The sequence below is a fragment of the Budorcas taxicolor genome, chromosome 18 (assembly GCF_023091745.1).
Source record: "Budorcas taxicolor isolate Tak-1 chromosome 18, Takin1.1, whole genome shotgun sequence".
Classification (NCBI taxonomy): Eukaryota; Metazoa; Chordata; class Mammalia; order Artiodactyla; family Bovidae; genus Budorcas; species Budorcas taxicolor.
In genome coordinates, this window is record NC_068927.1 from 40,728,813 (window position 1) to 41,017,170 (window position 288,358).

General features: G+C 40.3%; 5 protein-coding genes, 2 non-coding genes and 1 pseudogene across 7 annotated transcripts; 5 read left to right on the forward strand and 3 right to left on the reverse strand.

Annotated features, from left to right (window-relative positions):
* The first annotated feature begins 20,506 nt into the window (after window positions 1-20,506).
* On the forward strand, window positions 20,507-102,627 carry AP1G1 (adaptor related protein complex 1 subunit gamma 1). The gene is made up of 23 exons (XM_052655468.1): window positions 20,507-20,816; window positions 46,920-47,123; window positions 55,645-55,769; window positions 59,774-59,915; window positions 61,322-61,418; window positions 62,533-62,609; window positions 65,746-65,841; window positions 66,292-66,372; window positions 66,571-66,669; window positions 70,559-70,614; window positions 71,664-71,777; window positions 74,631-74,771; window positions 75,976-76,030; window positions 86,250-86,372; window positions 86,545-86,634; window positions 86,927-87,054; window positions 87,876-87,980; window positions 88,608-88,749; window positions 88,934-89,060; window positions 93,765-93,872; window positions 93,993-94,153; window positions 97,007-97,105; window positions 98,503-102,627. The coding sequence occupies exons 2-23, from the start codon at window positions 46,923-46,925 to the stop codon at window positions 98,602-98,604; spliced, it is 2,469 nt and encodes an 822-aa protein (XP_052511428.1). The 5' UTR covers window positions 20,507-20,816; window positions 46,920-46,922; the 3' UTR covers window positions 98,605-102,627.
* Window positions 43,759-44,155, forward strand: LOC128062962 (respirasome Complex Assembly Factor 1-like; annotated as a pseudogene).
* LOC128064222 (small nucleolar RNA SNORD71) lies at window positions 72,055-72,140 on the forward strand. Its single transcript, XR_008200942.1, has one exon. It is a non-coding gene; the product is annotated as a small nucleolar RNA SNORD71 (small nucleolar RNA).
* Window positions 102,628-106,452: 3,825 nt separating the features above from the next.
* On the forward strand, window positions 106,453-164,895 carry PHLPP2 (PH domain and leucine rich repeat protein phosphatase 2). Its single transcript, XM_052656513.1, has 19 exons — window positions 106,453-106,578; window positions 113,737-114,014; window positions 123,808-123,941; window positions 131,592-131,782; window positions 137,384-137,509; window positions 138,663-138,817; window positions 140,569-140,715; window positions 141,098-141,328; window positions 142,882-143,084; window positions 144,893-144,953; window positions 148,405-148,500; window positions 149,795-149,950; window positions 151,954-152,154; window positions 155,412-155,574; window positions 155,757-155,887; window positions 156,972-157,082; window positions 159,651-159,845; window positions 161,173-161,404; window positions 163,741-164,895. The coding sequence occupies exons 1-19, from the start codon at window positions 106,480-106,482 to the stop codon at window positions 164,893-164,895; spliced, it is 4,065 nt and encodes a 1,354-aa protein (XP_052512473.1). The 5' UTR covers window positions 106,453-106,479.
* Window positions 164,896-171,477: 6,582 nt separating this feature from the next.
* MARVELD3 (MARVEL domain containing 3) lies at window positions 171,478-185,006 on the reverse strand. Its single transcript, XM_052656689.1, has 3 exons — window positions 184,621-185,006; window positions 181,615-181,742; window positions 171,478-172,115 (listed from the first exon to the last, which is right to left on the reverse strand). The coding sequence occupies exons 1-3, from the start codon at window positions 185,004-185,006 to the stop codon at window positions 171,478-171,480; spliced, it is 1,152 nt and encodes a 383-aa protein (XP_052512649.1).
* Window positions 185,007-213,842: 28,836 nt separating this feature from the next.
* Window positions 213,843-213,946, reverse strand: LOC128064263 (U6 spliceosomal RNA). Its single transcript, XR_008200979.1, has one exon. It is a non-coding gene; the product is annotated as a U6 spliceosomal RNA (small nuclear RNA).
* A 14,352-nt stretch (window positions 213,947-228,298) lies between these two features.
* On the forward strand, window positions 228,299-236,015 carry TAT (tyrosine aminotransferase). The gene is made up of 11 exons (XM_052656479.1): window positions 228,299-228,533; window positions 228,671-228,775; window positions 230,758-230,825; window positions 231,712-231,870; window positions 232,094-232,232; window positions 232,643-232,695; window positions 232,996-233,148; window positions 233,809-233,937; window positions 234,245-234,328; window positions 235,027-235,125; window positions 235,875-236,015. The coding sequence occupies exons 1-11, from the start codon at window positions 228,299-228,301 to the stop codon at window positions 236,013-236,015; spliced, it is 1,365 nt and encodes a 454-aa protein (XP_052512439.1).
* A 50,566-nt stretch (window positions 236,016-286,581) lies between these two features.
* CHST4 (carbohydrate sulfotransferase 4) lies at window positions 286,582-287,754 on the reverse strand. The gene has a single exon (XM_052656546.1). It carries the CDS (start codon window positions 287,752-287,754, stop codon window positions 286,582-286,584), a length of 1,173 nt encoding a protein of 390 aa, XP_052512506.1.
* Window positions 287,755-288,358: the final 604 nt, after the last annotated feature.

The following is a 288,358-nucleotide window of genomic DNA, read 5'->3' on the forward strand; positions in this document are numbered from 1 at the left end:
CGGAGTAAAACATAGATAGGAGAGATCGGGAAACATTTTAAGTGAAAAATAAGCGAAGATATACATTGTGAGATCATGTATTTATTTTAAACAACATATTATAATGTTACAGTTGCATATATTTATGTATTTGTACAAAAGAGGAGTGGAAGGATATGTACCAACTTTTAACATTGGCTATCTCAGGAGAGGAAAGTGGAACTGGGTGGTGGCCAAGAGGAACAAAAGAGACTTTTTGTTATTGTTTGGATTTTTTAAATGAGAAATATTAAATGAGCAAGTTAAAATACAAATAAGGTGTATGATCTCTAACATTCTTTCTAGGAAACACTTAGGCCTCAAATTTGATATTTTCTCACCTGGGTGGGTCCAAAGAATTATCAAAATTATTGAACACTACACACACACACACACACACACATGCACATGCACACGCGCACACACACACACACACCCCTACACCCAAGTGGGTAAAACATAGTGACACTACTGATTCGTAGCCATCTAAATCAGCAGAGAACTTTGCTTTGTGAATATTAATATTATACATAACAATTATTTTCTCAGTTTGGCCAAGAAGGAAGTCCTGTGGTTACTCAGGGACCCTGTTTTAGTGCTAACTGGCAGAATGGTTTCTGGTTCATTTCTTTGCTCACAAAACTGGCATCAAAACTGCCAAGATAAAGACCTTTGGACCATCAAAGTGTATTCAACGATAGCGTTTCTCCCAGATCAAGATATGCAATCAGAGACCTGGTTTTCAGGCAAAATTGATGCAAGCAAAATGGTTTTTGGCTGCCAGACATTAACATAATGACATGGTTCAAAGATATGTGTCTATTTTTGTTAAAGGATGTTCTGAATGGTGAAACGCTAGTGATTTCCTGGTTTAATGCTGCAGTCCCAAAAGGGTAGGTCATATCTGCTGTATCTTCTAGAACTCTTTACTCCGAGCAAGCCTCATTTCTTTGGTTGTACATATTGATGGTTGTTGTTTAGTTGGTAAGTTGTATCTGGCTCTTTTGTGACCCTATATACTGTAGCTTGCCATGCACCTCTGCCCATGAGATTTCCCAGGTAGGGTACTGGAGTGGGTAGCCATTTCCTTTTCTAGCAGATCTTCCCGACCCAGAGATCCAACTCTCATCTCCTGCACTGGCAGGTGGATTCTTTACCACTGAGCCACCAGGGAAGGCCCACAGGCAGGGTGAGCTCAGACAACTATGCCAACTATTTGTGATGCTAAGGAATCAATCAGAGATAACTTTGGGATAAAAACTTAGGAAACCATGTTTGTCACAACAAGAGGAGTAAGTGGCTTTTTTTCATACCATCTTGTCTTCCTGCTTATATGCTTTAGCATGCCAGGGTGTCGTTTTAGGAAAGGAACTTCTATCCTTAGATCCTATGGCAGAAATGACAACTAATCTTAAGTATATATTGAAATTATAGAATCCTTAGCAGATTTGACTTTCCCTAGAAACATGTTCGGAGAAGGCACTGGCACCCCACTCCAGTACTCTTGCCTGGAAAATCCCATGGATGGAGGAGCCTGGTAGGCTGCAGTCCATGGGATCGAGAAGAGTCGGACACAACTGAGCGATTTCACTTTGACTTTTCACTTTCATGCATTGGAGAAGGAAATGGCAACCCACTCCAGTGTTGTTGCCTGGAGAACCCCAGGGACGGGGAAGCCTGGTGGGCTGCCGTCTATGGGGTCGCACAGAGTCGGACACGACTGAAGCGACTTAGCAGCAGCAGCAGCAGAAACATGTTGGTTCCTGATATTAGATTATTTGGGAAAGTTTTCTAATTGTTTCCAAATGTAGGAATGTGCAGTTTTCAGGCTTCTGTTTTATCTACTTCCCTGTGTTCTCATTTCCACATGCCTTTAATGTTATGCAATCTCTCCAGGTTCCAATGGGGATTTCCCTTCCAAATTCATTAACATTTTATTTAGAAGAAGGTCTTATAACTTCTCCGTAAGTGACTATTATGTCCTCTGGGGAGGAGAATATCCCTCTGTTGTCTACTTCCTCAGACACTTGCCAGAGACTTTCACTTTTTGTCAAAAACTGCCCGGCAGAACTCTCAAAAGTTGCAGTAAAAACACTGATGATTAGAATAAACTGAAGGAGATCTAGCTCTTATCTGAATCACAAGCGTTGTATCTGGGGAACTGGTCCACAGAGAAGCAAGTGCATTCAGGCCAGTACTAAGCAGCCAGGAGTTCCTTACACACAGGATTTGTTAAATAAATAAATGTGTGCGTGCTCAGTCGTGGCTGACTCTTTGCAACCCCATGTACTGTAGCCTGCCAGGCTCCTGAATAAATAAAGTAGATGTGGAAAAATTAGAGCCTCTGATAACTCTCTCTTTGGCTGGGAAACTTCTCAGCAAGGTGATTTGCGAGCTGCTGTGCCTTATGGTAGAGAAGGAAATGGCAACCCACTCCAGTGTTCTTGCCTGGAGAATCCCAGAGACGGGGGAGCCTGGTGGGCTGCCGTCTATGGGGTCGCACAGAGTCGGACACGACTGAAGTGACTTAGCAGCAGTAGCAGTGCCTTATGGTGAAATCACATTCAGCTCTGCCTTCAAAGCTTATGCCCTTCGCAGACAACTTGCAGCTGGTTGCCAATCACCTAGAATTCCTGGAAAAAAATTTTTTTAGAGTGAGAGAGCATAGCAAGCTGCCCCTCAGATTCCTGTGCACTCCATGCTGCCACCTCCGAGTCCCATGGCATATCTCATAAGACCTTACTTAGCAACTCTGGAATTTAAAGGATTGTTCCTGAATTGTGGGACTGATTATTACAGTGATCAAATTGTTTAAAAATTTTCAAACACTCTCCTGTATCTTGATTGTCTCAATGCAAATCATGGTTTTGTAAGATGTTAAACCACCGGTGAAAACTGGGTCAAGGGAGTCCTCGGTTGTTCTGTATTACTTCTTACAAACCGCATGTTAACCCACAGTTATGTCAAAATAAAAACTTTAATTTAAGAAGAAGTTTCAGGCTTCCCTAGTGGCTCATTGGTAAAGAATCCGCCTGCCAGTGGCTCAGTGGTAAAGAATTTGCCTGCCACAGGTTGAGTCCCTGAGCTGGAACAATGCCATGTGACTATGCACCAAACTATTGAGCCTGTGCTCTAGAGCCCAGGAGCCACAACCACTAAGCCCACATGCTGCAACTACTGAAGCCTGTGAGCCCCTAGAACCCATGCTCAACAAGAGAAGTCACTGCAATGAGAAGCCCGTGCACCACAACTAGAGAGTAACCCTCAATTGCTGCAACTGGAGAAAAGCCCATGCAGCAACTTAAAAAATATATAAGGAGGTTTCCAGGGAATTCCCTGGTGGTCCAAGGGTTAGGACTCTGCACTTCCACTACAAGGGGCTCAGGTTCAATCCTTGCTCAGGGAACTAAGATTCCAAATATGGCCAAAAGAAAGAAAAACATTTCGTAAGGGTTAAGATGCAATTTATGTCCAAATGACTGGACTTCTCTCCACCAAAGCACAGAGCTTTATCTAGCTAAGCCTTTTTTAGATATGTAATAGCTATTAAGTTTGAGCTCCTGGGCAAATTTTTCTGAAAGAGCTTCCTTAGCTTTTTTCAAACACACACAGAAGATGCTCTTTCTTCAATCAGGTGACAGCTTAAGTCATGTTGTACCCATGAATATGAGTAGTAGCTGATTTCTGTTGTCTTCTTTCTGTAATTTATGTTGCCTTTTGCTCTTTCCTTATTCCAGGGGGTCACATGTGCCATGACCCCCTCAGTAAACTGAGAAACTGAGGATCTCTGATTATGAGAAGGGTTCAGGTGAAATCAGTAATGCACATAAACACAGTTTTCTCAGTGCTGCATAAATAGTGCTATTTATTATTGAATTACTATAGTCTATTAGATTATGGTAGTGGAGAGGCAGATATTACCCAAACGTTCAAACTGATTTTTAGGCATTCTTTAACCAAATTTTGCAGAGGGTGTTTGGGCATTACTTATATAAGGAACCTATGGAAAGTATTCAAAACAAATGACATATAGAGAAATCCAGTGGTACTCATTATTATTATTGTGAACAAAGAGAATGACATAGATGGTGTACACAGAACTTGTGAACTTTATCAACTGTCCTGTAATTCTGACAATCAGGGATACATATTGGTTTTTTCAGTTTTTTGTTTTAAATAAAAACATTATTTCATACTATTTTGTATATGGCCCTATTTATTAAAAAACTCCTCTTTGTCAGTTCATTTTCCTAAATGCATGCTTTGTGCTGCAGCAGAACAGGCCCAGAAAATAGGAAAGAGGTGACTGACTATCTGGCCTCTGGGAAAGAGGAACAAGCTTGGATCAGAGCACATTACCTGATAAGACTACGCCGGAGGCCATGGAGATCCTGGAACTGTACTGGGGACCTGCTGCTGGCTTACTTTAGCTTGATCCAGGGCACAGAGTGAGACCTATTGAACTTGCATCATTTGTCAGGCTCAACAAAATTACATGGCATTTCTGCCACCTAGTGAGGGCGGCACTGGGCTCTAACTTGTGCGCGTGCTCAGTTGTGTCTGGTTCTTTGTGACCGCATGGACTGTAGCCCACCAGGATCCTCTATCCATGGAATTCTCCAGGCAAGAATACTGGAGTGGGTTGCCATTTCCTCCTCCAGGGGAATCTTCCTGACCCAGGGATTGAACCCACATCTCCTGCATTGTCAGGCTGATTCTTTACCACTGAGCCACCTGGGAAGTTGGGACTGTGTCAAAAAGCACTGTCTCCACTTAGTAGAGAACTGGTCCTGCTTGACAAGAATATGTCAGCCCACAGAACCATTTTTAAAACCAACTAGTTGTCTTTCCCCACCCTGAGCTGTAAAGATGTAGTATAAATGTGTAGAAAAGTTAGGAAGTACAGACAAAAAGAATCTGGAGATAAGAATTTTGGTATATTTCTTTCCATCTGTGTATGTTTATCTGTATGCATCTCCGTGTCTGTATATATACTTCTATATACTGATAGAGACATAAAGGTTTGTATGCGTGCATGCTTAGTTGCTAAGTCGTTTCTGACTCTTTGCGACCCCATGGACTATAGCCTGCCAGGCTTCTCTGTACACAGAATTCTCCAGGCAAGAATACTGGAGTGGGTTGCCATTCCCCTCTCCATGGGATCTTCCCAACCAGGGATTGAATTGGGTCTTCTGCATTGAAGGCAGATTCTTTACCAGCTGAGCCACCAGGGAAGCCCAAGCTTACATTTTCCTAAATATAACTGGCCTAGTAATATCAAAGAATCTAATCCAACTTAGAAGTTTCAAATATTTGAACATCTTAATCATGACCACATACATAACTGAGGACTGATACTCAGCTGGGACACTGGGAGGTGGCCTCAGAAGTTGTTTTCAGGCTGGTGGACACTCTCATCATTCAGCGTGTCCATTCTGATTGGACAGAGCCTTGTTGAATATGTTGACTATTACCTCTGATATAATTCAAAATACTTATCATAAAGTCAGATAATACTAATCAGAAAATAAAAATTTTTTTCTTGTGTTTATTTTCTTCCTCTTATTCTACTTGGTTCCCTCACCCTCGGATAAGGCTGCCTTATGATACAAACAGAGCATCTCTTTGTTGTTGCTAAACTATACATCTTTTAAAAATTATGCATTTTACATAACAGAGACAAGAAAAATGAAGAACTATGATTCAAAACTGAAATACTACTTAAAATCTTTTTGTTTCTTTCTTTGTAGGTATGTGTGTGACCAGATTTGTTCTGTTCTTCATTTTGCAGCTGATGCGTAAATTGAATATGAACACTCAAACTCAGGTTCTAGTGGAGCAGTACCTATAGTAATAGGCTAAGAACTATGTGTGTGCATGCTCAGTCTGACTCTTTGCGGCCCCATGAACTATAGCCCTCCAGGTTCCTCCATGGGATTTCCCAGGCAAGAATACTGGAGTGGGTAGCCATTTCCTTCTCCAGGGGATCTTCCCCACCCAGGGATCGGACCTCATTGGCAGGCAGCTTCTTTACCACTATAATGTGCCATTTAAATCCAAACCAACCTTTATGGTGAGTACTTTCAAGAAGAGAGAACTGACTTAAAGCTAAGATTTTTATTGTGCACTAGATTCTTTTTTTTTTAAACTTAAGAATGTGGCTTCCAGAGTTGTTCTGGCAGGATTGTAAGAGGGTGACCTCTGCACCTTTTCTCCACCCACATACTTTTTCTAGCAGAGATGGACTTCTACGGTCAGATGACCCTTCTATTTAATAAGTTGTTAGCAATAGAGGAGAAAACAAAGATGAAGGTGTCTAAAGTGTTATGCCCAGAAGCATATTTAGTTCTTAAAATCTCTTTATCTGAGATCTCTATTTGAGTATTATTTTACATTTTAAAAAATTCTACTATTTTTATATATTTTAAAAAATATTTATTTATTTTTGGTTGTACTGGATTTTGGTTGCTGCTCACAGGCTTTCTCTAGTTGTGCTGCATGGGCATTTCATTGTGGTGGCTTCTATTATTGGGGAGTACAGGCTCTAGGGTGTGCCAGCTTCTGTATTTGGGGTACATGGGTTCAGTAGTTGCGGATCACAGGTCCTATTGCCCCATGGCATGTGAAATCTTCCCAGACTAGGGATTGAACCACATCCCATGAGCTGGCAGGCAGGTTCTCAGCCACTGGACCACCAGGGAAATCCTGTTTTGCATTTAAATAAAGAGCTCTTGGAATAAAATCTACAAGATCCAAAGGAACAAGGTACCATCACTGAGCCTTGGTTCAGCATTTGAGTTCAGTAGTAAAAGGACCCTTATTTAGATCCAGCATTTATTGACTGTGAGATTTCAGGCAAGTGACTTACCCTCACAAAGACTCAGTTGTCTGGACTGCGAGAAGGAGGGTAATAACATTTTAAGAGTTATTAACAGATCTCAAAAGCATGTTGAGATGATTAAATGAGGTAATATGTATAAGGAATTTATATGCAGGGCCTGGCACAGAGCAAACATAATCAAATTCACATCATTATCACAGAGAATGGATTAAGCTTCCAAAAGGTGGTCATGAATTTTTTAAGGGCAGGAGAAATTTCTCCTTAATGCCTTCAAACTGACAGCGTGGACCATGTTGGACTGTGGTTAAAGGGCACACTTGTCTTTTCTGATGTTTTGCTTCCGATGGTTTCCTGAAAAGGGCTCTTTTGCTCTTTTTTTTCTCTTCCAAAGAGTTATGTGGTTTGTTGAAAAAATGACATGTAAAAAAAAATTAGACAATACAGAAAGGGACTAAGAAGAAGAAAAAGCCACATGAAATGCCACCAGGGTTGTGCTAACAGCTCAGTATCTTCCTCCTTATTCTCTAGGTGAATTCATCCAACATTGTGGGGTTTTTTTATTTTTAAAAATTATTTATCTGTTTGGCTGTGCTGGGTCTCAGTTGCACATGCGGTGTGTGGTAACTCGTTCCCTGACCAGTGGTCGAACCCAGGCCCCCTGCATTGGGAGTGTGATGTCTTAGCCATTTGACCTCGAGGGAAGTCCTCAACATTGTGGCTCTTACCCCCCTTTGTGGTGAGGACTTCAACATGCATATCACTAGCTAAGGTCTCTAGGCTGATATGAACGGCAAGGTGATGTATTTGCCTGCCTTCCTGATATCTCCTTGGATATTTCAGAGGCATCTCAAATTAACGTGTCCCAAAGTGCTCTTCCAAGAACCTACTCATTCTACAGTTAATGGTGATGCTATGCTAGGGACATGTCTTTCTTGACTCTTCCCTTTCTCTCAACCTGACTGTACCCTGAGCTAACATGGAATCATCTCTGGCCTGGATGATTGCAATACACCCTTAACTGGTTTTTCTGCTTCTACCCCTTTTTCCCCATGAACTGATGTTCAGTGTTTTCTGCTTCTACTCTTTTTCCCCATGAACCAATGTTCAGAGATCTGGCTAGTACCTAGATCAGGTTGTATATCTCCTCTGCTTTTTTAAAACCTCCAGTGACTTTTTAATGTCACTTAGGATAACAGGCACCAGCTTTCCTATGACCCAGGAGGCCGCCCACCTCTTTCCTCTGGCCTCATTCCCTCAGCTCTCTGCTTGTTTACTCTGCTTCAGCTACACTGGCCTCCCTGTGCTTCTTCAAACACACACCTGCTCCCTCCTCAGGACCTTTGTACTTGGGGACTCTGTGTTTTCCAGCTCTCTGCCTGGTCCCTCCCTCACTTCCTTCTGGTCTGTACTTGAATGTTCTCTTCTCTGGGAAGCCCTCCAAAGCTACCTTCTCTTCCCTCTTCACCACTTTATATTTTTTCTCTATTGCTCTCATCTCTGAGATCTAACACACTGTATCCTTCACTTAGTGATCTCGTCTGTCTCTCACCCTGCAACATCAGCTCCACGAGAATGGGGATTTTTCTCTGTTTTGTTCGCTGTGGCATCCCCAGCTCTGTGCCTGGTTTATATTATGTGGTCAACAGATTTTTGTCAAATGAATGAATAAATCCAGAGGGGGCTTCCCTGGTGGCTCAGAGATTAAAGCGTCTGCCTCCAATGTGGGAGACCCGGGTTCGATCCCTGGGTCGGGAAGATCCCCTGGAGAAGGAAATGGCAACCCACTCCAGTATTCTTGCCTGGAGAATCCCATGGACTGAGGAGCCTGGTGGGCTGCAGTCCACAGGGTCACAAAGAGTCAGACACGACTGAGTGACTTTACTTTACTTACTTACTTTACCATGGCTAAAATATGAGAAACTTTCTTGTAGACATTGTTGTTTTTTAGTCGCTAAGTTGTGTCCAGCTCTTTATGACCCCGTGAACTTTAGCACACCAGGCTTCCCTGTCCTTCGCTGTCTCCCTGAGTTTGCTCAAACTCATGTCCATTGAGTAAGTGATGCCATCCAACCATCTCATCCTATGTTGCCTACTTCTCTTGCCCTCAATCTTTCCCAGCATCAGGGTCTTTTCCAATAAGTCAACTCTTCGTATCAGGTGGCCAAAGTACTGGAGCTTCAACTTCAGCATCAGTTCTTCCAATGACATATCTATGCATATTGATATCTAGTTCTTAAATACTGGTGCACCACAATGTCTGACCTCACAGGTACTCAAAACATAGTCATTGAAACAGGAAGAAGTATGTAGGCCAGAAAGTCTGCAGTTTGCTCTAACTGTTATTGACTTGCCCTAGACTCTAAGTTTCATGAGGGCAAGAATCATGTCTCCTTGGCTTGCTGTTTCTCCCCCTACAACCCCCTCAGGGCTTCTAAGGGTACTTGGCATATAAAAGTGGTAGGCGATAAATAAATGTGTCATAAATTGAGATGCCAGTGTGATTCTTGCCTCAGGCTGAAGCCCCAGCAGACCTAGTCAATATTGGACTTTCTGAGGATGTCAAGAGAGGTACTCTTGACCAAAGTGGTGGAACTGTCACAGGACTGGTGATCTACTTGGGGCATCGCCAGATTAGCACCAGGGCCCTCACCTGTGTCATTTCCAGACCCTTATCTCTCATCCCTTCCTCCTGAAAGGTCCAAATGGTTAGGGAAACTGAATCTGGAATGGGACTACAAATAGTGCTAGAATGTATTTCTAAATGGGCTCTTGAATAGTAAAATGGTCTGTTCGAAGTTATGTTTTTGTTTTTGACCCCACCACGAGGCACGTGGGAATCTTAGTTCCTGGGCCAGGGATTGAACCTGCTCATCCTGCAGGGTAAGCTTAGACTCTTAACTGCTAAACTGCCAGGGAAGTCCACTGTTATGGTTTTTTTAAGGCCGGGGGGGGCATATTTGCAATCATATTGCTGATATTTGCTGATATTGCTGATATTTGATGCATTTTTGTGATGAGTTCATGAGAAAATATGGCTATAGTCTTTTATCCACCTCTTGACTATACCACAGTAGAGACTGCAAAGAACATTTTTAAGAGCTGGTCTATTTGAAGTGTTAATGTATAGTGATCTAGATTAGATCTGTTCAGTTTTTCTAGAATGAAAGCAATTTTCTTTTATGTTGAAAATAGTATAAAATCGCATTTATTTGTGTACATAATTCTGGAGAAGTAAAAAAAAAACTTAAAGAACCATATACATTAGTTTTTTTTACTCTTTGTTCCTTCGGTATGAAGGAAACAAAGAGAAATTGTTTTGTTCTTTTCATCTTATGAAGCTTTTCTGCCCCATGAAGTTTTCTTTTAAAAGATTTTATATTTCAGTCATAATTTCACTCTGGCTTTCCTTGTGAATTTATTTGCCTGAACCACTTTGTGTATTGTTCAGCTTCTACTCTTGGAATTCAAGTCCTCTGCTTTACTAATAAAATGAAGAAAGCTTCATTATAGAAAATGTAAATGTACAAAATTAGAGCAAATAATAAAATGAGCTTTCATGTGCCCATCCCTCAGTTTCAATGTTTATCTATATTCTATTGCTCTTATTTCATCTACTTACCTCTTCCTAACACTCTTTTTGGAGACAAAAGGAATTTAATTTAAATCTCAAACATTATACTTGTAATTTTACCTGTAAATACTTCAGTTTATAACATATACCTTTTACTTTCATAATATGAAGCAATGTTATTATGATACCCAATATAATGAAAAATAATTCCTTATTATCATAATACTCACTATCTCAAAACTGCATTTTTACACTTATTTTGTTGAAATCAAGATCCAAAGAGACCCACACATTGTATTTGGTTTATATGTCTCTCTCTTTTTTTCTTTTTTTGGCCGCACCAGTGGGCATGCAGGATCTTCGTTTCCCAACCAGGGGATCAAACCCATGTACCTTGCAGGGGAAGCGTGGAGCCCTAACCAGTGGATCACCAGAGAATTCCTGGTTTTGGTTCGTCTTTTAAATCTTTCCATCTCTAATACTTCCTTCTCATGTCTTCTTTCTTTTTTCTTGTCACTTATTTGTTGGAGAAAGAAACCTCTAAATTTTCTTAAACTGAATCATCTTTCACAAGTAGCATCTTCACACTCAAAGATAACAGATTTTCCAATTCTTGTATGAGGCCATAGGAGATAGAAGATGTAAAACCCATCATTGCTTCTAAGGCTAATTTCCCCAAGGCATAAAACAAAACAAACAAACATACACCCTTCACCTCAAATAAGAAGGAAGCTTGACTGTGTAACTTAAGTTAATTTTAGGAACTATTTATTGGAGGCTTACTATGAACAAAATATGCACTTAGAACTCAAAACTAATCGCTTCCCAGTCATGTTTTTTCTTGCAGAATGACTCCTATAAGAAAAAATGATTTGCTTCCTTCACTGGTTCTTGTGAAATAGAGGGAATGCTGGTAGAAGTTGAAATTGCTTAATATGCATGAAGGTATTTCAATTGTTAGGACTATTCTGGGCTTCCTTGGTGGCTCAGGGGTAAAGAATCCACCTGCCAATGCAGGAGACATGGTTCAATCCATGATCCATGATCCATGAAGATCCCGCATGCCATGGAACAGCTAAGCCTGGACGCCATAACTATTGAGCCTGTGCTCCAGAGCCTGGGAGCCTCAACTGCTGAGCCCGCATGTCACAATTACTGAAGCCTGCACACCAGAGAAGCCCCCACAGTGAAAAGCCTGAGCACCACTTCTAGAGAGTAGCTCCCACTTGTCCCCCAACTAGAGAAAAGCCTTCGCAGCAATGAGCACCCAGGACAGCCAAACAAATAATACCTTAATTAATTAAAAACAAAATAAAACTTTTCCTCCATTAGTGAGAGAAGTTTATTAGTGGTTTACCAGAAGTACAGTGCATTCCTTTCTAGAAGCTAACAGCTTTCAAAGTGGATGTGAATCTCAAAGAAATATTGAACACACACAAAAAATGCTTTAAAACTACTATCAAAAAGAAAAATACTACCATACTAGATTATCCTGGCACATGTTTTGAAAAATTGTGCCTGTTTAGAGAGCACTTAAAGAATATAGCCAAACAAATGTAACCACAACTACCATTCACATGATGGGGGAATTGTCCAGTTTTCCAGCCATGTTATATGTTGCACTCTCAAAAGTGATTACAGCTTACTGTCTTTGAGGCTGGGGTTTCTTTCTGGGGAGCTGTATTGTTGTGACTTTTAATTACTTTTAGAAATGAACAAGTGCAGACTCAACCCTCAAACTTCTCCTAAGTCAGAATATTCCTTAGTCCTGAACTGACTGTTTGGGAATCAGAGCTCCTGGGCACAGATTTAATACGGCCACCTGTGTGTAGGTCTAAAGTTTTCTCATTTACGATCCCTTCGATCTCTTAAACTTTATGGTTCTCTGCCTCTCCTTGGGCTAAGGCACCTCATCCTGGCACTTCTTCAAGTCCTGGATCATCCTCTGGTGTGTGTGAGTGGCTTGGCAGAGGAATTTGGTGTTTCCTGAACTGGGTACCAGGAACTGGCTGCCCCAGTTACTGTAGATATTCCAACACTTCGTGGACTGCTCAGACTAATTTTAAAGCATCTCGTAGGACTGACTGATTTTAGAGGAACAAGGATGGTGCTTACACTTAAAGGAAAACCAAACCATTTTATTGTGAATTTTTCCAGGCAAATGATGGTGCCCATATTAAGGAAATAAAATTACTTGAGTAGGACGAAAATGAGTCAGAAGCCCTGCTCTGTTTCTGGATGGTATGTCCATCTCTGGTGGTCTCAGTTTTTTTTTTTCTTCCAGTTTCACTGATGTATAATTACACAACACTCTATAAGAATAAGGCATATAGCATAATGATTTGACTTATATGTGTTATGAAGTGATAATAAGTTTAGTGAACATTGATCATCTCATATAGGTATAAAATTAAATTGTTTTTCTCGTGAGGAGAACTCTTAGGGTTTTTTGTCTTTCTGCTGCTGCTGCTCAGTTGTTTCACTCGTGTCCAACTCTGTGCGACCCCATAGACGGCAGCCCTCCAGGCTCCCCCGTCCCTGGGATTCTCCAGGCAAGAACGCTGGAGTGGGTTGCCATTTCCTTCTCCAATGCATGAAAGTGAAAAGTGAAAGTGAAGTCGCTCAGTCGTGTCCGACTCTTAGTGACCCCATCATGGACTGCAGCCTACCAGGCTCCTCCATCCATGGGAGTTTCCAGGCAAGAGTACTGGAGTGGGGTGCCAATGCCTTCTCCATTTATTGTCTTAGCCACTTTCATTATCATGTTAGGAGGTTAGAGTTGGCTGTTGGAATATTAATTTTTACATCATTTCTGGTTTCTGTCATAACTGTAGGATTGACTCCTAACACCTTTTCTCAGGACAGTAGAAACTGTGATTAGGGACCACCCTTAAAAGAATTGTAAAGAAATACTTTTTGTGCAAACATTACATAAACGTCAGAGGGACTAATTTTACTCCACTTTGAGGCTTATTTATCGATTCGGGTGACTCAAACGATAGCAAAACAGGCCAGTAGAGCTGCTTCTTTGACTCATGTCAGTGTATCTTCTCTGGGATTGCCTCGCCTCTTCACTCTCCTTTCTAGGCTGAGGTCTCTGGCAAGTGCAGGAGCAGAAAGATTTCCTTATGAAAGACTGACCACGTATCTGTAAAGAGGGCTTTCCCCATGAGCTGCAAGGTCATGTGGTTTCAGCTGCTGATACTGAATCAAATCCTGCTGATACTTACAAATCTGCTGCATCTAAGCCCAAGAGAATGGGTCCCTTTCTAGTCCCATGGATTCTATCAGACATGCCATGTCTTCCAGAAGCTATCTTTTCACTGCTCAAGCATCTAGTGACCTCTCATATTTCAGCTTCTTTTGGAACTAGGACTTATCTACTGAGTAGTAATATCACTGATATTTTTCTGGATTAAAAAACAACCACCTGATTCCCTCAATGAGATTGTAATTATCTGCAGGGTAGGGACTGTCTCTTTTGCAGTGTCTATTACAGATTCTATGCACCCAGGTCAGTGTGTTGTAGTGGAAAGTCTCAGGAAGTACATTAATTGAATGGTTACTGTATGGACTGAAAGATACATCCAAGGTTGGAAGATCTAGATTTGAATCTGATCTCTGCTGCATGAAGGTATGACAAATCATTTAACTTTCATGAGTTTCTGTTTCCTTATATCTAAAATAAGGATGGTAATATTTATCCTAAAGGCAGCTACTATCTATTGTGCCCTTATATCTACTGGCACTTTGTGCCAGTTGCTGTTTCTAAGTACTTTAAATGTATCTGCTCATTTGATGATCACACCAGCCTTAAGATGCTGATGCTATTATTTGGGGGATGTGTGTGGAGCCCTTTGGCACACAGGATCTTAGTTCCCCTACCAGGGATGGAACTCACACCCCCTGCCGTGAAGTGTGAAGTCTTAACCACTGGACCGCCAATTAAATCCCAAGATGTTGGTGCTACTATTAATTCCATCTTACAGATGGATACACTGAGGTTCAGAAATGCTCAGAGATGTTAGGTAACTTGTTGCAGGCCCCACGATAAAGAGAGGAAGAGCAAAAAAAAAAAAAAAAAAAAAGAGAGAGAGAGAGAGGAAGAGCAAATTTAAATCCAGGCAGTCTATCACCAGAAAACAACCTTTTTTTTTTTTAACACTTTTAAAAATAATACTTTAAATTAATTTTTATTGGCTGTGCTGAGTCTTCATTGCTGTGCAGGCTTTTCTCTAGTTGCGGCATGTGGGGGCTACTTTCAGGATGTCATGCTCAGGCTTCTCATTGTGGTGGCTCCTCTTGTTGCAAAGCACAGGCTCCAGGGTGCAGGCTTCAGTAATTGAAGCTTCCAGGCTCTAGAGCAAAAGCTCAGTTGTGGCACAGGAGCTTTGGTGCTCTGTGACATGTGGGTTCTTCCAAGCTCAGGGATCAGATCTGTATCTCCTGCACTGGTGGGCGGATTCTTTACCACTGAGCCACTAGAGAAGCCTGAAAACAACACTTTTAACTACTATGTCATTGTGTTTGCAGGATTTACCAGCTCATGGTGGGTGAGGAGCAAATGAATCCATATATATGAAAATATTTTTGTAAATTGTAAGACAACACACAGGGGCTTCCCTGGTGGCTTAGCGGTAAAGAATCCTTCTGCCAGTGCAGGGTACATGAGTTCCATCCCTGATCCAGGAATATCCCACATGCTGTGTGGAGCCCTAGAGTCCGTGCTCAGCAACAAGAGAAGCCAGCGCAACGACAAGCCCGCACACTGCAACTACAGTATAGCCCTGACTAACCACAACTAGAAAAAACCTGAGTGCAGCAATGAAGACCTAGTGCAGCCAAAAATAAATTAATTAATTAAAAAAATTTTTTTGATCGTTAAAAAAAAAGATCTCTCACCCAACTGTTATATATTCCTAGAAGTTTATTGAATCCTTTCTGGCTATAGCTGTTTTAAAATCAAAAATCTCCTTTAGTATTTGGATCCATAAAAACTGCATTATCTTATAAGACTTTTTCCCCTGAAAATGTGAGGGGAAAAAAAGTCTTTTTTTCCAAATAAAAACACAATATGCTTTTTGAAAAAAAAAATAATAAAGATAATAAAAGTCCTCTATAGTCCCACCATCCAAAGATAATCATTTTTACATTTTAGTTTTATCCTTCAACTTCTCTGCATATACACACTTTTTTGCTTCCGTGGTGACTCAGACGGTAAAGAATCTGTCTGCAATGTGGGAGTCCCGGGTTCAATCCCTGGGTCACAGAGATCCCCTAGAGAAGGAAATGGCAACTCACTCCAGCAGTCTTGCCTAGACAGAGGAGCCTGGTGGGCTACAGTCTGTGGGGTGGAAAAGAGTCGGACAGGACTGAGTGACTAACATTTTCACTTTTTTCACTTCATACTTTTTACAAGCTCATTTGATAATACCATTTTGTAATGTTTTTGAAAACCTGCCATACCATGCTCATAAAGATGGAGTTGGCGCTCCAGTTTTATCAGTAGCATGATATTTCACTTTATTGATTTGCTGTAATTTATTTATCTGAAATTTGAGATTATATTTGAACAGGTGGGGAATAAGTCTTCCCAATCTTTAATAGCTAGCCACGGAGACCAAAGATCTCAGGAAAATAATCATGCTATATGTTAGGTCAATTGCTTTTAATTTTCAGTTGCATTAGGGGAGGAGTTTGGTAATTATAAAGATCAATATAAGTAAAAAAATGTACATGAAAGGGGTTTACTTTTATAATGTCTGTCATTTTCTCTTTAATGTTATACCACTTGGCATGGTAGAAGCTCCTTCCTGCTTCTTAAGAAGCTAGTTTAACTTTCCTTTTGTGATTTACAATGGGAAACACTTAAATTCAATTTCTAAGCAAATTTTTGTGACTTGCAAATTGTTTTGGGTAACTGTTTTGCAACCTACAAACTCCTTACTTTCATGGGAGCTGCATATTGTACTTTAGCACGTGTTCATGCAATGAAACAGTGAAATCTATGTTACGGCATGATTATGGTTTCTAGTTTTACACTTTGCTTCCTCCCCTGCGGCCCAGTGGTAAAAGAACCTGCCTGCAATGTAGGAGACTCCGGTTCGATCCCTGGGTGGAGAAGATCCCCTAGAGTAGGAAATGGCTACCCACTCCAGTATTCTTGCCTGGAAAATTCCATGGACAGAGGAGACTGGTGGACTACAGTCCATAGGGTCCCAAAGAGTTGGACAGGACTGAGCTGCTGAGTTTTACACTTTACCTCCCCTGTGATCAAGAGCTGCGCTGTGCATGAAAGGGATATGAGGCAACTGAATTCCATAAGCATTCTGCTCCCCAAATCATTTGCTCTCGGTTTATAGCACTCTGAGTGTCGGGGAGGGTGAGTGGCTGTGTACCAAAGAGAGGAACCCCAGTGGGGGAGGGGACAGGGAGGGTCGTTTAGCAAGTTTCAACTTCTCTGAGCCTCAGTCTCTTTGTTGGTAAAACTAAGTTCCTTACGCTTGTCTAGTCTGACTCAGGAGGTTGTCTCAAGGGTCAAATTAGATTATATATGAAGATGGGATATCAATATTTAATAATAAATAGTGATAATTACTATTATTAGGCCCTTGGCCTCCTTTCTTTACAGCTACTTGGCATGCCCCAGTAGCTCAAGAATGAAATTGCACAGGCGGGGCTGCTCAATTCAGTTTTTGTTAACTGTTTTGAAATTCCCTGCATGAAAATGACTAAGAACAAAAAGTAGGACCTCCTGCCTGTGACAGGTCCTAAACTCAAGATTTGTGGTTAGTTCTGTTCTCTTTGTCATCTAGCTAGGTACTCTGCTTTATTCACTTTCAGGACTACTTATTGTCATTTCATATGAAGGAATAGTAGATCACCTTTTCTTTGAAAGGGCAATGATATCTTGGCTCCTTTTATGTTCACATGGAAAATATTCGTGTCAGGTGTTGGTGATTATTTATCAAGCCAAGACCTGTATGGTTGGGCTGTCTTCAGCTTAGGTCATTGGTACATGGAGTTACAGTTGGAAAGCCCATTCTGGAATGGTTTTAGCTACCACTAGTACAAATCTTTTCCATGGGAATGGTCTTGATCCCTGTCTCCTGTACAATGTCATGAACCTCCGTCCATAGTACATCAGGCACTCTATCTATCAGATCTAGTCCCTTAAATCTATTTCTCACTTCCACTGTATAATCATAAGGGATTTGATTTAGGTCATACATGAATGGTCTATTGGTTTTCCCTACTTTCTTCAGTTTAAGTCTGAATTTGGCAATAAGGAGTTCATGAGCTGAGCCATAGTCAGCTCCCGGTCTTGTTTTTGCTGACTGTATAGAGCTTCTTCATCTTTGGCTGCAAAGAATATAATCAATCTGATTTTGGTGTTGACCATCTGGTGATGCCCATGTGTAGAGTCTTCTCTTGTGTTGTTGGAAGAGGGTGCTTGCTATGACCAGTGTGTTCTCTTGGCAAAACACTATTAGTCTTTGCCCTTCTTCATTCCGCATTCCAAGGCCAAATTTGCCTGTTACTCCAGGTGTTTCTTGACTTCCTACTTTTGCATTCCAGTCCCCTATAATGAAAAGGACATCTTTTGGGGGCGTTAGTTCTAAAAGGTCTTATAGGTCTTGATAGAACCCTTCAACTTCAGCTTCTTCAGCATTACTGATTGGGGCATAGACTTGGATTACTGTGATATTGAATGGTTTGCCTTGGAAACGAACAGAGATCATTATGTCGTTTTTGAGATTGCATCCAAATACTGCATTTCGGACTCTTCTGTTGACCATGATGGCTACTCCATTTCTTCTAAGGGATTCCTGCCCACAGTAGTAGATATAATGGTCATCTGAGTTAAATTCACCCATTCCAGTCCATTTTAGTTCGCTGATTCCTAGAATGTAGACGTTAATTCTTGCCATCTCCTGTTTGACCACCTCCAATTTGCCTTGATTCATGGACCTAACATTCCAGATTCCTATGCAATATTGCTCTTTACAGCATCGGATCTTGCTTCTATCACCAGTCACATCCACAGCTGGGTATTGTTTTTGCTTTGGCTCCATCCCTTCAGTCTTTCTAGAGTTATTTCTCCACTGATCTCCAGTAGCATATTGGGCACCTACTGACCTGGGGAGTTCCTCTTTCAGTATCCTATCATTTTGCCTTTTCATACTGTTCATGGGGTTCTCAAGGCAAGAATACTGAAGTGGTTTGCCATTCCCTTCTCCAGTGGACCACGCTCTGTCAGACCTCTACACCATGACCTGCCTGTCTTGGGTGACCCCACATGGCATGGCTTAGTTTCACTGAGTTAGACAAGGCTGTGGTCCATGTGATTACATTGACTAGTTTTCTGTGATTATGGTTTCAGTGTGTCTGCCCTTTGATGCCCTCTCAAAACACTTACCGTCTTACTTGAGTTTTTCTTACTACCTTGGACTTGGGGTATCTCTTCACGGCTGTTCCAGCAAAGCGCAGCCGCTACTGTGTGGATCACAATAAACTGTGGAAAATTCTGGAAGAGATGGGAATACCAGACCACTTGACCTGCCTCTTGAGAAACCTATATGCAGGTCAGGAAGCAACAGTTAGAACTGGACATGGAACAACAGACTGGTTCCAAATACGAAAAGGAGTATGTCAAGGCTGTATATTGTCACCCTGCTTATTTAACTTATATGCAGAGTACATCATGAGAAACACTGGACTGGAAGAAACACAAGCTGGAATCAAGATTGCCAGGAGAAATATCAATAACCTCAGACATGCAAATGACATCACCCTTATGGCAGAAGGTGAAGAGGAACTAAAAAGCTTCTTGATCAAAGTGAAAGAGGAGAGTGAAAAGGTTGGCTTAAAGCTCAACATTCAGAAAACGAAGATCATGGCATCCGGTCCCATCACTTCATGGGAAATAGATGGGGAAACAGCAGAAACAGTGTCAGACTTTATTTTTTGGGGCTCCAAAATCACTGCAGATGGTGACTGCAGCCATGAAATTAAAAGACACTTACTCCTTGGAAGGAAAGTTATGACCAACCTAGATAGCATATTCTAAAGCAGAGACAATACTTTGCCAACAAAGGTCCGTCTAGTCAAGGCTATGGTTTTTCCAGTGGTCATGTATGGATGTGAGAGTTGGACTGTGAAGAAAGCTGAGCACCAAAGAATTGATGCTTTTGAACTGTGGTGTTGGAGAAGACTCTTGAAGTCCCTTGGACTGCAAGGAGATCCAACCAGTCTATTCTAAAGGAGATAGCCCTGGGTGTTCTTTGGAAGGAATGATGTTAAAGCTGAAACTCCGGTACTTTGACCACCTCATGCAAAAAGTTGACTCATTGGAAAAGACTGATGCTGGGAGGGATTGGGGGCAGGAGGAGAAGGCGACGACAGAAGATGAGACGGCTGGATGGCATCACTGACTCGACGGACGTGAGTCTGAGTGAACTCCAGGAATTGGTGATGGACAGGGAGGCCTGGGGTGCTGCGATTCATGGGGTCACCGAGTCGGACATGACTGAGCGACTGAACTGAACACAAATTTTCTCTTTTTACAATGAGGAAACTGAGACCCAGAGAATCTAAATGTCTTGTTCCATGCCAAAGGTTGACAGGTGATAGTGTGCTTGAAATCTATTCTTCTGTGACATCCTCTCTTATTTTTATAAAATGTGTTGCAAAGATGACATAAAACTTCAGAATCCAAGACTGCTTGGAGCATGATCCTAAAGTTAACCTACACAGAAAGCTAAGGTCTGAAAAGTGATAGGTAAGAATTTGGGGTTCTGGTGGATCAGGACCAGCTCAGCCAGGCTCAGTATTCTCCGCCTCTACCTGCTTCTCCCCATTTCCTCCGCTACCTTGCTAGCCCCGCCCTTTTCAGGTGGCCCCCCCACTTCCTGGTAGCCCAGCTCCCACCCCACCGCAGGCGGAACCAATGTTCGTGGGCTCTGGGGTCCACCGGATCTTTCTCGCTCAGACTCTCCGCAGCGGTGACTCGGCAGCGGCGTCTCGCGTCATCAGTGACAGCCCCGATTCTTGCTACGCTTTGCGTCGCTCTTCCAGGAGCAGTCACCTCCTCCTTGGCAAATAGTCCTCGGTGGGGTCCGAGTTCTTGGATAATAGGAGAGGGGAAGCACGAGAAGTTGCAGTCTGGGAACGCGGGACCGACAAGCAGAGAGAGATAGGGCCCTAAGTTTCTGTGATAGTGTGCAAAGTTAGTTAAAAACTCCTTCCCACCTAAGATCCCTCCGCCTGCAGTAGCGGTGGTGAGGCCGAGGGAGCCGCCATTTTGGATGTTCGGTTCCTGCTGCCACTGCTGCCACTGCTGCCACCGCCCCCGGAGCTGCTGGTTTCATTCGAGGTTTCGGGCCGGTGAGTGTCAGTCGCGGCGCGAAGAGAATACTTCTTGTTTTACTCTTTGCCTGCCGGGAGCTCTCGGCCGGAAGTTTCCTGTCTATCCCAGGGGTCCGGTCCCAGATCGTGGAGGGTGAGAAGAGAGGACAGAGACTGGGCCAGGAGGGGCCGGGAGCACAAGGGTTGTTCATACTTCTTGAGGGCCAGCCCCGAGGCCTCAGACCCGGAGGCTCCGCACGCGGCTGCGTCTGTGTTATGGCGTTGCCCGGCCGGTACGGGCCTCCTTGGACCCATTGACTTTCTCAGGCTGCACTCCTGCTTTGAGGACTCATTGAGAGAGCCTGGGGTTAGCGGGGCGGGTCCCACCTCCGCGTGTCTTCTGTGTGCCACGTATCAGTGTTCTTGTATCTTGCATCCTAGTCAGGTCTTTCGTGAAACTCTCTTCTGTATTTCCAAATGCTCAGTTAGTTAATCGTTGTCTGCATCCGCATTGCCGTTCTCTTTGAACTGGACGTCGGCCTCGCCTCTCTCTAACCTTCCAACCAACTTCTTTCCCAATTTTCTGGGGTTCCCCCCGTCTTTTTTCTTAAACTCACCTGCGAATACATTGGTTACCCTTCTCTCAAAGTCCTAATCCTGCAGGCATCAGTTATTAATAATTCTCCCGATTTTCTTGGCGGCTTGACAGAGTCGGGACCGTTGGTTGTGTTTCTCAGTTAGGGTTTGGTGTAGGAGATTGGTCGAACCACTCGCTCAAGAGTGTGCTTCAACAGTACATGTTTATAAAGCTGAGTAAAGGGTTTTTGGGGGGAAGGTGGTAGGAAGAGGCTGTCAAATATTTTCTCATTTGTATTTTCTCATCCCTTCTTGGGCTGAACACGTAGCTTCTGGGTACTTTTGGACACTTAACATATTTTTCTTAATGCTGTGTATCCCTGCCCAGGGCAGTCTGCCTCTGAAAAAGAATCTTAGTCTGACATTGGTAGAAGGGAAAGTAACCTTTTTTAGATACTGTAGGGATTAGTTAACAGAAGAGAGGAGTGAAGATTTCTTAGTGATTTTAACTTTCAAGTGGTTTGTACAGTAGTGTTCTTCGCTGATTAACTCCGAAAAAATACTTGGATTGACTTCGTGTATGTTATTTTTCTGGGGATAGTTGAATTTTAGATATTCACTTTTACTGTTCCCCATAATGCTTATCATACTGTATATGCTTTAACCTTTGCTTTAAAAATATAGACTCTCCAGACCCATAATCTCACCACTTTCATTCTATTCTTGAGGTATGTTTGCAGTATAGTATACTTGAATAAAAAGCATTTCACTGTAATTCACTGATTATTTCCTATAATTCAAGTTAGATGAGTGTGACTGAGTCACCTCTGTTTCACCTCAGCCTGGGTTTTCACATCTGCAAAAGAGAGATGTAAATTATTTGAGATGGTACCCTAGTGACTGCTGAAACTTAAATTTATAACTTGAACTTGACCAAATCTTTCAATACTTGAAATCCTAATTCCTGTATAAGTGCATTATTCTTATCAGGTTATTATTAGGTAGATAAATTCCTGTACTAGTCATATGATGTCTCAGTAGGAGAGTGAATGTTTCATTGTAAATAGTGTTCTTGGTATTTGTTTTCAGGAGACTTTCCAAAAATGTTTTATTTACTGTTTGTATATTTACTTTAAAGCCATGGAGTCTCTTTTTGGTTTAAAGGGCTGTCTAACAAGATAAATGGAATCCTCACTCATATACGTGGGCTTCCCTGGTGCTCAGATGGTCAAGAATCTGCCCACCATGCGGGAGACCTGGGTTCGATCCCTGGTTGGGAAGATTCCTTGGAGGAGGAAATGGCAACCCACTCCAGTATTCTTGCCTTGGAGAATCCCCATGGGCAGAGGAGCCTGGTGGGTTGCAAAGAGTTGGACACGAATGAGTGACTAAACACAGCAGCACTCATATACTGAGTATACCCTTGTAGTTGCTACTGAAATGTTCATTTCTGAGTTACACTATCAAATACTCCCAATATTAAATATTGGGAGAGCTATCAGATGGGTGTTAACTTAGTTCATTTCAGAGTATTAAGTACTGCTATTTAAATGTCATTCATTCTTGGGTAGTTTGCATGCAGTTGGAGAAAGCATCCTTTTGCCTTGCAAATGATGTGTTGTTTATTTTAGTGCACTTTTGATTGATCATACTTGAATGTCTACTTGGTCTAAGGGATTGTTGGGGTTCCATACTTGAAATAAACATTGTTTAGGAAACCTTAATTTCTTTTGGAGCAGTTGCTTCTTGTTTGATTTGTTTCACTGACAGCAGTTTTAGATTTGAAGATGAATTTTAGAGTGAAAGTACGAAAATTGTCAGCAATGTTTTGGTGATATTTCATCATACTATTTATTTTTAAAAGTGGTCTTGAGTCTTAAGATTTTGTGCAAAAACAAAAATGTTTTTATGTGATTTGTAATAATTCTATGCAAATTGAAAAAGTTGAACGAATATTTTCCAAAAGATTATTTTTAATTAAAAAAATGGAATTGGGAAAACACATACCAAAACAGATTATCAAAATGCTTAATCTCCTTATTCGCATTTGATGAGGATTTAAAAATTTTGTATATACAGCAGGATGTAATTGATACCAAAACTTTAAAACTAATTTGGATTTAGCTTCAGAAAGTCTAAAACTGTTACCTTTCTTCAACCTGCAGCAACTTGTTTTATCTGTTTTAGGTGCTTGTCTTTCAGTCTTCCTTTATGAATTGTTTTCAGTTCTTGATTTTGACTTTCATCCTTTTGTTACTTGTTCAGTTTCTTTCATGCAGGATGATGTTACAGTAGCTATGTGTTTGTTGCTCAGTAGTGTCCGACTGTTTGCGACCCCATCAACTAGCCCGCCAGGCTCCTCTGTCTGTGGAATTCTCCAGGCAAGAATACTGGAGTGGGTAACCATTCCCTTCTCCAGGGGATGTTCCCGACCCAGGGACCAAACCCAAGTCTCCTGCATTGCAGGCGAATTCTTTACCACCTCAGCCACCAGGGAAGCCCATTAAAGTAGTAAGCAGTTTTAAAATTAAGAGAACATATAGATTTATGTAAGCGCTTGTATTTGTTGGCTTACAGGTTTTGAAAATCATTTTTGGCAAAAAGTATTAGGATTCTTTCATTTGCCTTTTTGTATAGAAAATTTTGTTTCAGTAAAGGCATCATTTCTACATTTAAAGTACATATAAGGTTTTTCTTCACTGAAGGAGTCATCGAAAATACTTAATTTGCTATGAATTCTGGTCACTAGAACAATCTCTTGTCAGAGTTTGAAGGGTCCAGAAGTGGAAGAAAAAAAAACCCCACACTTGCCAAACTTATTGAGTCAGTATTAACTAACACTTTTGTGCAAAAAGGGCAAAGGTTAGGATAATATGATTAAAATGAGAAATGCTTTTTTACTAGGTACTTTGAAGTTTAGCCTTTTTTGATGGGGTTTTGTTTTGAACTACTCAAACTATTGGAGAAGAAAATTAATGAGTTATAAATGTTGCCAGTGAAAAACAGGCTTAGAAAGAAAAAGGATTTTTTTTAAAAGATGAAGAAAACATATGTGACCTTTGTACTTTATTAATAATTAAAGACATCTTAAAGGCAAGTAGTTTTCACCCCCCTTTCTTTGTTGTTACAGTGCAACAGTCACAGTGTAACCTGATAATCCGTTGCTTTGCTCACTCCAGTTTGCATGTGTAGCTGATTGTATTGGGCTGAGCATCCTAGGCTGTGCAGCTTGTCTGGCTTTGAGATTAATGTTATAGATTCCTAGAAAGAGCAAATATGAGAAGGACATGTACTTATTAATCTTTGGAGATGTAAAACATTTGTAGTCTCCTTGTCAATGTTTGGGTTAAAATGAAGACTGTCACAGCATAGATGGTGTACACTATTTGATCACAAGATTTAACTTTTGTAAATTATCACACAGTTGTACAACTCAAAAGAAGTTCCACTAGTGTTTTTACATCTCAACTTAGTTTTTGCTTGCTAAACCTCACTCTTGGGAAATTGTTCAGTTTCAAGCTGAAGAGAAGAAGGGAAGTTAATTTTTTAAATTCCTTTCTAAAGTCTACACAAGAGATTCCTTTCCCACTTTTTGAAACTTTTGAAAACATGATACTTTTAAAATATGGTGAAAATACTGGTTTGAGATGGATGGGGAAACTAATGAAGAAATAGGTACACTGTGTAGAGTTAATTGAATCTTTGTAGTTATTGTTAGGGGTTTTGGGGTCTGAATATTGAAGGAAAACTATTGTAAGAAGAAAGAGCCTTGGGATTTCCCTAGTGGACCAGTGGTTAAGACTCTTTGATTGCACTGCAGGAGGCTTGGGTCCGATCCCTTGTTGGGGAACCAAGATCCTGGATGCGTCATGGTGTGGCCAAAAAAAAAAAAAAACCAAGAAGCAAATAAAAGAAGAAGGAAGAGCCTCTTTTTCTGATAGTCGCTCATTTGTGACTCTTTGCCACACCATGGACTGAAAGCTGTCAGGCTCCTCTGTCCATGGAATTAATTTTCCAGGCAAGAATACTGGAGTGAGCTGCCATTTCCTACTCCAGGGAATCTTCCTGACGAAGGGATTGAACTTGTGTCTGTTTTGTCTTCTCTGTTGGCAGGTGGATTCTTTACCAGTGAGCCACCTGGGACTCCTTTCTGTTTGTTAGTATTCAATCAATGTATGTGACTTTTAAAAATGTGTATTTCTGTCAGTGAAGGCATGGGCACTGTATTTTCTTTAGAAGCTTTACATGGTGAAAGTTTAATAAATGGCGTTCATTATTTAAGAAAGTAGAATGAGGAAGTTGCTTATAATTTGACTCTACTATCATTTGGTTGTGTTATTTTATTTACGCACACTGAACTTTTGTTGTTCCTTGAATACTTAAGTGTTCATTCATTGTACCTGTTCTGCTTATACCTGGAATGCTTTTCTTTCTCCTTTCCAACTAGTGAATCTATTCTTTCTTCCTCTCTACCCCAGGCAAAGGATTGTTGTTGTTGTTTTTTTTTTAATGTTTGTGGAATTGTTTACTTGTTCTGATCTTCAAAGGACAAGAACTATCTAATTTATGGCATCCCTAGTACATAGCACATGTGTGCATGCAGAGTCACTTCAGCCGAGTCCGACTCTGTGACCCGGTGGACTGCAGCCTGCCAGGCTCCTTTGTCCTTGGGATTCTCCAGGCAAGAATATTGGAGTGGGTTGCCATGCCCTTCCTTCAGGGGATCTTCCCGACCCAGGGGTCAGACTCAAGTCTCTTGTGTCTCCTCTGTAGCAGGCAGATTCTTTATCCACTGAGCCACATGTGAAGCTCATAGGAGTTTACTGCAGGTCATTTACTTGTGACTGATAGAGTTGATGTTATTGAAATTTATTTTCAGATTTAGAACATATACAAAACCTTATCTGTGTGTCTTTGGAAATATTATTTAGATATTTAATTCCAAAATGGATATTTTCCTTTTCTACTTGTAATTTACTCAGACCCTTTGTTATGCCAAAGTTTCAAGTGACAGCAAAGAAATTTGCTCTGCCTGCCATCTTTTTTCTTTCTTTTGAATACCTGTTATGTAATTCATTATGCTCAGGGGACTGATAGTAAGCTGAGAACTTCAGTCTTTTTCCTCAAAATGGGAATATGTTGATAGTTTAGTGATTTGTTATTGACTTTCCTACTGTTTTTGAAGACTCTACTTTAACAGTGCTGAGGCGTTTTTTAAAAAGTTCTTAATCTATTTACAAAACAATAGATGTCCACTGTAATAAATTTTAAAAAAACTAAAGACACACTTCTTAAAAAAAGAACTGTTCATTTCCCCAACCATTTTACCGGGTTTTGAGTATACTTCAATATCTCTCCCTGCTTGGTTCAGTACTGTATATACATCAGTGTACATACATGGGGTGCTTTGCTTTTGCAAAGGGGAGATCATACTTTTTATGTTACTCTGTAACTGAAACTTTTCTCAACACATCATGGTCAGTAAGTATAATTCTACCTTGTTTTTAGAGGGGTGGGATGGAAGGGTGGAAAGGGAGGCTCAAGAGGGAGGAGATATATGTATGCTTGCAGTTGATTTATGTTGTTTTACAGCAGAAACCAACATGGCATTGTGATTATCTTCCAGTTAAAGGAACCCTGTTACGTCGCACAGTGCGGATGTACTCTACATGATTTTCTCAGGCGTTCTCTTGTATGCGTCTAGGCTGATTCTAGATCTCTGCGCTACAAACAGTAGTGCGCTGGACATGCTTTTACACGTCCCTGTATTTGCTGATGCTCTTATTTCTACAGCGTCGAACCTCTTGGGTGGGATTTCTGAGTTAAAGGAGTTATATTTTCAGCGTTACTGTTGCCAGATTACTCTTTTAGTAGGTTGTCATAATTTCCATCTCCACTAGCAGTGGGTTCTCCATAATGTCACATCTTTACGTGACATTACTTAATTTTATTTTTGCTGGTCTGCTAGTTGCTAAATGTTTTCTCAGTTTTGTCTTAATTTTAATTTCCTTGATTATTGCTGAAGCTAGTCTCTTTTAATGTGTTTTGTGGTCTTTTGGATTTCCTTTACTGTGAATTGCCTGTTCATGCCCTTGCTTCATTTTTCTTTTTCTCCTGTCTTGCAGGAACATCTTATGGTATATTAATTCTTTGTTGTAGAACACATGAACTTATTAATCTAGAGTTAAATTTTATCTGATATAAAGTAAGGGGTCTTATATGATTTTCTTTTGTATAGAGAGCCAGCTGTGTCCAGACTAAATAAACCATCTTTTCTTCAATGAATTAAGTGCTGCCTTATCATCTGTTAAGTTCCCATATATGTCTGCTCTATTTCTGGATGTGCTGTTTGACTCTTCCTGTACCATTATTTTACTGTTTTGAATATCATAGCTTTATATAGAAAGTTACGCTCTGTTAAGAAGAGCTCCTGTCACTGTACTTTTCAGTTTTTTTGACTATTCATAAATATTTATTCTTATCTGTATTGGTTGAATATAATTCTGTTGAGTTCAGAAAGCCTCAAAAAAGCCAAGTCAGTGTTTCAAATTGCACTATATTCATGTATTAATTTTGGAAGGCCTGACATTTTAAAATGATAACTTTTCCATAATACTATGTTTCCATTTATTGAGGTCTTATTTTAGTTTCTTCAGTAAAGATTTCATAGATTTAATAGTTGTCTTCATCTAGTTCATGTACCTTTCTTGCTAAATTTATTCCTAGATATTTTACAGTTATTGACTCTGTTATCAGTGGGACTTCAACCCTGCCCCCCGCCCCCCCCCCGCCCCCGCCATTTCTAACTAATGTCAAACATAGGTTAAAAATGAATCTTTCATTTCCTATAGACCAGTGCTTCTCCTCCCCACCCATTTCTTGGCTATCTCAAATGAACAGAACTTGGATTCGTGAAGAATATGCTAGGGAAAATTTGTTGTCTTAGTATTAAGTTACTTTCTCATATTTTATAAAGTCATCTGTAGAAAAGTGCCCATAGATAACTGTAACTCTGTCCTTTTAGGATGAGTGCCATCTTTTTATTTTGAAAGTTTGCAGTTTTGCTTTATTTATCCATTCTTGCGTTTCTGTTAATTTGAATCTTTAAAGCAAGAATTCTCAAATTATGCATGTTCATTATAGGAAAGATATCAAAATATATGGAAGTTAAAGCACCTATATTCACATGAGGTACAGATATCTCCCTTAAGATTTATCTTACCCTTTCAGTTCAATTCAGTTCAGTCACTCAGTCGTGTCTCACTCTTTGCGACCCCATGGACTGCAGCACGCCAGGCCTCCCTGTCCATCACCAACTCTCAGAGCTTGCTCAAACTTGTGTCCATCAAGTCGGTGATGCCATCCAACCATCTCATCCTCTGTTGTCCCCTTCTCCTCTTGCCTTCAATCTTTCCCATCATCAGGATCTTTTCCAAGGAGTCAGTTGTTTGCATCAGGTGGCCAAAGTATTGGAGTTTCAGCTTCAGTATCAGTCCTTCCAATGAATATTCAGGACTGATTTCCTTTGAGATGGACTGGTTGAATCTTCTTGCAGTCCAAGAGACTCTCAAGAGTCTTCTCCAACACCACAATTCAAGAGCATCAGTTCTTTGGTGCTCAGCTTTCTTTACAGTGCAACTCTCACACCCATACATGACTACTGGCAAAACCATAGCTTTGACTAGACAGACCTTTGTTGGCAAAGTAATGTCTCTGCTTTTTAATATGTTGTCTAGGTTGGTCATAATTTTCCTTCCAAGGAGTAAGCATCTTTTAACTTCATGGCTGCAGTCACCATCTGCAGTGATTTTGGAGCCTCCCCAAATAAAGTCTGTCACTGTTTCCACTGTTTCCCCATCTACTTCCCATGAAGTGATGGGACCGGATGCCATGATGTTCGTTTTCTGAATGCTGAGCTTTAAGCCAACTTTTTCACTCTCCTCTTTCACTTTCATCAAGAGGCTCTTTAGTTCCTCTTTGCTTTCTGCCATAAGGGTGGTGTCATCTGCGTATCTGAGGTTATTGATATTTCTCCCAGCAATCTTGATTCCAGCTTGTGCTTCATCCAGCCCAGCATTTCACATGAGAGTACATCTTACCCTTTCAGTTCAGTTCAGTTCAGTTGCTCAGTCGTGTCCGACTCTTTGCAACCCCATGAATTGCAGCACGCCAGGCCTCCCTGTCCATCACCAACTCCCAGAGTTCACTCAAACTCACGTCCATCGAGTTGATGATGCCATCCAGCCATCTGATCCTCTGTCATCCCCTTTTCCTCCTGCCTCCAATCCCTCCCAGCATCAGAGTCTTTTCCAGTGAGTCAACTCTTCGCGTGAGGTGGCCAGAGTACTGGAGTTTCAGCTTTAGGATCATTCTTTCCAAAGAACACCCAAGACTGATCTCCTTTAGAATGGACTGGTTGGATCTCCTTGCAGTCCAAGAGACTCTCAAGAGTCTTTTCCAACACCACAGTTCAAAAGCATCAATTCTTTGTCTCTTAGCTTTCTTCACAGTCCAACTCTCACATCCATACATGACCACTGGAAAAACCATAGCCTTGACTAGATGGACCTTTGTTGGCAAAGTAATGTCTCTGCTTTTGAATATGCTGTCTAGGTTGGTCATAACTTTTCTTTCCAAGGAGTAAGTGTCTTTTAATTTCATGGCTGCAGTCACCATCTGCAGAGATTTTGGAGCCCCCCAAAATAAAGTCTAACACTGTTTGCACTGTTTCCCCATCTATTTCCCATGAAGTGATGGGACCAGATGCCATGATCTTTGTTTTCTGAATGTTGAGCTTTAAGCCAACCTTTTCACTCTCCTCTTTCACTTTGATCAAGAAGCTTTTTAGTTCCTCTTCACTTTCTGCCATAAGGGTGGTGTCATCTGCATATCTGAGGTTATTGATATTTCTCCCGGCAACCTTGATTCCAGCTTGTGCTTCTTCCAGCCCAGCGTTTCTCATTATGTACTCTGCATATAAGCTAAATAAGCAGGGTGACAGTATACAGCCTTGATGTACTCCTTTTCCTGTTTGGAACCAGTCTGTTGTTCCATGTCCAAGGCTTATCTTTAAAAAAATTAAGATTTTATTTGAAGCATTTTGTGACCGTTTTTGATAATTGAGGCCTCTATGGTATATCTTTGCTAATATTAGGGTTAAGAGGGTGAAAATTTGCTTTTTATTTTATTTGTGTCAAATTGATCATGTTCATCTGTCATTGTTTATTTGGGCTTTATTACTTTTCATATGGATTAGGGTGACTGAATTGTTCAATAGGCATATTTACATTTATGTATATCTAATTTTAAAATCTCAGGTTTGGTGAGTTTTGCTTATGGATAATTAAGCCTAAAAGAAGATTCTTATAACACAGTTGAGGGACAATTGAGCTTAAGATCTCTTAGAGGGATACCAGGTGACTGCTTAGACAGGGTGTGGTAATATCCTAATGTGGTCACACATTTCACAGCCTTCCCCTTGAAGATCCAGAAATTCCATTTTAGTATTTCACCTAGGAATGATTCATCCTGATCAGACTCACTGATGTGTAAGTTAGGATAACAGTGTTGTAATTCATAAGGGGTTATACTTTTCTATTGAATTACCTGTATCTACTTTGTGGGGTCCTCTGTTCCTTGTATGGAGGTGTTCGGGAGGCACGGTGCTTCAGAAGGTGATTAATAATCAGAAAGTTGCGTTGTGAGCCTGAAACCAGATCCTATAAAGTTGGATGGGCTTGAGTGTTTTATCATTCTAGACCAAGGCCAAACTTGAAAGAACTGTCCCTGTCCAGCAAGGGTGTTTTGCCTCTCCAGAGACCAAAATACGTATCCCCAGATTTAATCTCTTCTATTCAAACAGTGGTGTATTAACACTGGCCACCCCTTTTTCTTCACTCTGTAGAACAGCTCCTTTCTATGAACACATTTCTTCATACAGGAGAAAGAGATGTGTGCTGCTTTCCCCTCCCTGCCCACTTTACCCCAAAGAAAGAAAACCACAAAGACACAGACAGTGAGAGAGCACAGCTAAGTCAGATTAATGACAGATAGTGTCTGTATTGGAGAGGGAAATGGCATCCCACTCCAGTACTCTTGCCTGGAAAGTCCCATGGGCGGAGGAGCCTGGTAGGCTACAGTCCATGGGGTCGCATAGAGTCGGACACGACTGCGTGACTTCACTTTCACTTTTTCACTTTCGTGCACTTGAGAAGGAAATGGCAACCCACTCCAGTGTTCTTGCCTGGAGAATCCCAGGGACGGGGGAGCCTGGTGGGCTGCTGTCTATGGGGTCACACAGAGTCGGAAATGACTGAAGCAGCTTAGCAGCAGCAGTGTCTGTAAGATAAATTGTAAAGTAAAAGTCTGATTGAAGCATAATACTGTTGATTAGTTTGGTTTAAGTTTCTTACTATTAAGCTTTCTTACTATTTTGGTCATGGTAGTTTTACAAGTTTTAAATATACTAAAGCAATTCAAATATACATATGAGATAAAAATCTGAAATAAGGGTTTTGTGTGGAGTGTAATTTGAAAGTATAGGTCATATGGAGAGTGTGAGAGAGAAAGCAAGGCAACTTCTTTTGGAGGGTTTCGCCCAGTGTCAATTTGGGTCCCTTGAGCACTCTCAGCCATACTTACAAGTCTGTGATTGGTGGTGAAGTTAACAGAAATCTTAATTTCTTTTCTTACTGTTTATCAAGAAAGATTTCAAGTATAGTGGGTGGCTAGAAAAGGAGATAATTTTCATATTGAAAAATCACTTTTAATTTGGGGTTTCTTTTTAGATTTAGAGCTCAAATACCTTTAAGTTTAGAGGAAGCAGGATCAGATAGCAGTGGGAGTCCCACCCTTTATGTATTTGACTGTTGGCTGTCAGCTCAGCGCTCACAACCAGGGAGTGTGAGGTCAGAAGTGGGAAGAGAGTTAACCAAGTAGATAGAATAGAGGACTGGGTTAAGACCTGATGCCTTTTCTCTAGCTGTTAGTGAGTACCCAGTGCACTTCATTTTGTATTCTCTGGAAAGGACAAGTACATTTTCTTTAAATAAGGGTCTTCTACTCTTTAGAATTCAATAAATACAGTATTTATTCAGTTCCTACTCTTCAAGGCAAGGGGAATATAAGGATTAATAAAATAATGAAGAATCAGGCTTTAGGGAGCTTATATGTGAGTGGGAAAAAAAGGTATTTCAGAGAAAAAAAAAGAGGTGATCATGGCTTGGAGATGGTATTGATGGTTTTATCCCACAAAGGGTTTTGTGGAAATTTTGGAAAGTATTTTCTCCATTTCAGGGGTAAGATTTAGATGAATTGGAACATTTGCAGTCTTTTTTTCCCCTGGTCTCTTCTAACTATTTAAAATTTTTCTTTTCGATATGAAGCATTTATAGTTTTGATTACTTTGGTATGTAAAATAATACTAATTTAGTTTTAAGCTTCAAAACCCAGTTTTGTTTTACCATTTTGGATAGAAATTTTTCCAAAGTGAATTTCATACTTCCTTTTTTTTCTGTTTTCATCCTTATTTATCAAATAACTATTAATTAAATAGAATACATTTATCCACAGCTCCTGTTCCTTAATAAATCAGACTTAATTTTTTTGTGTTTGCTTTTCATCCTTGTCCTAATCAGTGTTTTACTTTTTACTTTCAGTTTTTAAAAAGATGACAAAGAGGGACATTTTATTTTGAAAACATGTATAACCATGTACATATAACACATGTGGATGTTTAGGCATTGACGGAAACCATTGAAATACTAAATGTGCTAGACGTACAAAGAGAAATTGACAAAAACATAATCATGGTAACAGACTTAAATATATCTTTCTCAGTCTTTGATGGATCAGGAAGTTAAATGAATGAGAGTGGACAGTATTTGAACTATATAATTTTCAGAAATTGGTTATTCCATAGATACTGTTTTATTTTCATGTAACTGTTACCTTTAGTTTTTAGAGCAGCTTTATGAGATACACACAAAATTGTACATATTTAATGTATAACTTGGGCTTCCCTTGTGGCTCAGTGGTAAAAAATCCACCTGCCAGTGCAGGAGAGTTGGGTTTGATCCCTGGATTGGGAAGATCCCCTGGAGAAGGAAATGGCAACCCACTCCAGTTTTCTTGTCTGGGAAATCCCATGGACAGAGGAGCCTGGCAGATCACAGTCCATGGGGTTGCGAAGAGTTGGGCACAATTTAGTGACTAAACAACAATGTATATAATTTGATGAGTTAGGATATAACTTTATATTCAGTTTTTTTCTACTGCTTTAAATGTTAAATGTTCTTTATGAGCCATTCCTTGATGAGCTAGGGTCTTATTTTAAAAAACTGAATATGGTACTATTTTTAACTTGTTAATATTCTTAGGACTTCAGGGAGAGTTGAAGACTTTTTACTAACACACCAAGTATCCTCAGACTGCTATGCTCTGTGTGTGTCTTAAGTGTGTATAAGGTAAATGTTTTAATTTTGGATTTTTTAAAAAAAGCTGTAAATCAGGGTAATTATTGTGGAAGTCAAAGGTAGAGATTTATCAGTGATTTGGTCTTTTCCTTTTTGATTAATCATCTATAATTTTTAATAAGAGAAATCAGTAAAGGGCACAAGCTGTTTTTTAGATTGTGAAATTTTTAGAATATTTGTGTGTGTTTTTTAGAATACAGCAAGAGCTGTCCACTTGACAAATTTTCAGTTGCACAATATAATATTGTATAGGCACAGTATTGTTACAGCAGATCTCCAGAATTTATAAATCTTGCTATTATGCTTTTGAATGCTTGCTTCTGTTAGATATAAGTTTAACTATCATCGGTGTCCTTTCCCAAAACAACTTTCTCCTGGCTCCCATCTCTTCAGTTTTTCCTCCAGTTTTCTAATTTGTTCTGTTCTGGAAAAAGCTGAATAAGAACCTGTAAATAAAGTAGATGTTCCAGGTCGATATGTGTTGATGTGAATCTCTCTGTTGGCTGCATGAGATTATAAAAATGTGTTTTGGATTCTCAGCTATGTTCTATACTGTATAGCTGAGTCATTACTATACATTATATTTTTACCAAGTTTTTATTTTAAAGGATAGAGTTATTGTTTTTTATGATAGATGTTTAAGTTATATGTTGAGGTTTTTGAGTATTTTGAAAAGCAAGTAAACACTTTGAAAAAATAAGGAAATCTTCTACATTGTAATTAAAGTAGGTAATGTGGTCTACAGCATTCATTACATGTATCTAATACATGGATGTATTTGGATCTAATTTTTAGAAATATTTCAGATATAAAGCACGTGAAAGTGAAGTCACTCTGTCGTGTCCAACTCTTTGCGACCCCATGGACTGTAGCCTACCAGGCTCCTCCCTCCGTGGGATTCTCCAGGCAAGAGTACTGGAGTGGGGTGCCATTTCCTTCTCCAGGGGATCTTTCCAACCCAGGGATCGAACCTGGGTCTCCCACATTCCAGGCAGATGCTTTAACCTCTGAGCCACCAGGGAAGCCCATGGAAAATAATAATAAACATTCATTTACCTACTGCCTAGTCCAAGAAGTAAAATACCACCAGTGTAGCTGAAGCTTCCTGTGTAATACTACCCCAGTCAGGTTCCCCTCTTTCCCAGATGATTGTCTTTCGTGTACACCTTCTTATTCTTTTACTGCATTTTCACAGTTGAGGTATGTTTTAGGTGTACAGCAGAGTGATTCAGCTATACATGTACTCTTTTCTTCTTCTTTTTTTTTTAATATTTATTTATTTGGCTGCCCCAGGTCTTGGTTGTAGGATATAGGATCTGGTTCCCTGACCAGGGATTGAACCCAGGCCCCTGCAATGGGAGCACAGAGTCTTAGCCACTGGACCCCCAGGGCAGTCCCCAGTTACACATATACTCCTACTGCATTTTTGTAGTAGATCTAAAGAGCACATACTTCCATGTCTTTTAAACTTTTATAAATATTAATGCTGTGTGACTTTCTGTGACTTGTTTTTACTCGATTATTTTATTCAGGGATGATTTGTTCATGTAGTCAACATTCCTTTAGTGATTACTATGAGCTAGACACTTTGCTAAGACTTTTATGTGTATTCTGGTTTGTTTCTTGTAACAATCCATTGAGGTAGATACTCTCCCCGTTTTATAGACGGGGAAACTGAATTCTGAGAGGTTAAGACATTTACACAAGGACACAGCTAATAAGTTGTGGAGCTGGCGTATAAACCTAGGTAATTTTACATTGTTTTAAACAGTGATGGGGCATTGAATAAGGGTACATCATCTCTTATCAGTTCTGAAATTGCCAAAGATGTTCTTCATAATTCTTTTGATGTTAAAGTTTGATCTGACCAGATGCAAGGCTGTTTGTAGTATTTATTTCTCTCCTTGGTATGAATATTCTTACGTGATACTGCAGAAATATTGTTAGATAATAGAACAGATGCTCCAGACCTAATGGGCCAATTAAGACGTATTGTGTAGGTACTATATTACCTTTCTAAAATTCAGAAAATTTTCAGTTCTCCCCTAAAGGTTTTGAATGAGTACTGGTACTGTGCTCCATAGGGGCTTCCCAGGTGGCTTAGTGTTGAGAAATCTACCTGTCAGTGCAGGAGATGCAGGAGATGAGGGTTTGATCCCTGAATCAGGAAGATCCCCTGGAGCAGGAAATGTAACTCACTTCAGTATTCTTGCCTGGAAAATTCCATGGACAAAGGAGTCTGCCAGACTACAGTCCATGGGGTTGCAAATGAGTCGGAGACGACTGAGTGAATAAACGACTGTGCTACAAATCTCTTTCTGTATATGTATGGGATTTAGGGTTGGTTTGATCCAGAAAGCGCTCACAAAAGAAAAAAATGTCTAAATATGTTGAGTTAGTTTGGCCATGATAATATTTGGCTTATCATAAATACAGTGTTCTGTCATTGATTAGCAATTTTTGCCTTTTATTATGTGGCTGGAATTTAAAAATCTGTTTTCTTCAGTAGACTTTGAGATCTGAAGGATAGAGGCTATGTCCTTGCCAGTCCTATTACAATGCCTGGCATAGCAAAGGCTCAGCAAATATTTGTTGAATGAGTGATTGGCACTTACTGGTATAACATGTTTTCCTGTTACTTAGGTCATCTCTGGGGTAGTGTGACTAAGTGAATTGAACAAGGAGGAAAAAGAAGAGGTTCATGAAGCTAACTTCTGATTCTGTATTTTTTACATTTTCCCTTTCCATTTTGAAATGGATTTAAATGATGCTTATGTCGATGTGTTGATGTTGTTTATGATATTGTATTCTTTGTTTTATAAACGGGCCTTCAGCTATTCAGCTTTTGTTGTTGTTGTTGTTGTTGTTCATTTTCTGTTTAAAGACCTTGATCTTGCTGCTTTCTCAGTTCAGAATTCTCAAACTTAGTGTTAAGTATAGTATATAATATTTTGCTCATTATTAAAGTTTGGCTTAACTTAGTTTTTCCTTGTACAGAATTGCCTGACTGTACAAGCAGTCAATTGAGGCTACCTTTGATTTGTACAGAATGATGCTTTTAAAATTGACAGACTGAAAATAGAATGATACATAGTGTGATCATTAAAATTTGTTCTCATAGATTTTTAAAGCTGATTCAGTACTCTTTATTTTTTATTTTAATTTTTCAGTTTTCAGTATTCATATTTATTCAATACCCTTATTTTACTGCTGGAAGAGAGGCTTAGAGAAGTCAAGTGGCTTGCTGTAGGTAGTTGGGCCAACAAGGGTGGTTAAGTACTAGGATCTTCTTTTCACTGTTTTGTCCCTAACATTTCTTTTAAATATGTTCTTTTCTTTATAGAAACTGTGTCTGAGGGATATTCAACATGTTAAGAGTTTTTGTTTGAACGATTTAAGAAGTTTCTTATTCAAAATATAAAACCATAGTCACTAAGGTTTATTAATGTAAGAAGACTTGGGGAGCAGGCGAGAGGAGAGGCTAGCTTACTGGGCCCAGTTCTCTTGCAGTAATTTTTCCTTCACTTGTAATTCTTTGACTTTAATTACTGTTGCTTCCAGTGCATAGTTCCTGTGGTGTGACTCCCTCCTTTGGGTGCTTTGGCCAAAACACTAGACATGACATTTTGTTTTTCTCTTTTGTAGGATTTGAAATGGCTGGAATATTTAGAATAGACCTTCTTGCATATCTGAGGTAGAAATAAAGAGAAATACAAGTTCTCAAAGATTTGTCCTTGTCCTTCTCCACATATTTAAAGCATTACCTTCTCTTTTAGTCTCAGTTCACTTGTTTAGAAGTCCAAAATGGCTATAGCTTGACAGGCACCCTTTCTGAACTGCCTGGGTTTGAAAAGCACTCCCTTTCAACCTGGCACTCAGGATCTCCTTTCTAGACGGCTTGATACCTCTATGGAGGTTAGCTCAGTAGAGCCCCTATTAGTTCCCTGTCCCTCATAAGCCCCGTTTCTCTACGATAAATTTGTAGATGTAGAGTTGCTGGGTCATATGGCAAGTGTATGTTGTAAGTTTATACGAAACTGTCAAGCTGTTTTCCAGAGTGGCAGTGCCATTTTGCTTGCCTTCCAGCAATGTGTGAAAGAGAGTTCCAGTTGCTTTGCATCCTCTCCAGCACTTGGTGTTTTAGCCATTCCAATAGGTGTATTTTGTTGCTGTTAAATCTTTAAGTCGTGTTCGACTCTTGTGACCCCATGGGCTGTAGCCTGCCAGGCTCATCTGTCTGTGGGATTTCCCAGGCAAGAAAGTTATCTTCTTGTGGTTTTAATTGGTATTTTTCTAATGCTTAATGTAGTTGAGCATCTTTTAAATATGCTTATTTACTATTCTTATAGCTTTTCGGTAAAGTATTTAAGTTTTTTGCCTGTTTTAAAAAATTCAGTTAGTTTAACCGTTTCGAGAATTGTGTCTGTGTTCTAGATAAATACACGTCCCTTGTTGATACGTGATTTGCAAATATCCCAGTCGGTAACTTGTCTTTTCATTTTCTTAACAGTGTTTTTCATAGTGTAAAAGTTTGTATTTTTTATAAAAGCCAATTTTATCATTTTTTTTCTTTTATGGATTGTGCCTTTGGTATAACAGCCAAGAACTCTGCCTAACCCTAGGTCATGAAGGTTTACGCCTATGTCCTCTAAAAGTTTTATACTTGTATGTTTTATATTGAGATCTAGGATCCATTTTGAGTTAATAAGGTGTGAGAGTTAGGTCAAGGTTCAGTTTTTTTTTCCTTCTCTTTTTGCATGTGCATGTTCAGTTGTGATGTGCGTTAAGTTGTTCATACTAATACCTAATTATCCTTTTAACGTTTGTCGTAATATCTCCTTTCATTCCTAGTATCGGTAATTTGTATTGTTTCTCTTCTATTGTCTGGCCAGAGGTTTATCAGTTTCATTGATCATTTCTAACAACAAGCTTTTGGCTTCATTGACTTTTTCTTGGTTTTAATTTCATTGATTTGTGTATTGTTTACTTTTTTCTAGTTCTTTTGGGTTATTTACTTTTTAGCTCCTTGACACACAAATTCATAAAGCGTTCCATTTTTGGGGGGCTTCCCTGATAGTTCAGTTGGTAAAGAGTCCGCCTGCAGTGTAAGAGAGCTCGGTTCGATTCCTGGGTCCGGCAGATCCGCTGGAGAAGGGATGGGCTACCCACGCCAGTATTCTTGGGCTTCTCTTGTGGCTCAGCTGGTAAAGAATGTGCCCGCAATGCGGGAGACCTGGGTTTGATCCCTGGGTTGGGAAGATCCCCTAGAGAAGGGAATGGCTACCCACCCAAGTATTCTGGCCTGGAGAATTCCATGGATTGTATAGTCCATGGGGTTGCAAAGAGTCGGACACGACTGAGTGACTTTCACTTCACTTACCAGACCAGGGTTGACCAGGGATTGAACCCATGCCCTCAGCAGTGAAAGTAAGGAGTCCTAACCACTGGACTGCCAGGGAATTCCTTCTAGTTTCTTTTGAAGTAGAACCTTAGTTGTTAGATTGTTGACATGTAAGTCCTTAATGCTATACATTTCCCATTAACCACTGCTTTAGTGTATACCTCAGATTTTGGTGTGTGTTTATGTTTCTGTTCAATTTGGTATATTTACTAATTTCCCTTCATACTTCCTCTTTCACCCATGGATTATTTGGGAATGTATTGTTTAATTTCGAGGGAGATGGAGAGTTTTCCAGTTAGCTTTCTGTTATTGATTTCTAGTTTAATTCCATTATGGTCAGAGGCTTTTTTTTTTTTAAATTTCCATTTGTTTAACTTTATTAACTTTTTTTTTTTGGCTGTGTGGCTTGTGGGATCTCAGTTCTCCAACCAGCAATTGAGCCCCAGACAGTGAAAGCGCCAAGTATTAATCATTGTACTACTATGGAATTCCCTAACTTTTTCCCCCAAATGGTCTAGGACACAGTCTGTCTTGGTGAATATTCTGTGATTAAGAAGAATGTATATTCTGTTGTTGGTTGGGGTGTTCTGTAGATATTCGTTAGATCCAGTTAGTTGACAATGTCATTCAGTTTTTTTGTTTTATCCTTGGAGAACATGGTGAAGTCTCTTAACTATAATTGAGGAATTGTTTATTTTTCCTTTCATATCTGTCAGTTTTTGTCTCATATATTTTTTAACACTATTGTTAAGTATGTTTGCAATTGGAATTGTTGTATTTTCTTGGTGAATTCACATCAAGCAGTGAGAGGATAGAGAGAGATTACTGCATGCTCGCAGGGTCTCAGCTCCTCTGGTCAAGAGGAGTTTCCCTTTTCCAGTTTTTAGGTGCCTGCCTGGAGGTACTGCCATTGCTTTTTTTGCAGCAGCCACCAGCGGTATTACCCCGGGGCAGGGGAGAGGGAAGGAAGACACAAAACAGAATTTCTTCCTTTGTCATTTATCTTTCTTGTCCTGCTCCTTGGACCAGAAGGAGAGGGTTTTTCTTAGAACTTCTTCTCTGTACCCACTGAGCACTTCCAGATTTGGGGCTGCCTTTGGGTACAAGCTGGGCAACTGGAGGAAAATGACCTCTTCTTGCCAGTTTGATGTAGCTTCAAATTCTTCTTGCTTTCTCTAGCCTGCTCACTGTCATTTGCTTTGCAGAGTCCTCAGGTAGCTGTGACATGTGTTTTTTCTAGGATTTATAGTTGCATTCAGAAGGAGAGAGAGGCAGGACTCCATGGAGTGTTGTTTACTCCCATTTTCACTGGAACCAGAACTTTTTGTTTAGTTTTGTTCTTAGAATATATTCTGAAATATACTAAATCCTTTACTTTTTACTTTACATGCCTGTGTAAACCAAAAAAAAAAAAGTTTCAGTAAACAAGTGTTGCCTGCCATCAAGCCATCAGCCACTGCTGCTACTGCAGCCATCTGGTGGTGTACCCTAAAGGGAATTCAGGATGGAGAAGAGAGAATACTGGCAGATAAGATGCGGATCAAAGGAATGACTTCAGTAAACCCAGAGTCTGGGATTTTCACATACACAGAAAAGCACTAAAATCATTAACTTGAGATGTCTGGTTTTTGTGATTAGCAGTCATCTTGTGATATTTGTTTGATTACATGTTTTTGGTTTTTTTGCCCATCCTGCTGGTCAAAACTCATATGTCCTGGCTCCTCCCTTATCTCTTTGGAAGGTTCCCTCTGAGTTGCTGTATCCGTGGCCTTTAGTGAAACTGAAGTTGCTCAGTCATGTCCACTCTTTGCAACCCTGTGGACTATAGCCTGCCAGGCTTCTCTGTCCCTGGGATTTTCGAGGCAAGAATACTGGAGTGGGTTGCCATTTCCTTCTCCAAGGGGTCTTCCCGACCCAGGGTCTCCTGCACTGCAGGCAGACTTTTCACCATCTGAGCCACCAGGGAAGCCCTGAGTTATGCTGCTGCTAAGTCGCTTCAGTCGTGTCCGACTCTGTGCGACCCCACAGATGGCAGCCCACCAGGCTCCTCCGTCCCTGGGATTCTCCAGGCAAGAACACTGGAGTGGGTTGCCATTTCCTTCTCCAGTGCATGAAAGTGAAAAGTGAAAGTGAGGTCGCTCAGTCGTGTCTGACTCTTCGTGACCTCATGGACTGCAGCCCACCAGGCTCCTCTGTCCGTGGGATTTTCCAGGCAAGAGTACTGGAGTGGGGTGCCATTGCCTTCTCCAGGGCGTCTTCCCAACCCAGGGATTGAACTTGGGTCTCCTGCACTGCCGGCAGACTCTTCACCATCGGAGCCACCAGGGAAGCCCTGAACTATGGTCTTCGGTAATTCCCCGAATAAAACATAATTCCCAACTTTTTAGGTTGTGCGTTTTTTCAGTTGACACCTATTAAGATATTTTCTTGTGATACAGAAAGAAACCAAGTAGTAGTAAGTTGTCACAACCCAAAGAAAAAAAAAATCTTGTGTTTCTCTAAGCTAGAGGCAGGCTGGTATTGGAGGAAGAGTGCTGAATGAGGGAATCATGAAACATGAGTAAGGCTAGTGACTAATTCTGTGACCTCGTACGAGGTAGTTAACATCCTGAATCCTCCGTTTCCTCCTACAAAGCTAGGGGCATTGAGACTTCCCTGGTGGTCCAGTGGTTAAGACTCCACAGTTCTAATGCAAGGGACCATCCCTGGCTGGGGAACTGAGATTCCATATGCCTCACGATGCAGCAAAAAAAAAAAGTACTAAAGAAAAAAGCTAGTGGCATGAACTATATTTCTGTGACTCTGAGGCTGATAGCTGAGAAGTTGCTTAAGGTAACTTGTTTTTCTCTCAGCTGTCTTAAACTTCTGTGATTTCCCCCATATTTTGGGACTAGATTTAGGCTTTTTCTGATAGTCTTTGTTTGCTTTGTAGAGCTCTTCTAGAGAGAAGTTACTTACTAGCAGAGTATTACCATTGATACCGATTTTTTTGAAGTGGTTTTATTTATTTCTTTTTTTTAATTTTTTTAAAAATTTCTTTATTTGGCTTTGCTGGGTCTTCGTTGCTGCACGGGCTTTTCTCTAGTTGCAGAGAACGGGGGCTCCTCTCTCATTGTGGTGGACACCCTTCTCTTGCAGACGCTTCTTTTGTTGCTGTGCACAGGCTCTAGGGAGCAAGGGCTTCGGTAGCTGCAGTTCCTGGGCTCGAGAACACAGGCTCTATAGTTGTGGCGCACGGGCTTAGTTGCTCCGCGGCATGTGGGATCTTCCTGGATCAGGGGTTGAACCTGTCTCCTGCATTGGCAGGCAGATTCTTTACCACTGAGCCACCAGGGAAGCCCTTGATTGATTTTAGATGTCTCTTGTTCCCCACACACCAAGTTAAGGTTAACAGTAAATAAGATTCTTCCTGAAAATGTAGTTACTGGGCTTTAGACGGTCAACACCTGATTTTACATTTGGTTCTTGATCTTTCAGAGCTGTAATACCTTTATGCTTTTCTTAGTTTATTGCACTGTGTTGAAAGTATGTATGTAGTACACTGGTTTTGCTTACCTTTAAATTTTGTTTTGTCCTAAAGTCATTGATATTTATGATTATTGTGAAAGTAGTAGTTCTTTAAATGGACCTCTATTAATATTTTTTTATTGTGAAAATTTTAAGGATTTAGATGCCTTGTTGAAGCTTTTTGATTTTTAATAAGCTTTTGGTGATGAACAATTTCTAATACACAAGAAAATAGAGAATAATATAATGTATTGTCATGTATTCATCATATACCTTTATCAGTAATCAACACCTGCCCATTTTGTTTCATTTTTACCCCCTCCTGTCCTCTTTCCTCGATGTTTTTCCTCCTGAGAGGAACATTTTATTTATTTATTTTAGTTCTATTTGGTTATTGCTGTCACCCCATCTCCTTCCACTTTCCTCATGCATGCACGTTCAGTTGTGTAGCCCCGTGGACTGCAGCCTGCCAGGCTCTTCTGCCCGTGGACTTCTATACGCAAGATTACTGGGGTGGGTTGCCATTTCCTTCTCCACCCTGGGAGTATTTTAAAACAAATCCTAGCAATCATATAATTTCATATAGATACAATATTTATTTTTGAAGTACTGGGAAGAACTTTTTGCGTCTTAATACCAGGTTCAAGTGCCTAGCTCTGTCACTTGCCAGCTTTGTGACCTTAAGCAGGTTGAATAGTTGCTCTGAGACCAAGTTTCCTCAAAGGCAAAGTGAGGATAGTGATTTTCCATCCATATTTTAAAATGACGTAAGGGACAAATGAAATAATGAGGATAATAACCATAAAAGTGCTTTGTAAACTACAGACATTAAACCCTCAAATAGTTCTATTAAAAAGTGACAAAATGGGTTTAGCCAAGTGCAGGCAGCCAAAGGGGCACCGCTGAACTGATCCGCTGGGCCTGTTGCTTCCACTGCCAACCCCTGCTCTGTGACCCGCGACTCCAGATCCCTTTTAGATTGGCCCAGGTGCCCCAGGCCCGGCACGGGCGGCCTGGTGGGAGGATGAGCCCCGGGCAGCAGGAGGAGGAGCCGTCTCAGCTGCAGCAGGCCATTGGGGCCCTCAAAGTCTCTGTCTGGAGCAAGGTGCTGCCGAGCTTCATGGCCTGGGGAGACAAGGATGAATTTTTAGATGTGATCTACTGGTTCTGACAGATCACTGCTGTGGTCTTAGGTGTCCACAGCTAAGTGTTGGGGAGTGTTCCCATTGCGAGGTTTCTTGGGAATAGCTGGGTTCTGCCTGATCAACGTGGGTGTCGTGTACCTCTACTTCAGCAACTACCTGCAGATAGACGAAGACTATCGCGGCACATGGGCGCTCACAGAAGAAGGGTTTATGACATGGTTTAGCTTGTTCATGGTCCTCTGGATCGTCTTCTACACTGCCGTCCACTGTGACTGATGGTGCACGGCCCCACTTGCTCCCTGCCCAGCCCAGAGGACCCTGTTAGTCACAGCACAGAAGCATGATTGGTAGGGGCTCCCCAGCCACGTGGAACCAGGAAGACCTATGTTTCCTGGACCGAAAGTCAGTGTGTTGGGTGTCAGTGTCTTCTGCAAGGGTTGCAGCCTGAAATGTGAGAGAACCATCCACCTTTTGGAAAAGCACTTTTGAACTGTCTATTGCCAACTGTTTCTTCTTGGGGACCGTTATGAGATATCTGTTTGCCGATTGGAGCTGTCCTTTAATTTGCTGCACCTCTGGATCTGGATGAAACATTAAATTATCTTCCTTCTCCATCAGGTGTAGAGTTTTTAAACTACCAATCATGGGCATTTCAAGTCTTCTGAAAACAGTATGGCAGTATGTGCATGGCCTGTAGCACAGTACAGGCAGCATCTGATAACAGTTTTCATTGTAGAGTGTTTTCAGATGCTTGAATAAATCAGATCTTTAATTGAGAAAAAAAAAATGACAGGGTGTTATACAGGTAGCTTTGCATAGTTTAGGACACACAGTCTTAAGAGGGCCGGTATGCCAGAGCTTATCAATACCTAGGGAACTTTTCTGAATTCCTAACGTACCATCCCTACCTTGAGGATTGATGCCATAGTGAACTGATTGGAGTGGGATATCCTACGAGTTTATTAGATTAGAGCAACATAGAGGATTATTGGTTTAGGATTCCACAGCTAATATGTACTAAAGGTGATTCTAATGATTGTCTAATTATATAATTTTTATTAACATGGAGATATAATAATATGTATAAAATAAAATGTATTTTAAGTATACAGTTTGGTGAATTTCAGAAGTGTATATATCCATTTCTATCACCCCAAAAGATTTCCTTGCTGCCCAGTCCGGTCCCTGTCCCCGCAGGTAATCAGTGATCTCTTTTCCATCATTGTAGATGAGACGTGTCTTTCTTAAAAGTTTCATATAGGTGAAATCATACAATATGTGCTCTCTTGGTCTTACTTCTTTTGCTCAGCAGAATGTTTTTGAGACCCTTGTGGGTTATGTATTGGTTCTGTTTTATTCTGACAAGTATACTTTTATGTGGGTATGCCAATCATGCTTTACCTGTTTATGAACATTTGGGTTGTTTCCAGTTTGGGGCAGTTATAAATGAAACTTCTTTGAACATTTTTGATCATGTGTTGGTGAGAACACATATTTTCATTTCTCTTGGGTAAACACTGAGTGGATTTGCTGAATCATATGCTAAGTGTATATTTAACTTTATATGAAATTGCCAAACTGTTTTCTAAAGTATTTGAGCTATTTTACATTCCCGTGAGCAATGTGTGAAAGTTCATTTGTTCTATATTATTGCCTAAAATTTAGGCATTCTAAGGGTGTAGAGTGATATCTCCTTAATAGTTTTAATTTACATTTCTCTGTTGACTGATGACATTTGCATCTTTTCACATGCTTGTTGGCCATTCATATAAGTCTTTTGTAAGGTAGGACTCCTTTCTTTCTTTGTTTTGCCTTATTTTTATAATGACATCTTTTGAAGGGTAAAAGTTCAAAATTTTTATGAAATCTAGATTATTAATTTTTCTTTTGTGCTTTGTTCTTATATATGAAATCATTGTTTAACCCGCGTTTCCAAAGATTTCCTTCTGGGTCCCATTTTGAGTTAATTTTTTTATATTGTGTAAGGTTAGGGTGCAGGGTTAATTTTTATTTTTTCTCATGACACGAGTAGTCTTCTGGACAAAAAAATGTTGCCTGCCATTTCAGTAAACACAGAATATTGTGACTGTGAAGACATCAGCCTGTGCAGCTGCCCCCTGATGGTGCACCTTGAAGGGAATTCTGAATGGAGGAAAATAGGATATTGGCCCTGGATAGTTAAGATATATATCAAAGGAATCGTTTCATTAAGCCCAGACTCTTGAATCTTGCCAAACATGTAAAAGCATTAAAATTATTACTTTTGAGATGTCAGTTTTTGTGATTAGCAGTCATCTTGTGATGTTCAACTACATGTTGTTATTTTTTCACAGCAAAACCTATGTATCCTGGCTCCTTCCTAACTTCTTCGAAAGACTTACCTGAGAGGCTGTATTCTGGGCTACAGTCTTCAGTAATAAAATGTAATTCTTGGCTTTTAGGTCGTGCATTTTTTCCAGTTGACAGTTTTGTCTGCTGAGATTGGTTTATTGTTTTTTTTCCACCACATTTTCAAAGAGTACCTAGTATATACGGAGATGATTATGTTTCTCAGATAGGTGTTTAAATTTGATATTTGATCTTTTCTCCTCATATCTCATTTTGTTGAGTTGAGCTTTGATTATGATATTCAGTATTCATCTCATACTTTGTTGAACTATGTTGAGTTTAATGACAGTTGAGCAGAAAATACCTATCTTCTTTAAGGTTAGGCACAGTACTTGGGTTAATTTAAGAATTGCGTAAAGATTTGACTGGAGTTAGTTCCTAAAGTATTTTGATATTAGTGATAGACTTTTCATTGTTAGTGTATTTTATTTCTTATTTTGCTTTAGTTACCACTTAACATTTTTATTAGTGTTCTTTACATAAATTTAATGAATTGAGGGGTTTGTATGTAATCGCTTTGCTGGAACATTGTATTACTGGATTTAACAAGTCTTAAATTCTTAAAAATCAGAAATGTATGTGGAAAGTTGTGTGTATGGTTTTGGTAGAAAAGAAACGTGAACATCTTTATTTAATGTCTTTCTATATCCAGAGGATGCCAGCCCCCATCAGATTGCGGGAGCTGATCCGGACCATCCGGACAGCTCGAACCCAAGCCGAAGAACGAGAAATGATCCAGAAAGAGTGTGCTGCAATTCGGTCATCTTTTAGAGAAGAAGACAATACATACCGGTGTCGGAATGTGGCAAAATTACTATATATGCACATGCTGGGCTACCCTGCTCACTTTGGACAGGTAGGCTGGGGTGAGACCACATCTAGCAAAGGGTGCTGTGCTCTGCTTAGTCACTCAGTCCAGCTCTTTGTGACCCCATGGACTGTAGCCTGCCAGGCTCCTCTGACCATGGGGATTCTCCAGGCAAGACTACTGGAGTGGGTTGCCATGCTCTCTTCCAGGCTAACAAGGGTATTCTTATTTTAATGTCAGTAGGTCAGGGACTGTTAGTCTTTCCTGTCAAGGAGGACAGGATATTTTTGATGTCCCAGTAGTCTTATTACTATGGAACTGAGAGAGAAAGCTGCTGACCTGGGAAGGCATGATACTGCCATCAGTTGTCTTTTCCATTGGGAATCTCTAATTATGTGGATTAGAGTATGTTTTGATGGTGGTAGTGAGTTTAAAGATTGACTGGGATTAACTGGTAGATTGTGATTGTTCTGTCACACATCCTGGACTATGATGAGTACACGTTTAAGAAAAGTTTACTAAATGTTTTCTAAATTATTTTCTCAGTGCAGTAATATTATAACACTGCCAACACTGCTGACAGTTGTGTTTAAGTAAAAGAAATTGGATGAATGCGACGTAATGGCATTTAAGGATTTTGTCCTGAACCTCATTCCTTGATAGCTATAGCCACTGTGCAGGTCTGCCTCTTGTTTCACTCCCACACACAAACACACATTTCTTTTTTTTTTAAAAAAAAAACACATATTGCTTGATACAGCCAGTCTGGGCATGATATTCTTGGTGATAAGTACTTTCTTCTTTCTACTTTTATACATGGTAAATAAGGGAGATTGAGTTACAGAGAAGGGTGTAAAGGGTTGTTTTTTGATTCTTAGGAATGCTATTACATTTTATTTCACTTGAAAATTTAATTGTGTGCTAAGTAGTCTTTCTGAGGAAAAGACTGCAAAATTAAAAGAAAGAATATGCAATACTAGGTGCAAAGAGAAAAAATACCACCCATATTTGCATTATTCAATAATAATATTATTAATGTTTTGATATATTTGTCGGGAAAGATGGCCATCAGTTTATTTTCTGTTCAGCTCACTAACTTCAATGGAAGAATATACCCTCATCATTGAGTTAAAACAAAAAAGTAATGGGATTGAATCTTCCCAGGCTGACTTGGGTGACTTTTATGCTCATTTTGGGACAGGAAATGAGATTAGCCTCTCAAGAAATTCATGATTAAGAGTGGGAGAGCATTAATTCCCCAAAGGAGAATTGAGGTATTAATATCCGAGGAAAAGACCAGCTACTAGGCAGTCAAAAGCAACAGCTGTCTCCTATAAATAAACATTATATGCTTTTGCCATATCAGAAATGGCTCTAGGTGGTTATCCATGTAGCATGTGACATAATTAGTATAAAACAGATAGCTATTCATGTATTCTTGTTGGTTGATTTTAAGTAGACACATTAAGTTAGATAGTCAAGTGGAGGAAAGACTCCTAATCCTTCCACTCAGAGAGTGTTGCTGTTAACAACATGAGAACAGTAGATTTATATACTCCTAAGGCTGTTCTTTAAAGACAAACTCTTGAATTTAAAATCATAGGGTAGACTTTGGTGATATTTCATTTTGTATAGGAACTTTATGTATATGTCTAAGATTCATTTCTGTGACATGTTAAAAAATATGTTTTCCATAGGTGGCATTTTTTTAAGAGAAACTACAGAGGTCATATTGAAAGGATTTGGTAGCCATGAGAGAAGGCTGTCATGCCTCAAAATGAGAAAGTTTGAGCTTTAATAAAAGAGCAATAATTGGGAACTTCCCTAGGGGTCCAGCAGTTAAGACTGCATGTGTCCACTGCAGGGAGGTAGGTTTGATCCCTGTTTTGGGGAACTAAGATCTCACATGCCATGTGGTGCAGCCAAGAAAAAAAGTAATAATTGTAGTTGAAATATACCAAATAAGTTTGTATCAATAGTTCATAATAATTAAAAAAATTTGAAAGCATTGTTGGCCGTTTTTGGAAAATATGAGGGAAATGACTCATTGTTTTGAAAACTGGTAAAGAAAAGGAAAGAAACACTTATCCTGCCTTTTCTATCCAGTAGTTCCTTGTAATTATTGCTAAGTTCTTTCTGAACGATCTATTGGTAATCAAATGGTATATGTAGAGAAAGTTGCTCCTTAGAGGAATAGCCCAGCTAATAAATGAAGAAGGGATGGAAGAAGAATTAGAATATTACCATTTTCAACCCCTGATGATCATCAGTGCTGCTGATGTCACAAAAGAGATAAAACCACCAGCAATAATTAAAGGCTCCTGTTAAAAGTTCATATCACCACCTGTGAATTATATTTGCTAAATCAAAACAATAACTGGTAAACGTGAATCTGATCAAGCCTCCTTGTCCATTTAAAAAGAGACATTTACAAGTGTTCATTGCTGTAGTTTCTAACAGGAAAGTATTGGGGACAGTCTATATGTCCACAAAGAGAATAGATAAGTTGTATATTCATAGGTGAAATACCCTATAGCAGTGAACATGCCTGAACTGGAGCTTCTTGTCTGGATGTAGGTAATGTTCAAAAGATGTTGAGTGAAAAGGGCAGGAATACAATATGATACTTGGTGGAAAGTTTAAAGCATTCAAAAACAGTTGTGTTTTCCATGTATAGCTAAGGACATATGACAGGACAGTGATCAACAGCAATTTTGAGTTTTGGTTACTCCTGGGATGAAGAGAGGGAACTTAGACCGAGGCAGACTATTCAGAGGGATTTTATTGAATTCATCATACTAAATTTTTAAAAATAAATGGGGTAAAATGTTAAGATTTGTTGAAGCTCGTTGGTGGGTCAAATTTTTGAGTGAAATATTTCATAATAAATTTTCTCAAGAGAAAAAAAATGGGATACAGTAGGAATGTTAATATGTATTTTCCTCTCAACCAGAGAATGAAAAAACAGGCTCTGGTTCATATAGATTTTATGTTGCCAGTCTATATAGTGGTAAAGCAGTTATAACCTTGTTCTTCAAACACGTGTGTGTGTTTGTAAACTAGAAAGTTATTTCTGAATATTAAAATGAAATAAAAGTAACTTAAAAAGACCTAACCAATCAGTTGCAGATCCATTAATATTTACAATATTTTAATTGCATCTTTTCATCGAGATGAGTGTTCACATCATAAAGCTCAGTGTTAAAAGCAAGTGTCACATGCATTTGACCTTTTGGGAAATTATTCTAAAAGCTGAAAAATGAGTGCAGCTTTTTAAAAAAGGGCAACCAGGTTAAATGTTGATAAAAGGCAGTATTTCTGCTTGGTACAGAAAAATGTGACAAAGCCAGAAACTTGGTAAAATTATCCTTTTAAAAATTGTTTTGAAATTCAAAGAAAATTGGAACATTGAGTCTAGAAAAAGTATGTAGAAAATTAAGTTGTTAAGTTTTCTCTCTATTCTACTCCCTCCAAATCTACTGTATTTGTTGTAAAGGGGGCCAATAATTTCATTCCCTTAAGGCTTGTTGCTAATGACTGTCTGGAGTTTTGGAATGCTTCTGCTGAGAAAATATTCTGAAAAAAATCAAGGATCAGCTGGAGAGAATTAGTAGCTATTTGCCTTGAAGACATGGCATGTAGGACAACTCTTAGGGTGCTGTCTTACTTGATGTGGCTGTTACCTTAGTGATGAGAAACTCGGCCCAGATTGGTGAAACAACTGGCTTGGGTCTCTTAGCTAGAACCAGTCTTAGACTCAGCTCCTGACTCTGATTTCTTTCTCTTCCACTCTGTGTTATGTACAGAGAGAAACTTTTCTCGAATGTTTTCAGTTTCTAGCCTGAATTTGGTGTCCTTCCTACCCTGTTTCCACAGTAGCTTGTGCCTGACTGTCATGGTATATATATCATATTTTCTGATAAATATTCAAGTGCTGGTTTTCTTTATGTGTCCTTCTAACAGCATCACTGAGAATGACTGGCACATTGGTTTGGGCACAGCAGGAAGTTCTTACCAAATTAAAGCAAAACCACCAATGACTCAGAACACTTGGAAAGTAAATATAAAAAAAAATCAGTAGCAAAGAGTTGTCACAGTCAGCCCTTTGGGATGATAGTTGGGGAGACAGGGAGAAGGTTGCTGTGGATAAGCAGGTATATTGAGAGTGTTGTTATGGGAGAAGTTGATAGTAGGTGAGGAATACAAAATAACCCAGCAGAAAAAGCATAGCTTTCGTGGAGTACAGAGATAAGAAAGGAGTGTACTTAACAGGCTCCGACAATAGCATCACAGATATGATAGATAGAATAGCACAGTAATTGCTCATTATGATTTGAAGTTATCTTTAAAAGGCTGATTGCTTCCATTTACTGAGTTATATTTGCATAGGGTTCGAAGGCTTTTTCATGAAATGATTCCAAGACTTAAATGCTTTTTTGAAACATACGTTGTTTAACTTTGGAGGGAGAACAAATTATTTCATGTTTTTTTTCCCCCCTGTTTAATTATAATGTTATTGTATTAACTTTTTTAACCATAAGTTCTCTTTGTCCTGCAGTTTTTTTCTCCCAGCCCAATATTATTCATCTTTGAAATAAACAATGACAGTTCACTGATGCAAAATTTAAAAGATACAAAAGGATATATGATGAAAACTGTGCTTTCCATCCTCTTCCAGTCACTTAGTTTCCCTCCTTACAGGTGACTTGTGGTATTCATTTCTTAACTATATTTCCAGAGATACTTTATACATCTCCAGGCAATCGACATATATATTCTTACCTCTTCCAAAATTATATTGTAACATACTGTTTGCACCATCTACCTACTAATCCATCTTGAAGATTAGTCCATACCAGTATATAAAGAGCTTCCTTGTACATATTTTTTGCCCAGCTTTGTTGACATGTTCATGGTAGTAAATCCAGCATGGTATTCCATTTATGTATGAATCATAATTTATTAAACTGATGTCTTATTAATGGACACTTATTTGCAATCTTACTGTTTAAAGTAATAGTACAGTGGAATAATATCCATTATCTTGCTCACGTGTGAATATAAATGCTTTGTCAGTTCCTAAAAGTGGATTTGTTGAGTCAGAAGGATATGTGTGTTTGTAATGTAGATAGATACAGTCTTTCTTACTACGTCTTGTGCCAGTTTATACTCTCATTACTAATGTCCTTGCACTGTTATAATAACACTTAAAAAAAAGTTTGTTAATAAGTTAAAATGTGATATCTCAGTATGGTTTTGATTTGCATTTCTTTCTCTTTTCTAATAACTTCACTGAATCATATTTTGCATATCGTATAACTCACCCTTTTCAGGTGTACAGATCCATTTTTTTTTTTTCCCAGTAAATTTTCCTAGTTGGTTTTGTATTTGTTTTGTGAGGAGATTGAACTTCATTTTGTACTTAAATTATTCTTTTTAGTTTGAACTGTCACTTCATATTCATTGTTGGTCTTTTTAAAAAGTAAGTATAGAATCCTGTTGTATAGGATTTCATGTCTGGGTTGCAAGTAGTTTTTCTAAGTTTGTCATTTGTTTTTACTTTGTTCACAGAGTTTGGGGTAAAAGCAAAAGCTTTCTTTTATCTTGGTGGTGGACTGTTTATGGTGGATTTAAAGGTAGATATGAGGGTTAGCTATGTTTCAGGTGGAAGTTTTAGGTAGCTACAAATGAGGAGTAGAAGTACTGGGATGAAGTTGAGGTTGTTGTCTAAGGAATAGATACATTTAATTGGTCACTACTTTTCTTCTGTAACTTATGTGTTTGTTGTGTTTTTAGTGAGGGCTGCTCAAAAATGAATGCCTTCTCCTCACTACCTGCATCCCACTGTGTTCTGCTTCAGTCATTTTCTTTTTCAATATTTGAAAACTTTGTAACAGTCTTAATAATGACACGTGGTGCATTATGAGCTCAGTTGCTGGCCACTGCCACGTAAGTGTGAAGTGTGATCAGAGTCAGTCCTTCACCTGAAGATGTATTTCAGAGACCATTTCCAGTATATAATCATATTTTCCCCTCAAATTTGTCACCTTCAAAAAAAAAAAAGCAGCAGCAGCTCATTCTTGAAGCAAAGTCACTGAACCAATGGAGAATATTTAAAAGAAAGAATTTAGTTATTTGTCTCTTTAATTTTACTTTTTCTTTTGGTGTTTAGTTAGTAGTTTTAACAGCTGTCACAAAAAACAGTAAATAGTACTCACTAGTCATTGATGAATTTTGGTCTATCTTAAAACCTGGCTTCCCAGGTGGCTCAGTGGTAGAGAATCCACCTGCCCAGTGCAGGAGCCACAGGAGATTCGGGTTTGATTCCTGTTGCGGGAAGTTCCCCTGCTGGATGAAATGGCAACCCACTCCTGTATTGTTGCCTGGAAAATTCTTTGGACAAAGAAGCCTGGTGGGCTATAGTCTGTAGGGTTGCATGGAGTCGGACACAACTGAGCACGCGATGTGCACGTGCACACACACTCTTAATCTTGGCCTTTAAAAATATGAAGTAATATTAATGCCTAAAAATGTCCTTCTCATTAGTTCATCTTAATAAAAAAAATTGGGGGTGGTTTATTTGTTTAATGCTTGATGTTTGTCAAAAGCGTGATTCAGTAAGGATGATAAACATTTCGGTGATATCTTGATTCTTAGAACATTTTCTTTCACTGTTAAAATATTATTTATAGAATGATTAAGTGAGAAGATTTAAAAGCCTTCAGTTTGAAAAAGAGAAAGATTTTTCTAATAACATTTTAACTTGTGATTTTCTCATTCACCTCAGCAGTTACTTTTCTGCTGACATTTAAGAATGACTGTAATCATCTACTTCAGAAATTATTCTTTGAAATTTAAATTGTGTAGATAGAAAGAAAGGGTTGTTAGATAATCTTTGTTAATCTCAGAGGCATTTCAGTTTTCCTTGGGATCCTGCTTATTCTCTCTTAGAGGCTTCTTTGACTTGTTCATGATGCTATAGTCATCCCACAACCTTTTGGTGTCTTTAATGTAGGCACATTGAGAGAGCAGTTTTTAAATAGCTCAAGACGGATTTATTTGTAAACTCTTTTACTTTCCTCAATTTGACTTTCATACTTACAGGCAGATTCGTGTGGGAAGTAGTCTCATGAGATCTCACATTGCTGTGTACATTGGTCTGCATCTGAGCCGCTTTCCTTGGAATGCATTGATTCTAAATGGGAGCATAGTTTGAAAAACTCCTCTTAAAGAGTTTTAACTTGTGTATACCCTTTGAAAACCACTGCCCTAGAGGGAATGTTTGGCTTCTTCCTTGTTAGTCAAGATGAAATGATAAAGTATATATCAGTGATTATGAAGTTCAAGAAAGTCTAAGTAGAGAGACAAACTAATTACAAGGACTTTTTTTTTTATTGAAGTATTTTTGATTTACAGTATTGTCTGTATTTCCAGTGTACAGTGAAGTGATTGAGTTATACGAATGTGTGTGTGAGTATATGTTTCAAATTTGTTTTCATTATGTTAAGATACTGAATATAGTTCCCTCTGCTATACAGTAAATGATTGTTGCTTATCTATTTTATGTATAGTAGTTTGTATCTGTTAATTGCTCCTAATTTACCCCTCTCTTTCTCTGCCCCTCTGGTAACCATAAGTTTTCTACCTAGATATGTTTCTATTTTGTAAGTAGATTGATTTGTATTACTTTTTAGATTCCACATGTAAGTGATATCATGTACCATTTGCCTTTCACTTCACTTAATATGAAGTCCATCCATCCATGTGGCTGCTAATGGTAATACTTGGTTCGTTAATACTCTCTTATACACACATGCCTGAGTGTGTGTGCACACACACACACACACACCACATGGGCACATGGGTTATTTCTGCATCTTGGCTATTGTAAATAACTTCATGGATTCTTAAGCTCTGAGGGTCGTGTAAAGAATTATGTAAGAGGAAATTGTATAAAATATTTTAGGTTAATTCTATTACTGAGTTTTCCTGTGGCTTTTTGTTGTTGTTTACTTCTGCTTGATTCCTAAAACCTCTCTTCTTCATAGTTAAAGCCTCAAATGTAGCACTTTTCCACATAATGTTAAAGTTAGTTAATTGTCCTTCTTTTTTAATTGTACCTTCCATGATGTTTAGGACTGTTTGACACTTGGGTGCATTTCAGTTACTGAGCTTTTGATATTCAAAATAGGAACCAGACATTAAATACACACGTGTTAGCAGCTCATTTAATGTACCCTAGGAATTAAATTAAGAGTAAGGTTTATTAAACCCTTATGATAACACTCCCGTAATCTGTACGAATATTTAGATCTAACATAAACTTCACAGATTATTCGGATGGCAAGTACGATAGGGCCTTAACTAGATACTCGATTCCAGAGCTTGATTATTATCATTAAGATATTGAAAGATCTTAAGTCTTTGCCTTTTATTTAGGTGGTTTGATGATATAGGTTATACCTATGTACTTTAGTTATCCATTGACTCTGGGTTAAAAACATTGCTCTCCTGATTGTGGTAGCAATTTCTTAATTTCTTCTTCTTCTTTTTTTTTTTTAATTTGCAGTTGGAGTGCCTCAAGCTTATTGCCTCTCAAAAATTCACAGACAAACGCATTGGCTATTTAGGGGCAATGCTGCTGTTAGACGAAAGACAAGATGTCCATCTTCTCATGACCAACTGTATCAAGAAGTAAGTCTTAATTTCTTCTAATAACTGCTTTGTTTTTTTAGGTCTTTTTAATAATATGACATCAAAGGCTTCTGTTTATTGATTTTATATTTGCTGTCTAGAATATAATTGAGTTGCTTTTGGTTCTGGAGCTTATATATAAAGAGGCTAAGGAAAGGATTAAAACTTCTGTAGAAAAAAGTAAAACTGTAGGGGATAATTTAAATGAAAGCATTGTTGTACATCTTGAGTCATAGCAACTATTTAGCATGAATAAGCATTTGGACTTTGATAGCATAGAAAAAGCATTGGTAAATCTGAGCTTTCTTATCATAGAATTTTTTGAATACCATGAATTATGAGGCATTGTATTTATTAAATAATTACCAATATATTCTGAATGAATACCATTTAAAGGTAAAAAAGAGAGGTCTTGCTTGTCAGCAGTCTAATCCCAGATTTCAGTTGCTGACAGTTGTATTTATCCTGTGAGCTTTTGTGCATAAGTCCTTTTTTCTCTAACAGGTGCTTTACTGATTTACTAGTCCAGTTATGCATTTACCTTAGAAACTGAAGAAGCTTGTCATTCTAGAAAAAGTAGAAGACCTGCAAGTAGGGAGTTAACAGTTCTTCTCAGTGTCCCTCTTATAATAAATTTCTGTTAAAAAGCTATGAAAGTTCTGATGGCCTTATTCATTTAAGGTTCTTTTTGGTTTGTTTTGGTTTTGGTATGTCTACCAGTTTATCTCCTTTTTTAGATTTCATTTTTAATTTACCTTATTTCTGCAAGTGACAGAAAGAAGCAGGGGTTTATAGGTGATCAGTTTCTAGACATTGAACTCATATTTTCTGTGGTAAATGTTATAATTTAAAATTTCCCAATGAAAAGTTTTAAAATGAGAGTTATGATTTGTTTGTAAAAATATAGTGTCTCATTTAAATACATTGACTCTGCAGCTTAATTTGGGAAAATTTTGTTCTTTTTGGCCTTGAAATAAATATTAATAATGAAAATACTAAGTTGCTTCAATTTATTCGACAAACATTGATTGCATACCTGTTGTATGCCAGGAGCTATTGTAAGTGCTGAGGATGGAGAATGAAAAAAGTGAGCAGAAATCTTTGATGTCATGGAGGTTACATTCCAGATGTTTAACATGACTTCATACTCTTATTTTGGACAAGCCTCTGAAAGTTTCTTTAATTTTTGTTCTTACATGCTCTATTGCCCTTATTACTCAAGCCTTTAATCACATGCTGATAATTTGGCAGTTCTGCCTAGCATCAAGTTTTGAGCAAATTTAAGAATAGGTTTGTAGCTTAATTAAAATGGAAGAATGAGGCATATAGGCAAAGAAGGAATCTGTGTGTATAATGAGACCCAGCCAAGCCCCAAGTGAATTTAGGAGAGAGCTACTGATAGTTGGGAATTGATCTGATACTTCATTTTAAGTTCAGTCAAAGGACTTTGGATCATTCAGTTTTTTAAAATCTTTTAATGAATCATTTTTTTGTTTATTTGTGAGGTTTCTTGCTTTTTGTTTGTATTATAGGACATCATAGTGTACTTGCAGTTTTTCTGTTTAATGATGGCATCTTTACCTCATTGGTCCAGAAAAACTTTTAACACATTAATGATCTTGGACTTAAATCTTTAAAAATCAGACACATTATTTTAAGAGCTTGCATTATACAGATATTCTTAATCATTGAAAAATGAATGAAGAGTTAACGAAATATTTTTGGGAACTAGGACCATAATTAAGTTAAAGTTTATTAGTAATTTTTATCTTAAATATTCAAATTAGTAGGAAGTAGCAAGCCTGACTGACACTTTCCTTTTGTTTCTTTTCCTTTCTTTGTTCTTCAGGGATTTATTCATTGGTTCATTAAAAATTATTGTTAATGAAACCTTTACAGTGTTGACAGCAATACATTTTGTTATGAAATATAAGCTATTTTCCAGAACAAAAACAGTTCAGAGAGAAGAATGGCATTATTTTGCACTTTTGTAAATATCTTTAATATCTAACCTAATAGAATAGGTTAGATGGTTGTATTTGCTTCTGCATTCATTTTCTTATGATTTGGTTGAAATATATGAAGATCTAGGCTTTCACAGATAATGTTTGGAAAAGGAAGAGGGCTTTAATAACCTTTCAGATAACTATGGATAACCTTCCATGATACCATACCAAACTCCACAAGTGGTAGTTTCATTAGGTTAGTATAGAATCTGAAACCATATCAGTGAAGTTTGTTTTTTTGTTATATTGAAACCCATTCATACAATTTGACTCTTTTGCATAGTTTTTAAACATCATGCTTAAGGCATTTGGAGAAAATTGATTCACTGAGTTTTAAAGTATTAATAGACTGTCAGTTTCATGATGGCAATTCAAATATTCCAAAATTCGAATTTTCACTTTCAAAGCTTAGGTTTATCATTGGCAACAAATATTGTCACTTGTTGCCCTTGAAGTGATAGGCTTATTCGGCTTTTCTTCCAGAAAATGTTTGCCAAATAAACACATCTTAATAATTACAGTTGTTATTTTTCAGGTAAAAATGATGTTCATTTTAAAAACAGCTGGTTCGTAGTTTAGCTTGCAAATGAAACACATACACAAATGCTTTTCTATGAGATTGTCCCTTATTTCATTATGCATCAGAAGTATTTCATGCATACTTTCCATTTTGTCACAGAGAATATTAAAAAATAGGCACTGAAGAGTCAAGGTATGAGGGAGTTCCTTGGTGGCCTAGTGCTTAGGATTCTGGCCTTTCACTGAAGTGACCCAGGTTCAATCCCTGATCAGGGAACTGAGATCCTACAAGTTGCATGGCGTGACTTAAAAGAGAAAAAAGGTCAAGGTATAATTAAGCTAGTCATTTTTACTTCTTTGTCATGAGTGACTGAACAGCAGACAACAACAAAATGGGGAGTATTAAGTGAAACTGCCTCCCTCCCTTCCTTCTTTCACTGTAACTGTGGCAGTGAATTAAGGGACTGGTAATACAGTTTGGTGCCTGATTTGTGCTCATGTGTCTTAGTTTTTCCCATTTGCACTAATAGTGCAATAAAGCTGACAAATAATGAGTTAGTATTGTAAAAGTAGTTTGTATCTCATGGACCCCCTGAAATAGTCCTGGGAACTTCCAGAGATTCTCTGTTCACCATTTGAGAACCACTGAACTAAAGGATTTTAAAATACTCTTTAGGCTGGTAGAAGTAGCATAAGGTATAATTCAACATAGGAATTCAGCTTCTGCATAGTAAGAGTTGATTATAATATATAAATGCATTTACTGTTTAAACTTTTAATGCTTCAACTTTTTTGAAAATACTTCCTGGCTGGTTTAGAAATAATTTTGTGCAGTAATCAGTGCCTGTTAGAAATAGAATTTTTTGTATCTGTAGTACTATATATTGAGCCTCACTGTAACATCTACCTTAGTTTAAGATGGTTTAATTAGCTGTTTTTTTAGTTATTGTTTTTCTTCTTTTGAATAAATAAAAATTAATATCAAGGTTAATACTATACCATAAGATCAAAGATTTTAGAGTGTTTCTGTTGTGATGTTTGTCATCTTAAATGCTCTAGCAGTAGAGATTGTGTTTTCTAAAATTTTTCTTAACATTTTGGTTAATATCTTACTTTTTTGTAGTTAGTAGTAGAGCATATTAAAATCTTAAAAGATAGAGTTGTGCTTCATCTTCTGTCATTGCTAGTAAAGAAAGTTCTTTTGGCATCCCATAGATAGTATGTTGTACAGTTTCTGTTACTCATGGTGTTTGGAAACTCTGGGTTGTAAGCATGTAGAACGAACTGTCAGTTTACTGTCTTGTAATTTGTATTAATAATAAGGTTAGAATAAACACTTTTTTTGCAAAAATTATCCTAACATTTTCCTTACGAGAGAAATCATGAATCATTCAGAGCTTTCTCGTTAGATTGTGAAGCTTCTTCATTGGGAGCACTGGGCAGGGCATATTCATTTCTGCCGCCTTCTTTCTTTTGCAGTGATCTCAATCATAGCACACAATATGTACAAGGGCTAGCACTTTGTACCCTCGGCTGCATGGGATCCTCAGAGATGTGCAGAGATCTTGCAGGAGAGGTAGAAAAACTCCTGAAAACCTCCAACTCTTACTTAAGAAAAAAGGTAACTTTCCATGAAATGGAATGTCTGTGTTTGGATTAGGGAGTATTATGGAGAGAAGGCATATTATTCATTTTTGAAAGCGCAAGTGGTAACATAACTTTCTCTGTGCAGTAAATGTTTTAAATGACTTTATATGAATCAGTTGTTCATAAGTCAAAATCTACTTTTTATACTAATTTTGGAGGTGATTTTTTTATTGCCTATGCCTTTGTATTAGGGCCTTTGAATCTTGGAAGTGCAGTTCCTTGGGACCTAGATAATTATTAGGGAATGATTTAGAACCTCCTTCCTAAAATTGGTAAATCTAAGTGGAATAGTAATGGAAGACAGCGATCTTATTCTCTTATATGCTTTTGTTAGTATAAATATTCTGTTGTTATTTTATTGCGCTTGAATCTTAAAGCCTTCATAAATAAGCGGTATAAAATTTAGGACTCTAGAAGTGAATGACATAAGATCGTCTGATTGTCAATGATTGTGCCTCTGCATTTAATGGTGTGAGACAAAGCTGTTAAAAGGGCCAAGCTGTTTTCCAGGATCATGTGGTGCTAATGATGGCTATAGGCCAAAGCCAGTCCTTTCTCTTAAAGAATGTGTGGGCTGCTCTTGTTCGGAAAGATTACATAAATATTAAATAAAATATCCCGCAGATTAGGAAAAAATTGTTTTCCTCAATTGTAGCATGGAAAGAATTAGTTGAAATCTTTTCTTATTAATGTACCTAAATTATGATATTCAATTCCAACAAGTGGTAGTTATGATTCCTTTGCGGGGGTCGGGGGAGAGTAACTGAAGTCAGTCTTTGAATGTCCCTTTCTTTGCTGTGAACAAGCTAGGGCCATCTTTTCTTTAGTAGAGATTGGCTAACAAAGAGACTTAACTAAGATACTAAGTAACTTTCAAATGATTTTCTTGATTTCAGTAGATGTTGAATGGAGAAAGTATAGGTATTATTAAAAGTAGCAGCAGATTTAAAGCGTCTGCAATATATTTATCTTTCGCCTGCATAGTGTTTTTATACAACCTTTTGGTTTTCTTACTCAGAAAAACGATGATCACAGACGGAGTCTTTTTTTTTTAACTTTGCAAAGCTGCAGATAAATTATATTTAGCACAGTTGGTAAGCTCGTGTTAACAGATGGTCTGGTTGAAAAAAGTTGTTGTCCACTTATTTGGTAATATATGACCAAAGAGACTGGTGAGTTAGAAGTTCTCATTAATGCAGTAGTATAAATTGGACAGCCCTAACCAATTAATAACTAATAAATCTGATAATCAGATCTATACTCCGTTTCTTTTTTCATGTAGGTGAACTGATTGACAAGGTTCTTTTGTTTGTAAGATTGGTTGTCCTGACTTTAATTGAAATAAATCTTCTTTTGTCCTTTTTATGTTTTTTTTTGTAGGCAGCACTTTGTGCTGTTCATGTCATCAGGAAGGTTCCTGAACTTATGGAGATGTTTTTACCAGCAACAAAAAATTTGTTGAATGAAAAGAACCATGGTAATGTGATTTGGATGCACTCATGAAGTACTGAGGGAGAAGGAGAAAGAGAATAGTCTTCAGGCAGTCTTGGCCTCTGTCTCACACAGTGGACTCAGCTTTCTGCTGTGCTTGGACACCTTTTCCAGGAAAGGCCAATGGGTTGAATCTCTCTTCTACTCTCAAATGCTAGTTTTGTAATTAGAGATTGATTCCTTTATAGTAAGCTTGTTTTTCATTTCTAGTCCTTTTACTGTATCAAAAATACTGTATTACGTAATACTCAGTATAATTGCAAAAGATCCAGCCTTGATTTTCATGTGTGAAACCTTTTGACTTCTTGGCTTCTTTCTTTATCTCTTTGCCATTGTAGTGTAAAATTTGTGAAACTCTTTGTAGGTTACTTGTAACAGGAATTTGTAATGGGTACTCAGATATATAAAACTTCGGAGGGATTAGATGGAATGAATGTATGTGGCTGTTCTTTATGGAACATTTTATTCTTGTTTTGAATTTAATGAAACATTCTGAGTGAAGAAAATTCTTCTGTCCTAAATGCTAAGAAAAAAAATGGTAACAGGTATTTAATTTGATCAATGCCTAGAAGATTCAGAATATATTTGTTGAATAAATGAATATCTAGGGCACATATTTAGTGTTAAGTATGTGATTCTTTTCATTCACTCTTGAACAAGCAAATTTACTTTGTCATTCATGACTGTATTTTGTCTGGAAATTTAAAGTCTTAGTAAGATTTTTCTTCTTGAGATATCTTTCAAAAATCAGCTAAGAGCTTACTAAATCTGGAGCAGGTGATATCCAGTTTATGTTGACTGAGCATGTCTTTATGGATATTCTCAAATGGAGAGGCTTGTACATTGAATGTCATTTGTAACCAGTTATTTGGCCACATAACTTTAGAATATTCTGATTTGACTGAGATCATCTGTGTTAAATCAGCAGGTATATATTAATATCTTCTTTGTATTCAGCTCAATGCTTAGATTCCTGGGAGATTAAAAAACAAAAGTAGCAGCTACCTTTTTGGAATTGACCTTCAGAACTGAAAGCCCTGTGCTTATGAAACTGAAGAATACAGCCTCATTTTTAGTTTTCACTGGCTCTTTTCTTTCAGGTGTCCTTCACACTTCTGTAGTCCTCCTCACAGAAATGTGTGAGCGAAGCCCAGACATGCTTGCACATTTCAGAAAGGTAGGTGCCATTCTGTATATCTAAGCCTCTCTTGATTGAAATGATTTTCTTAAAGGGCATGACTTTCTCACTTAGGAATTTTCTTTTGAAAGAAAGGTATGGAACTGAGTAAAGGCCCTAACCAACCCTTCTGTGTGGTAGGAAGCCTGCTTTAGGCGCGTAAGATCTGGCAATAGTACAGTGTTTCCCCTTTCATAATGGAAGTCTTCTCTCCTTGGCAGACACACCGATCTCTCCTGTGCTTTGTCTACTGTTTTCACATTGAAGTTAGGAAATGTAACCTAAGGTCGAATTACAAGCAGGAATTGCGCGCGTGTGTGTGTGTGTGTGTGTGCGTGCGTGCGTGCACGTGTTTTAAGGCAGGTGATTTCTACCCCCCCGCCCAAAGGTGAAAACTGCAAACTGAGATTTGACATTACCTTTACCTAACCTAGAGTCCCCCTCTGTTCATTTTGTGCTGTGGTGACTCCAGTGGTGGATGTCTCTAGCTTTCTGAAGTCCCTCCCTCCCTTTCTTAGAGCATTCTAGAACGGAAATTTTTGTTTTTTCCACTTACTTTCAGAAGGCACTAGTAAGCAGGACTCAGAGAAAGACTATTTTTTGGGTAATTACATGCATTCAGTTCCTTTTACAGGATGCTGACCACTCTATATATTGGGTTTACTTTGTACTTTAGATCTAACGAAGCTCTAATAGGAGCTCTTTGGGGCGGTGGCGGGGCGGGGGGGGGGGCGCTTTTTTTTCCTCCTTAGGTGATCATGTCTTGATTAAAGTATTATAAAAATAGTATGAGGCCCGTATCTGTCCCTAATGCTTGCTTTGTATGTTTTGTTCCTGTTTTCTGTTTGGAATCCTGCTGTATGTTAGAATGAAAAGGTAAGAATTAACCCTCATTTAGTTTCTGCATGCTGGCATTAGGTCCTTAGTAGCTTTTGTGTATCCATCTACAAATGTGACTTAAAAAATATACTAATGCTGAATCTGTGCTTGATACTGTGTTATTTGTCATAGCATTTTTGACTAAATCCTTAGTCCAGATTTTGTCTTGTCACTTAAACTCCTGACTCCACAGTCAGCCTTGGATTTCAGTTGCAGCCTTTCCTGATTTTTAAGCCTCCTCCTCTGCCTTTCCTTTATCTTCACTTGAGAAACTTTGAGCAGTTTCCCAGTGGCATTGGTGATGGCAGTCCAGATCATTTTGGAACCAAAACACCAAACACTGCTTCTTTTTGAAGTAGATACACTTTAGAACCATGTCTGGGTAACCTCATACTTTAAAAAGCTCAGTACGTACTTCTGAACTTTCAGTTCAGACTTAGAGCTTTAATTTCCTCCTGACTTGCCCTCAATCTTGCCTTGAAGTTTTGGAGTGTTAAAAGATTTTTGAGGTAGAGTGGGTGGGCATCAACTGATTTTCATGGCTGCAGCTTTTCCCTTTGTCATTTTATTTTGTTTGTCTTGTCATCAGTTGTAGTAACTTGCTTTTTTGTCTGAAAAATAAAGCGTGGTTCCAAGAATTTGTATGCTGAACACTTAGAGATATTTGTGCTTTTTGTCCCAGGGTGCTCTTATGTGGTGTGAGCTTAGTAGCTGAAGGAAAAAGAACTTTTCCAAGACAGAAACCAGATTTAAAAAAATAATGAAGGATGTGTGTAGTACAAAAAAGCAGACCATTGAGAAGTATGCAAGGCGAACTACTTCTTAGTGCAGAGCTTGGTAACTAGATGGTCCCAGTTTTATTACATTTTAAAGCAGTTTATACAGTTATATTATTCTGACTTCTAATTGAATCTGTCCAGAGTTGACAGATTTAATGAGGATTCTGTTTAGAATTTACAGGCCATTGTAAGCTTAGATTTGTTTGAATCTTGGAGTTGTCCAAATTAGATTTTTGTTTAGGTGACTTACAAAGTGCTTAATTCTGGAGTGATATGGCCAAACCTGTTCACACAGATTATGTTGTCTTATATTCAGCAGTAGACTTAGTGTTGTGTTTTGAATGCATTCCTTGGGCCCAGCTTGGCTTTTGTTTCGGTCTTGATCCCCTTAGAGAGGAATCCAGATTCAATGAGAAAAAGATAATTGAGTTGCAGCAAAGTTGGGGCTGTTCTGATTGCCTCCAAGACAGATAAGATTGAGTTTGCTTTGGACAGTTCTTAATGTTAGGTGATTAGAATTGTTTATATAGCTAAATTGAGTTTGTAGTTGGAGATTGGAAAGGTTCTTATTGTGGCAAACATTTTGAAGTGTGGTTTTAATCTTAAATGATTTATCAATGAATTGCAATGAGTAATAGTATTTAAAGCATTTTTAAGTTCAGCTTGGCAATAAAATTGCCTCTGCTGTGTGTCATCAGTCTGTCTAGTGGACAGAGTTAAAAAAGAAGGGCATTCTGACCATAAGGAATGTATCGTTTCATTAGTAAGATAAGATAGGCAACAAATGTATGATTAGGTCCTGAAATTAAATTTTACCAAAAATTGTGTCCTATGATTTAAGAATAGGACAAAAACAGCATTCGTGGCCTTGCTGCCTTCCTCAGGGGAAGGAGACAGTTTTTCATGCATCTTTTCCACTTGGTAGGTGTTAGAGACTTTTGTATTCCCTGTTGTTTATTGAGAAAGGATATAACTGACAGTATGTTAAGAGGAGAGAGTTTTTTTTTTCTCCATTTGAGATAATTTGTTTTAAAACTAATTTTCATAAAATTACCGGAGTTTTGGATGTGGTAGCATTTTATATCCACATGTATTGGATAGATTAAAAACTGAACATGCTTGTGTAACCTAGGTGTGTCAAGTCCCATAGAAGTCCCCACAGGCATCTGTTTTACTCGTTTCTCATAGGCTTTCTGACCTACTGTTATTTGTAGTATCTTTGCATATATAACTCTGGAGTAAAAATGTCTGATTTGGTTTTAATTCCGATAGCATACATACTCCTTCTTGAGTTCTGGGCCAGAATACTTCTAAGTTATGTCTGTGAAACATCAACAATATACTAGGATATTGTATCAGTAGAATTTGCTTGGACTCAGACTCTTGAATCTTTTTTTTCTAAGCCAAGTTAACCTCTGCCTATTCCTGAGAAATTCTTTGATGTTCACTGTTTTTTGATGCATCTCTCTTCCCTGCAGCTTGTGCCCCAATTAGTTCGTATTTTAAAGAACCTCATCATGTCCGGATATTCACCAGAACATGATGTTTCTGGGATCAGTGACCCCTTTTTACAGGTGAGCTTGAAAGAAAGTTTAGGATAAATGATATATTTTGGAATGAATTTTTCCTTCCTCTTATGTTTGTGTTGGGTAGTTTTGGTAGTTAATTGATTAAGCTAATTACATTAATAAACGGATAGTGATGCAATTCTGTATTAGATTAACAGGATAAAATTATATTTGTAATAGTCAAATCATATACCGCATAGAAACGTGATTTTCCAGTGTGATATAGCTCTGCAGGTAATGGTATCCTGTGACTGTGAAGTGTAGGTTGTCTAACAGCTTCATTAAGACACAGAACCATACCTAACTGCTCTAAAGATCATGTTTAAAATTCTTCTGTTTGAATTTTGACCATTTCTGTTGGGATCTAAGACTTCATTTAAGTTATATGAATTTCATATCAAGCAAAGTTCCTTTGTGCTAGACAGAATTTGTTGATTTTGTCATTTTGCACATTAGGTACGAATTTTGCGGTTATTAAGAATTTTAGGACGAAATGATGATGACTCAAGTGAAGCTATGAATGATATATTAGCACAGGTGAGTAGAACAAAACTTGTGTTTTTGTAAACACTCATTTTAGTATAGCAGGGAGGAGATTGATTGTGATTATATGGAGCAATTTTTATTTGTGTTTTCTCATTGGTGGCTGAAAACAGTCACAAAATGTCTCTTGTTACCTCTGTATGTTTTTTGGAAGCGTTGTTTTGTCACGTAACACCTTCTGTATGTTTTCAGGTTGCCACTAATACGGAGACTAGTAAAAATGTAGGAAATGCTATTCTTTATGAAACGGTTTTGACTATCATGGATATTAAGTCAGAGAGTGGACTGCGAGTAAGTTTTTAATCTTTACTCTAAACATTTTATTTTAAAATAATTGACTTGGACTTTGGAAGTTAACTTTAGGAAAGAATGATGCAGAATGTATGATGTTTTGGTACCTGAACTATCATTCTCTCCACTGAAGGATTAATGTTGATTATAATAGAAATTGGAAGATTTTACGTATGGTTACAAATATAGATGATGTTGAATGAAGGAACCGTTTCAGAATAAGCTTTTGTTTGGAGCCGTGATTTGAGTTGGCCTCATTCACTTCAAACAAGACGACAACATATTTGAGTTAATCCATTTTTCTTAATATTTATTTTTATTAAAAAAATGAACACATAAAGTAAAAAAAATTCAATACAAAATGGTGTCAGTTCAGTTCAGTCGCTCAGACGTGTCTGACTCTTTGTGAGCCCAGGGACTGCAGCACACCAGGCTTTCCTGTCCATCACCAACTCCCGGAACTCATCAAACTCATGTCCATTGAGTTAGCGATGCCATCCAACCATCTCATCCTCTGTCGTCCCCTTCTCCTGTCTTCAGTCTTTCCCAGCATCAGAGTCTTTTCAAATGAGTCAGCTCTTTGCATCAGGTGGTCAAAGTATTGGAGTTTCAGCTTCAGCATTGGTCCTTCCAATGACTATTCAGGACTGATTTCCCTTAGGAATGACTGGTTTGATCTTCTTTCTGTCCAAGGGACTCGCAGGAGTCTTCTCCAACACCACAGTTCAAAAGCATCAATTCTTTGGCACTCAGCTTTCTTTATAGTCCAACTCTCACATCCATATGTGACTACTGGAAAAACCATAGCTTTGACTAGACAGACCTTTGTTGGCAAAGTAATGTCTCTGCATTTTAATATGCTATCTAGGTTGGTCATAGCTCTTCTTCCAAGGAGCAAGCAAGCATCTTTTAATTTCATGGCTGCAGTCACCATCTGTAATGATACTGAAGCCCAGAAAAATAAAGTCTCTCACTGTTTCCATTGTTTTTGCATCTATTTGCCATGAAGTGATGGGACCAGATGCTATGATCTTGGTTTTTTGAATGTTGAGTTTTAAGCCAGCTTTTTCACCCTCCTCTTTCACCTCCATCAAGAGGCTCTTTAGTTCTTCTTCGCTTTCTGCCATAAGGGTGGTATCTGATATTAATGATATTTCTCCCAACAATCTTGATTCCAGCTTGTGCTTCATCCAGCCCAGCATTTCACATGTTATACTCTGCATATAAGTTAAGTAAGCGGCGTGTCAATATACAGCCTCAATGTACTCCTTTCCCAGTTTGTAACCAGTCTGTTCCATGTCCGGTTCTAACTGTTGCTTCCTGACCTGCATACAGATTTCTCAGGAGACAGGTCAGATGGTCTGGTGTTACCATCTCTTGAAGAATTTGCCACAGTTTGTTGTGATACACACAGTCAAAGGCTTTGGTGTAATCAACAACGCGAATGTTTTTCTGGACTTTTCTTGCTTTTTTCTATGATCCAATGGATGTTGGCAATTTGATCTCTGCTTCCTCTGCCTTTTCTAAATCTAGCTTGAACATCTGGAAGTTCACAGTTCACATACTATTGAAGCCTGGATTGAAGAATTTGAGCATTACTTTGCTGGCGTGTGAGATGAGTGCAATTGTGCAGTAGTTTGAACATTCTTTGGCATTGCCTTTCTTTGGAATTGGAATGAAAACGGACCTTTTCCAGTCCTGTGGCCACTGCTGAGTTTTCCTAATTTGCTGGCATATTGAGTGTAGCACTTTCACAGCATCATCTTTTAGGAATTCCATCACCTTCACTAACTTTGTTTGTAGTGATGCTTCCTAAAGCCCACATGACTTCACATTCCAGGATGTCTGGCTCTAAGTGAGTGATCACACCATCGTGGTTATCTGGCTCATGAAGATCTTTTTTGTATAGTTCTTCTGTGTATTCTTGCCACCTCTTCTTAATATCTTCTGCTTCTGTTAGGTCCATACCGTTTCTGTCCTTTATCAAGCCCATCTTTGCATTAGATGTTCCCTTGGTGTCTCTAATTTTCTTAAAGAGATCTCTCGTCTTTCCCATTCTATTGTTTTCCTCCATTTTTTGCATTGATCACTGAGGAAGCCTTTCTTATCTCTCCTTGCTGTTCTTTGGAACTGTTCTTTCAAATGGGTATATCTTTCGTTTTCTCCTTTGCCTTTAGCTTCTCTTTTCTCAGCTATTTATAAGGCCTCCTCAGACAACCATTTTGCCTTTTTGCAATTCTTTTTCTTGGGGATGGTCTTGATCACTGCCTCTTGTTCAGTGTCACGAACCTTCATCCATAGTTCTTCAGGCACTCTGTCTATCAGATCTAATCCCTTGAATCTGTTTGTCACTTCCAGTGTATAATCGTAAGGGATTTGATTTAGGTCATACCTGAATGGTCTGGTGGTTTTCCCTACTTTCTTCAATTTAAGTCTGAATTTGACAATAAGGAGTTCATGATCTGAGCCACAGTCAGCTCCTGGTCTTGGTTTTGCTAACTGTATAGAGCTTCTTCATCTTTGGCTGCAAAGAATATAATCAGTCTGATTTTGGTATTGACCATCTGGGGATGTTGGTGTGTAGAGTCTTCTCTTGTGTTGTTGGAAAAAGGTGCTTGGTATGACCAGTGTGTTCTCTTGGCAAAACTCTGTTCGCCTTTGCCCTGCTTCATTTTGTACTGCAAGGCCAAATTTGCCTGTTACTCCAGGTATTTCTTCATTTCCCTATGATGAAAAGGACATCTTCTTTAGGTGTTAGTTCTAGAAGGTCTTGTAGGTCTTCACAGAACCGTTCTGCTTCTTCAGCATTATTGGTTGGGGCATAGGCTTGGATTACTGTGATATTGAATGGTTTGCCTTGCGAACGAACAGAGATCATTCTGTTGTTTTTGAGATTGCAAAACATATATAGAGAGACCATTCTCATTTTAAAAAAGATTGGTACAATATGCATAACATACCCTCTATCATTTTAACCATTTCTAACTTTGTAGTTCAGTGGCGTTAAGTAAGTACCTTCACACTGCTGTGTAGCCAACACCCACTGTTCATCTTCAGAACTTTTTAGTTTCCCAAACTGAAACTGTGTGCCGTTTAAACAGTAATTCCCCATTATCCCCTGACCCCAACCCCTGGCAACCACCATTCTACTTTCTGTCTCTGTGGATTTACCTATTCAGGACATTTCACCTAAATGGAATCATATAATATGGGGTGTTTGTGTCTGGTTTATTTCACTTAATATAATACTCTCAGGGTACATACCTGTCATAGCATGTGTCATGATTCATTCATTTAAATGGTTGTATAACATTCCATTGTGTGAATGTTCCTTAGTACATTTAGGAAAATTGCTATTAATGAACACTCCTATCATTTGTGATTACAGATAGTGTTGCAGTAGATTTTTGTGCATATGTTCAAGTATATTTGTCAGCTGAATTCCTAGAAGTGAAATTGTTGAAGCAGGGGATATATTTTCATTTTATAGTTTTAATTATTTATTAATTTTTTTGACTGTGTCATGAGGCACGAATTAAACTCGTGTCCCCTACAGTGGGCGCTCGGAGTCCTAACCTAACCATCCAGTGAATACCTTATTTTTATTATTTATAGTTATTGCCAAATTTCCCTCCAGTGAAGTTTTACCAATAGTATTTTCCTGTTAGCAATATAAAAACTTGAAAACATTCTTGCAAGTTTTACTGTTGAAATAGAATATGATTTTAAGAGTTTGCCTTCAGAGGTTTTTTTTGGCTAGCAATCTGTAGAAGTGCTGACTAAACTACCACCTTTAAATAGTTTGCACTCATCAGAGGCCAGGAAGTGATTTTAAACAATATAGGTGTTTGATTTTCTTAAATTCTTAACCTATGCTATTTTTCTGTAGGTCCTAGCCATAAATATCCTGGGTCGTTTCTTATTGAACAATGACAAGAACATCAGGTAAGTAAGCTGAAAAATATCTTGTATTTGGCTATTATAAACTCAGTGTATTCATGAGTGACTTTGCTCAAGAGCACACATGTAGAGTGACATATCTAGAACTTCAACTCAGGATTTTTATTTTTAGTCTCAAGACTGTTTTGATAAGAATTTGAGGATTTGCCTCATGAGTTAACTTTTAGTGCTATTTATGCTTTACCTTTAGGAATCAGCAAACTTTTTCTGTCTGGGAACAGATGGTCTGTATCATAGACTACCTGGGCCTTAGGGTCTCTGGCAACTACTCAGCTCTGCCTCTTGGTGTGAAAGCAGCCACAGACTGTGTAAATGATGAATATGGCTGCATTGCAATAAAAATTGATTTACCAAACTGGACAGCAGAGGGCTGTTCTAGGCTTAGTTTGCTGACCCCTGTCAATTAAGAAGAAAAATAGAATATTTCGGTTGCAAACCTAGAAGATGTTTATAAACTCCAGCTACTTTTAAAAAGTGAATGAATTTATCAGTGTAATTTTTTTATTCTTTCTTATCATGTTATGATTGAAAAAAAAATGTGAAAATAATCATTATGGTACCCTGAATTATCTTCTCTTTTCAGAAGAATTTTTTATACTTGGATGGTAAATTCAAAGTTTTGTAGGGGCAGTTTTGGTTCTGGTGTCAAAAGCAGAGAAAATAAAAATGGTAAAATTGAAATAATTTCTTCTTGTATTTTGAGGCTCAGGCAGCCTGAAAAGACATACTGTATGCTTATTTTGTTGTGCTATTTGAAAGAGTTTAGAAGAATCGAGTCCATCACTTTTAGAAGTTTAAATGGACTTGACCATGAATGCAAATCTAAATCCCAGGCTTCTGGTTGCCACAGCTTTTTATTATAACGTTGTTTATGGCTTTACAGCATTTACATTTTACTAAGTCTGTTGTATCTTTTAAATATTTAACCATGTACAGTTTTCAGTAGTCATTGAACATCATCTTTGTCATTAAGCAGAGAACTATCCTGAATTTCCCATTTTAATTCTGTTCTTCTGCAACTTTGTTTCACCCAGATACGTAGCTTTGACATCTTTGTTAAAGACTGTGCAGACAGATCACAATGCAGTACAGAGGCACAGAAGCACAATTGTGGACTGTCTAAAAGATTTGGATGTCTCCATAAAACGGTAACAGACAATTCAAAATTCTGTGCCCCCCCATCCTCCATCTGATAACTTTGTAATAGAGTTTTGAGAAGGAGAATGTTGACATTTATGTATTCAGTCATTATTTTGACAGAGTAAATCCTTTTTTTGAAAAGGATTGGCAGGGAGAAGTTTAGATCAATGAGAGAGACCAGTAAGGAATACTTAAGTGCACCCTGAAGTTACCCTTGGTTCTTTGTTAAATAAAACAGGTGCAAGTAGGCTGGGCATATGTTTACTCATCAGAGGTACTGTGTTCTGTGTGCTGGAGGATGAAGATATGAAGTGATCCATCGGCTGAGTGTTCTATCACTATGCTGAGACTCGAATGGCTGACAGCACACATTTTCTCGCAGTACTTATGCCCCAAGATACTAGAGGCAGCCTGTTAAAACAGTGCATCTGGGAATGACTTTTAGGCAGCATGTAGGACTTAAAAAAAAAACCAAAACCTTTTATATTGGAGTACAGCTGATTAACACTGTTCTGATAGTTCAGGTGAGCAGCAGAGAGACTCAGCCATATATATGCACGTATCCATTCTCCCCCAAACTTCTCTGCCATCCAGGCTGCCACGTAACATTGATGTGGCATACAGTAGGACCTTGCTGGTTACCATTTTAAAATACAGCAGTGTGTACATGTCAGCCCCAAACTCCCTATCTCTTCCCTCATCATCTTCTCTGCTGGCAACCATAAGTTCATTCTCTTAAGTCTGTTTCTGTTTTGTAAATAAGTTTATTTGTATCATTTCTTTTTAGATTCTGCATATAAGGGATGTCATATGATATTTCTCCTTCTCTAACTTATTTTACTCAGCATAGGACTTTGAAAGGCATATTTTTTTTTCCTTGATCAATTAACCCTACTGGTCCTCCTCTTAGAATAACTGTACGTGTTTGTAAAACCTAGTTATAGTAGGTTTCAGTGAACTTTTGGTTTATTGTTCAAACCAGAAAAAATTTAATTTGAACTGATCTCTGAAACTATTCACTTAACAAACATTTATTGATAATTGAGTTCCTTTTATTTGCAGAGAACAGGTGTTAAGTGCTTGGGCAAACTAAAAATAAGACCTGGTCTCAGTAATAATGACTTTTATATAAAGCTTTGTGAAGGATTTATAAGCACCCTCTCAGTTGGTTCTCAGAGCAAGCCAGTAAGAGAAACTAGGCAATTACTTCTCTCCTCAGTTAACAGATTAAAGTACAGTCCCAAAGGAATCAAATGACTTAACTCTAAAGCTTACTCCTTGAACAAGGCAGACCTCGGAATAGAAATCAGATTTTCTGACTCCTATTGTGTTGTTTCTCTATAGCTCTTGACTGGGCTTTGCATTTCAAAAGTAAAACCTGGGTCTTTTGACAGGTTGTATAGCAATAGCAGCTAAGACTCTGGAGCCAGAAGGCCTCATTTCAGATCCTAGCTTTGCCCTTAATAAATTTGGTCTGGTTACTTAGTCTTTCTCTACTTGGTTGTCTCCATATACAGTGTAGAGACAGGAGCACCCACTTCCAAAGGTTATGTGGGATTAACTGGACTCGCATATGTAAAGCACTTAAACACTGTATAAGAAATTAGGTATTATTGCATTTCTGTAAGGATTGAGTTTTTGTTGCTTGTAGATTAAGATGAAAGTATTTTCAACTCATTAAATTGGTATTTTTGAAAGTAAATTATATGCCTTGGTTTGTCATTATTGACCAAATATGAAAAGATGAGTATAGTAACTAGCATATCCTTATTTCCCTTGGTTGCCAAATTTGATAGGCAGCTATTTGTTATTGTTGTTAAGTCGCTCAGTCATGTCCAACTCTTTGCAAGCCCATGGACTGCAGCACACTGGGCTCCCCTGACCTTCACTATCTCCAGGAGTTTGCTCAAACTCATGTCATGGTGATGCTGTTATAGAAACTCCTGTTTGCTCTCATAGCGCATATCTTTTTTTCCTTTTCATGGTGCTTACTGTCTTTTTTAGTTTTTCTTTCCAGGTTTATTGGTATATAATTGTATGAGTCTAAGATGTACATCCCATTGCTTTGTCACACTTTATTGCAAAATGTAACTCCTGCAGCATATCACATAATTACCATTTCTTTTTTGTGGTGAAAATATTTAAAATCTACTCTCTCAGCAGCTTTCAAGTATATTAATACATATTATTAATAATAGCCATTATGCTGTATATTAAATCTCCAGAACCTATTTATCTTACATGTGGAAGTTCATGTTCTTTGACCAATATCTCCCTATTTTTCCCACCCCACAGTCCTTGGCAACCACCATTCTAGCTGTATTTCTATGTATTCAGCTTTTTTAGCTTCTATATATAAGTGATATCATACAATATTTGTCTTTCTCTAACTTATTTCCCTTAGCCCTCAGGGTTTGTTTTTGTTCTAATCACCTGCATACCTTTCAATGTATGTTACATCATCTTTGGGTTGAAGTGAATGTTAGTAAAAGAGTTTGGTGACTGTATATCACAGTTTTAACTGTTGGTGCAGAGGGATAGTATCTTTGAGTATTAATTTCTTTGCTTCTCATTTTGAGCCTTGTAGGTATTCTAAATTTCAGCTTCATAGAATATACTGTTGAATCCAAACTGTCTTTAGTAGTGTGTATCTTTTGGGAATTTTTGAAGAAAAGCGTTGATGAAAGTTCAAAATAACTTTTGTTAACTTTGGTTATCTCGTGTGCAAAGATTGGGATTACAAGATTACGCAAAGACATCAATACATCTACTGGTGCTTGGTGTTCAGGGACAGCATACCTGGGTCTTTGTTTCATTCCCACTGTAAATATCATAACTTTTTTTTCCTCCCTCCATGGAAGGCGTGCAATGGAATTGAGTTTTGCCCTGGTAAATGGGAATAATATTCGAGGCATGATGAAGGAGTTACTTTATTTTCTGGATTCATGTGAGCCAGAATTTAAAGCAGACTGTGCGTCGGGAATCTTCCTTGCTGCAGAAAAGTAAGATTTAACTTTTACATTCATTGGTAAAAAATGCTTGGAACTTTTTGGAAAGCTTCTTTAAAACATGAGGGAAATGTTGTAAACATGTTTAAATATGTAACGTTTATTTCAGGTTTACCATTAGAAATTGGGTTTCAGAAGGTCATTCTAGTCAGTATTTATGTTAAGCATTATACTAAGACCAAAATAATCCCACTTTTATAAAATCTCCTCTTGTATCTGTTCTTTAACCTCTCTTCTATGATTCCCTTTTAATGAAGAGAATAGAAAAGTTAAAACATTTGAATTGTGGTTCTTTGTAAAACTTCCTGGGATGAAGTGCTCAGGATTTTGATAGTATGGTTATTTCTCCTCTTTCCATTGTGAATTTAAGGGGAGGCAAGTCTTAGACCTGATGTTACCTGGGTCTGGGAACAGTGCTCTTTATTCTTTCGTCTCTGTCCTCTCCTGTCCTGACTTTATGATTTCTTTTCTAAGAAAAAAACTGGAGACAGAGTCCTCAGTTCTCAACTCAGCAAGTCCTATTGTAGTATTTACATCTGAATTTGACCATGTACTGTTTCATCGTCCTTTGAAATGGGAATTGGTGCTAGTTTAGCTGGTAGTTTTGAAGGTGAAATGTGTCCAGATAGAGCCACTTAAACCTGTGAACCTCAAGACTATAGGACAGGAGTTTTGAAAGTCACTGTGTGTGTGTGTGTGTGTGTGTGTGTGTGATTTGAAAGTCGGTGTGTGTCTGTCTGTGTGTGTGTGTGTTGCTTAGTCGTGTCCGACTCTTTGCAACCCCAGTGTGTGTGTGTGTGTGTGTGTGTGTGTGTGTGTGTGTGTGTGTGATTTGAAAGTCGGTGTGTGTCTGTCTGTGTGTGTGTGTGTGTGTTGCTTAGTCGTGTCCGACTCTTTGCAACCCCATATACTGTAGCCCACCAGACCCATCTGTCCATGCGATTCTCAAGGCAAGAACACTGGAGTGGGTTGCCATTTCCTTCTCCAAAAGGAACTATAGAAAGAAAGAAAGTCAAGTCTCTCAGTCGTGTCTGACTCTTTGCAGCCCCACGGACTGTAACCTTCCAGACTCCCCCATCCGTGGAATTTTCCAGGCAAGAGTACTGAAGTGGGTTGCCATTTCCTTCTCCATGAAAGTCACTGAGCAGAACTTAATTTACAGGTTCCAGTTTTTTCACCTGTGCCATTATTTTCTCAGGTATGCACCTTCTAAACGGTGGCATATAGACACGATTATGCGCGTTCTGACAACGGTAAGTAGTTTTTTTAGGCAAGTGTGTACTAAGTGCTGGATGTGTCAGTTAATGAGACAGACAAAGCTCTTATTCTTGTGTAGCTTATGTTCTAGTGGGGGAGATAGGAAATTCATGGGAAAGAAGGACGCTCCTGTCAGGCAGGGGCCAATGCTGTGAAAAATACTAGAGCAGCATGAGAAACTATAGTGATGTCAGAGGAGAATGGGATATGGGGCAGTGGGCCAGGTTCTTGGGTAGAACAGTCAGGGCAGGTCACTGAGAGGAGGTAACATTTGAGTAGAGAACTTGGTAAAGTGGTAAGCTGTGCAAAGATTTGGGGGAAGAGTGTACAAACCAGAGGGAACAGTTGGTGTTGCAAAGCCCGAGGGTAAGTAACAAGTTTGGCATGTTTGGAGAGCATCAAGAAGGCCCATGCAGCCAGTAGACTGAGAGAGGCAGAGAATGGTTTGAGGCAGGGGCTAGATTCTATAAGGCCTCACAGGAGTTAGGATTTTATTTTGAATATGACGGGAAATCATTGGGAAGCTTTGTTTAGTTTTGTTTTGGCTGTATTGTGTAGCATGCTAGATCTTAGTTCCCAGACCAGGGATCGAATCCATGCTCTCTGCAGTGGATTCGCAGAGTCTTAACCACTGGGCCTCCAGGAAAGTCAAAACCTTTCTTTAAGAAAGTGCTCCAACTTTTAATTTTTCCAATCAGTTTATATTCTCTTATTATACGATTATATGCCTTTTCTTTTTTAGCGTGTTGATGTGCTAGGTTACATTAATTGATTTTTAAAAAATAATTTATTTAATTGAAGTTTAGTTGGCTTGCATTAATTGAATTTTTAATGTTGAATCAGCCTTCCATATCTGGAATAAAAACCACATGGTTGTGGTGTATAGTTTTAATACATTACTAGATTTGATTTGCTAAAATTTTAAGGATATTTGCACCTGTGTTCATGAGATACTGGTCTATAGTTTTCTGCTCCTGATGTTTTATTTGACCCTTGTATTATTTAGTAGTGTGTTGTTTAATCTCTGAATATTTGGGGGACTTTTCAGCTATCTTTTATTGCTTATTTCTAGTTTAATTTTGTATGATTTCTGTTCTTTTAAATTTAAGACATTTTTAATGGCCCAGAATGTGATCTGTCTTGATGAATGCTCCATGTGAGCTTGAGAAGAATGTTTATGCTATTGTTGAATGACATAGTCTGTAAATGTCGATTAGATCATGTTGAAGCTTTCTCTTAAAAACATTCTGCTTTTCCCATTAGGGAAGAATATACATGTCTAAGTCACACCACTAATTACCTGGTTTTTAGTGTTTTACCTTTCCTTTCTGCCAGTTTCCCCAAACTTCTCCCTCCATTTTTGTGTTTCTAACAGGAGTGGGTATCCTACCCATCTGGGATTTTTTTCTTTGTCTTTTTCTGTTTCCTCTTCAAAGTACACGTGTGTAGGCCAGGTCTTGTTCCTGTAAATCAGATCCACTCTTCTATCCAATAATGGGAGATTGACCAAGGTGGGCAGAGCTTTCACAGTTTGTATGTCCTGTGCAGCTTGGTTATCATAATGCTCTTGTGAGGCCAAAATTTAATTTCCTCATAGGTTAAATAGCTTTACTTTGTCTCCGTGGTGGTAAATCTCAGATTCCATTTGTCAACAGGACAATAAAGAGATCGTTGTTTGTTTTTTTTTGAAGTATGGATAATGAAATACAAAACACTTCCCATTTCTGGGGCTATGTATTGGTTCTATATTTGTAAACTCTAGTTTGTGAAGGACTGTTATGTTTTCAAGAGATTCTGATTTTTAGAAAGTTACTGTTTATTTTGGTTTTATTTGTTAAGCCTTTTTGAACTGTTCATACACAGCCCTTTCTCCATATCCTGGAGTAGTGTGACTACCATAGCTGGCTTGTATGCTTTTATTTATTTATTTTTAAATCTCAGTTTTATTTATTTATTTACCTTTACAATATTGTATTGGTTTTGCCATACGTTGACATGAATCTGCCACGGGTATACATGTGTTCCCCATCCTGAACCTACCTCCCTCCCCATCCCATCCCTCTGGGTCATCCCAGTGCACCAGCCCTGAGCACCCTGTATCATACATCGAACCTGGACTGGTGATCCGTTTCACATGTGATATATACATGTTTCATTGCCATTCTCCCAAACCATCCCACCCTCGTCCTCTCCCACAGAGTCCAAAGACTGTTCTCTACATCTGTGTCTCTTTCGCTGTTTCGCATACAGGGTTATTGTTACCAGTTATCGTTACATCTTTCTAAATTCCATATATATGCATTAGTATACTGTATTGGTGTTTTTTTTTCTGGCCTACTTCACTCTGTATAATAGGCTCCAGTTTCATCCACCTCATTAGAACTGATTCAACTGTATTCTTTTTAATGGCTGAGTAATATTCCATTGTGTGTGTGTACCACAGCTTTCTTATCCATTCTTCTGCTGATGGACATCTAGGTTGCTTCCATGTCCTGGCTATTATAAACAGTGCTGCAATCAATATTGGGGTACATGTGTCTCTTTCAGTTCTGGTTTCCTTGGTGTGCATGCACAGCAGTGGGATTGCTGCATCATAAGGCAGTTCTATTTCCAGTTTTTTAAGGAATTTCCACACTGTTCTCCATAGTGGCTGTACTAGTTTGCATTCCCACCAACAGTGTAAGAGGGTTCCCCTTTCTTCAGCATTTATTGCTTGTAGACTTTTGGATAGCAGCCATTCTGACTGGCATGAAATGGTACCTCATTGTGGCTTTGATTTGCTTTTCTCTGATAATGAGTGATGTTGAGCATCTTTTCATATGTTTGTTAGCCATCTGCATGTCTTCTCTGGAGAAATGTCTATTTAGTTCTTTGGCCCACTTTTTGATTGGGTCATTTATTTTTCTGGAATTGAGCTTCAGGAGTTGCTTGTATATTCTTGAGATTAATTCTTTGTCTGTTGCTTTGTTTGCTGTTATTTTCTCCCATTCTGAAGGCTGTCTTTTCACCTTGCCTATAGTTTCCTTTGTTGTGCAGAAGCTTTTAATTTTAATTAGGTCCCATTTGTTTATTTTTGCTTTTATTTCCGTTACTCTGGGAGGTGGGTCATAGAGGATCCTGCTGTGGTTTATGTCAGAGAGTGTTTTGCTTTTGTTTTCCTCTAGGAGTTTATGGTTTCTGGTCTTGCATTTAGATCTTTAATCCATTTTGAGTTTATTTTTGTGTATGGTGTTAGAAAGTGTTCTAGTTTCATTCTTTTACAAGTGGTTGACCAGTTTTCCCAGCACCACTTGTTAAAGAGATTGTCTTTTCTCCATTGTATATTCTTGCCTCCTTTGTCAAAGGTAAGGTGTCCATAGGTGCGTGGATTTATCCCTGGGCTTTCTATTTTGTTCCATTGATCTATATTCCTGTCTTTGTGCCAGTACCATACTGTCTTGATGACTGTGGCTTTGTAGTAGAGCCTGAAGTCAGGCATGTTGACTCCTCCAGTTCCATTCTTCTTTCTCAAGATTGCTTTGGCTCTTTGAGGCTTTTTGTATTGCCATACAAATTGTGAAATTATTTGTTCTAGCTCTGTGAAAAATACCGTTGGTAGCTTTGTAGGGATTGCATTGAATCTATAGATTGCTTTGGGTAGTATACTCATTTTCACTGTATTGATTCTTCCAATCCATGAACATGGTATATTTCTCCATCTATTAGTGTCCTCTTTGATTTCTTTCATCAGTGTTTTATAGTTTTCTTTATATAGATCTTTTGTTTCTTTAGATACATTCGTAAGTATTTTATTCTTTTCATTGCAGTGGTGAATGGAATTGTTTCCTTAATTTCTCTGTTTTCTCATTGTTAGTGTATTGGAATGCAAAGGATTTCTGTGTGTTGATTTTATATTCTGCATCTTTACTATGTTCATTGATTAGCTCTAGTAATTTTCTGATGGAGTCGTTAGGGTTTTCTATGTAGAGGATCATGTCATCTGCAAACAATGAGAGTTTTACTTCTTCTTTTCCAATCTGGATTCCTTCTATTTCTTTTTCTGCTCTGATTGCTGTGGCCAAAACTTCCAAAACTACGTTGAATAGTAGTGGTGAAAGTAGGCACCCTTGTCTTGTTCCTGACTTTAGGGGAAATGCTTTCAGTTTTCACCGTTGAGGGTAATGTTTGCTGTGGGTTTGTCATATGTAGCTTTTATTAAGTTGAGGTATGTTCCTTCTATTCCTGCTTTCTGGAGGGTTTTTTATCATAAATGGATGTTGAATTTTGTCAAAGGCTTTCTCTGCATCTATTGAGATAATCATATGGCTTTTATTTTTCAATTTGTTAATGTGGTATGTTACATTGATTGATTTGAGGATATTGAAGAATCCTTGCATCCCTTGGATATAAAGCCCACTTGGTCATGATGTATGATTTTTTAAATATGTTGTTGGATTCTGATTGCTAGAGTTTTGTTAAGGATTTTTTCATCTATGTTCATCAGTGATATTGGCCTGTAGTTATCTTTTTTGTGGCATCTTTGTTTGGTTTTGGTATTAGGGTGATGGTGGCCTCATAGAATGAGTTTGGAAGTTTATCTTCCTCTGCAATTTTCTGGAAGAGTTTGAGTAGGATAGGTGTTAACTCTTCTCTAAATTTTTGGTAGAATTCAGCTGTGAAGCCATCTGGTCCTAGGCTTTTGTTTGTTGGGAGATTTCTGATTACAGTTTCAATTTCTGTGGTTGTGATGGGTCTGTTAAGATTTTCTGTTTCTTCCTGGTTCAGTTTTGGAAAGTTGTACTTTTCTAAGAATTTGTCCGTTTCTTCCACGTTGTCCATTTTATTGGCATATAGTTGCTGATAGTAGTCTCTTATGATCCTTTGTATTTCTGTGTTGTCTGTTGTGATCTCTCCATTTTCATTTCTAATTTTATTGATTTGATTATTCTCCCTTTGTTTCTTGATGAGTCTGGCTACTGGTTTGTCAATTTTATTTATCCTCTCAAAGAACCAGCTTTTGGCTTTGTTGATTTTTGCTATGGTCTCTTGTTTCTTTTGCATTTATTTCTGCCCTAATTTTTAAGATTTCTTTCCTACTACTAACCCTGGATTTCTTCATTTCTTCCTTTTCTAGTTGCTTTAGGTGTAAAGTTAGGTTATTTATTTGACTTTTTTCTTGTTTCTTGAGGTAAGTCTGTATTTCTATGAACCTTCCCCTTAGCACTGCTTTTACAGTGTCCCATAGGTTTTGGGTTGTTGTGTTTTCATTTTCATTCGTTTCTATGCATATTTTTTTTAAAATTTCTTTGGGATTTGTTGGTCACTCAGCAGCATGTTGTTCAGCCTCCATAGGTTGGAATTTTTAATAGTTTTCTCCTGTAATTGAGATCTAATCTTACTGCATTGTGGTCAGAAAAGATGCTTGGAATGATTTCAATTTTTTGAATTTATCAGTGCTAGATTTATGGCCCAGGATGTGATCTGTCCTGGAGAAGATTCCATGTGCACTTGAGAAAAAGGTGAAATTCATTTTTGGAGGGTGAAATGTCCTATAGATATCAATTAGGTCTAACCGTAAAAATGGTCTATTGTATCATTTAAAGTTTGTGTTTCCTTGTTAATTTTCTATTTAGTTGATCTATCCATCGGTGTGAATGGGTATTAAAGTCTCCCAGTATTATTGTGTTATTGTTAATTTCCCCATTCATACTTGTTAACATTTGTCTTACATATCGTGGTGCTCCTATGTTGGGTGCATATATATTTATAATTGTTATATCTTCTTCTTGGATCGATCCTTTGATCATTATGTAGTGTCCATTTTGTCTCTTTTCACAGCCTTTGCTTTAAAGTCTGTTTTATCTGATATTAGTATTACTACTCCTGCTTTCTTTTGGTTTCTGTTTGCATGGAATATCTTTTTCCAGCCCTTCACTTTCAGTCTGTATGTGTCCCTTGTTTCAAGGTGGGTCTCTTGTAGACAATAGATATAGGGGTCTTGTTTTTGTATCCATTCAGCCAGTCTTTGTCTTTTGGTTGGGGCATTCAACCCATTTACATTTAAGGTAATTATTGATAAGTATGATCCCGTTGCCATTCACTTTATTGTTTTGGGTTGAGTTTATACACCTTTTCTGTGTTTCCTATCTAGAGAAGATCCTTTAGCATTTGTTGGAGGTGGTGGTGCTGAATTCTCTTGGCTTTTGCTTGTCTGTAAAGCTTTTGATTTCTCCTTCATATTTGAATGAGATCCTTGCTGGGTACAGTAATCTGGGCTGTAGGTTATTTTCTTTCATCACTTTAAGTATGTCTTGCCATTCCCTCCTGGCCTGAAGAGTTTCTGTTGAAAGATCAGCTGTTATCCTTATGGGAATCCCCTTGTGTGTTATTTGTTGTTTTTCCCTTGCTGGTTTTAATATTTGTTCTTTGTGTTTGATCTTTGTTAATTTGATGAATATGTGTCTTGGAGTGTTTTGCCTTAGGTTTATCCTGTTTGGGACTCCCTGGGTTTTTTGGACTTGCATGATTATTTTCTTCCCCATTTCAGGGAAGTTTTCAACTGTTATCTCCTCAAGTATTTTCTCATGGTCTTTCTTTTTGTCTTCTTCTCCTGGGACTCCTATGATTAGAATGTTGGGGTGTTTAACATTGTTCTGGAGGTCTCTGAGGTTGTCCTCATTTCTTTTAATTCTTTTTTCTTTTTTCTTCTCTGTTTCATTTATTTCTACATTCTATCTTCTACGTCACTTATCCTATCTTCTGCCTCCGTTATTCTACTGTTGGTTCCCTCCAGAGTGTTTTTGATCTCGTTTATTGCATTATTCATTATATATTGACTCTTCTTTATTTCTCCTTAGGTCCTTTTTAAACCTTTCTTGCATCTTCTTTATCCTTGTCTCCAGGCTATTTATCTGTAACTCCGATTTGTTTTCAAGGTTTTGGATCATTTTCACTATCATTATTTGGAATTCTTTATCAGGTAGATTCCCTATCTCTTCCTCTTTGGTTTGGTTTGGTGGACATTTATCCTGTTCCTTTACCTGCTGGGTATTTGTCTGCCAGTTCATCTTGTTTATATTGCTGTGTTTGGGGTGGCCTTTCTGTATTCTGGAAGTTTGTGGTTCCTGTTTATTGTGGAGGTTCCTCACTATGGGTGAGGTTGGATGGGTGGCTTGTCAAGGTTTCCTGGTTAGGGAAGCTTGTGTCTGTGTTCTGGTGGGTGGAGCTGGATTTCTTCTCTCTGCAGTGCAGTGAAGTGTCCAGTAATGAGTTTTGAGATGTCGATGGGTTTGGTGTGACTTCGGGCAGGCTGTATATTGAAGCTCAGGGCTATGTTCCTGTGTTGCTGGAGAATTTGCATGGTATGTCTTGCTTTGGAACTTGTTGGCCCTTGGGTGGTGCTTGGGTGATGGAGTGTAGGTATGGAGGTGTTTGATGAGCTCCTATCGAGCTCATTGATAGGATGAGCTGGATAGGATGTTCCCTGGATTCAGGAGTTCTCAGGTGTTCTCAGGATTTGGACTTAAACCTCCTGCCTCTGGTTTTTAGTCTTATTTTTACAGTAAGCTCAAGACTTCTTCATCTATACAGCACCAATGATAAAACATCTAGGTTAAAGATGAAAACTTTCTCCACAGTGAGGGACACCCAGAGAGGTACACAGTTACATGGAGAAGAAAAGAGGAAGGAGGGAGCTAGAGGTGACCAGGAGGATAAGAGGGGGAATCAAAAGGGGAGAGAGCCATCTAGCTAGTAATCACTTCCTATGTGCTCTCCACAGTCTGGACCGCTCAGAGATGTTCACAGAGTTACACAGAGAAGAGAAGAGGGAGGAAGGAGACAGAGGTGGCCAGGAGGATAAAGGGGTGAATCAAAAGGAGAGAGACAGATCCAGCCAGTAATCAGTTCCCTAAGTGTTCTTCACAGTCCCGAACACACAAATAGATTCACAGAGTTGGGTAGAGAAGAAAAGGAGGAGGGGGGAGATAGAGGCAACTTGGTGGAGATAAAGGAGAGTCCAAAGGGGGAGAGAGCAGTCAAGCCAGTAATCTCACTCCCAAGTAAAAATGGGTACTGAAGATTGGGTTCTTAAAGGTACAAGGTTGATAACAAATACCAAAAAACAAAGATTAAAAATACAGAGTAGAGGTTAGATTCTCAAAAATACAATATTAAGAAAAAAGTCACAAAAATTATATACATACATGAATTTTGCTTTCAAAATAGGGTCTTTTTTTTGCAAGGTAATAGTAGGTTATAAAAATGAAAATTAAAGGAGTAATAGGGGACTTAGACATGAAAAAAATTTTGTTTTAATTTAAAAAATGATAAGAGTAAAAATATATCTAGGACTTTCTCTGGAGCTGTTGCAGACAGTGTGGGGTCAGTTCATTTTCAGATAGTTCCTTGTTCCAGCTTGTACTTCTCAAGGTCTATAGGCCCCTTCCTATGTAGTCGGTGCTAACTACAGGGTTTTAATCTATTGCACCTGTCACTTCCAAAGCGGTTCCCTCTGTTTATTTTAGCTTCTTCTGTTTGCTGGTCTCTTCAGTGTCTAATTTCCACCCCGACACAAGGAGGGCGGTGGTGGTCACTTTTTTTAGTCTCACTTGTTCAGTCGTGTTGTGGGGAGGGAGGAACACTGCAAACAAATATCACTGGCGTGTGCTCACAGTAATTCAGCCACACTGGGTTTGTCCCTGCTCACGGCGTGTTGCTTTCCCAGTCTACCCTGTTCAGGCTCTAGGTTGCTCTGCCGGGAACTGTCTGATGCTGGCCCTGGGTTGTATGCACTGCCCAGGTCTAAGCCACTCAGGTTCAGGTTTTCGGGCACTCCTCAAAGACACAGACTTGGTTGGGCCTGTGTTTTGTGCCCGTCCCAAGTCCAAGCAGCTCAGGTGACCAGGTGCTTGGCGACCACGTTGCCCCCAGTTGAAGGCTGCGACTTATTGCCTCCCCTGTTCCAGCTGCTTGGTTTTCTGGGTGTACAACGGGCGTGCCTTCTCAGGTGTGCCGTGTGTCTCTTCTGGGGAGCTGATCTCTCGCTGTGACCCTCCTGGTGGATGTCGACCGTCCAGAATCTCAAGAAGTCTTGGTTAGCAAGGAAGTCTGCTTGCAGTTTGGTATAGGATGCCTCTCTGGGGCCGTGCTTGCTCCCTTCCAGCTCTGGCTTCCCTCGCCTGCCTGTCTCCTGAGGGGGATGGGCCGGTTCTCAGCCTGCTAGCTCTGCTCAGTCCTTTGTTTTGTGAGTGGTCCTGGCGGTGTCTTAGGTTAGGGATTTTCTCGGGATAGCTATCCCACAGTCTGGGTTGCTTTCTCAAGCTAGTTCCCTCAGATTGCCTCAGGGCATTCAGGCCTGGTCCTTACCCTAAGCAATACAGCCTGCTCCTCCCTGCCCCTTCTCCCCCCCCGCCCCCCCTGCCGCTTGCTAGTGGGGGATGCGAGCATCTGGGCTGCTGCTCTGTTGGGAGTTGCTGTTAGGCACATAATCTGTGGGTTTTAATTATTTATTTATTTTTCCTCCAGGTTATTTTGCCCTCTGAGATTCCAAGGCCCGCCACAGACCCGCCAGAGAGAGTATTTCCCGGTGTTTAGAAACCTGTCTCTTTTTTAAGACTCCCTTCCTGGGATAGATCTCCGTCCCTACCTCTTTTGTGTCTCTTTTTATCTTTTATATTTTGTCCTACCTCCTTTCGAAGACAATGGGCTGCCTTTCTGGGTGCCTGATGTCCTCTGCCAGCATTCAGAAGTTGTTTTGTGGAGTTTGCTTGGTGTTAAAAATGTTCTTTCGATGAATTTGTGGGAGAGAAAGTGGTCTCCCCGTCCTATTCTTCTGCCGTCTTAGGACTGCCTCACTTGTACGCTTTTGACACCTGTGTTGAGGAGTTGTGGGGAGGAAGAGGTTGTTGTAATTAAGTTCCCAGTGAATGTATTTCTTACATTTTTGCGTTAGTAAACATTCTGAGTAGAAAGGGCCTTTCTTGAAATTCTAAGCCTTTATATTTTAATTTTACTTTGGACAAAGAGAAGATTTTATCTTTTTATAAAACCTTAGAACTTAGAATATTCATTTAAATAAGACTTTGAAATTTGAGCTGCTTCTGAACATGAGAATTGGAAACAACTTTATCTTGGAGGGTGTTTTGTAGTCGTCTCCTCTGAGCAACAACAGCACTAGCTGACTTTTCTTAACATTACTGTGTGTTTCTTGGGGTAACTGTCTACATTTCCTTTTAGGCAGGAAGCTATGTTCGTGATGATGCAGTTCCCAACTTGATCCAGTTAATAACCAATAGCGTGGAGATGCATGCCTATACTGTCCAGCGCTTGTACAAAGCAGTTCTTGGTGATTATTCTCAGGTAAGTACTTTTACTTTACGGGGGAAATTGCCATTGTTTTTCTGATATGTTCTTAGTACCGTCACTCTAGAGGTGCCTCAGTTGTGACCTTTATGGTTGGATGATCTATATGATTTGTATTAATCCTTTAAAGGATAAAAATCTTTTTCAAACTGTGACTCTCTTTTGACAGCAACCTTTGGTGCAAGTGGCTGCGTGGTGTATAGGTGAATATGGAGATCTTCTTGTATCTGGCCAATGTGAAGAGGAAGAGCCTATTCAGGTACCCTTTGTCACTCTTGGTTAAGAAAAGGGAAGACAGTGTTTTTGTTTTAAGAGTAGTGTTTAATGCTTTGAAGTCGATTCCTTGAAAACCTTTTAAAGACGCAATGGCGGAATCATAGATTCATTGGAAAGCTTGCTCAGTTTTCAGTTGGAACCTACTGGGCCATTGTGAGATTTGAAACTCACCTTTAGGTCCCTCTCCCCACCCCATCATAGTGACTTACATTGTTTCTCTTACCTTCTGGCTGAGGAGAAGTGAGAGTGTCATGTTTCCATTTTTTTCTCCCCAGGTAACAGAGGATGAAGTGTTGGATATTTTAGAAAGTGTCCTAATATCTAATATGTCCACCTCTGTGACACGAGGTTATGCCCTCACTGCCATTATGAAGCTTTCTACTCGATTCACCTGTACTGTAAAGTGAGTATGGAGAAAAAGGGTGAATGCGTTTTATAATTTTTAAAAACTTTTATTTTGGGAAACTTGAAGCAAAGGCTAAAGTAGAATAGTAAAATCAACTGCCTATACCTTTTACTCCTCAGTAACAGTCATCACTTCATGGTTAATCCTTATTAGATCTATACTTTGCTCCCTGTCATCCCTTCATCCCACCACTGCTTAATTTGAAGGTAAAAACTAATGTTTTTAAAATCAGGTATCTGATGTCTGTTTATTTTTTTAAAGTACTGAAGTTATTTTCCCATGTAAAGGTTCTGGTTTATTATAATTTGAGATATCTGAATCGGAAGAAAATCATTTTGGTGTTTAAATCTTTAAATTTTGCTTTTTTTAAAAAAACACTGTTTTGAATAGAACTCAATTCTTGGGTCAGTTTCCCAGTCAAGCATATTTAATATAAACTTAGTTCTCTCAGATGTTTTGCTTTTGTTTTTAATGTAAAGCCTCATGAAGAATGATATTTTTTACTGTTTAAATTGTGAAGTATAAGAATTTGGTATTAGGCAGTGACACTTTGCTTATAAAAGTCTGATGCTATGACCTTTTTGTTGATAAAAGCTTACTACTGTAAAGTTATTAAAGAAGGGAATGAATACTATAAATTTGTTACTTTGTAGCAAATTAATAATTGGTACTTTTGTTTCTCAAATTTTAGGGTATGAGATATTAAGATGAACATTTCAAAATTTTAACCAGAAACCTCTGTTTTAAACACTGTTCTTTCTGCTTGTTTATGAATTTTCTTTTGGATGTTTGAATTTGTTTGTCATTTTATCCCAAAGCCGAATTAAGAAAGTGGTTTCCATCTATGGAAGCAGCATTGATGTGGAACTCCAGCAGAGGGCAGTAGAATATAATGCACTTTTTAAGAAATACGACCATATGAGGTAAGTGTAAGAAACCGAACAATGCATGTGCCTCTTAGCATCCCAAACACTTTCTCATGATAACCCGTAAAGGAGTTTCACCCCTCATGCTTTATTGGCGGGACATCACAACCCCGTTCAGTTCTTGCGGCTTGGCTACTTGTGTTTTGTTCATCTTCTGTTCTGCCTAGCCTCTAAAGAAATAAGTGAACCGTGTTCTTTTAGTCCCCTTTTCCCCTTTCTCTTGGTAAGGAAAGTTTTCTTCATTTCCATTTTATTTGGTGAAGAAGTGAGGGTTGTTTTATCTCAGGAGAATCTCATTGAGATATCATTACTATTACCATTGTGAACTGCTAATATGTACTTGTTTATCTTTCTTTCATTCCAATTTCTCTGTCACTTATAATTCTCAGGCTCTTGGGATTTAGATGGACAGTTTGTCCATTCAAGGTTTCCTGCCTGCCCTTAATCCAGTCAGGAATGTAGGTCACGTATTCTTGTAATCCAGCTTCTATTTTAGTATATGTGTTGGGATGTGGGAAGGGGAGAGGTCTCTCCACATTTGGCTGGAGTATAGTTAACAGTGATTGTTTTGGGTAGGGAATCTAGGTTAACTGCCTAGAATTTAACCACTTCAGATTCTTCCAGGTCTGCCCTGCTTGAGAGAATGCCTGTCATGGAGAAAGTGACCACAAATGGCCCTACTGAGATTGTACAGACAAACGGAGAGACAGACCCAACTCCTCTAGAGACAAAGCCACCGCCCTCGGGGCCACAGCCCACCAGCCAGGTAGCTTCTCCCTTGCTTATCCTCATGATCTTCTGGTTCCTTAGACCCTATCTCTTAGGTGATTCCCTTCAGTGTTCCTGGGTTGATTGATAATTCTGTTCCCTGTTTTTAAGTATTGAAGGGGCTTTGTGTTAGATAACAGATTAGACAGTGACAATGAATAAGATATTGTTTTCTTGTTTAGGCCAATGATTTATTGGATTTGTTGGGAGGAAATGACATAACACCTGTTATTCCAACTGCACCTACAAGCAAACCAGCTTCTGCTGGTGGAGAGCTTCTTGATTTGCTGGGAGACATCAACCTTACAGGTGAGGCCAGACTGGAGTTAATTTCATGCTTGGCCAGGGATAAGGGCCTTAGGGAAAAACTACACTGAATGTAGACTTTCTGTCTAGCACATGAGACAGTTGAAGAATGGAGAGGGTAAGTGACAAAAAACAAGAATCTTCACAACTTCTGGCCTATGTTGCCATACTAATACTCTAGAGGTAATTCATAGAGATTCCTCAAAGTCTAATTTTTAATTTTTGGAGAGTAAATTACTCACAGTGTTTTAAGACAGAAAGAACAGTCTCAGGCTAGAAAAGAAGCACATCCCAAGAAATACAATACTTTTTCTAGGTTTCTTTCTACTCACGGTTAGTTTCCAAGAGCTGTGGCCTTCTGTGGAGAGTGGAAAGATGTTAACGTGTTTTCCTCTTTCCTTCTCGCCCTTTCTTTCTCCTTCGTGTTAAAGCAATGGAAGGATAAAATTATCCAGGGTTATAATATTCAAACATAACTTTTCATTTGGGGATAACTTATCTTTATTGACATGTAGTAGAAATTTATAATTAGTGTGTCTGCAGATACTGTAAACACAAGAGGTCAAGAGAATATCACTGTAGCATATAATTTCTATCTTAAGTGACTTCTCTAAAAGTGAAATGGAGAGTTATAGCATACATGACTTTGAGTGGAAAACGGCCATAGGTTAAGGATGTTGGATGCTTATCTAGACAGGCTATCACAGACTTAAAGGTTTTTTCCTAACATAACTGCCTCCCAGAACTTATGGTTTATATTTATGTCTTAACAAAATTTCAAAATATTGCTTGTCATTGCTTAGGGCCATTCACAGTCAGTTTCAAATCCTGGGATGCCAAAGCTGTCCTGAATATATGGAAAAACAGGAACAACCCCATTTGAAACATAGTGTATGGGGACCTTCCTGGCAGTCCAGTGGTTAGGACTCTTGTGCTCTCACTGCCATGTGCCCAGGTTCAGTCCCTGGTCAGGGAACTAGGATCTCACAGGCTGGGTGGTGAGGCCAAATGAAAAACCAGAACACAGTGTATAGATGATATGCTTTACTTATTAACATATTAGCATTTACATGTTAGTGTATAATCTTCACAATTATAATTTTCAATGGTTGTCTAATATTTGCTAAGTTTAACCATTATTTATTCAATTCCTTACTATTGGGCATTTTGCTTGTTTCCAGATTTTTCTTAACTGATGCCTCAGTAAATATTGTTATTACATAAATTTGCCCAAATTTATTTTGGGTTTACATTCTTAGGCTCAGTTAAGTTAGGCTTACTCTTTCTGAATCTGTTTAAAATAAAAATGATTCTTATCATCATAGGGTATTTGTGAGGAATAGTGACAGTGCATGGATGACACATAGTAGGCACTTGGTAAATGTTACTTACCTTTTCCTCAATGTCTATGAATTTCACTGTTAGTCATAAATAAAAAAGCCCTAACAGTGATTGACCCTCTTGTCTTATTTTTATTTTTTCAATCTAGGGAATGTTTTATATTTGTCCATATTTGTATTATATGTGAATTTCCATTTTGCACATTCCTTTTGTCTCCTTTAACTCATTTATTCTGGAGCCTTAATGTTTTGTTTTTGTTCTGACTTTCTTTTTTTTCTAGTGTTAACAAGAAAAAGCAAAATAATGAAGTCTAGCTTTTTTTTCCTTATTCATAATGTATTTTACTTTTTTAATTTATTTTTTAATTAGAGGAACATTGCTTTACAGTGTTGTGTTGGTTTCTGCCATGCAACAGCATGCATCAGCCATAATTATACATACATCCCCTTCCTCTTGTGCTTCCCTCCCCTCACCCTATCCCACTGCTCTAGGTCATCACAGAGCACAAAGCTGGGCTCCCTGTATTACACAGCAGCTTCCCACCAGCCATGTATTTTACACGTGATAATGCGCATATGTTGAGGCTACTTTCTTCATCTGTCCCACCCTCTCCTTCCCATACTGTGTGCCCAAGTCCATTCTCTATATCTTCATCTCCATTCCTTCCCCGCAAGTGGGTTCATCAGTACCATTTTTCTAGATTCCATATATATGCGTTAATGTAGGATATTTGTTTTTCTGACTTATTTCACTCTGTATAACATAATGTGTTTTAAATGCAATTCCCCATTTTCTCTACAATTTTAAGTAAAGTTTTGAATTCTAGATTCTTTAAGCCATCATCACAGTCAAATCCTCATGCACCATCATTTAAATGAGTATAAATTAGAAAATAAATTTAGTATGTGCTTTTAGAAAAACTTGAGCTCTGAGTTTCTGTTGTTTTTCAGAACTACCTATTGTACCATTATAGGAGGAAAAAAAGCTACAATTTGAAGGACTAGGGACCCATATGTTGCCTCTGTGTCTTGGGTAGCCTATGATTTTCCATGGAAAGATGTTTCTAAAATTGTTTTGAAAATGGAAATTGTGGGAAAATTACTAGATTAGTTTTATAGAAACTAGGATAGCTATCTGAATATTGTTTATATTCTTCATTGGTAATCTGATTGCACATCCTGTGGTGTCTTCATTTGTTTTAGGTCCTTGTGCTTTGCTTAGTCATATGTATTTCTCCCTTACTTGCTAATTTTTACTATATGATTTTTTTTTTCCTAGTGTACCTGGCTATTTTTTTTTAAGCTAATTCAACCTTTATTTTATTTTGTGATTTTTAAAATGGTGTAATTTCAGCTAATTTCAAAAGTAGTTTGAAACCAACTTAAGCGTAAAATGCATTCTGTTTCTTTTGGTGAATTTTCTTACGCTTCTTAGAATCTTGATTTCTGTCAGTTCATGGTCATGTTCTATCATTTGCCCTCCATAACTTGTTCTTATTTGGAAGGATCAAATAAAAACAATAGACTGATGATTTTGTTTCCCCACTTCACACCACCTTTCCCAGGATGTGTGTGTGTGTTAACATAATACTCTGCAATATTTAATATATGTAAAATTCAATAAATAAGTCTTGTCTTGATCTTCTTAGCTTGTAAAATAAAATGTTGCTAAGATTGTTGACATTCCCTGTGTACTACCTCCTTTTCTCATTCCCTCTTGATCCCAGAGGTAACTACTGTCTATCCTAAAATAGTGTTAGCTTTGGTGTTTACCATTCGTGTGTATTTTTGGAATGTTACAGTGTGTAGTATTATTTTGGCTTTTTAGAACTGGTGTCCAATCGAATGTGTACTTTTATACCTTGCTCTTTTGCTATACATTGAATTTGTGAATAATCTATGTTAAGTGTATTTCTAATGGATTCACATTTTTATTGCTGTATGTGTATAGTATTTTGGGCTTTGATGGTAGCTTGGCAGTAAAGAATCTGTCTCTCGGTGTAGGAGATATGGTGATACAGGTTCGATCAGTGGGTTGGGAGGATCCCCTGGTGAAGGAAATGGCAACACACTCCAGTATTCTTGCCTGGGAAATCCCATGGACAGAGCAGCCTGGTGGGCTACAGTCCATGGGGTTGCAAAGAGTTGGACATGACTTAATGACTAAAAAACAACAGACAATGAATAGTATTTTATTTTGTCAGTGTACCACAATTTATTTACCCGTTATTTTGATAGTGAACATTTTGATTATTTCTAGAATTTCATTGTTAGAAGTAATCTTGCTGTGCACACTTTTTGTATATGTCTCCCTGTGTAAATATGCAAGAATTAAAGCATTCCTAAAAAAGGCAGTGGGTCTCAGTTGGGGGAGATTTTGCCCACCAGGGATTGGCAATGTCTGAAGATACTTTTGGGTGTCAGACTGAGAGGATGCCAGTGGTGCTGAATCCTACAGCGCAAAAGACAGCCCCTCACAGCAAAGTTTTATCCAGCCTGAAATTTTGTTAGTTTTGCAGTTGAGGACCTTTAGTTTAAGGGTATACTTGTATTCAGCTTTGATGTTGTTTAGTTGCCAAGCTGTGTCTCACTCTTTGGCGACCCCATGGACTGTAGCCCTGCTAGGCTGCTCTGTTCATAGTATTTCTCAGGCAAGAAGACCGAAGTGAATTGTCATTTCCTTCTCCAGGGCATCTCCCTGACCCAGGGATCCAACCCACATTCCCTGTGTTGCAGGAGGATTCTTTACCACTGATCCACCAGGAAAGCCTGTATTCAACTCTGCTACTGCCAAATTGTTCTCCAGTTCACAACCCTGTGGCAGAGATTAGAATTCCCCATTGCTCCATAGTCTTAACCAGTATCTGGTGTTATCAGACACTGAAGTATTCACCATGCTGGGGGGATGTGAAGTAGCACCTCATCGTGGTTTTAAATTCCATTTCCCTCATTACTTGTAAACTTGAGCATCTCTTTTCATAATATTTCCTTTTCATTCATGTTTCTTCTGTGAATTGCTTGTACGTATCTCTTTTTTCTTTTTTGCTTGTACATTTGTCTTACTACTTTAAATTGGGTTATCTTTATTGACTTGTAGAAGATATTTATAGTTTTGGATACTCATCCATTTGTTATTTTGTAGCATACACTTTCTTCTGCCTTTGGTGCATTTTTTGGTGGTATTTTTTAGTGAACAGAAGTTACTCATTTTAAAGTATTTGAAATTTTTAATTCTTTATGGTTCATGCTTTTTGCAGATTGTTTAAGGCTTCCTTCCCTTAATTTGAGATCGTGGTAATTTTCTTATGTGTTCTCTTGGTGGGATTTGTCAGCTAAGATTGACTTAACTGTGGGATGTGCCATTTAGGTGCTCCAGCTGCTGCTCCTGCCCCTGCCTCAGTCCCACAGATATCCCAGCCCCCCTTCTTGTTGGATGGGCTTTCATCACAGCCTCTCTTCAATGACATTGCTACAGGTACCGTTACTGGTGTTATCATCATTAGACCTATGAGAAGTAGTTGTTGAAGAAAGGAGGTAGTGATTTGGCAAGCCTTAGGCTGACTGCAACTTGACTGATCTTCCTGTGCTCTCCCAGGCATCCCCTCCATCACAGCGTACAGTAAGAATGGCTTGAAGATTGAATTCACCTTTGAACGGTCAAATACCAACCCTAGTGTCACAGTGATCACGATACAGGCCTCCAACAGCACAGAGCTGGACATGACGGACTTTGTTTTCCAGGCTGCAGTACCAAAGGTACTATAATTGTCTTCTTGGCCTTTATCCTTGAATTAAAAATTGCTGATTATTTTTTTATGTGTTTGGTAAGGGATATATTTTAGTGCCTAGAGATTAAATTTGCAGATTCAACTCAAACTATCAGTAATGTAACTGTTACGGTCCATTGGAGCGTGTCATTTTTAATGAATACTTTTGCTTAGTCATAAATATTCTTACAGTTAGTATTATAAAGGAAGTACAGTCTAAAAGTAGTTAGTAAGAGAGTAGAATTCTACAAGGTGGTTCATTAATGCTCAAGAGTATTGAGGATAGATTGGAGTTTGGTAATACAGTCGTGAAGACCTAAGAAACACAAATTCTAACATGAAATTCAAGTTCAATCAAGATGAGAGACTTCATGTATTGTCTTCTAGTCACTGGATCAGAATTTAAAGTTTTTGTCTCCTTCATTAACATATAGCTAACTATTGATGCAATGACTGCTTGTTTTTGTAAATTGAAGTTTTGTTTATACCAGTTCTTAGTTTAAGGAGTGTTTATGTTCATCATTGAATTATAAAAATTTTGAAAAAGGAGAATTCAGAATGAGGAGTGGGCAAGATTTATCTGTGAACAATGAGATAGTAAGTATTTTAGGCTGTATGCTGTCAAAGTGCCATTACTGCGATAATACATAAAGTCGCATGGCTCTGTTCCAGTAAAACACTTGCAAAAACAGGTGTGGGCTCATTCTTGGCCCATGGGCCATATTTTACCAACCCCTGAGATAGATTAGGCTAATCGAATCTTTTCAGTGACTTGTGAGGTATGACATTCAGATAACACAATTTTGGAAATTGAAGACTTTTATTTGTGGTTATTGCTGCCTATGCATCTGTCTTTACTTTCATTTTTAGGAGTTAGAAAAATGTAGATGTTTTAGAAGCAGTAGAGTTAGTGGTTTCAATACTAGTTGTATGACATTAAGCAGGTTACTTAATCTTTATGCCTCAGTTTCTTTATTTGCAAAGGGGGCCTGTCATCATGATATCTACTTCATAGGGTTTCTTTGAGGAATAAATGAGTTTTATATGCCAGGTACTGTCTTGTTTTAAGCACTTTTCATGTGTTTGTTAGCTTCTACAAATTCGAGTTTTATACTTATTACTTGAGGCTGCCGCTTTAACACATACCACCTCTGCTTAAAGCATGGACTTATTCTTGGTGCTGTACTATACAATGCCTATTTGCGTATTATGATGTATCTGGAACATCAAAACATTGTATTTCATAGATTCTACTAATGCTGATTTTGCTTTTTGTTACTTCTGAAATTGAGGTACATTAAAAAAATTTTTTTAAATTGGAAGTATAATTGCTTTACAATGTTGTTTTAGTTTCTGCTGTATAACAACGTGAATTGGCTATAGGTATACATATATCCCCTCTGTCTTGAGGTTCCCTCTCACCCTCCCCGCACTCCACCCATCTAGGTCATCACGGAGCACCAAGCGGAGCTCCCTGTGTGATCAGCAGCTTGCCACTCGCTGTCTGTTTTATGTATGGTAGTGTATATATGTCAGTGCTACTCTCTCAGTTCGTCCCACCCTCTTCTTGCCTCCCTGTGTCCACAGATTTGTTCTCTACATTGGTGTCTCCATTCCTGCCCTACATATAGTTTTTATCCGTATGGAGTATATTTTGAAATTGATGCTCTTGTCATAGTTTCATTGGCAGACTTTCTCTCAGTGGTGTATAAAATGATGGTGTGGATTACAGCTGATGGCATCTAACATTAATTAATTAAATGTAAACAAATAAATGATATTTTAGTTTACGTAATTTATCTTGACAGTAGACTTATAAGTCCCAGGGCAGGTGTACCATGGACCTTCCGACCTTCTTTCTTTCCTCCCTCCCACCATTTCTTTCCCCTTTGCCCTTCTTGCTTTTCTCTCCTTCCATTCCCTTCTTACTCTCCCCCTCTTCTTTTTTGTTCTCTTTCTCTCTCTCATTCTCCTCTCCAATATTTTAGGAGACTAAACTTTAGGAAATTAAAAAAAAGAATCCTAGTCTATAAAATAGCAACATATGTATATATGTTGACATATATACTTTACTGTACTATGACTTACCTATCTTGCTCATAGCACTTTTATCTCTCTTCCCTGAAAACACACAAACAAATCTACCAACACTCAACAAATTACGGTGTTTGCTTTTTCAGGTCTTTCACTGTCTAGGCTAGTTCTGCACCGTAATTTTTCTGCTAGTACTTGTGGTGTTTCATTGTGGAGACCCTGAGGTGTTTCACATCCGTGTGAACAAGCTGCCTCTTTTCAGCCTTTCCTGCACCTCCGTCATGTAGGAGTGACCCTTGACACATTCCAGATTATATAGGCTTTAGAAAACAAAGTTCAAGTCCCTGACCTCAACTGTCCAAATACACAAAAGCATGAAGGCTTGTTGTTGGTGACTAGGGTACTGGTTTACTATTTTTAGAATCCTTTTCATTTCTCTGTAGTTTTTTTTTAGCCACAGGCACCCAGGTTTTTTGTTTTTTCACCTGCATAGTTGATCAGTTACTATTCAGTGAGGCTACTAGAACAAGATTTGTTTACCTTTTGAAAAGTGCTCGGCTAAAGTTGCTTCTACCAGAAAGGAGAAGGTGGCTCGTTGCTAGAAACAATAGTGTTTTATAAATATCATGAAGCGATAGTCTGCATGCTGAGAATTGCGGGTTATCTGGAAAACAAATAGAATTTAGTGTTAGGTATATCAGTTAATTGAACCATCATCTGGGTGTCTGACTTGACTTGTTGACATCTCTGACATAGTATTAAGTGTATTTTCTGAAGAGTGCCCTTTGTCTCCCCTCCACCCCACCAGACATTCCAGCTGCAGCTTCTGTCTCCTAGCAGCAGCATCGTCCCAGCATTTAACACGGGGACCATCACACAGGTCATTAAAGTTCTGAACCCACAGAAGGTGAGTACCACATTCAAAGACAGTATCTGAGCAAGACATAGCATTTTCCTAAAATAAAATTTACTTTGTTTCTCTTAAGTTTTTTTTTTTTTTTTCCCACTCATAGCAGAAAAGATATCTATTAAAATGTCTGGCCTTACCTCCTTGTTCTTTTGTAGACAATAAATGAAGCCCAGACACATGAAATGGTTTAATGGCATCTTATTAAAATATACATTTAAATATTTCTCTATTTAGAGGCTTAAAGATCTAGTCTTTTGCATGGGGAGGGTGGAAAGCTTACACATTTTAGTCTATATTAGTTGTTGTCTGAGGTTGAGAGCATCGAACCAGATATTCACATTTACTACAGTAATTATTAAGTATGCATATCAGAAGTGGAGACATTTTCAATGAAGCAACCAAATGAAAAATAACTTCAAACACCTGAAAGTAAGCAATATTTTTATTACATCTTCTCAAAGAAGTGTATTGGCTCCACTTAATATTGATCAGTTGACTCGTTTTCAGCAGTTTTTGAAAATGGTTCAGAGGATTTCTAGAGACTTCTGAGAGATCTCTAATAGTGTCTCATAAATACCAGTATGATTTCCTGCTCTTAAAACACCTTGGTTCTCCTCTGCTATCCACTGTATTTTGATGGTCTGCCCAAAGCACAAGTACAAATTCTCTTGATGATCTGATACAAAGAGTAAACATTTTCTTAGTGTATTAATGTTTGAAATCTGCCTTATAAAGTAAACAGCACGTATAATTGAGTTCTCTTAAAATATAACTGTTATCCTAGGTTAACTCTTCTTTTTTTCTTTTATGCCTTGAGAACAAAACAAGTTGATATGCACATTTACTGTCAGTTTTACAGACAAAACATCCAGGATATCTGAATGTAGACTATAATAGATGAGTATGTTTACCTCATTTTTCTAGAAAATTGGATACAAGGGTCAAATCCTTGTGAAAAGTACTCAGCAGATGTTACTGTGAAAATGCTCCCGAGTGGTTTGTCCTGTACTGTGGCTCTAGGGTTGAAGCCAGTGCTGCATTCTGGAGGTCGTTTTCTCTACTCGACTGCGTGACGTTGGCCAGTAGCTACAGTACTAGTCGTTTGTTGTTGTTGTTGTTTGCCTGTGTGTCATTTTAAGAGACAGTTCTGCTTCACAATTATTTGTGTTTTCTGTGATCAAAAGTCCATTTGTAGGACTTCCTTGGTGGTCCAGTGGTTAAGACTCCATGCTTCTACTGCAAAGAATGCGGGTTTGATCCCTAGTCAGGGAACTAAGATCCCACATGCTACCCATTGTGGCCAAAACAAAAGAAAAAGTCTATTTGTAGACTGTACAGATTCTGGAGTTTTTATTTCAGTGTGTCATTTTTTTTTCCTTTTTTCCTCTCTTCAGCAACAGCTGCGAATGCGGATCAAGCTCACATATAATCACAAGGGCTCAGCGATGCAAGATCTAGCAGAGGTGAACAACTTTCCCCCTCAGTCCTGGCAATGAGGGTCCAGCACCATTCTCATTCTTATCCCACTCAATCAAAGGAACTCTGGGAAGGAGGTTGTGATCGCTGGCAAGTCCCCCCCAACTGTACCATGGGCATGAGGAACTGAAGAGAACTGTTGAGGAGGATTTTTCCTAAAGTTATTGCTGACCTTGAAGCATTGTTAAAGACTAATCTCCTCTCCTCCACTGTTGAGGCCGGCTGCTTCTGGAGACTACTTTGCACTCTTCCTCCTCTCCTCCTGTTTCCGCACTTCTCCACCCCTCCTACATTTACAGCCAGAATCAACATTCCCTGGGCCCCCGAGGAAATAAGCAGCTGGTCTGGAGGAGAGGACTGGAATCCATGACAAGAAAACACTCACTCTGTCTCTGCAGCAAAGAGTTGCCCCTTCTTTCTACCGTGTTTCTCTGTGGACTGGGCGAGGTGGGGTACTTACTCCTCACTAGCAGGGTTACCATCTTCAGGCGCTTCTTACATCTGGCATTCAGAATGGAAATGTAACAGTGGACATGAGGGAGCCATGCCTTTTTCTACTGGTTCCCCCAATGTTTGAAAGAGGCATTAGGCTCCTGGTACCCTTTTCTGTGCATTGCTGTATATACACAGACACACACATGTATATGTATGTTTGTTACCAAGGACTGGTGAGACCTTGAGAGGTTATTTGTGAACACTGGACAGATGCAGTTGAGAAGAGCTTGTGTTGAGATTTGGCATGAAGGTTATGGTGCTCTATTTGTAATAGAAACTTCCAAGGCTCTTCCAGCTCCCCTTTGTCTCCATTCTTTGAGCTGTAGTCATGAATTCTCTCCATGATTTTCGAAACTGATTCCCCTTAAAGTACAAAGTGGACAACTTCTAAAAGATACATTAATAGTTACTAATGCCCCTGTTTCCACCACAAATTTTAAAGTTTCTCCTAAACCCATAACTTGCCTGATGAACTATGGTAAATGGGTGGAAAGAGGAGTTTGCCACTTCTAAAGTACAAACTCTTCAACAAAAGCACCTTTGCCCATATGAAGAGTGAGTATCTGACTCACCCTAGAGCGTATTGGAGTCATATTCTCCATTACTCCAAACCTCCCTTTTTTTTTCCTGAGCCTGGCTTGGACCTTGGCATTCCGTTTGAATTCCTTCTTCTAACTGGAACATTTGTGTTGTATCTGTAACACTGGCACTGAAATAAAGACCACACGGTTAAAGAAATCTTTCCTATATTGTACTTTATGGTGTTGGAATGAAGCCTTGAAGCTTCCTTGTCCCCTTTGTCAGAGGAAGTCTCAGGGACACTGTAGGGTAGGACTATCGTTTCCTGAGTCTGAGAAGTTGGTCTTTCTCTTGAGAGGCCAGTCTCATGAATATCTACATCAAAGCCTTGAGATCTGGAGCTTTTTAAACTAGTGAGAATGCCTAGTGCTTTTCAAAAGGCCCCTCGTGGTGTCCAGTCAGCACTGAGGTGCGGGCATGAGGTAAGGTGGCTCTCCTGTGGCGCTCGTTGAATGCACCATGTGCCTTCAGGCGCACAGGCACTACGTCTGATGTGCTAAAGAGGAGGAAAGGCCAGGCCCACCTTGCTCTTAAAACATGTTCAAATGTTACTGTATTGAGTACAGTATAAGGACTACTTCGGCTTTGATCTTAGAACTGGGTACAGATAGCCATTGTTTCCTTTCCATTTCACCAAGCCTTTACTGAAAATCTTCAGTGTCTTGTCAAATCTAGCTCTGTATCAGATGCTAGACTATTCCTAACATTTGACAAGCAGGAGTTGAACTAAAGGCTCCAATGGGGGAACTTCCTGGTCTTATTTTAGTATATAAGAGCAAGATTTGCTAACACTTACTCTACCGGGTAAATGGTTGGCTGAGTCAAGAACAAAATATTATCTTGTGCATAGTTTTCAGTAAAGTAAGTGTGGACTAGTGTACGTTTCAGACAACTGCTCTGCCTGTAAGATGAGAAGTAACCTTTAGAGGTTTCTTTGCAGACAGATTTCATTGGATGGGTATTTAACGCTGTGAAACGTGATAGGATTAACATAATATTGGTGGATTTCTTGAATAGAATTTGTCTAACATTCCTTTTTGTGGTTGAGGCTTTATTTTCTCTCTCACGTCTATAGTTAACCAGCTCAAGTTTCTTTAGTTGAACCAAACTGAATCTCAGAAGTCTGCTGAAGATCATGCTATGAGACAGCGCTGCCTGATGGGGCTGGAAAAGGGGCTACTCTCAGAACAAAGTCTCCTTGGGTGAATGTAGTTTTGAGGTAGAGTTATGTGATCATCCATGGCTTCATCCAGACAGAGTAAAAATCGGCCTTAACACAAAGGGTGCTGTGTAGAATATGTAATGATTCCAGAGAGTGAACCTAAGCACCATATTGAAGGACTAGCAGCCAGATGACTTGCCTTGGACACTGATGGTTGTAAAGACTGTTTCAAATGATAGGATCTTGGAAAGCTTCAGCGTGCCTTAGTTTCTAGGATCAGAATTCGTTCTCCTGTCCCTTGGCCTCAATGCTAAAGGAGAGGTGTCTTACTTTCTATCAATACTTGCACATTTTAGTTCTTTTCTTTCCCTAGTATAACCATCCAAGGGGGAGCAAATTTGGATAGATTTACAACTTCAGAGCCATTGTGAGGAAAGAGTGATTTCCATGGCTGCTCTAATAACTCTAGGGTGATAAGCCGTTGAGCCTACAAGCACTTACTTGGATAATTTCACAAGCACTTTTACCTCATTTTTTCTTCCTCTTCCAGAGTAGTTTTTATTCTCTACATCCTCCCTGCCCTCACAGGAATCCTAAGGGATAATTCGTCTAAGTAATCTAAAAAAATTGTAGGAAGGGTGCTCTACCCAAGAAACTTCTCCCCCAATGCTCCGGTGCTTTACCTTGAGGTGATTTGGACAGCCATGGAACGCTTCATGCTGTGTATAGTGATCATCTGTTCATTTTAAGGTCTTTCTCATTTAAAGAAACATTCCTCAGCAAAACATTTGGGAGAGGATTCTCCCCTCTTGCTAGGTTAAAGAGTGGTTCGTACCCCTTGTTTGTCACATTGATATAAGAAAACTGTCAGCACTAATGCTTTGAGTGTTTCCATCTATCATATAACATGCTTTCTGTGTTTGTTCTTATAAGAGGTTGGAAATGAGGGGACACTGTTTTTGAGGCTCAACTTTATTATCTTCTGCATTGGAAAATACTGGGCTATGAGAACTAAGGGAAGGAAAGTCTGAATGCGTAAATTTTTTTCTAGTGAATGTATCTTATCCCCACTGTCCTAAACAGAGAGGGAGCTAGAAAGCAAAAAGTGGATATTCATGTACTCTGTGGTTGGTGGAGAGGTGGTACATGTCTGTGCACTTGGGTTTGGGAATGGGGAGGATCACCGAAGGGACTAGCTTAGAAAGTCCTGAAGTTGAAAACACTTTGACCATCTCTCGCTCAGGAGGGTGGGGCTGCTTGTAGAACTGGAAGTGCATAACTTCTTTCAAGCAATAGCAGAGAGTGGGTCCCATCTACAGGGTTCCAGGACCTGAAACATTCAAACAGAAAAAAAAGCTGAAGCAGCTTGCAGAATTGCTTCACAAACTTCCATGAGGCTGATTCTGGCTTCCAGATGGAGCATTGGAGGTTTTTTCGTTGTTTTGTTTTTGGAACCTACTGTTGCGCTTTGTGTATTTTTGTTTGTGTTTTCTCTTTGGGGGCCTCATGGGAAAGAGCTTCTGAACTCTTTCCTCTGTGAACTTCCAGTGTGTCCCTGTATAGTCCCTTTTCTTTCATAATGTTGTAAGTTACATTTTCATTAAGCCCCATCACATCTTCTTTACTGTAAAAATATTAAAAGGCTGTTTCCAAGTGGGATGGCTAATGAAGTTCTAATTATTGCAGACATATTTTTGAGATGTAAAAAAAATTTAAAATTAAATGATAAGTCTTTGAGGCGAGTGAGGAATAAAATGGATGTAAACATTTACATGGGATGCATTAGAATTCTGCTGTGTGTATTGTCTTTTGGTTGAAACAAATTATGAACAGTGACTAATAATAAAAAGTCAATACTCAATGATTTAAATTTTGCTTCCTCACTTCTTCCAAGTGGGTTGGAGAAGCCCTGGATGGGTTCTTATTCCAGAGCTTTGAGCTAAACCCACTAACCAGTTCATGTTCCTTTTCCACAGAAAACTTAGCAAGAGAGAAATTTAAACAAATTAAAAAAAAAAATTGTTCAGTTGCTCAGTTGTGTCTGACTCTGTGACCCCGAATTCTCCAGGCCAGAATACTGGAGTAGGTGGCCCTTCCCTTCTCCAAGAGATCTTCCCAACCCAGGTCTCCCGCATTGCAGGCAGATTCTTTACCAGCTGAGCCACAAGAGAAGTGCCCCCCTCCCAAAAAAAAAAAAAAAAATTCTGTAGTTAACAGAAAAAGTATAGTTGGAAATTTTAACTAGTGACTGTTTTCATGCTGATCTTCTCCACATGGGTGAATTCTCAAAGTAAAAATACTGAATCATGTCTAGATGAAGTATGTATTTGAGGGTGGTCATGGACTTTTAGCTATAAGCTTCTGTTTGTGGTTTTTTATCTGTGACTAGGAAGAGGAAGCCTTGACCAGCCAAAATGAATTCTGTTTCCTGATCTATTTTATACAAACTCTCCCATAGAAGTGAGAGTGGTTGAAAGTTGGGAGCTTATACATGATCCCTGACCTTGATTGAGATAGGGGCAGAGTATGATAGTCCCTTAATTGAAAAGTAGAAGGAAGTACGCCTTAGCAATTAATCTGGTTTATGCAGAAGTGCCCCTTGGTGCTGTTTGATAAGTGACATTTCTATAATCTTTCCTTGTGTGTGGCTTAGTTAAAATTCATATTTGTTTCTAATATTAAATTTACTTGACATTTTCATCTTTGTGTAATGAGATGAAAATATAAGAGTTACATTAGAAACTGTTAGGCAGTAATAGACTCCAGACATTTTCCTAACAATACAATGAAGAGTAGCAGATTTGAACTTCCATCCAGAAGGACCAAATTAATTTTTATCACTTTTAAGTATTTTTCATGCTATTTCCTGCTCTAGTTCAATTGTCTCCAGATTCAAAAAATATAGAAATGTTTAAAGGAAAAAACAGTCCTATAAACCTGGAGGCCAGGTTAAGTCCACCTTGTTTATTCAAAACTAAAAGAAGGAATATCTACATCTGCTCAGCCTATGGTAGAAATAACAAAGCATTGAGGCCTAAAGATGACTTGTGATCACTGAAGGAGTGGGAACTAGCTATAAAGAAGCACATGTAGAAAGCTCTTAAGACTCCTTTACCAAAATCTGGTAGACATGAACTCTCCTTTCCCAGACTTCTCTTTCCATTTTGTAGTGAGGATTAGGAAGAGCACCTACAATAAACTGTGTGTGTGTGTCCCTCCCCAACCCCTTTCAGGTGGAGGGAGGTATGCATAGCTGCTTATAGGAAGAATACAGAAAGGAGGTAGTCTAATGACTTCTCTGTCTCTTGGCTTGATTCAAACAGTGATTTTTATAATGATGAACCTGCAGTGAGGGCAGATGGATTTTTGCACAAAAATTCCCAGAGGAATTTATTTTTAGGGTTAGTCTCAGCTGTTTACCATTTCCAGAAACTGTAGTTACATAACCCTTGGCATACATAATACACACTGCCTTGAACTGGGGGGAGAACATGGATATGTGACCCTTGAAACAGTATAAAATGTTAATGGCAATACATGATTTGAAAGGAAAACTCAGAATCAACTGGTTGTCACCACTCAACTGAATTGGATCTTAACAATGGAGACTTTTAAAGAGCTGTATCATAAGTTACCCCTACAACACCTGGGCTCGTAGCTTTTTGTTGTTCTACTTTTGAAAGTACTACTGTTGCTGCTGAAGAAGTAGTAAATACTAACTCAGCATATGCTGGTATTCTGAATTGATGCCCACTACTCCATTAATCATAACAGCAAACCCATCATCTAACTGCTGCTGTTTCCCAGCACAACTTCTAATGTTGGTGGTCCTGGAGAGAACTTCTGCTCATGAAATGTGGAAAAGGTAACGTGTAATACCTCAAGAAATGGGCTTTTAGAAACACTCTGAGCTGCATTCATTCTTTCTGCCTCTTTGCCCTTGGTCAAGTCCACTTCTGTCCCCATATTGGTGCCTATCCCTTATATATGAGTGTCCTTGCTGGAGCAAGTTACTCAGTAAGCACTGAAATGGGAATCCCAACAACTCTGAGTAGCTTTCTTGAAGGTAATTTCAGGATAGAAGGAAAACTCAGAGGCAGACAACATAAGAGCTTTTTTTCATCTTATGCCAGACTGACAGAGACATTATTTTAAATTCACTAAAATGAAACAAATGAAGATAACTGGAGATTGGAATTTTGGTGTATATATAAAGTAACTCAAGTGAAGGGAGAAAGTAGTGACCAAACTTCCACAGAAGAAATAATTTGTATAGAGTCAGAATCTTTGAGTCAAATTTTGTCTTAGAATTTAAAATGTCTATAAATGGACCAATCTAGAAGAGAGGGGAACAGTTTGCAGTGTTAGACCTCAAACTCTCTTGTACTAAACCTGTAATTAAAATATTCTTAACATACAGTTGGTCTGGACTAGGTAATCTGAAGGAGTGGATAATTGGTGATACCATTTATACCAATTATTCAAAGTGTAAGAAATTTTTTTTTTTTCTGCTTCATTCCTTAGTTGCTTGACGATTTAGACCTGTGTAGGAGGGGAAGACCTAAAAATTCAGAGGTCTAGAGGGTTTCCTAGGAAAATAAAGAGCAGAATTAAGAATAGGACTCTGAGGAATTGAGTGTATCTTCAATTTGAAAATTCAGAATAATAGTGACTGCTGTGAATCACTACTATGTGTCAAGTACTTTGTATGCATTTGCAAAATCTTCAGACTTAACTCCTAGACAGACTATTTTCTGTTTCACAGCTAAGAACCAAAGGCTTAGATCAAATAAATTGCACAAGGGTATAGAGAGAATAAGGGGTTGGTAGAGCTGAAATTTGGAATCAGGCTCTCTGATTTGGCTCACTGGCCGGCCACAAAACTATCACTGCAGGAATTAAAATAAACAATTTCTGAATTAGAATTGCAAATAACAAAATAGCTTAGAGACCAGACCACATTACTGCTTGAAGCAGAGAACAATATTCAGAAAATTCTACTACATGAAGAGAAAGGGAATTCAAATGTGGCTGGGAGGTGAGATGACATTTTGTACAGAAGGTGGGGTCGAATTTTCTGAAGAAGGCTGTGACCATCTACAACAAAGAAGAGAAAGGGCCTTGCTAAGGTGGGTATTCTCAGTTCGTTCAATGGCTTTGCACCCGTGAGGGTGACGGGCCAGTTTTGGAGTAGAGAGGAAACGTCTGGGAGAGATAAGTTACAAAAGCCACCTTCTGCAGAAGACAGCATCCTCCCGGCTCTGTTGACAGGTGCAAACCTCCCTTGTCCCTTGTCCAGCCCCTACTTAGGAGTCGCGGAGAGCAGAAAATAACTCTCCCTGCGCCTCAGTCCTCCAAACCGAAGGCTGACTGACCGATGCGATGGCGGCGGTGACAGTAAAGGCCCAGCCCTGCGGCGGCGCCGGGCTCCGCCCGTGAAGTCCCCGGCCGACTGCCGGCGGCTTGCGTCCCTTAGCGCTCGGGACGCACCGGACCCGCAGCTACGCAGGCCAGGGACGGGCGGGGCTAGGGGCGGGGCCAGAGGGCTGCGGGGGGCGGGGCTGTTGGGTGTTCGCGCGCGCGCGCGCGCGCGCGCCGCCGAGGCTCCGCGCGGCGTCGCGCCGGCCGGGCGTCCCTGTGCAGACGCCGCTAGCTGCCGATGGGGGAGGTGGAGCCGGGACCCGCGGGCCCGCTCGAGCCCCCTGAGCCGCCTGAAGCGCCCGCGAGCCGTCGGCCGTGCGGGATTCGGGTCCTGAAGGTGAGGTGCTCGGGCGGGCTGGAGAGGGAGAGAGAGCAGGGAGAGGCCGCCCCTGCCCCGCGCGGTGGCTGAGGTAGCAGGCGACCCCCGCCTCGCGTCGGTCGGTCAGCCTCGCGGCTCGGTCGCCCCCAAGCCCGGCTGGAGGGGCCGCTGCACCCGCTGAGGCCTCTGGGCCGGGCCCCCGCCGAGGCCGCGGCCGCCTCCGTCCCCACCGCTGCCCATCCCTGGCCGCGCGCCACCCGCCTCACAGGCCCACGCCTTGGGTCTGGCGTCCACCCGGCCGCCGCCGCCCACTCGGCTCCTTCAGGACCTGGGGGCCCGCCTCTGCTTCCTCCGGCTGCGCTCGCGGCCCCGGGCTGGCGTCTCCTGGCCCGAGAGCGGAGCTGGAAGTACGCAGGGCTCTCTCCCCGGACACCTGAAGACATCACCGCAGCGGGAGGATGGCGGCGGTGATTGGCCGGGCGCTGAGGTGGTCGGGGCTGCGCCGGCTGGCGCGGCCACCTCTGCCCTCGGAGCTTCCCACTGAAGTTAAGACCCGCTCCCCGCACCCGAGCGCCGGCCTGGGAGCACGACCTGTCCCGCCTGCGGAGAGAATCCCCGGAGGAGCTTAATCTCGGGGAAGCGCTGGGCGTGTTGCAGGAGGGAGGAGGGGTTGGACAAAAAGGGGGCATTCCTCCTGGCGGGAGCGGGGCTGACAATCCAGGGAGACGGTGATGGGGGAGCAGTTATGCAACAGGCAGCTAACGGGGCTTTTTGGCAGGAATTGGAATTAGGGGGAGTAGGAGGAAATGAAGGCAGATGCCGGCAAGGGGTGTGGGGGGAATGGAGCCTGCAAGGTGATGAGAAGTTAAAATGCACAAGGAATGTAGGGTGGGGTGGGGACAGTGAAGGTGGTTAGAAGGAGAGATAGTGGAAGATTCACTGGAGGGAGTTTTAGCCTTCGAAATATCTAGTTGGAGAGAAATTTTTCCGTAGGTCAAATACGTAAACTAGGTGTCCTGGAGAAGGAATGGAATTCCTTCTAAAGTTCTGGAAGAGGAATTAGCAGTATTTAAAACTTGCCAGAGAAAAGGAAGAGAGCAAAGAAAATTTAGATTTGGCGTGTTTCGAAAATACTTTGCAAAACAATGAAAATACATCATGTTGAAAAATTTATTAAGTAATGGTCTTTGGGATTGAGAGTGCGCACCATGTACTTGCTACTAAGGTTATTCGTAGGACATCACAAAGATGGCAACACTGAAAAAAATAGTAGATTTGAAACATCTGGTGAATCCACGAAACCACATAAATTAGAACTCTGTAAAATAAAAAAAATTTTCTGCCAATCTTAATACAGGAACTTGAAATAACTTTTCATAGTTAACTTCCGCTTCCACATAGACTTTTTACATATTTATTGTAAACTATTTAATCATGTTTTAAATTTAATTACTCAGAGGCTTTGGGATATTTAACTGTAAGGTCACAAAAATAGAAATTGTGAATGAACTTTAAAAAATTCTGCCGGCCTGGCTTATCAGGAAAGGGCAAGTCTGAGAGATAGGTAATGCCCTCTGGCCTTGAAGGTAAACAGCCTTTGCTATTTTTACAGCAACTATTTTTCCATGGGGAATGAGATGTGGGAGGGAAGGAATTGAGAAATAAGGATCTTTATTGAAGATTCCCAGCGTCCTACAGTTCCAGGAAAAGATCCAACCTACTACTGGGGTTCCAAACTGGAGGCCATTAGAAAGATTCCAGAAATTAATACTTAGTCTAGTGCTGATCTGGTGGTATGGGAGGCTAACAGTGTCTTAAGACCTTTGCATTCTTGCCAATAAACGGGATTGACTGAAGAATAGGTGCTGTGTGTTTTTTTACAAACAAAAGTTGACTTCAGTAGCTGAGCGGTTGAACTTTGTGCCAGGTGAAAGGGGAAAGGAATACATAAGTAGAAGACTTTCAGAATCTGTTGTCTCCTAATACTCTTCTCCAAAAACCCTGTGAAAAAGACTTATCATTCTTTTTTGTAACTCTTCTATTGCTGTTCAGTCACTAAGTCGTGTCCAACTCTTTGCGACCCCATGGACTATAGCGCACTAGGCTCCTCTGTCCTTCACTGTCTTTTGGAATTTGCTCAAATTCATGTCCATTGAGTCAGTGATGCCATCTAATGATCTCCTCTGCTGCCCCCTTCTCTAATACTTAATATCAAATAATGAGCATCAATTATAGCTAAGCTGGTGTAACTTAGTCAGGTGAGATCTAGGGCTTCCCAGGTGGCTCAGCGGTAAAGATTCTCCCTGCGATACAGGATGTAGGAGACATCAGTTCAGTCCCTGGGCCAGGAAGATGCCCTGGAGGAGGGCACAGCAACCCATTCTGGTATTCTTGCCAGGAAAATCCTATGGACAGAGGAGCCTGGCACACTATGATCCATGGGGTCACAAAGAGTAGGACGCAACTGAAGTGACTAAGCACGCACACACCACTGTATGGAGTATTGGAAAATTTGATTCAGAATTTGGATTCAGAATCTTATTTAGCAAATTGCTATTTAGAATATAGTCCTTCATAACTGTAGTTGGAATATAAGTATGATATTTTTAATATTCTTTAAGATTATCAGGAGTATACTTGAAGCAAAAATTTCCAGATGTTTGCTATAGTTTAGCTTTTTTTTTTTACTCAGTTTAGTCGCTCAGTCATGTCCAACTCTTTTACTTTTTTTTTTTTACTGAGTCTGTATAATAAATGAAGTTATAGTTCATCAAGTCAGTGACTGCTCTGAGACCTGTTTTTTCAATAGTAGTTTCAAGTTTTTATCGAATTGATGTGCACATGTGGTTTTTAAAATCAATCACTAACAAAAAGATTTTAATGAACTGAAATATTCTTCCTCTCTTTATCTCTTCCATCCATTTCAAGATATTCCTTAGCATGTGTATTCCGAGATGAGCCCATATCATTCTGAACTTTTGAATGTGGGAACACATATCCTGCTTTAGGATATTTCACAGTCTAGAACTCACTGAGTATGGAGAGTTACTTCAGTAGACCTTGTTCTACCATGCATGGTGTGAAGTCGCTCAGTCGTGTCCGACTCTTTGCAACCCCATGGACTGTAGCCTACCAGGCTCCTCCCTCCATGGGATTCTCCAGGCAAGAGTACTAGAGTGGGTTGCCATTTCCTTCTCCAGGGGATCTTCCCGACCCAGGGATCGAACCCCAGTTTCCCGCATTCCAGGCAGATGCTATAACCTCTGAGCCACCAGGGAAGCCCCCAACTCTACCATGCATATCTAGAGTTAATTGTGTGTGAGCGTTTAATAGTTTTATCACCTTTGAACTAGTCAGGGCTAGCCCTCAATGTTGTCTTCATTTTTTAGAGGGTGGAAAGTGTAAAACTGAAGTAAGTACTTAGTTCATCGCTTCCTCTGAAGATTTCTACTATCTAGAAATATCTTTAAATCTTAAATGTGCTCTTAATACACTTGTTTGATGGGAGGATGATTATGGTTGTGTTCCCTTTTAGAGAAGCTTGTCAGTAGTTCTTATATAAGAAGAGTAAGTGAGGAAATAAAGTATTTTCAATCTAGCAATTCCAGTGGAATAGTGATTCAAAAAGCTACAGGCATCTTAAAGGAGAGAACTGACCTTCCCAACACTTCCTTGATGGTTTAGGTCATGGAGAAGGAAATGAAGTGAAGTGAAGTCACTCATTCGTGTCCGACTCTTTGCAACCCCATGGACTGTAGCCTACCAGGCTCCTTGGTCCGTGGGATTTTCCAGGCAAGAGTACTGGAGTGGGGTGCCATTTCCTTCTCCAGGAGATCTTCCTGACCCAGGGATCAAACCCGGATCTCCTGCACTATAGGCAGACGCTTTACCGTCGGTAATTCAGCAGTGACTAATGATAGCTAAGGGCTTCCCTGATGGCTCAGTGGTAAAGAATCTGCCTGGAGTCCAAGAGACTCAGGTTCAGTCCCTGGGTTGGGAAGATTCCCTGGAGGAGAAGATGGTAATCTATTCCAGTATTCTTGCCTGGGAAATCCCCTGGACGGAGGAGCCTGGTGGGCTACAGTCCATGGGGTTGCAAAATAATCGGACATGACTTAGCGACTAAACAATAATTATAGCTAACCGGTTCATCTAGATTTTTCCCAGAAGGCTATGCCTTGGTATCTAGACCTTTGAATGCCCATTGAACAGGTTTAAGAGAATATCTACTGAAGTTCTAACTCAGCCGTTTATTTTCATAGGGTAGAATACGTCATATAAAAGGAGATACATTCTTTGACCAACAACACATGTGTTTCAAAAGCGTAACTTTCTTAAAGAATTTATGTATAGTCTTTTAAAGGAAATAGATATTCACATTAAAAAATGACTGTTAAACATTCTCACCAAAGAAGAATCATGGTGAATTAATGTAATACCTCCTGGGGTCTGCCTTGACTTTTCTAAGATTGAGAAGGTTAGTGGGATATTGTTTGACCTTAAGTTTTTTTAGGGATTCTTTCTGATGGATTTGTGGAGCAGTGTCCATGGCCCTCACGATAGCAGTGAGTGAACTTTCTCTCCACTGAAAATGCGGGGTTTCTTTGCATAAATGTAGCTGTACCATATGGAACACTGTTTTCAGAGGATCAGTTGATCTTTCCCAAAGAATAAAAATAAATACTTAAAATCAGTTGGTTAATTATGCACTGGTTAAGATTATTTAGTCATGCAGATATGATGGTCCCTTGTTTATAAGTGCTTGAAAGCCCTTTGTTAATTCTAATATGTTCAGCTTTGAGAAAATGCTCTTGATGAGAATAAAGAGACCTAGTTCCCACTTGTAGCAGGGCTTTACTCTATTTATCTAAAGTTAGTGTCAGTAATAATCCTCATGGTTTTGGTTTAGCCATACTGCAACCCCTGAGATCTATAAAATGATCAATTTAACTATTATCCTAAATTTAAACAGTGAAGCCACTCTCATTTCTTATTTTTCTTTCTCTCCACATGGGGAATACGTTCTTTTTCTTCCCCTTTCTTTATCATCTTCAGAGATTGAATTTTAGGTGCTGCTGCTGCACCTTCAGTCGTGTCTGACTCTGTATGACCCCATAGACGGCAGCCCACTAGGCTCCCCCGTCCCTGGGATTCTCCAGGCAAGAACGCTGGAGTGGGTTGTCATTTCCTACTCCAATGCATGAAAGTGAAAAGTGAAAGTGAAGCCGCTCATTCGTGTCCGACTCCTAGCAACCCCATGGACTGCAGCTTACCAGGCTCCTCCGTCCATGGGATTTTCCAGGCAAGAGTACTGGAGTGGGTTGCCATTGCTGTCTCCGTTAAGTGCTACAGTTATCTTCAAATATTTAATCTCAGTAAGTACAAGAATAATATCAGCTTTATTATAGATATTTCTGTTTTCCAATGAGGAATATTAGCAAAAGTATTTGCTTTGTGGCTGATAGAAAGGAAAGATTATAAGGTTTCCTATTAAAAAATGGAGATTTTTTTCCCCCCAAGTTTATTCAGCTTCTTGCCAGAGCTAGTCAGGCTTCAGTAGGGACCAGGGATAAATTTCTGTGATATCAGCTGAGTTGTGCATGCATCTCTGTGCCACCTAGGCTCTAAGGCACTATAATAGTTTCTCAGTGTAAAACAGGAGAAAATACCAAATAATTAAAAACATATGGTGATTTACATAGTAGTGGAAGTATGTTTAAGGTGAAAAAGTTCTGCTGAGGAGAGAGTAATTAATTCTTTTTCAAGATAGGAGAAAATGGGAATGGGAGACATGGAAAACTCCATAGAGAGGGTGACATTTGAGTAATTTTGAGGAATAACTACTGAGGTGGACAAGATGGAGGAGGACTTTTCAGATAAGTCATGGAATTGTGAAATAGTTGGTGTTTTGGGGGAGTTGGATATGACTGAAACAGTGAAAAGCAGTGGGGAGTGGACCAGGAGAGGTGCGTCAGAGTAACTATTTGTGGAAATTGGTTTTTTTATTAAAGGGAATAGAAATGGCCCATTATAAAAATAGAGCAGGTCAATATTGATCTTTAGAGACGAAATGGCAACCCACTCCAGTGTTCTTGCCTGGAGAATCCCAGGGACGGGGGAGCCTGGTGGGCTGACGTCTATGGAGTCGCACTGAGTCGGACACGACTTAAGTGACTTAGCAGCAGGAGCAGCATGTTGCTGCAGCAGTTGTTTTTGCTTTGAGGTGATGTGATTTTACAATGTATATGCATACCTAAGTTTTCAAATGCAGCAGGAATTTTTTTTTTTTTAAACATGAGAATGGAAAGAATATTTGTGCAGCAATGTGTTGATTCTGTACTTGCTTGTTTGGGATATAAGGCAGAGGATGAGGACCCTCTGCCTCAGATGTATATCTCCATCTGAAGTTTTCAGATGGAGATATAAAAAAATGTTTATTGCAGCATTGTTTTTCACTGTTTCCTACAATGAAAAATTAGAAACAATCTAAATGCCTTTAGCAGGAGAAGGGATAAATTTTGGTGTGTCATGCAGTGGAATGGTATTCAAAAGAAAGAGCTGGGTGTAATATCATAGATATATTTCTAAACCAGTGTTGAGTCAAGGGGAAAAAAAATGACAGGGTGAAACATATGTATGTCAGGTTTTAGATACAGTTTTAAATTATGTAAAACAATATTAGATAGAGTTTATAGATGTATACATATAGAGCAAATGTAAAAAAATGCATGGGATGATAAACAGTATAGTGGAGTGTTTGTTTCTGGGGAGGGAGAAGAGAAATGAGGTTTTAGGTAGTGGGTGGCTTTAGCTATATATGTAAGGTTGTATCATATATATGTTCTTTAGAATAATGATCTGAACTAAATCTGGCAAAATATAAAAGTTTGTGAAAGTTAGGTAGTGTGCATACTACTGTTGTTCTTGACATTTTTCTGAAAACATAAAAAAAGTGTCAGAAGATGATGGGCAGAGACATGAACAGCTGCCAGGAAAGAGAATGAAATTTTCTAGTTGTTGGGATGGGCGTGGCAGGTGCAGAAGGCTCCATGAGAGGAAGTGGTACCCAGCCAAGTATTGGTGAATAAGGAGTGGAAAGGTGGGGTAAGGACCAAATATGTCTAACTCAGTCGGACAGTTGGACTAACGATCTCTTTTTCTTGACTTTTTTTTTAGAGAAATATGAAGCGCAATGGGAGCAGAAATTGTTTGAATAGGAGAAGTAGGTTTGGTTCTCGGGAGAGAGACTGGCTGAGAGAAGATGTGAAGAGAGGCTGTGTTTACCTGTATGGAGCAGACACGACCACTGCCACTACAACCACCACTTCCTCTGCTGTCTCCTCCTCCTCTGACTTACATCTTGTCCTTTGCACAGTAGAGACACCAGCATCAGAAATTTGTGCTGGAGAGGGAAGGGAAAGTCTTTATTTGCAGCTTCATGGAGACCTGGTCAGGTGAGGTCAGAGTTTTACCATTAATTCTACTGCAGTATAAGTCATATGTGTTTCTGCTTGGAAGTGGGCTTTAGGATTTTATTTGTGCTGGAGCTGATGATGGTTATAGTCACAAGGCTTGAAAATAGACTTGTCCTTAGAATGCTGACATTAGAATCCTTGAATTTAAAAAGTATTAGAGGAGGAAAATTTGATAGTTACTTCATTTGGGTTACATCATGGGTTGAATATCTAAATTAACAATAAATAATTTTTTAAGTTTTATTTTCTTTTTAAAAAATTGTTTATTTTTATTACTTTTGACTGTGCTGGGTCCTCATCGCTGTGCACAGGCTTGCGCTAGTTACGGCGAGCCAGGGCCGCTCTAGTTGCAGTGCGTGGGCTTCTCATTGCATTGGCTTTTCTTGTCGTGAATCATGGGCTTTAAGGCACGTGGGCTCAGTAGTTGTGGTGCATGGGCTTAGCTGCTCCACAGGATGTGGGATCTTCCCAGAAGGGACAGAACCTGTGTTGCCTATGTTGCAAGACAGATTCTTACACTGAACCACCAGGGAAGTCCCTGAAGTTTTATTTTTTTAAATGATACAGGTAAATAGAATGAAATAAAAAGGTATAAAAGGAAATAGAGAATGACAAGTACCTATGCTCATGCATGAGTAGGTGTCACTATTTGTATATGAATTTTTAAAACTGATGGTGCTATATGCAGTGCCTTGTCCACTCACTATCTTAGATACCTTTCCATATTAATATTTTATAATTTTCATTTATTTAATGGCTACATAGTGTTCCATTCTACAAGTCTACCATAAATTTAGCCAGTCTCCCTTTAGTGGGCCTGTAGGTTGTTAGCAGTTTTTTTTACTACAAGCACTGCTGCAGTGAATATCCTTGTACCTGTGATATTTCTCCCACTTGGAAGTCATCGTAGGAATGGAATTGCTGTCTCAAAGAATATGTGCATTTTTTATTTTGATAGATATTGTCAAATTCCTCTTCATAGAAGTTATACTTTGATGAATAATGTAAAAGTATACCTATTTCACCCTTACTTTCTCCAGAACACGTTAGTGTTAAATTTACATGTTTTGACTTCCTCACGCATGAGCACATACTAGATTGTGAATAGAAATGATTGTCAACAGTTTTTAGAGAACTGTAAATTCAGCATTCCAAGGACAAATCTTTTTTCAAGCCTGAAAACTTAGATGTTTGGAAATCTGATAGGAATTTTGTTATTTTAATTTTCATTTATGTGATACAGTGAGGTTGAGCGTATTTTCATAAGCTTAAAAGCCATTTGTGTTTTCCTTAAAATCTCTTAAAAATGCGAAGAAACAAAGTAGTCTCGAAGTAGTCTTATACTGTGCATGTGAACTCTGATTCAGCTTTTAAAAAAATAAAACTCTATTAGCAGCTCTTTGAGTTATACCTCAGATAAGAGCTCCTTAAGTGCCTTTCTCACTTCCCCCTTTTCAGTAATAAGTAAATGTCTCCAAACAGAATTTCAAAACTGTGGATTCAATACTGTTGAAAGTGAGAAAGGAGGCTCCCGCTTCCACCTAAAAATGTGGTAATAATAGTAACATTTAGCTGAGCTAAAAATTGATACCATTTTAAAAGTCTAAACTGAGGTTTATTATGTGTTCCTTTTAGGATTGGACTAATTCCTGAAAAAGTAGATTAGCACTTGAATGTTTTCCTTGTTCACCAGTTAACTACATTTCCTAAATCCATTTGTAAAATGAAAGGATCAGACTGGGTGATCCTTAGGCTTTTCTAAATCTTAACACTGATTCCGATCTAATTTTATCAGGTGGAAAGCCTTGACCTACATTATAGCTGGTAGTGACTGATGGAGTTCAAGTATTTAAACCTTAGACTTACTCATCTTTATACCAATGTGAATGTATACAGAGATATTAGAAAAGTGGAAAAAAGCTCACTAGAATTGGTTTGCTACTACTAAGTGTATTGTTAGTTAAGAGTCCAAATGCAATACAATTTACTTTTGTGAACCTAAACCCTCCTTAAAATGGAGAGTGTAGCTTTGATAATTTTGTAATGAAATAGCTCTTTGGAAACAAAACAATGAATTGATTACAAAATAATGAAAACACTATTGAACTGTGGTTTGAAGATATGAATATATTTTTTCCTTTTTCTAAAATTAAAAAATTTTTTTTAATGTTTTATACAATTTTTAAAGGTTGCACTCCATTTACAGTTATTACAAAATATTGGCGGTATTCCCTGTGCTATACAGTACATCCTTATAGCATGTCTTATACGCAGTAAACTGTACCTCCTACTCTTCCACCCCTGCCAAACCTCCCCTGACCCCCTCACAGGTAACCACTAGTTTGTTCTCTGTGTCTGTTGGGTCTGCTTCTTTTTTGTTACACATTTACTAGTTTCATTGTGTTTTTTTAGATTCCATGTATAAGTGGTATCATACAGTATTTGAGATATGAATATATTTACTTTGCTGGAGTAGGAGATAAAGAAGTCTCAGTTAGCCAAAGAAACAAATATGATGATGATAGATTTTAGCTAACATTAAGTGCTTTCTTTTGCTAGTTAGCAGGCTTACTGCTTTATGCATTTTTTTCTCCTTAACTCTTCACAGTAACTGTAAGAGAGGTAGGATTATTCCTTCTCAGTGAGGAAAACTGAGGCTTTTTGAGAGATCCGGTAGTATGTTCAAGGTCAGGCAATATCTCTTCTTTAATTATTGGAGTGTAGTTTACGATCACTGTAGAGATTTTGGAAAAAATGAAAAAATGTACAAAGAAATAATAATTTCCAGTACTTAGACTTTTAGTAGATTATCTCATTTAATCCTCATGACACTTTTATGAGGTAAATATTCTCCCCATTTTATAGATGAGGGAAATGAGTCTTAAAAGGGTTAATCGTTTCATCTAGAATCACTCAGCTGGTGAGACCTGGAATTTGAACTCTAGATTCTGACACTAGCTTCCATATATTGCCTTCCCCTTCCCCCAACACCCTGACATTTTTTTCCAGCTCTTTTTCAAAATTAGTAGGTATGTCTAATTTTTAAAAATTACGTAATTGGACTCATACCATTTATTTGTTCAATTTGATTTACTGCTTACCTCAACTAATTTCCTTGTGTCATTAAAAATCCCTTAGATACCAGTTTTAATAGCTACAGAGTACTCTATTTTATGCATATGTTGTAACTTATTTAAAACTTGAGAACTAATATGCAGTAATGGCTTAGAGCTTGGGTTCTGGATTGAGAGCTTGTGGGTTCAAATCCTGGCTCAGACTGTTAACTGTGCAAATGACCTAATGCTTTGTCTTCAATTTACTAATCTATACAACGGAGGATGATAATATTTATATTATAGAGTTATCCAAGGGTTAAATAAAGTATACATGTTATGAAGATTAAACGAGTTTATACTTGTAAGGCTTCTTAAACTCTAATGTCCACCTGGGGAGTTTGTTCAAAGACAGATTCTGATTCAGTGGCTCTGGGGTCTGTGTTAAGCTCCTACGTAATGTGCTACATTTTGAGTCTCAAGGAAGTAAAGTACTTAAAATGATTCCTGGTCCTAGTTAGTGTTAACCTCTTTGGGTTGCTTCAAGTCATTCAACACTCAGAAATAGTGTGATAACTAAACTTTGCCCATGAGTTTTTTTTTTTCTCCCCATTTATCTTAAATTGTTGATTTCTGTGGGCTGGGTCCTAGAAATGGGATTATTGGCACTAAAATTACCCCATTATTTTTCCTAAATCATCCATGATTTTCTTCTTTCCTTACTCTTTTTTAGTTATGGACTTGTCACTTGAATTTAACTGAGGGGTTATGAATTTATAGAATTTTAGCACTCGAAGGAACCTGAGAGAGATACCTACTAGGAAAATGAACCCGACCTAACAGCCCTGCCACCTTCTGCCCTTTCCATCTGGGAATATGTGTGGGGGCCTCGCTTTTGTCGTCACAACTACAGGAGAGAATTACCAGCATTTAGGGAACAAGGGCCAGAGAACCTTAATATCCTCAATGTGTGGGAAAGTCTTGTACAGCAAAAATTGTCCTGCCTAAAAGGCTAGCAACTTCCCCATGGGAGTCACAGAAACCATTTTCCTTCGGTTTATAGATGTGAAACCGAGGACTGGAGAGGTGAGGTCCACAGCGCATTCCTGCAGCTGCGTGGTGCTAGAGCTATAGCTGGAACACAGGTGTCCTGTCTCCCAGTCCAGTGTTCTTTACATAATGTTTGGTCTGTCTGTTTTATTGGACTGTTTAAGTGATAAATGACTCACTAGTGAAGCTTAGTGTAATCATTGCCTTCTCTTTGAAAAGTTGTAACAACATTACCTTAACAAAACCAAATGCCCTTTGGCTCATGGTCATATATTTACTTTTATTTTTAGTCATCAAAATGACTAAGATTTCGGTGCTGATACACTATTTTTTAAGATAAGTTAATAATTGATAAGATATGTCTAGCAGAAAGTTATGCCCTTGCGATTTGGAATCCTGAGTTGTAATTCCTTTACTATCACTGACTTGCTAGGTGACCTCTTACAAGTATCTGAAGTTTCGTTTACCATATTTTAACATTTAAAAGGGGAGTGGAAAGTCCTGTTTCACAATACATACTGAGCTGATTAACTCTGAGGTAGGAAAAAGATTATTTTTGTTTTGTTTCATATTTCTGTACTATTTTAAACTATAAAAGAATGTGTTATACGTTAAGTAATTTGTCTTTTATGAAAACTTTTGCTTTTACATTTTAGTTTTTCACTTCTGAAATCAGTGTGTGTTTTACATTTGTTGGTAGGTCATAGTCTAATTGGCAGTGTTTTTTTTCTTAATGGTTATTGCAATGCTGTCTGGTTTACTGCGATACAGTTCTGACAATAACCACCCAGACTTTGCACAGACTTCCTTCACAAGTTAAAGGACATTACACCTGCAACTATCACAACGTTATTGCACCCCTTCAGGTTCAGTAATTCACTAGAATGTCTCACCAAACTCAAGGAAGCAGTATTTAAGATTACTATTTAAGTATAGGTGTTAGTCACTCAGTCATGTCTGATTCTTTGTAACTCCAAGGACTGTGGCCCACCAGATTCCTCTGTCTGTGGAATTCTCCAGGCAAGAATACTGGAGTGGGTAGCCATTCCCTTCTCCAGGGGATCTTCCCGAACGGGGAATTGATTCTCTATTGGCTGAGCCAAATGAATACACACATAGGGAGCATCCGTATTACCCTCCCAGCACATGTGTTCATCCATCAGGAAGCTTCAGTACAGAGTTTTTGTTGAGTTATAGGGTAGGATTGATTGATTTAATCCTTGATCTTGTGCTTGAACTCAAATTTAAATCTCCAGCCCTCTCCTCCCCCAAGATCGGGCTCATGTCAAGCCCCAAGCCTCTCTTCAGGAGGTTGGTCTTTCTGTGACCAGCTCCCATCCTGTGTCAGCTCATCTCTTAGCATAAACTGAGAGGTGATCCAAGGCGCTTGTGAATAACTAAGACACTTCCATTACTCAGGAAATTTCAAGAATCTAAAATCCCTCTCACAGAAACCAAGGACTACAAAGACTAGCAGGATTCTTATACAACAGTGATGCATAAAATAGTGTATCTTTGAAATGAGGATGTATCAGACTAATGACGTACAGTAATTTTAAAACATAACTTTTTACATTCCTGGTACAAGTTAACATAGGAAGTACTTTGAGCTCTCTTCTGCATAAATTATTTTAACTACATTTAAAAATAATATTGTTTGCCTAAAGGCGAGGCTTTGTAAGGAAATTGACGTAGGTTCAAACCCTGATGCCAAATGTACTAATTATGCGACTCTCTCTTGTAGTTATTTCCTAGTTTTGTAAAATGTGAGACACTTCTAGCATAGTGTCTGCTGCTGCTGTTGCTGCTAAGTCGCTTCAGTCGTGTCCGACTCTGTGCGACCCCGTAGACAGCAGCCCACCAGGCTCCCCCATCCCCGGGATTCTCTAGGCAAGAACAGTGGAGTGGGTTGCCTTCTCCAGTGTATGAAAGTGAAAAGTGAAAGTGAAGTTGCTCAGTCATGTCCGACCCTCAGCGACCCCGTGGACTGCAGCCTTCCAGGCTCCTCCGTCCATGGGATTTTCCAAGCAAGAGTACTGGAGTGGAGTACCATTGACTTCTCCGAGCATAGTGTCAGATATGGAGTAAACATTTATCAAAGTATCCTTGTTTTCTGTATCATTATATGTACTGTTGGTCTTAAAAGTTTGCAGATTTTACCTTATTGGCTAGAGATTGAGTTTTAACCTGACTTTGATGTATAAAATGCTGCTCTGTGCTGTGTTAGGGTCTTGGATACAGTGTGTTGGGTTGCAAGAAGTTACTCCTACTATTAACTAGAGTTCTTGTGGGGTGATTGTTGTTGTTTAGTTACTGAAGACCTACTCTTTGGGGCCCCATGGATTGTATAGCACACCAGGTTCCTGTCTTCCACTATATCCTGGAGTTTGCTCGGTTTCGTGTTCCTTGATGTGGAGTGATCCCTGAAATGAAACTTACTCTTCTCTTACCTGTAACTTAACTGTGGGCACTGTTCAGAATAACTGTTGGCTAAGAGCTACATGGACTACAGTCCATAGGGTTGCAAAGAGTTGGACATGATTGAAGTGACTTAGCATGCAAGAGCTACAAACACTGTTGATAGCATTACTGTATTGGTTGGCTGGTTTGGAGAAAAATAACTAGATGCACATATATTCATATTTACAAGGACTATTGTAGCTTCTGGAAGCCCGAGAAGCACACTATTAACAATAGTCTTATTGTCTCTTCTTAAAGCCTTAACGGAAGTATTTCAAATAATGAATGGAACCTTTCTTTGCTAACATATTCTGTCTTACACCTGTTTTGCAATAGAGTGTATTTCCTTTGATTTATGAGAGATTTAACACATAGCTAATTAGCAGCCTGTTAAACTTTTGGAACTTTGGAACACAGAATTGATCCATAAGCATATGATAGAATTTTCCCTCCCCCATACTCTCTACTCCCTTAAGCAGATGAGTTTAATGAGTAAATGGAATTAGTCCCTTGTTTTACTTGTTTTTGCAGTTCTTGAAATATTTCTTGTTTGCTCATTTATGCTAAATTGATGAGAGCAGATGTGGAGTTTCTCTTAGTTTTTTTCCCTCTCTCCCAGGGAAAATACTTTCTTTTGGTGGAACTAGTTAAAGAGGGTTTCCAAAATCTACAGAGCCTTTTTAGATCAGGAAATGTGATGATGCAAAATATGTTAGGATGTTTACAATTGTCTTGGTTTTCCAGAGAGAAATAAGAAAAATTGAGCTGATAAGATAGAGCTTGAGTTAAAATTTCTTGGTCTTAATATGTGATCATTATAGTATATATGGTCCTATATATATATATATATATACACACACACCATATATGTGGAATTATAGTTAAATACATTGAACTCTGTATCCAAAAATTATAGCAGTGTTTAGGTAGAATTTGTACTATATTAGGAAGGTGTCTTAGATACATCGTGGACCCCTGAGTTGTAAAAGACCCTAAAGATCATCTGGCCTGACTTGATTCCTAGAGCAGACGCTTCTAAATTGTCTGTGACAGGTGGCTCTCTCTGAGCTATTTTGGTGGACAGTCTGTTTCATTATTGGGCATCTCTAATTATTAAGGTTCTGCCTCATTTTTAATCCAAGTCTACCTGTGCAACTTCTTACTGGTCATAGTGCTTTTCTTTGGATCAATCTAGACTAAATCTAATAACCATTCTTGACATGGAAAGATGGAGCTGTTTATGCCCCTGGTCACCCTGTCTTCAGCTTAATCCTTCAGCCAGTCTTCCTGTTACATGACTAATTGACCCCTCCAGGATAATTTATTACAAGTCTCTCTTAAAATGTATCCTTCTTTGGAGGATTCTACCATTGTATGAGGAAGGTACCCAATATTGTCACAGCCCTTTGTGGACTTTTCTTTTATTTGATTAGAGATTCATTGTAACTGATGTTTTTATTTTGAAAAATATATTTTCCATTTCTGTTAAATTCAGTATTTGCTGATCTTTGTAGGCTTTTCGTTCTTTGGTCATTCCCCATGTAGTAGTTCTGAGTTTACAGAAGCTGGAAGTCAGAACTGAGCCAGGAGGGTCAGGAGGGGCCATATCGTGGCTTTTATTTTTGTCTTTTTTTTTTTTGTATGCATCAATATGATTTCCATTTCTACATTATAATTTTTTTTACAGTTGCTTATATTTCACTTTATAGTATTCTCATTTCATGTTTTTAAAAAGTAAATCTTATTGCCAACTAGTATTTTCTAGTTCTTGAACCACAAAACACAAATCCTTCATGTCTTTATGCCTTGATGGAAGGTGTATCATGTTTCTTGCGATTAATACAAGTCTTAAGTTTTCTAAACAGAATCCTTTTAAAGAGTGATGTTCTTCAAGATATTTTAAACACATAGGCTTTCCTATACTTGTTTTTTGATTGTTGTTTCAGTTGGGGGAGACATTCTATTTTTATTCTCATTAAAATTTTTTTCCATTCCTAAGAATTTTTTGAATAATAGTCAGTATGTTATCAAATACTACTACATGTGAAATAATTTGCTAAGCCCTTTATGTACTGTATGATATCTTCTTATAAGCAAATAAATAAATACTTATAGTAACAACCCTGTGAGTTAGGCACTGTTGTCATTCCCATTATGCTAGTGAGGAATAAGTCAGGGAGGTTAAATAGTTTGTCTAAGGACACACATGAGCTGATAAGTGGCAGAAGTAAGACTCAGACCCAGGCAGTCTGACTTTTGGAGTTCATGCTCTCAGCTGCTGTATTTGTTATAACTGTTTGCTTTTTCCTAAAATAATTGTAAAAAGTTCGTGTGATTTTAAAATATGCAGTATCCCCAGAAGCCACAAATGATTACTGATATTCTGGCTTTTCCTTGCTTTCAGTCATAACCATGTAACAGAATGATTTCTGGGTAATTACTGGGCAGTTCATTCCTGACTTTTTTTGGAAAAATCCATCTTTGAAGCCAGAGGTCAGCAACCCAAAGTCTCCATTTTTAATTGTGTTCCAGCTTATGTGAAATCAGTTATGGCCGAGTATAATCTTTTACATCTCATAGTTTTGATGCCTTTAAGTTTGAACCAGAGATTCTCAAAGAACCTTCTGGGGGTCTCTGAGATTCTTTAAAGAAGTTCATGAGGTCAAAACTATTTCATAATAATAATGGGGTATTAATTTTCTTTTTAATTCTCAGTCTCATAAGCATACAATGGAGATTTCTAGAGACTACATATCTTAGAGCTTATCTGCTTTCTGTTATCCAGTTATTAAAGACATTTACAAAGTGCTGACCAGTATAAGTCTTATCACTACATTTGTCCTATTTTGAAAATACAGTTTTCAGAAAATATTTGTTAACATGTAATGGGTTTATTGTTACTTAAAAATGAATAAATATTTAGAAATTCTTAATTTTAGTTTCTCAGTAAATAAGTAGATAAATGTCAATAGGTATATGCCATGTGACTATCAATAGATAAACCCCATGTAAACAAAAGCTCTTTGGGGGCTTCAAAGACTATAGAGGGATCCTGAGACCAGAAACTTTGAGCACCACTAGTTGTATCATAAGATATTAAAGAAAATTGATATAGAAGTAAAAATCTAGAGCATATTAAAAGACTTTAAAAATCAAATAAAGTGTGTTTATAACTTACCGAATATTTTCCTTCTGAATTGTGTAAGCAGGAGATTGGAACCTACCGAACGGCCTCTTCAGATTGTTTATGATTACTTATCCAGACTGGGGTTTGACGATCCTGCACGAATACAAGAGGAGGCAGCAAATCCTGACCTCGGCTGTATGCTCCGATTTTATGGTGGTAAGAATTTTTCAGTGGCTTTGTGAATATATTAACTATTTTAAAAAACAACATTTTGTTTTGTATTAAGGTATAGCCAGTTAACAATGTTGTGATAGTTTCAGATGAGCAGCAAAGGCACTCAATCATATACATGTATCCATCCTTCCCCCAATCTCTCCTCCCATCCAGGCGGCTACATAACATTGAGCAGAGTTTGCTGTGCTTTATAGAAGGTCTTTGTTGTTTATCCATTTTAAATATAGCATTAACTATTTTTAATTGATTATTTGTACCTGTAACTTCAGCCTTTTAAAAATATTTTATTCAAAGCTGCCTTTACTTAGGCGGTCAGAAAACAACAGCAAAAGTCTTCTCTTTTTATTTTTGCTCTTTTTGTTTTAGTGTTTTGCTGACTTCTGAATTATTATGTACCTTTGCCAGCATCTCGATTAAATCAGAGCTTTAGTTTCAGATTTTCAAATTCCTTATAAGGGTCATGAACTTCTGGATAGTTCGAGAATGTTAAGTAGTAGGTGATTATTATATATGACTTAACATTTGATGGACTCATCAGATGTGTATATTGTTGAATTTAGTAAGCTTTATTTTTTTTTAGGGTTGTTTTTCCTTTCAGTGTATGAGTCTTGCACCTCCTTGGTTAAATTTATCCTAAGTACTTTATTCTTTTTTAAAAAATTTTTATTTATTTTTTTATTTTTGGTTGCATTGGGTCTTTCGTTGCTGTGTGCAGGCTTTCTCTAGTTGCAGAGAGCAGGGGCTAGTTTCTAGTTATGGTGCGTGGGTTTCCATTGCAGTGGTTCTCTTGTTGTGGAGTACAGGCTCTAGGTACGCAGGCTTCAGTAGTTGTGGCTCACAGGCTCTAGAGCGCAGGCTCAGTAGCTGTGATACATGGGCTTAGTTGCCCCACAGCATGTGGAATTGCCCTGGACCAGGGCTTGAACCTGTGTCACCTCTATTGGCAGGCGGATTCTTAAACTCTAGACCGCCAGGGAAGCCGTGAGATAGTACTCTTAATATTGGCTGAAGCTGTAGAGGCTTGAGTGGGGCTGGAAGATTCACTTCTAACGTGGCTCACTCATGTGGCTGTTGGTAAAGGCCCCAGTTTCTCACCAGCTTTTGGCAGGAGATCTCAGTTCCTCGCTATGTGGACCCCCTCTCGAGCTGCGTAAATATCTTCATGTTGTGGCAGCTAACTGCCCCCAGCGATGAGACACACACACGCACATGAGCGTGTGCATACATGTATATGCAAACACACCGACTTCAGGTTTTTATGACCTAGTTTCATAAGTCACCATTGTTTTTACCACTTTCTGTTCATTAGAATTGTGTCACCAAAAACAGCACACACTGCTGAGTGGGGAATTAGGCCTCACCTTTTGAAGAAAGGAGTATTAAAGAATTTGAAGTATTTTTTGAAGCAGATATTAATAGCTTATCAATCAGCTTTCAGTATTTCATGTATAGAGCCTTTGGTGAGTTACCTTAGGTTAGAATATAGTCTTAATAAGGCGAGGGTCAGAGGGGCCCAAGTTCAGGCCAGTTGGTTTTGCTGTGTTTGCCGAATATAAAAGTTGCTCAGTACTTCAAGGGCCATTGTGCAGATGCCAGTTACCAGTCTTGCTGGTGTGGGTGCTGGGGGAAAATGTGTAGAGTGACTCAGTGCAGATTCATGATATAAAAGCCTGAAATAACATGTGTGACTAAAGATGAGTGGGTATTATGATTGATCACAGAGATTAAGAGAGTCAGTTAATCAACTCCTTATGTATGAGGAAGTAGAGTCTGGGAGGTGTGATTTGCTGGGACTGAATAGTTCAGGTAGCATAGCACCCAGCCTGAGCGTTTCTTTATATCCCATATTCTCTCACAGGTTGTCTGAGACACTTCCATCCAAGAGGCATAAACACATACAAAAGAAACTAGATACAAAAGAATCACATATTATGTTTCCATTCATTTAAAATTTGAAAACAAGCAAAACTCAACCATATTGTTTAGAGACATGTGACAGGACCACTGTTTGTCCATCAGATCTGCTTTTTCCTTCTTCCATAACAAGACTGGGCTTAACTGCTCGGCTAGACCTCATTCTCAATCTTTTATGCAGTTAGATGTGCGCCTGTGACAAAATTTTCATCAGTGGTATGGAATGAAATTGTTGTGTGCCACTTTTACACCTGGTTCCTAAATCTTCCCATGCAGACTTCTTGTTCTTTTCCTCTCCTGTAGGCTAGGGAGGCAGTCATCTGAGCAACATTGAAGTCATGTGTTGAAATAGCAAAGCCACTTTCAGCTGGAGTTTCTCAACAGAGTTGACTCCTGGCAACCTATATTGCCCGCCCTAGCAGAGAATTAGATTTCTGTTGAATTATGTACATTCTTTTTGTTACAGTAGTTAAAACCACTATAACTAATACATAAGTAGCAAAAATACAAAGAAAACAAGGAAATGATTATTCTAAAAGTCAAGAGAATGGCTGACGTCTAGGGTTGAGGGAGGAAGTGATTCCTACAAGTAGTGTTTTTGAGTCAGTACAAGTATATACCAATAGTGGCTATCTATTAAGCAATGACATTAGTGTGATAATTATGATATACTAATCAATTTGGTATATACCTGTTGAGAATTTTCTAACTTTTATTCCTATCTAATGTTATTTGTAGAAATATATATATATATATATATATTAATGTAAATCCTATCATTTGGTATTGATCTTCATGCTTTTTTTCTCCCAGTAGCATTTTGGAGGTCTTTTTAAAACTCTTTTATATGCCTTTCTTTACGTTGCATACTGTTGAATGTCACGTATGTATTATAGTTTATATAACAGTTTCCCTAGTGATGTGCTGTTTTACACAGCATTATGGTAAAATTGCATTTTTGTACACCTGTTCTTCAGAGTATATCTTTAAACATGAAATTATTGGGACTTTAAATATTAGCATTTAAAGTTTTTACAAATCTGATGGATTAAATGATGGTCTCATTGTTTTAATTTCCTTGATTACTAGAATGGTGGAATATTGTTTCATAGTTATATTAGATCTTAATTTCTTCTTTGAATTAGCCTTTATATATTTCTGTTTATCTTTTTTCTTATTATCTGAAAGACTTGTGTATATATTCTGAATATAAATCCTCTGGATACTGTATTTGTGACATATTTTTCTTCCAGCTTGTAACTTGTTTTGTAGTTTTATTTATTGTTTTTTATGGTGCAGAAGACTTACTTAATCATATTTATGAATATTTTCCTTTAATACATTTACATTCCTTTCCTGTCCTAGGTCATAAACATCCTCTATATTTTCTTGAAGTATTATTATAGTTTTAAAATATGATATGAGGTAGGAATCTAACTGTATTTTTTTTTCTCTACTGATAGCCAGTTGTCCCAATAATACTTATAGCTCATCCTTTTCCTACTGATCTGATGCATCACCTTTATTAAGTTCCTATACAGGCAGAGGTTTATTTTTGGACTCTATCCTATTATATTGATCTCTTTGTCTAATGCTAATACCAACACTATTTTTTATTAATATACCTACATGATAGATTGCAATAGACGATGGGGAAGTTCCCCTTTACTCTTCTTCTAGAAAATCAGGAAGGTCTCTAGAAACAGAGAAATCTTTCTGAAGAAGTAGTTTTTGAGTTGGTTCCTTAAAAATGGGCACAATTTCAGTAATCACAAAGGAAAAGGAGGACAGAGGAAGGGTATTAGGAATTTCAATGCATATTCTGTGAATCAGATAATTTGAGTCCAGATTGTTCTGGGCCTTGAGTGCAATATCAGAAATTTGCCCTTCATTTGGCAGATGGTGGAAGAAGTGATGGGATCCAAGTGGGGCTGAGAAGGATGATTCTGCCACCAGAATGGATAACAATTCAGGCTTGAATTAGGGATCTGAACTAGAGAATGGAAGGAATCATTCATATAGAGACTTTTTGAAGGAATAGTAAGTGTTGGTGGTTGATTTAAAAAAAGATGTTGAGGAAGAGATCCTAAGAGGCAAAACTGACTTGAGGTTTTGAGCCTGGGCGGCTTTGGGAGAATGACAGGACTTGACTTGTGAGAAGAATCTGGTTTCAGGCAAGTGTAACTGTAAGCAGTGGTAGACATCCAGTTGAAGATGTCTGGCAGGTAGTCGGATATGTGGAACCAGGAGCTTTGGAAATACAGATCTGGGAGTCAGGTACATGGGAGTGTTAAATCTGTGGAAGCTGTTAAAGATTGAAAGTAATACTTAAAATATAAGAAAAGAAGGAGGCTTAAGGCAGGACTTTCATTATATTAATAATGACTATCTTTTATTATATACCCTCACTATGTGCTGAGCACATACTAAGGTACTGAGCACTCTGTGTACTATTTTTCATTTCATCCTTACAAGCATTCAGGTAGATATTATTACTCCAGAGAGGTCTTAACTGATTCTAAATCTCATCTTCTTAACCTCTAAGGTACTCTTAGTATTTAGTTGATAGAGAAACCGTTTAGAGGAATAAAAAGGATCCATAAAATGTGAGACCTGGGCAGGACTAGGGATCATCTAGTCCAGCTCCTCGGTCTTTAACTTGGGAAATTAAGGCCTAAAAATATATTAATAAAATTTGTTCAGGGTCACGAAACCACAAGGTGGGATTGCTTCACCAACCACTGCTTCCAAGTTTGAAATTTGTTTTGAAGTTTCCTGTTTTACTCTTGCAGTGTAAGTAAATGTTTCATTTTAACCCCCAATAATACCAGCCAGTGTTTATTTATTTGTTGGTTTAACTTTTTATTTTGAACTAGCTTTAGATTTTCAGAGCAGTTGGAAAGATAGCACAGAGCGCTCCTGCACAGCCTTCATGCAGTTGCTCAAGCAGTTGTTCCCATATAAACAGTGCTTCATTTTCCTCTGGCTTTAAAGATTTTTCCTTTGTCTTTAATTTTCAGCAATTTGATTATGAACTGTCTGGGCTTGATTTTCTTTGTGTTCAGCCTGTTTAGGGTTTTCCATCGTTTCAGATGTTGTGTCCAGGTTTTATAGGTGAATTCAGTGGGAGAGACAGGGCAGACCGAGTGTGCTTTCTCTAACTCAGAACCAGAACCTTAATGGTATCTTTTGATTAAAAGAAGTATTTCATTTTGATGGAGTCCAATTTAGCAGTCCTTCCCTTTATTATTTTCTAGATGCTATATTGCTTTACCTTTCAGTTTATATTCACAAGGTCTGTGTAACTTCGCTTTTTATTGTCTGTTTTGAGTATCATCATGATCTCATGGGCTTATGTATGTTTGTTTCAATTCATTGCAGCCATTTTTCTTTCTGATGCTTAATTTGTCTCATCTCAGCTCCTGGGAGCTCTTTCAGGTTGCCTTCTGTGTCCTTCCAACATGACCCCAGTAGGGCTACACAGTTGGCTCAGTGGTAAAGAATCTGCCTGTCAATGCAGGAGCCACAGGAGATGCAGGCTCAATACCTGGATCAGGAAGATCCCCCGGAGGAGGAAATGGCAACCCATTCCAGTATTCCTGCTGGGAAAATCCCATGGACAGAGGAGCCTGAGGGGATATAGGCCATGGGATCCAAAGAGTCAGACACAACTGAGTGACTGAGCCTAGCCCAGCACAGTCTTTGGTAACATTCTAGATTTTTCCATTAAGTTCTTACACAAAAAGATGTCCTAAGCTGATCTTTTCATCATGATTCACACCAGGAATAGGTGATTTTTCTAAGGACTCCTGGTTCATGTTAATGAAACATAATGTTTAGAGATTATACTATGGGCATTGTTAGAGAACTCTCCTTGATTTTTTAGAAACTTTTTTTCTTAAATTATAAAATAATCCATGTTCTTTATGAAAATGAAAGTGTTAGTTGCTCAGACTATAGCCCACCAGGCTTCTCTGTCCATGGGATTCTCCAGGCAGACATACTGGAGTGGGTTGCCAGGCCCTTCTCCAGGGGATTTTCCTGACCCAGGGATCAAACCTGTGTCTCTTACATCTCCTGCATTGGCAGGTGGGTTCTTTACCACTAGTGCCACCTGGGAAGCTCCTGTTTTCTATTTTCTTTATAGAATATTTCAAAGTATACCATAATTTTCCACTTAGAATCTTGACTTTTGAGATTGTAAGTCTGTTTTTAACTAGAACTATTAGTCATTCCAAACATTTATTAGAACTTCCTCATTCTGTTTTTTACTACTTTCAGATCAGAGACTTAGCAAACCCTCCAAAAATAATAATAAGACAGCATATTATTTTGTGTATAAATAACTTATTCCCCCCAAAATTGAATATTCCTTTCTGAGAGTAGCTACAGATAGCTACTATAGAAGCACAAATGAGAAGAAAAGAGCCTTAAAAAGATAAACTTATAGAGTTTCTTAAAATATGATTTGTGGGCCATCTGCATTTAAATTACTTGAGATACTTGTTAAAAACGTATTTTCCTTTGTTCCATCCCAGATCCTCTGAATTAAACTCTCTGTGGGTAGGTCTTGGCGTTTTGCATTGTAAACTAATTCTCTGATAATTCTTGGGCACACAGAAATTGGAGAATCCCTGATCTAAAGGAATTCTACAGTTGAGACTGAGAGGGAACTGGAGAAAACTTGAGTGCTTTTGTAGCTTTGATAGAAACAATAGGGAGGGTGGAATTGAAGAGTGAGAAGGAAGAAGAACCAAACTCCCCAAGGAACATGAAATTTAGAATATAGATGAAAGGATTAGCCTAGACTAGAAGGAGAAATGGTGGTGTTAACATACAAAGTTTAAAGCTTTGAAGTAAGCCAGACCATTTCCTCATTTTTTATACAGGAAACACACAGTCAAAAGGGTACCATGATGCCCAGGGTTTAATTAATTATGTAATAGTATTGAGTACAACCCAGTTTTTTCACTTCCCAGTCTGTTGCTGTTCGCTCAGCCTCATACTGTTGCTGCTTCTGTTCGCTTCTGTATAGAGTTACTGTCTATTTCCAGTAGTACTTTAACCAAGAACATTTCTTCTGTCATAATGCTCTGTTTTGTTCACTATTATCTGTCATATAAAGTTTTATAACGGGTGGAAAAAGATAGAGATGCTCTTGCATGTCTGTATCAGCTTCTGCTACCATAATTGGGATAGTTGATTGAAATATCAGTCAAAAGCTTTTCCTCACAAAGAGCAGGAAGATGGAGGATTGTGTACAGAACTAGTCATTAATTTCTTCCTTCTGCAGTAGGCTAAGCACAGCAATAGTGGCTGTCTCTTATTCCATACTTCTTTTGTATCTAAAACCATGCTTACTACTTTACATTCATTATCTTACTTTTTTATAAGGATCTTCCAAAGGTAGGTAATATTAAGATCTGAACTGTATAAATGGGGAATGTCAAGGTCAGTGAGATTATGTAGTTCAAGGAATCAAAGTAAGTAGCAGAACTTAAGTTTGAATATCTGACTCCCAAGTCCATGATCTTAACTACTCTGTCATACTGCCTTTCTTTGTGTACATGGGAGCTATGACTGGAAGAAGGATTGACGGTAGCATCCGAAATTCATAGTGCTCCCATTATATAACTTCAGGGCTGGAGAACATTTTAAGACTGAGAGCTTATTTTGTAATACTTAATGGTGGCTTCTGATGTACTCTTTTCTTTTCAGAAAAACCATGCCAGATGGATCATCTGGATCGAATCCTTCTGTCTGGCATCTATAATGTACGCAAGGGAAAGACCCAGCTGCATAAGTGGGCTGAACGCCTGGTTGTTCTCTGTGGCACCTGCCTCATCGTGTCCTCAGTGAAGGATTGTCAGACCGGGAAAATGCACATATTGCCTCTGGTTGGGGGAAAGGTAAGACCCACAAACAGAAATTACTCTTTCTTTGATCATCTTAATTTAAAAAAAAATCACATATGCTTTTCAGAGTTTTTTCCACATCTTTTCAAAGAAGCCATTCTGAACATTATTATAGATTACATCACAAAGTTTTTGCATTCTTAAGTTTAAATGAAACTGACTCAGGCTAATTTACACATAAAACAAGTTTTTTACATCACAAACCCCCTCGGAGGTCCAAATACTATGTTGTTGATCAGTTACTAAGTCATGTCCAACCATTTGTGACCCCATGGACTGCGTCATGCCAGGTTCCTCTGTCCTCCACCATCTCTTATAGTTTGCTCAAATTCATGTTCATGGAGACTATCCATGCCCCAGATTCTGCTGCAGAACCCGTCTGTTGAAGAAACCCCTGCTTCCACTGCTAGGCACTAAATACTGTCAGTAGTACCACCAAGAGTAGCTGCCACTAGCAGCTGCCTTTGGAAACTAGAAGTAGTGGCTACTTTTGGAAACTAGGCTGCCTTTGGAAACTTAGCATCCTCCACCAAAACAGATTCTTTCCTATTTCTCCTTTTCCCCCGTTAGACTGAAATTCAGAGTCTGGAGTGCTCATAAGCTCCTATCAAGCAGCCACAGAGACCTGCATTTTTTGCATCTGTACAAGAGAATTCCCCATGATAGGAAAAGCAGTTCAAAGTCATCAGAGTGATAGATGACTGGAAACAGATAATGCTACTGTTTATTGGAAGTTATAGGAGAGAAAAGATAACCTGCAAAGAATTGACAGGCTGACAACAGCTTTCTTTTCATCAACACTATGTACAGAAGAGTATTTGCAAAATTACTGAGAGAAAATAAATTGTATTTTGTATTTTATATTTTATATCCAGTTGAATTACTTTATAAGAATCAAGGCAAAATGGAACATTTTCAGACATTTAAAAACTCCAGTGGCTAGGACTCGGTGCTTTCACTGGGTTCAATCCCTGGTCAGGGAACTAAGGTCCTGCAAGCTATGCTGCACAGCTGAAGGGGGAAAAAAAACCCAATATAAAACAAATGAGCTGGCATATATCCTCACCAAAAGAACTACTAAAGATGTATGTCTAAAAAACAACACCCCTCCAAATAAAACAAACAGGGAAAAAAAGAAGAAAACAACAAAGGAATGAAGGAAAGTAAATTCAAAGGAAGGTATAAGAATAGATGATGAATGGAAACACTGATAAATTATATAAGATATAAGAATAGATGATGAATGCAAATACTGATAAAATATGGTAGTAAATTTGATACTGATTATAAAAAGATTTAAATTTTTTTCTATCTTAAATATAAATTTCAACAACTAAAGCTCAAACTCCTGAACAGCATTCAGGATGTGATGATGTGTTCAATGAGGAACTTGTGATGCAATCTTTGGATAAAAGGAAAGAAAGAAAGTGAAAGTGAACTCGCTCAGTCCTGTCGACTCTTTGCGACCCCCATGGACTGTAGCCTATCAGGCTTCTCCGTCCATGGGATTTTCCAGGCTAGAGTACCAGAGTGAGTTGCAATTCCCTTCTCCAGGGGATCTTCCCAACCCAGGGATCAAATCTGGGTCTCCTGCATTGCAGGCAGACGCTTTACCCTCTGAGCCACCACCAAAGTTAAAAATTTTAAGGATGACTACTAAAAGTAGAGTGGGAAAAGAGAGTATAAGCTGTGTAATGCTAAAAGAAGGCAGGAAAAGGGTTGAGAAAAAGGAGCAAAATAATTAGCATGGTAAGTTATTATAGTGACATAGAAATAAACCCAAATATTTTCTACTAATTACTGTTTATAGGAGACACACCTAAAACTTAGAAGGTTGAATGTGAAATGATAGAAAAATCACACTAATCAAATAGCAACCAAAAGAAAATTGGTATGGTTATATTAACATCATACAAAGCACATGAAAGTTTGTATGCAACATAGGACTTGTGTCAAAACTACATAAAGAACATATACAACTTGGTAATAGACAAATAACCTATTTTGGCAAAGTTGGGAAGCAATTGGGAACACAGTCACTTTGGAAAACAGGGTTTTTTTTGTTTCTTACAGTTAAAAATCTGCTTTTCAGATGACTGAGCATTTCTCTTAGATACTGAGAAATGAACACAAATATTTCCAAAAAGTATAAGTGAATGTTCATAGCAACTTTGGTTATAATTGACCCAAACTGGAAGCAACCCAAATGTTCACTGAGTGGTGAATTGATAAAACACATTTGCTGTATTCACTGTGCCACTGAGCAGTGAGAAGACATGAGCTGCTGATACACACAGGAAAAAGAGCGAGTCTCAAAACATTAAGTGGAAAAAGCCAGAGGTAAAAGTCTATTTATTGTATGATTCCATTTATATGAAATTAAAAAAAAACTGTCGTCATAGAAAAGAGACCAGTGGTTGTGCCAGGATATGGAAGAAGGGGATTGGCTGCAAAACAGCCATGAGGGACGTTTTGCGGGTGATGGGGTTGTCCGACTATGTATCTCATCAAATTGTTCACTTAGAGTTTATGAATTTAAAAAAAAAAATCACAAATTTTATATAAATTATACCTCAGTAAAACTTGCCTCCTGCGAAAGACAATGTGCAAAAGCATTAATAGGGATAAGGAGGCTCACTGAAAACTGATGAGAGGAACGTTTTATGTGTATTACCATGTAGTCTCAACATACATATTGCAAAACTTAACAAAATTACTCAGAAGTTGACAAATTAACTTCTAGTGGGAGATTTACAAGCCTTTCTCAGAGTTTGGCATTATATGACTATTTTTCTGTGTCAAACATCCCATAAAAAATATTTAGAAGAAAAGGTTATTCTAAAGCAATCAGTAATGCCTGTTCTTCATTTCAACAAAGTCCTTTATTTTGACACAAACTCACTGAATTGTGGTGATTTATTACTAATAAAAATGGCCTAGTTGTAAGCATCACAATTGAATGTTATGAATATTATTTAATTTTATTGGATCTTCTTAATATGATTCTTATTTGTTTAAAAGTATTTTGTGTTTCTGCCATTTGGTTCAGTCTTTACTTGGCACCAGAAGTCTAATGATTTATAACTTGGAAGTTTCCAGCTGACTCACCAAGATTCAGTAGCTATGACATATAGAAGTGAGATGTCAGACAAAGATATAAGTGGTTCCATAGCTATAAAAAGACTTCATCTTCATCAATGGTATATAGGCTGGGTTGTTGAAGAAAGCTGTTGTTGTGCTATGAATCCTTACCATCACCCCAAGTGGGACTGGAGGAAGTTCTGACTCTTTCCTCAAGCCCAGTGAAAGAGGTTTCAAAAGAACCCATGGAATCCTGGTTCAGGTTCCCTGCAGTAAGGGGGACATAGTGCACTGGTGTCCTGCCTTCTGACCAGGAAGTCTTGAGGATGAGATAGGCTGCTTTAGTGATTGATAGAGCACAGAGCCTAACTCATGTGTTGGGATCCTTGTGTATTCCTTGGGTTTGTTAGTATGTGACCCAGTTGGGTTGAGAGGAAACACAAGCCATTGGTTGGTTGGGTGGGTGGATTCTCATGTCTGGTGGGGCCACCTGGAGGGGCCTGCAGACTTCATTGGAGGACAAGCTGTCAGGGGACCACCAGGTTCCTTCACGTCTGAGGAGGGAGTGGTCACCTATTGGAATAGTGTGCATTAGCCTGGTCAAGGAATCTGTAGGTGAGAAGCCGCTAATGGTTGAATTAGGGGGCTGGTATCCAAAGAACCTTCAAAAGGACCTATTGAGGAAGATCATCCCCTTTAAAATCTAGTAGGTCTGGAGATCATGAAGTCAGGTTATGACTCTGCTAGTTTAGTAATAACCTTTGGGTTTGCATGTTCCCTGTTTTTCATTCTGCCCCATGTTTGTGCTGGACGAGGTCAGAAATGGCTTCTAGCCCATCACCTTGAACATAAGAGATGGGGTGAGTCCAAAGAGGAGGCCAGCGTACCCCTTGCAGGCAGGCAGACAGCTGTCTCCGGTGTACTGCAGTGGTGGTGAAAAGGTATGGAGCAGTATTACCTTTGAAGTGGAAACTTTGCCTCTTCCTTGTGGGCCTATAGACTCTCCTGTTGTGAAACTCCCCTGCAGTGGAAGCACAGAATCCTAACCACTTCACCACCAGAGAATTCCCCCTTTGGTTTTTTCTAAACAGCTTTATTGAGATGAAATTCATATACTGTACAGTTTACCCATTTAAAGTATGCAACTCTGGCTTTTAGTAAATTCACAGAGTTGGGCAACCGTCACCATAATTGATTTTAGAATAATTCCATGACCCTTCGAAAAGAAACCCTGCACTACTTAGCCTTCATCTCCCCATTCCTTCTCTAGCCCCAGGCATCCATTAATCTACTTTCTGTCTCTATAGATTTGCTCATTCTGGACATTTCACATGAATGGAATCATACAATGTATGGTTCTTTGTAACTGGCTTCTTTCACTTAGTGTAATGTTTTCAAGGTTCATGTGGTAGTGTGTATCAGTGTTTTATTCTTATTTATGGCTGAATAGTATTACATGGTGTACTACATTTTGTTTATACATTTACCTGTTGATGAACATTGAGGCTGTTTCTACTTTTTCCTATTATGAATAACGCTGCTGTAATTCACAGAAAATTTTTGTATGGATGCATTTTTTCTTGGGTATATACCTAGGAATGGAATTGCTGGGTTACATGGTTGCTGCTACTGCTGCTAAGTCACTTCAGTTGTGTCTGACTCTGTGTGACCCCATAGACGGCAGCCCACCAGGCTCCCCGTCCCTGGGATTCTCTAGGCAAGAATACTGGAGTGGGTTGCCATTTCCTTCTCCAGTGCAGGAAAGTGAAAAGTGAAAGTGAAGTCGCTCAGTTGTGTCCAACCCTCAGCGACCCCGTGGACTGCGGCCTTCCAGGCTCCTCTGTCCATGGGATTTTCCAGGCAGGAGTACTGGAGAGGGGTGCCATTGCCTTCTCCGGGGTTACATGGTTACTATATGTTTCACCTTTTGAGGAACTCCCCAACTATTTTTCAAAGTGACTGTACCATATTACATTCCCAGATTCAGTTTCCCTGCATCCTGCTAATGCTTGTTACCCACCACTTGTTACCTGTGTTTTTTATTTTAACCATCCTAGCGGATGTGAGGTGGTACCTTGTGGTTTTGATTAGCATTTGTCTAATAAATAATGACATAGAGGGCTTCCCAGGTGGTGCAGTGGTAAAGAATCTGTCTCCCAATGCAGGAGACACAAAAGAGGCAGGTTCGATCCCTGGGTTGGGAAGATGCCCTAGCGTAGGAAATGGCAACCCATTCCAGTATTCTTGCCTAGAAAATTCCAAGGACAGAGGAGCCTGGCAAGCTACAGTTCACAGGGTCACAAAGAGTCAGACACGACTGAGCACACACTCAGTGATGTAGAACATTGTATTATGTGCTTATCAGTCATTCCTCTGATTTCTTTGGAGAAATATCTTTTCAGATCTTTTGCCTAGTTAAAAAACTTGAGTTGTTTATCTTTGTTATTGTCCTGTGGTTTTTTGGATTGGAATTGTTCTGTTTAATTGGTTCTGGTTTTCTCCCTGCTTTTTCAGGTAGAAGAAGTGAAGCGACGTCAGTACTCCCTCGCATTCAGCTCAGCTGGAGCCCAAGCGCAGACCTATCTTGTCAGCTTTGAAACTTTGGCTGAGTACCAGAGGTGGCAGCGGCAAGCTTCCAAGGTGAAAAGCTGTCAGACGTCCTCATGGGGAGATGAGAGCAGAGAAACCAACAGAAAGATATTTTGAAACTGAACTTATTCCCAGGAGATCGAATTATAATTCTTATGTACATCACTCCAGGCTTTTCTGAATACATAGTGAATGAAATGGAATTCTCCCAGGTCCTTAACTTATTATTTATATTGGCACAGTGCAGACCGCTTTCAAAAGTGTTTTCAGGTACCAACTCTGTGAGGAAAGTAGGGGCTTGAATGAGTAGAGACACAATGAGGTTCAAATGACTCTCCCCCCACCATGGTGGTCTGTATAGATGGAGCTGTCCCCTAAAGATGAAGTGCTCTAAAATTATATTTCATTTTCCAAATTCTCTTGCTTCTTAGCCATCTTTTCAGGATTTAAACGTATTTTTCTTCATGGGGCTAGGTAGTTGCATTAAAGATTGTTTTAGTATAGTGACATGCCACCAAAACATGAATGACTTTTGTAGTGATATTTTGGTTTTTTTTTTAGATCCATTTTCACAGCCCATGTTTTATTAGTATACTATTGTGGCAATATAAATCTTTTTCAGTGTTATTTCTGTATTTGTGGTAGTAATAAAATCTGCTATGAATAAAACTAGTTTCAATTTTAAACAGCTTCTCTATTCTTCTGCCCTTATGAAGAGAAATTAATATTTTTTGAGCATCTTTTGCATGCTAAGCAGCAGTGCTGCATACTTGGTTTTTTAATTTTCCTCATGACAGATGAAGAAGCTGTGCAATTTAGGAACTGAGCTTATGTAGCTGCAAAAGGCCATATTAAAAGATCTTTTAATATCACATTCCCTCCTTAAGTTTTGAACAGTTACTTGGAATCATCTTAACTTTACTTCCTGCATGAGCTGTTACTAACTTTCCATCTTTATGATTTTTTTTTTTTAACTTGTAGACACTTTATAGCTTATACCTTTCTGTTTCTCAAGCATCATATGGTTTTGGGGAAAAAGTAAAAATTCACTGCTTCTTATAAATGAATACTCAGATCTTGTGACCTTTCTTGTCTTCCCCATCTTTTTAATTGGTTCCTTGTTGTGTCAGTGCTGTTCCATCCTCTGCTGGGTGGGAGACATTCAGCACTGGCTCAGATGGCTCTTCTCTGTGACCTCATCCAGGTGGTGTCCCAGCGCATCAGTACCGTCGACCTCTCGTGTCACAGCCTTGAGGAGGTTCCTGAGCATCTCTTCTACAGTCAAGATATCACCTACCTCAACTTGCGACACAACTTCATGCAATTAGAAAGACCAGGGGGCCTTGACACTTTCTACAAGTATGTGGGGCACAGGTTTCCAGACCAACTTACTAAAATCTAATTGTAAATCAATATCTGTAGATAAGCATGTTTACCCATTGTGTACATATTTGAAAATTTCCCCTCCCTTTTGAAGAAGTAAGAATTTTTGTTCAGTTTTCCCACTCTCCCTTTCCCCTCTGTTTAAGATATGATAGATGTAAAGTTTCTGACATGGAGGCAGCATCGAGCTGCCCTTGATCTGGATAATCTTTTTCTATAAGTCATTGACAGTGGAGCATGATCTGCAGCTAGGGTAAATAGAGAGATTCCATATTTGGGAAGTTTTTAAATCAAAAGTTTCAGACTTAAATAACGTAAAGGAAATAGGCCAAATTTCAAGAATTCCACTCCCAGGTTAGGGCTTTTATCTTTCCTTTGCACCTGCTGCTGCCAACTCACAAGCCTTTTGTCAGTGATGAAACCTCTCTCTCCTAATAAAGGAACCATTTCAGTCCTAAGTGACAATGACCCATATATTTTTCCATGTCCTTTGTTAGAATATATTCCCCATTCCCACCCTCCACCAACTTCACCTCCTTCCTTTCTTTAAAATGGGTAGAAGTGAATAAATACATGGTGTAAGTAATTGGGCTTCTTGTGGGGAGGGGAGAAATTGAAAGTTACAGTGTTCAAACTACATGGTAATCAAAAAGCTAAATGCACATTGAAATGATGTATTTTACATACTTCGTAACTAGTATTTCATAATTTTCAAAAAGTGGATGATTTTTACCTTATCTGATATGTTTTGTAAAGTTTTCAAACATAAGCCTCTATGTAGTAATGAGGTAATTATTTTAATAATATTGATGTTTAAAAATTAAAACAAGCTATAATTTTAAGGAAGTGGACTTCTAGTATTTCCTTCTGAATTTCTATGAAAATAGGGTTAATCTTGTTTGAGGGCTGGCTTAGGAAATTAGAAGTCAAGGTGCCAAATCAAAGGAACAATCAGTACTCAAAGTCAGGATATTTGGAAGACAAAACTTGAAATTTTCAAAGAGAAGTGTTAGAGAGGGGTACCATGGATTCACATCTAGAAGTAGATGATATGGTTCATCATTGTGGAGATCATCACCTTAGCCTTACCATCTTGCACTAGTATAATAATGAAGTATAATACTCTTAAGTAGAATTACAGGAGTGACTCTTTAGGGTCCAATTTATGATGATACTATCTCTCAGTGAGACATTATGTAGATACTTCTACAAAAATTTGAAGTGTTAAAAATTACTATTTTCTGTTGAGTATCATCACATTACAGTAAAACTGCATATCACCTATGTATTTTTAAACTAACTGGCTCAGTCATTTACAAAAAGAGAAATTGCTTGTAATGAGATTTGATCCACAGCTTTGTTAGCTAGTCCTGTGTCCATGAATTGATTAATTGTAAGGCTTTTGTGTATTCCATGTAGAGATTTAATAAAGGAAATTATTTGAAGCATATTAATAATGGTATTGATTCAACTTGATAGAAAATAATTGTACCACTGTGAGTTTTTCAAGAGTTTGCCTTTCTGAGGAGAAGAGAGAACAACTCCCATCTCACCAGACCTGGTTTCCTTGATAGCTCAGACTGGGCGTTAGTCATCCTGGTGTCTGTGCCACACACACTGTTTCACATATACTGAATGTTCAGTAAATATACGCAGAACAAATTCTTTGATGGACATTTACAACATCACTTTTTCATTCAGTAGTATAATGTGCCTTTGCTTTTTAGATTTTCTCAGCTGAAGGGCCTGAACTTGTCCCATAATAAGCTTGGGTCATTTCCTGTATTGTTATGTGAAATTCCTACCCTGACTGAGCTCAACCTTTCCTGTAATGGATTCCACGACCTGCCGAGTCAGATTGGCAGTCTGCTGAAGTAAGTACCTGATTTTTACTGGGTTTGTCTTTTCCTTTGTTTGCAGTGTAAGGAACTTGTCTGGTATTTGGAATGAAGCTAGTTCCATCAGCTCTTGCAGTGAAATAGATCATGTAATTATGAGAATTCTAGTCAGCAGCAGTTACTTGCCTACAAAAGAGACTATTCCCTCAGTTTAACCACAGAGACTCTGACTACCCTTGATGTTAAAGGGACCATCTGTATTTGAGTCATCTTAGTAAATCTCTATAGATAGACTGAGGGCATCTAATCATATTGGACTCATAATAAATTAGTGACAAGTAAAAATCCATAATTCTAGTTTTATCCATTCCAATTAAAACATTTCATCAGGGAGTTTTGTGTTGTTTTCTTCTTGCAGTCTTCAGACTCTCTGTCTTGATGGCAACTTCCTGACTACTTTACCTGAAGAACTGGGAAATCTACAACAGCTGTCCTCCTTGGGAATTTCCTTCAACAACTTTAGTCAAATTCCCGAGGTTTATGAGAAACTCACTATGTTAGATAAAGTGTTTATGGCCGGAAACCGAGTGGAAGTGCTAAACCTGGGAGTGCTGAACCGGATGAGCCATATCAAACATGTGGATTTGAGGTGAGGTTATTCTTTTTCATTTTTGATTGCACTGAGTCTTCACTGCTGCCTGTGGGCTTTCTCTAGTTGCGGCAAGCAGAGGCTCCTCTTGTTGCAGAGTGCAAGCTTTAGGCACATGGGCTTCAATAGTTGCAGCATGCGGGCTCAGTAGTTGTGGCTCATGGGCCCTAGAGCACCAGCTTAGTAGTTGTGGTGCCCGGGCTTGGTTGCTCTGTGTCATGTGTCCCAGAACAGGAATCGAACTTGTGCCCTCTGCATTGGCAGGTGGATGCTTATCCACTGCATCACCAGGGAAGTCTGTTTTGGTCATTGTTCACTGTGCTTTCTTTTTGCCAGACCTCTGATGTTCCTTTACATTTTCTTTTTAAAAATAAAGACTCTTGAAACCATTAGGATTTTAGAACAATGTATGTTTTTAAAGCTGTAGTAAAGCTTCATTTTTCACTTAATGGTAGAGAGATTTATGGATGAGGTAGGTGTACCATATGGTAGAGATGAAGGTTGTTCTGACTTACCCTCCTAGCAACGTTTTATGAGAATTCCCATTTCCTTTCATCCTTACCAATGTTGGATTTTAGCAGTCTTTTTCCTTGTTAGTGTAGTAGGTAAAAAATAGTATTTCATCATTTTAATCAGCATTTATTACGAATTAGGATGAGTGTCTTTTTGTATGCTTATTGGTGGTTTGTATTTTTCCATAATAAACTTGACCATTTTTCTGTTGAATCCTTGGGTTTCTTCTTGATATCTGTGGTATTAGAATTGAAATGTTACCAGTTTTACTAGTAATATTTTTTAATGAGAGTTTTATTCCTTTTTAAAATTATTTATTTATTTGTAATCTTTTCCTAAACGAAAGTAGTAAAACACACATACTGAATGTTCTGTTATTTACACTAAGCCATTGATGTCCCTCATAAAGGCGTAGTAACAAAAATTTATTGAAGAATGGGAAAATGAGAATAAGCCTGCATGCATTAAATCATATACCTCTATAGAAGAAGCCAAAGAAGTCGTTTTCTTTTACTTGCCCTTGAACTATTCCATATAGATAACAGACTGTTTTCCTCTCCCTTAATTAATGTAATGGGAATCTTGGCACTGGACAGTAGGCAAAGCAGTGAGAGGCAGCGTAGCTGTTTGTTCTTGCTCTCATGTGATACTTATGTGACCGTCCTGCTAGTCCCAGCCCCAAAGGTTATGCTCATCTTCTCATTTCTTTGTTGTATTCCTTCATCCCTGCCTAACCTTACTAGGTATTTGGATGCAGGTTTTAGACTAACTGTTTGTGGACATGGTCCCCTTTTCTTTCTCTTTAATTTGTACATGTATTTGCCAATCTGCACAGTCTCTAACTTAGTTTGTAGACAAAGAACCCAAGGTACAACTATCTGTGGTTATTTACCTAGTACCTTGCACAATGAGGCAAGGAGTAAAATTCTTAAGTTGTTTAGGAAAGAGACAAGAGAAACATACTTCTCCTGTTTTTTTCTTTTGGTAAGCACATTTAGTGGAATTTATTTCTAATGATTTTCTTATTTCTGAATATTAAGGATGAACCGTCTAAAAACCATGATTATTGAGAATCTGGAGGGAAATAAATACATCACCCACATGGATTTGCGGGACAATCAGCTGACTGACTTAGATCTTAGCTCCTTTTGCAACTTGGAGCAGCTGCATTGTGAGCGGAACCAGCTGAGGGAGCTGACGCTCAGTGGCTTCTCGCTTCGAACTCTCTACGCGAATTCGAACAGTGAGTTCTCTACCCAACCTCCTGTGTTTCCTCTTGTAGCTCTTGTCTGAGCTATACAAGAACAGTGGCATCTGAGGTGTTCCTCAGCCACTCTGCCAAGTGGAGTTTGAGGTTCATAGAGACCTAGCTTTAAGTTTGCAGTCAGCACTTCAGTGGTTGAGATATGCATAAAAAGGCATTGCAGGATTATTTGAGCTTCACTAAATGAACGTTATAATAATCAGAGGCATTTTGCAAAATGCTAGGATGTTAGGGTGGGCAAGCATATTCAAAAGAGAATTTCAGTAATAGTCTTGCAGCATGGGTTGGCCAGCTGCAGCCCAGGGGCTAAATATGGCCTACATCTCATTTTGTGTGGCCCTTGAGGGATGGGTTTTTATAATTTTTAAAGGTTGGGTTTTTAAAAAAATCAGAGGAAAAATAATTTTGACATGGGTAAGTTATATGAAATTCAAATTTAATTGAATAAAGTTTGATGGGAACACACCCATGTTCGTTTGCATATTAACCACTCTCCTGCTACAGTGGCAAAATGATTGAGTAGTTTTGAGAGAGACCACATGGCCTGCAAAGGCCAAAATGTTACTAAATGCTTAGCCCTTTACAGAAGATTACCAGTCTCTAGTCTAAAACCTTGTGCTGCCTTAATTCCAGAATGAGAAGCCCTTCACTTCAATAGTGATTTATTTGCCCCAGGGCTATTTTTCAATGTAAAAGGCCTCATATTTGTTGAGGCCATTCTGTTTATAGAGAATTCTTTACTGAGGAAGTTATACAGTTGACTCTTGGAAAACATGGTTTGAAATGCACAGGTCTGCTTTTTGTTTGTTTTGTTTGGCCATGCCATGGGGCTTGGGGGAATCTTAGTTCCCTGATCTGGGATTGAACTGGGGCCATGACAGTGAAAATGCTGAATTCTAATCACTGGACCACCAAGAAGTTCCCTGTACAGGTGTACTTAAACATGGAGTTTTTTCAGTAGTAAATATGGTTGGTCCTTGAATAATGCAGGGTTTAGGGGCACATCAAACAAACCCTTTAGACAAAAATCTGAGTGTAACTTTACAATCAGTCCTCTGTTTTCATGATTGTGTAGTATTGTAGTATTTACATATATGTATATATATATGTACATACATATGTATGTGTGTGTGGGATATATATATATATATATAAAACTATATAAAGTTTTGTATGAATTTTCAACTGCTCAGAGGGTCAGTGCCTGTAACCCCCACATTGTTCAAGGGTCAGTTGTAACTGCTTTTCTGTGTTTAAAGAAGAAAAGATATTCAATTTCACTAAGTGTCAAAGAAATGCAAATTTAGGTAATACCTTTCTATCACAGAACAGAGCAAAAGAATTGTTTTGTTCACAGAATCCTTAAATTCTACAACCTAGAAGAATTCACACCAACACTTGAGGTTTTGACACCTCAAGAGTAAAGAACTAAGCTTTCAGCTTCACAGATGGATTTAGCCAAATAGCCAATTAACAGAGGGAAAGGCCCTCCCTGGTCATCAGGGATGTCTTTTATTGAATTTATTACAGTATTGCTTCTGTTTTATATTTTGATTTTTTGGCCAAAAGGCATGTGTGATCTTCGCTTCCCAATCGCAGATCAAACCTGTGTCCCCTGCATTGGAAGGCAAAGTCTTTGGACTGCCAGGGAAGTCCCTACTTACTGGTTTTTATCTTCAGTTCATCTCAGTAGATGACACAAATTTTTATCGATTTTCCCCCGTGTTTCCTCTGAGTTACATTCTTCTTTGGAGAATGTCACTAACACCAATCTGTTCTCTGATTAGGATTGACAACAGTGAATGTCTATCCAGTACCCAGTCTGCTCACATCTCTAGAACTCTCCCGGTGAGTGTGTCTCATTAGAGTGGTGGTGGTTTGATTCCTATACTTAAGAGATGTCTGTGGGCACTCTGGCAGTTTTGAGATATAGGAAATCCCAATATGTTGAAATATTTGGATAACCTAGAGAAGGGCAAAAGGCTGGCTGAAGGAGTACATTTAATGGCCATACTATCTAGTTAAAGTACTGAAGCTGAAGCTCCAGTACTTTGGCCACGTGATGCAAAGAACTGACTTGTTGGAAAAGACCCTGAAGCTGGAAAAGATTGAAGGCAGGAAGAGAACGAGATGACAGAGGATGAGATGGTTGGATGACATCACCGACTCTATGAATATCAGTTTGAGCAAGCTCTGGTAGTTGGTGATAGACAGTGAAGCCTGGCATGCTGCAGTCCATGGGGTCGCAAAGAGTCAGACATGACTGAGCGACTGAACTGAACTGATCTAATTAAAGCAAAGGTGCCTCTGAATTACTCAGTTACAGTTTGTAGATTTAGAATGAGTTGCAAAAAAAAACTATTTCCCTTCCATGGGCATTGATTTTTCCAATTGGAATCAGATAATACTTGGTTTTGAGTGACTTAAAATGTTATTCTCTTACTCTTGTGAGCCATGTCAATCTGATTTGCAGAATGATGTTAATTATATTCAAGATTTTATTTCTTCTGTCAGTGGTCAAGAATAAACATAAATGAGGTTTGCTTTCTTTCCTTCATTCATTTTTAACACTGTGTTAGGCATTCAGGAGTCAGTGGCTGAGTTTTACAGTCTAGTTTTACAGTCTAGCTTGTCTTGACAATTGGACAAGCAATGAGAGGGCAGCATCATAAGTGCTGTGGGTATAGAGTGGTAGCAGCATGTGGAATGGACAGTGGATGGAGTCCTATATGGTCAGAGTTGCCACAGAGTTTAAATGAGACAATAAATGCAACCTGTGTAGCCTAGTACCTTGCATAAAATAGTCTCTCAAGAAATATTAGCCATGATAGCCAGGATTCCTTTTGTTGTTGTGACTTTATCATCATTATTATTAAGCTGTTGTTCTAGATTCCCTTCCATCCATTTCATTCTGTCATCTTCCTGTCAGCAAAACCTCTCCATGGTTCAAGATGAAGATTTACCTTCCGCACTGAATTTGATCATTACTGAGGAAAATCATGTGGACCCACCCTAAATTCGGTTTCCAGCCAGCCTCATCTGGAGTTTCTTCTCTTGTCAGTTCTTTCCAGGGTCCTGAATCTGTTCCAAATTGCTTGGCTTCTTTTGACCCCTCCCCTTCTTATGTCCTCTGCTCTGGAGCTCAGCTTCCCACTTGACTGAGAAAATAGAGGTCATCATGGGTGATCTCCCTTAGCTTCCTACCCCCTTGCTAAAATTCACATAGATCCATATGCATTCTCAGCTTTCCTTTATTCCAAGCCAGCCCAGCCATCTGTGCCTGTGACCGCATCCACTCCCACTGCCCTGAACCTTGCTCTGTTAGTCACCCCTCCTTCTCTCCTTTCATATGTGTTCAGTGTCTTTCTTGGTCTCTATGCACATTTATATCTCCTGTCTTAACAAATAAACATTCCCATTATCTTGCACCCCTTCTAGCTACTATTCTGTTCCTTCATCTTGCTCATCCCTTTTTTGTCCACATTTCTCAAGAATTATCTATTTTTTGGCACATTTTCCTGTTCCCAGTTGTTCACCCCACGACAGCTGGTCTTAGACCTCCTCTTGTGGAACTTTTCTATATTGACATTGTTCACCTTGCTATCTTTTATTCAGACATGCTGTTTCCTTGGCTGGCTGATACAGTCTGATTTTTTTTATGCCCCTCTGACCATTTCTCCTTTCTCTTCTTACTTAGCCAGCCCTTTAAAGGTAACTTGTCTCAGGGTCTGTCCTTGGCTACTGCACTTCTCATTTGACACAATCTCATTTACCCCCAGGCTCTCACTACCCTTCAGTGTCCGCATCACCCAGAGCACCAGTCCATACTCTCTTCTTTTAGCCTCAGACCTGTGTGTCCAATTTCATAATAGATGTTTCCTCCTGCATGTCTCCAAATACCTCAGATATGTGCAAAATGAGATTTATTATCCACCCCTCCACCAGCACTTTAACTGGTTTGTCTAGTTTTCTGTTTCAGCTTTTGGTGTTACCATGAGATGATCAGCTCAAGATGGACACCGCTGAAATTCATGATTCTCCTCATTTGGAGCTTCTCAGTCCTTCCTCTGGATAGGATCTCCTCTCTGATGTCACTTTTGGGTCTTCTCTCTGCTCAACTCACATGTTTACTCCATTTCTAAGTCATTTTAATTTTTGCCTCCTAAGTGTTTCTAGCTCCTTTCTCTTCCCTTCCAGGTGTATCAGTACTCATTGAGGCCCTTATCATCTCCTTTCAGGATAAAATTGTCTCACAGTTTCCTGATTACGCTTCCTTTTAATAATACAACCACCTCAGCCAGACCTCTCTTGTATTCAGAGTGAGCTCTTTAAAGTGCAGAACTGACATTGTCTCCTCGAAGCTCACAAACGCTTCAGTGGTCCCCCTGCACCTGCAGGATAAGGTCGCAGCCTCCGAGACATGGTTAGGTCTTTCCAGCCTTGTTTCTTCTCACTCTGCTCCATATTTGCCGCTCCAGCATCACCACACTACTTCTTATTCTTTTCTTGCCTCTGTGCTCTAGCGCGTGTTGTCAGCCTCTTGCTTGACATGCCTGCCACACCTCAGGGCATTGTGCAACATTCTACCGCAGATGTCATATTTCTTAGGGGGCTTGCCTTGAAGGGCTTCCTTCACTGAGTAGTCAGAGCAGCTTCTGCATTTCTCTTGCAGCATTTACTTCACTCTGCCTCATCATACTGATCCATCCATCAGTAGAGACTTTTAGTCTTAGGGAAACTAAGTAACATCTGAAAATAAAATTCCTGTGACTGAGGATCTGCCCAGTGCTCTACTGAAGATTTGAATTCACATTCTGAATGATCTGGCACTTTCCCCTGACGTGTTACCTTTTGTTCTTGCTTCTTCACTTTTATTCCTTTGGTTCTTTTCCCCCAGAATTCACTTCTCTTCTCCCCCAGTCATCATCACCTGGGGATAGCCTCCTCAGCTTTGAAGATACGTGTACGGTGCCTCATCTTCCTTTAAGACTTCCTCCCCTCTCTCTCCTGTCCCATCCTGCCACGTGTGTGCTTTTAGTGCTAAAGGTCTTCATATTTTCATGAGCCCCAACACAGTTGATCCAGTATCACACATGTGTGTGCTTCTTTCTCTCTCTCCACCTTTCTGTGAGCAACATTCATGGAGCATCTACTGTATTCCAGGCAGCACACCAGGGGTGCCCTGGGCACTGTGCTTCTGCCCTCTGGGAGCACAGGGGTGGATGTGTTACAGACTGGTGAAACGGTGTGAGTTCCTTCTCATTCAAAATGATACCCTTTAATTGTTTATTTTCTGCAGAAACCTGCTAGAGTGTGTCCCTGACTGGGCCTGTGAAGCAAAGAAGATAGAAATATTAGATGTGAGCTATAATCTCCTGACAGAGGTTCCCATGAGGTATTCATGTGTTAATATATATATTATGTATGCATTTAATTAAATAATTTTCCTATATTTGGGTTGCCTGTCAAGGATGCTTTGATTCATCTCTTCAGTAAACATTGAGCATCTGTTGAGTGCAGGGCAGCATGAGTGCTGTAAGGAGTACAGTAACACATCAGGCCTAGTCTTGGCCAGCAAGGAACTTAGTAAGCAGACAGTAAGGGTGACCTGTGCAGAGATGACTGGGATACAATGTACAAGAGCTGCTGGCAGAGGTCAGTGACTTGTTAGTGATAGTAGAACATTTGTACTGAGTGATTTGGTATGAGCTGGGCAATGTTCTAAGAGCTTTACTTCCATTATCTTATTTAATCCTGTGTTAACCTTATTTTATAGGTGCTGTTACTTCATCTTAACAAATAGGGAAACTAAAGCTTAGAGTGGTTAGATAGTTTGTCCAATGTTACACTTAACTAGGAAGTGATAAGAGCTGGCATTTAAATGTAGTCATTCTTACTCTAAAGCCTCACTTTTGGCCACTGTGCTGTATAAATAACATGCCTTAGAAATTCAGAACTTTGAATAATTAGGGGATGCTGTGTGGAGAATACCTGTTTGAATTGACCTTTATAAGATGGTGGGGTTTCTATCTGTGGAGGGGAAAAATACAAACATTGGGGGATGAGGGGTGGTACCAAGATGTGTAATGTGAGGTCACTACCTAGAAGAATCTTTAAAAGTATACAGGAGGCTTTGTACATAGTAGATATGAACATGGCATTAGAGTCAGCCTTTAATCCTGACTGTACCATTTACTATGTGTGATGTGAGATCTTTGGCAAACCAAAGTCACTTAACCCTTCTAACCTAATTGTTAAATGGTCCGGCACATTTTAAGAACTGAATAAGTCGTAGTTTTTGTTACAATAAATTTTTAAATTATTATCATTGATTATATTCATGTTAATAAATTCACTGAATTTTTGGTCCCGTCTAGACTTGAAGTCTAAATTGATTAATGGCACAAATTGCTTTTTTTGTTTGGGGCTTTTTGTGTTTGGGGCTGTGTGCTTTCATTAGTTCATCTTTCCCCAGAATGACCTGAATGACTTCCTGGTGGGTGGTGGGTAAACATACGGTCATGGCTGCTTTCTGCTCAGGCACCTGTCGGTGATGACTGTCTAGAAGAACACGTTTCTGTACATTTACTGATTGTAGTTAAATAGCCAAGGGCAGACTCAGGAAGAGAGATTTAAGCCTGTTTTTTCTGTTGTTGGTGGTGGTGTTTCTTTGTGCTCTGTTCCCTTAGAATCCTTAGTAGCCTGAGTCTTAGGAAACTAATGCTGGGACACAATCATGTGCAGAGCCTTCCCACGCTGGTGGAGCACATCCCTCTGGAGGTGTTGGATGTCCAGCATAACCTGCTCACCAGGCTGCCAGATACTCTCTTCTCTAAGGCCTTAAAGTAAGTGCTGTAGATTTTATTGAGAAGAGCAGGACAATGGGATAAGCAAACTACCTGGACTTGTCATCGGAGTGACCTTTGAAACTATCTTTACAGAGTGTTTACTTCATAGTCTGGCTACGGGTGGACTTATTTGCAGTTTGTATGAAATAAAATATGACACTGTCTTAGGAGGCAGGAAGCTTCAACTCAAAAGGTGAAATAACCATCAAATACTTGGGAAGTTATTATGTTGTAAACAGGTTTCAAGAGCTTGGGAAGGTTCAGGCTTTCATCTCAGAAAAGGAATACATTTATGATCTTCAAAGAGAGGCTGCAATGTTCTGATACAGCTTCTTTGGGCACTTTTCAGCTTTTGCCTTAGGAGAAAAGGACATACCACTAAAGTTAATTTAGTTTTTGCTTCTAGCGTTGCCAAGCTATCATTAAGTTACACTCTTTATCTGCAGGCCTTTTTTACTCCCTGCTTTGAAAACTGTGAATTTAAATGCAACATTGTTCCAAAAGTATTACTTGCTTTCTCATTCTAAATTAACAAATAGATAGTAAATCTTCCTATTTTAATACCCATAATCAGGTTTATTTAACACGTATGTCACCATTCAATGAAAACTGGTTTTTAATTATAGTCTTCTGCAATATGGAGAAAGCAATATTGTCTTCAATTTAGACAGGGAGAACGCAGAGAGAAGCAGCAGTAATTAACATAAGGCTGCAGGATGCATACAAAAAGCATTTAGCCCACAAGCGTCTGGCTTATTCTTTGTTTGGCAGTTTGTTGTTGTTAAGTCGCTCAGTTGTGTCCAACTCTGCGACCCCGTGGACTGCAGCATGCCAGGCTTTTGGCAGCTTATACATCTCTTAATGTATGATATATTTGGTTGGATTTTCCTAAAGATCTTGGGAAATTCTAAAAAATGCATGAAGGAAATTTTCTCTTTGAAAAATTTATGTGGAGTCTTAGTGCAGTAATATTTGTTAATTAGCAAGTGTTTGTTAGTACTGCATTACAGTGCCTTTCATTCTGATGAAGTCTGAATAAAATTTTTCGACAGGCTTAGAATCTGCAGTAAGGAAGTTACCTAGAGGTTGTAGAGGTTGTAGCAAACTGTCAATAGTATTTACTAGTATCTGCACAGAGAATTTGGGACATACAAAGATATAGACACACAGTACCCTCAATAACTTAAAAGCTAACTGGAGATACAGATCGCACAGTTTGAGGATGACTTAAGAACCGAGTTTAATAATATATTAACTGCCTTTTATTGAACGTGTTCTATATGTACCAAACTCTGTGCTAGGCAGATTTTTAAAATCATACCATGTTTTACTTACTAGATAGGTGAAGGTTAAAGTGAATTATGATATTCAGTGTTGACAAAAGTATGAGCCAACGCATTGTTTGTATCCTTCTTGTGGGAGTATAGTTTGTTATAGCCTTTCTGGAGCTGATTTTGGCAATATATGTATAAAAATCTTAAAGATATGTGTAGCCTTTGACCCCACAGCTTCTGCTCCTGGGAATGTAGCCTAAAGAAATAATTGGGTATGGGCTCAAAGATATTCATTACAATGTTTATAATAACAAACAATTGGAAATAGCCGATATGCCCATAATTAGGGGATTATAGAAGGAGTGGCTAAGTAAATGATTCTATTAAAATGAGACAAAAATTTTTCCAAAGGGTGACTTCACAGTTCACATACTTGTGAATGTGATACTCAGCAGCATCCTTTCAGCAGACATACAGACAGAAAAATATGAAGCTGGGTTAGAATCAAGCCAGTGCAGAAGCCCAGGAACTTAACTGGCATGAGTTGAGTAAAAGGAACTTTCATTGGATAAAGTTAAGCAGAGAAAACACCCTGGAGGAAATTATTTTGTCATCAGTTTGGGACCATGGAAAGGCATTGTTGCATACTAAGATGGCATGATGGTTTCCACATCAGAAGGCAGCAGATAGCCATAAAGGAAATGATGGTTTGCATGTGTCTGTCAGTCTCAGATACTTGAATGCATCTGCAAATAGTCTGGAGTCTCTGCCATCTGCCTGTGCTGGGGAGGAGAGTCTGAGTGCGCTACAGCTGCTCTACCTGACCAACAACCTCCTGACAGATCAGTGTGTGCCCGTCCTGGTGGGGCATCCGCACTTGCGCATCCTGCATCTTGCAAACAACCAGCTACAGACATTTCCTGCAAGGTAAACAGATCTATACTCTGATCGTTTCAGACATGTAACGTGGTTCCACATTTGTCAGACTATGTCACAGCTCTTTTACTGGGTGCTCTTGCTTTATGTTGACCGACTTACCGATCCCTTACTTGAATGAGAAAGTCTGTTTGTACCCTTTTGTAAGTATCATTAACCACAGAGGTTGTGGTTAAAATGTGTTTAATTCTTAGTATATAGGTTGAATGTCTGCTGTATGTCAAGACCTGTGTACATACTAGGGAGACAGTGATAATTAAGTTGCAGTCTCTGTCCTTAAGGAACTTGAATTTAAATTAGGGAAATAGAAAAGTATTATAATATTGGCAGTTGCAGTGCAGTGTAATAATGCAGGATGTTAAAGATATGTGTAGGTAGCTGCATTGCAGAGATGAATAGTATTTAGCCAGGCTATATTTATAAGACATGAGACATTTGGTGTTGTCAAAGTTTTAAACAGCATTAGTGGAGAAATAAGTATCTTCCAAAATACCTTTGATTAAAAAATTTTTTTAGAAAATTTGACACCAGAAAAATCCATGAAGGTAGTTATTAAAAATCATATTTTCAAAACCTACACACATAGGAAAATGACATTTGATATAATTTGAGTGAAATTATATATATATCATAAAATTATATTTGATACCATTTGAATGAAAATTATTTTTTTCTAGTTTTGTTTTACAAATTTTCTTAGAAATGTGTTAAACACGGAAAACAGAGATTGTAATTTTTGTGATTGTTTATAAAATATTTGGCACTTATAGAAGACAAGTGCAATAAAGTTGATTGCTTCCTTGAAAGAACTTGAGCAATAGCTTTTAAAGTGAATGCAGAATCTCAATTTCAAGATGTGATAGATCTCTTGAAATCCTAGCAGATTAGTTCATTTGGCCTCAAATATGTTCAGATAAAGTGAAAATGACATACCACTGATAAGTTATATGAGTTTATGAAGCTCTTGGGAAATACCAGATGTAATACTCTTGAAACTTATGAAGTCCTCCTAATTTGATGACATCGTTGGACTAGTTCAGTTCAGTTCAGTCACTCAGTCGTGTCCGACTCTTTGCGACCCCATGAATTGCAGCACGCCAGGCCTCCCTGTCCATCACCAACTCCCGGAATTTGCTCAAACTCACGTCCATCGAGTCAGTGATGCCATCCAGCCATCTCATCCTCTGTCGTCCCCTTCTCCTCCTGCCCCCAATCCCTCCCTCCCAGGATCAGAGTCTTTTCCAATGAGTCAGCTCTTCACATGAGGTGGCCAAAGTACTGGAGTTTCAGCTTTAGCATCATTCCTTCCAAAGAACACCCGGGACTGATCTCCTTTAGAATGGACTGGTTGGATTTCCTTGTAGTCCAAGGGACTCTCAAGAGTCTTCTCCAACACCACAGTTCAAAAGCATCAACTTTCCTCACAGTCCAACTGTCACATCCATACATGACTACTAGAAAAACCATAGCCTTGACTAGATGGACCTTTGTTGGCAAAGAAATGTCTCTGCTTTTGAATATGCTATCTAGGTGGATCATAACTTTCCTTCCAATGAGTAAGCGTCTTTTAATTTCATGGCTGCAGTCACCATCTGCAGTGATTTTGGAGCCCCCTAAAATAAAGTCTGACACTGTTTCCACTGTTTCCCCATCTATGTCCCATGAGGTGATGGGACCCGATGCCATCATGATCTTAGTTTTCTGAATGTTGGACTAGAGTAATCTGAATACAGATAATAAAACTAAATGGAATTCAGGAGCAGAATTTTAAGGAAAATATGTGTTCTAACCTCAATCGTAAGTCTGCTGTCATCTCCTGAACAACGTTATAATTGCATGGGCACAGTCCAAGGCTTCTGTTTCCTTTGGATTGTGTTCAGAATCCAGCACAGTTCTGGGTGCTCAGTAAGACTGATTGAGATATAGATGCTGTGTCTCTGTGTAAGAGAAAAGCATGAGGTTTGGACATGGGAACACCTTAAATATATATGATGAAGTTTTTTAAAAAGTTATAAAACAGTACATGTAATAAGAAGCATCATGTTTTAATTTAAAAAAAAAAAAGGGTTTCATGCATTAAAAAGGACAAGAATACTCACCACCAAATTGTCATCGGAGATTAAATCTAGTCATGGGGTTAAAAGTTTTTTTTTATGTTCAGCTTTATTTTTCAATATTTTTCAGTGAGTATTCCTATTGTAATAAGAAAGCAATTTTAATTCACGAAACTCAATTATTACACATTTTTTAGTATTCTAGCAATGGAAATTATCTGTGATATATGAAAAGGGCAGAGTTAATGCAAAATCTGCATATGAAAAATTTGACAGGAAATTCAGCAAAATGAAAATAACTTTTTCAGATTGGTGGTGGTACTCTGGATATATTTTTTTATTTTCTGAACTTTCTGTTGTGGGCTTCCCTAGTAGACCAGTGGTAAAGAATCCATCTGCAATGCAGGAGACGTGGGTTCGATCCCTGGATCAGGAAGATCCCCTGGAGAAGGAATACCCACTCTAGTGAATCTTGCCTCTGAAATCCCATGGACAGAGGAACCTGGGAGACTGCAGTCCATGCGGTCACTAAGAGTCAGACACGACTTAGCAAGTAAACAGCAATAACAAACTTTCTGTTAGAGCAGTTTATTATCTTTACAGTTTTAAAAAATCTAGATAAAGATGTTAGGCCCTCTGAAGCGATTCTGCTTACTGCATAGAAAGCTTGGCTTACTCCAGTGGGACAGTGTGAATGGCCTGCATCACAGCCCATGGTACAGGGTTGTATTTATGCTCGGCACTTGGTAAAGTTTATGGAAGCTGGATTATGTTATGAATAACTGGAAATTAAAACTGAAAGGAATGTTAGTGATAATTTAGTACAACTTTTTATTTTATAGCTGAGGATATTGATGTCCAGTGACTAACTTATCCAGTATTTTGCTACTAGTTAGTGGCAAAGCAGTACCGTAATTAGTCTAGTTAACCCTGGGAAGACGTTCCTGCCCCGAAGATCCAGCAGCTGCAGTAGAACCATGGGACACTCCAGCTCTCAAAGTGCACTGAGAGGGAGGCAGATGAGGCTGCATTTGAGGCTGAGGCTCGGCGGGAACATTTGTTCACCGTGGTGGCTGTTCATTATGGCCAGTTACCAGGCCACAGGCTGGTCCCCTCTGTACTCTGGCTGCTGTAGAACTTGCTTGGCAGCTGCTTGTTTAGGTGCAGTATGGTATTTTGGTGTTTCTTTTTCAGCAAACTAAATAAATTGGAGCAGTTGGAAGAACTCAACCTAAGTGGTAACAAGCTTAAAACCATCCCCACGACCATTGCGAACTGCAAAAGGCTGCACACTCTGGTGGCCCACTCCAACCACATCAGTATTTTTCCGGAAATACTGCAGTTGCCTCAGATCCAGGTACTTCTGGGTGCTGTGTCCTGGGGTGATGGCTGGAGTGTGACTCCTAAGAAAGCGGCAGTTTGGGATCACAGTATATTTAATTGACTCTTGGAAAGAAATGAAATTCCCTTTGAGGATATAGTAGGAGTTTGAACGTTAGGGAGTTAAGAATTAACTTAATCTCTCCCTTTTCCTTTCAGTTTGTAGACCTAAGTTGCAATGACTTGACCGAAATCCTGATTCCAGAGGCTCTGCCTGCTACTTTACAAGACCTGGACCTGACTGGAAATACAAATCTGGTTCTGGAACACAAGACACTGGACACATTTAGGTAGGAAGACTTCTGATGTTGAATCCACGTGTGCTCTTACTCCCACCAGCCTTGTGTGGTTCTTCATAATGACTGTGCAGACCTCAGTTTATTAAAGCTGTAGGATGACTTAGGTCATAAAGCCCCTTGGTTCTCTTCTTTGATCCAGTTTATGTTGGGTGTTCTGTCCAGCAGTCAAGCTCAGCATCATGGTTGCTGCTCAGCCGCACCCCAGTACCTTTACAGGGGGCTGCATCCCACAGGCTTGCAAACCCTATACTTGCCCACGACCAAAGAAAGAACCCAGAGGAGGCAACAGAGACATCATGGTTTAAAGGGTAGGGGGTTCTTACTTGTTTGAACCAAGGTACTAGAGCAACACTCCACCATGTGCAGCATATGGCGTGCAGGACATGGTAGTATCTACTGCAGAGAGGGAGGTCACGGTTACCTGGGAAACAGCAGAGGAGCACGCCCCCTCACCCCTGCCTTTGATAAACTGTCATAGTAGAGATAGATAGTTCACATCTAAAGATCAGAACAGTCACTAGCTAGGGCTAGGTGAAGTGGTGGGAGGTCAGAGGTGGGGTGGGGAGTTATGTATGAGTTTATGATTAGGCTCTCTGATTAAGAGGGAAGGTCAGTCAGGTGAGTAGGGTGTGAGTGAGACAGGAATTGGTCAAGCAGGGGAGGTACAGAGAGCAAGAGAACAGCTATCTTGAGTGGTCTGATCGTATAGCAGGCATAGGTAATTTAGGTGGCACAGATTATATTGTGTTACATCTAAGACAGTGCAGAATCACTGTACCGAGACTTCACTGTATCAAAATACTTCAACTAAGTAGACAATTGGTTGAAACTAGAAATCTTTGTTGTGCTTAGTTTTTCAGTGAAATGAATGGCATCAGTTATTACAAAATTGGCCCGTATGTCTTCCTCCTACCCCTTTTCTTTCTTTCTCTTCCTTCTTGGTCTGTGGGTCTCTCTGGAAATGAGTCTTGGTATGTCAACAGATTATTTTGTAAAAACAAATTATTGTTGGGATAGCTTTTGTAAAGTAGAGATGCATGTAAGGTTTAAACCTCCCTTCCTCCACTTCCCACAGCCATATCACCACCCTGAAAATTGATCAGAAACCTTTGCCAACTACTGATTCTACAGTTACATCAACCTTTTGGAGCCACGGACTGGCTGAGATGGCAGGGCAGAGAAATAAGTGAGTATCATGGCCATGAAGACTGAGAAAATTGTCCTGACATCTGGAAACAGATCTAATGCTGAAAGCTAGGCCATCTTGTTCTCCTGGTTTGACATAAACAAATCACAGAATGTCAACATCAGATAAGATTCCTCTGAGACTGTGATCCGGTAAGACACAACAAGATGAATGTGCACAGAACACTCACACCCCACCTCGTAACTAAGATGGGTGACTGCTCCTTTCTTTATCAATCACAGCTTTGTTCCCATGCTAACCTTCTTTCCCTGTAGTTAAGGTTTGTTGAGATTATCAACCATAGAATAGCCCTGCTTTCTTTTTTTTTTTTTAACTTTATTAAACATTTTTTTCTCTTATTCAGTTCAGTTCAGTTGCTCAGTCGTGTCTGACTCTTTGTGACCCCATGAATTGCAGCACGCCAGACCTCCCTGTCCGTCACCAACTCGCGGAGTTCGCTCAAACTCATGTCCCTTGAGTCAGTGATACCATCCAGCCATCTCATCCTCTGTCATCCCCTTCTCCTCCTGCCCCCAATCCCTCCCAGCATCAGAGTCTTTTCCAATGAGTCAGCTCTTCGCATGAGGTGGCCAAAGTACTGGAGTTTCAGCTTTAGCATCAGTCCTTCCCAAGAACACCCAAGACTGATCTCCTTTAGAATGGACTGGTTGGATCTCCTTGCATTCTAAGGGGCTCTCAAGAGTCTTCTCCAACACCACAGTTCAAAAGCATCAATTCTTTGGCACTCAGCTTTCCTCACAGTCCGACTGTCACATCCATACATGACTACTGGAAAAACGATAGCCTTGACTATATGAACCTTTGTTGGCTAAGAAATGTCTCTGCTTTTGAATATGCTATCTAGGTTGGTCATAACTTTTCTTCCAAGGAGTAAGCGTCTTTTAATTTCATGGCTTCAATCACCATCTGCAGTGATTTTGGAGCCCCCTAAAATAAAGTCTGACGCTGTTTCCACTGTTTGCCCATCTATTTCCCATGAAGTGATGGGACCAGATGCCATGATCTTTGTTTTCTGAATGTTGAGCTTTAAGCCAACTTTTTCACTCTCCTCTTTCACTTTCATCAAGAGGCTTTTGAGTTCCTCCTCACTTTCTGCCATAAGGGTGGTGTCATCTGCATATCTGAGGTTATTGATATCTCTCCTGGCAACCTTGATTCCAGCTTGTGCTTCTTCCAACCCAGTGTTTCTCATGATGTACTCTGCATAGAAGTTAAATAAGCAGGGTGACAATATACAGCCTTGAGGTACTCCTTTTCCTATTTGGAACCAGTCTGTTGTTCCATGTGCAGTTCTAACTGTTGCTTCCTGACCTGCATATAGGTTTCTCAAGAGGCAGGTCAGGTGCTCTGGTATTCCCATCTCTCCAAGAATTTTCCAGTTTATTGTGATTCACACAGTCAAAGGCTTTGGCATAGTCAATACAGCAGAGATAGATGTTTTTCTGGAACTCTCTTGCTTTTTCGATGATCCAGCGAATTTTGGCAATTTGATCTCTGGTTCCTCTGCCTTTTCTAAAACCAGCTTGAACATCTGGAAGTTCACGGTTCACGTATTGCTGAAGCCTGGCTTGGAGAATTTTGAGCATTACTTTACTGGCGTGTGAGATGAGTGCAATTGTGTGGTAGTTTGAGCATTCTTTTGCATTGGCTTTCTTTGGGATTGGAATGAAAACTGACCTTTTCCAGTCCTGTGGCCACTGCTGAGTTTTCCAAACTTGCTGGCATATTGAGTGCAGCACTTTCACACCATCATCTCTCAGGATTTGAAATTTCTGTTATTAATATGTATATTTTAAAATTTTTGGCTGCACCGTGAGGCAGGTCCCCGACTGAGGATCAAACCTGTACTCCCTGCCTTAGAAGGCAGATTCTTAACCACTGGACCAACAGAGAAGTCCCAGAATAGCCCTGCTTTCTGACAGCACCCAATCTAGTATCACCCCCCACTCTGTTAGAGTTTCCCCAAAGTGATCCAGCCAAACCCAAATACTATACTAGGTTTTTTTCCAAATCCTGTACTAGGTTTTTTCCAATACCCACTAATATACTCTTGAGTCCCATGGTGTGCTTTCTCTCATTGTTATATGATAAACCCAACTTGTTGAGCTACAGGTGTGTTGTACACTTTGGGGAAGTCTTTGACTGAAGGGTGTCGATAATAGGCCTTTATCACTACTGAGAAAAAACATCTTTCTAGCCTTCTGTAACACTGCAAAGGTAATATGTACTGCTCCTGAATGTGGCTGAATTCCTCCATTTCTTATGACATCAACTCTTTAAGATGTTGCCTACTTATCCTCTATGTAACCCTTTTTTCATGTATAGATGGGGATTTACCACTATTCTTCTCCACTCTCAATCAGGGCTGCACCACATGGCATACAAGATCTTAGTTTTCTGATCAGGGATCAAACCTGTGTTCCCTGTGTTAGAAGTGAGTCCTAACCACAGGACTGCTAGGGAATTCCCTTCCTTTTTTAAAGAAGCTCCCTGGAGAAGAATGCTTTGCCACTGACTTTCTCTGTCTTTCTTCTGTTTCTGTGATAGGTTATGTGTGTCTGCTCTAGCTGTGGATAACTTTGCAGAGGGGGTGGGAGCTGTGTATGGCATGTTTGACGGTGACCGGAACGAGGAGCTCCCTCGCCTTCTCCAGTGTACCATGGCTGATGTGCTTTTGGAAGAGGTGCAGCAGTCAACAAATGACACAGTTTTCATGGCTAATACCTTCTTGGTATCTCACAGGTAAGCAGGTGGGTTGGTCTGGGTCTCAATTATAAGTACAGGAGCAAGGTGAGATCTTGATTCGTGTCTCATGACCGTTCTGTCCATCAGCATGGAACATGGGGACTGTGGCTCTTTAAAGAGCCTGTGGGAGCTGTTTGTTTTCTCAAGGCTGCTGAGAATCTGGAAAGCCCAGACAGCATGTGTTATGTGCATTTGAGGGAAGGAAGGTGGTTAAGCCTCTATAAGATTCTCCTAAGGGTCAGTGACCTACAGAGGTTAAGCACTCATCAGATTCTTGTTTTTAAAATACTTATTATTGAGGATTTACCAACTAATCTCCTCGCTGATGCTTAAGCCCCTTAAAGGCAAACACCCTATAAACCAAACTGTTGAAAACTCTTTGCGGCTGATAGAGCATCTTGCCCAGCAGGTGGGCTGCTTAAAGCATACGTACAACTGAGAGAGTGACCCTTTGCATACTCAGTGTTCAGATGCAACAGCCTGGAGCCCGAGCTGGTTTCACCTGTCATTATAACACAAAGATGTTGGGAAAGAAGTCTATTTTTCAGTAATAGAATTGAGCCTAGGGACTTGGCAAAATAAAGCATTTGGGAAAGGAAACTCAATTTATGAGGCACTTCCCAAGAGCTGGGCACAGTTCCAAGCATTTTTCATACTGTATCTTTAATTTTCTAAATAAGCCGAGGAGGTGAGTATTTTAATCGGAAAAATGTCTTGGAGCATTAACTTGCTGAATATCTATAGCCCATAAATGGGAGAGCTGGAATCTGAAACCAGATCTTTCTGATAGCATCTGTTCTGTGCTTAGCATTGTGTACCAAGTGCTGGGGGTTGGGGATAGACAACATGTGCATGGGAGAAATAGAAGGAAAACTATGGGCCTTCTTTTGGGGAACTTACAACCCAAGTAAGTGGTTCAGAGTGTTGTTCTAGGACCAGAAGCCTCAGCATCACCAGAAACTTGCTGGAAGGTAGATTACTGGGCCAGCCCTTTCCCCACTGAATCAGAAACTTAACAAGCACTTCAGGTGATTCTGATTTGCTTCAGTTGGAAGCCACTGAGTTAGGTTATTGCTGATTATGATCAATCAGAAGCAGCAGAGAAAGTTACCTCTTTATTGTCTTCTTTGCCCCCACCCTTTAGGTAAAATTTTTTAGCTAAGAGTAGAAGGCAATGCTCTCTTCACCATCATCACTCATATCAAGATGGATGAGGGTGAGGTGGGTTCATGGTCAACAGAAAAACGAGGAAGTCTTGGATATGAAGGACTGCTGCTTTCTTCTAAAACTAGCTGTGTTTTCATTTTCTTTTCTTTCTAAACAGGAAATTAGGAATGGCTGGCCAGAAACTAGGCTCTTCAGCTCTCCTTTGTTACATCCGTCCTGACATTGCCGATCCAGTGAATAGCTTTAGCTTGACTGTGGCTAATGTTGGCACATGCCAAGCAGTCCTGTGTCGAGGTGGGAGGCCAGTGCCACTCTCTAAAGTCTTCAGCCTGGAACAGGATCCAGAGGAGGCTCAGAGGGTGAAGGACCAAAAAGCCATCATAACAGAGGTGAATCTTACTCTCCACCACTCACTTCTGCTCCTCGAATCCAATGAATGCTATTCTACATAGAACAATGAAAGTCCATTTTCTTCCTATCAAGCCTTGTAAATTGTACTCAATCCAGATAATAGTAACAGAAGAAAATCTAATGAGCAGCTAATGACTAGCAGAAAGAAAGAGCAAAGTAATTAAAAATGAAAAATCCTAAATTGTGGTCTTTAGACTTATACCTAACATGTAAAATAAATGTAAATGTTCTCCTTGGTTAATTTTCATCTGATTTCTCATTCCAAAACACAAGAAGAAAAAGTTTTATAGTTTGACATCCCTGTTCTGAAGTGCAAAGTTTCACAGTAGTTTTCCTGTTTATGGCTGAATATATTCTGGTTTGTTTTTTTTTAATAAAGAAGCATCAATATTTCTAGTATTTCATAACTCTTCTCCTTTTTCAGAAGTTAGCATAGGACTTTTGCTTTCAAAGAGACTTTAGCAATTACATGTGAACATTGTTTACTGCAAAGCAAAGCAGAATTTTGTTCAGATCTTGTGCCCATATTTAATTGTTTATTTCTTGACTGTTGAGTTCTTTGTGTATTTTGGATACAAGTCCTTATCAGAAATGTTTTGCAAATATTTTCTCAGTCTGTGGCATGTCTTTCATTCTTTTAGTAGTATCTTTTGCAGAGCAGAAGTTTTTAGTTTAATGAAGTCCTACTTACCAGTTTTCTTCCTCATGGGTCATGCTTTTGGTGTTGTATTTAAAAACTCATTGCCCAACCCAAAGTCACCTAGATTTTCTTCTGTGTTCTCTTCTAGAAGTTTTGTCTTTTACATTTAGATCTGTAATTTATTTTGAATTAATTTTTTTTTAGTAAGTGTAGCTTGCTCCATGTCCAGATTTTTTTTTTTTTTTTTTGGACATGTAAATGTCCAGTTGTCCCAGCAGCAAATTGCCTTAGCTCCTTGTCAAAGATCAGTGGACTCTTATTTGTGTGGGTCCACTTCTGGGCTGTCCTGTCAGAATTTTACAATAAGGACTGTCTAAAAGATTCCATCCAAGGAAGCACAAAACCAAAAAATTATCCTTCTAATGTGGTTCATGCTATCTGTGAAGATTCTGGAACTATGATCTTAGGAGGGTGTTTTAGTCAGAACAAATGAAAGATAAAAGAAAACTTTTTATTTGATTATTGATTAGTCTATTACATAATTTAATTAATGCTGTTAAGATTTTTCTTAGGGAATCCTAGACAAGTAGGAAACATTTTTATAATTATAGACATGTACTGTTTGTTTGTTACCTGCTTAAGCATTGTACTTTCATTGTTTTGTTTAACCTTCACAATAACCCCCATGAAAGAAGTGCTTTTATTTTTATTTCACAGATGAGGAAAATAAAATTATAAATTTTGAGTTTGTGACAAGTTCTGATAAATAAGAGTGCCAGGATTTTCACCCAAAGAATGACTGCAGCTATGAAATTAATATATTGAGGGCTTAGGTGGTTTTGTTTGGTTTTCTATTAAGAAATCAGTATGAAGCATCTGGCAGATGAACATGCCCAGCTTGCAACCAGGGTTATTCCTTTTCCTCTGAGTCTAGAATTATATCATTCTTAATATGACCCTTAGAGAGTAGGTAAATTATGCCATGGATTCAGACTTTCCTTTTCTAGGCCAAATGACTTCAGGGATTATTCAGTGCTTTAGCTATAAAGATTCTCTTACCCAGTTAATATCTTCAGTCCCAACTCTGCCTTTGTTATTTATTTGGCTGTGCTGGGTCTTAGTTGCAGCATATGGGATCCAGTTGCCTGACCAGGGATCGAATCTGGGTCCCCTGGACTGGTAGTGTGGAGTCTTAACCACTGAGCCACCAGAAAAATCCCCCAACTCTGCTTTTAAATGAGAAGTCATTTTTAGTGACCCATCTGGGTTTTGGCCCCTCCCAGAATACGAGTGATGGAGAATTAATGATAGTTTTGCTTATTATTTTCCTAACAGATGTGTGTCTCTATTTAAGAACATGCTGAGGCCTATACTTAATGTTAGAGCGAATATCTTTTGAGATGGAGGTGCCTTTTAACCACTTAGTTTTTATTGGTTTTAACTCAGTCCTCTCAACTATTAGTGGTATAATACCCATTTGATATTCTGTCCTTTTGGAATTCTATACATTTATTTTTTGTAAATCCACTTAAAATTACACAGACTCTAGGAGAAAACCATATAACATGTCATCTCTATTCTATTCTAGAGCCCTAAGTGTTGTGATCTGGAAAGATATAAAATTGTATGTCACTGTTGCTTGTTTCTCAAAGTTTGCATTCTGCTTATCTCTAGGACAACAAAGTGAATGGGGTGACCTGCTGTACCCGGCTGCTGGGCTGTACATACCTCTACCCTTGGATCCTTCCCAAGCCCCACATATCTTCCACTCCACTCACCATTCAGGATGAACTGCTAATTCTGGGAAACAAAGCATTGTGGGAACACTTGTCATATACAGAAGCAGTCAACGCAGTACGCCATGTGCAAGACCCATTAGCAGCTGCCAAGAAGCTGTGCACATTAGCCCAGAGCTATGGTTGTCAGGACAATGTGGGGGCGATGGTGGTTTATTTGAACATTGGTGAGGAAGGCTGTACTTGTGAAATGAATGGGCTCACGCTCCCAGGTCCTATGGGTTTTGCTTCAACTGCCATCATCAAGGACCCGCCCAAGCCGACCACTCCTTCCTCCAGTAGTGGTATTGCCTCTGAGTTCAGTAGCGAGATGTCCACTTCAGAGGTGAGCAGCGAGGTGGGGTCTACTGCTTCTGATGAACATAACACTGTTGGCCTGGATGCTGGCTTGCTTCCGAGGCCAGAGAGGCGATGCAGCCTCCACCCGGCACCTACTTCGGGGGTGTTCCAACGCCAGCCCTCTTGTGCGACTTTCTCGAGTAACCAGTCTGACAATGGCCTGGACAGTGATGATGATCAGCCGGTAGAAGGGGTCATGACAAACGGCAGCAAGGTGGAAGTAGAAGTAGATATCCACTGCTGTCGGGGGAGGGATCTTGAGAACTCGCCTACCCTTCCAGAGAATTCTCCTGCCCCGTGCCCCGAGGACCGTGCTAGAGGATCATTATTTGGGATCCGAAGACAGAACAGTGTGAACAGTGGCATCCTCCTGCCAGTGAGCAAAGACCGGACGGAGTTACAGAAGTCTCCCTCCACTTCCTGTCTCTATGGAAAGAAGCTCTCCAATGGCTCTATCGTACCCCTGGAAGACAGCCTGAACCTCATCGAGGTGGCCACTGAAGCACCCAAGAAGAAAACCGGCTATTTTGCTGCCCCCACTCAGCTGGAGCCAGAGGACCAGTTTGTCATACCTCGTGACCTAGAAGAAGAAGTGAAGGAACAAATGAAACACCACCAGGAAAGCAGGCACGAGCCTGAGCCCAGTGAAGAGGATCGGACCGAGCTCCCGGAGGAGTTTGACACGGCTCTGTAGCCCTCCCCCAGGGGCCATGGCATCGCGCGAGGCTGCGTGGTGTAGGGTAGGGGACCCTGCCAGGGGCGTTCTGCCTCTGTATCTCTAAACCACAGATGAGAGGGGGCTGGATCTCAGAGGTGGAAATGGTGAGAGCTGTCAGGGTCTTCCTCTGGATAAGCTAGTCAACACCATCAGTGTTAAGTTTCACATTTAACCTGCATAGGGATCCCCAGGGTTCCTGGGGAGCAGGCAGGCATCACTCTGTATCAGTCCTACCACCTGCCATTAACCCTTTCTCTCCTAGGATAATTTTGAGAATTTGCCTGCCTGGGCAGGAAAGGGACTATTTCTGTGGAGGAATAACTGAAGTTTGGTTCCTTTTATTGATTGCTGCTGATGGATCTCTGTGACAGAGAAATCACCTTCTATCTCAACCTGATGGGATGTGATGTGACTAGTCACATGGCTTTTCCTTCTTCTCTACGAGAATACAGCCTATTGAAGTGATGTTTATTGGAAATGTAGAACCAATCAAACAGATAATTTATGTTTGTGATGTAATGAGAGCACTTTCCACTGACTGTGAACTTTTTATTTTCAAATCTGCACTCGAGCCAATCTTCTTAGAGGCAGCCTGGATCCTTTGTCCGTAGGCAGGATGATCATCGGGAGTTGGGGCCAGCTGTGAGGGTACGAGAAAGGGCCCTGGGAAATGGACTGTTGGGTGTCAGACTGTGAAAGTTCCTGAGAAACAGGGGAGTAGGATCTTCTTTGGGGGATGAAGATGGGGAAGGGGTGAAGAACAAGACTACTTCCCCCAAATCACAAAAAGAGAATAACTGACAAATGCGACACCTGCTAGGAATCTCCCAGAAGATCACAAGAGAGGCATTTGGAGATTGGCTTCTTTGCATAACATGAGGTGGAGCTGGCAGTCAGCCTTCTAGTACGCAGGGCCCAAGGCTGATGCTGCTTCTCACATCCAAGTAACCTTGAGTTACAGCAGATGACTCTGAATAGCCTGAGGCTGAATGAGAACAGATGGATGGATGGAGCTTCCAGTTAGACAAGTTCCTTCTCTCATTCTCGAGCCTAGAGATGGTTTTCTAAAACAATAGGAGTGAGTTAAGTTTCAACTTTTAATGGTTAACAGAGTCTTCTGAAAATGCTTATCCACCTCACATGGCTTGACAGTACTGGGCTCAATTTCTGAAAAACTTGATTGAGAAAATCCTAAGCTTACAGAAAACCTGGTTTACTGATTTTTTTTTTTTTTTGCACATTCCATGTAAGCCTAGCAAAATGCAGTTCCTTCCATATTTCTGTTCCATTTCCTTTTCCTACAAAGTTTTGACATTGCTTAATTTTACCCAGTGGGGAATGTGCTTTGAATTTTTAGAATACTTTGACAATTAAAAAGAAAATAGAGTAGAATCATTTTAAATCTGTTTCATGAGAAATGAAATGTTAAAGATAGCGTTGCTCTATACATACATATGTTGGGGGTTTTAAGTTTTGCTGAAGCAGTAGTAGAAAACCAGATGACCTCTCCACAGATAGGTATCCTCATCTTCTCAGAGGCCTGTACCCATGTGTATGTGTCAGTGGGGTACACACTCTTGGAAGATTCCATACCAATGAGTGTCTGGTGTTCAGCCTCTCTAAGATATGAATTTGAGTCCCGAAATTGTCAGGAACACTTTTTTCTGTGTCAAACTACTTGTTAGCTACTGAAAAATTGTAGAACTCAGGTCTTGATTTGAAGTGGGGAACATAATATGGTTCATACAAAGTTCAGGTGCTGTAAGAAAGATGGGAACAATAGTGTGTTGCCGCCTTATTTTTTTATGGGAAAATGGGGAGAAATGAAGGAAAAATGAAGGGAAAACCCAAGATGATAGTGATGAAAATTATTTTGGGACGATACCACTTTAATAGTATAGGCTTTTTAAAATTGTCCTTTGTCTGTGAACTGTTTCTTGTCTCTTTGTTTCCCACCCTATGCTAATTGGAACCACTACAAAGCCCAGTTATGCAACTACTTAACTGAAAGTAAATGTATTTATTTGGTAATCAGAAGAACCTTCAAATTCCCAGTGTTCTTTTATGTTTATGTCCCAGGTTTATGTTCAGGAAACATTAGGTTGTATGAAAATCTTTTAATATAGGCTGTACCAAAACTGATTGCTTTTTTTGTAAGTTCCTTTGATTCACTTCCCTCTATAATTGCTATTTGTTAAAACAGAGGATGAAAAGGCCATAGCCCATCACCAAAAATACACAGAACCCTCTTGACCTATGAAGTCATTTACACTTACTGTGTGAGCTGATTAGGTTGTCAGGTGGTGAAAGCCAGTAACCTGTCTCCAGGTGAATGTAATCTGCTTCCCAGGACTTTACCCAGAGGACGCGTTCCCCAGGTGGGCAGAGGCCTGTTGATCTCTAGCCCAGAGGTCCCGGCCTCTGCACGATTCTCAGGTCCCTGTGTATACCTCCCATTTAATGGAGCTGTTTAAAGAGAGTTTCTGAAAGAACATCACTCCTGCTTATGGGAGCAGTCCAGGAGTCCCATGGAAGAAAGGAAACTATACACGTCTTGGCAGCCATGGTATTTTTATTCTTATCCAGAGGGATTGGAAATGTATTTGAAAATTTGAATGCTAGTATGTCATAAAGCTACCGTGATACCATAGAGTCATTGAATTATTACTCCTCATTCAAGTGAGGGCTTTCTTATACTACTGTAGAGTGTATGTGCAATAAGTTGATGAATTCATTTTCCTGATGTATAGAAGAACCAACACGAGCAGCTTGGTAATCATTGGGTGCTATTTTAATTGTTTGTAGCGAGTGCTATTTTCTAGGAGATGGAGCCAGTTAGGTTAGGCTGATCTGCTGAATATCAGATGATGCCCTTCTTTCCATGTCAGCTCTCAGCAAAAGCAGGTACTTGGAAGCCACAGGCTCCCCTCCTCTGTCTACTCAATAATCACTAATGAAGAGACCTCCACAGGGAGCACTTGGCTGTTGTCGATAAACACACCAATTATTAAATAGTCTCCAAGCCATTCAGTGATGTCTGCAGCATCACTCTAGAACTGTCTTGTGTCACTTTTTTACTTCCCTCTGGGCGGGGCCTCTCAGACTTCCCGGTTCATGGAGGCAAGTTAATCTTTCTCTCCAGTTAGTGACTTTTGCCCCATAGTTGGGTAAGCACTTTCTAGACTGAGAAAAGCAGCTACAGTAAATCCTGCTGTTTCCCTCATTTGGTGATCATTCAGTCACACATAAGCTCCTTGTATTCTAAATTTCATGCACTTCTCCCAGACGCTATAGAGTTTTCTCTCACTGTTGCCAGTGGAGGTCATCCAGACAGTGAGTTCATATCTTATGGTTTTGTGCAATCATTGTCGTATTGTAGTCCTAAGACTCATTATAGTGTATTTTTGATATTTTTGAAATGTGTTAAATTTTTTAATTCAATAATATGAGCCAGAGCATGTTGCAGCAAATCTATTGTTTGTAAAAAAAATAAAAATAACAATAACAATAATAAATAAAATAAAATGGAATATCTTTTTCATGGCTTTGTTTTAAAATGGAATACCTGTTATTTTATAAGTACTTTATTTTAGCATGAAACTGTAATTTTCTCTAACTTGTATGTAGAATTAGTTTCTTAACCAAAAGCACCTTTAGGATTTTTCTGCTTTTTCTTGCTTTAGGGGAAGATAAGTGAAATCACATTCCATGACAAATATGAAGCTATGAGTTAAGGCAAGAATAAATATTTTTGATCACCTTTTAAGCTGAAATAGCAATAAAGTTTTTTACATTAAGAAATATTATATTCTGACTTGGTTTATATGTTCAAAGAAATCCCAAAGACAAGAAGCATGGTCCTTATTTCCATGCAGGTTATTAGCTGATGAAAGGGAACTCAACTTGTGAATAATCTACAGCTCCTCTTAAACCACAGAGCTACCAACGATACAGTGGAACTAAGTGGATAATCTGGCCATCATGTCTGTCCTTATGGCTTTGGTGTTAGACTTTAAGGCAGTGAGTTTTGGCTCACAATACCTCTGATCTAGGTAAGCCTCTAAATCATTCCCCTTCCTTCTCCCTATTGGTTGTCTCCCATAATTTCTGGATGTCCAAGCAAGATTAGCTACCTCTCACTCCAAATAAAGGCCCAGTTGAAATAATTTTGCAGGTTTCCTCCTCATTTAACAGAATTTATGACACTTCCAATGTGCTGGGCCCAATGCCGCCACCTGCTTTCATACCTCAGTTCCATGACACACAAACCCACCTATTCCAGGGTGGCATAAGTACTTCATGTGACAATTTCCCTGGTACATCAAACACCACAAGAACACTGGAACATGTTTTAGTGTGTGATCCACGGGGTCTGAGTTTTGCCTCTGCTACTTAAAAAAGATTTAACTTTAGGCAAGTTCATCTCCCCAGGCACAGCTTTTTTCTTGATGTTAAATGGAAATAAGAGTCATCAGCTGAGTTAAAATGAGATGATGCCAACAAATACTTCCTTAGCTCAGCACTGGACCTGGCACTGAGCAGTCGTGACAATGAAATGTCAACCATTGGGTGAGCCACTTAAGCCTTCCTGAGCCTTCGCCTCATCTGTGAAATGTAAGAAACCATGACCGACTGACCTGATAAGTGGTAAGGCAAGTTTGGCTAAGGCGTTTTGAATGTGATGGAGTGTTACTGTAGTGTAGTGATGAGAGGAACTAAGTTGGAACAGTGCTGTATAGCTGGGCCTGGGCACCATATGGGGGTCACAGAGGTGGAAGTCCTCATTTTCCCAAGCCCCTGACCCAGACATGGCAAACATCTCAGGACATACTTCAGGGAATAAATCCTACGTGAGAATAGTGTGTGTTCGGAAGTTTTGGTGGTGTTGGGGGGTGCTTGGGGTAGGCAACGGGTTGTTTGATTTTTGCTGCTGTTAAACCTGTCTTACCACTCAGTGAAAACTGCCAGGACTCCAGCCACTGCCTTGGGCTAAGGTGGTGGAGCGGAAGCTTCGTTCTGTGGCATAGGTGTTTGTATTTTAAGGTCACAGTGTGGACTTCTAGTTGATTGTTTTCCTCCAAGCTTTACTTTTTGTAAAAGTATAATCTAGATTTTTTTTTTTTCCCCATTTGTGTACGAGGTTTAGTTTTGATCCTTCGCCTGGGGTAGGTTTTATAAGAATTAAGAGTAGGATGGATTTAACAGGTGAGAGGAAAGACGGTATATTCCAGGGAGAAGAGCAAGCAAACATGCAGGAGTAAAAATGTCCAACCCATGTCAGAGGAGATGATGTTGACAGTTGTTTTCATAGTTATTTTGGCATATGTTGAAACAGGCTTATGTTGGCCGATTTCTTACTAACTGTATAGACAGTCTGAGATTTGTCAAATTTTCTGTTTTTAGAAATGTACTAAAAATTCAATTTGAATTATTTAATCTCATGACAATAAGTTATGAAAAAATATGGCAACTAGAAAAAAAACTAATAAGAACATGTCTAGTTGCATCCCACATGAACTGAATATCCGAGACTAGTTGTAAAGTATAAGAAGAGCTATAAAACTTTAGATTAAAATTATCAAAAGAACTTTATTTTTGAGATTCTATGTTAACGAACTGTTACATTATGGAAACAATTCAGGATCATGAAGAATTTATAATTAACCTTTGAAAGCCTAATCTGTAGGGCACTGGAAGGGATGCAGAAATAAAGACGCCTCCAATATTCCTGTATATTTCAGGAAAATCATCTGCTTTATTTTTGCATTCAGCTGAATAACATGTTATAAGTTTATGAGTTATTTCTCATTGTTTGGAGGCCTCATATTTCAGGAAATGATAAAATCTTCCAGGAAAGTAAATTCCAATCAAATAACTTTAGAAAGAAACTAACCTGCAAAGGTGGCAAAAACCATCTTCTCTGATTCCTAACACAGGAATCCTGAGGAGGACCATGCGTGCTAAAAGCACTTGCCTTCAGGTATCAGGGATCCAGCCCCCCATCTCTAATAGAGGAAGGCTTCTTGGGGTCATGGCACACTATCTTATCTAGTGGGCAGGAGAGTTTTCTTCTAGGGAGAGAGTCAGAATGGAATTACTTGTTTGAAATCTAACCACACAAAGGCTTTAAAATCACTCCCCTGGGATCATATACAGGGGGGAAATGACATGTTTTTCTTAATGACTTTAATTCAGACAGGCAAGATACTTCTACTGCCTGCTACTGCCTGACGTGTTATTTTCATCTTTCAGAATTCCTCTGGCTAATATTTAAGCTATTATTATTACCTTACCATTTGGCAAGAGAGCCAAACCATAAGCATATATGCAGACTTCCTAATGTTGCTCTTTGTAGTAAAGGTGGAGGTATTTTTTGCACACTCTCAGCCAATAAAGACACGGATAGAAAAATGGGATGATCATCTAGCTTTGTATTGGTTCCAGAGGGAGCATTTATGAAATCAAGTATGTGAAAACCACATACATGTAAAGTGCAATTTTAATGGACCCATCTTTTTGAGAGAAACAAGGTGGGTTGACTTTAGGTTCCAGTGGATCTCAGAGTACTCCAGACCACACGTATTCTGGTGCATCATTGTAATTTCTCTGCTGTTCCTGGCTGTCCTTGTACTGCTTCTGTTCTCGGTAGCTCCGCAGGGCCAGCACCACGCTGGCGCCATACATCACCACCAGAAGACAAGCAAAGGTGGCAGCTGCTCCATCGGTGCCTGCCAACTGGCAGTTCATCCAGGTGAGACCCTTGCGGGCATAGACCCTCTCTCTTGTTCTGCAAGTGTCTGTGGCATTGATCTGCAAGGCTGTGTGGAGGTAAATGCCGATGCCCACGCAGTAGCCCACTGCCGCCAGGAGGCTGAAGATGGCCTCCAGGAGGAGCCACTTCCCTGGCAGTTTGTGTAGACTTTTGGCTCCTTGGAGTAAAACACCCAAGGTGAGGACACCGAGCCCCAGAGAAACAGCCACGCCGCCGTATATCAGGGGTGCCCGGAGGATTGTGTACTGCTGGTCCAGCTGCCGAACCTGCTCCAGCTCGGTGCCCTCAAATGGCGAGTAATAGTTGTTCCCAAAGCCGCCGCCGCTGGCAAAGCTGGCACTGAATCCGGCCAGGACAAAGTAGGAGGCCACGATACACATGAGAACCATCCCATTCAGTATCACCTCCACTATCTGTATCACACCTAGGAGGAGAGAGATGGGGGATTTAACACTGATCACTCACCCAGGAAAGCTCCCTAGGTCAGACAAGAGAAATAACATCGGTGAGCTGATTGTGAGGACACAGATTCAACATTAACATCCTTGGTTTTGGGGGTTTTTTTGGTTCATCTTGGTGGGGCTTTCTTTTCGGCTACACCATGTGGCATGTGGAACTTTCCTAACTAGAGATCACATCCATGCCTCCTACAGTGGAAGCACAGAGTCTTAACCGCTGGACCTCCAGGGAAGTCCCTGTTTTTTATTTTGTTTTAGCACTAGTGTTTGAAAAATCAAAATGCCATTGTGGAAAAAGTTTGTGACTTTGCAACCTGTACCCCTGAGCATTCATCCTAAAGAAATGAAAACCTAGGTCTACACAAAAACATGTACATGGATGTCAGAGCAAACCCAAATGCCCTCCAATGGGTGAACGGTTACACAAGCTGGTACAGCCCTCCCAAGGGGAAACTCTACTCAGCGGTGAAAAGGAATGAGCAGTTGATACTTGGAACAGCTCGGATGGATCTCAAGGGATTCATAATGAGTGGAAAAAAGAAAAAGCCAGACTCCAAAGGTTACAAACTGTATGATTCCATTTACATAACAGTCTCAAAATGAGAACAGATTGATGGTTGTCGGAGGATGGGGATGAGTGGCGGTGGGGAAGGGGTGGAGGGGTGGGACTGTGAGTGGGGGAGCCAGAGAGATGCCTGATGATGGGGTAGTTCTGCAACTGACTGTGGTGCTCACACGAATCTGCACGTGTGATGAAACCTCAGAGACCTACACTCATACAGATTCGAGCGCATATAAAACTGGTCAATCCTAAACAAAAGCTCTGAAGATTGGCAGTGTCCTGGTTGTGATACTGTATTATAGTCACCACTGGGGTAAACTGAGTTCATGCCACGCAGTGCAGTACTGTGCTGTATTAGCGGTGTTCCATGAATGTATAATTATTTCAAATTGTAAGGTTTTAAAATAATAGAAGTGACGTAAAAGGTTGTAAACTGAAAAAAATTCACCCATGTCACTGTCCACCCTGTTCTCTACCAGCAACCACTTTCAGTGTTTTCTAATACAACTTTCCAGTGTTCCTTTATGCAAATAAAAATATTTGAGTCTGAATTTCACCCCTCCCTTTCCCTGCTAGTGTCATTGGGAGCACACCACACACACTGCTCTGCATCGTGCTTTTTTCATTGACTCATTCCTACAGATGTTTTCAGATCAGCCAACAGGGTCCCCGTGCCCTGTGACGTGCCCTCCAACCCCACCTGTGGGTGGACCAGTCTACTCAACCAGGATCCTATTGCTGGATACCTAGCCTGTTTACCTGGGGGGTTCTTACAAGTTTAAGGAACCCACAAACGCCATGAGGCAGGAGACACCAGCAGGTGAATGGAGATAAACGTCATCTTGTCCAGAGTCACCCTTCACCCTTCATTTCTCCCTGAAGGGGACCTCAGCCTCTCGTGAGGCATATTCCTGGGAGGTCTCCTGTGGTTCCCTCAGGTGTCAGGGATGAAAACAAAGAGGAAAGCATAAGAACTTAGAGTGGGAGTGCAGGCTCACTTCCCTGCTCTTTGCTGCCTTGTGACTGTGCCCAAGTCATTGGCTCTAAGCCTCAGATACTTCATCTGACAAATAAATGAAGGTAATGCCTTCTTTCGTCTGTCTTATCCCACAGGGCTGGGGTGAAGCCCAGATGAAAGCAAGTATGTGAAAATACCTGGAAAATCATACAATGTTATGCAAGTGGATGGTGATGCTACCTAGTAACATTTATAAAATGAAAGAGGATTAGTAAGAGATTTTAGGAAATGGGACAAGTTTATGAAAAGCATGAATTCCAGAAATCAGAAAAACCCTCTAATACACAAAGGGGTACCACAGTGTTTATAAACTGAGCAGCTAAAGACCAGTGTGTCTAAAGTACTTAAGGCAACAGCTACTGGGCTTGCTGATTCCATCTCCTGCTGGGCCCACACAAATTCCAAGGAGGTCCACCGGACAGAAGTAGCAATAATTAAGGACTCTGAGAGTTGAGAAGCTACATTCCTCTAACTTAAGTCTGAAAATAACATCAGACCAGAACTGCATACTCCTACCCCAGGCACCATAAACTACTGGCTACTCTCTCCCTACAGCGAAGTGACCCAGAGATCATTCTAATTCATGGGGAGTAGCTATCTCCCCTAACCATACCTTTCTCTGCCTTGGTTTTCCTTCTGCATGCAATTAATCTCTCACCCTCTGAAGGGAAGCAGGAATTCTGTGCTAATATAAGACGTGCGCAGCCTGAACCTCTCCTAGGACAGATTCTGCCAAAACAGCAGAGTCAAATACACAGAGCACATATCTGCCAGCCTGGCATGGAATATATCTAGATCTTGTCAGCCACTCCATTGACTACAACAAGCAAGAGGAATAGCGGTCTGTTGCCAGGTCCAATGATGAAGAAATATGGCCACTGGGTATTACTCAGAGCACTGGCCTACCTGGCTTTGCTGAAAACAATGAACAGGTTCAAGTATTTCCAAGCATGCGGTTAGTGCAGAAAGATTCACAGACATCAGGAGAAAAGAAAAGAGTGGCCTACTAGGAGCCTGGTGGGCTACAGTCCATGGAGTAGCCATGAATTGGACAGGATTTAGTAATTAAACCACAACCACCACTAGAGCTAGCAGTTAGGGATAAGCTGTAGAGGGAAATGAAAACTGAAACAAATAGATTTTTGTTGTAAAATAGCATCTTTTTTGGGTGAGGCTGCTTTTGTGGCTAATCGAATTAAAACTCTTCTCCAAAAGCAAATACTGTTAATACTTTCTTATATATTCTTCAAGAAGCTTTCTAATCATACAAGCAAATTTATGTATTTCCTTTTGTAAACCCAAATGGAACTCATCTTTTATATGTGCCACGTAAGGAAATAATATTATAAATGTAAAGAGAACCATCACCTCCAAATCAAAATTTTTTCTTTGGATTTTTATTGGTGTCACATAAAGCAAAGAACATATTCACTTGTACCAAGAATATATTATAATGGGCCATAAGTCCTAATTTAACATGCAGTAAGAACTCATGAAGTTGTCTGGCCAAAAGTAGCATTCTTCTGCTGGGAAAGATTTTACATTCTTTGATTCTGGATGGATCCTGAATTCTGGTTGTCAAGTCGAATCTTGTACAATGGTACATTTACAAGAGGTACAAAAAACGTATTGAGCTTTCAAGGCCATTGTAAGAGGGTTTGTTAGAAAACCTCTTTTGCAACCCTGTGAAATAATCTGATTCCTCTTTCCGCAGCCCACGTCTCCTCCAACTTAAGTCTCACAGAAGTGGTCTCCCCAGCATCCCCACTCGCCCTCACCCAGAGCATTAAGGAAGTGAAGAACCTAGAGTTCAGTAAGGAAAAAATTTGAGGCTAATCTGCTTGAGACAGCTGTGTTTAGATGACTTAAGGCTGAAATGTTTTTTCATGTCTATGTGGCTTTTCATGCTCACTGAGGATAAGGTTCTTCAAGTACCCTTGGTTATCTCCCTTTATTCAATCAAGAGTGCATTTTGCCACAGCACATGCCTTTTCCTTGTGGCTCCTGGGCTCTGGTTTTGGTGTGTTTTTATTGTTTTATTTTCATCTTTGTTTTTAAAAGTCATTTTGGTCAGTCCCTCACCAACAGAGAGCTCCAGAACCAGGGTTTATTACATCAGGCGGTGCTGTTCCAAGTACCCTGGAATTTGGCCCAGCAAACCAAAGCTGGACTGTTTACCTCCTGAGGGCTGGCAAGTTCTACAACAAAGCATTCCACGAAAGACGGCAGTTCAGAGTAACTTCCATCACTCAAGTTTGACGGAATGTTTTAAAAAGCCTAAAACTCCAACATTTCTGCAGGCTTCTCCTTCAGCTTCCTGACCTTTTGGTAACCCCTGATGGCCAGCGCGGCTCCCACTGCAAAGACCCCAATGCCCAGGGCTGCAAAGATTCCAGCACCAATGTCTCCCCCATGGAAACTGCAGCTGAAGCCACTGTATCCTTTGCTCTGGTACAGTGCCTCCCTCTCTTTGCACAAGGGAGAGGCGTAGGCAGCTGAGAGGTTGTGGAAATAGAAGTACAAGGCCGGGATGTATGCCCCGGCAATAAGCATGTGCAGCACACCTTCAATCACCAGCAACAGGGGGCAGTGCCACGGCACCCGCAGAATGCCCAGGGTGAGGAGGAGGCAGCAGAAGGCCATGAAGGCTCCGCTGCAGGCCATCGCCACAGTGACCGTAGGCAGCTTTAGCTGGTAGAACTGAATGTCCAACTGCTGTGCTTTCTCCCCATCGGCACCACTGAAACCACTGTAAGCCCCTCCATACTGGTAGTAGTAAACTCCCCCCAGGCTGGTGATGCCTGTGTAGCCCCCCGTGGAATTGTAAGACACAGAGCTGCAGGCCAGGATCAGCAAGTTCAGGAGAACTTCCAGCATTTGGCAGCAGGCTGCAAAAGAAGGGCGTGTTACCATTTTGAGAGATGCTGTTTTACACTTGAAGACTTCCACCTCAAGGCTTATCTTCCCAGTGACAGCTCATGCCACAGCCAGCTCTTCTGCCCCTTGGAAGGCCTGGGCAGCCAAAGCTGCAGGATTAGCACTAGATGGTAGCAGGGAACCATGGAATCCAGAAATTATGTCAGAGATACAGGACTGAAAAAGGTAACTCTAAAAACAGCAAAGCAGCTGGTCCAGGTGGCTGAAGGACAATAAGGGGAGAAGTCAGGCCAGGGAGCAGGAAGAAAGGTGTTGTTTATGGAAGGCAAGAAGATTCTCTGTCATAGCCCTGCCCTGCAACAAAGGCTGAAAAAATAGTTACGTCCTCTTTAGCTGTTTTGTGGCCATCTTCAATTTGCTTCCCTTGTGGCTCAGCTGGTGAAGAATCCACCTGCAATGCAGGAGACCTGGGTTCGATCCCTAGGTTGGGAAGATCCCCTGAAAAAGGCAAAGGCTACCCACTCCAGGATTCTGGCCTGGAGAATTCCATGGACTGTATAGTCCATGGGGTTGCAAAGAGTCAGACACAACTGAGCGACTTTCTTTCAGTTTGGAAGAGGAAACTTCTCCAAGTTTGAAAAAGATTATAACATAGTGCTTAAAAATTACAATAAAGTCAGAAAAGAGCATGGAGGTTATCCATCAAAATATTAATCGTGGTTCACAAGTACCAGAGATAGGAAAGATTAAGTTAATTAACTACTGAATTAAATATAATTAAACAGTAAAACATAACTTACTGTTCTTAGACTTTAACTCAAGAAGTAGTGGCTCAGATGGTAAAGAATCTGCCTGCAATGCAGGAGACCTGGGTTTGATCCCTGAGTTGGGAAGATCCCCTGGAGGAGGGCATGGCAACCCACTCCAGTATTCTTGCCTGGAGAGTCCCACGGACAGAGGAGCCTGGCGGGCTACAGTCCATGGCATCGCAAAGAGTCGGGCATGACTGAGCCACCAGCACTTTCACTTTCAAGAGCAAATCTGTGATACTTTCCCAGAGCTGGATTTTTTCAGGATCCTTGGCTGGACAATCAAAGAACTCCAGCTTTTCTACCAAAGCTGGCTGCTTTCCTTAAAGTCAGTTTATTGTGATATACCTTATACACAACAAAATGACCCGCATTAAGCACACAGCTTGATAGAGTCTGACAAATGTGTATGCCATGTAATCATGATCAAGATATAGACTGTTTTCATCCTCCCAGAAAGTTCCCTAAAACCCTTTGGGGTCAACCCCTCGCCCTCCTCCTCAGGCCACCACTGATCTGCTCTCTGCTATTCGAAACTAGGTTTGTCTTTCTCGAATTTCATGCAAATGGAATCATACAGTTATGTGCTCTTTTGTGTATGGCTTCTTTTTCTCTTCATAATACAAAGCTGGGAATTGTATGTGCTGGCATGGTTCTATGGGTCAGCTGACAGAAGGATCAGGCTGTTGCATCTCCCTGGCTTTTACAGAACCAGATTTGGGGCCTGGGTCCAGTTGGTCTAGGGTTTCCCTGGTGGCTCAGTGGTAAAGAATCTGCCTGCCAATGCAGGAGACATGAGTTCAATCCCTGGAAGTTGGGAAGATCTCCCGGAGAAGGATGTGGCAACGCACTCCAATATTCTTGCCTGGAAAATCCCATGGACAGAGGAGCCTGCTGGTCTATAGTCCATGGGGTCCCAAAGAGTCAGCTAAACAGCAAACACCAGGTGGTCTAAGCAGGACGGTATGTTACATTTGCACATTCGCTAATTGAAACCAAGCACTCTCAAGTATTATGTTTACACTCTGCTATCCCCCTTCCAAAATGCAAACAGCATTACTGTTTTATTTAATTATAAAAGTAACACACAAGGATGGTAAAAAAAAAAGAAAGAAAGAATATCTAGATGAAACAGAAACATATAAAAATGATCTAAAGTCCAATCAATAAAATTGGAGAAGCCACTGTTACCATTTTTTTTTCTTTTGGACTTTTCTGCCACATGTGCATAATTTTTGCTGTTTATTTGTTTTTAAGTAAGAATAGGGTTCTCTTCTCTCTACTATTCTATAACCCATTTTTTCACTTAATATAGTATGAACAGTTTTTTTGCCATAGCAAATATAAATATACTTATATCATTAAAGGATTATAGGATGCCACGATGAATTTAAATAATTTCAATGAAAAGGATATTTAGGCTTTTTGCAGTGTTTTGCTATATGGGAGCAGATATATGCTATGTATTTCCTAATAGAGTTTGGAGAGGACAGAGCCTCCACAAACTCCTTATTCCTGTTGTAGCTTTAAATAGAACCAGAAAACAATCACCAGGGATGGGGGAGATGTCTGGTAATACGTTTTTAAAAATAAAAGCCCAGAGCCTCTCTAGGCCTTACTTGCCCCTTAAAGGATCTAGCTCACTGAGTCAGCACCTCTCTCTTAAGAAGCAGTTATGCATTCAGGTCATTCATTCCTCTGATTCTGGCTGAATATTTCAGATCTGTTAATGAGTTAACACTCTTAGAGTCAGCCCTGGTTTGAAATATTGACATAGGCTCAGTCCCATAAGCACTGGGTAAGGATTTTGAGAATGTAAGGGTACTGGGGTACTGAGAATGCAAGTTGAGGAGCAAAATCTCCACAATTGTCCCCCTGAACCTTTTCAGCATGGTCACAAGTCAATTCCATGGGCAGTAAGAAGCCATCTCAGAACTAAACCTCTAGGCTCTGAATGACAGACACCACCACTGACTATAGAGATTATAACATTTGGAGAGAGAAATTAAATTTTAAAGGATGGTTTGCAAGTAAGGCTGCAAGCTGAATGCAAACATTACCTTTAAAAAAAACCACACACACTTTCCTTGTTATACTGGCCTAATTTTCCTCTTATGATATTTTCCATTATGATTTGAGCAACAGAGGTCTAAAGGAAGAGGAAAAGGACAAAAAGGGAAAGGAGAAGCTGCCCCAAATGCAAATTGGAGGGAGCCAGGAGGAGAGCAGGCAATGTATCTCCTTCCCAGGGAACCTGTAACTCCTCACCATCCCTCCAAATAATAAACCTATACACACACAGGATCCTAGTGATCTGATATGCACATGTAATATTTGTACTTGCTTATTATCTGATCTTTATCCTCAGCCTTTAAAGATTTTGGTAGCTGAGGAGTCTTGCCCCAAACTGTGAATTCAGGGCTTATCTACTTTTGTCAGTGTTCCACTGAACTTCCTAAGAGTGACTCAACCCAAACTGCAGGGTCTCCCTAAGAAGTCAGAGCCACAGCTGCCTCCCCTCTTTGCCCGTTTGCTGGAGGAGGAGGACGTGATTTCACTGATAAGGAAAAGAAGTCACAGAAGATCTAAGAAGGCTAAAATTCTTCAGGTGACCTTTATCCAGGTGTGCCTTTCCTGCTGAGACAAGTTCCTGGTGTTCAATGACTGCTGCTCTCAAAACAATACAACGTTGTGTATACATACGGGTCTCTGTGTGTCCAGAGATCTTTATAAGCTTTCATTTGTTAGCTTCTGACTGCTGAGCCATCCTTTCACTATCTTGACTCAGAAACCCAACCTCTAGGCCCAAAGCCAAATAACCAGAAGCAATCAAAGTTAAATCAGGGGCCTCAAGCTCGGCCCTCTCCTCTCTCTTGGTAAATCAATCACCAAAGAAGAATACCTCTAGAGAGAAACCTGTTAAACAGCCTCTGGCTTGTTCCTACTATTTATATCATCATGAAAAGAATGTCAGTCACATAAATCATATCAGGCCTTAGCGTTAGGCTCTAAGTTTCAATTCCAGCTCTTCCACTTCATAGCTGTGTGACTTTGTACAACTTACTGTACTTCTCTGAGCCTCAGGAGTTGTTGAGAGAATTAAAAGCAATGGGGTGTGCCAACATATGTAAACTAGAATGAGGATTCTTGTACCTGGATTACCCAGAACTCTTCAATAAGAGTTCTACGTAATCCTATAACAATGTATCTCACTGTAATCATTCTAAGGGTCACTTTCAGGTGTAAGTTTCATGATTTCTCCCCCTTAGGCTGAGAAGTTTTCCCCTCTTAGTCATAGGCAGCTGAGGTAAATTTCTCACCAAATCATGTGAGCCATAAGGACTCACCCTGACAAACCTGATTTTCTTCATTGTTGGCAAGGCCAAGCCTGGTGCTATGATGCAAACTCTGGAAAACTACATTTGGAGCTGACACATGATATTATTTAAAATCACAGTTCTTCAAACTGTGGATTCTAAGAAGTATTTTTTTTTAATATTTAATTTTATTTTACCTTTATTTATTTGGCTGTGCCAGGTCTTAGTTGAGGCACGCAGGATCTTCAGTCTTTGTTGCAGCATGCAAACCCTTAGTTGCAGCATATGAGATCTAGTTCCCTGCCCAGGGTTCAAACCCAGGTCCCTTGTACTGGGAGTGGAAGTCTTAGCCAGTGGACCACCAGGGAAGTCCCTTAAGTGTGGTTTTTTGTTTATTAATAACACAAAACAGGATAGAAGTTGGTTCATGATGTGTGTGTATTTCTTACTGTGGGTTTCAGTCAACAACATTTAAAAGCCATGATGGCATGTTTGGGCATCAGATCGCCTGTCCTGTGGCATGAGCTCAACCTGTCTGCCATCTCCAGGTCATCTTCCCTCTCTAGTTCTGACCACCTTGCCCGATGAGCCCCACTCTGACAGCTGGCAGCTCAGAGCTGGCTCTGCCTGGAGGTCCATCTGCAGCCTGAACATTGCAGGCATGACTGTCTCATCACCCCTAGGCATGTCCGAGAAGAAACATGGGAAACCCGGTCACCTGTTTTTTGTTTTTTTAGAAAATGTGATCCTCATGCGGGTATGAAAAGAAAAATGCTAGGAAACCAAAAGGGAGGTCTGCTTGAAATTTTGCCCCACCACCTTGGACCCCTTCCAGGACCACCACCAAAGGTAAGTAAATGGTCTGCCTTCAAAATGGCTCACCTCTCCCGGTGCACAGGTATCTGCACTTGTGGCATTCCAGGAGCCCTTCAGCCTCTGACTGGTAATATACCACTTCCTGTAGTCCAGGCCGGGGGTTCGAGAGTGGGTATCTCCCTGAAGTGGGTTCACTATAACCAAACACATACATGGCCATTAGGAGGCTTCAAATTCAATAGCTGTTCAGTATTAGAACTCTGGACACCTCATGCTGGGCCCAGAAGTTAAAGAATGCACAGCACAGAAAATCTGCCACAGTTTTCATACTCCAGAGAATTTTCTGGCTTAGTGGCTCCAAAGGGTGTTCAAACATTTGGCCCAATTCTGCTAAGTACATCACTTATCCCAGTAATTCTGAGCCCTACCTCTCATGCTGGCTCGTTGGCCTGCTGGGGAAGCGGGGAGGGTGGCTATTGAACAGGTAGCTGGGAACCACTTGGGGGAGCTTTTCAGTTCATTGAGGACGGGCTCTCTTCAAAACTAGTTTGCATTCACAAGACTGATGTCCAGGCTGGCATTCTCTTCCTTCCCTTGTTACTTTGGAAAGAGGTGAATCAGCAATAATTCTCTAGGCTCTGGTGGTACAGAAAACTTTGGACATCATAGCTCTCCCTCTTCTTCTGACAGCCCTGGCATATTCTATTCTGCTCCTTCTCCTCATCCCCTACTCCCAACCTTCCCCATCACTTTATCCAGCACATCCTGGACTTTTGTCCAAGATTCTGTGGTGAATGGTAGGGGCTGCATTCTACTACCTGGGCTCCAGGGATTCTTACAGAACACAGATCTCATCATGTACCTTTTGGGTTCGAAATCCATAAAGTCCAAACTTTAAGCACAGTGCAGGAGGGCCCTTGTTCATCACTCTCCACTCACAATCTCACTTTTACAGACCCAGCCATAGTGAACTGCCCCTCTCCCTGCCCCAAAAGATGATCTGCATTCTCATGCTTTTAGGTCATCACGTCACCGTGAGAAACAGCCTGGAGCTCCTTCTCCAGAACTCAGCTTTGAGTCTGTCTCTTCCGGCAAACATTCCAGAGTCCAGTCAGGGCCCCAGCTCAGATCTCTCTGAATCGGTTTCCCGTGGAGCAGCAAATTGGCCTGTTTACTTGTCAGTGTCCTATGGACATCCTGAATAGACCTCTGTAGTCCCTGGCCCCGCCTCCCATCCATTAAATACATGCTTGTTATGTGGAGGAGAGTCATACAAATGGCTTTTGATTTTAAACCAACAACTAACTGTGAACAAAAGAAGCTAAAGTATTCCCTTCACTAGCTTTGAGGCTAGTAGGGGTAGTGGTGGTTATGGTGGTCAGGGAGCCCAGGACACCATTTTAAAAGGAAATTTTAAAAAGAAGTTGGGGCTTCTCCTAGGTCTGCTGCTGCTAAGTCACTTCAGTCGTGTCCGACTCTGTGCGACCCCATAGACGGCAGCCCACCAGGCTCCCCTGTCCCTGGGATTCGCCAGGCAAGAACACTGGAGTGGGTTGCCATTTCCTTCTCCAATGCATGAAAGTGAAAAATGAAAGTGAAGTCGCCCAGTCATGTCCAACTCTTAGCGACCCCATGGACTGCAGCCCACCAGGCTCCCCTGTCCCTGGGATTCTCCAGGCAAGAACATTGGAGTGGGTTGCCATTTCCTTCTCCAATGCATGAAAGTGAAAAATGAAAGTGAAGTCGCTCAGTCGTGTCTGACTCTTAGTGACCCCATGGACTGCAGCCCACCAGGCTCCTCCGTCCGTGGGATTTTCCAGGCAAGAGTACTGGAGTGGGCTGCCATTGCCTTCTCCGTCTTCTAGGTCAGGCAGTTGCAGCGCAGTTTGGCTTTAGGTAGGGAAACAATGACCAGTGCCTGTGACTGTAACTGGGCACATCCTTTGTTACACCTTGGCTAGTTAGTTCTAGATAATTTAACATAAACTCAGGATAGTAGCTTTCCCGCTCTGTGGACACAACTGGGAGAGAGACTGGGCTAAAGCCTCCAAGTCCCATAGCAGACAGGAGCCTGGAGTCCTCCTAGGGATGAGGGCAAAAACCAGTAGGTCATCATCACTCTAGTACCTGCCTGTCTCCTGGCATCTAATCTGGGCATTCAGTAATATTTGTGGAGTTAGACAGAATGTGCAATGGGAAAAGGACCACTTCCCTAGAGAAAGAGTGGGGCCTGGGAATACTGCCTCTCCTTCCTTCCTTCCATCCTAACCCTCTCTCCCAGCTCACCAAGTCTTCTAAAACATCATGATGCTGTCACTCCACAGGCCTTGTGGGAACTCTGTTCTAAAGATAGGGATGGCAAAATTTGTTCATTCAGGGGGGTGAGGTCTGAGACAATCATAGGATTTGAATGAAGCTGCCCAGAAGGACCTCATTGACAAAGATGGGGGAGATCTCTGCCCTTTCGTGCAGTTTTAGGTTCATACAGTTCTTTGGCTAAAAGTCTAGTTTCTCCCAGCTGTCTGGTTTTGAAATGCATATAGCCCTGGAAAGGGTTACACATTAAGGTATTAACTTTTCACTGGGCTGACTTTATTAGGCCTGGACCTCCAGGGAACGGGGAGGGCTGGTTTTGGAAAACAGGACAAGGGTCTGAAGCCTCAAGGGGGCAGTCCTGTGACCACATGGGTGTGTCTGGTGGGGGGTGGGGTGGTGTCAGGGAGGAGCCTGACACAATCTCCTTCCTACTCCTTACCCTTCAGGTCCTGCAGTCCTTTCTTGAACCCCGGCCCTTCCACTTTCCACGGGGAGTGGGGCGGGGGAGTGGAGAGGGGTAGCGGGTCTCTGTTGTTAACCGGGTTCGGGTCAAGCAGTGTGTGTGCGGGGGAGGGGAGAGGGTGTGGTGGTGGGCCTCGTCTTCCTTCCCTCCTTAGGTCACCTCTAAAAGCTCAAAAGGGAAGAATGGCACTTTCTCTAAACCCGCTTCCTAGGACAAGTAGTTGGGACGGCAGGCGGGCCTCAGACCCAGGCTTCCTCAGGGCCGAGATTCAGGGCCCCGCCGCCCCACCTCACCTTTCTGGTCCTCGGCGTCCGAGGCCCTCCTTCCGCAGGGGCGGCGGCTCCGGGGTTTCCCACGTCGCGGGCCAGGGGGGCGGGGCCGCGTCCCAGGTCGGCCGCCGGGGTCCGTCTCGCGTCCGACTCTGGCGGGAGTTTTCCCAAACTCTTTGTTCGCCGCCGCGATGGTCCCCGGCCCTGGGCCTGTCCTGGCGAGGTTCCCGGTTCCTCTCCCTGTCCCGGTCCCCGTCCCTCCGCCCGCCTCCGTTTCTTTCCCTGTGCCGGTCCCCGGCTCTGTCCCGCTGTCTCTCGGGGTGGCGGTCTCGTTCCGGGCGGGGATGCCGGTCTGGGTCCCGCTCTCTCGGCCGGGCCCGGGACTCGCGAGTCCCCGACGTCTGTTCCATGGCCCGGTTGCGCGTCCCCGCCCCGGAGCGACCCGAGGGCCACAATCCACAAGTTTCGACGGCAGGTGGCCAAGCTTGGGGGCGGGGCGCTCACCTGCGCGCACGCGCACTAATCCCGCTGCGGCCCGGGAGAGCATTCACCTGAGGCCCCGCGCCGGCAGGGGGAGCAGGTGAGCGCGGCCACGGCTCTGGGCGCTTGAGCCTGGATTGGGTGCGAGCCTAGAGCGTCGTGCAGCTTCACACACTGAGGACGCGACTACTCCCCGCCCGCCGTGCATCTTCAGCCCTGAGGTATCTGGACCGTGACCCCTGAAGATGGCGGCCGGGGGACTGTGCCCTCACCTTAGCACCTTGGGTTTGCTTTTCCAGAGTGTTCCCATCTGCTTTCTCCCTCAGCCACTCAGCCAGCCAGCCAGCGGTTGTCCTCTTCCTTCCTCTCCTGCTGTCCTTACAACTGTATTTTAGGGGTCTTGAGGCCAATTCATCCATTTATAAGATTCCAGTACTCTTGCCTGGAAAATCCCATGGACAGAGGAGCCTGGTGGGCTGCAGTCCATGGGGTCGCGAAGAGTCGGACACTGCTGAGCGACTTCACTTTCACTTTTCACTTTCACGCGTTGGAGAAGGAAATGGCAACCCACTCCAATGTTCTTGCCTGGAGAATCCCAGGGACGGCGGAGCCTGGTGGGCTGCTGTCTACGGGGTCGCAGAGTCGGACAGGACTGAAATGACTTAGCAGCAGCAGCAGCAGAACTTATAAAGCTTTTTTTTTTTTTTAATTGATGACCCACACAGAATTGACAGCTTTTTTTTGTCAAATCAGGATACTTTGAAACATAAATTGCTGTCTGTTAATGAATTATTTCAACAAACGTGTGAGCATCTAGCTTAGTGGGCTTGAGAGATCCAGCGGTGATCTCTCCTCCTACCGCACTTCCACTCTACTGTGTAAGGAGAAGGAGAACAGGCAATCAAAAGACGAGACAAACTTTGACGGAGCAAGTTTGTTTATATGGATCTGGGAAGGGGACACTTGAGTTCTGGAAGAGAGGGAGGCAGCCTTGGGAACAGCTGAGAGAACGTTCCAGAAAGAGAAAAAGCCTGCGTTATGCAGAGGGCTGGACAAGAAGGTCACTGTGAGCCTAGTGAGGTGGGGATGAGATGAGGCTGAGAAATGGAGCAGGAGCTGGTATAGGACTTCATGAAGAGTCATTTTCAAAGAGCAGCTGGGAAACTTTGACATGTTTTGAGCCAGGAGAGTGACTTCTGATTTGCTCTGACTTACCTGTTCTCTGGTGGCTCAGAGGATAAAGCATCTGCCTGTAATGTAGGAGACCCAGGTTCAATCCCTGGGTTAGGAAGATCCCCTGGAGAAGGAAATGGCAACCCACTCCAGTATTCTTGCCTGGAGAATCCCATGGACAGAGGAGCCTAGTGGGCTACAGTCCAGGGGGTCGCAAAGAGTCGAACACGACTGAGCGACTTCACTTTCACTTCACCTGTTTAAAAAAAAAAAAGAGAATAGATCACTTGGGCTTCTGTGAGGAAGATGGACACCGTGGGCCCAAGAACAGTGTCAAGAGATGAGTTAGGAAGCTACATTCCAGGTAAGGAGTGATGGTGGCTGAGTTGGTGGTGACAAGTAGACAGATGTAGGTTGCAGTTTGGAGGAAGAACTTAAAAGATGAGTGGATGGAGGAATCATTTACTGAGATGGGAAGACTGGAGAGAAACAGGTTTGAAGAAAATTGGAGGGTTCCATTTTGGACATGTTGAAACCACAGGACTCCACTCAGGACTTAATGAAGCTCAGATTCTTTATGTCTCAAGTCAGAGGGAATTCAGCGAGCGAGAGGCAAAGTGATAGGTAAGAAGTAGATTTATTAATATAGAATGCTTATGAAGGATACAGGTGAGCAGGCAAGAGGGCGCTGCTTCAGGAAATAAGTGGGCTACATTTTTATAATCAAAGGAAAAGTAGGGAAGAAGAGAAGACTACCTTCTTCCTCTTCCTTTGTAAAGATGTTGCAGGAAAATAGGACACTAGAGAAGACTCTACACATGGACATCACCAGATGGTTAACACCGAAATCAGATTGATTATATTCTTTGCAGCCAAAGATGGAGAAGCTCTATACAGTCAACACAAACAAGACCAGGAGCTGACTGTGGCTCAGATCATGAACTCCTTATTGCCAAATTCAGACTTAAATTGAAGAAAGTAGGGAAAACCGCTAGACCGTTCAGGTATGACCTAAATCAAATCCCTTATGATTATACAGTGGAAGTGAGAAATAGATTTAAGGGCCTAGATCTGATAGATGGAGTGCCTGATGAACTATGGAATGAGGTTCGTGACATCGTACAGGAGACAGGGATCAAGACCATCCCCATGGAAAAGAAATGCAAAAAGGCAAAAATGGCTGTCTGGGGAGGCCTTACAAATAGCTGTGAAAAGAAGAGAGGCGAAAAGCAAAGGAGAAAAGGAAAGATATAAGCATCTGAATGCAGAGTTCCAAAGAATAGGAAGAAGAGATAAGAAAGCCTTCTTCAGCAATCAATGCAAAGAAATAGAGGAAAAGAACAGAATGGGAAAGACTAGAGATCTCTTCAAGAAAATTAGAGATAGCAAGGGAACATTTCATGCAAAGATGGGCTTGATAAAGGACAGAATTGGTCTGGACCTAACAGAAGCAGAAGATATTAAGAAGAGGTGGCAAGAATACACAGAAGAACTGTACAAAAAAGATCTTCACAACCCAGATAATCATGATGATGTGATCACTAATCTAGAGCCAGACATCTTGGAATGTGAAGTCAAGTGGGCCTTAGAAAGCATCACTACGAACAAAGCTAGTGGGGTGATGGAATTCCAATTGAGCTATTTCAAATCCTGAACGATGATGCTGTGAAAGTGCTGCACTCAATATGCCAGCAAGTTTGGAAAACTCAGCAGTGGCCACAGGACTGGAAAAGGTCAGTTTTCATTCCAATTCCAAAGAAAGGCAATGCCAAAGAATGCTCAAACTACCGCACAATTGCACTCATCTCACATGCTAGTAAAGTAATGCTCAAAATTCTCCAAGCCAGAGCAGCAATACATGAACCGTGAACTCCCTGATGTTCAAGCTGGTTTTAGAAAAGGCAGAGGAACCAGAGATCAAATTGCCAACATCCGCTGGATCATCGAAAAAGCAACAGAGTTCCAGAAAAACATCTATTTCTGCTTTATTGACTATTCGAAAGCCTTTGACTGTGTGGATCACAATAAACTGTGGAAAATTCTGAAAGAGATGGGAATACCATACCACCTAACCTGCCTCTTGAGAAATCTGTATGCCAGTCAGGAAGCAACAGTTAGAAGTGGACATGGAACAACAGACTGGTTCCAAATAGGAAAAGGAGTACGTCAAGGCTGTATATTGTCACCCTGCTTATTTAACTTCTATGCAGAGTACATCATGAGAAACGCTGGACTGGAAGAAACAAAGTGGAATCAAGATTGCCGGGAGAAATATCAATAAACTCAGATATGCAGATGACACCACCCTTATGGCAGAAAGTGAAGAGGAGCTAAAAAGCCTCTTGAAAGTGAAAGAGCAGAGTGAAAAAGTTGGCTTAAAGCTCAACATTCAGAAAACAAAGATCATGGCATCTGGTCCCATCACTTCATGGGAAATAGATGCAGAATCAGTAGAAACAGTGTCAGACTTTATTTTTGTGGGCTTCAAAATCACTGCAGATGGTGACTGTAGCCATGAAATTAAAAGACGCTTGCTCCTTGGAAGAAAAGTTATGACCAACCTAGATAGCATATTCAAAAGCAGAGACATTACTTTGCCGACTAAGGTCCATCTAGTCAAGGCTATGGTTTTTCCTGTGGTCATGTATGGATGTGAGAGGTGGACTGTGAAGAAGGCTGAGCACCGAAGAATTGATGCATTTCAACTGTGGTGTTGGAGAAGACTCTTGAGAGTCCCTTGGACTGCAAGGAGATCCAACCAGTCCATTCTGAAGGAGATCAACCCTGGGATTTCTTTGGAAGGAATGATGCTAAAGCTGAAGCTCCAGTACTTTGGCCACCTCATGCGAAGAGTTGACTCATTGGAAAAGACTCTGATGCTGGGAGGGATTGGGGGCAGGAGGAGAAGGGGGCGACAGAGGATGAGATGCCTGGATGGCATCACGGACTCGATGGACGTGAGTCTGAGTGAACTCCGGGAGTTGGTGATGGACAGGGAGGCCTGGTGTGCTGTGATTCATGGGGTCGCAAAGAGTCGGACACGACTGAGCAACTGAACTGAACTGAACTGAGAGGATGATCAGGTCCCAGGTGAGTTCCTGGGATGGACCACCAAATAGTGGTCCTTGGCTTTGCACAGGAAAGACCTCAATTCAAGAGCAAGCCATAGTAAAATGAAAGCAGGTAACTGAGAGAAATACACATGCCATAGGCAGAATGCCCCTCAACTGAGAAGGAGAGAACAGCCCCCAAATATGGGGTGGTTAGTTTTTATGGGCAATTCATAGGCTAATAGCGTAATTTCATAGGCTTAGGAGCAGGAGGATTGTTCAAACTATTTGGGGGGAAGAGGTGGGGATTTCCAGGAATTGGGCCACTGCCCACTTTTTTGCCTTTTATGAACTGTCGTGGTGCATGTGTGTGTGTCATTTAGGGTAAGCAACAGTTAGAACTGGACATGGAACAACAGACTGGTTCCAAATAGGAAAAGGAGTACCTCAAGGCTGTATATTGTCACCCTGCTTATTTAACTTCTATGCAGAGTACATCATGAGAAACGCTGGACTGGAAGAAACACGAGCTGGAATCAAGATTGCCGGGAGAAATATCAATAACCTCAGATATGCAGATGACACCACCCTTATGGCAGAAAGCAAAGAGGAACTAAAAAGCCTCTTGATGAAAGTGAAAGAGGAGAGTGAAAAAGTTGGCTTAAAGCTCAACATTCAGAAAACAAAGATCATGGTATCCGGTCCCATCACTTCATGGGGAATAGATGGGGAAACAGTGGAAACAGTGTCAGACTTTATTTTTTGGGACTCCAAAATCACTGCAGATGATGACTGCAGCCATGAAATTAAAAGACGCTTACTCCTTGGAAGGAAAGCTATGATCAACCTAGATAGCATATTCAAAAGCAGAGACATTACTTTGCCGACTAAGGTCTGTCTAGTCAAGCCTATGGTTTTTCCAGTAGTCATGTATGGATGTGAGAGTTGGACTGTGAAGAAGGCTGAGCGCCGAAGAATTGATGCTTTTGAACTGTGGTGTTGGAGAAGACTCTTGAGAGTCCCTTGGACTGCAAGGAGATCCAACCAGTCCATTCTGAAGGAGATCAGCCCTGGGATTTCTTTGGAAGGACTGATGCTAAAGCTGAAGCTCCAGTACTTTGGCCACCTCATGCGAAGAGTTGACTCATTGGAAAAGACTCTGATGCTGGGAGGGATTGGGGGCAGGAGGAGAAGGGGAGAACAGAGGATGAGATGGCTGGATGGCATCACGGACTCGATGGACGTGAGTCTGAGTGAACTCCGTGAGATGGTGATGGACAGGGAGGCCTGGCGTGCTGCGATTCATGGGGTCGCAAAGAGTCAGACACGAGTGAGCAACTGAACTGAACTGAACTGAATGTAATACAGTAAGCATATAAAGAGATTCAAGGTCTATAGGAAAGAGAATCTTCTGCCTTCTTGGGCCTGGTAGGTTCTAACTAGTTTTTGTTGTATCCTCAACAGCTATGGCATTCATTCTTTTAAAGGTTGTGCCTTGACTCTTTCCCTCCTGTCTTAGTGTTAAATTTGAGATGGTATGCTTCATCCACGTGCTCAGGTGCAATGGAACAGATGAAAGAGTCTGGAGTTGGGTGGTGCGGAGGAGTAAAAGGACTCCTCTAAGGAGAGAGGGAGTTAGAATAGAGAAGGGCTTGGGCAGAGCTGCAGGAAAACTAACATTTAGACTTAAAAAGCAAGAAGATTAAGAAGTGAGGAGTGAGGTAGAAAATCCAGGAGGGTGGGGTCACCAGGCCTATCTGCATAGACATCATCCCCCATGCCACAGATGGGCTCTTATGAACTCCACCAGCCTTGCTTCCCAGAGTGGAGAAGATGGGCCAAATCCTAGGACCATCTACAAATATTTATGTGAACAAACTCTGTTCTGAGCCTGGGACTGCTATGGCTATAGAAGAGTTTTGTGAACAAGCAGACACAGGATGGTTTGTGAAATGTCATGGTCCTTTCTCTTTCAAACCTTCCCTCTGGAAACTTCTTTTGGAGTAAACAGACCCCCATACCAGCTTATCCTTTGTTTCATTTGTTTTTGTTTTATTTCATATCTTTACCTTAATAAGCTATTTTGCCACATTTGTTCTACAATTTTATATATAGCTATAAAATCTTTTTTATGAAACATATAAGTTGCAGACACATGAGTGTCCCCACTAAATACTTGCTTATACTCAACTTGAGTTTATTGGTCATTTCCTTATAATTAACTTCTAGTTTAACATTTTGGCAGGAATATTAAAATAAGTGATGCTATATTGTTCTTGCTATGTTCTATCAGGAGACACAAGATGTCAGTTTGTCCCACGATTGGTGATGTTAAATTTGATCACTCAGATAAGGTAGTATCCATCAGATTCTTCATTTTAAAGGAAGCACCCTTCCATTTGTATTTAATAGCTTTAAGACTTTATGTTCCTTCTTAACCTTTCTTGCCTGAATGAATTATTACAATGGTGGTTGCAAACTTTTGTTTTTTAATTCTATCAATCCTTCTATATTTATTGATTTATTGGCATTTTCCAATAATGCAGAACTTTCCCTTCCACCTACTGTGATCAACCTGCAGAAGTAGTTTCTATACCCCACCCCAAATTTAGTTCTCATGTCAAGGCTGATGATGCCGAAAATGCACCAGCTGGGTATATTTGTTGCTTACATAATGAGGCTTTCTGTTGCAAGCAGAACAGATTCCTAAGTAGATTTGAGAATGACTTGAGAAAGCAGGAAGGAGTGACTGGCCTTGGGGTTTTATTGTGATTAGGGAATAGATCTGGGGTGAAGATTCTTCTGTGTTCACATCAAGAACCTGCCTGATGTGAACTTCTGCCAGGGTCAAGGACTTACCTAAGCTTTCTTATCAGCTTTCTCAGATGTGGGGCAGAAGGGGCAGGGGACTGGTGGGACTTGAAAAATGTCAGTAGTCAGAGTCAAAATGGTGTTAGACTATTAATAGACTTATTTTTTCCTTGACAATGTGTCATAATGTATTAATTTTTTGAAACTTAACATTGCCCAAATTTGGCTAGTGGGAATCCTTTCACACTATTTCCAGTGTGCTTTTGACATCAGGAGAAATGTGCTGATGTGCTCATAAGTCTATGGTTTCATCTTGTGCCTCTTTGACTGATTTGCCTCTTTCCTGAAGCACTCACTTTTCTTTCTCTTTTTTTTTTTCACTTCTCTTTCTTTCTCTCTCTCTCTCTCTTTTTTTTTTTTTTTTTTGAGCTCACTTCTCTTGATGTTCCCTCATTTGGAGAATGTTCACTCCTGAGCCCCACATCCCCATAGGAATGTTCTGTTAAGGTCCACAGAATATCCTGTGTTCCTTCGAGGCTTGTCAGAGTTAGATCATAAGATGGGCTGGATGGGCCAGTGACCCAATGTAACAGTATCTTAAACATGATAGAAAGTTATTTTTCTCTTGGAAAACTCTGAGCCTATTTGGTGGCTCTGCTCTGTGAAGTTCTTGCAAGTCTAGGCTCCTTCTATGTTGTTCTGTCACCCTTCCAGATGCTGCCCTCTTCTACAAGCTCCAAAATGTCAACCAGGGACATTTCAGCCCACAGGAAGGAAATAAAATTAGGGATTAGCAAGGGCTCTTCTCATTTCTTTAAGAGTGAGACCCAGAAGTTGGAGACATCATTTTCTGTTCACATCTTGTTGGCCAAAAGATAATCACATGACTGTAGGTAACTGCAAAGGAAGCTGGAAAGTGTAGCTATGTATCCACCTGAAAACTGGGGCATAAGACCATGAGAGTGAGGGAAGAATGGAAAACAGGAATTTGGTTGGTCTCAAAATTTGAAATTATACATTTGTTTATGCTGTCTATTCCTCTCTCTAGTCTGTCAGCTGCCTGGGACAATGCCTTTGCCATTATGCATGGCACACAGTTGGTGCTCAATAAGTAATTGTTAAATATTTATTTACTTATTTGGCTGCACCGGGTGGCACACGAACTCTTTAGTTTCGGCATGTGGGATCTAATTTCCTGACCAAGGATCAAACCTGGGCCTCCTGCATTGGGAACTCAGAGCTTTAGCCACTGGACCACAAGGGAAATCCCAGAAATTGTTGAGTAAATAATATTAGTTTTTAGATGAATTTGTCTACTCAGGAAGATGACAGGGACCTTATATTTTCCATGGCATCTTGAATAAGGTGTAAGGTGGCATAAAGTGCATTAAAAGTAGAACAATCCTAATGTATATAATTTTTCTTAAATCCATCAACAACACAGGTAAGGAAGCAATAAGTAAATAAGTAAGGTATTTGAGAGTTAAAAATATGATGCTCATTATTTAATTTAAAATTTATGTCCTTTTATTTTAGTTTTTGTAGAAGACTTGGAACCAATGCCCTGACCTCACTTTTGCCTTAAAAATGTAACATACTTTGCTCACTCCATTATTATTTCAGGAATGCTTGATTAGACATTATGCATATGGTAGAAGGTTTAAACCCTTTGAGTTTTCACCTAAAGCAAAGACCACAGTAGCAGATGGCTGAAGTGTAGGGAGAAGGAAAATACTTGCCATTGGGGGTATTAGAGATGATATTCCAAAAGAGGTAAAATCACAAGTCTTATTAAAATGACCACATGCTAAAGATTTTATTTAACTCAATAATCACTGAGGGGATCAGCCAATGTTACAGCAGTTTCAGGAGAAAATCTGAAGAACAGATTCATTATAGATCAGGAAGAAGGAAATCAATGTACAAAGGAGGAAAAACTGATTTCTTACAGAGAGAGAGAGGAAAATCAATTGAACCTCCACCAGACAGGATAGAATTTGTATGTCTACAGACAAGAAATTTCTTTTCATCACTATCAGTTACCCGCAATACACAGAGTTCTAAAAAATAGCTTAGTTTTCTAGTGAAGCACAAATGGAAAGGCATTGCCTTTGCTTGGACTGGAAAAGTGGAATGCTGAAGGGTCTTAGAGATCTGGGGGTTTGGGAAAATGTAGAATATGGAGAAATAGTAAAACATCAGTGGTTCTAAGGCTTGAGATGGAGGCTGGTGTCAGTAATTTTCAGTTGTTCCACGGGGCAACCTACTGGCAAACCAATCTGTTAATACAAATTAGCATTCAATTCTCCATCCTAAAAAAGTTTAGGGTAAGAATAACCCAAATAGTTACCTAATTTTTTTCTTAAAAAATAAACATTTGTGTTGGTTTTCGGTAAATTCTGTGGTGTTTGGTGGCAGAGAGTTTGCTTGCTCAGTTCTAACTCAGAGAGGTTTCATTCGGCTCCTCATCAGGGAGATGGCCTTTATGTGTGTGGATCAGGAGACATCTGTGTATATTCTCGGTGTGATCTTATGGCTCCCTCTCCCTCTTGGAAAAGATCCTGCGCTTGTTAGAACCCAGGCTCAAGCTCAGGCGGCAGAGGGGACTTAGGAACTGGTTAAGCCTGCAGTGAGGGCAGATGTGGCCAGCAGGGGGCAGCAGAGGCCCAGGCTAGGGCTGCCCACATTTACTATACACCCTCTCCTGGGCCCTGGTGGCTAAGACGGTAAAGCGTCTATCTATAATGTGGGAGACCTGGGTTCGATCCCTGGATCGGAAAGATTCCCTGGAGAAGGAAATGGCAACCCACTCCAGTACTCTTGCTAGAAAATCCCATGGACAGAGGAGCCTGGTGCAGGCTCCTCTGTCCATGGGGTCACAAAGAGTTGGACACAACTGAGCGACTTCACTTTTCCTTCTTTCTCTCCTGGGCCTGGATGACTGTACTCTCATCACAGGTGGATGGAAAGGATGCAGTTCAGTTTAGTCCAGTACTTCCTGAACTTTGTGTATTACATAAGTGACCTCTGGAGGTTACTTAGTCTCTCTGTGTCTGAGTGTCCTCTTATGCGCAACAGGGATAATGATACCGTTTCATAGGATTAAATAAAGCAAATATGTGTACAGCAACTTGACTCCAGTAGCTGGCATATATTAACACTATAAAAATATTGGCTGTTATTACTGTCATTGTTATTATTTATAAGTCACTGTGGACTCCTAAGTGAGCAAGACAGTTACAGAGCTCACAGCTTAATGAGAGAGGAAGCGAGGTAAACATTGTGCGTTTATTTATTTGTTTATTTTGGGCTGTGCCAGTCCACATGCAGGATCCTTGTTCACTGACCAGAGATGGAATCCATGCCCTGGGAGCACGGAATCCTAACCACTGGACTATTAGGGAAGCCTCCACGTTGTGTTTGACTACGAAAGAAGAGATGTGTATGAGGTGTGTTGAGGGAGTGTGAGGCAGAAGTAACACAAAAACAGCTTTCCAGAGGGAGTGCCTGAAGAATAAATAAGATCGAGGGGCTTGGGGGAGCCAAGGCAGGGGACAGCCTTCCAAAGAGGGCACGAAATGGAAAGCAGGCAGATCTGGGGAGCTTGAATTTTAAATCCTTCCATTTGGACCAAACCATTAGGAGTGAGAGAGGAAGCAAAGGACAAAGAGACAGAAGAGACAGGCAGGAGCCAGACTGAGAGAAGCCTTGAAAGTCAGCCACAGGTTCTTGAATTTAACCGCTATGGGTCTGTGGTTACTGAGCAAGTGCACAAAACCCCTCCTGCACTGAAGGGAAAGAAATTAGAACTTCTACTTAATTTGTAAATGCTATTTCTTTGGGAATTTTTCTTCTATACTTAATTCATTATATATAAATATAAGCAATATATTTTTACAGTGGTGGTTGTTGTTTAAGTTGCTAAGTCATGTCCAACTATTTTGTGACCCTGTGGACTATAGCCTGCCAGGCTCCTCTGTCCAGGTGATAATACTGGAGTGGGTTGCCACTTCCTTCACCAGGGGATCTTCCTGACCCAGGTATTGAACCTGTGTCTCCTGCATTGGCAGGCAGATTTACTACTACTGAAACACCAGGGTAGGCTACATGGATATAATTTACAGTGGTAAGTGGATATAATTTATAAATAAATATTTGTGTATTGGCATGCATGCTAGGTTTGTGACCACAAGTCGTGCAGAACCCACAGATGGCTTTTTATGAGGAAGTATCTAGTTAAATTTGCTATAGAAATAACCTTTTAGGAAGTTTGGGAAGGAGAGCTGGTTCAAGCCAGGGCATTGTGGATGGAAAGGAAGTTGATTTAGGCAATAAGGGGATTCCCTGGTAGCTCAGCTGGTAAACAATTGCCTGCAGTGCAGGAGAACCCAGTTCGATTCCTGGGTCAGGAAGATCCCCTGGAGAAGGGATAGGCTACCCACTCCAGTTTTCTTGGGCTTCCCTGGTGGCTCAGATGGTAAAGAATCTGTCTGCAATGTGGGAGACCTGGGTTTGATCCCTGGCTCGGGAAGATCCCCTGGAGAAGGGAACGACTAACCCCTCCAGTATTCTTGCCTGGAGAATTCCATGGACAGAGGAGCCTGGTGGGCTGCAGTCTATGGGGTCACAAAGAGTGGGACATGACTGAGCAACTAACAGTGTTGGAATAAAGTATATAGTAAATGAGAAAGAGCAACGAATCAGTAAGTGCCAAGTGACCAAGAGCATGGTCACTCAATGAAAGATGAATACTCAAAAGAGTGTCAGGTGCTCAATGAATGTCAGATATTGGTAGCTATAAATATTTTTTATTACAGAAAGCTAAGTGAATTCAAGATTGGAAAGTGGTAGTTGTATTTGGACAGTGTTAGTGAGTTTGGCTGGGCTTCCCTGGTGGCTCAGTGGTAAAGAGTATGTCTATGCAGGAGACGCAAGTTCGATCCCTGGGTCAGGAAGAACCTGTGAGGAAGAAAATGGTAACCCACTCCAGTATTCTTGCCTGGAGAATCACTTGGACAGAGGAGCCTGGCAGGCTGCAGTCCATGGGGTCACAACGAGTCGTACATGACTTAGTGACTAAACAACGACCATGAGTTTGGCTAGATCATGAGAGGGTTGCTAAGGAGGAACCAGATTGCATTCTCAGGTGAGAAGAGTAGGAGACAGCACCACAGCCAGAAGGAAGGGAAGCTATCTTCTAGAAAGGAGAGACTTAATCATACCTATGGACTGAAGAGAAAGGGGATCAATAAAGGCATGAAAAACAGAAACGATGTCTCTTGTATAGAACTTCAGGGCCTGTTCTAGAAGCACCTCTCCACTTCCCCCCCTCACCAGAGAAATTCCTTGTCGAAAATACTCATCTTAAAAAATTTTTTTTTTTTTAGTTTTAAAAGTATGCATTTATTCGCTGGTGCTGGGTCTTAGCTGCAGCACATGCAATCTTCAGTCTTCATTGGCTTGCAGGATCTTTAATTGCAACACGTAGGATCTAGTTGCCTGACCAGGGATTGAACCTGGGGCTCCTGCATTGGGAGCATGGAGTCTTAGCCAGTGGGCCACCAGGGCAGTCCCTTAAATGTTTTCTTTTGGTTTTTGTTTGTTTTCAGTGACACAGAATAAAAGTTATCAGTGTGCTTGGACCATCAGGGAAGTCCTGAGAATCAATAGCTTTGGGCAGGCCTGTTAAACAATGTTCCATGTGATGTTGAAGACATACAATTATTTTTTCTTTACTTCCAAGTGTTAAATCATTTTTCTATACCTCATCCACAAATATCCATGTCTCTAGAGGAAAGAAGAGTTGTCAAGGGCAAGCCTGGTCCTTTTGAACCTTGGGGGACTCCTCTTGATGTAAGCTGTCCACTTGCATAATTAAGATTTATCTCTCCCATACTATCCACCATTTTCTAAGGTTGCAAAGGCTGTAATTCCAGGCACGTTAGAGTTTGAGCCCCAAATGTGGGCCCACCCAGATAATTGAGACTAGTTTCCTTATTTTAAGATCCTTAATTGAATCTGCAAAGTCACTTTTGCCATGTATTGCTGACATATTCACAGGATCCAGGGAGTAGGATGTAGACATTTTTGGGGAGGGACATTATTCTGTTTACCACACTATGGGTCAGAAATTCAGTAATGACTGGGCTGGATGGCTCATGGGTCCCCCATGAGGTTGTAGCTGAGTCTATAGTTAGCCAGGTTTTAATCCATCTGTTCCAAAGGTTGATTACTCACAGGGTGGCAAGTTGATGCTGCTGTGGCCAGGAGGCATCAATTCATCCCTAAGTGAGGCTCTCCACCAGACTGCTTGGGTGTCACCATGACATGGCAGCTGACTTCTCCCAGAGCTAGAGATCCAAGAGACAAAGGTGGAAGCTGCAGTGCCTTTTTTGACCTTTCCCTTGGAAGTCATACAGTATTCTGTTGGTCACACAAGTCAGCGCTTATTGAATGTAGAAGGACCACACCAAAGCTTGGCTACCAGCAGGCAAGCATCACTGGGGCCATCTTGGAGACTGGCTATCCTAATGGTTTTCATCACTCATCTTTTGGTGTATATGTAAGAATCTTCCCAGATTGTGAAGACTTTTTTCACAGCAGTCTCTGATTTTAGGAAATCAGAGAGGCATGTGCTTTTGTTAATTGTAAAGGTAATGTTACATAAAAATAACCTGGCTCCTGACTATAAATTGCTTTTACTTTTTGTGTATTTTATTAAGGCTTTGCCTGCAAAAATATTTTTTACATGTTTAAGTATTGTTGGCATCCTAACATACATGAAATTTTGCAGTATGGTGACAAGTATATGGTCTCTGGACCTGGATGGCCTGGGTTCAAATCCTGATTCCAGCATTTATTACTCATGTGACCTTAAGAAAATAACTTAACATTTTTATACCTCAATTTTCTTATGCACAAAATGAGGATAATGATACCTCATAGAGATGTCTTGAGGACTGAATGAATTAGCATATCTAAAGCATTTATAACACTGATATAGGGAAAGAACTGAATGAGAGTTTGCTATTGTTATTATTTCCCTTAGCATTGTGCCATGAAACGCTATTATGAGTTAAGTTGTATCTCCCCTCAAAAAGAAAAAAAGGGGAATTCCCTGGTGGTCCAGTGGTTGAGACTTCGTACTTTCACTGCCAAGGGCATGAGTTCAATTCCTGGTTGGGAGCTAATGTCCTGTAAGCTATGCGCAGTAGGGCCTATATGTCTTAACCCCTAGTACCTCAGACTGTGATCTTATTTGGAGATAGGGACTTTACAAAAATAATCAATTTAAAATGTGATCGTTAGGGTGTGACCTGATCTAAGATGACTGTTGTCCTTATAAAAAAAAAGGGGAAATTTGGACACAGAGATAGATGTGTATAGAGGAACAACAATGTGAAGAGACAGGGAGAAGATGACCAGTGAGAGAGGCCCAGAACAGACTGTTCTATGTATTTTGGTTGTTGAATCCACTCAATCTATGGTACAGTTGGCCCTTGGTATCAGCAGGGTTCTGCATCCTCAGATTTAACCAACCACAAATCAAAAATATTGGGAAAAAAATTCCAGGAAGTTCCAAAACACAAAACCTGAATTTGCCACATGCTGACACTATTTACCCTGCATTTGCATGGTATTTACAGCTCTTTACATAGCATTTACATTGTGTTAGGTATTATCAGTAATTAGAGATGATTTACAGTTTACAGGAGGATGCATCTAGGTTATATGCAAATACTATACCATTTTATGTAAGAGACTTGAGCATCTTTGGATTTTGGTGTCCGTGGGGGTCTTGGTACCCCTTGGGTACTGAGGGACAACTGTACTTTCAGTTTGTATCATCATAGTTCACTTAGTTGTCCTCCAATTGTCGGTATTTAGGATGTTTTCAATGCTTCAGTATTAGAGCTGAGGCAGAAATAAATTACTTCTTTGGGATAAATTCTCTGAAGAGGAATTCCTGGGGTTCAAGAAGATGGATCTTTTGTGTCCAGTTGTGTCTTGCCATTTTCTTTTCTCAAAGAGACATTCTTGTAACGTGGCCGTGGCAGGCCAAAGTCCTGTGTAATTGTTTTTCTCTATTGCAGGCTTCTCCCTTCATGCTCTTGTCATGCCCTCTGAGCATCACTGGACATAGTTTCCTTTTTAGCATTCAGTGAGGAAGTCCACCAGGCACTAGCAAAACCTAGCCATTCACTAAACCGTAGGATGTCAGTAATGTGTACACTAATCAAAAACAGGTTCTTCCAACCTTTTCATCTCATTAAACATTCAGTATGTTGCCTCCAAAAGTGACTCAGAAAGAAACCACTTCCTTGCCAGGAAATGGCACCTGCATCAGCTGACCTGTGTTTGAGGCTTTCTGTGCGCTGACGTCCTGTCATCAGCCCCATCTTGGTCAGTAGTATCGGGTGCACGTGATTCATAATGTAACAGGGATGGTGGCTGAGTGCAAAGGGCAGCCTTGGGCCAGGGAGGCTGGAACTCCGACTTGGCTCCAAGAGCCAGCTTCAGGTAAAATGTATACACAGAGGAAGCACACTGATTACTACCTTCAGACCTCTGCACACAGCATCCTTTCCTTCTTTGGGGCACATGTTCCCTCCAACAGGTGGCAGTCTCTTCTGCCACATCACCCCCACCCCAGAATCTTCCCAAAGTAAGCTTTCGCACAGAGGGTGAATGACCTCTGCCTGATAATATCACCTCTCTTCCGCATGGAAAGGGCTTCCCTCATAGCTTAGTTGGTAAAGAATCCGCCTGCAATGCAGGAGACCCCGGTTCGAGTCCTGTGTTGGGAAGATCCCCTGGAGAAGGAATAGGCTACCCACTCCAGTATTCTTGGGCTTCTCTTGTGGCTCAGCTGGTAAAGAATTCACCCACAATGCAGGAGACCTGGGTTTGATCCCTGGGTTGGGAAGATGGGAAGATCCTATGGAGAAGGGAAAGGCTACCCACTCCAGTATCCTAGGCTGGAGAATTCCATGGACTATACAGTTGCAAAGAGTTGGACACAACTGAGCTACTTTCACTCACTTCACTTCCGCATGGAATCTTCATAGAAGTTGTTGTTTTTACGTTATGCCGGTACCTGGCATGGAGTTAAGTGCTCAACAAACATTTGTTGAATAGACCAAGAAACATCTTCATCTTTAAAATCAATAATTATTATTGATATCATTATCATTGTTCATTAGTAATATCATTATTATTTTAAATATTAGTGGATTATTATTAAATTATTAGTATTGTTAAATCTGGTTCTTTGAAAAGATAAATTGATATAACAGAAAGTACCAGGCCCAGATGGATTCAGTGGTGAATTCTACCAAACATTTATTGAAGAAAATTGTATTGAGTCTCTCTAGTTGTTTTCAGAGGATGGAAGCAGAGGGAGTACTTCCTCACACATTCTATGAGGCCAACATTACTCTAATACCAAACTCTGATAAAAAGATTACAGGAAAACTACAGACAAATCTCTTTCATGGGCACACATGTAAGAATCCTCAACAAAATATTAGCAAATCAAAAGAATTATGTGCCATGACCAGGAGGGAATTTTCTCAGGTATGCAAGGCTGGTTCAACACTTGGAAAATCAAATAATATAATCCATCACATCAGTGTAATTCATCAGACAAGTCCCTGGTGGCTCAGATGTTAAAGAATCTGTCTGTAATGTAGGAGACACAGATTTGTTCCCTGGGTCAGGAAGGTCTACTGGAGAAGGGAATGGCAACCCACTCCAGTATTCATGCCTGGAGAATTCCATGGACAGAGGAGCTTGGTGGGTTACAGTCCATGGGATTGCAAAGAGTCAGACACAATTGAGCTACTAACAGTTTCACTTCCTCACATCAGTAAGCTAAAGAAGAAAAACCACATGATCATATCTTAGATGCAGAAAAAGCATTTGAGAAACTCAAATACCCATTTATGATAAAAACTCTCAGTAAACTAGGAATAGAGGAGAATTTCCTGAATTTAGAGCATATCTATAAAAAAATTATAGCTCACATTATACTTATGGTGAGACGCTAGAAGCATTCCCACTCCGAAGTCCCCTCTCACCACTACATTTCTGTAATCCTACAGGTTAGAACCAAGGCGAGTATTTCCCCCCTCACTACTGCTTTTTAATATCATACTGAAAATTCTAGCTAATGCAGTAAGACAAAGAAAAGAAATAAAGGGAATACATATTGGGAAGGAAGAAATTAAACTACCTTTGTTCACAGATGACATGATTATTTATGTAGAAAATATGAAACAAAAGGACTCCTGGAATTAATAAGCAATCAAGGCAGTAGTTATGGTAAAGGTTACAGGATACAAGGTTAATTTACAAAAAATCAACTGTTTCCTATATGCAAGTAGTGAATAAATGGAATTTGAAATTTAAGCATAATACAGTTTATATTAGTACTGCAAAAAAAAATGAAAAGACACAAATCTAACAAAGTATGTACAAGATTTATATGAAGAAAATACAAAATTCTGATGAAAAATATCCAAGGAGAACTAAATAAATGGAGGGATATTCCATATTCATGGGAAGGAAGAGTCATTACTGTCACTTCCTCCCAAATTGATCTAGTAGATTCAGTGCAATCCCAGTAAGTCATTTTGTAGATATTGACAATTACCTGAAATTTACCTGGAGGGGTAAGACCAAGATTAGCCAGTGCAATATTGAAAGAGAACAAACTTAAGGAATGACACTACCTGACTTCATGACTTAGTATAAATCAACAGCAGTCAGACAGTGTGACACTGGTGACAGAATAGACAAATAGATCAATGGGACAGAATAGAGAGCTCAAAAATAACCCATGTAAATAGCGGCAACCGATCTTTGACAAAGAAGCAAAGGCAATACCATGGGACAAAGATAGTCTTTTCAGCAAATGGTGCTGAAACAACTGGACCTACACACAGAGACAAAAATGAACCTAGACACAGAACTTACACTCTCAACAAAAATTAACTCAAAACAGGTCACAGACCTAAATGCAAAATTCAAAACTTTATAGTTTTATACTCCTAGTAGATACCAGGAGAAAACCTAGATATCTTTGGGTGTAGTGATAACTTTTTATCATCAGAGACATGATCCATGAAGGAAATAATTGATAGTTGGACTTCGTTAGAATTAAAAATCATTGCTCTGCGAAATAAGAAGAGAGTGAGAAGACAAACCATAGGCTGAGATAAAGTATTTGCAAAAAATGCATATGTTAAAGTATTGTTATCCAAAACATATGAAGAATTCTTAAAACTCAACAATAAGGAAATGAACAACCAGATTAAAAAATGGGCCAAAGACCTTAACAGGTTATCTTATGAAAGAAGATATACAGATGGCAAATAAGCACAAGAAAAGATACCCATATCATATGTCATCAGGAAAATGGAAATTCAAAGTGAAGTAGACCCAAGCCATCCCTACTATAATGACCAAAATCCAGAACACTGAACACCAACTACTGATGAGGATGAGGAATAACAGAAACCTCATACATTGCTGGAGAGAATGCAAATGGTAAGCCATTAGAAAGATCTTCTTGGCAGTTTCTTATGAAACTAAACTTACTTTTTCATACGATCACTCATCATCACTCATCTTCTTCAGTATTTGCTCAAAGGGGCTGAAAACTTAGGTCCCACCAAAGTCTGAGGGCATCGCTGGTAACTCAGTGGTGAAGAATCTGCCTCCCAATGCAGGAGCCATAAGAAATGGGTTCGACCTCGGCTTGGAAAGATCCCCTGGAGAAGAAAACGGCAACCTACTCCAGTATTCTTGCCTAGGACAAGAATCCCATGGACAGAGGAGCCTGGCGGGCTACAGTCCATGGGGTTGTAAAGAGTCAGACGTGGCTTAGTGCCCAAACAACAACAACAAAGCAAAACCTGCACAGAGATTTTAATTACAATTGTTTATAGCAATTTTGGGGCTTCCCTGGTGGCTCAGCTGGTAAAGAATTCGCCTGCAATGCAGGAGACCTGGGTTCAATCCCTGGGTTGGGAAGATTCCCTGGAGAAGAGAACGACTACCCACTCCAGTATTCTGGCCTGGAGAATTTCATGGACTGTATAATCCATGGGGTCCTCAAGAGCTGGATGTGACTGAGTGACTTTCACTTTCACATAGCAATTTTATTAGTAATTCTGAAACCAGGAAGCAACCAAGATGTTCTTCACTAGGTGAATGGATAAATAAATTGGGGAATATATCCAGACAATGGCACTGTAGTCAGCACTAAAAAGAAATGAGCCATCAAGCCATGAAAAGACAGACAGGAAACATAAATGCCTATTTTTAAGTGAAAGAAGCTAACCTGAAAAGGCTGCTTTCTGTATGATTCAAACTATATGGCATTCTGGAAAAGGCAAACCTATGGAGGCAGTCAAAAGATCAGTGGTTGCCAGGGGTTAGGTGGAGAGGGATGAATAGGTGGAGCACAATTTTCCGGTCAGTGGAACTTCTTTTTATAATACTATAATGGTGGATACATGTCATTATATGTTTGTCCAAACCCATAGCATGTACAACAACAAAAGTGAACCACAGTGTAAACTACGGACTTTGGATGATGATGATGTGTCCATGTAGGTTTATTCTTGGTAAAAGAAAAAACTGTGTCACTCTGGTGAGTGATGTTGATAATGAAGGAAGCTATGCATATGTAGGGGCAGAGGATATATGAAAAATCTCCATACCTTATGGTCTATTTTGCTGTGAATCTAGAACATCTCTAAAAAAACATAGCCTATTAGAAATATACCGGGGCACTTCCCTGGCAGTCCAGTGGTTAAGACTTTGTGCTTCCATTGCCAGGGGCAGGGGTTCGATACCTGGTCAAGGAACTAAGATCCCTCATGGTATGCAGTGTGGCCAAAAGTTTTAAAAAGTTATATTAAAATATGAGGAGTGATTTTTGTGTGATAAAAATAGTTGGGTTTCTTGTTCATCAGGTCCTTTTTCTCTACAAGTTTCCTTTATAATGTATATATTATATCTTTTTTTCTCAACATCAAGTTTAGAACTTTGCTTTTATATCTCCTTTGATATTTAGATTGAGTTGCCATGAAGTGATGTATTTCTGGGCTGGAAGAAGCACAAGCTGGAATCAAGATTGCCGGGAGAAATATCAATAACCTCAGATATACAGATGACACCACCCTTATGGCAGAAAGTGAAGAGGAACTAAAAAGCCTCTTGATGAAAGTGAAAGAGGAGAGTGAAAACGTTGGCTTGAAGCTCAACATTCAGAAATGTAAGATCATGGCATCTGGTCCCATCACTTATGGGAAATAGATGGGGAAACAGTGTCAGGCTTTATTTTTGGGGGCTCCAAAATCACTGCAGATGATGATTGCAGCCATGAAATTAAAAGACGCTTACTCCTTGGAAGAAAAGTTATGACCAACCTAGATAGCATATTCAAAAGCAGAGACATTACTTTGCCAACAAAGGTCCGTCTAGTCAAGGCTATGGTTTTTCCAGTGGTTATATATGGATGTGAGAGTTGGACTGTGAAGAAAGCTTAGTGCAAAGAATTGATGCTTTTGAATTGTGGTGTTGGAGAAGACTCATGAGAGTCCCTTGGACTGCAAGGAGATCCAACCAGTCCATTCTAAAGGAGATCAGTCCTGGGTGTTCATTGGAGGGACTGATGCTAAAGCTGAAACTCCAATACTTTGGCCACCTCATGCGAAGAGTTAACTCATTGGAAAAGACCCTGATGCTGGGAGGGACTGGGGGCAGGAGGAGAAGGGGACGACAGAGGATGAGATGGCTGGATGGCATCACCGACTCGATGGACACGAGTTTGGGTGAACTCCGGGAGATGGTGATGTACAGGGAGGCCTGGCATGCTGTGATTCATGGGGTCACAAACAGTCGGACACAACTGAGCGACTGAACTGAACTGATGTATTTTGGGAGATACATGCATTCATTCTGATTGAGCACATCCTATGAGCTCAGTGTTGAAGATGTAGAGGTAAATATGGTTCCTACTTTCATGAGTTTACAATTCAGTGAAGGAGGCAATGGAAAACAAAGAAACAATCACACCATAAATATAATATCACACTTGCAATTAGTGCCAAGAAGTAAACTGGTGGGAGCAGACATAGGGCATGTGAGGAAAGATTTCCCCAAGGAAGTGATGTTTGCAGTATAGTCTGTGGGGTAAGAGTGAGCCTTAGCTAGATGAAGAAGGACTGGGGAGTTCAAGGTGGATGAAAATGCATGTGCAAAAGCCCTAAGATAGAAATGAGATAGGGATAATCCCAGAATGATGGGACGATCCGTGGGTCTAGGAAAAAGAAGCCATACCATGGGCAGTTAGAGAACTCAGGTCTTCTGAGAGAGTGCTAGGGACTTTTTATCTTGAGAGCAGTGGGAAGTCAGTCAAAGATTTTAAGCTAGGGTGAAGGAGATAAGTGTGACGTGATCAGAAAATACCTTTGGACAATATGAGTGGTTACAACATGGAGAACAGTTAGAATGAGAGATTTCCAAAGAGATGATTACAAATAGTTCACTTAAGAGGTGATGGTGGCTGGGACTAGGAGGAGGTAGTGGAGATAAAGAGAAGGAAATGGATTCCAGAGATCTATGACAAATAAATTTGCTAGAACTGAGTGGTTGATTGTATTTGAGAGTGAGGGGGGTAGGACTTTGGAATGGCAGAGCAAGGAACATGACAAATCCTCTCCCCTCAAAGCAATAACAAAACTGAATAAAATGATCAAAAAAACCACTTAGGGATTCTGGAAGTTGAGCAGAGGTGTACAACAAATTGAGAAGTGTTTATTCAGGAAACACTACTCAGCATCAGGTTATGAGCAGTGAGAGTTTATAACTTCTTGTCTTGGACAGCTCCCACCCTGGGACCCAGTTCTTCTGGCTGGTAATTCCACCAGAGTTGTTGTTCAGTCACCCAGCCATGTCTGACTCTTCAAGACCCCATGGACTACAGCTGGGCTAAGCTATAAAATAGCACCCTCATTGCCAGAGGGGACCAATTGGATTTGGAGCAGGACAGAAAGGGAACCCAATGCCCAAGGGTTTGTTAGAAAAAACAGCAACCATCTTCTCTTTCTCTGTTAGTCCCTCGGTTGTGTCTGACCCTTTGTGACTCTATAGCCCTTCAGGCTCCTCATGGGATATCCCAGGCAAGAATATTGGAGTGGGTTGCCATGCCCTCCTCCAGGGCATCTTCCCAAACCAGGGATCAAAACTGGGTCTCCTGCATTGCAAGTAGATTCTTTACTCTCTGAGCCACCAGGGAAAGATCTTAGTGGCAAACAGATAAAGAAGGCAAATGCCATAGCTACCCTGAGGGTTTCGGCAAGCAACAGGGCAGTAGATTGGCCAGAAAGTTGATAGTGAAATTAAGAACTGAGACAGACATAGTAGGTCTTGATGAGCTCCCACAGACCTCTGGTGATCCAGAAGGCCATGTACCGGAACAGCTATCCAGTTGTTTCTGGATTAGTACTGAGTGTTAAGTTATCCTGATCAAGGGACAACTCCTAGGAAGCCAGACTTTTAAAGTAATGGAAAAAAGAACAAACCATCCATAGATATCTGGGGCTGCATTTTGTAGGGTAAACAGACTCTACAGAATTAGTCCAGTCAAGTCACTATAAACAACCAAAAGAACAGCAATAGCAACAACCCGTGAGGGGAAAAATCAGAGTTTAGAGTTGCTACAACATATCATATGAAGTGTCCAGCAGCTGCTGCCATCTGGCCTGACTACTAGGGACGTGTGAACTCTGTTATGTCTGAGAGGACATAGAGGAGGCAGATGTGAATGCCAGATGATTGGAAGAAGCTGGAGAAATAGCTTGAGCATCATCACAGGTCCCTAAGCTTTTGGGAGCTTCCATTCTAAGGTATCATGTTTCCAAAATTCACATGACATATATGTCAACATATCAAATAACTTAAAGTAAGTTTTATATACTTTGAAATTTTCATTGCTGTTTCATTTTTCCACGTGTGGTTTAGCCATGACTTTTAAGAAGTTTGAGAGTTATTGTGCCACTTACTTAGCATGCAGATCAGATCCACTCATGGTAAAGATAAAGGTGACTGGCAAATTCTTGAAGGGCTTTTTTCTGGTCATATATTAGTGGTTAAGATAGATCTGTGAGGGACTTCCTGGTGGTCCAGTGGCTACGATTCTGCGCTGCCAATGCAAGGGGTCCGGGTTTGATCCCTGGTCATGGAACTAGATCCTGCGTACTGCAACTAAAGGATCTTGTGTGCCACCACTAAAATACAGTACAGTCAAATACATATTTTTAAAAATTAAAAAAAATATAAATCTGTGAGTCAGACTACCTAAGTTTGAATCCCAGATGCACTACCTGATAAATTTGGGAACTTGAGCAAGACATTTAATCTTTCTGGGCCAGTTTCCTTCAAAGAAATGAAAAACTTTCCTTCATGAAAATGAGCATAATATTAAAAGTGACCTCATGGGATTGTTGTAAGAAGTATACAGATTAATGTGCAAAACACCTAGAATTGGTATTACATGTAAGAAGTTCTGTATAAGTATTAGCTGTTGTATTTATTTTCTCTGTGTCGTTTCACACCGGAACCTTCCCATAGTTTGTATAGCAGGGAAAGGACAAGTTTGAATTTTTTTTTAAAGAAGGGGAGGGCTTCCCTGGGGGCTCGGTAGTAAAGAATCCACCTGCCAACACAGGAAATGTGAGTTCAATCCCTGATCTGGAAGATCCCACATGCTGTGAAGCCACTAAGCCTGTGGCCTACAACTATTGAGCCTGTGCTCTAGAGCCCAGGACCTGCAACTACTGAGCCCACTACTTAAGCCCTTGGGCCCTAAAGAAGCCACTGCAATGAGACGCCTGCACACCACAACTAGAGAGTAGCCCCCACTTCTCCCCAAGTAGAGAAAGCCCGCGCAGCAATGAAGACCCAGCAGCCAAAAACAAATAAGTAAGTAATTTTTTAAAAAAAGAGGGAAAAATCATGGTAGACACGACTTGAAGATGCATGGAAAAGGACAGTTGGAGTTGGAATATTACCATTGTGCTGGGATGTTCTTCTAGTTCTGCCTACATCAGATACAAATTGTGGCTGCCAGTTTCAGACTGTCACTCCATGATGAAAAACCAAAATATACAAACTTGTCCAAATTGTCGTTTTTATTAATGAGTATGTATATTTGGTCCGATTTATTTGGTGCTTGTCACCCACATTTTTTATGAGTTTTAAAACATCAAAATGTTTGAATGTGTTCATATCTTACTTCCCCTTGGAAATGAACATTCACCTCTTGATTAAACTGGGTTGTTTAAGTACTCCCTTGCTCATGGAACTATCTAGAACTGTATTTTTAAAAAGTTAAACAAATATGGCCCCTGCCTTCAGAAATGCACAAACATGAAAAGAAACAGGGATATATACCCTTTCCTAGAGTCCACACTTTAGCAAAAGAACAGGCCAGGAACACGTTGATCAAATATTTACAAGACACATAACCATTACAGTTAATAATTTTCATGTTAGGGCACACTGACATCTAAGTGAGAACTTAGTGGCAGTTAAAAATCAATAGAACAGTAAAAATCAGGAACTTCTATAAGCAATTTTACTGGTTACTTTGATAGATTGATCATATATAAAATTTGAGAAAACACTACTGTATATATGTATGTGTACCTAAAACTGTAACTTTATTTTTTTAAATTTATTTTAAAGAAAGGAGACAGTGGTTCCTGGGAGACCCCAGAACAGCTAACATTCACATGCTTTGTAGTTATGGATTATTCCTTTGATGTCAGGCAATATTGATCACTAACTCCACAAGCCCAGGGTCCCTGTGGGTGGGAAACTTTGCAGGATCAGTCTTCAGTCACTCTTTTTTAGTTCTTTCCTCACTCCCTGTGTCCCTCGGCAGCCTCTAATTATCCCATCTCATTTACTAGTTCTGCCTCGACTACCTGATGCTCATTTGAGGGGTCGAGGGCAGGAGAAGAGTTGTCTTCTGTGGCACATGCAATAAGGTGCAACACTGGAGTCACTGAGTCTGATGTTTCTCAATATTTGCTCTGTGTCAGAGACAGGCAGCCAGAGCTGATCTCTTGTTCCAAGGCAGCGAAAACTGTTTTGTAAAGAGAGGGGGAGTCCATCCAGCCTCAGGTCTGGAGGCTAGGAGGTTTGCCTGGCAGTGAGTCTAGCCTTTGCTCTCACTTGGCAAACTGACCCCTCCCTCAAGCTTCCACTCAAGGTTTCATAAAGTCCTCTCCTTTCCTCTGGGCTCATCCTGAAGCTCCTTACAGACCTCCATGGTGACAATCATTGGTTTCCCAGCCTGTGTCTTACCTGTCTATCCCCATTACATACCACAGGACTAGTCACATCAAGGGCATTCAACAAATGTCAATAGGACAAAAGTCAACCAAAGTAGGTTTTTTCACTTGATAATCATTGGCCAGAAAATGCAATGGCCTAATTAACCAGAGAGTAAGGGGGTCACTTTGGTCACAGAAGTTCATGATGTTTATTACTTTACTGGCAAATTCCATGGATGGAGGAGCCTGGTAGGCTAGTCCATGGGATCGCAAAGGGTCGGACACGACTGAGCAACTTCACTGGTGGTGGACAGGGAAGCCTGGCGTGCTGAAGTCCATGGGGTCACAAAGAGTCAGACACAACTGAACTGAACTGAACTAACTACCACTTGTGTGTGTGTGCTTAGTTGCTCAGTCATGTCCAAGTCTTTTCGACCCTATGGACTGTAGACTGCCAGGTTCCCCTGACCATGGGGATACTCCAGGTGAGAATACTGGAGTGGATTGCCTGGCAAAAGGGCTGATACTGTATAAGTACTCAATTGATATTTGTTGATGAGTAAAATTATTTTAAATTCTCAGTACATTGTTAAACAAGATACTCATACTCTTTTTTTTGTTTTTCTTTCAGCTGCTTAATTTTATTTATTTATTTATTATTATATGATTATATTTGGCTGTACCATGTGGCACGTCATATTTTAGTTCCCTGACTAGGGGTCAAACTTGAGTCCCCTGCAGTGGAAATGTGGAGGCCTAGACAGTGGAATGCCAGGAAATTTCCCAGTTGCTTAATTTTATGTTCTGGTTAGCTTAGGTATTGAAAATATTACTCTCTGGGTTATTGCTGCATGCACATGTGCTAAGTTGCTTCAGTCATGTCCGACTGTTTGCAACCCTTTGAACTATAGCCCACCAGGCATCTAAACAATGAACAGAGTTAATACAAGCAAAGAGCTTTGAATGGTGCCTGACACAAGTGGTCCATTTTAGCTGGCATTATGTTATTAAATTGTTCATTCAACAAATATTTTCTGAGTGACTATTATGTGCTATAGCTCAGTTGGTAAAGAATCCACCTGCATTGCAAGAGACCCCAGTTTGATTCCTGGGTTGGGAAGATCTACTGGAGAGGGATAGGCTGGTGGTGGTTTAGTCACCAAGTCATATCTGACTCTTGTGACCTCATGGACTGTAGCCTGCCAGGCTTTTCTGCCCATGGGATTCTCTAGGCGAGAATACTGGAGTGAGTTGCCATTTCCTTCTCCAGGGGATCTTCCCAACCCAGGAATAGAACCCGGGTCTCCTGCATCGCAGGCAGATTCTTTACCAACTGAGCTATGAGGGAACCTCATAGCTACGGGATAGGCCACCTACTCTAGTATTCTTGGGTTTCCATGATGACTTAGCTGGTAAAGAATCTGCTTGCAATGCAGGAGACCTGGGTTTGATCCTTGGGTTGGGAAGATCCCCTGGAGAAGGGAAAGGTTACCCACTCCAGTATTCTGGCCTGGAGAATTCCATGGACAGTCCATGGGGTTGCAAAGAGTTGGATATGACTGAGTGACTTTCACTTTCACTTTCTTTTCATTTTGTGCTAGGAACCAGGGATACATTGGGGAACAAAGAAATCAACATTCCAATGAGGCAAAAGGACAATAAATAGAACATGTAAATTTCATATATTTCATAGATTTTAGGACACACGTTTTCATGCCTTAATATCTTAGAACTTGGGATGCACCTTGTAACTGATGGCATTTTGTGCTTGTAATTGCTGGCATTTTTTCTTTCATACATGAAATGGTGATACATGTTTCATGCAATGGCATGTTAAATTTGACGTTATATGAGAGCATGTCAGGCTTCCTTGGTCTCTCAGTGGTAAAGAGTCCATCTGTGATGCTGGAACAGCAGGAGATGCAGGTTCAATCCCTTGGTCGGGAAGATCTCCTGGAAAAGGGAATAGCAACCCACTCTAGTATTCTTGCCTGGAGATCCCCATGGACAGAGGATCTTGGTGGGTTACAGTCCATAGGGTCGCAAAGAGTTGGACGTGACCTAAGCGACTTAGCACGCACACACGCATGACAGCATGTTAGATATAATCAATGATATAGAAAAAATAAGGCAGGATGAGGGTAGGGAACTTGGGAAGCTTTGCAAGTTAAATATGGCATATACTCTTGTGTCTTTTTATATTCACATATTTTAGAAGTCAAAACCACAATTATTAAGTCAAATAATAGTTTAAAAACATTGTTTGTGCCAAATGCAATGTAGTATCCTGAATGGGACCCTAGAACAGAAATAGGACTTTGGTGGAAAAAGAGTGAAATCCAAATGAAGTTTGCAAGTATAATTAAGGGCTGAATCAATGATAATTTCTTAATTTTGATGATTATACTGTGGTTATATGTAATAACATTAGCAGGAACTCGGTAAGGGTATATGAAAAATCTGTATCTTCTTTACAACTTTTTTGTATATTTACTTTTACCGTCAAATAAAAACTTTAACAAAAAATGTTATTAGTGAACTTGAAGCCACTCTGTTTACCAATAAATAACCTATTTGTTTGGATGCAGTTTCTTTGTAAGATATTTTACCCAGTAGGCACATTCATGCATGCAAACAGTTCTGGATTACAAGGCTGAAAGGTAGAAAAGGCAAGAGTTTCAGGAACCAGAAGTAATAACCGCTAACAATTAGCAAATATTTACACGGTTCCAGCATTGGTTAAAGTCCTTTATACATGTTAATTGACCAGATCTCACTGCAACCCTATGATGTTGGTACTATCATTATTCCCATTTTTACCAGTGAAGAAACTGAAGCACAGGGATTAAGTAATTTGCTCACTTTAGGAAATGATGAAACTGTGGTCCAAACCTAGCTAGGGCAGTGGTCCTCACCTAGCTAGGGCAGTGGTCCTCAGGTGGGGATCAGCTTCACCTGTTCAAGGACCCAGAGAGCCAGGATGGCCAAGCTTGGAGAAGTTGAGGGGTGGGGCGTGTATGGTAGGATGTAGTGTTTTGTCCACGAAGGACACTTCTGCTTCCTAAAAGAACAAACCACCCTTCAGGTGATGTCATCCCATCTGTTTCTGCAAAATTACTGTCAGCGACATCCTTCTCAGCACAGGTGTTTTGGTTTGGGTTGGTTTTAGCTTTTTTTTTTTTGAGGTAACCTGTTATTATTCTTTCTTTAAAAAAAAATTAAGGTGTACTTTACAAACAGGAAAATTCACTTTTTTTTTTTTTTTTTAAAGATTTTAGTAGTCAAGAGCTTTTTTTTGAAGATTTTTTAATATAGTGAAGGGGAAACAACTGGAAAATCTCAAACAAACCTATGAATTATGATGATGATTATTATTATTTTTAATATGGAATGCTTCACAAATTTGTGTGTCATTCTTGTGCAGGGGCCATGCTAATCTTTGTATTGTTTCAGTTTTAGTATATGTGCTGCCGAAGTGAGTTCTGGGTTACTTTTTTTAAATTGGAGTAGAAAATTCACTGTTTTGTGTGTGTGTGTGTGTGTGTGTGTACAGTTCTGCAGTCAAATGTATGCAGTCATATAGCCAGCATCACAAAAAACATATGGACAGTGTCCTTCAAAACTACTACCAGCAGCCATCCCTTCCCCCACTTCAGCCCCTGGGAAACCACTGAGCTGTTTTCTCTCCTTGTAATTCAACCTTTGCCAGAATATCCTACAAATGAAATCATACTATCACTTTTTCAGTCTGGCTTCTTTAACTTATCCTAATGCATTTGAGATTCATTCCTGGTGATGGGTGTATTGGCAGTTCATACCTTTTTATTGCTCTGTAGTTTCTCTTTATTTGGATGTACTAATATTTGCTTACTAATTCATTAGCTTAAGGACATTTATGCTGTTTCCCATTTTAGACAGTTACAAGTATACTATAAACATTCACATCCAGAGTTTTGTGTGAAATAACTTAAGAAAAATCTTTTCCTGTAATACAGTAAGATGACTTTATTGTTGTATGGTTAAGTATGTGGAACTTCATGAAAAAACATTGTTTTCCAATCCAGAGTACTCATCTTAAAAAAAGAACATCAGTTTTCTTCATATGTATGCTCAAGAAGTTTCTGTTAGTATCACAATAATAAATGTAGTAGGGTTAATGGAGCATTAAATATTATCTTGAAGGAGCATTGAGATGCTTTTCTTTTTTCTTCATCATCTGTGACCTTCATTTGCCTTTTACTCAGAGTTGCCCATCTCACAGGGAAGACCAGGAAGTGTTAGAGCAGAGGGAGAATCTAAGCTCAGCTCTGACTTCTAAAAAGGATTCTCAAAGTTGATTTTAAAGACATTAGCTGTGAGACCAGAGTTTTTGATCCTCTTTACTTTATGAGAGAAGGGGAAAAGGCTGTTGGCAAATCAAATGAAAGGTCAGGGTTTATCTCTATGCAGTGGATTGAAAAGAGTGACAAGAGGAAAAAGCAAACCGTCTTTCCCTGAGGAGGGGGTAAGAGTGGGAGGTGAGTGGGGGTGAGGGGGTCAAGGAGCCGGGAACTCTGTGGTTTTCTTTGCCTTTCCCTAACTTTCCTGCAGAAGACTTCCCACATAGAGACAACTTGGAGGCCCAGCCCTTCAGCTGCCAGTTATTGTTGCTCAGTCGCTAAGTCATGTCCAACTCTTTGTGACCCCATGGACTATAGTATGCCAGGCTCCCCTGTCCTCCACCATCTCCCAGAGTTTGCTCAAATTCATGTCCATTGAGTCAGTGATGCCATCCAACCATCTCATCCTCTATGGTCACGTTCTCCTCCTGCCTTCAATCTTTCCCAGCATCAGGGTCTTTTCCAGTGAGTCAGTTCTTTGCATCAGGTAGCCAAAGTATTGGAGCTTCATCTTCAGCATCAGTCCTTCCAATGAATATTCAGGGTTGATTTCATTTAGGATTGACTGGTTGTATCTCCTTGCAGTCCAAGGGACTCTCAAGAGTCTTCTCCAACACCACAGTTGAAAAGCATCAATTCTTTGGCACTCAGCCTCCTTTATGGTTCAACTCTCACGTCAATGCATGACTACTGGAAAAACCATAGCTTTGACTCTGTGGACCTTTTTCAGCAAAGTGATGTCTCTGCTTTTTAATATACTGTCTAGGTTTGTCATAGCTTCTCTTCCGAGAAGCAAGTGTTTTTTGAATTTCATGGCTGGCTGCATTCACTGTCGGCAGTGATTTTAGAGCCCAAGAAAAGAAAATCTGTCACTGTTTCCAATTTTTCCTCTTTTATTGCTATGAAGTGCCAGGGATACTCACTAAACCCTGGATATGAGAGGTGGGCCCATTACCTGGGGCAAGGAGAGGGGAGGGGGAAGGCTGGAGGCTGCTTCAGCGTGGGTGGGAGGAGGCCAGCCCCAGCACTTGGGAGCCATGCAATTCAGTCTCCCGGGTGGTGTCCTTCCATGCTGTGACAGTCTATGACTGCCTAATAATCTCTAGAACCAGAGTGGGATATTTAAAAATAAATTAACAGCTTCTCCATTCCTTTTCTAAAACCTAGGGTCAGAGTCCTGCCACCATAAGCACTGATATCACTGTTGCCTCAAAGCAGCACTTTGCAGGACTCTCAGGTGACAGCCAAGGGAGCAACTCGATTGGAAGGGCCTTGGGAGAGATGGAGCAGGTTGTGTGTAAAGTTCCTTTGGGGTGGACTCACTTCCTGGGGGCGTCTGCAGGGATCTCCCTAGCAGAGCCCCAGTTCTCTACAGACTCAACCAGAAGGATAACCTCCTAATTCCCCCTGCATCTCTGTCTGGTCCTCTGGCCTTTGCCCGGCAACTACAGAATGAGGTGATCCTGCTGACCCACCAGCAACAGCACGTGTCCTTTACAGGTTTTATTTTAGTTTGCGTGGGGTCAGCACTGATGAAGCTGACACTCCTAACTCCTCATGTCTAAAGGCATCTATCGACAGTGAGTTGGGGCTACAGGACCAGTCTGGGGCGGTGAAACAAATTTTCCTGTCTTAAACCAGTGTCCCTAGTTCGTCCTCTCGGAAGCAAGACTAAAGCACTTTCTCTCTTACCCCATCTGCTGCCAACCTTTCCTTGGCTCACTCAGCCCACTGGCCTGGCCACACCCCGAACACACCAGGTGCCAGCCCACCTCAAGGCTTTGCCCTGCTGTTCCTTCTGCCTGGAATGCCTGTTCTCCTGTCATCCACTGCACTCATTCTCTCTCCTTTCCTTTCTCCATTAAATGTCACTGTCTCAGGGAGGGTGTAGGCGGTGAGGAGCTGTTCTAATGATCTTACTCAAAATACTACTAGTCTCATCTCACACTCTGCCTCATTCTTATCTGTGATATTGATGCCTCCTGATATATGCGTCTTTGTTCATTGCTTCTCTTGCCCCACAGGAATGTCAGTTCCAAGAGCATAGGGGCAGGGCATTTGCCTTGTTCCTTCACTGCTGTCTCCCCAGTATTAGGCATGTGCGTGGCTCATTGATACTTATGGATTGAATTTATTAATTAAAATTGGTTGCAGAACTCTTGCTGTAGAAGGGCTTTAAGTGACAAGTAGCCACAATGCCCCACCTCTCCATGTTTTGGTTCAAACCTGAAATCCTATTATCCTGATTTGTTCTTCTTTTTTTAATTGAAATGTAGTTGATTTGCAATGTTAGTGTTTCTGGTGTACAGAAAAATGATTCAGTTATACATATATATCTTTTTCCTATTCTTTTCTGTTATGGTCATTTATTACAGAATATTGAATACAACTCCCTGTGCTGTGCATTAGGACCTTGTTGTTTATCTATTATATGTATAGTAGTTTGTATTGGCTAATCCCAAACTCCTAATTTACCCTCCCCACCCTCTTTCACCTTTGGTAAACATATTGTTCTTTTTTATTCTCTCCCTCATAGTCCTCCCATGGAGGGCGATGTGTACCCTGTGGTACTCTTCTCAATCACTAGAGACCCCCATCGTGTCTTTGTTTCGTCAGAGTCTCGCAGGAACTTGATGTTCCCAGACTTGGGTAATTCACTGTAGTTTGGCGCCTATCGTTGGTCCCCTCCCTTTCATGGATCTGAGCAGTGAATCCAGATAGAATTTGCTGGGTTGCATCACCTCTGGCACTTATTTCCAGGCAGAAGAGCAAAGTAGTGTCCTTGAGGCTTCACTGGGGGAAGAGAGCAGCAACCCTTTAAACTTTGGGACATTTCTGTGCTTCTTGGCTGAGAGAGTTCTTCAGAACTGCAGACCCATGAAAATGTACTTGGGAGTGAGACTTCCCTGGTGGTTCAGTGGCTAAGACTCCACTATCTCAATGCAGGGGGACCAGGTTCGGTCCCTGGTCAGGGAGTTAGATCCCACGTGCTGCAACTAAAAAGGTCCCACATACTGCAGTGAACATCAGTGACCCCATGTGCCACAACTAAGACCTGGTGCAGCCAAATAGATAAATATTTAAAAAAATTCTTGAGGCTTTCTAAAACGTTCACAGATATCCAGCATCCCAGTAGATGACCGAATATCAAGAATATGTGACCCTTGGGCAAGAATGAGATTCAGGACCGACATTGCACCTCATAGGGCTGGAAGAAAAACTGCCTAACTTTGAACAGCTTCAAAAATTTCTAATAGCTATTTAAATGTCTGTATAACTATTTGCTTAAAGTCTCTCACTAGACTTTAATAATAGTACTCTGAGAGCAGGGTTTGTATCCATCTTCTTGAATCCTGTATCTGTAGAACTTAGAACAGTGCTTAACCAATGGCAGGTACTCCATAAGCAGAGATGAGTCAATTACTGAATGAATATGGTAGAAAAATCTTCTCTGATTTCTATAGAAGTGGTCATTTTTGTGTTTTTTTAAATATATTCGTTTTCAGCGATAGCCACTGTTGGCTACATTTTCATGGTAGCTGGAGGTAAGACATGAATGGGGATTAAGAATTAGGAAGATAAGTTATGACGCCAGGAGCTGAGTCAACTGGTAAATATTGAATAGCTATCAAAACACAATCAATTATGGAATGATTTCAATGTCTATCAGCAGATGAACGGATAAACAAAATGTGCTGTATTCATCCAGTGAAAATTACTCAGCCATGCAAGGAATGAAATCCTGATACTTGCTACAGATGGATGAAACTTGAGGACATTATGTTAAGTGGAAGAAGTCAGACGCGAAAGACTACTTATACAGTTCCCACTTATAGGAAATGTTCAGAGTAGGCAAGCAGATTAAATGTTGCCAGAGGCAAGGCAAGATTGAGCAGTAGAGGGTGACTGCTAATAGGTACAGGATCTCTTTTCGGAATGATGACAGTGTCTTCGAATTGGATGGTGGTGATGATTGTACAACTTTATGAATATACTAAAACCCACTGAACTGTATGCTTGGAAAGGATGAATTTTGCAAAATATGAATTATATATCAATTTTTAAAGACAATCCAAAATAATATTTTTATTATGAGAAAAACAGTGGGATATTGTAGTCTAGAGACAGGCTGATGGGTTGGAGCATAGTTTAGACACTAGGTTATTCTCAACATCAGAATGGCAAGAACACAGAATCGTTTCCCAAAAATCTAAGCTTATTTGCCTGGTGACTCCCTGTGAAAGTACAAATGACACTCTTGGCGAATGCTAAGAATTGGAGTGGTACTGAGGTCCTAGACATTCTCAAATAAAAGAACCCCAAGTTCTGAATAAGGGGAAATGACTGAGTTAACGTGAGAATGGTTTAAATGATTATGCAAAGTGCAAAATAAACAAGTTGGTATTATTTGCTAAGCTCCATGAAAGAAGTAGCTAGCAGGTGCTTCAACCAGCAAACAGATGAAAGCTTTATTTTCTCTTTAGCCTTTAGTGTTCTGACATGAAGTGAATGGCCATAATGTTAAAAGCTTAACTTGCCTTCCCCTTTCACCATGAGAAAAACATCAGACAAACCCAAGTTAAGGAACATTCTATACAAAATTGCCAACGTCATGAAAAACGAAGTCTGCGAAACTGTTCCAGATTAGAGGAAACTTTTTCGGATTAAATTGGACTCAGGGGACATGACCATTACATATAAAGTGGTCTCCTGGAGCAGAAAAAGGATTTTAGTGGGAAAACCTTGTGAAATATAAATAAAATGTGGAGTTTGGTGATTATTAATGGACCAACATTTATTTCTTAGTTCTGATTAAGAATATGCCATGGTAATGTAAGATATTAAGAATCAGGGGAAACCTGGGTGAAGGTATGTGGGAACTCTTTGTACCATCTTTATACCTTTTCTGTAAATCTAAGTCTATTCTAAAATTAAATATTTACTTTAAATTTTAAAAGTTCAACTAGAGTAACCTCTCTGTTCTGACAGCCTTCTCTTTGTCTAGCTCACAGGTCTGTGGTTTGCATGTGGGTTGGTTTTTAATTACTTGATAGTGAACGTAGGAACAAACTGTGAAGCTCTCTCTGTAATGTAAGATGGTGCCATGAAGGAACAGAGCTTAACCTAGCCACCTATCCCCTCCTACATCCCTCACCTCATCGTCTATAACTGGGCAAAGGCTTGAGTTTCGCCTCATTGATCACCCCTTCTGCCATTCATCTCCCTCTGGCTTATGTACTATTCACTGCCAGCTGGTGAGCAAGCATTGGGTATGACTGATAGAAGGTATCAGGCCAGACCTGAAGGAGGTTGTCAAGAAGTGTAAGGAATGCTCTCAACCTTGCACTTCCTCAGGAAGCTTACAGTCCACCAGGGGAGTTAAAACTTATGAATTCCTCTGTACCCAACAGATGAGTGATCACTGGGAATGACTCAGGATGGAAAGTTAGAAAATAACAAGTAATAAGTAATAAAAGGGGAATCCTCCATGCTTAATCCACATAATTGATTCATTATTTTCTTAAACTTATCCCCAGTGACTCTCCATGGTGTTTTTTTTTTTTTTTTCCTGTCTTTTTTGATGTTTTTTTTTTTTTTTTTTTCCTATTTGGGAAAGAAAGGGCTGTATTTCTCAACTCACTTGGTCCTGTGGTAAAGTGGGGCAGACTTGTGTAGTGGAATCTGGAACCAGATGGTTAAGATTGGAACTGCAACTCACCATTCACTACTACGGGACTTGTTTTCATCTTTAAAATGGAAATGAAACAGGCCTTACTTCTGGGAGGGAGGTGAGGATTATGAGTTGATTTGAATAGAGTGTCTCAAATAGTGCTGGTTATAGGATAAATAGCCATGAGCATAAACTCTTATGCCTGGGTCAAGAAAAGAAGGGTGTGGCAAGAGATGTATAAAAATGGGAGGACACAGGGTTATAGGTGATTCCTAAAAACCAGGTTCAAAAATTTTTTTACAGTCTTAGTAAGACCACAGTATCATATGGAATACCAAATTCTGATATATAAGGCCTATGGATGTACCCCTAAGGAAAAATATTTCGGAATATTAATTGTGGGCAAAATAGTTAACAGTGCTTATCTCTGGGTGGGTAGGACTATTTTTAAAATACTTATTGGAAAATGAAAAGGTGGAAAGTAGAAAGGTGGTTGCCAAGGGCTGGAGGGAGGGGAAAGGGAGAATTGGTTTAATGGGTATAGAGTTTTAGATTTGCAAGATGAAAAAGTTCTGGAGAACTGTTGCACAAAGTGAATATACCTAACACTGCTGAACTTTATTCTTAAAAATGGTGAAGATGGCAAATTTAATGTTATGTTGTTTGTTTGTTTGTTTGTTTGCCACACACACACAAACACTTTTCTATGGCAAACACAATAGTGTCATATTTAAGAACAAACTCAGTGCAAGTTGTTTGATTTTTAAGTGAAAGCCTTAATGGTTGGTTGGTGTACCTTTTAGTGAGCGTTTCTATGGTTTACTGGACCCTGACTGCCAGCTGACGGTTAGCTGGTGGCCGTTAAGCTCCATAAGCATGGCTGGGCCTTCTCTTTCATTCTCCCTGCTCCGCTTTCTATGAAGAGAAAACGTGAACTACAGAAGAGGGGTGTTACTGAAACTTGTTTGTTTTGTCTGTTTTCCCTTCTCATCTGCGTTTGCTTGTCAGCTACTGAATGAGGGCATGCCCAGGGGATGGCTTTCTGACCCAGCGGCACCTGCTCTCTTCACACACCCTCAAGCCCTGCTGGTTCTGCATCAGTTGCACTATTTGCAGGACTACCCTCAAAAACCCCATGCTGCTGGCTGTTCTTTGATCTGTAACCCTGAGTCTGAGCCAGCTGGATTGAGACAGAGGAGGCTAGGCCAGTGATCTCAGAGCTGCTGTTTTGTTGCCTTGCAGTGCCGTCCTTGGCCCAGGTCTCACCCAAGAAAACATCCAGCCCCCGGGCAAGACAGCCGAGGGATTGTAAACAGGTAATTCACAAAATGTGAAGAGCTATTCAGTTCAGTTCCGTCTCAGTCGTGTCTCACTCTTGGTGACCCCGTGGACTGCAGGACTCCAGGATTCCCTGTCTATCGCCAACTCCTGGAGCTCGCTCAAACTCATGTCCATCGAGTTGGTGATGCCATCCAACCATCTCATCCTCTGTTGTCCCCTTCTCCTCCTGCCTTCAGTCTTTCCCAGCAGCAGGGTCTTTTCCAGTGAGTCAGTTCTTTGCATCAGGTGGCCAAAGTACTGAAGTTTCAGCTTTAGCATCAGTCCTTCCAATGAATTCAGGACTGATATCCTTTAGGATTGACTGGTTTGATCTCTTTGCAGTCCAAGGGACTCTCAAGAGTCTTCTCCAACACCACAGTTCAAAAGCATCAATTCCTTGGCTATTCTTTCCTTATAGTTCAACTCTCAAATCCCCATAACTTTGACTAGATGGATCTTTGTTGGCAAAGTAATGTCTCTGCTTTTTAATATGCTATCTAGGTTGGTCATAGCTTTTCTTCCAAAGAACAAGCGTCTTTTAATTTCATGGCTGCAGTCACCATCTGTGGTGATTTTGGAGCCCAAGAAAATAGTCTGTCATTGTTTCCCTTGTTTCCCCATCTATTTCCCATGAAGTGATGGGACCAGAGGCCATGATCTTACTTTTCTGAATGTTGAGTTTTAAGCCAATCTTTTCACCCTCCTCTTTCACTTTCATGAAGATTTTCTAGCTCTTCTCAGCTTTCTGCCATAAGGGTGGTGTCATCTGTGTATCTGAGGTTATTGATATTTTTCCTGGCAGTCTTGATTCCAGCTTGTGCTTCATCAAGCCTGGCCTTTCGCATGATGTACACTGCAGATAAGTTAAATAAGCAGGGTGACAATATACAGCCTTGACATACTCCTTTCCCGGTTTGGAACCAGTCTGTTGTTCCATGTCCAGTTCTGACTACATGAAAAATGACCACCCTCACTAAAATAAAAAGGAACAGAAATAACAACAACCTTTAATACACTTTTTTTTTCCTATTGATCAATTGAGCAAAGATTTTTTTTCAGAAAATAGCTCTCAGGGTTTGCAAGCAATCACTAATAGGAAGGTAAATGGCCATTCTGAAAGGAAGCTGGCAATGTGTGTCAAGAACTGTACAATTTTTCATTCTAGAATATAATTTTCCATAAAGGGTTAGGAAGATAGAAGAATTTAGTACGAGATAAAGGTGACATTTCAAATTAACAAAGAGAGACTTTAATTTTTGGTGATATTGAGGTCTGGAGGACCTGGAAGATCTCCAGTTAGAAAAATATCTGGAAATGTTGGGTTAAATATAACAAAATGCCTAACTGAGCTCCAAAGATAAAAATGGAATGCCCCAGAGGCCAAGCAATGAGAATGACTGAAAACCAGAGGGACAGATGAGCTGACACTGCTGATGCCCCACCGAGATTATCAATTTGAATAGTCTAAGACTCCTGGTTTAATGTTGAGCTGGGCACAGGACAACAAGCCTATTGGCTGTGTGGGTGTGTGGAAGAGCGAGTTGAACCTGAGTCTCCAGTGTAGTTGGGATCTTTGAAATGTTAAACCTGGAGTGGCAGAATAGTCACAGTAGCTTTTAACTTTGAGACAACCTCATCCTTGCTTGACTTAATTGTTGCAAAGGCCAGTATCAAGAGGAAGGGCCTTAACCACTGAGATTCTCTCTACCTGGAAAACCCCTGCCATAACACTCAGTTGATTCCCTGTATCACCCTTCAAGTTCTAACAGTTGGTTTGAACTCCAAGAAGTTGTCATGATAAGATATATTTGTGTTCTCTCTTCTTCTTATAGTCCATTATTTGATCAATTTGTCAGGTCTGTCAGTGTTTGAAATGTGATCCTGCCTCAAGGAAATTATCCCACAGATTGCAGGATACTCATAAAAGTTCCCAATCATAAATAATAAGTGTATGCAATATGATTTATTTCTAATAGCAAGAAAAGTTGGAAGCTGCCCCATGTCCAAAAAGAGTGGAATAGCTAACTGAACATAACGTAGCCATTAAAAGGAATTAAGTTGATCTCCATGTATGAAAATGAAAAGGAAGCCGATACAACATATTATTGAAGTTTTTAAAAAGCAAGCTATAGAACAACATTGTTCAATAGAAATGGAATGCAAACCACATAGTAATTTCAAATTTTCTAATGGGAATATTTTTAAATGTCAAAAAAATAGAAACAGATGAAACTAATTTCAGTAATATACTTTATTTCACCCAATAGATTCAAGTATTATTTAAGCATGTAGTCAATGTAAAATTATTGGTGAGACATTTTACATTATTTATATAAGTCTTTGAAACCTGTTGTGTATTTTGCACCAATGACACATCTCAATTCAGATAAAGCACATTCCAAGTACTCAATTGCCACTTAAGAATAGTGGTTACGATAAGAGACAGTGAAGCTGCAGAATGAACATATAGTATATATAATTTTGAACAACTCCAAAACCAGCTGTACAAGCACTGTGTAGACATAGAAGACACTTGGAAAGATAACCAAGAAATGGCTAAACTGGCTGTCTCTATGAAATGGGATTATGGGGAAAGAAGTTTTTAAGAGTTTAGTTCACAAACATCTGAATTTGAATTTATTATATGATTATATATTATACTTTAATTACTAGAAGAGTGAAAGCAAAATGTTTGCTGTCTTCAATGCAGTAAGTCCATGTATAGTAAAATTTACATTAAGGAGATAATAACATGTAAGTATGTAAGTAAGTAAGTGTTAGTCGCTCAGTCGTGCCCGACTCTTTGTGACCCCATGGACTGCAGCCCACCAGGCTCCTCTGTCCATGAGATTTTCCAGGCAAGGATACTGGAGTGGGTTGCCATTTCCTTCTCCAGGGGATCTTCCCAACCCAGGGATCAAACCCGGGTCTTCTGCACTGCAGGCAAATTCTTTACCGACTGAGCTACAAGGGACATGTATGAACATGTATGAACTGATATTTATATACAATGACACTCTTGGCAGCATTTCTTACAACAGTAAAAGCTAGACTCCTCATCATGTCCAACAATAGGAAAAATATTCAATAAATTCTGATAATTCTCTATGATGGAATGTTTTTCAGAACATGAAAAAATATTCATGATATAATTTAAAAATTTGCAATGCAAAACTATCCATAATATGGTCCAGCAGCTCTACACCAAGATATATAGTCAAGAGAATTGAAAACATATGTTCATATGAAAACCTGGATCTAAGTGTTAGTAGCAGCATTATTTCTAATAGCCAAAAAGTGGAAACAACCCAAATGTCCAGCAGCTGATGAACAGATGAACAAATGAATATATTTACACAATGGACCACTATTCAGCCATAACGAGGAATGAAGTACTGAAATATGCTACAACTTGGAAAAACATTTGCTAAGTGAAAGAAGTCAGATATGAAAGATGACATATTGTATGATTCCATTTGTGTGAAACATCAGGAATAGGCAAATTCATGGAGACAGAAAGTAAATTGGTTGCTGGGGGCTAAGAAGAGGAAAATTGAGAGGGGCTAGTTAATAGGTATGGAGTTTCTCTCTGGAACAATGAAAAAAAATGTCTTGGAATTAGATGGTGGTGATTGTTGCACAATGTTGTGAATGAACTAAAAACCACTGAATCTTACACTTTGAGATGGTGAATTTTATGTTATATAATTTTTTTCTCAATTTAAAAAATATGTGCATAGAACAAGATCCCAACTTTGTAGGGAAAAAGTAAAACTAACGTATTAAGAGTGGTGGTAGATTATAAATGCTTTTAAATTTTTCTGATTTTCTCCAGCACACATATATTTTAAATGGAGGTGGTGGTGGAATAAATGTGTTTAGGAAGGGGTGGTCTTCTCTCTTGACAAGATCTATGTGTTTTGGAAACAGTACCATGTTCTCACTTGGCAACCTCACCAAGGGTAGTAGATCCAGCATGCGAAGCGTGTGTCTATCTGTAAAATGGTTAACTGTATTTAGGAAACTGAGCCATTTGCCTATGTATAGGGTGCCAAGTAGGAGAAGGCATGGCAACCCACTCCAGTACTCTCGCCTGGAAAATCCCATGGACGGAGGAGCCTGGTAGGCTGCAGTCCATGGGGTCGCTAAGAGTCAGACATGACTGAGCGACTTCACTTTCACTTTTCCTTTCATGCATTGGAGAAGGAAATAGCAACCCACTCCAGTGTTCTTGCCTGGAGAATCCCAGGGACAGGGGAGCCTGATGGGCTGCCGTCTGTGGGGTCGCACAGAGTCGGACACGACTGAAGCAACTTAGCAGCAGCAGCAGGGTGCCAAGTAACAGACCTAAACCTTTCCTTTTTTGCCTTTTAGATGTTTTAAACATAGCTTTTTGAAACAAAGCAGTCTGGGTTGTCCAGCTCGGGGCTCAGGGCTTCATAATTAACCTAAATTTTCTTTGACCTGCCTGGCTTCCTGCACCTGTCTGGTGCTTCTGCTTCTCCACTGGTGAGATGAAGTGGTAAATGCTTGCTTCAGTGGAGTGGGAAAGTGACTGCATTAGGTGAATTTTTCAAAGCACTAAGAGTTGGAAGGGATATATGTATACATATGGCTGATTCTCATCATTGTATGGCAGAAGGCAACAAAACATTGTAAAGCAATAAGCCTCCAATTTTAAAAATAAAGACATAAGTAAAAGAAAAATAATAAATGAATAACAAATAAAAGAGGGAAAAGAAGAAGATGGAAAGATCAGAGAAATTAAAGGTTATTCAACCCCAGTGGAGACTCAAATCACCAATAAACAGCTGAAGAAGACAGAGCTTATGAAACAACTCTCTGTCTCTCAATAAGTAAACGGTAGGATTTGAGCCATGAGGTCACTGAGGTTTCTCTTAACTCTTGGGTGGATACTTTTCATAGGCTCACAGGAATTCTGAGATGTCTGCTGTGCTGGCTTAGCAAAGGTTTTTGTTTAGATCTCACCTGACATCTTATTTTTCCAGTAACTCCATAACAGGAAAATTAAGAATTCACAGCATAAAGATAAAATTGCACAGGTTTTAGTTGCCTTAGATACCCTGTACTTTTTAAATGTTTATGGGGTGGGCCTTCATTTACTCTAGCTGCACAGCTTGTTCTAACTGGAGTAGAACTTATCGAACTAACAAGGAAAGGAGCCCCAGATGTAGGAATTAAATAAGCATGCTGCTGAACAAGTTGTAGAGCATGATCTCAGCTGTGTTTTGAAAATATTTACAATTCTGTATCTAGGTATCCATCATCTAATCTATCTACTGTCTATCACTTATCTATTTATCATCTGTAGATCTGTTGATCTACTATCATCTATCTGTCTTGATGAATGGATAGAAACGGCCAGATCATTACCACTGCCTGGCCCTTGCAAGACTCTCACTTTTTACTCTATACATTTCTGTACTATTAACATTTTAATAGGTCATTTTGTCACAAAAAAAAGATTTAATAAAAATTACCAACTGTAATCCTAACTACGTCTCTGACAATCCTTTCAAACATCTCACAAATTCCCTAGAAAGAGTTAACGCAGACGATTCCAGAAGGCTGAAGTGTTCAAATTCCTGATTTGGTGGTGGAGGTGGAGGCAGGGTTAGAGGTAAAAAGCACCAAAAAGTGAAGAGGTGGGGAAAGAAGAGGGCTGGTTGCTCTGTTCTTACCTGAACCAATAGCATGAGAGTTTCAGGCCCAACGCCCATTTGTGGGACTATTTCAGGCATCAGAGGTTGCATCTGAATTCACAGTCACTGTCACTTGTCAAAGAACTTAGGCAACTTCCTGGTTTGGCTGCTTGGAGGCTGCTTCTCCTTTACTGGGAAGGTAAAATCTCAAGCCTCAGCTAACCTTGTGATTTGGGATGCATGGTTTTTTCTTTGTGGTGTATTGACTTCTTTTTCCACAGGGCAGTAAGCTGCTTATAGAATAGGTCTTTATTTTTACTAATGATAATGTTAACACTAAATTTCTAACAATATGGAATAATTCTTCCTGGTTATTCTTTGCACAGGACAAGACACAGTCTGTTGAAGTGTAAGGAGACTCTTCTTGCATGGAAAGGAAGGGATACCTACGCTTTCCTTGTTTAACATTAATTTTCTTGTCATTCTTTCTTGGTTTTGTGGACAGCATGGTTAAATTTTCATGGTGATGATATAGCACACAGTGAATCTCACGGTAGATAAGCATTCAATGGAACACTCTGCTAATATTGTAGAATGGTTATTTTGCTTATTTTCCATCTGAGTGAAAAGTCTTTAAATTGCCCTCATTCATTCAAAGCTACTTTACATGTGAAAGGAGTTTGAAAAGAGATGTCTGGCAAAGTCACCCCAGTGTTTAGGTCCAACTGTAGCTGCCCCACTGGACTGTATCTGTCCTTAGAGTCACAGTGACCCCTTCTTTTCCCCATAGTCTTTGCTAGTCATGGACACATATGTGATTCAGATGCAGGACCATGGCAGCCTCCCCTCAGTTCTGGATGTGCACGTCAACGTCACTGGGAGAAGCTCTGTGCTGGGGAAAGTGAAAAGCAGGAAGGCCAGATGGTCCGTGAGGCCCTCGGAAATGTCCAACAAAACTTTCAATCCCATCCGGGCCATTGTGGACAACATGAAGGTGAAGCCAAATCCAAACAAGACCATGATTGCTTTGTCGATCGGTGAGTTGAGTACACTTAACCAAGAGGCAGGCATTGTTCCTCTCACCCCATCCTCATGGGTTGGGCGGAGGGGACGGAAGTGGAGGGTGGGTCTGGGCTGGGCTTGGAAGAATAACCTCTTGGTGGTTCTTGAAAAGGGGACCCTACTGTATTTGGAAACCTGCTGACAGATCCTGAAGTAACCCAAGCAATGAAAGATGCCCTCGACTCAGGGAAGTTTAATGGCTATGTATCCTCCATCGGTAAGTTCACCCTGAGACTCTACTCTGGCAGTTTCCAAATCTTCTGTGCTCTTCTGACAGGAATAAATTTCTAGCAGTTCTCTTTGTTTTCCTGATGCATAATTCCTAAGGAGAGGCTAAGATAATATGCTGTTGAATTTGGGGAAAGGAGTCTCAGAATGCTTAACCTCAAGCCATCAAGGTCCAGCTTCTTTCCTGGTTTCTTCTGGCATTATGGCACCTCCCTGTTTCCGGTTCCCATTACACACTCTGCTCAAATAACACTCCTATCCTATCATTGCTCATTCTCCATGGAGGCCTTGAGTTTGGCTGCAGCTGCTTCTTGACAGAGCCATCTAGCTCCTAAATCAATTTACTTACTGCCCTATGTAAATACTTCTTGGCGTTATTTCTCCTCCTCTGCACATTCAAGATTTATTTTAATTATGGTCCTGGTCACACTCTCAATGTAACTATGCTTGTTTCAAGGCAAAAACAAACAAACAAAAACAACAGCAAAGAATGAGTTGTTCTATTAGAGAACAGAAGGTTAAGACAGGAATAATTTTATTTAGGTGTAAGTCTTGCCTGGCAAATCCCATGGACAGAGGAGCCTGGTGGGCTACAGTCCATGGGGTCGCCAGGAGTCGGACACGACTGAGCGACTTCACTTTCACTTTTCACTTTCATGCGTTGGAGAAGGAAATGGCAACCCACTCCAGTGTTCTTGCCTGGAGAATCCCAGGGACAGGGGAGCTTGGTGGGCTGCTGTCTCTGGGGTCGCACAGAGCCGGACACGACTGAAGCGACTTAGCAGCAGCAGCAGCAGCAGCAACTCTCTCCATGTATTGAACATTCCTCCCCTAAGCATTTTGATAAGTGACTCCTTGACTTTGTTTCAGTGTCACACACTTCCCCGCTGTGTATATGTACAGAATAAAAATCAGCTTCATGCTAAAATAGAATTTAAAAACACTTTAAAGAGATATCAGGAAGATGATTTTTAGGTTGATTATTTACATTTTATGCAGCTTCATAAATAAAAATCAAAACAAAATAAGACCAAAAGTTAGTTATAAAAAGTTTATACATAATGGAAGGGAATATGAAAAAGAATATATATATGTATAACTGAATCACCTTGCTGTACAGCAGAAATTAACACCATATTGTAAATCAACTATACTTCAATACAATTTTTAAAAATGTTTATTATGACTTTTATATTCAAAGTATTAAGAAACTGATTTAACCTGAAACCTAAAACCAAGTCTCCATTTGACAAATACTCAAAGGATATGAACACTTCATACCAAAGGAAACACAGATAATGTTTATCTGTGTTTTTTCTTAGCAATTAAGGAAATGCTGATTAATTTCAAGAGAACTATCTGTACCTATTAAGTTATCAAACATTAGGAAATATTGCCTCTAGCTTTGGTAACTGAAGATAATCTTTTTGGACAGCAATTCTGTAAAACATAATAACTGGTATGAAACTGTCTATACTTCAAGCTTGCAAGCCAACATTTGGAAATATTGCATGAGAATAGAATTTAAAAGGAAAATATTTTAATTTAAATATAATATAAAAGGAAAATACTAATAGGTATACAATACAATGTGAAAAAGTTAAAATGAACCCAGTGTAATGAACTCATTAATTACAAGTTTTCAAATATAATCCCTGAAAGGGATTTAAGAATAATCTAAATCCTGTATCTTAGATTAAATCTAAAAGAAAGCATAATCACAGTAGATGCTGCAGAATACTTTTTAGTTTTGTAAACTCTTTTTGTTATTATTTATACATTTGTGTGCTCATTATAAAGTTGTAAGGTACAAAGTTAATCTCCTTTAACTATAGTGACTGAGAGCTGAACTGAATGCTATGTGCTCTGATCTGGGACAGAAGGTAGCCTTGAAGCCCTGTGACTTAAGGGCATCTCTGTCAGTTGTGGGATGAAAACTTCCAGCCTTCTCCTTCTGCTCTTTTCTCTCAGGCTGCTTATCCAGTCGGGAGGAAGTTGCTGCTTATTACCACTGTCCTGAGGCACCCCTGGAAGCTAAGGTGAGCCCTAGACAAGTTGCTAGCTCTAGAGCAATTTTTTGCTCTAGAGCAATTTCTCTAAAGCAATACCAGGCAAACTCTACCCTTTGTTTCTGTTCCACGAGGAATAAGGGTTTTAAGGGAAACAAAAACTAAGAATAATTTCCCTTTGGCAATTCCAGGACTTTTTATATGGGGAGGCCGCTAGTCAGTGATTATATTTAATGTAATTATAGTATGATAATAACATTGCATACAACTTATGTGATGTCTGTCTCATGGAGGCTCAAAGGACTCAGAGGTCACCCTAGATTTGATTTTCTGCAAAAGATCATTGAAAAACAGTAATTCATAAATACCAAATAATTGGAAAATTTAATTTTACCAATAGGGTCTTTTATTAATCTGTAGTTCCCTTCACTTACCTAAGGTCACTTAGATGGGAGGATCGAGTTTCCATGGCATATTGGACTCATGGCAGGGTCAAGTTTAAATGCCCTCCACTCTGTTGTTTATAGGGTGGAGGTCAACATTTCTTAACGTTAAGGGGAGCCCTTTGTATTTCAGAAGAGAGCCATGCTTCAAATCTCTGGTCAAAAGTAAATAAATAACCAGGTGAAAAAGTCCAAGGTCATAATGACCTCTCATGGAGGTCTGCTGAGTCACAGCCAACCTGTCCTTTTTAAAGCGATTTTTTTCTTTTAAGTGGCCAGCATTTTCAACAGCCTCTAGATATGGACATATATAAACATATTTGTTTATTTCAATTTTGGCCTACTATAGTCCCCACTACTTTACATAGGATTTTTAAAAGTAAGCTTATTTTTGCTTCCCACTCACTCATTTGATAATCCCTTTTCTCCTGTTGCTGTTGGAACTCCTAACAAAACAAAACTTTTCTTCACAGGATGTCATTCTGACAAGTGGCTGCAGTCAGGCTATTGAACTGTGTTTGGCTGTGTTGGCCAACCCAGGGCAAAACATCCTAGTTCCGAGACCTGGCTTCTCTCTCTACAGGACTCTGGCTGAATCTATGGGAATTGAGGTCAAACTCTACAATTTGTTGGTAAATGACTTTTTAATTTTAGATACAAATTAGATAATTTTAGATACAAATGCTCAATTAATACTTCATAAACATACATGACCATTAGCTTAGCAGAGAAAGATCTGAAAAGTCTGAGGCCACAGACACATTTTGTGACTTATAATTATACCTTTGAGTAAAGTGAGTAGTCTTCCTAAATTTTTCAGAATCATCTTGATCTCAGTGTTTTTTCCCTCCCCAGCCAGAGAAGAATTGGGAAATTGACCTGAAACAATTAGAATCTCTGATTGATGAAAAGACAGTTTGTCTTATTCTCAACAATCCATCAAACCCTTGTGGGTCAGTGTTCAGTAGACGTCATCTCCAGAAAATTTTGGCAGGTAAGTCCAGCAGATTTCACTTGACAGGAAAGAAGATGGGGATGGAATCCTTTAGCTGTTTCCTGGAGTGAGAAAGAAGTCCTTCACTAAGTTCCGAGACTAGGATAGAGGTCAGAGGGCTCCAGTGGGGTCCCTAGTGAGTGGTGTCCCACTGGAAAGGTAGAAAGAAGGAGAAAAAGACTTGCCTCTTAATCACTCCCATCATGTGGAAGAGAGGACTTGAAATATCTAGTTAACTAAACAGCAAATTTAGGCTCTGTACCCTGGAAGAATATGAGAAGAATTTGTAGTTCTTGAAGAGGAAGACAAAACCCACAAACATCGAGTGTAAAGTATAAGCCCAGGTAAATATTTAAGTGCTAAGGCAATTCATATTAAAAATGACATCAGCATGTTTCTCTTATTTTCAGTGGCTGCAAGGCAGTGTGTCCCCATCTTAGCTGATGAGATCTATGGAGACATGGTGAGTCTCGGGCAGGATCTAATTATTTCATTCATTCCCTAGAGTCAGGGGTTGTACATATTACTGGGCTGGGACCAGTTTCCTCATTTTAGGCTTTTTTTTTTTAACCCAGACAAGACACCAGGTCATATGTTTTTGGATAGTTCCCTTTGAAGCGTCTTGAGATCCCAGTCATGCTTCAGGGTAGAAAGAGCCTGTAAATCTGAGGCCCTGTGCTTAATGATATAAGGAAAATTTGGGGAGGCATGGGATTTGGAGGGATGCCAGAAAACAACTGTAAGAAGTACCTCTTCTCCTCAGGTGTTTTCAGATTCCAAATTTGAGCCTCTGGCTACCCTCAGCAGCAATGTCCCCATCCTGTCCTGTGGAGGGCTGGCCAAGCGCTGGCTGGTTCCTGGCTGGAGGATGGGCTGGATCCTTATCCATGACCGAAGAGATATTTTTGGCAATGAGGTGAGAATATATATATATTCTAAATATTTATTTATTTGTTTACTTATTACTTGCTTGCTTTATCTCACAGTGGTGGTATAGATGTGAGATTTTCCTTTCTAGGCCCTGTAGTTCCGTGTGCCTGGAAAGACACTGGATAAAGATAGTACTAGTTATTTCTCTCCAGAACTCAGTTTTTCTGTGTTGGTGAGGAAGTTCCATCTACCTCCAATTTTATCACCACACAAAAAGAAGCAACAAGCAGTAATGATACCTAATACTATTTGTGGGCTTACAAGGTACCAGTGCTTTATGTACTTTATTTCAATGTAATTCTCCCAACAACCCTGTGAGGCCAGTATTGGTATTATCTCCATGTTACAGCTGATAAAAATGAACTCAGATAGGTTGTATAATTTTCTCAGAGCCACACAGTCAGTGTGTGGCAGAGCTGGGCTACAAACCCAGGTGGTCTGATTTAAGAATGACACGAGGCACCACCATGTCTCCAGAGATTGAAAACTAACCCTAACTCTACCTAGATAGAAGAGAACAACAACAGCAACAAAATTAAAAATAGACAAAAATAAACAATTCATAGAAAGAATGGTCAGAACAAGAATCTCCACAGCAGGGATGCTTAAGAAAGGCTAAATAATGTGTTTGCCGGGGGGCTTTTAGATCCGAGATGGGCTGGTGAAGCTAAGTCAACGGATCCTGGGCCCCTGCACCCTTGTCCAGGGAGCTCTGAAAAGCATCCTGTGTCGTACCCCCCAAGAGTTCTACCACAACACTCTAAGCTTCCTCAAGGTAAGGGCAGCCTGTAGCCTTCCACTCTGGGAGTCAGGGAATGCCTTCAGGGAAGCCCCGGCATTATGGGGCTTCCAACCCAGAAGGTGGCATCATTGTCAACATTCATCCATACATTTTTCTAACTTCTGGCAATCCACTCTGCTCCTGGCCTAAAGCTGTGAGTGGGCAGTTTTTTTTCTTGTTAACTCCTTATGCCAGCAGAGCAAACCTAGGTTCCCCGCCTTTGATGTGGGCTCTCTTTTTAATGACCCAGTTTTTCTTTAGCTGAAGTTTTTATCCTTGATGTCTCTGCCTCTTCTCATAGTCCAATGCAGATCTCTGCTATGGGGCATTGGCTGCCATCCCTGGACTCCGGCCCATTCGCCCTTCTGGGGCCATGTACCTCATGGTGAGTATGTGGGTCGCAGGTGAGGGAAGCCAGTCTGCAAGGCTCACAGAGACAACCAGATGGGCTCCTGAGCCAGTCAGTTTAAGAACTGCCTTGTTCTGAATTGTCCCACTGATGTGGTTTAAACTCAGTGCTGAAAAAAAGAAAGAAAGAAAAACCTCTTAAAATGACAACTTTTCAATACAGAGAATTGTTTTATATGCAGATACAGAGATGATATGACACAAATAAGAGGCTTTCCACACTACTGTAGCTCTCAACCAGGAGAGATCTGCTTCCCTTGGAGTGTTTGGGGATATATAGGAATGTTGTTTCTAGAAGGACTGAAAGGTGCTATTGGCATCTTGTGCGCCAGCAATGCTGAATATTTTCCAATGGGCAGGGTAGTTCCATGCAATCAAGACTAGCCTGGCCCATAGTACCGATAGTGCCTTTTTTAAAGAACACTAGCATCCTATTTTCAGCTTTCATTTATCAGCATCCAAGAAGGAACACTTCAATAAACTAAAATATTAATATGAATATATCCTCTCTTCCCTATGAAGAACTCCACAAGCTCATAAGAGCAAGAACTCTTAGTTATCAGTAGTGGAGTTCCAAGATATTTTTTACAGCAGTCCCTGCCTTGATTTCTGGCATAGGGAGTGGCCTGTTTTCCCTCCTTATGATCAGTTTGCCTTTCCCTGTTATTGGTATAGGTTGGAATTGAGATGGAACATTTCCCAGAATTTGAGAATGATGTGGAGTTCACGGAGCAGTTAGTTGCCGAGCAATCCGTCCACTGTCTCCCAGCATCGGTGAGTGCTTACATCCCTCTCAGGTTTCTCTAGAAACTCTCAATGGTGTATAGTGCCTTGGGAGCTCTCCCTGAGCTGGTCTTTAGCCTTTTCCTCCCCCAACAAAGTGTACAATTGGCCTTTATATGTGCAGGTTCTGCATCCAAGTATTCAACCAACTGGGGATGGAAAAATATTAGAAGAAAAAAAATTCCAGGAAGTGCCCCAAAGCAAAACTTGAATCTGCTGCAGCCTGACAACTATGTACATGGCATTTACATTGTATTAGGTATTATAAGTAACCCAGAGATTATTTAAAGTACACAGGAGGAGGTATGTAGGTTATGCAAGTACTATGCCATTTCATATACGGAACCTGAGCATCCTCGGATTTTAGCATTCTCAGCGGTTATGGAACCAACCCCCCTATGGATACTAAGGGACTACTTACTGTATTCTCTTTTGAGAAGATTCTTACTGGTGGGTGTCATGACCTCTATTTAAAATTTGTTTCTTCCTCATCATTATCCCATCTGATTCAGGAAGAAAAATTGTAGCTGGACATTCTAAGTGAGAGGAAATCAAGCTTGTTCCACAAATTCCTTTTCAGATAAATTAACTCAGTTACTGGTTCAGCATCCTAGTGGTGGGAACTGATAGCCTTGGGTAAATGGTATTGCTGCCTCTTGCTGATTAGGGCCCTGGCCATACTAGGGTGGTCTAGTCACTGATTCAACTGCTCTGAGAATAATATGCTTTTATTTTTGCAGTGCTTTGAATATCCAAATTTCTTCCGAGTGGTAATCACAGTCCCTGAAGTGATGATGCTGGAGGCCTGTAGCCGGATCCAAGAGTTCTGTGAACAGCACTACCATTGTGCTGAAGGGAGCCAGGAGGAATGTGACAAATAGGATGGAGTCCATTCTCCTGAGTATGTGTCCCGTCTGGCTGGGGAAACTGGACTGAGCCCTGCTGCCCCTCCAGGAATCAGGTGCTCCTGCTGGGAAAGGAGCCTCACAAACACCACGTCAAGGGCAGAGAATTGCTCTGGCTTTCCCCAGCTATAGCCGCACACACACACTCTAAACCCCAGATTTCATCTCACTGTGCTCTGCTGGAGTGACTCACTAATTCATTAATCCATCCCTCTCCTGTTTGATTTCCTCCTTTTATCTTGAGAGTACCAGGTAAACAAAGTTGCCCAGGAAACAGCAGGGACAAGAAAATCAAGAGCTTAGGATTCAAGAAACAAAAGATTGAGGGAACACAATCTTATTCTAAGTAAGAACACACTCTCTGTAGTCAGGTTTGAAGCCCAGCTTTTCTGGCTCACTTCAGGTGTACCTCACTGTATGTAACAGCATTAGAAGGAAAGAAGTTGGGGACACATGTATTTGGTTAATTCTAAACACATTAAGAAAATTTGCTAATTTGAAGGATACATTATAGAAACTTGTTGATTTTTTGGTAGAGAATTCTTTTGTGACAAATAATTCAATTGATAGTTTCTAAATATAGATATATGTATATCAGGCTTTCTTAAAATGAAGGCATATCTGTACTAAAAAAGAAAGGAGGAATCAGAGGACCTTCCAGAAATGCTGCTGTGTAAGGGCCAGAATTATCCTCACTTGTCAATCATTATTACTTTTGCTGTAACATTGATACTGATTTATTGATATATATATATTATATTATCTTTTCATATGTTTTCTAAGAAACATTTATATTGACAAGATCTTTTATTTTGCCAAGGGCATAAATTATTGTTTTTCTTTTTTTATTTTAATAAATTTTACTAAGTATTCTCTTCTGTGATGCCATTTTTCTCCTCTGTGGGAAATTTCTATCCCCAGGTGCTGCTTATTGCTCAACCTGGTTGATGTATTACCCACTAGGTTTCATTTCTTTCTCTGTCGCCTAGATTCACTAACCACTTACTGGGTAACAAGTTGAATTGGTTCAGCTAACCAAGAGAATGAGGGGTGTCCCAGATCTTTTTTCCATATGAGCTTTTTGTCTGCAAATCCTCTTAGGCATAGTTGCCTACTTTTTCCCGCTCACCATTCCCTTGGAGGAGGGAACCTGAAGTTATCTTACAAGGTTAGGGGAAGGAATGTATCATAACCATCCTGGAGATTCCTTACTAAGGGATATTTTCCTTGTCTAGAATAGGAACTTCAAGTCCCAACCCTGCCAAACACACTCAATTAACTTCCTTTACAAAAATAAACATCAAATGTCCCCCTTCCGATCTAGCTGGACTTTATCGAAATCAACTAAAATTTACCCTTCAATTTTCTTCAGCAAATCCAAAAGGAATATACAAATGATTGAGATGATGAAAATTTGTTTCCTGTATGCCAACCCTGCCGGCTTTTCGAAAATTCCTGGCTCCTCTTTTCCTGCACTTTCTGCCCCAATTCCCAAGGATGTTTGTCCAGAAATAAACAGGAAAACTTAGTGGTTTACACAAAACGTTTTATCTTCACACATAATGTATAATTCTATCTAGCATTAGGGCATCTAGACAGACGTCTTAAGTTTCCAAATTTCCTTGATATCTACATTTTGGTAAGGGAGTCAAATGAACATTCAAAGATTAAAACACACACACATATTGGACAAATTTCAAGTGATGCAAAAAAACCCCACAAAAAACCCAAAACATTCATGCCAATCCTTCAGCCACCCATTTCTCTCCTGAGGTAATCACAGTAGCAGTTGCTGTCCAGTTCTTTGAGATTATCCTCTGTACACGTAAATGTTTACATGAATTTTTCCTTTTTCTCTTTTTTTCCTTCAAAGTTAACTATTACTTGGTCTTCCCTGGTGGCTCAGATAGTAAACAATCTGCCTGCAATGCGGGAGACCTACGTTCGATCCCTGGGTTGGGAAGATTCACCTGGAGGAGGGCATGGCAACCCAACTCCAGTATTCTTCTTGCCTGGAGAATCCCTATGGACAGAGGAGCCTGGTGGGCTACAGTCTATGGGGTCACAAAGAGTCGGACACGACTAAGCACAACTTTCTAATTCAGCTTCCTATGGAAATCAAAGGAGGGATAACATTTCTGAGGTGTCCATCACGTCATGGGTGATCCTAGGGAAGAAAAAAAAAAAAGGAACCACTGGCCGGGGCTGCTTCCAAACAAGATTAAAATTCTCAAGAGAAAATTTCTAGCCGCCTCACGGATGGCAACAGCAGGACATCCGAGTATCTGAGGACAAAACGAAGGATGCGTTAACAGTTCGGAAACAAGGGCTCGCGGCTGTGAATTCTAACCAAAGCATCGTTTACCAGGTAACTGGCGAGTTATAACGGACCCAATACACAAACCATGCCACTCTAGTCCCTAGCAACCAAGAACGCCCGGGTATGGGCTGCGTGGCGGCTTTCAAAGACCGGGGTTGGGGAGTGAAGCGGCTGCTGTGGATAGCGGGGAAAGAACGCACGCCTGCGCAGGCGCAGATGGCGGGGCGGGGGCGTACTGCACTGCTCAGGGCGCATGCGCGATCTTGGGGCTAGGTGCAGTGCTCTGGAAGCAGACGGTGGCCATAATTGGTCTCTGTTGGTGAGGCGGTTACTTCTCCTTAGTCTTCGGTATTATTTCCTCTTTAGCCTATTTCCTGACCGCACGCCTTGAGAGAATCCCTTCCTTCCCACCCCACCCCCCCGAATCCCTTTCGGGCCGTCAGGCAGGAGGCTTCCAGCAAGTGGACAAGTCATCCCTAGGTATTGTGAACACCTGTTAACCTATTCCTCGTTTTGGGCAGGTGCCAGTAAGTTCCTTGAGTTGTGAAACGGAAAAAGAAATTTCCAGTAGCTGTTGTCAGTTTTCAAAAGTATTGTCCCTGGAACGTTTTCTCAAATAATCTTGCTTTTCACCGTCCCCAGTACCTGACACACGTGTTTGGATTTCTGCTGAACCAGAAAGATGAATCCTCCGCTGAACTCCACACACACCACACATTACTGTGCTTGGGGGTCTGAATTTTAAGTACCCCAAAGGTTGAATTATTAAGTTCTTTGGAGAAGAGAATTTTAAGGACATGTTATTCATACTCTTACTTTAAACAGTTTGCAGATGGGTGTCATGTGGTGACATAGAAACCTCAAATCTGGATTCTCTCTGTGGGTCAGATTATTGCACAGCACCTTTTGTAGGAACGGTCGCTTTCTGATATTCCAGTTGAAGTGTATTATGTAGGAAGGAGGGATGCCAGTTCTGGGAAGAAAAGTCTGTAAACGAGCATGTGGGTCTTAATTTTTGTCAGCGTTTCAGGCATAGAAAATAATTCTTGCTCTTTGAGACATTTACTCGTTTGAAAATTGAAATGCGAAAGTACATTATCCCCTATTTAAAAAATAAAACCACAGGGACTTCTTGCTCTAGCAGCACATGTACTAAAATGGGAACAATATAGAGAAGATGAGCACAGGACCAGCAATCCGAATTCAATAGCAGATTTGACCAAGTGGAATTTATTCCTGGAATATGAGAATGGTTCAACACATGAAAAAAATCAATCAGTGAAATAAAGCACAGTAATAGAATGAAGGACAATCAAACCACCATCAACACAATTTTAGAATATCCCCCAATGCCCCTTCTACTCATCTTTTCTGTTATTAAAACTACTGGATTAGGACCACTTCTCATGTGAATTTCTCAGCTTGGGATTCCAGACCATTCAGGTAGGTAGAATGCAATTGAACACTAAATCCATGTGAAGGAATGCCTATGGTTACAGATTCTCATGGGAGAGGTTTTTTTTTCTTCCAAAAGGCAGACCAAGGGAGATTAATTTTTAATTCATCCTTTTGTTCAAGCTTAGCATTTGAAGGGTCCTGATTTCATGCAGAGTTTAAATTCCTAGTCCCTGCCTTACTTGGGCCTAAGGCCTCCTCTCCGCATCTTTAAAATCCAAACCTCTTGATTACTGAGATGTGTGCTGGGTTCAGCTGCTCAGTTGTGTCTGATTCTTTATGATCCCACGGACTGTAGCCCACCAGGCTCCTCTGTCCATGGGATTTGTCTGGCAAGAGTACTGGAGTGGGTTGCCATTTCCTCCTCCAGGAAATCTTCCCCACCCAGGGGTCAAACTGGTGTCTCTTGCATTGGAAGGTGGATTCTTTACCACCGAGTCACTTGGGAAGCCTGGTTACTGCGATAGCACCAGCATAACCATACTCTTTTTTAAAACAATAAATATTATTTTTGGCTGCATTGAGTGCTGTGGCATGCAGGGGCTTCTCTCTTGTTGAGGCAGGCAGACTTCTCTCGTTGCAGGGCACAGGCTCCAGAGCAAGAGAGCTTCAGTATTTGTGGAAAGCAGGCTCAGTAGTTGTGGCATGAGCAGGCTTAGTTCCTGGGCCAGGGATCAAACCCTCGTTCCCTGTTTTGGAAGGCAGATTATTAACCACTGGACCTTCAGGGAAGTCCCAACCATACTCTCTTTTTCTTCTAGTTTTTAGTTCTCTCTTTGTGATCCTTGAGAGGTACCTTTACCCTCTTGCAAAATTAGCTCTGAATCTGAAAGTATGTCTTTTAGATTTGATTTAACATATCTAGGTGTTTTGAAGCCCACATATTTATTTTCACGTTATCTGGTTTGTGATATTGTTATAGAAATTCCCATACTTTTTGGTCCCTCCCACCTCATGCTTCCTCCTTCCATTCTTTTCCCCTGGAATTCTTCCATGGCAGATAAAATTCTGTGCCATTCCCAAATTGTTGAGAATATTTCCTTCACCTTTTTTCCTTAAGTGTAACTTGGCTGTCTCCTGAAAGACAGTGCCAGCCTCACAGCCTGTTTGAAATTGGTTTTTTTCTCAGTCTAGAAGTCTCATTTGAAGGGACCCTGATGCTGGGAATGATTGTAGGCAGGAGGAGAAGGGGACAACAGAAGATGGTTGGATGGCATCACTGACTCAATGGACGTGCGTTTGAGTAAGCTCCGGGAGTTGGGGATGGATAGGGAAGCCTGGCGTACTGCAGTCCATGGGGTTGCAAAGAGCTGGATACAACTGAGCGACTGAACTGAACTGAACTGAGAAGTCTAACATATTGATTGTCCTCCCAGGATCTCTGTTCTCTGAGTCACACAATAACTATCCTTTAACATATAGGCTATAATACAACATTGTAAATCAATTATACTCCAATAAAAATTGAAAAAAGTGAAATATAGGCTATATTACTTTACACCCTTTCTGTATATTCTGTTTACTTGGGGCCTTTACATGTGGGAAGTTTCAGTATTTTTGTGGATAATCCAACCAACACCTATTAAGGCCTCCTGCCTATCTCGGACTGGAGGCACTGTTAATCCTACCCCTATTATGGCCACCCACTCCCACAGCCACACCTTTGTTCCTTATGGTGACCTTGAACTAGACTATTTTACTAATCTTAAACCCTGATATATAAGTAACTCCCTACACTTTGCTTGCCCTCCGGATTGATCACAGTTTATACTTAGACATTATTCAACATTCTGATCTCTCCACACTTTTCTCCCAAGTCCATCAACTCCCTGCTTTATTGTTATTCTATTTTTTTTTTTCCCCAGCATTTACCCCTTGGTGCAGTACTCAGCCACCTTCTTGCTAGCCACTTGAACGTCTCAGCTTCCTTAACTTTGTGTAGCATCTGCTGTGGGCCGTCTTTACCAGAAATTAATCTAACCTTGAACCCTCTCCATTTCTATACCCCACTCCCCGCCAAAAAAAAAAGGCAAATTGGTGCTATTGGTGGATGGTCTCCAGCCTCACTTTGAAAACCCTTTTACTAGTGCTGCTTTAGAAGCCTCCAGTTGAAGATGGCAGAGCACAGAATGGAAGGAGCCCGACTGCCTGAATTACTGCTTAAAGGAGAGGACCATGTCAATGAGGATGTTTACTTCCCCCATACGCTTCACCAGTGAGTAAGTGAAGTTGCTCAGTCATGTCCGACTCTTTGTGACCCCATGGACTATAGCCTACCACGCTCCTCCGTCCATGGGATTCTCCAGGCAAGAGTACTGGAGTGGGTTGCCATTTCCTTCTCCAGGGGATCTTCCTGACCCAGGGATTGAACCCAGGTCTCCTTGCATTCCAGGCAGACAGTTTAACCTCTGAGCCATCAGGGAAGCCCCATGCTTCACCAGGGGCCATACAATACTAGTTTGTCCCAGGATTGTTGATGCTAAATTCAATCTCTTAGTTAAAGTGGTGTTACCTAACAGAGCTGTGATGGGGGATTAAATGAAAGACCCAGGGGGCCTGGTTCATAAACCTTACTCTTTCCCCATTCCCTGTCAGTCTTCACTTTGGGCAGATACACATTCTTGAGTACACTTTCCCACCACAGATGCCTCTTGGTGGGACTGGTAGTTATCACTAACTTGAGATTACTTAAAAATTTTTTTTATTATGAAACTTTCAGGGGACTTCCCTGGTGGTCTAATGGCAAAGACTCCCTATGCAGGGACAAAGGTACGATCCCTGGTTGGGGAACTAAGATCCCACATGCTACACGGTGCAACCAAACAAGCAAATACACAAGTGTAAATATAATTTAAAAAAATACTCCTAAAACACTTTTAGAGTAGTTTAATGAATCTCAGTGTATTCATTAAAAAAAAAATCACCATTTTGCCAATAAGTTTTGTAATTACTTTTGAGTTTTATCCTTTGAGCCTGTCTTTTCTTTCCCTAATACACAGGTCCTGAATTCTACAGGGGGCATTTGGGAAAACTTCACTTATGAATTCTCCTTGTTCCATTAGTCCAGCTTGTAGGTAAGTGCTAATGATCAGTACACACTGTTGGAGATAGTAGCACTGGTTCAGCATGTCCAGAATTGCTACATACCTCTCAAACTGCGCACTAGTCACCTGGGGGTCTTGTGGTGTGACACATTCTATGGCTCTGGAATGAAGTCTGAAATCCTGCGTTTCCAAACACACGTCTGGGTACTGCCAGTGATGCTGGTCTGAGAAAATGCGTTGAGTTGGGAAGTGTTCTTAGAAGGTGAAATCTTGATACTTGGGATACAAACAATAAGAAAGAAACATCTGATAAGAAGGAAACAAGCTAAGTAGTGCCCAGAATTTCCTTCCATAGCTTAAATGCTTTGAGTCTTTGTTCCTATCCTCTAGCAATTGCAGAAGTAACTAAGCACAGTGGCCCCCACTACTACTGGGAAGAAAAGCATGCTTGAATTAAGGACTTAAGAGCCCTGAAAAAAACTGCAGTAAGTTTGATCCAGTTTCTTCTGTGCGATTAATTGTCCTAGTGTCTAGTTCAATGACTTGTGTCTAGTTCCACTGAAGCACAGCCCAGACTGTCACACAGACTTTTCCTTACCTTTTAAAATATTTGTTTCTGTAGGTAGGCAGATGTAGTTAAAGCACAGATGAACCAGTCTGTGGAGGTGTGGCCCAAAAATTTTTAATTCTTTTCAACACCCAGATGATAGAGACTAGGCAGAGTTTGTTATAGTCATGAGAAATGAGAGGAGTGGCTGAAAAGTTCCAAAATAATTGCTCATGATTTCATCTTTGATTATCATGTTGGTGTGGAATTTGGTCAATCAGCCACCACATATTAGGCATCTACTATGTGGACAAACAAGACAGAAATGTCCTAGTGATAGGGGAGACAGAAAATAAACATGCAGCAAACAAATAACTAAGATGATTTCAGGTACTGAGATGTGTACTAAAGAATTGAAACAGATCCTGCTTTTCCTTGTTTCAGTCTTTACCTCCTTTTGTTTTAATTTAAAATTTTTTAAAATTTTATTTTTGGCTGCAAAGCATGTGGGATCTCAGTTCCCTAACCAGGCATTGAAGCCAAATCCCCTGCATTGGACGCTTGGGGTCTTAACCATTGGACTGCCAGAGAAGTCCCTTTACTTCCTTTTTCCCTTTCTTCTTTCTTTCCTCTTTTTTCCCCTTTCTGTCAGTTCTTTCCCTTGAACCTTATTGACATTAGATCTTCAACATGGCTTACAAAGATAGCTCTCAAAAGAATCCTTTGAACTGCTACCAAAGTACTGTCATTTATGAGAAAGAGGCATGAATACCCCAACATACCCCCCCCTTTTAAATTGCAATGTTTTGCAGCGTTTACAGATAAAGAAAATTGCAACTTGGGACAATACCATAACCATATACCCCTCTCTTTTCCTGCCGTATAAAAACTTCTATTCTGCTTCAGCTCAGGAACTTAACTAATTTTGAGGTGCCACCTGACATGCATCAGCTGAATAGCTGAATTACTTTATTTTTTGTTCCTAAACAGAATATAAAAGAGACCATTTTCAGGGGGAGAGACTGCTTTAATTGGGGTGGTCAGGGATAATGTCTCTGAGGAGAATTCACTTGAATTGAGAGTAAATAATAATAATTTCAGCTTGAGATAATTTGGGGTAGAATGTTCTAAGTAGGAACCATACTTACAAAGTATAGGAAATTTGACAGAAAGAAGAGAACATGGATACAGGTGAGTGAGTGAGGAAAGAAGGGCCATGTGGGTTAGAAACCTAGAGGTTTATGTTTTGTTTTTTTTAAAATGGCTTTATTAAGACATAATTCAGGGAATTCCCTGGTGGTCCAGTGGTCAGGATTCTGTGCTTTCATTGCCAAGGGACTGGTCAGGGAACTAGGAACCCAGTGGGCCATGTGGCTGCCCACTCTCACTGCAGGCCCTGTGCTCAGTCACTCAGTCGTGTCTGACTCTTTGTGACCCCATGGACTGTAGCCTGCCAGGCTTTTCTGTCCATGGGGATCCTCCAGGCAAGAATACTGGAGGGGTTTGCCATGCCCTCCTCTAGGGGATCTTCCCAATCCAGGGATTGAACCCAGGTCTCCCACATTGCAGGCGGATTCTTTACCAGCTGAGCCACCAGGGAAGCCCACCTCCAGTCCTAGTGAAGTGAAGCGAAAGTCAGTCAGTCATGTCTGACTCTTTGTGACCCCATGGTCTATAGCATCCATAGAATTCTCCAGGCCGGAATACTGGAGTGTGTAGCTGTTCCCTTCTCCAGGGGATTTTCTAAACCCAGGGATTGAACCCGGGTCTCCTGCATTGCAGGCAGATTCTTTACCAGGTGAGCCACGAGGGAAGTCTAGTTTATTTTCTGTGTGTATGAATATGCCTATTCTTGCCATTTCATATAAATGGAATAATACAATATATAGTCTTTTGTAAATAACTTTTCACTTAGCATAACATTTGCAAGGTTCATCCATGTTGTAGCATGTATCAGTACTTCATTCCTTTTTTTTGCAGAATAGTATTACATTGTGTAAATATACTACTTGTGTTTATTCATTCATCAGTTGAGGAATATCTGAGTTGTTTCCACTTTTTGGCTATTATGAATTATGTTGCTATGAATATTTACATATAAGATTTCATATAAAAGTGTTAGTAATGGTTTTATTTCTCTTGGGCCCGTAACTAGGAGTGAAATTGCTATTTCATGTGGTGACTCTGTGTTTAACGTTTAGAGGAACTGTCAAACATTTATCATCTTTTCATTTCAGCAGTCTTAGTGGATATCTCATTATGTGTGTGTGTGTGTGTTTAATATGATTTATTTATTTGGCTGTGCCAGGTCATAGTTGCAGCATGTGGGATCTAATTCTCTGACCAGAAATCAAAGGGCCCCCTGTATTGGGAGTACTAAGTCTTAGCCACTGGACCACCAGGAAAATCCCTGGGTTTATTTTACTGTTTTCTTTTTTTTTTTTTATAGCATTATTGAGATGTAATTGACATACAGCACTGTATAACTTTAAAAAAAATTGAACTATAGTTGATTTACAGTGTTGTGTTAATTTCAGGTGTACAGAAAAGTGATTCAGTTATACATGCATATTTAAACTAAAGTATTTATCTTTTTATTGTTGAAATGTAACAGTTCTTCATATATTCCAGATACAGTTTCCTTATCAGGTATATGATTTGCACATATTTTCTTCCATTCTATGAGTTGTCTGTACAGTTTTTTTATTAATTTTTTTTTGTTGAAGGATAATTGCTTTACAAAATTTTGTTGTTTTCTGTCAAACTTCAACATGAATCAACCATAGGTATACATATATCCCCTCCCTTTTGAACTTCTCTCCCATCTCCCACCCCATCCCACGCCTCTAGATTGATACAGAGCCCCTCTTTGAGTTTCCTGAGCCATACAGCAAATTCCCATTGGCTGTCTATTTTACATATGGTAATATCAGTTTCCATGTTACTCTTTCCACACTCACCCTCTCCTCCCCTCTTCCCATGTCCATAAGTCTATTCTCTATGTCTGTTTCTCCATTGCTGCCCTGTAAATAAGTTCTTCAGTACCATTTTTCTAGATTCCATATATATGCATTAGAATACAGTATTTATCTTTCTCTTTCTGACTCACTTCACTCTGTATAATAGGTTTTAGGTCCATCTACCTCATCAGAACTGACTCAAATGTGTTCCTTTTTATGGCTGAGTACTATTCCATTGTGTATATGTACCACAACTTCTTTATCCATTCATCTGTCGATGGACATCTAGGTTGCTTTCATGTTCTAGCTATTGTAAATAGTGCTGCAGTGAACAGTGGGATACATGTATCTTTTTCAATTTTGGTTTCCTCAGGGTATATGCCTAGGAGTGGGATTGCTGGGTCATATGGTGGTTTTATTCCTCGTTTTTTAAGGAATCTCCATACCGTCTTCCATAGTGGCTGTATAATTTACATTCCCACCCAGAGTGCAAGAGCGTTCTCTTTTCTCCACACCCTCTCCAGCATTTATTGTTTGTAGACTATTTGATGATGGCCATTCTGACCGGTGTGAGGTGACATCTCATTGTGGTTTTGATTTGCATTTCTCTAATAATGAGCGATGTTGAGCATCTTTTCATGTGTTTGTTAGCCATCTGTATGTCTTCTTTGGAGAAATGTCTGTTTAGGTCTTTTTCCCACTTTTTGATTGGGTTGTTTGTTTTTCTGGTATTGAGTTGTATGAGCTGCTTATATATTTTGGAAATTAATCCTTTGTCAGTTGTTTCATTTGCTATTATTTTCTCCCATTCCGAGGGTTGTCTTTTCACCTTGCTTATAGTTTCCTTTGCTGTGCAAAAGCTTTTACATTTAATCAGGTCCCACTCGTTTACTTTTGTTTTTATTTCCGTTACTCTAGGAGTTGGGTCATAGAGGATCTTGCTTTGATTTATGTCATTGAGTGTTCTGCCTGTGTTTTCCTCTAAGAGTTTTATAGTTTCTGGTCTTACATTTAGGTCTTTAATCCATTTGGAGTTTATCTTTGTGTATGGTGTTAGGAAGTGTTCTAATTTCATTCTTTTACATGTAGCTGTCCGGTTTTCCCAGCACCATTTATTGAAGAGGCTGTCTTTGCCCCATTGTATGTTCTTGCCTCCTTTGTCAAAAATGAGGTACCCTTAGGTGCATGGGTCTATTTCTGGGCTTTCTATCTTGTTCCATTGGTCTCTATTTCTGTTTTTGTGCCAGTGCCATACTATCTTGATGACTAGCTCTGTGGTATAATCTGAGGTCAGGAAGGTTGATTTCTCCTGTTCCATTCTTCTTTCTCAAGACTGCTTTGGCTATTTGGGGTCTTTTGTGTTTCCATATGAACTGTGAAATTTTTGTTCTAGTTCTGTGAAAAATGCCATTGGTAATTTGATTCACATTGAATCTGTAGATTGCACTTGGTAGTATAGTCATTTTCACAATATTGATTCTTCCTACCCAGGAACATGTAATATCTCTCCATCTGTTTATGTCATCTTTGATTTCTTTTATCAGTGTCTTATAATTTTCTGTGTATAGTTCTTTTGTCTCCTTAGGTAAGTTTATTCCTAGATATTTAATTTTGTTTGTTGCAATGGTGAATGGGGTTGATTCCTTAATTTCTCTTTCTGATTTTTCACTGTTAGATATAGAAATGCAAGTGATTTCTGTGTATTGATTTTGTATCTTGCAAATTTGCTAAATTCACTGATTAGCTCTAGTAATTTTCTGATACTATCTTTAGGGTTTTCTATGTACAATATCATGTCATCTGCAGACAGTGAGAGCTTTACTACTTCTTTTCCTATCTGAATTCCTTTTTCTTTTTCTTCTCTGATTGCTGTAGCTAGGACTTCCAGAACTATGTTGAATAATAGTGGTGAGAGTGAACACCCTTGTCTTGTTCCTGATCTTAGGGGGAGTGCTTTCAGTTTGAGAAACTTTCCATTGAGAATAATGTTTGCTGTGGGCTTATCATATATGGCCTTTACTATGTTGAGGTAGGTTCCTCCTATGTCCATTTTTTGAAGAATTTTAATCATAAATGGGTGCTGAATTTTGTCAAAGGCCCTTTCTGCATCTATTGAGAGAATCATATGGTTTTTATCTTTTAGTTTGTTAATATGATGTATCACATTGATTGATTTGCATATATTGAAGAATCCTTGCATTCTTGGAATAAACCCAACTTGATCGTGGTGTATGAACTTTTTGACGTGTTGCTGAATTCTGTTTGCTAAAGTTCTTTGAGGATTTTTGCATCTATGTTCATCAGTGATATTGGCCTATAGCTTTATTTTTTTGTGTTGTCTTTGTTTGGTTTTGGTATCAGGATGATGGTGGCCTCATGGAATGAGTTTGGAAGCATCCCTTCCTCTGCAATTTTTGAAAGAGTTTTGAAGGATAGGCTTTAGCTCTTCTCTAAATGTTTGATAGAGTTCTTCTGTGAAGCCATCTGGTCCTGGGTGTCAGGACCAGCCCAACAACGAACTGACCTGAGGGAGCGGTCCCGCAGAACAATAAGGAAAAATAAGACTCAGAAATAAAGTGGGGATCAGGGGGCTGATGCCATTCGCAGGCAAAAGCCCAGATCCTAATCCTTGCATGCCCAAGGCTCTGGTTATGGGAACAGTCACTAATGATTTTCCATCAGTCACATCAGTACTTCAACATCTTGTTTTCAAGATGTATTTCCATGATGTACTTTTTACTGCTCCCAGCCCTTTGCCTGGGGGTGATGAAAAAGTCATTCTTATTTTTCAAAGAGGCCCTGTTAATTATAGTACAGGCCTGTGCATAGCATATTCTTTACAGAAGGCTTTTGTTTTTTGGGAGATTTTTGATCACAGCTTCAATTTCAGTGCTTGTAATTGGGTTGTTCATAATTTCTATTTCTTCCTGATTCAGTCATGGAAGGTTGAACTTTTTTCTAAGAATCTGTCAGTTGCTTCCAGGTTATCCATTTTATTGCCATATAGTTGTTCATAATAGTCTCTTATAATCCTTCATATTTCTGCATTGTTGTAACCTCTCCTTTTTCATTCCTAATTTTGTTGATTTGATTCTTCTTTTTTTCTTGATGAGTCTGGCTAAAGGTTTGTCAATTTTGTTTATATTCTCAAAGAACCAGCTTTTAGTTTTATTAATCTTTACTATTGTTTCTTTCATTTCTTTTTCATTTATTTGTGCTCGAATCTTCATGATTTCTTTCCTTCTATTAATTTTGGGGTTTTTTGTTCTTCTTTTTCCAGTTGTCTTAAGTGTAAAGTTAGGCTGTCTATTCAATGTTTTTCTTGTTTCTTGAGGTAGGATATTGCTGTAAACTTCCCTCTTAGGACTGCTTTTACTGCATCCCATAGGTTTTGAGTTGTGTTTTCATGTCATTTGTTTCTAGAAATTTTTTGATTTCCCTTTTGAGTTCTTTAGTAACCTGTTGATTATTTGGAAACCTGTTGTTTAATCTCCATGTGTTTGTGTTTCTTACAGTTTTTTTTCTTGTAATTGATATCTAGTCTCATAGTGCTGTGGTCAGAGAAGATGCTTGATAGGATTTCAGTTTTATTAAATTTACTGAGGTTTGATTTGTGACCCAAGATGTGGTCTATCCTGGAGAATATTCCATGTGCACTTGAGAAGAGAGTGTATTCTTCTGCATTTGCATGGAATGTCCTGAAGATATCAATGACATCTATCTCATCTAATGTATCATTTAAGACTTGTGTTTCTTTATTAATTTTCTGTTTTGATGATCTGTCCACTGGTGTAAGTGGGGTGTTAAAGTCTCCTACTGGTATTGTGTTACTGTCAATTTCTCCTTTTATATTTATTAGTGTTTGCCTTATGTATTGAGGTGCTCCTATGTTGGGTGCATAGATATTTACGATTGTTATGTCTTCCTCTTGGATTGATCCCTTGATCATTATGTAGTGTCCTTCTTTATCTCTTGTAATCGTCTTTATTTTAAGGTCTATTTTGTCTGTTATGAGGATTGCTATTCCAGCTTTCTTTTGCTTCCCATTTGCATGGAATATAGTTTTCCATCCTCTCACTTTCAGTCTATATGTGTCTTGAGGTCTAATGTGGGTTTCTTGTAGACAGCATATATATGCATCTTGTTTTTGTATCCATTCAGCCAGTCTGTGTCTTTTGGTTGGAGCATATAATCCATTTACATTTAAAGTAATTATTGATATATATATTCCTATTGTAATTTTCTTAATTGTTTGGGGTTGATTTTGTAGATCTTTTTTCTTTTCTTGTATTTCTTGACTATATAAGTCCCTTTAACATTTTTTGTAAAGCTGATTTGGTGGTATTGAATTTTCTTAACTTTTGTTTGTCTGAAAAACTTTTGAAATCTCCGTCAGTTATGAATGAAATCCTTGCTGGATACAGTAATCTTGGTTGTAGATTTTTCCCTTTCAGTACTTTAAATATATCCTGCCATCCCCTTCTGGCCTGCAGTTTCTGCTGAAAGATCAGCTGTTAAGCTTATGGGGTTTCCCGTGTATGTTACTTGTTGCTTCTCCCTTGCTGCTTTTAATATTTTTCTTTGTGTTTCATCTTTGTTAGCTTGATTAGTATGTGTCTTGGTGTGTTTCTCCTTGGGTTTATCCTGTATGGGACTCTTTGTGCCTCTTGGACTTGATTGACTATTTCCTTTTCCGTGTTGGGAAATTTTTCAACTATAATCTCTTCAAAATTTTATCATACTCTTTTGTTTTTCTCTTCTTCTTCTGGGACCCCTATTATTCGAGTGTTGGTGTGTTTAATATTGTCCCAGGGGTCTCTGAGACTATCCTCAGTTCTTTTCATTCTTTTTACTTTATTTTGATCTTCAGAAGTTATTTCCACCATTTTATCTTCCAGCTCACTGATTTGTTCTTCTACTTCAGATATTCTGCTGTTGATTCCTTCTAGAGTATTTTTAATTTCAATAATTGTGTTGTTTGCATGTTTATTCTTTAATTCTTCTAGGTCTTTGTTAATTGATTCTTGCATTTTCTCCATTTTACTTTCAAAGTTTTTGATCATCTTTACTATCATTATTCTGAATTCTTTTTCAGGTAGTTTGCCTATTTCCTCTTCATTTATTTGGACTTCTGTGTTTCTAGTTTGTTCCTTCATTTGTGTAGTATTTCTCTGCCTTTTCATTATTTTTTTTTAACTTTTTATGTTTGAGGTCTCCTTTTCCCAGGCTTCAAGGTTGAATTCTTTCTTCGTTTTGGTTTCTGCCCCCTAAGGTTGGTCCAGTGGTTTGTGTAAACTGAGTTTTGTGCTGAGTTTTTGTGAGATTTGTGCTGAGTTTTTGTTTGTTTGTTTTTCCTCTGATGGGCAAGGCTGAGTGAGATGGTAATCCTGTCTGCTTATGATTGGGTTTGTGTTTTTGTTTTGTTTGTTGTCTAGATGAGGCATGGGGTGCTACTGGTTGTTGGGTGATGCCTGGTCTTTTATTCAAGTGGTTTTCTTTGTATGAATTCTGACTATTTGATACCCACTAGGGTTAGTTCTCTGGTAGTCTAGGGTCTTGGAGTCAGTTCTCCCACTCCAAAGGCTCAGGGCTTGATCTCTGGCTTCATCCTCAAAACTCCTGAAGGTCAGTGAGATGGTGAAGTTCAAAGAGGTGAGATGACCAGCCCTGGCCACCCAGATAGCATTAGGCAGAGCCAGGATCTGTTCCGAGTTCAGTGACTCAGCCAAAAGTAAAAACTCAGCCAGCCTTGACTGGGTGCCTGGTGCTGGGGACACAGCAGTGAACGAGACAACCAGAGAACTCTGCCTTGTGAAGGGACTTGCTTGCTGACACACATGTAGGTGTGAGGTCTCACACTCCTCTTTCAGAATTTCAGCATCAAGACCACTTCTGAACAGAGCTGTAACGTGTTAACACTCTCTGAAATACATCCTGATATGCCCAGACAAGACATGGGCCTCTGTCCTGTGGGAGAAGGAATTGGTACCCCCTGACAAATCCAGTGACAAATCTTCCATCAATGAGGCCTGGCACCTCCTTTTACTCTGTTTTTTCAGTTTTTTGTTGGGATAGTGTCCTTTGAAACACAAGTGTTTAATTTTAATTAAGCTTGACATATCTTTCTTTCTCTAGTTGCATGTGCTTTTAATGTCATACCTAAGAAACCACTGCCTAACCAAAAATCATGAAGACTTGCTTCTATGCTTTCTTCTAAGAGTTTTATGCTCTCAGCTCTGACTTCAAGGCCTATGATCTATTTGAGTTCATTTTTGTTCTGTATGTGGTATGAGGTAGAGGTCCAACTTCATTCTTTTATATATTGATGTCAAATTACCCTAGCACAACTTATTGAAAAATTACTCTTTCCTTGTTGAACGGTCTTCGCACCGTTTCAAAGATCATGTCACCGTTTATGTGTAGGTTTTTTAGGGGGCTTTCTATTCCGTTGATCTAGTTGTCTGTCTTCATACCACTACAACATTATCTTAATTTCTGTAGCTCCAGTAAATTTTGAAATCAGAACTATTGTTTTTTCCTGTGCTATTTTAGCATCAGCTTGTCAATTTATGCAAAAAAAAAACAAACAAAAAACAACCAACCTGGTATTTTGATAGGAGTTACTTTGAATCTGTAAATCAGCTTGGGGAGTATTAACAATACCCTTTAAATAATATTAAGTCTTCTGATCAATAAGCATAGATATTTTTCCATTTATTTAGATTTTTAATTCTTTCAATATTTTTATGCTTTTCAATGAATAGATTTTACACCTTTGTTAAATTTATTACTAAGTACTTTATTTCTGATGCTATTGTAAATTAGTTTGGTTTTTGAATTTTGCTTTCGGATTGTTCGCTAATGTGTAGGAGTAGATGTGGTATTTGTTTATTCATTTGTAGCCTACAACCGTGCTAAACTCCATTATTGGTTCTAATATTTTTTAAGTGAATTCCTTAGGGTTTTCTCTACATAAGACCATGTTATCTTCAAATAGAGATCATTGTGCTTCTTCCTTTTCAATCTTTTTGGCTTCCTGGTGGCTCAGATGGTAAAAAATCTGCCTGCTATGCAGGAAACACGGGTTTGATCCCTGCTTTGGGAAGATCCCCTGGAGAAGGGAATGGCTACCCACTCCAGTATTTTTGCCTGGAGAATCCCATGGATGGAGGAGCGTGGTAGGCTACAGTCCATGGGGTCACAAAGAGTCGGACACAACTGAGTGACTAACACTTATTTTCAATCTCTATATCATTTCTTTCTTGCTCAATTGACCTGGATAGAACTTTCAATATATTATTGAATAAAAGGGTAATGGACATCCTTATCTTGTTCCTGATCTTGGCGGGGAAAGTATTCATTCCTTCACCATTATGATTAGCTGTGGGTTTTTCATAGATGCTCTTTGATTCAGTTTAAGGACGTTTCCTTCTATTTTTAGGTTACTAACTACTTTTAATCATGAAAGGTTTTCAGATTTTTGTCAAGTGCTTTCTCCCCCCTTGTACCTATTGAGGTGATCAAATGATTATTGTTCTTTATTCTATTAATATGGTGCATTAAATTAATTGATCTCCCAATGTAAAGTGAACCTTGCATTCCTAGGATAATTCCCACTTGGTTTTAGTGTATAGTTCTTTTTATATGTTACTGCATTCAGTTGACTAGTATCTGTTGAGGCTTTTGCATCTATATTCATAAGCAATATTGGTATGTAGGGTTTTTTGGTAAACATGTCTTTCTGGTTTTTATATTAGAATAATACTGGCCTCATAGAAAAAAATTGAGAAGTGTTTCCTCCTTTCCTGTATTTTGAAAGAGTTTGAGAACATTCATAAATTCTTTAAATGTTTTGTGAAATTCACCAGTTGAGCCATCTGGGCTTGGGATTTTCTTTGGTGGAAATTTTAACTTACTAATCCAGTCTCTTGTCTTAGGCTTTTTGAGACTTTCTGTTTCTTGTTCAGTTGATTCTGATAGTTTGTTTGCTCTGTAATTTGTTGGCATATGGTTGTTCATGATATTCTCTTATAAAAACTCCTTCTTTCATTTCTGATTTTAGTGATTTTAGTCTTCTCTCTTCTCAATTAGGCTAGCTAAAACTTTGTCACTTTTGTTGATCTTTTCAAAGAATGAAATTTGATTTTATTTTCTTCCCCCGTTCCCCATTCTCCATGTCCACAATTTCCACTCTCATTTTTATTGTTTTTTCCTTGCTGCTTTCTCTGAGTTTTGTGTGCTTTCCCTCCACACCCCCTCCCTGTTAATTAAGGTGGAGATTTAGTTTATAGATGTGAGTTTTTTTGTGTGTATTGGCATTTATAGCTAAAAATTTTCCTCTAGGGATTGTTCTATCTCCATCCTGTAAGTTTTGTTTTTTTGTGTCTTCATATTTATTTGTTCTTTTTTTTCCAAACATTTTCTATGTCCCTTATTGGTATTCTCTGTTGGATAGGATATTGTCAACATCAGTTCAGTTCGGTCACTCAGTCATGTCCGACTCTTTGTGACCCCAGGGACCGCAGCATGCCAGGCCTCCCTATCCATCACCAACTCCCAGAGTTTACCCAAACTCAGGTCCATTGAGTCAGTGGTGCCATCTGAATGAGAGGGTAACAGGCAGGAAGGCCAGGGGTCTCCAAACGGAGGAAATAGGCTGCAAGTGTCAGACATTTTTATCTCTCTTAAGCGGCAGGAGAAAACAAACTACCAATATTTTTTTCCTTCTATACAAATTTAAAAGGAGGTTTCTCTTAGAATACTGTGTTGCCATAATGACACCTGGTTTCACCTAAAGTTAACTATTCTCAAATATTGAGTTAACCAATGCATTTTTCTTATGGAAATGTTTGTCTTAAGCTATGTTAATGTACTATGCATTTACCCCAGATTCTGTCTTCAAGTCAGTTCTGCCTAATGGCTCAGAACCTACTTGAAAAACCAGTATGTTATACTCAGATATTGTTCCCCTAATCTATGAAAGAGGAACTCCCCAGGTCAGTAGGTGCCCAATATGCTACTGGAGATCACTGGAGAAATAACTCCAGAAAGAATGAAGGGATGGCGCCAAAGCAAAAACAATACCCAGCTGTGGATGTGACTGGTGATACAAGCAAGGTCCAATGCTGTAAAGAGCAATATTGCATAGGAACCTGGAATGTCAGGTCCATGAATCAAGGCAAATTGGAAGTGGTCAAACAGGAGATGGCAAGAGTGAACATCGACATTCTAGGAATCAGCCAACTAAAATGGACTGGAATGGGTGAATTTAACTCAGATGACCATTTTATCTACTACTGCAGGCAGGAATGCCTCAGAAGATATAGAGTAGCCATCATGGTCAACAAAAGAGTCCGAAATGCAGTACTTGGATGCAATCTCAAAACAACAGAATGATCTCTGTTCGTCTCCAAGGCAAACCATTCAATATCACAGTTATCCAAGTCTATGCCCCACCCAGTAACGCTGAAGAAGCTGAATTTGAAGGGTTCTATGAAGACTTACAAGACCTTTTAGAAATAACACCCAAAAAAGATGTCCTTTTCATTATAGGGGACTGGAATGCAAAAGTAGGAAGTCAAGAAACACCTGGAGTAACAGGCAAATTTGGCCTTGAAATACAGAATGAAGCAGGGCAAAGACTAATAGAGTTTTGCAAAGAAAATGCACTGGTCATAGCAAACACCCTCTTCCAACAACACAAGAGAAGAGTCTATACATGGACATCACCAGATGGTCAACACCAAAATCAGATTGATTATATTCTTTGCAGCCAGAGATGGAGAAGCTCTAAACAGTCAGCAAAAACAAGACCAGGAGCTGACTGTGGCTCAGATCATGAACTCCTTATTGCCAAATTCAGACTCCAATTGAAGAAAGTAGGGAAAACCACTAGACCATTCAGGTATGACCTAAATCAAATCCCCTATGGTTATACAGTGGAAGTGAGAAATAGATTTAAGGGCCTAGATCTGATAGATAGAATGCCTGATGAACTATGGAATGAGGTTCGTGACATTGTACAGGAGACAGGGATCAAGACCATCCCCATGGAAAAGAAATGAAAAAAGGCAAAATGGCTGTCTGGGGAGGCCTTACAAATAGCTGTGAAAAGAAGAGAGGCGAAAAGCAAAGGAGAAAAGGAAAGATAAGCATCTGAATGCAGAGTTCCAAAGAATAGCAAGAAGAGATAAGAAAGCCTTCTTCAGCGATCAATGCAAAGAAATAGAGGAAAAGAACAGAATGGGAAAGACTAGAGATCTCTTCAAGAAAATTAGAGATAGCAAGGGAACATTTCATGCAAAGATGGGCTTGATAAAGGACAGAATTGGTCTGGACCTAACAGAAGCAGAAGATATTAAGAAGAGGTGGCAAGAATACACAGAAGAACTGTACAAAAAAGATCTTAATGACCCAGATAACCATGATGATGTGATCACTAATCTAGAGCCAGACGTCTTGGAATGTGAAGTCAAGTGGGCCTTGGAAAGCATCACTACGAACAAAGCTAGTGGAGGTGATGGAATTCCAATTGAGCTATTTCAAATCCTGAAAGATGATGCTATGAAAGTGCTGCACTCAATATGCCAGCAAATTTGGAAAACTCAGCAGTGGCCACAGGACTGGAAAACGTCAGTTTTCATTCCAGTACCAAAGAAAGGCAATGCCAAAGAATGCTCAAATTACTGCACAATTGCACTCATCTCACATGCGAGTAGTGCTCAAAATTCTCCAAGCCAGGCTTCAGCAATACGTGAAGCGTGAACTTCCTGATGTTCAAGCTGGTTTTAGAAAAGGCAGAGGAACCAGAAATCCAATTGCCAACATCTGCTAGATCATGGAAAAAGCAAGAGAGTTCCAGAAAAACATCTACTTCTGCTTTGACTATGCCAAAACCTTTGTCTGTGTGGATCACAATAAACTGTGGAAAATTCTGAAAGAGATGGGAATACCAGACCACCTAACCTGCCTCTTGAGAAGTCTGTATGCAGGTCAGAAAGCAGCAGTTAGAACTGGACATGGAACAACAGACTGGTTCCAAATAGGAAAAGGAGTCCGTCAAGGCTGTATATTGTCACCCTGCTTATTTAACTTCTATGCAGAGTACATCATGAGAAACTCTGGGCTGGAAGAAACACAAGCTGGACTCAAGATTTCTGGGAGAAATATCAATCACCTCAGATATGCAGATGACACCACCCTTATGGCAGAAAGTGAAGAGGAACTAAAAAGCCTCTTGATGAAAGTGAAAGAGGAGAGTGAAAAAGTTGGCTTCAAGCTCAACATTCAGAAAACCAAGATCATGGCATCCGGTCCCATCACTTCATGGGAAATAGATGGGGAGACAGTGGAAACAGTGTCAGACTTTATTTTTGTGGGCTCCAAAATCACTGCAGATGGTGACTGCAGCCATGAAATTAAAAGGTGCTTACTCCTTGGAAGGAAAGTTATGACCAACCTCGATAGCATATTCAAAAGCAGAGACATTACTTTGCCGACTAAGGTCCGTCTAGTCAAGGCTATGTTTTTCCAGTGGTCATGTATGGATGTGAGAGTTGGACTGTGAAGAAGGCTGAGCACCAAAGAATTGATGCTTTTGAACTGTGGTGTTGGAGAAGACTCTTGAGAGTCCCTTGGACTGCAGGGAGATCCAACCTGTCCATTCTGAAGGAGATCAGCCCTGGGATTTTTTTGGAAGGAATGATGCTAAAGCTGAAACTCCAGTACTTTGGCCACCTCATGCGAAGAGTTGACTCATTGGAAAAGACTCTGATGCTGGGAGGGATTGGGGGCAGGAGGAGAAGGGGATGACCAAGGATGAGATGGCTGGATGGCATCACTGACTCGATGGATGTGAGTCTGAGTGAACTCTGGGAGTTGGTGATGGACAGGGAGGCCTGGCGTGCTGCGATTCATGGGGTCGCAAAGAGTTGGACACGACTGAGTGACTGAACTGAACTGAACTGATCTGACAGATTGCTGACAAAGCTGAGCCTTTTCTCTTGATGCCTTGTAACCGCAGCCTGCCAGAAAGTTTAAGAAATCTTCTGAGGCTCGTGAACAAGCTTCTTCTGTCTCAGCACAGAGCAAAATATCATCTACATATTGTAACACCACCACTTCAGAGCTATTAAAATTTTGTAGATCCCGTTACAAACTTTGTCCAAATAAGTGAGGACTGTCATGAAGTCCCTGGGGCAAAACTGTCCAGGTTAACTGAGAAGCTGGCTGTGTATGGTCTTCAAAGACAAATAGAAATTGACTTTCCTCCGCCAAAGGCACTGAATAGAAGGCATGTTTCAAATCAATTACTGAGAAATATTTGACTTGTTCAGGAATTTCAGACAATAGAGTATAAGGATTAGGCACCATGGGGTGTAAAGGAACTACAACCTCATTTATTATTCGTAAATCTTGAACTATTCTCCATTTACCATTTGATTTCTTTATACCCAAAATAGGAGTGTTGAATGGACTGTTACAGGGAACTAATAGTCCCTGCTCCTTTAAATTTTTGATGATGAGTTTTAACCCTTCCTTAACCTCAGGTTTCAGTGGATACTGCTTCTTATGTGGAAGTAAGTGTGGGTCTTTGATCTTGACAACTACAGGAATAGCATTTTGTGCTCGACCCACAGATTTTCCATCAGCCCATACTCTAGGATTTACATTTTGTTCAACTAAAGGGAGAGAAAGGGAGGGCTCCATATTCATGAAAACAGAGGCATGGACCTTGCTCAGTATATCCCTCCCCAAAAGGGGTGAGGGAGACTCTGGCATGATCAGAAACTTGTGTGAAAATAGCACAGAGTCCCAGTCACAACTTACAGAAAAAGTATCTTTTGGCTCGTTCAGACAGTCCCATTACAGAAGCAGATCGGGAAGAAAGTGGGCCAGGGGCTTCAGTAAGCACGGAGTAAGTTGCCCCAGTGTCTAAAAAGAAATCAACAGATTGGCCCCCCATAGTTATTAATATTCGGTGTTCCTCAGGTTAGGATGGGAGCTTGTGTGGGGACCCCTGAGCATCTTCAGTCCTGATTGTCTCGAGAGTCTGACCCCTGAGACCTATGCCTCTGGGGGTAGTCTCTCTTCCAGTGTGGTCCTTTGCAGACTGGACATGGAGCTGGGGGCGGCTTAGATGCCTGAGGGCAGTCCCGCTTGAGGTGCCTCTCCTTTCCACAATAATACCAAGCCCATCCCTTTTCACCTGGGTCCCTCTGGGCATTTTTCTCAGGCTGTTTAAGAATGCTTTTCATAGCTATTGCAAGGGCTTCCACCTGTTCCTTTGTCTTTCTCTGCCTTTCTTTCTTTTCCTCATATTCCCTACCATAATAGACTGTCTGAGCCAGTTGTAACAGATTATCTAAAGACTGATTTGGTCCATAAAGTGAGGTGAAGCTGCTCAGTCGTGTCCAACTCTTTGTGACCCCATGGACTGTAACCTACCAGGCTTCTCCCTCCATGGGATTCTCCAGGCAAGAGTACTGGAGTGGGTTGCCATTTCCTTCTCCAGGGGATCTTCCCAACCCAGGGATTGAACCCGGGTCTCCCGCATTCCAGGCAGATGCTTTAACCTCTGAGCTACCAAGGAAGCCCGTTTTAATAGCTTACGGTGGATATCTGGAGCTGACTGAGTGAGAAATCTATCTTTTAAGATCACTTTTCCCTCGATTTTTTCAGAACGGGTCTAATTGTAAAACAGTATTATACTTAAGAGACCCTCCAACTGGCTACTGTTCGCCGTCCTCCAGTGGGTACTGCGGCCATGCAGTATCACATAGGAAGACCAGGTGTGTCTTCTTTAGCTCTGGGGATCAAATCTATCCCAGTTTTTCAGGATACAGTTCAAAGGAGTGAGGCTGGAATTGTTAGCTCCCATCTGTAAGAGAGGAAAAAAGCGACCAGTGCCATCTTTCTACTGGAAGCATCCCTCTCTGTTCTAGATGGGGGTTTAGACAGACTTTACATCAAAAGCTTTTCCTTCCTGGTCAGACTTAGTCTGTCCCTTACTGAGGCAGGCGTCATACTTGTCCCTCACGGTTCTACCTCTAAGACAGGGTGGGGATGCAGCAGGGGTAGACCTGATGGCATGCCTGACCGATGTCCAGCTCTTCACCATTAAAACCTTGCTTGCCTCTGATGCCAGCTGGGGTGCAACTGAGAGAGTCATTTCCTAGGCAGGTTGATAAGTCTAGGGGTCCCCAAGGAGAGAGGGGTCTGGAATTCTCAAGGAGGAAGAAAGGACAAACTTTTTTTCCTTCTCTACATTCCTTAGGATTATGTAACAATAATGTATTCTGCCTGAGGACAGTCTCTGGATTAAACCTTCCGGCTAATTCTGTTATCTTAAAATGTAAATTATGGGAGTAGGTCTGGTGAGGTCTTTACAACCTCCAGACATTCTTTGGATTCATTGGAGAGTATAGAACTTCATTGCTAACACTAACAAGGGGGTACTCTTTCTGCCCCCTTCTGATGCCTATGTCAGAAGCTTTCTCTATCTCCTTTATACTTTAATAAAACTTTATTACACAAAAGCTCTGGGTGATCAAGCCTTGTCTCTGGCCCCAGATTGAATTCTCCTCCAGGGGCCAAGAATCCCAGCATCGTGATTCAACAACAACCTTTCACAATCAGAGTAACCTTCTGGAATATCTCCCAGGCTAAACTGCTGGGGGAAACATTTGTCGCCTGAGTGCCTGTGCACGACCCTGAGTATATTCCTGACCACAATAAGACCAATACAAACATAATACTGAGATGTTCCTTCCAAGCGTCACCACACCAGTGTAAGAAACTCCTCTAGTCCACTACGAGCCAGCGATACCAAAGGAAAAAACCCATTGCAGTTCCAATCTGAGTAACCTTTAACCTTAAAGATGCTCTTGGAGCTAGATCTCCATCTAGCTTCCGAACTTTTGATTCCCAGTGAGGCTAGGTGCTTCCTGACTACCAACCCAAGTTTCGGACCGAAGTCACAGTACACAGTAACAGCATAGATCACAAATCCCTTGAAAATCTATGGTCCGAGAGATTAGGTTAGTACTTCTAATTCCCAAGGAGTTATGAAATGGTCAAAGAGACGGAAAAGTTTGACTGAGAAAGGAGAGTCTGGTCCACACACTTTGCCCATTTCTGGTTGGTTCCTGAAGGAGACATTGGGTGCCTCTTGGCATTGGCAGGTCGGTATAAATCCCCGACAGGTTTCTGCCATAAGCTGTATGAGATCACCGTGGAACTGCAGAGCAGGGCTCCTCACTTGCTTCGTGCAGGGCGTTTCATTCATTCACTCAAGCACACCGTAGAGTTAGTAAAGTACAGCAGAAAATGTGTTTGCTAGGAGAACAAAGAACTAGAGCTCCAAGCATCCTTACCTTGTCCTGAGGATCCTGATGAGCCCCCAAGATGAAAGATTGTTGCTGAATGAAAAGACTCCGGGATTCTTGGCCTCTGGAGGAGAAGGATTCAATCCGGGGCCAGAGATGAGGCTTGATTGCTCAGAGCTTTTGTGTAATAAAGTTTTTTTTTTTTTTTACTTTATTTTACTTTGCAATACTGTATTGGTTTTGCCATACATTGACATGAATCCACCACGGGTGTACATGCGTTCCCAAATATGAACCCCTCTCCCACCTCCCTCCCCATAACATCTCTCTGGGTCATCACCGTTCACCAGCCCCAAGCATGCTGTATCCTGTGTTGGACATAGACTGGCGATTCAATTCTTACATGATAGTATACATGTTACAATGCCATTCTCCCAAATCATCCCACCCTCTCCCTTTCCCTCTGGGTCCAAAAGTCTGTTATACACATCTGTGTCTTTTTTGCTGTCTTGCATACAGGGTTGTCATTGACATCTTTCTAAATTCCATATATATGTGTTAGTATACTGTATTGGTGTTTTTCTTTCTGGCTTACTTCACTCTGTATAATCGGCTCCAGTTTCATCCATCTCATTAGAACTGATTCAAATGTATTCTTTTTAATGGCTGAGTAATACTCCATTGTGTATATGTACCACAGCTTTCTTATCCATTCATCTGCTGATGGACATCTAGGTTGTTTCCATGTCCTGGCTATTATAAACAGTGCTGCGATGAACACTGGGGTACATGTGTCTCTTTCAATTCTGGTTTCCTTGGTGTGTATGCCCAGCAGTGGGATTGCTGGGTCATAAGGTAGTTCATTTTTTAAGGAATCTCCACACTGTTCTCCAAAGTGGCTGTACTAGTTTGCATTCCCACCAACAGTGTAGGAGGGTTCCCTTTTCTCCACACCCTCTCCAGCATTTATTGCTTGCAGATTTTTGGATCGCAGACATTCTGACTGGTGTGAAGTGGTACCTCATTGTGGTTTTGATTTGCATTTCTCTAATAATGAGTGATGTTGAGCATCTTTTCATGTGTTTGTTAGCCATCCATATGTCTTCTTTGGAGAAATGTCTATTTAGTTCTTTGGCCCATTTTTTGATTGGGTCATTTATTTTTCTGGAATTGAGCTGCATAAGTTGCTTGTATATTTTTGAGATTAGTTGTTTGTCAGTTGCTTCATTTGCTATTATTTTCTCCCATTCAGAAGGCTGTCTTTTCACCTTGCTTATATTTTCCTTTGTTGTGCAGAAGCTTTTAATTTTAATTGGGTCCCATTTGTTTATTTTTGCTTTTATTTCCAGTATTCTGGGAGGTGGATCATAGAGGATCCTGCTGTGATTTATGTCAGAGAGTGTTTTGCCTATATTCTCCTCTAGGAGTTTTATAGTTTCTGGTCTTACATTTAGATCTTTAATCCATTTTGAGTTTATTTTTGTGTGTGGTGTTAGAAAGTGATCTAGTTTCATTCTTTTACAAGTGGTTGACCAGTTTTCCCAGCACCACTTGTTAAAGAGATTGTCTTTACTCCATTGTATATTCTTGCCTCCTTTGTCAAAGATAAGGTGTCCATATGTGTGTGGATTTATCTCTGGGCTTTCTATTTTGTTCCATTGATCTATATGTCTGTCTTTGTGCCAGTACCATCCTGTCTTGATGACTGTGGCTTTGTAGTAGAGCCTGAAGTCAGGCAAGTTGATTCCTCCAGTTCCATTCTTCTTTCTCAAGATTGCTTTGGCTATTCGAGGTTTTTTGTATTTCCATACAAATCTTGAAATTATTTGTTCTAGTTCTGTGAAAAATATGGCTGGTAGCTTGATAGGGATTGCATTGAATTTGTAAATTGCTTTGGGTAGTATACTCATTTTCACTATATTGATTCTTCCGATCCACGAACATGGTATATTTCTCCATCTATTAGTGTCCTCTTTGATTTCTTTCATCAGTGTTTTATAGTTTTCTATATATAGGTCTTTAGTTTCTTTAGGTAGATATATTCCTAAGTATTTTATTCTTTTCGTTGCAATGGTGAATGGAATTGTTTCCTTAATTTCTTTTTGTCCTTTCTCATTATTAGTGTATAGGAATGCAAGGGATTTCTGTGTGTTGATTTTATATCCTGCAACTTTACTATATTCATTGATTAGCTCTAGTAATTTTCTAGTGGAGTCTTCAGGGTTTTCTATGTAGAGGATCATGTCATCTGCAAACAGTGAAAGTTTTACTTCTTCTTTTCCAATTTGGATTCCTTTTATTTCTTTTTCTGCTCTGATTGCTGTGGCCAAAACTTCCAGAACTATGTTAAATAGTAGTGGTGAAAGTGGGCACCCTTGTCTTGTTCCTGACTTTAGGGGAGATGCTTTCAATTTTTCACCATTGAGGATAATGTTTGCTGTGGGTTTGTCATATATAGCTTTTATTATGTTGAGGTATGTTCCTTCTATTCCTGCTTTCTGGAGAGTTTTTATCATAAATGGATGTTGAATTTTGTCAAAGGCCTTCTCCGCATCTATTGAGATAATCATATGGTTTTTATTTTTCAATTTGTTAATGTGGTGAATTACATTGATTGATTTGCGGATATTGAAGAATCCTTGCATCCCTGGGATAAAGCCCACTTGGTTATGGTGTATGATCTTTTTAATGTGTTGTTGGATTCTGATTGCTAGAATTTTGTTGAGGATTTTACATCTATGTTCATCAGTGATATTGGCCTGTAGTTTTCTTTTTTTGTAGTATCTTTGTCAGGTTTTGGTATTAGGGTGATGGTGGCCTCATAGAATGAGTTTGGAAGTTTACCTTCCTCTGCAATTTTCTGGAAGAGTGTGAGTAGGATAGGTGTTAGCTCTTCTCGAAATTTTTGGTAGAATTCAGCTGTGAAGCCGTCTGGACCTGGGCTTTTGTTTGCTGGAAGATTTCTGATTACAGTTTCAATTTCCGTGCTTGTGATGGGTCTGTTAAGATTTTCTATTTCTTCCTGGTTCAGTTTTGGAAAATTGTACTTTTCTAAGAATTTGTCCATTTCTTCCACGTTGTCCATTTTATTGGCATATAACTGCTGATAGTAGTCTCTTATGATCCTTTGTATTTCTGTGTTGTCTGTTGTGATCTCTCCATTTTCATTTCTAATTTTATTGATTTGATTTTTCTCTCTTTACTTCTTGATGAGTCTGGCTAATGGTTTGTCAATTTTATTTATCCTTTCAAAGAACCAACTTTTGGCTTTGTTGATTTTTGCTATGGTCTCTTTTGTTTCTTTTGCGTTTATTTCTGCCCTAATTTTTAAGATTTCTTTCCTTCTACTAACTCTGGGGTTCTCCAATTCTTCCTTTTCTAGTTGCTTTAGGTGTAGAGTTAGGTTATTTATTTGACTTTTTTCTTGTTTCTTGAGGTATGCCTGTATTGCTATGAACTTTCCTCTTAGCACTGCTTTTATAGTGTCCCACAGGTTTGGGTTGTTGTGTTTTCATTTTCATTCGTTTCTATGCATATTTTGATTTCTTTTTTGATTTCTTCTGTGATTTGTTGGTTATTCAGAAGTGTGTTGTTCAACCTCCATACGTTGGAATTTTTAATAGTTTTTCTCCTGTAATTGAGATCTAATCTTAATGCATTATGGTCAGAAAAGATGCTTGGAATGATTTCGGTTTTTTTGAATTTATCAAGTTTAGATTTATGGCCCAGGATGTGATCTATCCTGGAGAATGTTCCATGAGCACTTGAGAAAAAGGTGAAATTCCTTGTTTTGGGGTGAAATGTCCTATAGATATCAATTAGGTCTAACTGGTCTAATGTATCATTTAAAGTTTGTGTTTCTTTGTTGATTTTCTGTTTAGTTGATCTGTCCATAGGTGTGAGTGGAGTATTAAAGTCTCCCACTATTATTGTGTTATTGTTGATTTCCACTTTCATACTTGTTAGCATTTGTCTTACATATTGCGATGCTCCTATATTGGGTGCATATATAATTGTTATATCTTCTTCTTGGATTGATCCTTTGATCATTATGTAGTGGCCTTCTTTGTCTCTTTTCACAGCCTTTGTTTTAAAGTCTGTTTTATCGGATATGAGTATTGCCACTCCTGCTTTCTTTTGGTCTCTATTTGCATGGAATATCTTTTTCCAGCCCTTCACTTTCAGTCTGTATGTGTCCCTTGTTTTGAGGTGGGTCTCTTGTAAGCAGCATATAGAGGGGTCTTGTTTTTGTATCCATTCAGCCAGTCTTTGTCTTTTGGTTGGGGCATTCAACCCATTTACGTTTAAGGTAATTATTGATAAGTATGATCCTGTTACCATTTACTTTATTGTTTTGGGTTCGGGTTTATACACCCTTTTTGTGTTTCCTGTCTAGAGAATATCCTTTAGAATTTGTTGGAGAGCTGGTTTGGTGGTGCTGAATTCTCTCAGCTTTTGCTTGGTCTGTAAAGCTTTTGATTTCTCCTTCATATTTGAATGAGATCCTTGCTGGGTACAGTAATCTGGGCTGTAGATTATTTTCTTTCATCACTTTAAGTATGTCTTGCCATTCCCTCCTGGCCTGAAGAGTTTCTATTGAAAGATCAGCTGTTATCCTTATGGGAATCCCCTTGTGTGTTATTTGTTGTTTTTCTCTTGCTGCTTTTAATATTTGTTCTTTGTGTTTGATCTTTGCTAATTTGATTAATATGTGTCTTGGGGTGTTTCGCCTTGGGTTTATCCTGTTTGGAACTCTCTGTGTTTCTTGGACTTGGGTGATTATTTCCTTCCCCATTTTAGGGAAGTTTTCAACTATTATCTCCTCAAGTATTTTCTCATGGTCTTTCTTTTTGTCTTCTTCTTCTGGGACTCCTATAATTTGAATGTTGCAGCGTTTCATATCGTCCTGGAGGTCTCTGAGATTGTCCTCATTTCTTTTAATTTGTTTTTCTTGTTTCCTCTCTGATTCATTTATTTCCACCATTCTATCTTCTATTTCACTAATCCTATCTTCTGCCTCCATTATTCTGCTATTTGTTGCCTCTAGAGTGTTTCTGATCTCATTTATTGCGTTATTCGTTATATATTGACTCTTTTTTATTTCTTCTAGGTCCTTGTTAAACCTTTCTTGCATCTTCTCAATTCTTGTCTCTAGGCTATTTATCTGTGATTCCATTTTGATTTCAAGATTTTGGATCATTTTCACTATCAATATTCGGAATTCTTTCTCAGGTAGATTCCCTACCTCTTCCTCTTTTGTTTGGTTTGGTGGGCAACTCTCCTGTTCCTTTACCTGCTGAGTATTCCTCTGTCTCTTCATCTTGATTATACTGCTGCGTTTGGGGTGGCCTTTTTATATTCTGGTAATTTGTGGAGTTCTCTTTATTATGGAGCTTCCTCACTGTGGGTGGGGTTCTATCAGTGGCTTGTCTAGGTTTCCTGGTTAGGGAGGCTTGTGTTGGAGTTCTGGTGGGTGGAGCTGGGTTTCTTCTCTCTGGAGTGCAGTGGAGTGACCAGTAATGGGTTATGAGACATCAAATGTTTTGGAGTAACTTTGAGCTGCCTGTATATTGAAGCTCAGGGGTGTGTTCCTGTGTTGCTGGAGAATTTGCGTGGTATGTCTTGTTCTGGAACTTGGTCCTTGGGTGGAGCTTGGTTTCAGTGTAGGTATGGAGGCATTTGATGAGCTCCTATTGCTAAATGTTCCCTGAATTCAGGAGTTCTCTGATGTTTTCAGGCTTTGGACTTAAGCCTCCTGCTTCTGGTTTTCAGTTTTATTTTTACAGAAGCCTCTAGACTTCTCCATCTATACAGTACCGATGATAAAACATCTAGGTTAAAGATGAAAAGTTTCTCCACGTTGAGGGACACTCAGAGAGGTTCACTGAGTTACAAGGAGAAGAGAAGAGGGAGGGGGTATTTAGAGGTGACTGGAATGAGATGTGGTGAGATCAAAAGAGGAGAGAGCAAGCTAGCCAGTAGTCACTTCCTTATGTGCGTTCCATAGTCTGGACCGCTCAGAGGTATTTACGGAGTTATACGGGGAAGAGGAGAGGGAGGAAGTAGACAGAGGTGGCCAGGAGGATAAGAGAGAGGATTGAGAAGGAGAGAGACAAATCCTGCCAGTAACCAGTCCCTTAGGTGTTCTCCACCGTCTGGAACACACAGAGATTCACAGAGTTGGATAGAGAAGAGATGGGGGAGGAAAGAGACAGAGGCCACCTGGTGGAGAAACAGGAGAGTCCAAAGGAGGAGAGAGTGGTCAAGCCAGTAATCTCGCTCTCAGGTAAAATTGGGTAGTGAAGTTTGGGTTTTTAAATGTACAAAAATGACAACAAAAACCAAAGAGCAAAGATTAAAAATCTAGAGTAGAGGTTGGGTTTTCAAAAATACAATATTAAAGAAAAGAAGCAGAAGGAAAAAGGAAAAAAGGAAAAAAAAAGAAAAGAAAAAAAAAAAGCCACACAATTATTTAAAAAAAAACACCAATAACCACCCAAAGACTATATATGGTGTTTGCCTTAAAAAAAAAAAAAGAGTCTTTTTTTTTTTTGAATAGTAATAATAGGTTATAGAAATAAAAATTAGAGGAGAAATAGAAGACTTAACTATTAAAAAAAAGTTAGAAAAAGAAAAAAAAAGGAATGATTTTAAAAATAGTAAAAATATATCTGGCCCTTCTCCGATGTTGTGGGCAGTGTGGGGTCACTTCCAAGGCGGTTCCCTCTGTTTAACTTCTTCTTTATGCTGGTTTTTTAGGCTCACTAGTACAGTCACGCTGTGGGGAGGAGGGATGCTGCAAACAAATAGCGCTGTCGTGTGCACACAGTGTCTCAGCCCCGCTGGACCTGTCCCTTCTCACGGCGTACAAACCGCTCCGGCTCTACGATGCTCAGCCGGGAACTGTCTGAGGCCGGCCCTAGGCTGCGTGCACTTCCCCGGTCTAAGCCGCTCAGGTTCGGTGCTCAGGTAGCCCTCAGAGGCACAGATTCGGTTGGGACTGCGTTTTGTGTCGTTCCCGGGTCCGAGTAGCTCAGGAGTTTGGCGAGCGCGATCGCTGCGACTTGTCGCCTTTTCTGCCTCTGTTGCTCAGTTTTCTGGGTGGACCGCTGGCGCCCCTTGTGAGGCAGATGGTGACTGTCCAGCACCCCCAGAAGTCTTAGCAAAGAAGCCTGCTTGCAGTTTGGTAAGTGAAGTCTCTGCGGGTCTGCAATTGCCCCTTTCCAGCCCTTACGGCTCTGGCTGCCTATCCCTGGCGGGGGATGGTCTGCAGCCGGCTTTTTCCCTTCCGTCCTTTGTTCTGTGCTCGGTCCTGGCGGTGTCTTATGTTTGAGCTTTTCGCGTGGTAGCTATCCCACAGTCTGGTTTGCTAGCCCAAGTTAGATTGTTCCGGTTGCGCGTGGGGCGTTCCTGCCCGATTCTTACAAAGCACTGCAGCCCGCGCCTCCCGCGCTTCCCTGCCCTGCCCCCACTTCCTAGTGGCAGATGCAGGCGTCTGTGCTGCTTTTCCTCTGGGGGGGTTACTGTTGGGCTTGTAATCTCTTGGTTTTAATTATTTATTTATTTTTCCCTTCCTGTTATGTTGCCCTCTGTGTTACCAAGGCTCGCCACAGACTCGGCAGGGAGAGTGTTTCCTGGTGTTTGGAAACCTCTCTTCTTAAAATTCCCTTCCCGGGACAGGCTTCCCTTCCCGGGACGGAGCTCCCTCCCCACCTCCTTTGTCTCCTTTTTCGTCTTTTATATTTTTTCCTACCTGTTTTTGAAGACAATGGTCTGCTTTTCTGGTTGCCTGATGTCCTCTGCCAGCCTACAGAAGTTGTTTTGTGGAGTTTGCTCAGCGTTGAAATGTTCTTTTGAGGAATTTGTGAGGGAGAAAGTGGTCTTCCTGTCCTATTCCTCCGCCATCTTAGGACTGCCCCCTGTAATAAAGTTTTATTAAAGTATAAAGGAGATAGAGAAAGTTTCTGACATAGGCATTAGAAAGGGGCAGAAGGAGTACCCCTCTGCTAGTCTCCAGCTGGATGTTATATAGTCACTAGCAGTCTGTTAATGAAAGAAAGGAATGTCTTAAAACTCAGAATGGCACCAGGCCCCCCATCCAGAAGATACATTTTAGGATAATCTTGGTACCAGATGATTTATTCTGGGCCGTAAAACGATTGACTTGAATCTTGTAGAAGGGCAGATTACCATACAAATAGTTTCATTTACATAGATTAGGGGAACAATATCTGAGTATAACATACTGGTTTGTCAAGTAGGTTCTGAGCCATTAGGCAGAACTGACTTGAAGATAGAGTCTGGGGTAAATGCATAGTACATTAACATAGCTTAGGACAAACATTGCCATAAGAAAAATACATTGGTTAACTCAAGGTTTGAGAATAGTTAACTTCAGGTGAAACCAGGTGTCTTTATGGCAACAGTATTTTAAGAGAAACTTCCTTTTAAATTTGTATAGAAAGAAAAAAATATCAGTAGTTTGTTTCCTCCTGCCACTGAAGAGAGATAAAAATGTCTGACACCTGCAGCCTGTTTCCTCCGTTTGGAGACCCCTGGCCTTCCTGCCTGTTACCCTCTCATAACCATCTCATCCTCTGTCATCCCCTTCTCCTCCTGCCCTCGATATTTCCCAGCATCAGGGTCTTTTCCAGTGAGTCAGCTCTTTGCATCAGGTGGACAAAGTATTGGAGTTTCAGCTTCAACATCAGTCCTTCCAATGAACACTCAGGACCGATTGAAGAATCAAAGCTACTCCATTTTGTAAGGTTCCAGGAAAAGAGCCTTTGGAAATCCCCTGACTTCACCCCACCACCTGCGAACCAATCAGAACCCTTGGCCAGCCCGGGAAATTCGAGTCAAGCCTGGGAAAGGAGAACCAATCAGAACTCCACAGCTAACCCTTCACCAGAAGGTGAACAGTCAGACCCGGAGACTCCTGTTTTTTGAATTTTTCGCGCGATAATACCCTATATAAGCAATGTAACCCAGAGCTCAGGGCTCCTCCTTATAACTGCTGCATCAGTATCGGTGGGAGCCCCAGCTCGAGCTTGGTAATAAAAACTCTCTTGCTTTTGCATCGGATATCGGCTCCCTGGTGGTTATTGGGAGATTTCGTGACTTGGGCCTAACACCGATCTCCTTTATACTTTCCTTTAATTCCTCAAATATAATGGCCTTTAGTTCTTTGAACATATTTACAATAGGGGGGCTTTGAAATTTTTGTTGAGTTCAACATCTAGGCCCCCACCAAAGCAGTTTCTAGAGTCTACTCTTTGTTTTCTTCTTGTCACAGGTCACACTTCCTGTTTCTTTGCATGTCTCATGATTTTTTTGTTGAAAACTGAACACTGTTACAATAACATATTGTAGCAACTCTGGATTTTGACCCCTCTCTTACCTGGGGCTTATTTTCTTATTTATTTCTTCAATGACTTGGCTGGAATAGTTCACAGAAATCTCTTTTCCCCGGTGTGCAGTCTCTGATGTTACTCCTCAAAGAGTGACGTTTTGACCATGTGCAAAGTCTCTCTGACCACTAGGGATTATATTAGTTTTAGCAGTATTCTGTCTGTTTCCCTGGTCTCCCTGTTAAGCTACTAGTTGATCTGACTTGACTGTAACACTCACAGCCTCAAGCCTCCAGTAGTTGCTAACTCATTACTCTATTGTTTTTGGCAAAGTCTGGGGCATAAATTGTTCCACAGTTTAATATAACTAAAGTCAGGCCCCTTTGTTTACTGCTCTGAGCACAGAAGGGCTCTTCTTACCTGTCTCTTTCCCCGCTTTACTCTCTTAAACTTCTAGAGAGTAGAAGAGCCTCTACTACCATTTTGTTTGCTGCTACTGGTTTAAAGCATCTTAGCTGCTGCTGCTGCTGAGTCACTTAAGTCATGTCCAACTCTGTGCAGCCCCATAGACAGCAGCCCACCAGGCTCCCTTGTCCCTGGGATTTTCCAGGCAAGAACACTGGAGAGGGTTGCCATTCCCTTTTCCAATGCATGAAAGTGAAAAGGGAAAGTGAAGTCGCTCAGTCAGGTCCAATTCTTTGCAACCCCATGGACCGCAGCCTACCAGGCTCCTCCATCCATGGGATTTTCCAGGCAAGAGTACTGGAGTGGGTTGCCATTGCCTTCTCCTTAGAGAAGGAGATTGCCATCATCTTAGAGACTCCTCTTGACTGTTTACCACCAAAATCTCCATTGTTTTTGACAACATCCCATGTTGTCTTCCCAGTAATTATGTCCTGTTAGGGAGAGCTGCTGAATTCTCTGTTCTTATGGCATTCCTCTCCCCCATCCCCTAAGCAGAATCTCTGTACTATCACATCAGAGCAATGTGGGGGTGGGGACCATGGTCCACTGCTAAATGATAAACCTGTCTTGCTCCACGAGTAGGGCATTGGATGTGCATGGTAGCCCTAGTCTTTTTGGCTTACCCTCCTGCCACAGAACCTTTGAGTGAGTTGGGGTAGTTGGGAGAAGTTGGGACCCAATATTCTCAGCTTTTAGTGGCTAGCTTCCACCCTATGAGTGGGACCTGGGATTTGGAAGGGAGTCCCAGTCCAGGCTCCTGCCTGAAACAGGGGTGATATGCTGGCCACCTGCCCTTCCTTGGGTGGAATCCACTGTCACAGATTAGGAGCTGAGGGGAAAGGGAGCCCTGTCTTCTTTGACCTCCCTGCTTGAAGTAGAACTTCTGTCATAGTGAGCTGAGAGGAGATAGGATCAGAGAGTGGCTCAAATACCATAGACTCTTCCTGTTCTTATCAAGATTTACCAAACTTTCTTGAATAAATGTTTCTTCATTTTCTGTATACTCTTAAGACAATATCCAGAAATTATAAATGATTGTTTTTTTAAAAAATGATTTTCACTAGTTAAATGTTTGTTTCAGTGGGGAGATGAGCTTCTCACACTGCCATTCCAGAAGTGTGGTCACCTTAGGAAGTTTTATCTCCCCATCACTTTTTAGTGTGAAAAATTCTAAACAGCAGAGTTGAAAGAATTTTGACAGTGACTACCCATGCTCTCCTTACCAAGATTCTACCATTAACATTTTGTTATACCTGTTGTATCATATATCTGCCCTATTTGTCTATCAATCACTCTGAGGTATTTTTGGATGCAGTGCAGAGTTACTGACGTCAGTGACTTCTAAATTCTCCACCATGTATATCATTAACTAGAATTTAGTATTTGTTTGCAGTTTTTTCTTGTGAGATTAAATTTTCATACAATGAAGTACATAAATCTTAAGAGTATAATCATTGAGTTTTGATATATTCATGCACCTGTGCAACCCAAACTTCTCTATCCTGATATGAAACATTTCCATCACCCAACAAAGTTCCCTCATGTCTCTTCCCAGTCAGTCACCACCACCTCCCTGCCCCCAGAGGCAACTGCCATTATGATTTTTTTTCCTACCATTTATTAGTTTTTTTCCTGGCCTAGAACTGTCCACATTAAGACATTATATAGTATGTACAAATTAGGACATTATATATTACATGAACTCTTTCATGTAAAACTTCTTTCATTTAACCTGATGCTTTTGTGAGGCATCTATGTTATGTGTATCAGTAGTTTATTCCTTTTTATTACTGAATAATATTACATGGTATGAATTTGACAATTTGTTTATCCATTCTGCTTTTACAGTCACCTGGGCTATAGTTTACTGGAGGACTTTAGGCAGAGAATTGACACTAATTTACTCTTAAGATAGGTCATTCTGGTTAGTAAATTGGAGGCAAACCATGAGGGCAGGCAGGAAGAGACCTGGTAGGGGGTTCTTGCAGCAGTTCAGGTGAGATTTGAGGCTGGTTTGGATGAACATTATCATTGGAGATGATGAGAGGTGACCTGATTCAGGGTATATTTTGGAAGTCAAGCTAATAGGATTTGCTGATGGACAGGATGTAGAAAATGAAAGAAAAGAAAGAATCAAAAGAAAGAAAGAAAGTGAAGTCACTCAGTCGTGTCTGACTCTTTGTGACCCCATGGACTGTAGCCTACCAGGTTCCTCTGTCCATGGGATTCTCCAGGCAATAGTACTGGAGTGGATTGCCATTCCCTTCTCCAGGGGATCTTCCTGACCCAGGGATTGAACCCCGGTCTCCCGCATTGTAGACAGACGCTTTACCGTCCGAGCCACCAGGGAAGTCCAAAAGAGGACTCTACTCCCCCAAGGCAGTACTAAAACCAAACTTTGCCATTGTGAGGGTGGAGAAGCAATAAAAAAAGGAGCCATGAACTTTCTGCTTAGAGATTTGGCTAAAAAACAGTTGGAAGGTAATCACTAAGCAAGTATTTGCCAAATGTTTCCAGGGGCAATTGATTAGTTCATATGCTACATTTTGTGAACACATGCAGCTCGTTAGACAACCAGCATAATTTTCAGCTTCTCTTCCTATGATAATATCACTATTAGAAATACAAGTCAACTTAATTTTTGAACCTCTGTTTCATCCACTCTGCCACCTGCCACCTCACTTGACCTAACACTTCAGAGCTGTTGACTTTAAGATTCAACTTCCCTTATTTCTCTCTGACAGGAAACTCTTTAAATGTTGGTTATTTCTTATCTGAATCTTTAAATATGTCACTGTGTTTCATGATGGGCCTTTTAAAAAGTATTATGTAAAGAATGATCCCTTTACATGTAATGAGGCTGAGATCAAGGTTTCATTAAATAAACAAGTATTTATTTATTGAGTGCCTTCTAGATGCTGGGAACTGTACTAGACCTTGGTTATATCATGGTGAATAAGATAGACCTTACCCTAAAAGAGCTCAAATTGGGAGGTTTTATTACAATGTGATAAATACTGTAATAGAAAGAAAGCCTGTAAAAGTTGCATTCAGAGGATTAAGGTTCAAGCAGGAAAACTTCCCGAGGATCTATCTATCTACCTCAGTAGAGGACTGAGGTATTAAAAAAAAAAAAAAAATGAACCAGAGAAGTTGAAGGTGGAACAGAACAGGATATTCCAGGTGGGAGAAGCAGCATGATTTAAACATGTATGTGGTACACTAGTAGAACTTCAAATATGAGATGGGGGAAGTCAAGTCTAAGAGGGGGTTATTAGAAAGGGATGTGAGGGGACAGATCATGAAGGCTTCCTAAACTCTGCTAAGGAATCTGGACTTTCTGAGTTTTCAATAACAGTGTAGTTATTGGATTGATAGGTGCAGCATTGGAGTCAGGAAGACCAGTCAGTGGTTCAGGAAGGAGATGATGGTGGCATGAACAAAGCGGAGAAGCTTTGGCGGGGAGGAGATGTACATGAACTTAAGACATGTTGATGAGGTAGCATTGATCAGCAAAAGTAAAGGGCAAAGTCCAGGTTTTTGATATGGTAGCAGGTTGAAAATGGGGGAGGGAGACCCAGGAGAGATGATATGTGCCGTGATTGAAGGTGGAAGGGAAACTCATGAACACAGTGTTTGGACATGTTGAGTCTGAGGTGTCTTCTGAGATGTTCAAGAAATGTTGGATTGGTGGTTGGACTTACACATATAGAACTCAGAGAAGTCTCTGCTGGAGAATATACATTTGTGGGTCATCTCTATGTAGGTGGTTTTTAAAATTGTGGGTATGGTTGAGATAGTCTAAAGAGAAAGCATACAGTGAAGAGAGAAGAGGATCTGTGCTGAGTCTATGTTAAGTAACTGCAACATTTAACAGCTAGACAGAAGAGAAAAATTCTACGAAAAACTGAGAAGGGGCCAGAGGAAAACCAGCATAGTATTTCAAGGAGATATATATTTCAAAGTTCCAAAGAATAGCAAGGAGACATTAGAAAGCCTTCCTAAGTGATCTATGCAAAACAATAGAGGAAAACGATAGAATGGGAAAGACTAGAGATCTCTTCAAGAAAATTAGACATACAAGGGAACATTTCATGCAAAGATGGACTCAATAAAGGACAGAAATGGTATGGACGTAACAGAAGCAGAAGATATTAAGAAGAGGTGGCAAGAATACACAGAAAAACTATACAAAAAAGATCTTAATGACCCAGATAACCACAATGGTGTGATCACTCACCTCAGTTCAGTTCAGTTCAGTTGCTCAGTTGTGTCCGACTCTTTGCGACCCCATGAATCATAGCACGCCAGGCCTCCCTGTCCATCACCAACACCCGGAGTTCACTCAAACTCACATCCATCGAGTCGGTGATATGATCCAGCCATCCCATCGTCTGTCGTCCCCTTCTCCTCCTGCCCCCAATCCCTCCCAGCATCAGAGTCTTTTCCAATGAGTCAACTCTTCTCATGAGGTGGCCAAAGTACTGGAGTTTCAGCTTTAGCATCATTCCTTCCAAAGAACACCCAGGGCTGATCTCCTTTAGAATGGACTCACCTAGAGTGAGACATCCTGGAGTGTGAAGTCAAGGGGGCCTTAGGAAGCATCACTACGAACAAAGCTAGTAGAGGTGATAGGACTACAGCTGAGCTGTTTCAAATCCTAAAAGATGATGCTGTGAAACTGCTGCGCTCAATATGCTAGCAAATTTGGAAAACTCAGCAGTGACCACAGGACTGGAAAAGGTCAGTTTTCGTTCCAATCCCAAAGAAAGGCAATGCCAAAGAATGTTCAAACTACCACACAATTGCAGTCATCTCACACACTAGCAAAATGATGCTCAAAATTTTCCAAGCTAGGCTTCAACAGTACATGACCTGAGAACTTCCAGATGTTCAAGCTGGGTTTAGAAAAGGCAAAGAAACCAGAGATCAAATTACCAACATCCATTGGATCATAGAAAAAGCAAGAGCATTCCAGAAAAACATCTACCTCTGCTCTACTGTTAAAGAATCTGCCTGCAATGTGGGAGACCTGGGTTCGATTTCTGGGTTGGGAAGATACCCTGGAGAAGGGAAAAGTTACCCACTCCAGTATCCTGGCCTGGAAAATTTCATGGACTGTATCGTCCATGGGGTCGCAAAGAGTCAGACACAACTGAACAACTTTGATTTTCACTTTTTCTGCTTTATTGACTATGCCAAAGCCTTTGACTGTGTGGATCACAACAAACTGTGGAAAATTCTTCAAGAGATGGGAATACCAGACCACCTTACCTGCCCCCTAAGAAATCTGTATGCAGGTCAAGAAAAAACAGTTAGAACCTGACATGGAACAATGGACTGGTTCTAAAGCAGGAAAGGAGTATGTCAAGGCTGTATATTGTCACCCTGGTTATTTAACTTATATGCTGAGTTTATCATGTGAAATGCCGGGCTGGATGAAGCACAAGCTGGAATCAAGATTGCTGGGAGAAATATCAATAACCTCAGATATGTAGATGACTCCATCCTTATGGCAGAAAGCGAAGAAGAGCTAAAGAGACTCTTGATGAAAGTGAAAGAGGAGAGTGAAAATGCTAGCTTAAAACTCAACATTCAAAAAACAAGGATCATGGCATCTGGTCCTGTCACTTTATGGCAAATAGATGGGGGAAACAATGGAAACAGTGTCAGATTTTATTTTCTTGGGCTCCAAAATCACTGCAGATGGTGAGTATAGCCATGAAATTAAAAGACATTTGCTCCTCGGAAGAAAAGCTATGACCAATCTAGACAGCATACTAAAAAGCAGAGACATTACTTTGCCAACAAAGGTCCATCTAGTCAAAGCTATGGTTTTTCCAGTAGTCATGTATGGATGTGAGAGTTGAAAGCTGAGCACCAAAGAATTGATGCTTTTGAACTGTGGTGTTGGAGAAGACTCTTGAGAGTCCCCTGGACTTCAGGAAGATCAAACCAGTCAATCCTAAAGGAAATTAGTCCTGAATATTCATTGGAAGGAGTGATGCTGAAACTGTAGCTCCAATACTTTGGCCACCTGATGAGAAGGACTGATTCATTGGGAAAGACCCTGATGCTGGGAAAGATTGAAGGCAGGAGGAGAAGGGGACGACAGAGGATGACATAGTTGGATGGCATCAGTGACTCAATGGACATGAGTTTGAGCAAGCTCCAGGAGTTGGTGATGGACAGGGAAGCCTGGCATGCTGCAGTCCATGGGGTTGTAAAGAGTTGGACTTGACTGAACAACTGAGCTGACTGATTTCAAGCAAAGTAAAAGTGAAAGTCCCTCAGTCACATCCGACTCTTTGCGACCCTAGGGACTATACAGCCCATGGAATTCCCCAGGTTAGAATATTGGAGAAGGTAGCCTTTCCCTTCTCCAGGGGATGAAATGCTTAATAAAGTCAATTGTTGCTGAGAGTTCAAATCAAATGAAAATTGGGAAGTGTTCGTAGGGTTGAGTGAGCAACACGGAATTTAATTTTTGTTGTTAGAGCTGTTTAGAGAAGGAGCAAAAATCCAGATTGAAGTGAGTTGAGGAGGAAGTAGAAGGTAAGAAAATAAAGCCAATGAATGCAGATAATTCTTTAGAGAAGTTTGGCTGTGAATGTGCTGAGAGAGTGGCCAGTGTTTGGTTAAGGATGTGGGAATGGGGGAGAGTTTTTCCCAGATGGTAGAGACTTGAGTAAGTTAAAAGCCAGAGAGAAGGATTCAGTTGAAGAGAAGCTGAGTTCAGAAGAGAGGCAGTGAATAATAAAAAATATATAGTTCTTAAAAAGGTGAGAAGGGGCTGAAATACAAAACTATGATGGTCTTAACAGGAGATAGACTAACATCTATATTGTAACCCAAGATAAGAAGGAAGACAGAATGCTAAGGGAGGTTTGGTTATTTGTACAGAGTGGTTGAGACATCGGTATCTGATGGTTTTTCTTTCTCTTGGGAAGGAGGGGAAGGCATGTGGTCAGAAGATGGTTGTGAAAAGTTCTTCTGGAGAGGAGGGAAAGGGTTGCAAGGTTGCAAGTGAGTGTTGAAGTGACCATAAAATGATGGAGGTGATTCTAATTCTTTGTGAACTAAGCTGTGATTTTCTCCATTCAGCTTTTGCCTGCTTGGGCTTGGCAGGAGGCAAGTTGAAGCCAGAGTGTTGGGGCCATCCAGAGTTATGGTGGCTGAAGACAATTCAGCATTTCTCTAACTGGTCTTTCTCAAAATATTACCCTGACAGATGTTAACAGGACAAAACTTCCTTGGTCAAAGAAGTTTGGGAGAACTGCTGTATACTCCAATCCCTTCTTAATATGCATAACATATTTGAAGCTCTGAGGGTCTCACATTTGAATACTCAGTTAAATTTAGTGTAGTCAACTTTTTCAAGCTTATTTGCGTCTCGAGTGGCGTGTGTGTATTGCATCTGCTAAGGTCTTACAGTTTGGTTTAGGTTGGGTCATTCACCTCACTGCCATGTAAAATGGTAGGAACTTTTCTTTTCATTCAGCATGTTTAAATGATCTGCAGTTAGCCATTTAGATTCACATTGATATAGGGTAGAGCAATAGCTACTGTTTTCTGAAACGCTCCTCGTTCTTTATGAACCTATTTCATGTGCCTGTTCCATTGGTTACCAACTCTTGTTATAAACTTAAAAAACAAACAGACCGTAAACTGGCTTCCTTATTGTTCTTCCAGGACCATAAGAAGTCGGTGTGACAACTGGCAAGGAAAGCTGGACCATCCCAAATGATTAGGATTAGGGCTGGCAGGGAGGACAACAGCCAGAGTTACTTGTATTATTATTTTACTACTCAGTTCAGTTCAGTTCAGTCACTCAGTCGTGTCCGACTCTTTGTGACCCCATGAATCGCAGCACGCCAGGCCTCCCTGTCCATCACCAACTCCCGGAGTTCACTCAAACTCACGTCCGTCGAGTCTGTGATGCCATCCAGCCATCTCATCCTCTGTCGTCCCCTTCTCCTCCTGCCCCCAATTCCTCCCAGCATCAGAGTCTTTTCCAATGAGTCAACTCTTAGCATGAGATGGTCAAAGTACTGGAGTTTCAGCTTTAGCATCATTCCTTCCAAAGAAATCCCAGGGCTGATCTCCTTCAGAATGGACTGGTTGTATCTCCTTGCAGTCCAAGGGACTCTCAAGAGTCTTCTCCAACACCACAGTTCAAACGCATTAATTCTTTGGCGCTCAGCCTTCTTCACAGTCCGACTCTCACATCCAGACATGACCACAGGAAAAACCATAGCCTTGACTAGATGGACCTTAGTCGGCAAAGTAATGTCTCTGCTTTTGAATATGCTATCTAGGTTGGTCATAACTTTTCTTCCAAGGAGTAAGTGTCTTTTAATTTCATGGCTTCAGTCACCATCTGCAGTTATTTTGGAGCCCCCCAAAATAAAGTCTGACACTTGTTTCCACTGTTTCCCCATCTATTTCCCATGAAGTGATGGGACCGGATACCATGATCTTTGTTTTCTGAATGTTGAGCTTGAAGCCAACTTTTTCACTCTCTACTTTCACTTTCATTAAGAGGCTTTTTAGTTCTTCTTCACTTTCTGCCATAAGGGTGGTGTCATCTGCATATCTGAGGTGATTGATATTTCTCCCGGCAATCTTGATTCCAGCTTGTGTTTCTTTCAGTCCAGTGTTTCTCATGATGTACTCTGCATATAAGTTAAATAAGCAGGGTGACTACTGCTAACCAAAATTTTCATGGTCTTTTCAGTTTACAAATTGTTCTCATATGTGTTATTTTTGAAAACCATATTCAGTCATTATTGAGCAAGGTACAGCTATCATTGGTGAGCATAAGGAACATAGTTTGGGGAGATGACAAATGAAAAGATATGATGAGGAAATAAAGAGAGGAGCTACATGGAATGGAGCTTAAAAAATATTGGGACAGTGGTCTAAAGCATGCATTCTCAGTGAAGGTCAAAATTACCATGGGTATAAAAAGTGTTTTAGGGGAGGCAGAAAAATGAGTAAATATTACGGTGTTTTGGACCCTCCAAAGGGCCACCATAAAAAAACAGACATGCCATGTGTTAGTTGTATTAACATTTCATGGTGGGGGTGGCAATTAGGGGGAAAAACATCTCAGAAGGCTTGTTGGTTGGGGGTGGTGATGGTGGTAGTGATGAGGTATTGTGGTTTAAATTCTGTGGTTTAAATTCTGTGGTGCCTATGGAACTTTTTGAGAACTGTCAGTGTGTCTTCTCTTCCCAGACATGTTAGACAGTTCATGTGTCTAGCACAGAGTCTGCGTCTGGCTTCATTCGTCTGCCCGTTTCGCCTAAGGCCCTATGTGACCTTGTTTTGTACCTTTAAACTCTCCTCTTCAAGCCACAGCTAACTGAATTAGGGTGGACATGAGTGAAGATCAGTTAAGGCATAGATTAGCCTGTGAACGACTGGCTGGTCTTGGGAAGCCTGGCTGCGGTCACTTCCTCGTGTCCGACTTCTGTGGTGCTATTCTTGTTGTTATAATGTGTCTACCACTTTCCCCTTTGAGATAACTTGAGTGGGTCTCAAATGAGCCCAGGTTATAGCATCACTGCAGTCATAACACTTGGCCTGCTGGTGTCCCATTTGAGTGAGACTGAATGAAGGTGGAAGAGAAATTTATTTGAATCTTCATCTCTTTGTCCTTCGCGTATTAATCATGTATTAGTTAAGGGAGGGCTTTCCTGTACATTGTAGGTTTAGCAGTATTCCAGGCCCTTCCCCACTAGGTGCCAGAAATGCCCCTTCTGCAAAGTGTGACAACCAGAAATGTCTCTGGATGTTGCCACATGTCCCTTGTGAGGCAGAGTCACCTCTGGTTGAGAACTACTGATATTGAGAAACTAGAAAGTCAGAAAATTATCAATTTCCTAATGGTATCATGATTAGAAATGCCTTAAATAAAGGGTTTGTGATCTGCTGTTAAACTTCACCTCAATAAGGATGTTACCAGAAATGATGGAAGACAATCCTTAAGAGCTGAGACCAGTGTTGTTACCAACATATTCACAGCTAGCAGTAATGAGCACCAGATGCTTTCTAAGCAGGTTCTGTGTATCAACTCGTTTAGCTATCCTGGCAACTCCAAGGAGTCAGTACTGCTATTATTATACCCACCCTACAGTTAAGGAAACTGAGACATGAGATGTTGAGAGACTTGCTGAGGTCACCCAGCTGGTAACAGCAGAGTCACCCTGACAGCCCAGTTCTAGAGCCCACATGTTTCTGAGCAATAACCTCTTGGTCATACTGTTCTTTCTGTAACATCTGTACTTCTTTATCCTCCACAACACTCAGCATACTACCAAGCATATAACAGGTTCTCACTGGACCCTGGTGGATCCTGTCCATATTGACATTGGCATTTACTGGGGCACTTTGTCCCAGATCTCCACAAATGCCTCTGCTCAAATAACACTTTCTCAGCAAAGATATTGCTTATTGCCCTTTTTAAAACATTACTCTCCCTCACCTCCCAAACACATACCCAGCTTTATTCTTCCCCACAGTACTTATCACCATCTGACATGTATTTATTGTTTATTCCTCCACTCCCCAACAGACTGAAATAGAAGCTGCATGAAAGGAGGGGCTTTGCCTATGGGGTTTGCTGCTATATCCACAGCACCTTGAACATTCCTTGGCATGCCCATCAAATGTATGAGATGAATGAAGAAATCCTTTAACTTAATCCTATATCCAATATCATTGCTTTGATTATCTGTCCTTACTTTTTCCTCAGTACTGCTTTTAGAAAATAATCTTTCTCTGAATGAACAGGAACATTTATGCAGGAGAGGGGCCTAGCCCTCAATAGAAATGCCAGGGTATTGGAGATCCCCCACTAACATGGACCAGACATATTCTGGTGGCCTATGTCACTTACATATGTTTATTTTTAATTTTGCTTTGCTGGTCTGTGAAAGTAATTCGATAGAGTTATTAAAATATGCATACTCAGAGAAATTAACTTATGTTTTGCTTTGTATTTACATAGAACAATTAAAAGCTATTCTTTTAAGAAAGATGTTATATACTGTTCAGTGACAGCTTTTGCACAAAAATCTGATTCTACCTTATTTCTCCCTATAACTACTATTCATAAGCTGAAAAGGATATAATTTTAATTAAAAGTAATTTAAAAACTTAGCAATTGCTCTCATCATATAGAAAATGTAGCCACAGAGAAACATGGTCAACACCACTTTGTTTCCAAGCTAACCTTTTCTCACCCTCCAAACACATATTTAAAATTTTGGGGCTCCCTTCTCTCCCCAAAGTGGTGGGCTTAGGGCACTTTCCCAGTATGTCTTTTTATAAAAATCATCAATCGCTTTCCTGCAATTAGGCATTTCAAGCCATTATGTTTCTCTAGACAGGAAATAGCTCATTCCCCAAGCCTGATTGCTGCTGCTGCTGCTGCTAAGTCGCTTCAGTCGTGTCCGACTCTTTGCGACCCCATAGACGGCAGCCCACCAGGCTCCCCCATCCCTGGGATTCTCCAGGCAAGAACACTGGAGTGGGTTGCCATTTCCTTCTCCAGTGCATGAAAGTGAAAAGTGAAAGTGAGGTCGCTCAGTTGTGTCTGACTCTTCGCGACCCCATGGACTGCATGCAGCCCACCAGGCTCCTCCGTCCATGGGAGTTTCCAGGCAAGAGTACTGGAGTGGGGTGTCATTGCCTTCTCCGAAGCCTGATTACTAGCCCTAAGAAATTTAGATCAAATTCAACCCTAATCTGTGTTCAAACTCATTCTTGGATCCCATGCAGCTCAAATAGGCTTGGCAAGCAAACAAATACCTCCCTGTTTGGCGGGGGTGGAGGGCTGGAACAGATGCCTCCAGAGTAGTAAGGCTGTTCTGTAGAACACAGTCCTCTGAACTCATCATGGGTTCTCAGCTTCCCAAATTTCCCATGTCCCATAATTGATTGTACTGCTGCTGGCACCCCTGAACTCCAGTGCCAGCTTCCTGAACACTTCAGTAGGAGACATTGCATTGCTCTCTAAATATTGCTCAGCACTGGGTCAGTTTTAGAGGTAATATAGTGTGCTTTTATACTACACATTCTTACATAAGAATGCCATTACAGTATTATATTCTCCAAACTTTTTTGGGGGGGTTGCAGTTTGAGGTTAAGAATATGATACTGCAAACAAATAGAAATTAATTTAGACCAGAGATATCTGATAGAACTTTTACAGTGATGGAAATGACCTATATCTGTGGTGTCCAATACAGTAGCCATTAGCCACACGTTGCTATTTAGTACTTGAAACATGGCTAATGGGACTGAGGAACTGAATTTCTTTTTAATTTTAACTTATTTATCTAAACGGCCACCAGTGGCTCCTGTATAGAAGTGGTCCTCAACCTTTTTGGCACCAGGGATTTTGGCACCAATTTCATGGAAGACAATTTCATGGGGTGGGGGTGCATGGTTTTGGGATGAGTCAAGTGCATTACGTTTATTGTGCTCTTTATTTCTAATCAAATGCTACTGCTGATCTGATAGGATATACCAGTCTGTGGCCTGGAGGTTGGGAACCTCTGCTATATAGGGTCATGTATAAGACTGTCCTTCAAGAAGATGGACCTCATCTGACATCAGGACTTGGAATATAGGAAATTTAAAACGATTTTAAAGTAGATCCTAATTTTAAATAAGATCCTGAGATTTCACTCTGTCCTTGTCTGGAGATGGGGTGACTCTTTCGGAGATGAAAAAGCAAACTGCTCTGTACTCTGACATTCCATAGAGATGGTTCCTAAGGAAGTTGCTAACTTTAAGACAGAGGTAGAGGCTGGAATTTCAGAGGGAAAATCAGAGATGGTTGTCTATCACTATCTCTTCCTCTCACTGACCATCTTCACTCTGTTTCCACCATCACCTGCTGCCGTGGCCTTATTTTCAACGTTGGGGGAATTTTTACAGTTTTGAAAGGTTTGTAGTGGCAAGAAGCACATGCCTGAGAGATTCCAGGCTCTTGAGGAGGGTCTAGAGTGGCATGGGTTTAGATATTAGAATAAATTCACTCATTTAAAACCCACATAAATTGACTTCAAAGACCCAGATGGCAAAGGTATCTACTCAAGCATCTCAGGGGTGGCAGAACCCAGGAGCAAAATGGAGTGGGAAAATTTCCATCTGACGTGGAGGGAGCTTCATGAAGTGAGGACCATGCCAAAAGTGGGCATGGGAACAAAAGAAACAGTGAAATGATGGTACCTCTCAGATGTGAACAAAGAGAAATGTTTATAGAGTCAGGACTTCAGACACAGAGTTTCAGACACACAGGGACCTTCTTCCTATTCCTTCCAACCTAAGGATAGCACCTGTGTCATGAGTAAGTGCTTAGATACTCGGCAGGCACTGGAGAAGCCCATCTGTCTTGGAGCAAGAAGGCAAAGAGTGCTGCTGCCGAGGGCAGGGGATACCACTGTCAGACGGGCTGTGGAAGAGTTAGAGTCATGTGATAAACATACAGAATCCCAGCTTCTTCAGTAGATCTGAAGTTGGACATGACAAAACACATCTTTAACAAGTGATTCTGATACACAACTAGATGTGAGGAATCCTGCAAAGACTGAAGGAAGGAATCTTTCTTGTTAGGGGAGGCGACCAGGAAGAGCTGAATGGCACCAATTATATTATAACTGAGGTCCTCTGGCTGAGATATGAGATTAAAAGAACTATAGAACCTAGAGTGATGCATCCTGTATTATTACAGCTTACATCTTACATGAGAGTGGGCTTAGCTGTGGTTGTCTGCTGCTGCTGCTGCTAAGTCGCTTCAGTCGTGTCCAACTCTGTGCGGCCCCATAGACGGCCTCCTACCAGGCTCCTCTGTCCCTGGGATTCTCCAGGCAAGAACACTGGAGTGGGTTGCCCTTTCCTTCTCCAGTGCATGAAAGTGAAAAGTGAAAGTGAAGTCGCTCAGGCATGTCCGACTCTTAGGGACCTCATGGACTGCAGCCTACCAGGCTCCTCCGTCCATGGGATTCTCCAGGCAAGAGTACTGTAGTGGGGTGCCATAAATTCTTGAGAGGGCAGTGTATAGATGAGTACTGACCAAGTTAGACTTAGTCCATCGTCTGAACCAAACACTGTCTTAACAATTTTGTTCTATGTGTGGGTGATAAATAACAAAAGTATTTATTAAGAATCTATAAATATAAGAATATATATATATCTGAATCACTGTGCTGTACACCTGAAATTACTACAACATTGTAAATCAACTATATTATAGTAAAAATATTTTTTTTAATTTTAAAAGTAAAATATTCCAGTAAAAGAAATCTATAAAGATGATTAAACTGTTAGTTAAGATCCCATAAGAATGAACATTTACTACTAACTAATTAGAAAGCATAAAGAGGTACACTCCAAACAGAATCTTATTTTGAAATTTTAGTGTTAACAGACGGCAATTTCACAGCTTAAAATAGGAAAACACTGAGGGGAACTGATGTCCAAATTGGGTCCAGCCACCCATGAACTTAAAAGCTTGCTCTGTTGTGCAGAGATTTTCTTCTGTATTTGTGGTAGTTGACAGTTGTTACGGCCAGGCTCACAGGTAAGCATCCCACCCTGATCCCTGCTCTCGTTTTTTAATCCACTGGGAGCTCTGAGGGCTCAGAGTTCACATGCCTGTTGAATGTGTTGGTGGGCTCTTTGGCAGAAGACCCATTTCCCTGTTTTTTCCTGTTTCTCTCCTTTCCCATAGGGCAAGATGTGGACAGAGGAGTTTATGGATTTCCTCCAGCGATACTGCTTGTACCATGTAGGACCCAGGCCACAGAATCCCTGAGGTATACACAGGTAGGAAGGCCAAAAAGAGAAGAAAGGCATCACTTCTGTTTTGTTGGTTGGTGTGTGCTTCTCACATAAGGTTCCCAAGTCTCTTTTCTAGAAATGAGCAGAGACACAGAGATCTCCCGATTTGAACATGTGTGGGCAAACCCATACTCACGCATACACTGACATATACTGTCAAAGCTCAGAAACAGCCTTCAGTTAATGTGGCTGAAGCTGGTGCTGGGTGGAGATGGAGCCTCAACCCTCTTGATAGACCAGCTCATAGGGGCTCCAGGTAGACAGAAGATCCAGCGACAGGTTTTTCTGCTCTTGGTCTGATGTGACAAGGTGGTAGCCTAGTAGGTTCATGGTATTCCTGCAGACTTTCTGAAGTCGAAAAACCTTTTTATAAGGCAGGGACCAGCGCCAGGCCTGAGAGACATTGAGCGCATTCCTGGCATTTGTGTGGAAGGCGTGCTTACCCATGCCCTTGCCTCGAGTGATATTATGTACCCAAGTCTGGAGCCGGGGCAAGAATTTCAGCCCTACGTATTCATACATTCGGGCAGTTTGGCCCAGGGGGTCCCGAACCAAGTCCTCATAGCGCACGAGCAGGTAGCGCTGCCTTAGGGCTTTGGGCAAGGACTGCACGGCTTTGAAGATCTCCAGCTGGCTTTGGCAGATGACTTGCATCGCGTAGTAAGGTTGATCCTCCTTCTTGAGTTTCTGCCGGTACTGCCCCATCACAATGTGGCTGTCAATCTCAAGTTCATTCGTGGTGCGTTCTCGGGACCGGAACACTGCGCGGGGGTCCCGGACCAGGTGCACAATGTGCAGGTTGAGGGAAGGGTCTCTCAGCAGAGGGTAGAGCACCTGCAGGTTGAAGAAGCGCACCTCCTTGAGCACCACATGGCTGTAGGTGCGGCAGGCCTCCTCCACCACCTCGAAGGGCTGCTTGTGGCACAGAATCCTGCAGTGGGCCTGGGGTATGATCTTATCTCGCGGGAAGAGGTTGCAGGCAGGTGGGGAACACAGGGCCCGGCTGCCGTCCCACTGGAATAGGCTGGACTGTTTCCGGGGGCCAGGATTCATGTAGGCATCAAAGACGCTCATGTCACACAGAAAGACGGCCCGAATGAGGTCCCGCACGGCCATATGCAGCCTCTGGGCCGTGCTTTGTGTGAAGGTCATCCACACATGCCAGGCGGGCTCCATCAGGTAGAAGACATCTGGGTGCTGTCCAAAAAGCTGCCCTACAAAAGAGGAGCCAGAGCGCCACGAAGACAGGACCAGCACATGCATGTGCGGGGACTTGGGTTCCTCCTTCACCTGCAGGGAGTTGTCGTTGTGGGAGTATACAAGGATGAACAGAATGAAGATGGCCATCTGGGAAGCCAGGAACAGCAGGAACTTCATTCTGAGTGGTATCATGCTGAAGTGGAAGACCGGGGAAGAACAAACAGAGGGGTATCTTAGGCTATCACAACATAGAATTTTATTGTACAGATGTACCACAATTTATCAGTATTTAACCAGTGTCCTCATTGGTGAGCTTTGGGGTTGTTTCCAGTCTTTGGCTTTTCAGAGCTTTCGATAATGACCTTTATGTTCACACATCACTATCCAAGCATGTAAGCTAACTCCCAAGAAGTGGAATTGCTGAGTCAGAGAGTATGGGTATGTGTACCTTTGGTATCTGTTGTCCAGTTAGGCTTCATACTGGTCATAAACCACTGTCTGTGTCTAGAGCTCTAGAGATTTTAGGAAGCAGATTTTAGAGGAGGAATTGGACAGCCACAGATGTGACTCTTGGAGTTTATGGCTTGCTTCCTGAAGAGGTAGAACATGCTTTGCTAGCCCATAGGCTTCCCTTGGAAGTCCCCTGAACCTTCTGGGAAGTGTGTGATGACCTCAACCAAACCTTAAGTGGCAGTGGCCCAGAAACCTTTCTCTTCCATTCATGACAACAATGCATTTCCTCCACATGTGCCAACAGATCCAGTGAGGATCATCTCTCCCAGGTGCCAAAAAAAGC

What these genes read in the sequence shown, in the direction of transcription:
- AP1G1 (XM_052655468.1), top strand. Translation starts at nt 46,923, where the DNA reads ATGCCAGCCCCCATCAGATTGCGGGAGCTGATCCGGACCATCCGGACA. An exon ending in GGGAGACATCAACCTTACAG is followed by an intron (nt 89,061 to 93,764) that starts GTGAGGCCAGAC and finishes TGTGCCATTTAG; the next exon opens with GTGCTCCAGCTGCTGCTCCT. An exon ending in TCCAGGCTGCAGTACCAAAG is followed by an intron (nt 94,154 to 97,006) that starts GTACTATAATTG and finishes CCACCCCACCAG; the next exon opens with ACATTCCAGCTGCAGCTTCT.
- PHLPP2 (XM_052656513.1), top strand. Translation starts at nt 106,480, where the DNA reads ATGGGGGAGGTGGAGCCGGGACCCGCGGGCCCGCTCGAGCCCCCTGAG. An exon ending in CTTCATGGAGACCTGGTCAG is followed by an intron (nt 114,015 to 123,807) that starts GTGAGGTCAGAG and finishes TTGTGTAAGCAG; the next exon opens with GAGATTGGAACCTACCGAAC. An exon ending in GGCAGCGGCAAGCTTCCAAG is followed by an intron (nt 137,510 to 138,662) that starts GTGAAAAGCTGT and finishes GACCTCATCCAG; the next exon opens with GTGGTGTCCCAGCGCATCAG.
- MARVELD3 (XM_052656689.1), bottom strand. Translation starts at nt 185,006, where the DNA reads ATGGAACAGACGTCGGGGACTCGCGAGTCCCGGGCCCGGCCGAGAGAG. An exon ending in GGACGCCGAGGACCAGAAAG is followed by an intron (nt 181,743 to 184,620) that starts GTGAGGTGGGGC and finishes GTTTGGTTATAG; the next exon opens with TGAACCCACTTCAGGGAGAT. An exon ending in ATACCTGTGCACCGGGAGAG is followed by an intron (nt 172,116 to 181,614) that starts GTGAGCCATTTT and finishes CTCTCCTCCTAG; the next exon opens with GTGTGATACAGATAGTGGAG.
- TAT (XM_052656479.1), top strand. Translation starts at nt 228,299, where the DNA reads ATGGACACATATGTGATTCAGATGCAGGACCATGGCAGCCTCCCCTCA. An exon ending in GAGATATTTTTGGCAATGAG is followed by an intron (nt 233,149 to 233,808) that starts GTGAGAATATAT and finishes GGGGGCTTTTAG; the next exon opens with ATCCGAGATGGGCTGGTGAA. An exon ending in TCCACTGTCTCCCAGCATCG is followed by an intron (nt 235,126 to 235,874) that starts GTGAGTGCTTAC and finishes TTATTTTTGCAG; the next exon opens with TGCTTTGAATATCCAAATTT.
- CHST4 (XM_052656546.1), bottom strand. Translation starts at nt 287,754, where the DNA reads ATGATACCACTCAGAATGAAGTTCCTGCTGTTCCTGGCTTCCCAGATG.